Source organism: Pelmatolapia mariae, linkage group LG23 (assembly GCF_036321145.2).
Source record: "Pelmatolapia mariae isolate MD_Pm_ZW linkage group LG23, Pm_UMD_F_2, whole genome shotgun sequence".
In the NCBI taxonomy this organism is placed as follows: domain Eukaryota; kingdom Metazoa; phylum Chordata; class Actinopteri; order Cichliformes; family Cichlidae; genus Pelmatolapia; species Pelmatolapia mariae.
Window position 1 is genome coordinate 13,514,572 of NC_086246.1, and position 288,358 is coordinate 13,802,929.

Here is a 288,358-nt window from a genome sequence, read left to right on the forward strand (position 1 = left end):
AGTATTCAGTTCCTATCTAAACATTCTTGTCAAACTGTGTTTATCTATGTCGCAATGTGTTGACAATCTCAATGTTGTCTGTACAGTAGATGATTGATAGTGAGGGTACTGCCACAAGTGATAGCTTCAGACTACAATGGTGCAACAGTCAATTGATGTGACAGAGTTGGAGAAACATCATTATGAGGAAGAAATTTTGGAAATCATCATTGAAACACTGTTATCTTTTTATGCATCATATCAGTAGAGCTGCTTGGGCTGGATATTCTTCTTGTTTCCCACTGAACTAATATCCCATAAATGCACGGAGTACACAGATTTATTCATAATATGCTGGCAGCTTTTTCAAAAGATGTCCTGCTGCCTAATGTGAGGTAACAATCCTCATGGCTTTTGTACTCAAATTGGAAAATCATTGAGAAACATTGTACTTCATCCAGTCTCTCAGGTGAACTGTTTTTCTGTGCAAACAGGCCAGCCATTTTTGACTGACATTGCATTGTCTACTAGGTCCTCCAAACAAGACCTAGCCCTATAACAGATTGTCTAAATTTAACAGAAATTCGGAATGTAATGTGTGTAGTGATTTTTCAAAATAGTTATTTATATAAGCAATATAAAAATATGCAACAAAAAGAAAATATAAAAATGTCACTTTTTTCTTTATTTAATTTTTTGGGGTGACATAGTCTGCTTTCCACTATTTTCTGCTATACTGCTTAGAAGTGTGTGGGTTGTTTTTAAGATGGCACAAAAAGACATTAAAAAACAGTTAAAATACTTTACTGCTTATACATCTGTTGTTGATGTTTGAAGTAGTCCTATTATGTTTTCCTTATTTTCTGTTACATATACACATACATACTATCATTTTGGTGGATGCCCATGTTAAGCAAGGCCAACATTAAAAACATAGCCAGGCAACTGAAGCCAGGCATATTTTGCACTGGGGTGTGGATGTTGAGCCCGTTCTCACTCCCGAGGCGTAACATCCCGACGTTTTGTCACGTCCTGCGGCGTTCCTGAGGAACGCGAAAGGTGACCTTCCACGTTGGTATGGTACGCGGCGGTTTCCAGCCCTGTACTGCAGCCCTAAACTTAACCTTATCACTAAGCCTAACCATAACCTTATGCCTAACCTTAACCATAACCTTATGCCTAACCATAACCTTATTCCTAACCTTAACCATAACCGTATCCCTACGCCTAAACCTAACCTTATCCCTAAACCTAACCATAACCTTATGCCTAAACCTAACCATAACCGTATACCTAAGCCTAAACCTAACCTTATCGCTAAACCTAACCATAACCTTATTCCTAACCTTAACCAGCACTTTAATGAGGTGAAATAGTGTTTTCTAAAGCGATTTTAAGGGAAAAAGCGAAGATGTGTAGATTGAGTCCAAACGGTTCTCATGTGTCCGCAGTTTTCCGATGTCGTGACGTAGGAACGCCTTGGGTGGCCGAAAACGTAATATGTTGACGATTTGTCACCTAGCGTAAAATGTTACGATTTGGGAGTGAGAACGGGTTGGGATGTTAGCATGAAAGAAACCAAGGCTAATACTGCCAGTACGACTAACATTAGCCAAACTAATGTGACACTGTGTGTGTTTGCAACATTATACATGGCACAAAGTCTTCTTCCCCTTACGCCCAACCAGTCACATCAGATGTCTGCCCCTCCCTTAGCCTAGTTCTACCAGGGGTTTCTTCCTGTTTAAAGGGAGTTTTTCCTTCCTACTGTCACCAAGTGCTTACAAGAAGGCAGCGGGTCCAGATGGCATCAGCTCGAGGGTCGTCAGGTCCTGCGCGGACCAACTGTGTGGTGTGATGGAGCACCTCTTCAACCTGAGCCTGAGGCTGGGAAGAGTCCCACAGCTCTGGAAAACCTCCTGTGTTGTTCCAGTGCCAAAGACTTCATGCCCCAAGGACCTCAACAGCTACAGGCCGGTGGCTCTGACATCCCACCTGATGAAGACCCTGGAGCGGCTGGTCCTGGCTCAGCTTCGGCGCCTTGTGAGCTCATCACTGGACCCACTTCAGTTTGCCTACCAGCCTGGCATTGGAGCGGATGATGCCGTCATTCACCTCCTACATCGCTCCCTCGCTCACCTGGAGACCGCTGGGAGCATTGTGAGAATCATGTTCTTTGATTTCTCCAGTGCCTTCAACACTATTCTTCCCTCGGTTCTGAAGGACAAGCTGGAGAACTCTGGAGTGGACCATCACCTCACTACCTGGATTTTGGACTACCTCACCGACCGACCACAGTATGTGAGGACTCAGGGCTGTGTGTCGGACAGGGTCGTCTGCAGTACGGGGGCCCCACAGGGAATGGTTCTGGCTCCGTTCCTCTTCACCATCTACACTGCAGACTTCTCCCACAACTCCACCCAGTGCTTCCTGCAGAAGTTCTCTGATGACTCTGCTATAGTCGGCCTCATCACTGATGGGGACGACAAGGAGTACAGAGGACTGACTCAGGACTTTGTGGACTGGTGCCAGCTGAACTACCTCCAGATCAATGCCAGTAAAACCAAGGAGCTGGTGGTAGACTTCCGCAGGCACAAACATCCTCCACTGCAACCACTGAACATCCAAGGTATGGACATTGAGACTGTGGACAGCTACAGGTACCTTGGTGTTCATCTGAACAACAAACTGGACTGGACTCATAACTCAGACGCCCTCTACAGGAAAGGGCAGAGCAGGCTGTACCTGCTGCGGAGACTCAGGTCGTTTGGAGTGGAGGGCCCACTCCTGAAGACCTTCTATGACTCTGTGGTGGCCTCAGCCATCTTTTATGGTGTGGTCTGCTGGGGTGGCAGCATCTCTGCTGGGGACAGGAAGAGACTGAACAGGCTGATCCGAAGGGCCAGCTCTGTTCTAGGATGCCCTCTGGACCCAGTGGAGGTTGTGAGTGACAGGAGAATGGTGGCTAAGCTGTCATCCCTGCTGGACAACATCTCCCACCCCATGCATGAGACTGTGACAGCACTGAGCAGCTCCTTCAGTGGGAGACTGCGGCACCCACGGTGTGGGACGGAGAGATTTCGCAGGTCTTTCCTCCCCACTGCTGTCAGACTCCACAACAAAGACTTTAACTGATCATACACACACATCCACAAATGTGCAATAACACAAATGTGCAATACTCTTTCTGGCACCGTTGTATTTTTCACTCTGTTGTATATAGCATTTGTATTCTATTTTTATCCTATTGTATATTTTATTCTATTTTATTCTACTGTATATAGTATTCTATTTTTATTCTATTCTGTACAGTTGTGTACTGTATTTATTCTTATTTTATTTTATTCTAATTGTCCTTCATAACTTTTGCACTGTCCACTTCCTGCTGTGACAAAACAAATTTCCCACGTGTGGGACTAATAAAGGTTATCTTATCTTATCTTATCTTATCTTACTCACAGTGGGCCATCTAATAGTTGATGGTTTTCCCTGGATTATTGTATGGCCTTTACCTCACACTACAAAGTGCCTCAAGGCAAGTGGTGTTGTGATTTGGAACTATATAAATAAATCAGAATTGAAATGAACTGAACTAAACAAAGTGCAACACTTTTCCTCTGCATTTAAATTGTGACTGACAAGGAATTAGTTAAGACTTTCATACTGTGCAGCTCCTAAAACAGACACAAAAATTTATTTATTGCAGAGTTTTAATTTATACATTTAAGTTGTGCACTGTTTTAAAAGATTTGAGAGTTTTCTGTCTTTTAGACTATTCCACTATCATAGACTAGTCTAATTTTTGTTCTTGTTTAAATGACTAGCAAATTAGTCACCAGGAACATACCTTTCAACATCGCTGGAGTTGAAAAAACTAAAACTGTCTTAAAGAAATATTAACAGAACAATAATTCTAATCAATCAGATTTGCCTGAGACTTACTGAAATGGCTTTGATATTCCATTTACTTACAGAATTGTCATTTTTATGTAATTTCCTTTCTGGCCTCAAATACTGACAAAAATCTTAATTAATATAGTCTTTTCCAGTCTTCCTGACCAAAGCACTTAATGCCAAATTAATCTAGTAGTTTTAGTACTAAACTACAGCATAGTGCTTTTCCTGTTATAGACTGTTATAGCACTGACTCACCTGCATCAGCTCTGTTGTTTTACATTTGTATCATTTGTGTATCCTCTTCATATTTGTCTAATATTGCAGTTTTATCTTCCTTTCTAAATTCAGTTGCTCTAATGCCAGTATACCTAACCACTTTTGTGACTGCTCAGATGCGTACATTCCAACCCCTGAATGTGAATGCACTCATAGTTAGATCGATAAACCCTGAGTTATTGAGTTGACAACCACCATCATGTGACTTCTCATCCTGAATGCCAGTGTGCGGATAGGTGAAGCCAAATGGCATAAAGATATCCTAGGTGTCCAACTTGCTTTGCACCTCAGACTGGGTCCTGGTCTGAAGAGTGAAGCCAGTGCATGAGTACCTTAAACCTGCAAAAAAGTTCTTGCTGATGACCAATTGCCAGACAGAGGTCTATAGAAAAACATCCACTCCCTTGCTCTGTGACCTCAGTACACACTCTGGTCATGTTCCTGATGAGTTTTTGGTTGCTTTAAGTGTTACTGAATAACATGAATTCTCATTTTGTAAATGATGATCCCCATCAGAGTTAAAAAGGATGTTAAAGCAGGATATGTTTTAGCACAGCCTACCTTATGAGTGCCAAGTCTGTACACTGTGAGGGGGTATTCTCCTTGGTTTCTTAGTCAGGGCCACCCGTCACTTATTTTAACCAGTTTCAAAACAGCTACTACAACAACAGTGACTACACTTAGCTCAAGTCTGAATAACAAGACTTCAGTAACAATTGTATGGATACCCACCTTTAGTATGCATAGTATGTTCGCAACACGTATAATTGTTATTTTTGCCTTTTCTGGTCTTGGCATCTTCATGATGACATACATTTGGAATATCCGTACTATGGTCAACTCAGGCACACAGGTATGGCTGTGAGTACATAAAATGCTACCCACCTCCTCTTCAAAACTTCTGTTTGAGAGAGGCAACCAATTAAATTAAAGTTTCATTAAAGCAAGAATCAATGATCTAGTCTAGGGCAAAAAGACATATATGGCTTTCATTAAAAACTTTATTGACAAAAGACTTCATTAACAAAACTGGTGACACATCTCACACATCTATCAGAAACAGCAGATTCCTAAATGACTGGAAAACAGGCATTTTTCCAAAAGCTACACCAGTTTTCCAAGCAGGGTTAAGGTGAGATTTGATATGTAATTTTTTTTACCCTATTTCTGTCCTGTGCTGACCTTAGAAAGTTGTGGCAGCACAGCTAGTTCACCTTCTAGAGACTAATAAAATTGTTCATATGAAACAGCAACTGCAAACAACTATTTTGTTGAAAATATTAAGTACTTTTTGAATGGTGGAAATGATATGGGAGCAGTGTTCTCTGGTCTCAAAAAAGCATTTGACACTGTTAGTTAAAGTACAGTCCTGTCTAAACTGTCTACATTTATGGGCAGTTGATTGATTTGAGTCATATCTTCAAATAAGAGGTTTGCTTTTATAGTCTGTTTATCAGTGCCAAATGCCCAGAGGCTGACTGCAAGTTTTATGCAGTCAAGGCAGTTATTTCCCAACCAATTCTATAGGTATGCCTTGCTAGTACTGGGCTGGACCTCCTTTTACCTTCAGAAATACCTTAATTCTTCATAGCCTAGATGCTAGAAAGATTCCTCTGAGATTTTGGTCCATAATGACATGACAGCATCACACAGTTGCTGTGGATTTTGCCAGTTATATTGTATCATGAGTTTCCTGTCTTTACCTTATGGAAGTGGCACCCGATGTGGTCTTCTCTTGCTGTAGTCCTTCTGCTTTGAGATGCAGTGTGCTGCATGTTCAGAGGTGGGCTTCTGCAGACATTGGTGGTAATGTGGTTATTTGAGTTACTGATGTTTATTGTAGCCACCTCAACGCAGTCTTACAACAAGACATTTTCACTTTTCTTTACTGTTCTTATGCGCAGAACAGTATGTATGTCTAAATCCTTTGAGCTGCTGACATGTGATTGGTTGATTAAATATTTGATGTACCTACCTACTGCCTCTTGGTAAGGACGTTACAACTCTAACTGCATATTTCCATGATAACCATCAGTGGCTCCAACATAAAAATATTGTACTGAATTCGAAAATAACTGTCCCTATGTGTTTCCCCATCAGAAAACACGATCTACTTGAAGATATTAAAATTATGTTAAGGAATGAATAAAAAGAAGGTTAAAAATTTTAGGTTTGTTGAGCAATTTTAGATCCACAGTTTAAATTGTGTTATTACAAAGACAGTTAAGGTTAATTTGAGCTTTTTTACATACTTACTCTGGCAGCTCTGCTATTAGTGTATTCTACAGTACAGAGCTTTTTTTTTTCTTGAGCGTTGCAGTTGAGAATATTATTGCTTATCTATTTGTTTCTTTTTTTTTCTACTCAGACTTAGCTATACTTACAGACTATACTTAGCTTTAATAATAAGATGATAGGCCAGGCATATGTAAGCATTGCTTCATGCTGAGCCTGTTTAGTCACTGTTTGTAGTATAGGTGAATTGTTTTGCACAGTCTGTGCAATACATGATGACTGAATAAAAACATAAATATCATCATAAATATCATCTACTTAGCTTCGAGTTTTCTTAAATTAGGTTTCAAATGCACAAACAGTCAACCTCCTCTTCCTTTATGCATCCAAAGACAAGACAGTAAAAGAAACACTAGAAGATTGGTGAATGGCAACTTCAAAATATCCCATGGTAGATCTCCATTTGGACAATCAGCATTCTCCATAACAGTCTGTCATCGATGGACCACATTTCCAAATGAAATCATTTTAATTAATTACAATAAAGATAAATTTAAAATTAATAATATGAGCTTAAAAAAACCTTCAAAAACATTCTTCAAAAAAGCTTTTGAATATTGTATAACAGGTCTATAGCTGGCATTATCCATATCTTAATGGATAATGATGCAGGAAAATGCTCTGTTCTACTCATGTTGGACCTCACATCAGCTTTCGACACAGTTGACCATCACATCCTCATTGAAAGGCTGAAAAAATGGGTTGGTGTATCTGGAACTGCATTAGAGTGGTTCTCCTCTTATCTCCATCACCGATCCTTTTCTGTGGCAGTCTCCGATTTTAGGTCATCCTCTACCTCCCTTACTTATGGTGTCCCTCAAGGGTCAGTTTTGGGGCCTTTATTGTTTTTAATTTATCTTCTTCCCCTCCAGCATATAATGGGCTCTTTTGAGGACATTTCTTATCATTGTTATGCTGATGATATTCAGTTGTACGTTTCTTTTATGCCCGAGGATTTATCTAAGCTTCAGCGTCTGAATGATTGCTTAGATTTGATCAAACGTTGGATGGCTGCAAATTTCCTCCAACTCAACGAGGGGAAAACCGAAGTCCTCGTATGCACCCCTGATAGATTTCTATCGCAGATAGTGAAAGCCCTTGGTCCTCTCTCACTCTATGTTAAATCCTCTATCAGGAATTTAGGTGTCACCTTTGACTCCAGTCTCACATTGGATGGGCATGTGAAATCTCTGGTTCGGTCTTGTTTTTATCATTTAAGAAATGCGGCTAGGCTAAGCCCGATTTTATCTCGATCTGAACTGGAGATAGCTATACATGCATTTATCTCGTCACACTTGGATTATTGTAATTCGCTGTTTATGTGTCTAAGCAAAGGTTCTCTGGATCGTCTGCAGGTTGTGCAAAACACTGCAGCTAGGCTTTTGACAAAATCCTCCAAGTACTCACATGTGACACCATTGTTATCTCAGTTACACTGGCCTTCTGTTAAATTTAGAGTCGATTTTAAGATCCTGGTCTTGACCTACAGAGCTGTGCACGGACTGGCACCTGCCTACATCTTTGATCTGCTACAGCCCTATGTCCCTAGCAGGTCTTTGAGGTCATCTGATCTGGGCTTACTTGCTATAAAAAATACTAAGAGGAGGACTAAGGGTGATAGAGCTTTTGCCACTGTGGCCCCTAGACTGTGGAACTCTCTCCCCCAAGCATTAAGAACTGTGGACTCAGTAGCTGTTTTTAAAAAACAACTCAAAACTCACCTTTTTAAAACTGCTTTTGGTTAATTTTTTGCCTGTTTTATTTTCTCTTTTTAAATCTTTTTGTGACTTGTAATCTTATGTGCAGCACTTTGTGATTCTGTCTTGAAAGGTGCTATATAAATAAAAAATTATTTATTTATTTTATTTATGTATAGTCTGACTTTAACGAACATGTATTGTTTTGGCTTGTGGTAAAATATGCCGACATTTTAATCACTCATTCGACCCTTTCCAACTACTCGCATCACTAAGCTGTGCTAGTAAGTTTCCTTATCTTTGGAATTCTGAAAATGTTTATGAATTATGCTGACACTCTTGAAGCTCAAAGCTGCAGTGCATTATGCTGAAATGCGAAGCGGCATACACGCTGCTTCAAGGCTTTCACAGAATTTGGCCGCTTGAGATATTCATTCCCTAACTTGTGATGCTTTATACATCTGGACAGATGAATGTTGCACAGGCTTCTCAGTTTCACACACAAAAGAGGAAAATCAAGCTTTAAAAACCACGGTTTCTAAAGTTTCTCCATAGTTATTCTGTAAGACATGTATTTCTGTTTGATAATTCTTTTTGAGTCAAGGCTCCTGTTTTGACGTGAAGACCACAGAGACAAGCTGCACAGGCCTGGTGAGGTCTCCCCAAGGCTAGAATTCAGCAGATTTCAGCTCAAACAGCCTCCACAGAATGCCAAAAAATCCTGGCGAGAATAAGTCCTTGAGAAGTGTAAAATGACCTCAAATATATCTCAGATTTAGCTGGAAGCTTTGGAAATGCTTGTGTGGTTTGCTTCTGGGATAAAATTGTTAAGTTAATGCTGTAACTGAGAACCTTTTGAAGCTTTTTGCAAATAGCTGCTTGGTTAATAAATTTACAAATGTGCCCAGTGAAGAGTGGGTGAGTTGTTAAAGTTTTTAGTACAAACAGCCAGTCTTGGCAGAATGCAGTCAGATTGCAAATGCACAGGTCACAGAGGGACAGCCCGTAATCATATTACACTCAACTCTATCGGAAGAGAGAGGCATGAATGTGCATGTGTGTCTGCTATTGTTCTGCAGAGTGTGGGACCTGCTGCTGTGGACTGGTGATGAGAAGCCTTCGGAAGAAGATGACCCTCCATTGTTCTCTCAGGAATCAAAAGGATACCTATCAAAAGGTGTGCTATCAGTAATATGAGGCAGATTGGTTCAAGCCAGATAACGGGAATTAAAATGGATGAAACAGAACAAAAGGGTGGTGAGGAAGTGAGAAGACAGATAGAGCCAAGTCTGATAAAGCCAAGAGAACATCTGCTGATGCTTAATCAAAGTGATCTCTAGCCCCATACCCTATCTTTCTACACAGTGTTTTTCTTGCTTTTCTCTGTTGGAGGGGGAAAGTGCTGTGATTAACATGCAGACTTGTTCCAGCCTTACTAAAGCACTGCTGAACATACAAGCTAACTCTCTGATGTCTTCCCTTTTAACCTCTTCACATCTGACAGGTGGGTTAGGTTTAGATCTTCCCCTTTTTATGGAATTTCCACCTGTTTTGCATGCCCAGATGGAAATCTTATTACAAGAACTCTATGAACAAAAATACATATAAGAGAGTTGATTTGAACAGTAAAATCTTCTAGTTTCTGCCTGTTTAGCAGGTAGCTACAAGGTAACTACCTGGTAAATGGGTTGATCCCAATTTACTGGATGCCAAGAGGTATTTGTTCTTTTTTTTTCTAGAAGACTTTGTTTCTCAAAAATTTAGAGCTATTATTATGATTAGGGTTACTTCTCACATTCAGTCCTGTAGACCTCAAGGGGATGGGCCTTAAAAATCCAAATAGAGACCGATCAGATAGATGCCATGCTGCTCAAGATCACTTTTACTGTGGTTATGAAGGAACATTTCTTTCCTCTGTGTACTTCCAGACTGTGTCCAGTTCCTCCACAGTTTTTGTCTTCTACACTGTAAGAAATGTACATAAAAATTACAGTTAATAACTGTAAAATGGCAACAGTAAATTACCATTAAATCAAAAAGAGTAATTGATTGTAATATGGACATTACATTTCTGTAAATTGAAAAACGGTGATTTGCCTTTATTTTTACACTCCTAATATGTTGAAAATATATTAATGTACTGTAATATGGCCCATTGTATTTGAAAACAACAGGAAAAATCTGTAACATTATTTACAATTAATCACCCTACAATTTACATAATAACTCTGTATGAATGACAATCTTTCCTGCTTTTTTCATTTGAATTTACAATTTACAACTGTATATTAATTACCTAAAACATACCGTACTTTTAATTTTAACAAAATGTGAAAACATTGTTAGAATTAATGTGAAAGTTACGGTGAAATGTTTTTAATATCAACAACCTCAGGCTGTTTGATAAAACAGTATATGTTAACAGTACATACAAACAATTACTACTAATAAAAAAAAGTATATTTCTTTAAGTTCTAGAGTCTCACCAAGTATAACACAGTTACAATAAAAAAAATATTTTGTGTTATAGGGAGGTTTAAATCATGGATTTGCCACTGTTCAGTCCGTGTTCAATCTGTTTGAGTGTGATACCACCTTCTGAAATTAAAATTAATTGATCAAAATGAAATACATAAAAATAATGAAATAATGTTAATAAATTGGTGTAGTTTGCAAGGTCAAGAGCAGTCAACGAATGTATTATAAAAGCTGTAACAATCAGTTTCTTTAAAAGTCCATGCACATTTGGGAGAAAATGCATCACGTGTCTAAACCGTCACCTATGTATATATATATATATATATATATATATATATATATATATATATATATATATATATATACATACATATGTATGTATAAATAAAACTTAGACGAGGAGGGTACTATGTTGTCAGAAATAGCTGTCTGACTTTGAGGTACTGCAACAGCAGAGGGCACCAATACTCCTTGGAAGCGCCAAATATTTAAAACCAAACCAACGAAGAAGAAGATAGCGCCACTTCTAACGTTCCAGACCTGGTCCAGACAGACTCCGCTCAGCAAGGGAGCCCAGCAGCAGCAGCCTGTGCTGAACCAACAACCTTCTCTTTCAATGGAAGTATATCATTAGACTTGAAACGTATATCAGCTGTAACCATAGTTCGCTTAGTTTTCTTGTTGCATTGAAAGCGTTCCTCTGTTACAGGCTTTGCCTTCAGTCCTGTTTAGTTTTCTGGAAAGTTCATGCTAATGTAGCAGGTTGAAGATTTTAGCTAGCTTCACTGTGAAACAAACGCCAGTTTAATTTACCAAAAGCAGCTAAAGACAATGTTCCTTTTTGATTTCTGTGCCAAGTCAGTGAAGTCACTGAGGGGTTATGTATGTATGACCTGCTTCTGCCATCCTGACCATTGTAGAGGAAATTTAAAAAAAAAATATGAGTTGGGTCAGTCATATACTCTGAATAAGCTCACTACACTTCTTAAAACTAAAACAACATTATCTGATGAGGGTATTTCCAAGCTTTGTGAGGCGGTCAAGGGATCCAGAAATGTGTAACAGGTGACCAATCAGCTGAGTCTTCATCAAATGTAGTGTGTGACATTAGTGATGGTCAGATATTCAAAAGTAGTAATTTTTTTTTTTTCCATTATGTTTCAAACTACTGCTATACCAAAATGCCTTTGAAGTTGTTCATCCTTTAGGTTATGGAAATAAATAGATAAAACTATAGTTAAAGGAACCTTGTTTTGCATGCTGGAGATAATTTGGGCTCACATTGCACTGGTGGCTTCTGCTTTAGTCGTACACAACATTTCTGTAGATACTGTTTAATGACGCAATCTGTTTTTCAGGGTGGTGATCCAAATCAGTGTGGAGCAGAATGCACCATAGAGATGTACAACTCTCCTGTTGAACACCTCAAGACTGAAGGTACACCAGATATAGGAGGAGTAAAGTTTGAGTCAGTTTTCAACTGTTTAAAATATTTTCACATCTGTCAGCCAGGTTTGCCATTTTGATTAGGACACAAGATTTTATGGCATTTTGTCATATGATGTTGCGCTGTTTCTTAAATTTTTTGTGAATAAAAAAAGAATGGTTCTACTCCATTCTGAATTGGAGCATCAAACAGTTTAAATACTCTGACTCTGATACCTCTTCAAAGCCGTGTGAGATCAGTCCTCAAACAAACTCTCAGCACAGTTAATATAAAACTGGAACTTTTTAAGGCTGTTGCCTCTCATGATTGATGACGTGGTGGAATGAAAGATGGAGCAGATGATTTTTACCCCACTGCATCCAATCGCGCATGTGCGAAGCCACTGCTGGCATGTGATGCGCAGCAGCAGAAGAAAAGGACCTGTGAGGCTCAGTAACAGAGATTTTATTAGAAAACTACAGACATTTTGCGCTGAAAAATATAATTTTTTTTCCCAGTGCATCATGATAACTTCATTTCAGTTTGTTTCTTTTCATCAACAAATAAAGGAGGTTACATATAAGCTACTTTTTTATAGCTCAAAACTTGTCTGAACACAAACTGCACTTTTTGGTCCACTGTGATGTATGTGGCTGAAGAAAACAAATTGCTGTTATTTTTAGGTTGTACAGTCCTGATCAAAAGTTTTAGACCATTTGAAAAATGGCAAAAAATCATATTTTGCATGGTTGGATCTTAAGAAGGTTCCAAGTACAGCTTCAACATGCAACAAGAAGAAATAGGAGTGAGGCAAAACATTTTTTGAGCATGCAATTTGTTAAAAACAACGCTTAAACTGAAACAGGCTGTTTTACAGCTGATCAAAAGTTTAGGACCACACCTCCAGAAAACATGGGTAAACCCCCAAAACAGAAAGTTCCAAACTTGAACTCAGTAATTAATTGGTCCTCGTCTAAGTTTTGTGATCAAAACTTAGACGAGGAGGGTACTATGTTGGAAACGCTTGCATGATCACTTCATGCAAGCGTTTCCATGAGGTGAGTGGGAACATTTCTCCAAGTGGTGAAGAGGGCCACACGAAGGGTGTCTACTGTCTGGAACTGTTGTCCATTCATAGTTGGATTTAGATCAGGGAAAGACGCAGGATGGTCCAAAAGAGTGATGTTATTCTGCTGGAAGAAGTCCTTTGTCCTGTGGGCATTGTGTACTGTAGCGTTGTCCTGTTGAAAAACCCAGTCGTTACCACACAGGGCCCTAAGCCATCACGGATGCTCTCTGCAACATCTGGACATAGCCAGCAGCCTTTTGACACCCCTGCACCTCCTGAAGCTTCATTGTTCCACTGAAGGAAAGGATCTGCTTGTCATGCCAGTAAGGTTGGAAACCATCAGGACCATCAAGGTTGCATTTTTTTACAGCATAAAAAAAGGTTATATTTTTTTCTCATCAGAGAACTAGTTTTTGAAGCCCTTCAGTCTCAGATGCCATTTGATGATTATGATGGTGCAATCGGCACCACTAATGGCCTTAACTCAGGTTGAGGATTTTTTAGGTCTTCCACTTCACGTTTTTGTTCCATAACACCCAGGATTATTTAAGAAATGACCGTCTTAACTGCATCCCACCTCAGCAGCGATGGCACGCTGTGAGAGACCCTACTTATGCAGTTCAACAAGCCGACCATGTTCAACAAGGAAAGTTTTTTTGCTTTTGCCATCAGAACATCCTGACAGTCTGACTACCTGACAGAAAATGACAATGAATCCACAGTTTTGCACAAATTTGGCCTTTAAAGACAAGTGGTCCTAAACATTTGATCAGCTGTAAAACAGCTTGTCCCAGTTTAAGTTTGTGAAATGTAAGTTAAATGTTTTGTCTCAGTCCCATTTCTGCTTGTTGCATGTTGTTGGAACCTTGTTAAGATCCAACGATGCAAAAGATGATTTTTCTTTTTGCCATTTTTCAAGTGGTCTTAAACTTTTGATTGGGACTGTATTTAATAATCGATTAGTTTCTTCTGAATGGATTAAGAATGCTTTTTTCCCCACAATGCATCACAATTGTAAATCATTATACGATTAATTGTGTCAGCTCTATTAGATGTAAGATTGTATATTTGCTTTTGAAATGGGCAGTTTGCTTTATTGTGCTTTGTATTTGCTTTCAGACTGCAAGGAAAGAACGCTGATGTACACCGAGCATCTGAAGAACAACAAACAAGTCCTCCAGCACATTGAATCCAAAACCTGTTCCAGTTCCTCAGACACCATCAGAGACTGTTTTGAAAGCCCTCTACTATCAATCTGGATAAAAAGAAACTTTGGCAACCACTGCAAGTATCAAGTGTTTTAAATTTTGTTTGACTGTTTATTATGTACTTATTTGTTATTGGTTGTATTAAGTTTGATATTAATTAGATCAGTGCCTTTTTAGTCATTAATTTGATTATTAAGTATTAATTGTTTAGGGCAGCACGGTGGTTAGCACTGTTGCTGCACAGCAAGAAGGTTCTGAGTTCAATTCCACCATCAGGCCGGGGTCTTTCTGTGTGGAGTTTGCATGTTCTCCCCATGTTTGCGTGGGTTCCCTCCGAGTACTCTGGCTTCCTCCCACCGTCCAAAGACATGGAGTGTGTGGGGATAGGTTAATTGATTAATCCAAATTGCCCATAGGTGTAAATGTGAGTCCGAATGGTTGTCTGTCCCTGTGTGTTAGCCCTGTGACAGACTGGCGACTTGTCCAGGGTGTACCCCGCCTCTCGCCCTATGAAAGCTGGGATAGGCTCCAGCGCCGCGACCCTGAAAAAGGATAAGTGGAAGCGAATGGATGGATGGATGTTAACTGTTTAATTTAATCATTGTCTCTACTGGTTTTTATTAATGTTTCTAGCAAATTATGACAAAAAGTCAAAGAATGTAAGTTTTATGCCAGTTAGCCCTATTATGTTTATTACCTCATTTGTTGGACCTTAATTTTTTTAGACGACATTCTGTCTGCAACAGCTGCCAATAATTTCGTGTAAATATGAACTTTTAAATAAAAAGGCATGTTTTGTATTATACAGCTCTTCTGTGCTTTGTCAATAGGAGACGGTAAACAAGCTTATTAAAAATGTATTTTAACTGGTTTACTTTATATTAGTTCTTTATTTCAATGTAATAATTGCACAAAAACCAAAGTTCACCGTGAATTTTACATTTATCAACAAGTATACCGTTATGTATTCTGCATTATCACTATATTTTCCACGGTGAAATTCTGGCAACCACAGCTGCCAGTATTTTACCGTAATATTCAACTTTTTAATATTTATTTTATACAGTTTCACTGTATTTTACAATGCAAAACTGTAATCAGGTTAATGGAATGTTTGTTGCTTTTACATGAGTTACCATGAACAGGTTTATGATTCTTTATTGTGAATTTTACATTTATCAACAAAGTATACCGTTATATATTCTACATTATTACTATATTTTCCACGGTGAAATTCTGGCAACCACAGCTGCCAGTAATTTACCGTAATATTCAACTTTTTAGATATGATACCGTATTATTTTATACAGTTTCACTATATTTAACAAAGTAAGACTGTAATCAGGTTAACGGAATGTCTGTTGTTTTCACATGAATTTATGTTTAAATTCAGTCATTTACTGTAAAAGAAATAATTAAAAATAGGATACCGTTTTGTGTTCTACATTTACAATTTATTTTTCACGGTGAAATTCTGGCAACCACAGCTGCCAGTAATTCACCGTAAATTCTGCAATATTTTTTTTACAGTGTAGTTACAAGCAAACAATTTAAACCTTGAGGCTACTGTAACCATCTGCAGATTCAAGACCTAATGTCTGGGGGGGGGAATCCTATATATAGCCAAATGAACAAGAGGCTCTGTATGTAAAAATTCAAGAGGAAGATGTTACCGGCGTGGCGTGGGTGCACTAAGGGTCACTCACTCCTATGACCAGACCTCCTAAACTTCCTTAGTCAATATCAACCCACTTACAAAGACTCTGTAAGAAGACATAGGCAGGTGGGAGGAGTTCCTCACCTCCTGAGCACCAAAGGAGAAGGAGGATCACAGTGTGAAATCTCCAGCTCAGTGTGTAGCGTGCATGGCCTGTGCAGGATTTGTAGGTTATTGTGCTTAGCCAAGTGATTTAGCACAATTTCTCTCATGGCATTCAGCATCAGCTGAACTGGAGCTGAACTGAATGATGAGTAGCTCTCTGTCTTTGCTCGAGGCAGTGGACAGCTTGCTGTGTTTTGAATCATATGAGTGAATTAAAAAGACATTGGTTGATATCCTGAATTATCAAGTGTGTTAGTGTACCAACACACAGACACAAAAAGAAAAAAAAAACATATCTGTGAAGAAAAAGATAAAGATCCAGTTCAAGGTGTTTCTAGAGTAATAAATACACATCAATGTTGAAACTTACCAAGGCTTATCACAACAATCTCTTGCAGGTATCCAGCTTTCTTCCAGCCCCGTTTTTGTTCCACAGCCTGCTCAGCCATTATGTCCCCATAATGTGCTGCTGGCAGAGATCATGATGCAACTGAATCGCTCATTTATGAAACAGCATTTTGAGAGTAATCTTGTGTAGCCACATCTCTGTCTCAAGCTTACGCAGCACTGGAGAAATTTGACAGAAAATGTTGACTAACGGAGAGCCTGCAGCAGCAGTTTGATTGTTTCATAATTTGAAAACATGTCCTGGAAACACCAGCTCTGCTTCGTTTGGCAGTGTTATTTAAGCCTTGCTAATGATGAATTAGATGAAAAATGTAATGATGTGTTTACCTACAGGCAACAGAAAAAGGATTAAACCTGTCCAAAAACCTGTGGAATATACAGAGATTTGTCTTCTACTATTTTTGCAATTTCAAAATAATGTGGGTATATGCGAAAACAAACAGTCTTTTTGGCTTGATAATGCTTGTCTTTATATAGACAGTGGTTTATTTCACTGATAACTGTTATGGTAAATATTTTATTTCTTTTCCACCTTCTACTGATATAAAATTTAACCAGACTAATGCTTTTCAAGCACAAATCTAGAAATGAGTATACCCAGCCATCCACCCCAACCACCTCTTAGTCATGTCTAGTGGACGAACTCACAAACTCTCATGCGAATTTGTGAAATAGTCTAATAGTCTAATAGTAACCCTAATCAAATAACATATCTACCAACATATATTCATAACTAACATCAACCACACAAATGAAGTCTGGAAATCTGAGGTTTGTATGGCTCACAATTGGGTCCCTGGTGTGAAAGTCAAGAAAGTCCACTGAAAGAGTTGGTCTGGATGGAAAGCTTTACCTAGAGTTCTCCCTATTTTGGTTGGAAGCCTTAGATCTGGAAAGTTTACAGATGATTCTGTGGCTTTTAAACCCCAAAACACGCTGCGCCAAAAATTGGTCCACCCCAAGGATCGCATCCCCCGACACAAACAGAGTAACATAGTGTACGCTGTTAAGTGCCAGGAGGATTGCCAGGATTTATACATCGGGGAAACCAAACAACCTCTGGCGAAGCGGATGGCACAACACAGAAGAGCTACCTCGTCAGGCCAGGACTCTGCAGTCTATTTACACCTACAGGCCAGTGGACACTCTTTCAATGATGAGGATGTACACATCCTGGACAGGGAGGAACGCTGGTTTGAGCGCGGAGTCGAGGAGGCCATTTACGTGAAAAGGGAAAGACCATCTCTGAATCGAGGAGGGGGCCTAAGGGTACATCTTTCGCCATCTTACAATGCTGTGATTGCAGCCATTTCCCAACTCTCTGTGAATGGTACTCATGGCCATTGATCAGTGGTCTTTGATCAGTGGGTTTTGGTCAGTGGTTGTTGATCAATGGTCATGAGAATTTGCATAATTAAGATTAAGGAACTGACCTCCCAGCCCATTGTTCCTTCAGTGGGCTGGTTTCAGTCATTATGCAAATGTACTGTTTATAAGATTGGGGAAACCTGCAGTCAGCTGAGACTGAAGAAGTCACCTGGATGAGTGACGAAATGTTTCTCCCACAAAACGCTACGTCCAGATGAACAGAATCAACTTTTGGAGATTTACAGATGATTCTTTATTTTAGTTTAGCATGGTAGCTTAACATTTTTATTTATTAGCAGGCAAGAGGGTAGAGCTGAGGTTGAGGCCAATGCCTTTAATGTTGCAGGTGTCTAATCATAAGCCTAGTGCACGGCTATTCAACTAAAAAGTTAGTTGGGCCAGATTTTTAAACCGAGGAATTTATCTGGGCCAGATATTTTTTTTGCAGCCAGTAGGCAGCAGATCATGATAAATTTCAAACCCACACAAGTGTATTGAAAAAACTAGTAATGTTTATTCTTTTTTTCCCTGTAAATCTGGTGACCTCTCACAAATGCACACCAAAAGGTCCATTGAAAAAGGGAGCTATAACTAAACTTTTTTTGCACATTTGAAATAAAAACAAACAAACATTTTGATAATTCCCTTTCAAAATAAAATCAATATTTTGCTGAACCAGACACATTTTAAAGAACAATGGTCACATCTGCTGTTTCTGCTTTTTTTGCCTGCTGTTGCACAGGAAAATTGTGATCTCCTCTGTGAGATCACAGAAATGCTCCAGCGCCCTTGCTTTGGACAGCCACCTGACATCATTGTGCAATAGCAGGTCATGGTGCTCACCAGACTTTTGAGCAAATAAAATTAATTGTAGCCATGATGCCGTCCATTGTAGTTTTGAGCTCCGCACTTAGTTTTGTGCACAACAAGGTCTGATGCACAATGCAGTGTAAGGTTCTCAACTGAGGTGCAACAGCTAAGCACCGCGCTGCCAAACCACTCACTTTTCCTGCCATGGATGGAGCCCCATCCGTCACAAGTATACAGACACGCTTCATATCCAGACCACTTTCCTCAAAAAAAGCTGAAATCTTCTCAAACATTATTTTGCCTGCTGTGTGTCCCTTTAACAGTAGTAAGCTGAGCAAATTCCCATCACAATACGGACATATATGCACAACTGTGCATTATCAGTTCTGTCTGTGAACCCATCTCCTGCTATAGACATTACATCAGTTTTCTTCAGGTCATCTAACAGCATTTCATACTCGTCTGACGCCAGAACTTCAACTCTATGAATATTTGAACTGTCTGACAGGGGTACCTTTTTAATAGCAGATGTCACACTCACTTGAATTTTTTCGTCATTTATCACCGCATCCACCACAGCCAGCATGCAGTATTTCACTGTTTCCGAATCTGTGAAAGGCCTTTTCTTCTTCGCCAAGATCCAGCAAACACGAAGGGAAGCTGCTGCAGCTCTCTCTTGGGCTGTACAGGACCCTCACCATGGTAGTACAACTCCGGTTGTAAGATGCAATTAAACTGTACTTTTGCAGCCCTCTCCTGAGATCGCTCTGGAAAGTTTGTGTAGGAAGTCTGGTGTTTGTCATTGTGGTGCCTTCGTAAGTACCGCAACACACTCACTGCAAATTAAACACATAGGTTTGGCATTCGGATTTGGCGGTAAAATGAATAAGTACTTGTTAGTCCAGGCAGGGTTAAACCGACGGTTTTCATTGTCAATTTTACGCTTTTGGATTGAGAGAGACATGCTGTTGAAGCATCATACATTACAATGATAGTTTAATATGTTTACATCACGGTGCATTCTGGGTTAAATATCGGTAAGCTACTAGGAGTGTTGCATTCACAGTCTACACTACGCTGTAGGAATTTAAATTTTTTATCTTTTAATTAATTAATTAATACATTTTTTGCATTTTCTCTGCGTTTCTGCCAGGACCACAGGCAGGGCCACTCGCAGGTTGCTTCAGGGCCGCATGTGGCCCGTGGGCCGCCATTTGAATAGGCTTGGCCTAGTGGATATTAGCAGTCATCATAACAACTACCTGTTGGAGTCAGAATTGTAATGAAGCTTCTGCATGTCCAATGCCACATTTGCCTTAGGTTCCCCTCTGTCTTTAAGCATGCTTTCTTCTGATTGACTCACCCAGAAGAAGGGGGGCTAAGTCAGAGCTGTATGTCTGAGATTAACAATCAGAGCTTGGTAGGTCAGTATATGTGCAAGCAATCCCTGTGAAGCAAAAGTTCAGGCTTGAAAGATCAGACTGCTTTGGTTTTCGGCTCTTCCCTGATGACATCTGTGATGACCAACTCTAGACTCCAGAGTCCTGTCCCATTTCCTAACTTTGCTGGAGACACTGCTGTGCTATGTTGCTTCATCTGAGTTTAGTTGTCCAATGACTTTTATAACTCCATCTCAGTTCATCAATAAATACTGTTCCTTATTTTCAAATAATCTCTCCTTATTGAAACAGTTGTTGACAGTCACTCAAAAGTATAAATCTTGAAGTGATGCTAAACCAAGTGTGGGTAACTGATAAACCTGGAGTTCAGTTGAAAACCTAAATGCAATTTTATCAAAATCACAAAGCTGTTCTTGACTGCTCCATCACTGGTTTTGTAAAGCTAGCTTAAAAGTACTTGTTGCTTTTGGAGTTTTTCTAACAAAGGTAGCAAAGGTTTGTGTCCTCTACATCAGAAAAGTTCACGAGTTCAAGTGCATTTCTCTGCATGTTTAGTCTTGTAATGGTTATTGCAAATGTAAATTCTTATCTGCTCTCCACCAAAAATGCACATAGCTTTACCATTAACATCAGCTGATAATTACTTAGAAGTCCATGTCTTGTTAAAACCTTTAAATTTTGCAGGGTGTTTAGTGGCTGAAATAAGACAAACTGCATGATATGTACTTATTTATGCTGGAATCTTGGTTTACTATAGACCTCACGCAGGCCAGTCACGGAGAACCAATGGACTGAATGTGGCACTTGGGCCTTACAATGCCTAGGTCTGTACTAGACCCAAACTCAAGGCTTGACGAAAGTCATTAGGCTCCATTCCTTAGGAACAAAAAATGTCTAGCAAACACCAACAAAATTAAATAAAAAATTAAACACTTTCAGCAAAGATTCTCTTTCCTCCTGAATATCTGTGGCAAAGCCAATTAGTTATAAAAGAGTACAACACATCACATACAAGTTATTGAGAATATTTAGCCTGGAAGACTTGAAACACAATTTCTCTAAGAGATATCTTTTGATATGAGTATATACAAGTTTTATTTATGGTTTCTGCTGCAGCATAGAAGTAGTTTGTCAAAGAAATACAAGGTGGAATCACATTTTTAATTTCATAGAACTTCAACTCAATTACACCTTTAATTCTTCACGTTCTCTTTTAGTTGGCAAATAAACCAAACTGATGAAGCTCGGTTTTATTGCATGTCTAAGGAACTTGGGTTATCAACTGCTTTAATAAACTCTGTCACCTGAGGTGATAACAAGGAAGACTCATGTGCAACTGGAAAAAAACAAAAACACAAAAAAGACTACATGGTTCTACAGTATAGCCACTTTCCCCTCTCTTGCTGACTATTTTGTTGCATATTTGCAGGAGTATTTCTTTGCATTTGCACATTTGTTTGGAGTATGAGTGTATCTGGAGGTTTTTATGCTTTTTTCAGTGTATTAATGCATCCTGTATGTGTGCTGTGCAGAATCTGCTTGAGGCAGCAGCACATTTCTACCCCAACAATAGCAGTTTGGGATATTTTGTTCTCTAGCAAAACCATTGTTCCACATACTTTAATAACTACTAAAATCGAAGGTGTCTCATTTCTCTTGAAACCCTCTACTTTTCTGACACCTCAAGTCATTTTGCTTCCTTTCTGTCAGGAGGCTTTCAGATGAAAGTACCTATAAATTAAGATGCCAACAATATTGGAGTGATTTACCTATTATGGTTTCCCTGGAAACGACTAGATTTCTTTACCTGAAGGTAAAGGAGGAACAAATGTGCCTGAACACATTTATACGTAATTGTCAACAGTAACAATGGACAATAGATACTTAGCTTTCACTTGATATAAAAGATAAGATCTCCTATTTTTTCTAATAACAATGTATATATTATATTTGTATACTCATATGGCCACTTTAAAATATCCTTTAATTCCTTTAATTGTCCCACAATGGGAAATTTGGTTGGTTTGGTTTGGTTTAGAGGCCCATTTTCAATTCTAAATCAAATGGTGACATCTGATTCCAAAGGAAGGAGAAGAAGTTCAGTTCCTCAAATAACATATTGAATCAGGCATCAAAATGCAACCATCCCCAGAGTCCTAAATTAAAATGGCCAATTTTGTAGTAGAAATAAAAAGATGTTTACGGGCTGATATAATAAAACAGTTTTTTGTCTCTGTAGCTAATTTCCTTATGACAGTGGGTACTGACTAAGGCACTAGCTGCCTGCTAGGCATCACCTCAGCTAATTGGAGTCAGTGAACTGGACCTCTCAGCTGTGTTTGTGGTATCGGTGCCCTCTAAAACAGTTTAATGCAGTTATCTGACAAATAACATGGCGTGGTTAATTGTACAAACCCTAATCCAAAAAAAGTTGGGATATATTTTATACATAATATAAATAAGAGAATCCAATGATTTGCAAATCTCATATACCCAGCTTTTATTCCCAACAGAACATAGAAAACATATCAAATATTTCAACTGAGGAAACAGACTCTCGGCCATTTGACCTTAGAACTGAAGAAGCTTCTCGGATGAGAGGTGAAACGTCTTCAAGCAACTTTAAGAAGTCCAGACGCTTTTCTTTCCAAGCTCCTTAGTCAACTGAGGAAACTCCACACTTTAAGAAAAATATTGGCTCATTTTGAAGTTCAGACAGGGCCACATTTAGCACTGTGTAGCATCTCCTTTTCTTGTAACAACAATGTGTAAATGTCTGGGACTTGAGGAGACCAGTGTCATGGTCCTGGGTTTTTTGACCCAGTGTTTTGAGTTTGTTTGGATTCATGAGGTTCATTTCGTACTGTGTTTTGCATTGTTTGGTCTTGTTCATTCTTTAGGGAATTATGTGATTCTTATGTTCAGTTTTGATTGCTCTGGTACCTGCCCTTAGTTCTTTGAGTTTTTTCCCTTTCATGTCCTGGTCTTGCCTCTGTGTGTCCTCCCCAGCATCCCCTGTGTGTAGTCAGTTATGTCTGGTTGTGAATGTCGAGTTTCTGTTTCTGTCTTGTCTCCATGGATCTCTCTCTCTCTCTGTGTCCCTCGCTCTCTCTCTATACTTTGCTCTCGCTCTCTACCTGTTTCTCAGTATTTAGTCAGTCTTATCTGAGTGTTTGACAAGAATGTCATCCCATTCTTGTCTGATAAATGAATCTTGTTGCCCAGCATTCTTTGGTCTTCTTTGTCATGTTTCTTGTTTTATGACACTTCAATACTTGACATTTTGAATTGGGACAGGTTTGCAGGCGGGCTGGATTCAGTACCTGGACTCTTCATACTGCACCTATTACAGCAGCATAGCTTTGAAGTAGGAGTTGGTTGTTGTCTTGCTGAAATATGAGAGATGTTTGCTAAAAAAAGATGTCTGGATGTTCCTCTAAAAGAAGCCTATTCAAATGGCGGCCCACGGGCCACATGCAGCCCTGAAGCAACCTGCGAGTGGCCCTGCCTGTGGTCCTGGCAGAAACACAGAGAAAATGCAAAAAATGTATTAATTAATTAATTAAAAGATAAATAAATAAATTTAAATTCCTACAGCGTAGTGTAGACTGTGAATGCAACACTCCTAGTAGCTTACCGATATTTAACCCAGAATGCACCGTGATGTAAACATATTAAACTATCATTGTAATGTATGATGCTTCAACAGCATGTCTCTCTCAATCCAAAAGCGTAAAATTGACAATGAAAACCGTCGGTTTAACCCTGCCTGGACTAACAAGTACTTATTCATTTTACCGCCAAATCCGAATGCCAAACCTATGTGTTTAATTTGCAGTGAGTGTGTTGCGGTACTTACGAAGGCACCACAATGACAAACACCAGACTTCCTACACAAACTTTCCAGAGCGATCTCAGGAGAGGGCTGCAAAAGTACAGTTTAATTGCATCTTACAACCGGAGTTGTACTACCATGGTGAGGGTCCTGTACAGCCCAAGAGAGAGCTGCAGCAGCTTCCCTTCGTGTTTGCTGGATCTTGGCGAAGAAGAAAAGGCCTTTCACAGATTCGGAAACAGTGAAATACTGCATGCTGGCTGTGGTGGATGCGGTGATAAATGACGAAAAAATTCAAGTGAGTGTGACATCTGCTATTAAAAAGGTACCCCTGTCAGACAGTTCAAATATTCATAGAGTTGAAGTTCTGGCGTCAGACGAGTATGAAATGCTGTTAGATGACCTGAAGAAAACTGATGTAATGTCTATAGCAGGAGATGGGTTCACAGACAGAACTGATAATGCACAGTTGTGCATATATGTCCGTATTGTGATGGGAAATTGCTCAGCTTACTACTGTTAAAGGGACACACAGCTGGCAAAATAATGTTTGAGAAGATTTCAGCTTTTTTTGAGGAAAGTGGTCTGGATATGAAGCGTGTCTGTATACTTGTGACGGATGGGGCTCCATCCATGGCAGGAAAAGTGAGTGGTTTGGTATGGGCTCAAAATGTGGTCATAAATATTTTGTACTTGTAAATCAGGATTTGTATGTGTAAAAAGAATTTGTGTGTGTGTAAAAAAGATTTGCATGTGTAAAAAAGATTTGTGTGTGCGTAAAAAAGATTTGTATGTGTAAAAAGAATTTGTGTGTGCGTAAAAAAGATTTGTGTGTGTGTAAAAAAGATTTGTGTGTGGACTTAGCCAGAAAAACCCCTGCAAGTTACAAGTACGAATTTTGACCCTATTTTTCTTCCTTTCATCTGATTGGTCAATGTCATGTCAATCACAAATGTAATAATCCAATCAGAGAACAGATGGGTTTGGCTGTCGGAGGGGCACTTTTTTTGAACTGCAGGTCTTTGAAGGGAATAAATGGCCTTTGACATGCCAACCCAGCATACACACACAAATCTTTTTTACACATACAAATCTTTTTTACACACACACAAATTCTTTTTACACATACAAATCCTGATTTACAAGTACAAAACTGATTTACAAGTACAGAATATTTATGACCACATTTTGAGCCCATAGTTTGGCAGCGTTCTCAGTTGAGAACCTTACACTGCATTGTGCATCAGACCTTGTTGTGCACAAAACTAAGTGCGGAGCTCAAAACTACAATGGATGGCGTCATGGCTACAATTAATTTTATTCGCTCAAAAGTCTGCTGAGCACCATGACCTGCTATTGCACAATGATGTCAGGTGGCTGTCCAAAGCAAGGGCGCTGGAGCATTTCTGTGATCTCACAGAGGAGATCACAATTTTCCTGTGCAACAGCAGGCAAAAAAAGCAGAAACAGCAGATGTGACCATTGTCCTTTAAAGTGTCTCTTTCAGCAAAATATTGATTTTATTTTGAAAGGGAATTATCAAAATGTTTGTTTGCTTTTATTTCAAATGTGCAAAAAAAAAGTTTAGTTATAGCTCCCTTTTTCAATGGACCTTTTGGTGTGCATTTGTGAGAGGTCACCAGATTTACAGGGAAAAAAAGAATAAACATTACTAGTTTTTCAATACACTTGTGTGGGTTTGAAATTTATCATGATCTGCTGCCTACTGGCTGCAAAAAAAAATATCTGGCCCAGATAAATTCCTCGGTTTAAAAATCTGGCCCAACTAACTTTTAAGTTGAATAGCCGTGCTCTAAAACCTGTATATACTTTTCAGAATTGATGGTGCCTTCTCAGGTGTGCAAGATGTGAGTTCCATAGGCCCTAAAGCACCCCCATTCTATCATGCAGTCTTTTAAATAGTGATGGGATTTCCGGCTCTTTTTAGAGAACCGGCTCTTTCGGCTCGGCTCACTAAAAAGAGCCGGCTCTTTAGGTTGTTTTGTTGCTTTAATTAATTTATTATTAACAACAACATAAAATTATGCACAAAAGGAATTACTAATGTAAAAAAAAAAAGTGGTTTTATTTATATATGTTTATATATAAATATATGCGGTGGCCCCTAGAGACAAAGCACGTACAAACTCCAAAACACATTTCTAGCGTTAACTGAACTTCCAAGACAGAGCTACCTAGATCACTTAAATTACACAATTGAAAGCATATGTGTATTGTTTGTGTATTTATACACAAGCACTCATATATGTTCAAATAATTCAAAAAAATGTTCATTTACCTGTTACTACCACGCACCAAATCTGGTCGCTGGTACTTCCTGGCTTGTTTAGCCACTAGGTAACAAAAACTCAACACTGCGCCTAGATTCCTGGAGAGCTTCTGTTGTCTTTTGTACGTGTTTTGGAGTTTTTACGTGCGTCTGAGTTTTTACGTGTGTCTGAGTTTTTACGTGTTTTGGAGTTTGTATGTGCTTCGGGGTTTGTACGTGCTTTGGAGTTTGTACGTGCTTTGGAGTTTGTACGTGCTTCGGGGTTTGTATGTGCTTTGGAGTTTGTATGTGCTTCGGGGTTTGTACGTGCTTTGGAGTTTTTACGTGTTTTGGAGTTTTTACGTGCTTTGGAGTTTGTACGTGCTTCGGGGTTTGTATGTGCTTTGGAGTTTGTACGTGCTTCGGGGTTTGTATGTGCTTTGGAGTTTGTATGTGCTTTGGAGTTTTTACGTGTTTTGTCTCTAGGGGCCACCGTAAGTATACTTTTATTTATTCACTCCACATAAAATGTAATAAATGAATCATATAATACAAAAACCAACTATTCACATTTCAACTTTTAACTATTTAAATTTTAAGGTTTTTCCTTTTAAACAAATTTAAAGTGAAACAACACAAAACACTGCAAACCACAACACAATTAAATATAAATTCAAATATGAAAACAAAAAGAAGATGCACATTCTCTGTCATATGGGCCTGCATGAATAAACTTTCTGTATCCTTTATCATCCGCAACTGAAAATAGTTGTGGATGATTACTATACCTTTCTAATGTGATGTTGTTGTCCCTGGCTCTCTTTCTCTGTCTCTCCCTCCCGCTCTGTTCCTGTGCTACTGCGACTGTAACTACCGCCCCTCCCCCCTCTTCACACAAGGCTCGCGTGCGGAGAGAAGCGGAAAAAAAGTGCGAGAGAGAGGGTGAGAGAAAGGAAAAAAAAAAAAAACCCACGGCTGGCGATAAGGAGCCGGCTCGCGTCGTTCACGTCAAAGTACCGGCTCTAAGAGCCATTTCGTTCGCGACCGACCCATCACTACTTTTAAACAGAGAATTTCTGAATGACAGACTTGAATTTCTGGATGGGACGAAAAATTCATTTTGTTTTCCGGAAGTGTTTTTTCCCCTTCAACCATGTATGAAACAGGCATGTATGGTTTATTCTTGTGATGTCTTAAATAAAATTCTGTCTCACATGCAAATTTTTGTGGTAAGTTACATACAGGTGATGTCTGTTGAATATGACACATGAAGAAACGTAAATGGTCAACGTAACATCGCAGGGGTATATGAAAATGAACATTATATGCACAAAAGTTTAAAGAATTTGGGTTTTTTTTGTAAGAACCTATAAAAACTCCTAAGGCCAGGATGTGCTAGGTGTCCAAAGTTTCATTCAGATAGGCCAATCTGTTAAGAAAGAGATAGGGCATATACAGACATTTGTCCATACCTATGCTACAATCTTTAGAGTAAGACATATAGATTGTGTAAAACAGTTTTTTGGAATTGGGTTGTAGGAAGAAACTGTCCACAAACACTAATTAACAAGTATCTGTGATATTCACCCATACAATCTATGGCTGCAGTTTGCTAACCAAGTTCAGTAGCATTACCTGATATTTTGTCTCAATGTTTGTGGTGTCGGTACCTCTTGAAAAAAAAAAAAAGTATAAATGGCCTGACTAATGCTATTTCCTACAGTGTAGTACAGACTGTCCACAAAATCTGCTCCAGTCCAGTGCACCCATGCAGTCTATGAATGCAGTTTCCTAACCAGCCTTTTTAGTGCCAGCTGATAACTTATCAATTCACTATCTTGTCCAAAAACAACACATGGCAAGGACCACAGTGCTAAAATCAATACTTCAAAATGTCTACAAATGTATGCATCTGAAAGCGATCATAAATCTTTAATATACCACCTTTGTCTGGGACTAAAAAAGAGTTTAATATTGAAAGAAATTAGCTTGCATGAGCAAATATTTTGGCCTACTGTTAAAATTGTATGTTTTGCTTCCCTTAAGTAAAATATTTTCAGATATAATTTTAGTATAAAATGTTTAAAATGGTAAAATTGAGATACTGTATGTCCTAGAAACAACCTGTAAATCTTAACCCTGTCTCCATATGTTCACCGCTCCATTCTGGCTTTTAAAAACGACACTTGGCAGGTTCAACCGTCGACAAGATGTGGAGGGCATGTGGGCGACAACCTTCCCATCCTGGGATGTTCTGTCATTGGTCTGGTGTAGCTGAAAAAAAAATGATGACTGTGTGTGTATGTGTCGTGTATGTCCTGTACGTGTGTGTGTGTGTGTGTTTCACAGCACTTCCATTGCCAGCTTTCTGCTGTGCCAATCTGTAGCAGCCATGGAGCATCCTGGACTTGCTCAGCCATCAATCAGTCGCCTGCCATGGCTGAGTGCTTACAGACACACACATATCCACTCATATGAGTTCACACAAACCTCTGACAAACCTCAGTTCAGAGAAAACCAAGGCCACCCGCTACTTTATTAAAAGGCTACAGCTGTTGTGTACGTGGGCATAGAGCAAAAAAGATTTTCTCACCAAGATTCAACATAGACAACAGGTCGTGCTGCTTCGTCATTTTCTCAGTTTCCCTGCTTGTCATACTCTGCTGATAACAATCTGGAGGACATAAATTCTCAGTTTCACAAGTTCATGGGACATAAATTTTACATTTGTTGGATGCTAGAGAGTCCCACTGGTAAGAGCTTTAAAAATATAACCAGAACAGCGAGCACACTGTGTGTCACACTGTTGTGTACCAAGATGCATAGAACACAAAAACTGTATGAAAACCAAACGATCATCTTTTCATAGCATTTCTTGGAAAACACTGTATACGTACCCACATACTGTATAAAAATGGTATGTCTAAATCCCTCAAATGTGATTTCTTATATATGTGACACTTCTTTCTAATAATAGCTCACAAATTGTGAGTGGTGTGGGCCACCCTGTCCTCATAACATCATATTTTTGGCATAACAAAGGCTCCTTCACAGCAGCTTTCTACTTGAAGGCATCATTCTCCATCCTTGGGCGAGAAACATAAAGCTGTAGGCACAGAATTACAACTCTTAATAAAGGAACAGTTCATCTTACAATGAATATACCTCTTCCATTGTGAAAATAGAGACATGTAACAAGTCATGTCTACTTCAGCAGGTCACGGCAGAGCTGCAATTAGACTTTTTGAGCTCTTAACCAAAGATTGGTTGCTGATGACCTGGTGGATGTTAAAGTTTTCTTCTAGCCACAACCTAAATAGGCAAATTTAAAAAATCTACAAAATGCTACCTTTAAAATCAAGTCTCATTTTGGCTGTAGAACTTTTTGGTTCAATAAAAAGGAGCTAATTTTAACCTTTCCCCAGTCCTACACAGGTTCCCAGTAACAACTGTGAATGGGTACACAGTGACAGGATAGTGGGGTTAGGTTAAGTTAATTGGAAACTCTAAATTGCCCATAGGTGTGAATGTGAGGGCGAATGGTTGTCTGTGTATATGTGTTACCCCTGCAACAGACTGGGATAGGCTCCAACGCCCCCGCGACCCTGAAAAGGATAAGCGGAAGGATAATCTTTAGAAAATTGTAACAAAAATGCCAATTTTTATAAATTGTTATATAGATATTTCAGCTACTGTGGTGGTTTAACTATCAAAATCTGTAAGTTCTTCATTAGCTTTAGATATACAGTAGATAGTAGAGATGGCACGATACCACTTTTTTATGTCCGATACCGATACTGATATCATAAATTTGGATATCGGCCGATACCGATATGAATCCGATATAGTGTGTTTTTTAATCAATAAAACTGTTTTTTTAATATCTTGCTGCATTTTGTATAAGTTCATACTCAAGTTTAAAAAAAAAAACACTAAAGCTATTCTGTTATACCTGTATGCAAAAAAATACACTGCACCCAAAATATTTCATAGTTCAGCAATACTGATCAATCTAATAAACTTAAACCTACTCCATCCTCCCTATTCTGGTATTTAAGCAACCTAACTAATAGGGTTGCAAACTCCCAGCAAAAAAAAATTAAAAATAGGGAACCACCCCCCACCTCATGATACTTAATCGACGTAATCAACTTTAATTTGATGCAGTGTGAAAAAAATGCACAGAAATCAATTATTTTTCAAGAATAATTAAATAGATTCTACATCTTTCTTCAACAGAACTGCAGACTGCACAGATGGTACCTTCCCAAAGGAAAAATTACTAGCTTACTAGGGTATATTAGACTTAATAGCTACTATATACAGTAATGGACTTCTATACATTTTACATCAGATTAAAACTTTGGGTGTAAGATTCAGATAAGTATTTATTAAAAGCTAGATATTTTAAATGAGAATAAGAAAGAAAAGTATGTCTTTGTGCCCCCTTTTCCCTGTTCATGCCCTATCGGCCCCCCTGGCTAAACTTTGCTAGATCCGCCCCTGCACAGTTACCAGCCATCAGCAGCATAGAAAAGGATCCTGGTGTAGAAAGTAATATTAAATAAATTCTAACAACAGGTTATCAAGCTTAAACGTGCTGCTGTTGTTCAGCCGCTGGTTTCCTCTTTCTGGCGCGAAGTGGGCGATAAACAAACAAGAGAGACGGACTCTTGACAGAAAAGCCGATCAGCTGATCATTGATCAGTTTCAAGATTGAAGTAGCAGCAGGAGAGGGAGGGAGAGAGAAGAGGCAGTCGCTCCATATATCGGTTGTTAAGCTTAACGTGGGAATGCTTTACAAACATTCAGAGATGAACTTACACAATTGCTTTACTTCTCTCTGGTATAACTTTCTCGGAGATGAAATGCCGGTTTGGTAGCGAGGCGCCGAATGCTCAACCAGACGGCCAACAGGTCTGGCACGCCACAGCCCCTCTATGACGTGATGCACACTGCTCCGACGTGCTACGGTTATGAGCTGAGTTACGCCATGTCGCAAGTTTTGTGAGGTGCTTTTTTGATATTTAATGGATCGGATTACATTTTTTATTTCTCTGCGATATCCGATCCAATAATTTAGGTCAGTATCAGACCGATACCGATACGTAATATCGGATCGGTCCATCTCTAGTAGATAGTGGCAATACATGATGTTTCTTGGTTTAATTTTCCAGTAAGATCATTATAACAACAACTTATTTGTCACAAAGCAAGGCAACAAATCTTTGACTATCAGATAGTAACATTTAGTTACATTGGCTTATGCTAGCTTTGTTCGTTTACAAGAAAGTGGTTAGCTTCTTCATTTTGACCTGGGACGATAGCCTACACAAGCAAATATTTTGCTATCTCGGGGTAGAAGTAAGTGTTTTGAGTTTTTGACACTGTTACATCAGTTTTATTATTTTCCTTGAAAAACCTGAATAAATTGTGCAATATAATTGCAAGCAGTTAATTGTACAAAATGTCAGATGTAGCAAAATGGTACAAATTAAGAGTCATCTATGAAAAATGATAATTAATTTCTTTTTTTAAAAAAAACTTTGTCAGAAGGTTTAAGAAACACTCCAACTTTCTGGCAATTACTTGATGGTTCACACTTTACAGGGTTCATTATCAATCTATAAATGTGCCACTGATTTTATTTGCAAACATTACAAGCAAATTCCAGAAAGTTGATCGTGCTCATCTGGATGTTTTATTTTCAGTGTGCATATGCAAGACTGTCATAACTGATGTGTTTAAATCAGTTTTATGACAAATTGGTTATTGTCTAGATAAACAGAATCAACTTTCTGGGATTTTCTTACTCACTGAATGAGCATGCATCAAGATGCTACAAGACAAATTTAATGTTAGATTCTGGTTCTCACCCTTGCTTTGCTGCTCTATGTTCTGGTGAATATAACCTAAAATACAGCATGTGTGAAATGCATGGTCTCGTCACATAATTTATTTAAGAGCTGAAAGCAAGTGGGGATGATTCTGGGTTTATTTTTGGGATGCACCAGCAAGTGGTGTGGTTGTGTTTAACATGGTGAGTGTTTAATGGTTGGCCCCAGAGCTTTAAGGTAAATTGAAACTGTGGGATGTTGCAAGATCAAAACATGACTGTCCTGGATGTATTATTTTGCTGCTAGGCATTTCCAGAATATTGTTGTTGTGGGGTGTCAGGGTTGTTATTGATGGGCACCACTAGGGGTCTTTGAACATACTGCTTATCATGTGGAGGTGGGTGAGCAGTCTGGTCTTATAACATCAGGTTTTTTTTTCCTACATTCAGTATGTGATGCGTGACAGATTATTTAGCTATGAGCATTCACCCATTTGCCTATCCATCCAGTTTCTTAACTTATTCAGTTCAAGGTCATATGAGGGCTGGAGTCTATCCCAGCTGTCATAGGGCGAGAATTGGGAAAACCTTTGAAAGGTCACCAGTAGCAATGAGCATCAGGAATACATACATGTAGTTTAAGACACAATCATTTGGCTAAAGCAAATACTGCACTTGCTTATCGGATGTGCATGTCTAGGAACAAGAACACAAAAGGGGTCTTATTCCACTCTCATTTCTAATGACTTTCTCCAGCAAATGCAGAGGATGATTACATGCTTTGAAAATGGGCCCTACAGTATGTGGTTAATCATACGAATGTTTTAAATATCAAAACTACTGCATAAGACAGGGTGCATAAATAATGTGACACCATCAAGGAGATTGCTCATCTATAATGGATGGTTTTGTTTGCTTCGCACCCTGTTGGGCACTGTACTTGTCTTATATGACAGATCAATAGACACATGGAAATTCATTACTGCACAGAAGATTAAATATTAAAGCTGTTGTTTATTTGTTTTGATAAAACATAAATAAATAAAGCTGCAGGTGACAGGGATGCTGTCAAAGCTTAGCTCTTGCCATAGGAACAAAGGTCCAATAAATGTGTCAAAAGAGATGAATTGCAAGAAGTATCATGATATGATGTGATGGGTTGACAGGACCTTTTAACAATGCATGATTTATTCATTATCACTGTGTTTACCTCACATCTGAAGTCCTTCTCAGTGATAAGTCACCCTAAAAGTTATTTGAACAGTATCTGCACACACTACAGTAGATGTGTGCACAGATGTTGTTGACTAGGTGTTAAAAAATGTGTCTATATTTGTTTTGTTTTTTTAAGGTACATTAATATCTCTGTATATATGCATATGTGCACTGCACCTACATGAAAAGGTAAGCTGCTTTCTACATTGGCCCTATATCGAGTGGAATCATTACCTCCGCCAAGGAGGTTATGTTTTGTCTCTAAACACGATAGTTTGAATGGTTTTGAATGAATTCTGATGTTATGTTGTCTCACGCTTACAATCCATTGAAATCTGGCTTACATCCACTGAGGTCTTCAAAGTCAACTTACTGATTTATTGGTCTAAATTTGACAAAAAGCCTTATATCCTTGAAATTGTGTTTTTTACAAGTGTGGTATGTATTGTCAACCTGTGGAAAGTACCATATAAAAAACTAAAAATATGATATCACATTTTCCTCTGACCTCTCCGTCAAGGTCAATAGACTCATCTGAAGGTTAAACTGATAATAATGCTATAGAAACTATTTAAAACTATGTTTCTTACTCTGATTTTTTCTGTTGACAACATATAGGGAATGATCTATAGAGATTCTAAATATCATGCTACTTTGGACTTCTTCGTCGAGGTCAAATAAGGTCAAACAAAAATGTCTTTTATGTTTAACCTCCTAGGACCTGGCGTCCACATATGTGGACATCACATTTTAGGGTTGTCTAGACCAAATACAAAATTTTGCTCTACAAAGGCCTAATATCCACTTACGAGGACATTATACTGCCACTGTTCTATCAAAATTTAAAACGAATGTCCTCATATGTGGATCTCATTTTTCTCAGAAACAAAAATCGGGTAAAAAAAAAAAGAATATCAGGTAATTCTTTGTTTTTACATTCATCAGGTCCCAATCAGCCCAAATGGCACAGAGAAATTAAAAATGCATGCCATGAAAGAGTTCAGGTTTTAGGCGGTTAAAACTAGGCTTAAAATTCTACTTCCTTTGTTTGTATTGACAGCATTTAGGAAATGATACTGGTGGGGATTAAAAATATCACATTATAGTTTACATCCAAATATCTTGTCACATTTGACCTCTGACCTCATTTTTACAATTCACATCTGTCTTTATTTCAAGTTGACCTCAACACGTACTGTGTCTTTAAAAAAGAAAAATGTTGAGCGAAAAAGTCAAGAGTAAATGAGTTTCAACAGAACAAATAACAATCTACACTTTGCACTTGTTCTTACCTGACTGCAAACTTCGTAAATTAAATAACAAAAAGCAAAGAAAACAAAATGAATATATTAAAAACTAATATACTATGCTATTCTATACTATATTGCACTGTGTTATACTACACCTAAACACTAACTCTGTAGTATAAAAGTACGTACTTTTATACTTTTACTTTTGAAACAATTATTCAAAGATGGCTTAAATTGCAGGGGTTAACAAGTAAGAAATAATACATAAATAAATTACTCAAATGAAAAACTATTTTTTATTTTCTCAAAAACATAGCGTCAGGGGTTAGACCTCTTCAGGTATCATGATACAAAAGCATCATGCCAGATGTCCTCAGGTCTTGTAACAATACAAGGCATAGAGCCAGTGTATGTTTTTAGAACAAAGAACAAAGGGTCTTCTGGGTACTTGCATAATACAATTTTTAATCTTATTTTTTTGTTTGTTAGGATAGGTGCCATTTTAGGAAAAGTGTGGACAAAATGTTTCCTCAAACATTGTCTAACAATGTCAGCTGAATATGGAGAAGGGAAACTAAGAAGTGGAAGACCACAGAGAAGATTCATGGATGTAGTGAAGGAGAACATGCTATGTCTGTGAAGGTTCTCAGTCATCCAGGTCATCGTAGTCAAAGGAGTTAGCAAAGAAAAGCGTCTGGACTTCTTAAGGTTGCTTGAAGACGTTTCACCTCTCATCCGAGAAGCTTCTTCAGTTCTAAGGTCAAATGGCCGAGAGTCCCAGATTTAAACCCAGTGGGAGTATCCCCCCAAAGAGGGACAAAGGACCCCCTGGTGATCCTCTAATCACATGAGCCAAGGTGTGAAAGCGGGTGTGGGACCTAATCAGCCAGGGTTTCGGGTATGCTCATTGTGAAACCTGGCCCCACCTTGTCGTGTGAATTCCTGAGGTCAGATGGCCCAGGATGTGAGTGGGCATTAAGGCGTCAACATCACTATATTACCAGCGGATAAGGGAAGGTGCACCGTGGTCCTAAACACAACAGATTACCACACAAAGATCACTACTCTCCTCAGTGACAACAACACCTACGAAGCTTTAAAGCGAGACCCCACAAGCAGCTACAAAAAGAAAGTTATAGCTTGCCTTCAAGACCTTGAAAAGGACAAAATCATTGACCGCCTCACATATCACCGCCTTTATCCAGGGGATGCCATACCCTGCATTTATGGACTTCCTAAAATCCACAAGGAAGGGGTCCCAATCAGACCCATAGTCAGTAGCATAAACTCAGCCACTTATAACATTGCGAAACACCTTGCTACCATCCTTGCACCTCTCGTGGGGAACACCCCACACCACATCAAGAACTCCACCGACTTCACCGACAAGGTCCAGAAACTTACCCTGGATCCAGATGAAACCATGGTGTCCTTTGATGTAGTCTCTCTCTTCACTTGCATACCCACCACGGAGGCAGTGGAGACTGTCAGAAAACGACTACAAGAAGACAGCTCCTTGGAGGACAGGACCAACTTCACACCCGATCAGATCTGCACACTGTTAGACCTCTGCCTTACCACAACATACTTCAAATACAATGAAGGCTTCTACAGACAAAAACATGGCTGTGCCATGGGCTCCCCTGTGTCACCTATTGTAGCCAACCTTTACATGGAGGAAGTGGAAAGGAAGGCTCTTGGCTCTTTCAAAAGAAGAGTACCCAGCCACTGGTACAGATATGTAGATGACACCTGGGTCAAAATCAAGACACAAGAAGTGGAATCCTTCACTGCGCACATTAACGCCGTGGATAAAAACATCAAGTTCACCAGGGAAGACACAAAGGATAACTGTTTGCCTTTCCTGGACTGCGCTGTGCACATTGAAGAGAATGGCAACCTCAACATCGAAGTTTACCGGAAGCCCACACACACGGACCAGTACCTCCTCTTTGACTCCCATCACCCTCTGGAACACAAACTTGGAGTAATCAGGACTAGGGATGGGTATCGTTTAGGTTTTATCCGATACCGGTGCCAAACCGGTACTTTTGAAACGGTGCCGGTGCTTAAACGGTGCTCAGACCGGTGCTTAAAGAATGGAGAACACAAAATTGGTCCAAAAACCTCTCATGTTTAGCTGTTTTTTTGTAAAAAAAGATAACAATGTTAGCCTTTTCTGCAGCTATAGGGCATATATGGTATCACTCTTGGCTGGAAGCAGTGCTTAATCAATGAAAAAAACACAAACTTTGTCCAAAAACCTCTCATGTTTAGCTGTTTTTTTGTAAAAAAAAAAAAAGATAACAATGTTAGCCTTTTCTTCAGCTATAGGGCATATTTGGTATCACTCTTGGCTGGAAGCAGTGCTTGATCAATGGAAAAAACACAAACTTTGTCCAAAAACCTCTTATGTTTAACTGTTTTCCACTTTTTCTTTGGTCATTTTAGCCTTTTTGGCCAGGGTGAAGGGAGTATCTGCCATCAAACAAGAAGACAGCCGCATGTAACTACGACGGTGTTTGCTAGTTCACCTTACATGCATTAATGTAATAACGTGGTTAGCCTACCTACTCAACACGAGTTGAGTAGGTAGGCGAACAACATTAAGTCACTCACGCAGAGAAGAACGGCTGCTGCTGCCATCATCATCCTCATCATTTCTGCTACGCTGACAGGGCTAGGGGCCAGGACTCTACTCTTCGGGGTCTTGGGGGATGGTGCTAACTCCGGGTCCGATAACAGGCACCACACCCGCAGTAGATGTGCACAGTGTGAGGTCTCGCAGCAAGCTATCAAATACGGTGCATTTCTCGGCTTTAAAAAAACGCTATGCGTCGCCAGGTGTTTCATCGGATTCGAGGTGTTACCTCCTTTGACAGTATCACTGTATCAGCTTAAAGCACTTGTTGCAGGCAGCCGAGTTTGCATCTTTTGCTAAGAAGTACAGCCAGACTTTTGACCGCTTGGCCTTGGGCATTTTTAATCTGTAGCTCTGCTCTAAAAGAACGTACGTACCTGGCCCCGCCTACTATCCTCGGAAACGTAAAATGATTGGCTAGAATTGGCTCAGGAAAAAAAAGCACCGAAATAAAGCACCGAAATGTGCGCTGCTTTTCGGTCTGGTTACTACCGTTTATGTCAGAACCGGTGCCATCATGGCACCGGACACCGGTACCCATCCCTAATCAGGACCCTACACCACCGGGCAGAACATGTTCCTTCTAAGTCTGAGGGAAAAAAGAAGGAACACACACACGTAAAGGAAGCACTCAAAACGTGCGGTTATCCTAACTGGGCGTTCATAAAGTCAGCAAAGAGGCACAGAAAAGAAGATCAGACACCAGCGAGGGAGGATAAGAAAGACAGACGCAACAACGTTGTTATCCCCTATGTAGCCGGTGTATCAGAGAAACTCAGGAGAGTTTTCTCCAAGCACGACATCCCAGTGTACTTCAGACCCAGCAACACACTCAGACAGAAACTGGTTCACCCGAAAGACAAAACTCCAAAACAATGTGGTGTATGCTGTACAGTGCAGCGAGGAATGCCCAGACCTCTACATTGGAGAGACCAAACAGCCACTTCACAAGCGCATGGCACAACATAGAAGAGCCACCTCCACAGGACAAGACTCAGCAGTCCATCTGCATCTTAAGGACAAAGGTCACTCTTTCGAGGATGCCAACGTTCACATTTTGGACAGAGAGGACAGATGGTTTGAAAGAGGAGTGAAAGAGGCCATCTATGTCCACTGTGAGCGACCATCTTTGAACAGAGGCGGTGGTTTACGACACCAACTGTCTGCCATCTATAATCCAGTTTTGAGTTCCCTCCCCAGACGCCTTAACGCCCACTCACATCCTGGGCCATCTGACCTCAGGAATTCACACGACAAGGTGGGGCCAGGTTTCACAATGAGCATACCCGAAACCCTGGCTGATTAGGTCCTACACCCGCTTTCACACCTTGGCTCATGTGATTAGAGGATCACCAGGGGGTCCTTTGTCCCTCTTTGGGGGGATACTCCCACTGGGTTTAAATCTGGGACTCTCGGCCATTTGACCTTAGAACTGAAGAAGCTTCTCGGATGAGAGGTGAAACGTCTTCAAGCAACTTAAAGAAGTCCAGACGCTTTTCTTTGCTAACTCCTTTGAGAACATGCTATATTAAGATCATGTGTGATCCATCACCTGGTGGGAAATGTGTCTGTTCTATTCCAGTTGCATACAGGCTGGTATGACATGTGTACAATAGTTCCATTAAATAATAACATGAAAAAATAAATAATGAAGTGTATTTAGAAACCACTTCAGAGACAAATGACAAAATATTAAGACATAGATAACTAAAAGAAAAAAAGCATAATGTGAAACACAATGGCCAACTGACCACTGACTCTCATTGCATTAAAATAAAAAGCATGCATAAATGCATTCAAGACTTATTTAGCCACTTTCACTATTTAAATACCACTATTATGTATTCAAGCAAAAAGTAAATGTTCTTATACAATGAAAATGCACCCTTACTTACTGTAATTGACATTATTTTAAAAGACAAAAAATATCATTCGGACCTAAATGAACACCTGGAAGAATACCAAGTGGAAATATTCCCAAGCTAATAAATGAGTACACAACAAAGCCCATCATTACATGTCATGCAGTCAACAGACCACACCAGATTTGGGCTTTAAATACAGCATCAAGGCTGAACAAAGCCTCACAGTGGATGTTTACCAGGAAGACTGCTGTAAATTCAGGTCAGATTTATGCCTGCTTTTTTCCCCCCTCTCTCACTCAGTCACCCCTCCCATGAGAGCCACAGGTGCTGGTTGTGATGGCTAGGGAATGAGTTCTCAATGAATGAGGGTTACAGCCTTAATTTGAATCCCTCAGCCTGGCAGAAGACCGCAATGCTTTCAGCATTCTTTTGCTTGTATCTCTTTACCGCATGCCCCTCATCCGACATCACCATTCTTCTCAATCATGTGTGTTCTTTGTTGTTTCTTTTCTGCCTCTCCCAGCATTGTTTTTCTTCCAGAGCTCACGATGATAAAAACAGCTTTGAGTTCTGACGTAGCTTGTACATTTTTTAGTACATATTTCGTTTTGATTATTTGCTGTCACATGTCGAGTAGTGTGCTCTGTGTGTGTGTGTGTGTGTGTGTTTTATAAGGAAAAAAAACATGACTCTGTACAGATACCAATTTAATTCCCTCTTAAGAACATAATGCATGCCTGTAATACATTAAGGAAGCTGTGCTTTCCATGTTCTGCGTCATGCTGTTTGTGACAAACAAGGGTTCCAAATGTCCCTATGCATATATAGATAGATAGATAGATAGATAGATAGATATGTTTTTTTCCTCGGTGCTTTGTTTATTGAGTGGCAGCCTTCTGCTGCTCCCATTGTTGTTACGTGATTTATTTTTATTAAGTAGATTTTATTCTACCTTATGTTGCAACAAAAGATCCAACAATAATACAGAGAAAACCCCATCAATTAGACAACTATGAACAAGCACTTGGTGACAGCGAAAAGAAAAAACTCTCGTTTAACAGGCAGAACCAGGCTCAGGGAGGAGCAGCCATCTGCCATGACTGATTGGAGGTCCAGTGGTGGGAGAGAGGACAAAAGACCCACTGTGGAAGAGAGGCACAATGTAATAATAACTAATGATTAAATACAAAGTGCTATAAACACAGTGTATGAACACAGAGTGAGTGAAAAGAGGTCAGTGAAGAAGAAACACTTTGCATCATGGGTAGCCTTCAGCAGCTTAGATCTATTGCTGTGTAATGAAGGGAGGGTTCAGGGTCATGTGATCTGGCCCTATCTATACGCTTTATTAAAAATGAAAGGTTTAATCCTAATCTTAAAATCAGAGAGGGTGTCTGTCTGTCCTCCCAGTCTACTTTTAAATGTCCTGTTATGACCCAAGATCATGTGGGTCATATGTGTGTGTGTGTGTGTGTTTGTGTGTGACTCCTCCCACCAGAGGATGGTTGTGGGGTTTTCTCTCTGTCCTTTCTCTCAGGTGTGGACATTTTCGTGTCTTGATGGAGACCAGTGCCTGCTGAGTGGTTGGATTGAATTCATTCCTGTTTCACGATTGGATAATTGATTGAGCAGCAAGTTCTTAACCACCAGATGACAGCCACCTCACCCCTCTCTCCTTGCATCCACCACCCAACAAATAGCCTGTGTTTCTGATTGTTGCTTTGAGTGTCTCTGTCTGGAAACTTAGCCAACTGGTATATTAGTAAGTATAAGTTGATTTGTGTGTCTGGAGCTAGAACATTATCTTTGTAAATAATTGTGAATAGCTTTGTAAAGTAGTAATTTGTAGCCCTTTCACTGAATATATATTGTCCACTGCAGCAGCCTTGTAGGAGTAAGAAGCCTTTTCTGTTGAACCCAGTTTTCTCTGGTTTTCCAAAGTAGAACATTAGGTAAGCAACTTATTTTTTGGTTGGATTTTTTTTTAATTTTTGGTAGGGAAGCTCAGGGACCTTTAGAAATGTTCTTGTTTGTTATTTTGGCAATGCTCACTGCTGAATTCAATAAATGGCTGCATAGTATTTTGGAAATTGTTTCGTTTTGGCTCTTTCTTGGGTGGTGTGTGAGTGGGGGGGGTCACAATTCTTGTTACGTTCAATTTACCCCTAGGCCGAGAATGTAACAGTCCAATAGCCACGTGCTCTACTGGGCTGATACGGTACTATGAGGTCTTTGAGATAAGATGGGGCCTGATCACTCAAGACATTGTATATGAGGAAAGATTGTAAATTTGATTCTGGATTTTTTTTTTTTTTGCCTGTCCCGTTTGGTTCTTTAGCCATCAGAATTGATGTCTGAAGGCCAACAAAGATACCCAACGGATTTACTTTACCAAGTGGATCATCACGGCCTTGCCGTATTGGTCTATTTGATCGACCTTTGTTGTTATTATTTATTTTATTTTCAGTTGTTACAGATGGGACATGGCTCTAAATAACAGTAAATACTAAATATTGAATGTTGTTGTCCAGCACGCAGGACCAACAGCGCACAATTAGCTTTGAGGTAGCAGCCAAGAAAGATGTAGTTTGTGTCTGTGAACAGTGAACACCTGTGTGTACACTTGTGTGCACACATATGTGGATCAATGCGCTTGTATTCAAAAGGGTTCTCCATGTAACAATCTGCTAGAGGGTATGGAGAACCATAGCCCCGTCCCCTAGGGCATGAAGCAGGCATGGAGGAGATCCAGGCCCCAGACATCCAGAGGCCCCACAGTACGAGAGCCCAAGGAGCACCACCGGAGGGGCATCTGTGCCACCCTCCTGGGAAGAGCTGAGGAGAGCCCCAGACGAGGGGTCACCCAGCAGCCAGGGAGCAGAAGCCAGAGGGGGCTGCAGTGGCGTGCCCGCGGGCTCTGCCGGCAGCCAGCTTTGCCAGAGTGAACCGAGCCACAGGCCCAGAGGCTGGAGGCCTGAGGGGCCCCCACCCCCTGGAAGGGGCTCGACCGAGCCACGGGCGCCAGTCCCCGCCAAGCAACCACCGGGAGAGGGCCGGTACATACCTGAGCGCAAGAATCACCAACGCACCGACACCTGAGGGCATCAGCCACCGGCAGAGAGTGTGGTGAGGGGAGATAGGCCTCCCTGCTTTGGAGGGCCTGAGATGTTCCCAGAGAGGTGGACTCTGAGACCCGACCTGACGCGATGACACACCTGCACCTCAAGGCCCTGCAAGTATGGGTGGGTGTGGTGGAGCGGGAAGAGGGAGGCAGTCGGGGTTGGGGAGGGAAGGAAGGAAGGGGCAAGCAGCCCCTCCCTGGGGCCAACTCCCAGCTCTCTGACCCCAGTAGGCATCCCTGCCATCTGGAACTCACCAAGGCAAGGGGGCCTAGGCCCATCCATGCTGGGGCCCATGGCAGCAGCACTGCCAAGCCCCACAGGACCCGGGGCAGCCCACCTGACCCCACCGCAGAGGAAACTGTACCTACCCCATCATTCAATCATCTCCCAGGCTACACAAGACAGTAGACGCCCAGGTTAAGTCCATTCTCCACCTCTCCTATGTCTCTCCCCCACCTGCAGAGTGAACTCCTGCAAGGATGAAACAACCCCCCTGCCAGTCGAAGAGCCCCCCAGTTTAGCCGATGCACCAGAGGCCCCCTGCGCCAGGGCTGAGCCCCCGTGCACCCACCCTCCCACAACCTCGGCGACACACCAATGAGGACCGAAGCCCCCCAAGGCCCAGCCAGAGCCCCAGCATGGAGGCGAGCACCCGCAGAACCCCAAGCCCCCACGCCTGCCCTGGACCCACCCAGGGGCAGCCAGGCTACCAGGCCAGTAACCTACGTCTGCCAGCACAGACCCTACCCCAGCCCTGCTGCATGCAACCACGAGGGAAACACCATCTAAGAGCCACTAGAGCCCCTAACCAGGTCATGACCACAACCCCCGGGTTAAGCCCTCCAGAGGAAACGTCCCTAGGGACTCTCCAGATGACCTAAGCCCATCCCTACCTCCACATCAACCACAATAGCGAAGACAGGACCAAACTACGACCCCCGACCCCCGCTTGGTGATGGAGCCGATCAAAGGAGCCCAGAGGGATTGAGCTAATGTGGTGGCAGAGGCTGTATCGAGACTAATGTGATCTATTAGATGCTTTCTATATTGGTTAGAATTAAGATTATTTTTATTTTTCCAGTTCATGAGGACAATTTCTTGGCAATGCATAGGGCAGTAAAAACCATGTGGACTGTATTTGTTTCTGTAGTGACATCATCCAATTTGTCCAACAAGCACACTAAAGGCTGATGGCCTTTAGTGGCTGGAATTTTACATTTCAGACACTTTGATGAGTCTTCACATATCCCACGCCAAAACGTCTGAACTGGTGGACAGAACCAAAGAGTGTGGATGTAATTGTCCGGTGTATTGCCTTGACAGTGTGAGCAGTTGTTGGAAGATGTAAAGCCCATCTGGAACATCCGATGACCTGTATAGTGCACTCTATGTAGTATTTTGTATTTTATTATTTGCAGACTGGGAATTCTAATCAGTTGAAATGTTTTGGATTTAACAGGAAGCCAATCAAGAGAAGCCGATGTGAGAGAACTTATGCTTACCCTCAGTGTTAATGCTATCCAGAGTAAGTATCTGGTTAGACACCATGATTCTAAGACTTTAATGTCCAAGTACAATAACCTCTGTTTAATCTCAATTTCAATGCAGGAAATGAGATGTGATACAGGAGTTGATGTTTTTATGACATTTCTGCAGTTTAACTAAATGACATGTGTCTCCTTTGGCCTCGCAGATAGATAAAGCTGAGTATCATCTGCATAGCTATGCTATGCCAGTATACTGCTTGAGAGAAGCATGCCTCATGTAAATAGAATTGGTTCTATTTAATTCTGTGGAACTCAACAATTAACCTCAGGATGTGGAGAAGACTCCTCACTTACATGAACAAATTGGTCTATTTGGTATATATGATTCAAATCACTGCAGCACAATACCTTTGATATATCTAATCTCTGTAATAAAATATGATCAGAAGTATCGTATGCTACTTTGAGGTCTAGCGGAACAAATGGAGATGAGTCCATTGTCATAGGTAATATGAAGTTCATCTATAATCTTCAATAATATTGTTTCTGTACTTTAATGAATTCGGAATCTGTACTGAAACTCTTAAAATAAACAATTCCTCTGCAGATGATCAGTTAGCTGTTTTATAACTCCTCTAGTTTTGGAGATAATAGGAAGGTTCAAGATTGGCCTATAATTACCTAAGACAGGTGGATCAAGTGATCAAGTGATGATTTTTTAAGGAAAAGTGAAATATTTGCTTTTTGATTTGTGGGTCTCGGGGTTTTATAAGGCTACTAGTAGATTTTGGCAATATTATACTCTTGGAAATGTAGACTCTTCACCAGCTGATTGTACTACAGTTGTGCTTCCCAGAGCGAGAGATGTAATCACAGAAAAGCTATGAATGGCGTATCGGTGCTGATGGTGTTCCAGAAATCATCATGGATAATGTAAGGTGCTTGGACAATAATGGACAATTTCAGTGAGCTAATTACAACTCATAAGGTACACAGTGTTGTGCTTCATGTAGCATTCCAATGACACATTGCGAAACCTATACTTCCTGGACTATTGTCTGACCATACCTGAATTTGACACGCTTTGGTCAGACAGGTGCATTAATCTAAATAGTAAGAAGAAATGTGGAGCAGTTGCACTAGTTTTCAATCTAAATTGTGTGATCCTGTACATGTTATTGTGAAGTAAAGCTTCTGTGGCCTGCATATTGAATGGTCAACTATGGAATGTGTCCAAGAAGAAAGCAAATTTGGCCTTACTATTGCTGTTTGAATACAGTTTGAATCAAGACATCGTTTGGATTCCTCCATCAGGTGTGGTGAATAGAGGGTACTAATGGAGCCCGATCACACTCTCTGTCAGTTCCACAGGTACAAGGACAAATACCAGAAATCTTTATCATCTAATACTGCAATGCTTGCAATCATTTTAGATGTAATATTCTTATTGTATCATTTAAAGATCTTGATTCATTTTATTAATCTTCATTTTTTTGTATTTACTTTTTAATCGAACGATTTTTTCAGAGCAATTTTAATATCATTTGGCTGGTGTAAGACAGAAATTAGAAATTAGGGGATAAATAAAATATTCTTCTTCTTATTATTATATATGTACATTTGCAGTGAGACAGAATTAAATTATTCTTAAATCTTAGGCTGAGTATAATTCTTCTCATGGTCTGTACTGTATACTTTTAATTAATCAAAATTAGTTTAAAGTCATGCTATACAAGAATAGTAATACTAAAAAAGGCCAGCTAAACAGAAACAAGGCAGTTACTGTACATCATCCCTTAACAAGCGGACAGTGCTAATTGTGAGAACTAATGCATTAATTAATTTGCATTGTCAGTCACATGATTATTAAAATGAGCTTTTAATCTGAGAGATTAAGAGTGTGTTGTGTTCCCATGACGCAACAGTAAAAAGTGGGTCAGATTTACTGAGCAAAAAGGGCATATTATCTTTCATTTAATTTATCATTTAATTTAGCTAGGGAACACAACGATGGTAACTTTTTGACATTTGAAATAATCAAAGGAATTACACACTTATGCTTTACTCACTACCAGCGCAATTGATTTTCATGTATCTGGGAACATCAAAGGGAGATTGTTTCAAGTTGAGGACCTTCTCCGTGCTTTTTGATCTTCCCTCACTGTTTTCATTATTGTCAAGCAAACACTAACCCGTATTAATGGATGAGGGTATTCAACAAATCCAACCTCTTCTAATTACAAGGAATGAAAGGCAGTTCTATTTTTGATGAGAGCCTCATACACAGAGATGGCGTTTTCGAAACAAACACTGTCTCCTTTATCGCCATTAGCTGCAGAAAAATGACTGAATTTTACCACGCAAATGCAGCACGCACCCACATATTTGGAGCCGAAGACCTGTGTAGATACAGATAATCTCCAAAAACACAAAAAGACACACACACAAATTAAGAAAGTATGAATTTCTGGCAAGAAATTTCATATAAAATGTATGCCAAAAAAGAGACAAAACACTGGGCTCTAGTCACACTGAGCAGTGTCGCTCACATACACACAAACACACAGACTGTCTTTATGCCAACATATTGCAGGTCTGGGTGCGCCTGGGCTCAGGGCAAACAGACAGACGCAAGGGTCACCGACTCACAGCTTGCAATGGGGCTAATTGATGTCCATCCGCTTCAGGAAAGTAAACAGAAGCATGATAATGTCTTTATTTTATTTATTTATTTTCATTTCTATATTTAGTTTTTGCTTTGGTTTGTTTTCAAGGCTACAAGGGCAGCATATGGAAATGTCTGATGATAGTCAGTTCAATGACTTGCCTGGATATTTTTTGCATGTTTAACCTGGAAATGGCTCCCAGGTTGTGGTGCTAGTTAGATTATCAATACAAATTGTAGTCTTCTGAATAATAAAGCCACTATGGAACACCTTAAACTGTTCATCCAACAGCTTTGGCTGTTTTGTAGCTGCCTACTTACTTTATCTTTCAAATTAGAGACCAAAATGGGTTGTATAGTTATAAGATTTTAAGACTTTGATTAGGTTATACTAACCAGGTGAAAATTCCATTAAAAGCTAGGTTGCTAAACAGGTTCCTGGCAATCTGGAGAATGTTAAAAGGTCAAAAGACATATTAGTTAGAACAGGTATTACATTATTAGACAGCATTATGTGAATTAACAGAATCGCCATAGATAATTCAGTTTAGTTTAGTTTTTGTTTTTTTTTACTGGGTCTCAAATGGCGCTTTGTGGCACACCATATTCACTGTCATGAGTATTGATTAAATTCATTTAATTTGTTAAGAACTCCTAGAGGGGGAATTTTATTGCAAGGTCAAGGCGGTATATTATTTTTGGGACCAACATTCTGATAAGTCCTCATTGTGTAGCATCAAGTCCCAGTAACCTCAAGGTGCTTTATATTTTTTCTTATGGAAAAAAAAGTCTTGGCATAAACTGTATATTCACAGTACATTTAAGGTCAACTACAATATTTAAAGGACCTATTCATAAATTAAAAAAAGATTATGTTGAATCTTATGTTTATCTAAATTTAGGAATCATGTAAGTATTGGTTGTATTGGTTTCCATTAAAAAAAACAATTTAAATTTAATGTATAGTTGTAGCAAGTACACAATTGGTATAATTAATCTGAGGAAAGCAGCTCAAACAGAATGGAGAAAAAAAATCCCATAGCCTACTACTTAGTCTGATGAATCCAGGCCATTAGACAGTGATTAACCATGAGCTCAGCTGTTTACATTCTTAATTTATTGATTTACATTTAGCACTAATGTGATTTCTACTCAGAGACCACCTTTGAAATTGGGTTAGCACTAAAGTTTGTGCAGCAATACCATCAAAGTGTCATGGCGCTGACAAGCCTATCAGCAGAGAGCAATCAAAAGCATAAGAAAATCTCATTCTCTCACTGAAATGAACTATAACCATCTAATGTAAAAACCACGGGAAGCAATAAGTATACCATAGGCAAATATGGATCTGCTGAAGCGTCTAGAATCCAAATGGCAATTTCCAGCAATTATTACATATAAACTGACAAGCTTGACACATGGCGAGGACTCTCTGCAGCACTGAGTCAACATTCAAGTTAGACTGATAGAGTGAACATCTCATGTATTCAACTGCTACTGTAAAAAGATAGAATAGAGAACTATATATTATAACTAATATATATCACTGAACCCAATCATAAACTGGCATTATAGAAAATTCAGAGGTCAGTAAGCATTGGTTAGCTTAGATAAACTGAACAGACTGCATATTTAAAAAAAGGAGGATGTAACCACTTGAGTTAGCATGAGTCTTTACAATGGGACCTCACGAAGTGTTTTCTCTTTTGAAACAGGATGTAAGAGATGGATCTGTCTGACAGAAATAAGGGGCCACTTGAGGCTAGCCCAAGTCAAAATGCTATTCAGCCATGTTTAAATGCAGATATTTACAACATAAAAAATATTTACTTTGTTCATTTTTGGTGAGTGAAATTCAAATCTTTTGTTGGTTAAGCAATAATTAGCAGGGATCTGTGTTTGTGTGCTGTAATATAGATTTTATGGCTAGCATTAGCTAATAACTTTATACGCCAAACTATACTCCAAATATAGCTTCTTCAACACCAAGATTAGCAACTGAGCCCATAAAACAATATGTCGAGTGTTTACTGAGGTCAGTTAGAAAGACTGTTTAGGCTTAAGGGATTTCTGCACTTGTTTCACCATTAGACCTGGAAGCTAGGTTTATCATATATATGCAATGTTATATATATTACAACCTTAAGAAGACAGACAATGCCTATGCTAGATCATTAAAACAAGAAAAAAGAGGGGTTTTTTTTGTTTGTTTTTTTCATGGCCAATCTATTAAAAAATAAACACAAAAAAAACCATTGTCCAAACAGAAATTTTAATATCCTTTGCTCCGTTATCATATTTATTTTTTTGTGCGCTCTTTGATGTGTCTCATTTGCATTAGTTTATAATGATGTCCACAAGGAAGGAAAACTTAAGTAATTTGTCTCACTCTGCCTGTCTTACTGTGTGATGGACTTACACACAGAATTGCAACAAGAGCTAGGAGAAACTTGAAACAGGTTGAATATTGCCACAGACTTGAGAGTAACTCTATCATGAAACCCTTTTGAAACATAAATGGGTGCGAACACGGGAAAGTGACATGCTGTGTTGGGAGTGAGGCTTTGTCTTTCAATAGCAACTCAGCTTCAAAGTCCTTGCACATAGGCACTGAAGACACGGGGCATCTGTCTGAACATCTACTGCGTGTGGTGACATGCAGCTTCAAAGTGCAACTCAAAAATGCACTGAAAACGTTGGACATTTATCTTAACATCTCTCTGTTATAACATATCAAAGAACTCCTCTGCACCATGGGGCAATTTGTTCAATCCAACTAATGCGATTTAAATGAAGAGATGCTATGGAAGTTGCTTTCACTCAAATTTTACCTTTATTTAAGATTGGTAGTCTACCGACACATTCAGTAACACTGTTATTGTTACGGTTGATGTGGAGGACTCACACGCAGGACTCAGATGCACACAAGAAAATCTTTTTACAAAGTCCACCGGGTGTATATACAAAAGGTGCAGGGACAGTGCTATATACGAAAAGGTGACAGGACGGGGCTCCAGGGAAATCCAGGGGAAAAGCACTTGTTCCTCTTCAAACAATCCACACACGCGACCAGTCTCTCTCTCCGACACTCACCACACGGGAAACAGTCCAGGGAGTCTGTACATAGAGAAACGCTTGTTAATACAAAAGCACTAAGACATGAGCGAAAACTTTCTGAGGCTTGACTTCACTAACATGAGTCACACACAATGATCCAGCGAAGAACAGCAGTCGCTCCTTGGCTTTAATGCTGGCCACACTAATGAGGCTCAGGTGTTTCTTCCTCCGAGGGGCGTGGGCCGAGGGCGTGAACCCGCAATAAGTTCCGCCCAGACAAGAGAGAGAGAACAAGAAAGAGAAAGGCAGAAACTGCTGATCAGCGCCCTGCTGATCCTCCAGGCTGTGACAGTTATCATTTTTTAAATATGTCATCTCGTCCGAATGTTGCCCTGCCTATGAAGATATGAATTGTTTTGTTTGTGCAATCATGGAAGAAATTCAAATGATGACATATTCCAGCACTTTATTCTTAAGCAAACCTTTGTCACCTAGATAGGTGCAAGAGCTTCTGATGGATAGAGCCCTTTCTGTCAGCATGTAGTTATTTGAAAGGGCAAACTGTAAGATCACTTGTCAACTTCAGCTTCATTCTGACAATGTTTTGTCAGGAATGCTTTCATGGCTGATATCTTCTACAAAGCTCTTTGAGAACACGTGTTAAAAAGAAAACAGTTTTGTAAGTCTCTGTAATTTTTTTTAATTTGAGGCTGTTGTCTTATGCATTGGTCGCCATCCGATGATGAATGGCATAAAAGCGATTCTTGATTACTTTTGCAGGGTTACATGCACACATTTTTCAATCCATCACTGAAATTTTGATTTCAGGTCAACTATTTATATGGGATATGATTTAATCCCGTCCAGCTTTTACGTGCGCCAGCAAATTTAATCAGAAGAGTGTGACATGCATCAGTGGATATTATCCTGTTTTTGTTAGTCTTTCCTGCATTTTGTTACCTCTCTGAAGAATGTCTATTTATGCTGGGCTCAGATTACTCAAGATTTTTGAATGTTCTGACCCTCCAGGTCTGAAAAAAGGGCCAAGTTACTAAAACCTCATATACTCAAGTGACCAACTCCATTTGTGTCCTTCTGTATTGGCCAGTATATAAATAGATATAAAGCAGGGCTGTCGATGTTACAGCGTTAACTGGAGCGCAGAATAGACAAACTTTGTACAAACTGCTCGAAATACGTTGACAGTGACATTTCAGGGATTTTGAGTCATTCTGCGCTCCAGATGGGTTAATTGCGTTGAAAATTTTAATCGTGTTAATCGTGACAATGGATTAACGCACGTTAACGTGTTACCTTTGACAGCCCTAATATAAAGAAAAGTAGAGACAGTTATGAAAGTGCTTTCTAAGATGAAACAACAGAGACTGCTTTACTTTGGCACATTTTAATGAATCCGTATTTCTGGATTTGATAAGACGTACTGCTCGCCTTGCTTGCCCTGATGGAATAGCACTGGTATTTAGCGATGGAGCTTTGGCTTATCAGAAGAAGAAGCTTTGGTATGTCAAGACTTTAGTTTTCTCCACAGGTGTTTCATATATTGACACTGCCCCCTGGCAACAGTACACAACTACAACCTGTAGGCAACAGTTTGTTAAGGCTCTGCATGGAACCAGCAGTTGTATATTATGACTTAGAGTAATTTTTAAGCAATGCAAACATGAAAATGTGGAAGATGCTACTTAAGAAAACAATCTTAAGAAACAAAAACATGCCCAAAAAACAGCTAATAATTTCTAAATACATAATTTAGGGCCAGCACAGAAAATTTAAAATGAAATTTCATTGTGCAGACAGTTTATTTTCTTTCATTCTTTTTTCTATACCAGTTGTTCAATTTTCTGTCTTCCTGTCTGTCATGGCAAAACGTGGTCTTGGAGACACCCGCTGCTACTACAAAGACAGACTTGAGTATTTTGGTAACTCTTTATATCCGTCTCTAGGCTGATTTTGTAATGACCATCTCTGTTTATAATTATTCATGCAGACTTCATTCAGATAGGCCACAAAATCAATCTCAGGAGTGATCATGGCAATTCGGCTGATCTCATTGTCTAGGTAAGCAAATAGCTTAAAAAAAGCACATAGCTGAAAACACCTCAACACAAAGATTAATAGGTATGATAAAGTGCTTTTTCCATACAGTGTAGCTTTGGCTATTTCATTTGCTTTAGCCTGTCCATAACTGATACATATCTGCAAGCCAATTTGCAATACACCTAAACCCCAGCTCCTTTATTTCATGATTTATTTGACTTACTGATTGTTAAATATACTGTCTCAAATATCCAGCCCATCCATTCCACATGTGTGCAATCAATAGCCAGTCTTAGAACAGGGCATAGCAGCTAAATAGAAACAACTAAATGCAAAACTGTCAGTCATGTTTTGCATGTAATGGTTCTGACTGAAATCAGTTTATATTTCAGTCAAATGTTGCTACTTTTAATTTCATAGCTATATATAATAGAAATATGATTCAGGTAAGAGGGTGAATGGGAATACTACTCTAGGACTAACCCCTACCTAAAAACAAGAAAAAAAACCTAAAATATAAAAAAGAGCCACAAGATTACCATAAACTTATTTTATATTTTGTACAACCAAAAGGCAAACACGTGCCTAAAATCTTGAGAATTTTGAGAATTTGAGATGAATTTACACTTAACAAAGTTATTAGTTCCACAGATTCGGTGCCAAGCTACTGCGACCTCTTCTATCTATCATAGTGGCTCACCTTTGACCCTTGTTATATTGTAAAACACAGTCCAAGGACCTTACTCTAGATAGATATTTAACCTTTCACATTGACACTTGCGCAGCCTGGCAAAAAGGGCATCTCTGCCCTCACCAGTTCAGTTGTTCAATGATCATTTGGCAGATGTATAATGTAAAATTTCTCACATATGCCCACCAGTAGATACAACATACATAGTGAAGCAGAATATATAATAAGGTGGCTTCATCGAGAGAAGAGTTTTTGTGGGGCTTTCTCACTTTTGTAACAAACCAGACCGTTCTCTTTGCAAAACTAGTATTAGCCAGGTTTGTAGCTTTATCTCACACACACACATGCCCACACACACATACACACACAAGTGCTGCAGAAGTAATATTTTGTTTCTCAGTACTTAATCCTCCTCCTGTCTGACGATCTCCGGGATCTGCAGTATCCATTGCCTTGGTCTTGACAATCCCCCCTAGATTACTTTGTTATCATCCATCTATATCCCTCCCTCACTCTATTTGCCAACCTATCCCTCCTTTGCTCAGTTCACTTTCCTCTCATAAACCTTCCACCTCCCTCCCCCTTTCTCATGCACTATGTCTCAGCTAATTGTATTAATAGAAACCAATCACTCAGACATCGGAGGGTTGTAAATGACTGCAGTCTTCTCTCCTTTGTTTCAAAAATACAAACATGGGACAGAGGGAGAAAAGAGAAAGGTAGAAAAAGAGAGTGAAAGAGAATCCAAAACGGGGGGGTAAAGCAAAGAGAAAGTAATTACAGCAGGGGGAGAAGGGGAGAGACTACAGACCCCACTCAATAAATCAGAGCTGCAGAGCAACCTGTCAGTCTCCAGGCTCTTTTTATTGGTCACCAAGGATCAGCTAGTATTAGTCACTGGGGTCTCACTGTGTGTGATTGGATGGTCGAGTGGGCAACGAGTGTGTGCTGGTGCACGAGCGCGCACGCATGTGTGTGTGTGTTCGCGTCTGGAAGGATTCCATCAATAACACATGGATTGGGGCCACAGGCAGAGACAAGGAGTCATGTTGAAGATGGTGGCAGGAGAAGAGCAGCCTTCCCCGTATGTGTGTCTGTGCTGCATATACATGTGTCAGTACTCAGACTGGGAGAAAGGGAGAGGGGGGAGTGAGAAAGGGAGAGAGAGAGGTTTTCATGTTGGGTAATGAAAGAGCATACAGTGGGAGAGGGAGTGCAGGGGTAGCGAAATCCAGTACTCACTAATGATCATCGTGAGCGGCAGCAGCCTGTGCGTGTGTGTGTGTGCGTGTATCTGTGTTAGCTGTATATGTGTCTGAGAAGAATCATAATTCAAGGCCCACTTTTGCCATCTCTAGCACCCAAAAGCATTAAGGTTATTATTGATGAGTGGAATTCTTGTGATTTTTGGATTGAGGCTCTGTTTGTATGTGTGGCAACAGTCAGGTAAAGAAGATAAACTTATGCCCCCCATACCCCTAGGCTCCTATTATGGCTGTCCAAGGCAGCAACAGGGTCAAGCTGAAAGAAATAAAGAGGTAGAGGGAATCACAAGAGGGAAGAAATCAGTGAACACCCTCAACAAAACCTAAAATACTGATTTTCTCTGTCACACACATGCACCTGGACACCTATGTTTGTGGGGACCAATCACTGGTAAATGCATTCCCTGGCCCTTTATCTTGGCTATCCAATGGCTAACCTCATTCAGATTCAAATTAGTGCAAATACAATTGTGTTGTAATCCTAAAACAGCCATTTAAAATTTGTGGGGACCAGAATATTGATACCATACTGGCCCACTGGAACTGAGCCTAATATCAGTTCTTGAAGTAAAGCTCAGAATGCCACATCAGCTGATGGATGAGTCAGTTCCCTTCTGTGTACAAGACACCTCTGCTTGCACATAATTGCTAATTGCTGTTAGTTCTACTATCCACTTTGCAACATCTTTTCACCCTGTTATTTTCTTTGCAAATCCATTTCAACCAATTTACAGTAATTAGGCCAGATTTACTAAACGGGGCAAAATAGCATCTAATCACAATCCCCAAGTAGTCCACATAGGTGTGGCTAGTTTTAAGTGTAATGCAAAAAACTTGTGCTGTTTTCTAAATCCAGCAGAATCATCAGAATTATGCATTTTTGGGGTCAAATTGAAAGAAAGGCACATGAGAGGTCAAATGTGATATTATATTTAAATGCTAGCTATAATGTGATACTTAGAATCCCTAGATGCCAGTATCGTTTCTTAAATGCTTCCAATACAAACAAAGGCAGTAGAATTTTAAGCATAGTTTTAAAGATAAAATACATTTTATGAAAGTTTGACCTTATTTGACCTTGAAGGAAAGGTCAGAGGTCAAGTGATGTGATTGTTTAAAGAGAGAGAAAAAAAGGTAACAATAGGAAGTTTTAATCCCTTATGTCTTTTTCTTTCTCAGGCGGTCCAGTGAAATTGCATCAAATACAGAGGTTAACTATAAAAGTGCAGTTAAAAGGTAGATAACAATAGTAGGGAGCTGAAATGTAATCGCTGATAGCCTGGTTGAGAGAAAGCTTCTAAATTACAGCGGAGTAAGACCAAAGAGTGAAAGTGAAAAGCAATTCAAAATCCCACAAAGCAGCCAATTTTTTTAAGCTAAAAAAAAAATATATCAGCGTTAACATTCTGTGTTTTTAGCCCTCTTTTGGGAAATATGTAGTGCGATTGTTGAGGTTCTTTGCTCAACTTCTGGTAGGATCAAAGTAAAGTTTAAGTAACAGTGATGCCTTGAGTCACTGCCAGAGTCGCAGTGATTCTCTTCTTTGGAACTAATGGGCTCGCTCTGTGCAAAGTCACAATCTGGTGTGAAATCTGTCCATTTGACCAAGGAGTCACACTTAAAATTAATAATTAAAATGTAGAGTTTTTATAAAGTAGAGGCATATGAGCTTTCTTGTTGACCTAAACGTACAGAAAGGACAGATGATAAATAAACATATTGTAATTGGTATATCTAAATATGTTTAATATTAGTATGGCCATATTTAGATCATTTCAGTACAGATATTCATTGAATTTTGTAATGCAAATTAATATCATAGGGAGAAAATTTGGTAAGCTAGCCAACTGGTATACTGGTCAAATATAAGTCTAAGGAAAAATGCTCTCTTACCTCTTATTCCTGATGAGTTTTTTGGGGGGTCATACCGAAACATCTCAATTATGTAAATTTTGGTCATATTATGTTTCAGTAAGGAAGGGGAGCCAATGAACATACTGTTTCCCTGTCAGCTCCACGCCTTTCTTGTCATAACCGATTTCAACACATCAAAGTGGCAATGGGAAAAACATCTTGAGGCTTTAAAATGGGACTTTACAAACCAGTGGTGATATCACGGTAGTTATGGCCATCTTTTAAACTGTCTATGGCAATTATGTTAGCAATAGAGCTAACAATACATATACAAAAGAGTTCAACAGTGAGAATTTACAATCTTCTTCATATTATAGAAAGAAAGTATACTTTATTGATCTCCGTGGGGAAATTCCTCTCTGCATTCAACCCATTCACTCAGTGAAGCAGTGGGCAGCCATTGGGCGCCCGGGGAGCAGTGTGTAGGGACGGTACCTTACTCAGTGGATTCGAACCACCGACTTTCCGATCATGATTGGGGCCACCACTCTACCTACTGAGCTAGCCCTGCCCCCTATTCTATGAATGCTGCCTATCTTGATTGGGATTAGGGTGATGGTCTGACTGTCACATTGCAATTTTATTTGCAATATGATGGAAAAGAACTACTCTACCCGCAATCGTTTGAAACAGCAACATAACTTACCAATGGAGGTCACTTTAAATATGTCAGGTTGTTCAGTGAGAGTGGAACTTGAGAAAGTGTGAGGATGGTAATTGCAGTAAGAAATGAAGCACAGTACTATATTAACTAGCCTATACTTTGCTACACATTCACATAACACAAAATATGTTATTATACATTACTGCAAGACTTAATTGGATTAAATTAGAGAAGGCTAAAAGTGGAATCAGGGATTTGCAGTGCATTATGTGATGAGTAGTTTCTCCCTTCACTGTTAAAAGTGATTATGCACAGCTGTTGTTTACCTTTTCCTATATTTTTATTTTTTGGTCCTTTATTTTTATTGTCATGATTCACCACATAGCTGGTTGGCTTGGTACAAGGGTAGCAACGTTTTGTATTGTATTGATTTTCTGAAACATTGGTGGAAAGAAAGTGAAAGTTACCCTTACACTCTGTTAGCCAGCTCGGCATAACTTAGCCAGGTTCTTCACCATATCAGGTCAATAAAGTAATCTAAAGATGGCTATACGAAGATGGCTCAATTTGATCCCAAGCAATTCCTCCATTCACACATCAGAGTAATGCAAAGAGCATTTATGTGCATATAGCATATTTAACAGACTCTACACTACATATACCTACACACTACAGTATACATTGGGATAATGTGAAATTAAGTTTGGCTAGCTGAATATAACGCATTGAAGCTCCCTTGAATGATGACTTTGGTGCTACAGGTCCTTTAATATTACAGAAAATTGGACTATATTTAATTATGAAGATGCCATTTATGGACAGTGTTTAAAAGTCTTCTGAGGTTTGTGTTAATTTTCTTTAGTGTATCCTTATTTTAATTTAAAAAAGTGCTCAATCTGTTGACCCTAATCATTTTTATCAGTTGTTATTAAATTAGAGTTGTTTCTTTGCAGTGCTTTAGATTTGGATTAAGTGAAATTTGACCTTTGTGATGTACAGTAAGTATCGTGGTTAGGATTATAGTGAGCAGACATAATGCAAACTCCAAAAGCTTAAGTTTTGTTTATGCCTCTTAGCCTGATATATGACGACTTTGTGGATTAGGACACAATGAAAATAAGATAGATGTGTACAGACACACATAGGGCCTCTCTACGGTGACACAGATACTGCTTAATGCCACACAAAGGCATCTTTTTTGGCACTTCCTATGAGGTGACACCGTGCCAGAGTCTCATCCTAGTTGCACATGGAGTTCGGCAGTAGTGCAAAGCCATTATCACCTTCAGGCAGGGGGAATAGAGCAGAGGATTACTCCTGCAACAGTCAAATATTGCTTGACTCTGAGCCATTATCCCAAAGCCCCCTTATTCACTTCTCAGCCTTGCATTCATCACTTCCAGATCCTTGAGCAGCTCTGCTGCCTTTCAGTCCACACACACAGTATGTGTGGATGCTGCATGCTGGCAACCACTTTTTCCTGCTGTGTGTATGTATGTACAATTTGTGTATCATCTTGCCCAGTGCATATCTGCCGAACAAAGGGAATTACACGTATTTGTATTCTAATTTAATTTGTGTTTTTTGAATATTATTTGGACATGGATTTGGCCAGAAATATTATTACACTAATATTTCAGCAAATCCCCACTGTGTCAAAAACTGCTGCTATGTTGAAGCAGCTTGTGTCTCACAGATACCCGAAATGTGTTCTTTAATGCTGATGCCATGACACCCCTAGTTTATGATACACAGCCAGCAGCCAGACTGTAATGTCCTAGTTTGGGCAGGACATGACATTCTTTCAATACCCTGCTCACAGCAGTCCTCCAAGAGCATTAAAATCCAACACCAAGAGGGTCCTGTGTAAGTATTTCTATGTAATCATCTGGGAGTGTGACTGGACTTACCAATACTTTAACAGGTGCATCATGTCACCTATACCATTCAACACGTGCGTGTGTGTGTTTGTAGGTGTGTGTGTGTGTGTGTCTGTCTGACACAGCGGCAGCTTAGACAGAAAAGTGGTATTTAATATCCACGGGGACAAGCTCATTGATTACAAAATCACAGCTGGTAATGATTAATAAATACATAAATGTTGTGTGTCCTGATGTCATCAGAATCATGTATAATCAATCAATCAAACAATCAAAAATGATTATGTATAATCTTATTAATAATAATGTAATACATCAGACAAGAAATTATTCATAAAGTATTTCATTTATATTTCACAAACTAGTGACAAACTGGCAGACTCACCAAACTTTATCCATTTGTTAATATGACCAACTATTTACTAAATTTACAATTAATTGTTATTAACAGTGGTTAATATAGAGATTTACTCACAAAGCTAGACAACAGGATATCAACCGCCTCTTCCTGCCTGACATATTTCTGACTTACTACACTGCACTTCTTCCTTCCCAACTGCAAACCTTGATAGCAATTTAACCAAACAATGACATCAGTGCCTTGCTTTTACAGGACACAACAGTCAAGTCACATCACCTGTGTGTTCCAGTCATCGGTTCGAACTAACTCAGACTGATTGCAACACGTTGGCACTTTCTCTGAGTTTATAAATTAGCGGGCAAACATTTGTCAGCCTTTGCCAATCTGTCTCTAAGTAAATGAATTCGGTCTGAGATGGACTGAGAGTGTATGGAAACACGTTGCCCACCAGTCAACGTGTGCAACTGCCTTGCAATCAAAAATGTTGTAAAAGGTGTTGAATTCTCAGACTCTTTGCAACCAGTCTCCAACAGCAAATAAAAGAACAAGTAAAAATGAATGCTACACCTGCAAGCCACTGATTTTTCCTATGTAAAAAGTACTTCTTCTTGTCCTTTTTCTACTCTAGTGTGTCTAAGCCATTTAATGTAAAATACGGTCATATTGTTAGGACAAGAAATGAATTCACTACTTAGAGAAAGATAATTAGGTAATCAAGACAAATTAGTAGAGCAATTAAGAATGGTGCACATGTAAGTGTGTGTGAGGAGCAGTGAGTGGGAGGCTGCTCCTTCCTGTTCAGTGTTGGATAAGTACAGTAGTGCGCTCAATATTTTTGCACTTGAGGACAAAAAGAAAAGAAATCATACAGAATAATACAATAAAAGAGTGCCCTTTTAAAATGAGTATACGGGAACATGGACTATTATAACCCAGAATTTAGTGTAAAAGAAAAAAATAACAATCATCACCCTCCTGACACTGCAAACACACATCAAACATTTTCCTTTAAACTACTTGCAAAAGAAAAGAGAAGTGTCCTGTATCACAGATCTCTTAGCTATTAGCTCAAAGTTGTTCACAAGACCCAGCAGCTATAAACAAAGAAAGTAAAAAAATAAAAATTCATGACCAATAGCTGCTATCGTTCTCATGCTAACATGACACAAAAAAACGTTTTACAGATATAAATGTGTAATGAAAATAATATGTTACACTGAAGTGTTCTCTATGAAGTTGTTGAACAGCACCCCCAGAAAGGCCACTGTTAGTGGAACACTCTTGACAAGTCTTCAGCATCCAACTGACTAACTAGCTGGCAGACCAGAGACACGAGAGACTTTTTGTTTACAGTAATCCAGCATTATATTGACTCAGGGAAAGATACTGGGCTCTGCTAGATAAAAATGCCTTTGTAAAGCTATTTTGCATTTGGAAACAATAACGAGATTAGCGCGTCAGTCCAAGCTCCAGTGTCGGCCTGGCTGGTCACCAGTGCACAGTTTGCTCAGTTACCATCTTTTGTTAGAGGAAATTTGGTCAACATTATTATGGAGCAACAAGAACTCATACATAAGCTTTTTCTCTGTGACACAATTTGTTTTTCTTTATAGTTTTCACAATTGCAATTCAGTTCAACAGGTTCAAGGACTTTCACATTAAGTAGCACATTTTTAATAGCATAGATTAAATCAACAACAGTTTCTGTAATTCCCAGTTCATTTAGGAATTTACATTTAAAAATGTCTTTTTTTAATGTCTGGATCTCTTGTTCTTCTTGGGCAATATTTGCTTGTTTATTTACTCATCCCAAAGAAAGACTCCTTTATTGTTTCTCGCTGTAATGGAAAATGGAGTGCACAGTAATGAATACACATTATTAAATGCTCAAGAGAGATGCTGAATGCACAGCTCCCACACATTTTAATGGGCCCTTGTCAAGAAGCTGCTGCCTGTACTGTACTTTCGTACACAGCTTGAGTATATAGGAGATGTTGCCAGGTTGGATGGGGTCTCCAAGAGAAGCCACGCACCTATTATTCATTGCACATTCGCACATAATAAAATGTTCTTTTTTTATAATGACTTTCATGGTGACAAACCTCTCATAGGGCTTTTCCTGGGACGAGGTTTGCACTTTGAACCCCTAATGGACAACCATCCTCCTGGTCATCTCAAGGAAGTGATGTAAATGTATTAAGGTCATGTTCATGACTATAAGCAGCTTAACAATGCAATAACAATAAAGCCATACAAAAGAAATCAATCTTTCCTAACCCAGCCCAGACGACCTTGGCTCTTAGATGGTGACCTACTAGTCACAATGTATTACACACACGAACTTGCATCAATAATAATAATACATTTCCAATGCACAGGAATAGCATGTAGCAATTTCCAGTTTGAGGAGGAATGAAAACCTTCCAGAGGAATTATATGGGCCTCAAATAAGAATGACAATGTTTCTTTGTTTTTTACCCAAAATACTCTATAGGTTGTTTTTTCTCCTTTAAAATAGATTTAATCATTAAATTAGACATTAAACTGTGTTGTTTTATTTAGACAATAAAAGCATGTAGTTAGGTTTAAGCACTAAAACTACATAATTATGTTCAAAAAGAACAAAGATGAAAGTTTGGATAAAATAGACCCCTTCATAATGAATAACATTTTAAAATGTAAATATCCGTCCTTGATTATGATATATCCTGCAAATCAAATGTAACAATATAATCCAGTGCTTTTGTCCAAGCCCGTTTTGGGTCTGTTTGTGGTGGAGTCTGACTTTATCAGACTACCCTGCATGCTGAAAATGAAGCTAAAGAGGTTCCAAGTATGATAAAATGAGAATGTATATAAAGGATGGCCTTAGCCATCACAACCCATTTGTTATTGAAGTCCTGTTGTGAAGCCCACATGCTTGCCATTTTTGCAGTGGTGTTCTGAAACCAGGCGTCTTTTTATAACCCACTTCTTTAATACTGGAAAACTTTTCAACCCTACTGGCTATTGAGAAATGCAAGTTTAAGGCACTTCTGTATACAGCTGAGCAAAGTAGATGATTGATAAATTTTGGGGATTATTTTCAGCTTTGTATCAACACATCCATTGGTATAGTGAGGATTCATGGCAGGAGTATGTTATACTGGTTTGTTGGATTAAACAATTATTATTAATATTATTAGCATTAATAATACTGATCTATCAATGGCCATAGCAGTGAGTCAGCTTGTTTAGCATTCACCACTTTAGTCCAGACTGAAAGCAACAATTAGATGGCTTGTCATTAAATATTGATTCATTTTGCCCACACAATAAAGCTTGCTGACTTTGGTGATACCAATTGACTTTGTGGGTCTGAGTGAAACGTATGTCCCAGTTAAGAGGATTAGGAGGTAATAACTTTGGTTACCTACTACTTTTCACTTAGTGCTATCATTGGGTCAACATCTTGATTTATCTCGTACTTTGATTTAAATGGTAAATGGACTAGTATTTATATTGCACTTTTCAAGACTCTAGCCAATCTTACATTTCAAGCTCCATTCATGCATTCACACTGATGTTTATCCTGTCATGGAGGCATCGGGCCAGCTTGTGCTTTGGTAGCTTTCCCAGGGAGACCTATTGGACTGCAAGTTGGGATCAAACTGCAGCCCACCAGTTAACTACAGCTACCCTTTACTAGAGTCTAGTGCTAATTAGGGAAATGTTAGCATGTTAGCATTGTGCAAGCATTGTCTTTTGTTACATGTTAATCTTAATGGACACCACTGGAATTCATTGACACCAAAGAATAAGCTATATCAGCCTACGCAGACAATGACTGCTAATAGGATCATTTTATTGCTGGTTTTGTTAACAAGAGAAATATGGCTGACATTTTCTCTCAACTGACTTTTTGGCTTTTTTCCATTCATTTTGGCACACTGTGTAATATTTGGCTTGTTAATATTTCTCCGTTCCATGTCATGCTGTAAACCGCTGCTTCTTCATATTAATAAATAAATAAAATATAAATAAATCAGCAACCCTCCTGTGAGGAAACCTCTCTCCACAAAAAAAGGATTATACCCTGTAGCCTTGATGGTGAACCAGTGGGATAAAAGATTAACTCAGCAGAGACCACTGCAACTACAGAGATGGTTTGGGAGTGCAACACAATTATCCATCTCCTTCTGGGAGTTTTATGAACAGGATTTCTTGTTAAAGTAAACAAGAATCCACTTGTACCCTGAAAAATATTATCTGTCTAGGACAGAAGTGCTTATTCATGTAGTTAACTGGATAATGCTATTCACTTTAATGACTGCTTTTAGGGCACAGTTAATACATAAATAAGGGATCTGACATTTCACCAATATAATTTACCTGGCCCAAAACTTCTGCTATTAAAAAACAAAATTAAGACATTAACATATATTACATAACCTACATGAATACTTCTTTCAATATTTAACAAATATTTAACACATGACTGTGCAATGAACCTTCTGTTGTTTGGTACAGATCACCTAATTGTGCTGCTTATATAACAGTGTCTAATCTTGTAACTATAAGGCAAAAAAAGTGCTTCCCTGACAATACTAAAAGTGAGTTTTCTTCAAAACAAAGCAGTGTTAGTATAAGAGTTATTTCTCGCCTTTGTGGCTTAGACCATACAAGGACGAGAGATTAAAGAGTGAGACAGTTTACATTTGGAGCATTTGGTAAATCAAAAACTTGCAGCCAGAAGATGACGGTTGCTCTTCCTTTTGGCGCTTTGTTTTATTTTATTATCCTGATTTTGATGCACTTACTTTCAGTTTTCGGTGCCTACATCTAACCAGCAACTGAACATGAAAGTAAAAAGATTGCATTTTGGGTTAGAATACGCCACTTCACAACTTTAAAGTTGCGAGCTGAAAAACTGTGCTTCCCCAGTGAGTTTAAATGTGGCATCAAGGGGTTCTTTACAAGCATACATATGTAACAAGTTAGGGATGACAGACGAGTCCCAAGCTTTGATATAAGTTCATGGAACTGAATCGTAATGTGCCCCAAGTACTGGACACGCTGAAACACCACAGGGATGCACCTGAGAAAACAGACAAAAAATTATGTTCTTTTGATGAATAAAAATCTCCAACTTCAAATCTGTCTTTTGTGGCTCCCAGCATGTGGTTTGCCTTTTGATGTCAAAACAAAAAAAGCAAACAATGAATCAAAAATTTACACTGCAACATGTTGCATTTGGTTGCTGTAGAAAGGAGAGAGTTGTGGGAGTGATGGCAAAAGCAAGAACAGTGATATCAATAGCAAATTTTGAGATTTGATACATTTAGCACATTTGGAGTGTATAATAGTGTGTAGTATAGTATATAATTTTTATTGTTGAGGCAACCACTGAATACATGACTAATGCATTTTAATGTAAAGACTTACCTTGTTTGATAAATTTGAAAAAAACAGATTTTGAAATGTACAACTTATATTTACAATTCAAGGTATGAAAATTATTCTCTAAACAAGTTTGTGGTTTTCATACTAAAAAATCAAACTTTTTTTCTGTTTGAATTTTAGTTCCATTGTGTTAATACAGTATGTCAAAATGAAATAATAACTGTAATGTCAAACATGTGAGGTTGTGCTGAAAAGAATGAGACCAAGCTAAGCAAGGTAAAAAGTTTTTAAAGATGAAATATAAAGATAAAATCAAAAGTTGTCCAAAACTTGCCAATTACAACCTTGACTCACCATGGTAGGCACATAAAATACCATCAAAAGTTGATAGGGCCGACATTTGAATGAGGCATCACCGCCACAGAGGGCCAGTGATCAGCTCGAGGTTATCTAGAGTCACCAAAGCGGCGCCCCTGAGGGTACAGGGGTTTTTGGTCTGATAAGTGCACGCATACCCAGAGGATTATTAGCTCTAGAATTGCCACAGTTATCCAAGTAGTGGATGAGCGATCAAAGGAACCATAACTGATTTAATGAGCCATTCGCAGTTTCACTGCATCGGCCACGTGTACTTAGACCTGCATGCTTAATCTTTGAGACAAGCAAGACAAGCACATGCTACTGGCAGGATCAACCAGGTAGCCCCTTGGGCAGCAGCCACCCAGCCTTGACTGAACTGTTCTGGCGGGACTTTAAGAGAGCTGTGCATGAAGAAATACCCGCAAATGTCGATTAACTGAAAAAATGTTGTAAACAAGAGTGGACAAAAATTCCTCTGCATGTTGTGAGTGAATTATAAAGTCATATGGAAAACAAGGACTTTAAGATACTGTTGCTAAAGGTCGTCCTTCATATTCCTGAATTGTGTGTACTATATGTAGTCCTTTTCACAACTGTATTTATGTAGGTGATAGAATAGTAAAACAAGGAAAGTTAAGGATTTTTTTGTGTTTGATTCAAAATGCAACATATTGTAGTGATGGTACTGTGGATGAAGAAATTAAATGGTAAATGGACTGATTCTTATATAGCGCTTTTCTACTCTCCCGGAGTACTCAAAGCGCTGCATACAACATGCCTCATTCACCCATTCACACCCACTCATGCAAGCACTTCTAAACGCAAGTGCAAACTATAACTACATTCACACACATTCATACTCCGATGAATGCATCGGAGGGCAATTTGGGGTTAGTATCTTGCCCAAGGACACTTGACATGCAGACTGGGGAAGCCTAGGATCGAACCACCAACCTTCCGATCAGTAGCTGATCTGCTCTACCACCTGAGCCACAGCCACCCCAAATTACCTTCTTTGCCTCCTAATCTATGCATTTCCCTCTGCTGAATGTCAGTGCAAAAAGTGGAGAATGTAGGAAGCTCCTTGCACTTAGACCTGACATTGAGCCATCGTGTTTAAGACTGTATATTTGCATTTCTTCTCCATAGCCTTCATTGTGATTAAAGGCTCTCCTGTAAGTGTCATCCTTCAAAAAATGGATGAAACAAAGACAGCAGGAGGGAAAGAGAGATCAAGCTTGACAGAGACAAATAGAGAGATAAAGCGAAGGAGGCTGATGGACTGAGAGGAGAGGAGGAGTACAGCGAGAAGAGTGAACACTATCAGTCAGTAAAATATACCTCATGCCGTCGGCACCAAAGGAAAACATCACTGCTCTGGGGTGTCATGTTGAGATGGACGATCAGGACACTTCCTCTGTGTGAAATCCTCTGTGTGTGTGTTTGTGTGTGTGTGTGTGTGTGTGTGTGTGTGAGAGAGAGAGAATATGTGTGCGAAAAAAAGAGAGAATGAATTCCTGCTTGATACATAACAGGCACAAAAGTAATGTCTCACTGTGAAATCACTGCAAGCTGCCCACTGTATGCACTCCCATGTACACAAACACACACAGAAAGTCAAGCAATCAACACCATCATAATGGTAGAGTGGTATGGTAGGTTAAAAAAATGGGCATATATAAATACACTCAACCCAGAGCAGTACTTGTGGTGCAGACCTTATGGTTGAAGGTATTGTGGGTATTTCTAGCAATGGAAAATGCACATGGAATGTTTTGATTTTGTTTGCTTATTTTATGTCCTGTTATGCAAGTGAATATTGCTGTGTCTGTGTCAGGTTGGCTTGGTATGTATATGTGTTTTTTGGAAACAATATGTCAGGAAAAGCTTGGAGCTACTGCCAAGAACCGAGCAAAGCTTTTCTGTTGAGCTCAGTCTTTGCGATTCATTTTGTAACACAGATTTTATACCACTTCTCCCGACAAAGACGAAGCTACTCTAAGAATACGCCAAAAGCTTTGAAATGTAAGCGATTTAAAAAATATATATATATCATTTGAAGATGGTGTTTTCCAGTTCATGTCTGGGCTACAGAGTTTTAGGAATTCATACCTCAAGACAATGTGTAAACTATTGGAATTTTGTAGAAATAAGTAATAGAAGATCAACAAGCGGAAGTGGAAAACTACAGTTCGATTCCTTCCTAATTTGGTACATGATCATCAATAATCAGGTCAATCCCTCATTTAATAATATTTTTGGCTTTAAATGAACTATCTATATTGACCTGGAATTACATTTTTGACAATATTCTAACTTTCCACTTAGATTTCACCAAACTGATTTTCACTTGCTACCTGTCTTATACTCCTAAATATGCCAACTTTTACCAACTTATGCCAACAACATATGTATGCATGCAAAAAACCCCAAAAAACCAACACACAGACATTCCCATACACATGTTGGTCACTTGTAGTTATGCCTGCTTCCAGAGACATTAGCCAACTGCAGCCTCAATGTGGCAGTTTAAAAGATAGATGCACACTGGCTATGGTAGAAGGTTTGTGTCACAATGCTGAATGAAGAGAGATTTCTTTCACTTGTATATATTTTAACTGATTTCTCTATAGAAAAGCTGCTTTCCTTGCTAACTCTGACATCTAAGGCTAATCTTGTATGTCAAAATGTCCACTTTTAAAACAGGAAACATGTTTACCACCCTCTGAAAGGATATTGGAGTACTTTATTTACTAATTTATTTTTAATGGTATCCATTTTGAATAATTCTAAAACAGGTCCTTATACCCCGTAGCTGTCAGCTAACCTAAAAGACAATTATTAGCAAGCCGCTTGACCCTGTTTGTAGTGTTGTACCTTCTGGAGCCTTTTTAATGCAAGAATAAAATGACTCAAATGCAGGACCCCAGAGGTGAAAGCAAGTTTAAAGATTTTATTTTTGTTTATCAGGATGGAATTCAAACACGGGAGTGTGTAGACGGCGTATAACTCAGGTAAGTTTGTTTTTCTTTTCAGAAACTGGACAGCATTTTACCGAAGGATTGCTAATGAGGACGGACAGATTAGTGCCGAACTTGATTTACCAGCATTGCTTTGTCTATTAGCTGGTTTGAGTTCTTACTTTTATTTCTATTTGTAGTTTCTGGTAAAGAAGGTTGTCTATGTTATCTGGAGCTTGAGAGTGGTAGAGAGTGAGCAGGCACATTAGCTTCAGGTGAGTGAAAGATTTCTGTATTTGCAAGGGATAACTTGCTTGGGATGGCCAGGTGAGTGTATCTTTTCAGGTGGCCACAGCTCTGCGTAGTTCTTGCAAGGGTTTTTTTGTTTTGTTTTGTTTGTTTCCAGGATCCATCCAGGATTCAAACTGAGGGGATAGTTGTCCTGATTACCGCCACATAGGCAACAATGATCTGGCAGAGAATGAAGGTTCCAGCAGGTTCTTAAATCCAACGAGGCAATGAGTAAATAAGGAACTGGTTTGACAGGTAAAGCTGAGCATCAGGCGTCACCCATACGTGGGTGACTCTGAGAATCAGAGTGCTATGTTTGTTCTTTGTGATAGACTACACCCTTACTTTACTTCCTGGCATTAGTAGATAATTTCAATTTCCACTCTTTGATCTAAATATGATCAAGGATAAAAACAGGTGGGCCATGTCAGTGTTGCTAAAAATGATTTCTCAAAAGAGGTCTTGGCAAACTAAAGGGTGACATCATGGCAAGAATGATGTCACCTTTTAGTTTGTGGTGCTAATGTGTGCTTACCACATTTTAGCATTTAGCTGATATAACACTGTGCCTGATTAAAACCTTACAGATCCATCAAGACGGTGGACGAAGACTGTTTCCTTTATCCCAGATCCTCTGAAGCTGGAGTCTTTTTAGTTTTTCTTCTTTTTCATTTTCCAGAGAAATGCAACTTGGTCAGATACACACAGCCAAACAGGTAAACACAGCACTTAATTAAAAATACAAAGGATCGCAGCTGAAAGGGATTTATATAAGATACAACTATTTTACCTCTGTGTTTTGTACACCATCCACAGCTGGCTTGTGTAAACTAAAAAATGACAGCACTTTGGCATCAAAACATATTTTTTTCTGTTTTTTTCTTAGTGAGATGGTTGCTCAACTGTACAATAAATGGCAGTTGATTTATAAAAATTAGGCCTCCATTGATTTTTTTTTATAACAGAGGAGAAAAAAAAGTAAATTAAAGAAATCCTGTGTTTACATGTTATTTGGCTGAACAATGATCTCTGTTACTAAGCTGCATTACAAAGACAGAGAAAATATGGAGTTAAATTCAAGAATCCTGTCATCACTTTAATATCACCCTCTTGAAAAGAGAGTAAGAGCATGCTTTCCATGTATGTTAAAATCTGTATTAAAAAGATTAATGCAAGATCGTGTCTGATTTTCTGATAGCAGAAAGAAGAATTTTCTAGAGGGAAATGCGAGGGCTGAGCAAAGAGGGAAGTCGGAGATTTAACTGATCATGTAGCTGTGACTAGCATGAAAAACAGCGCCTGTGCCGCTGGGAGAACCAAGCCAACAGTTGGACCAGACAGCAATGATGGCCGGGTGATGTGAGATCATAGAGAGAAAGAGACGGATCAGAGTGATGCAGCACTAATTAGATTAACACTTCAACAGGAAGCCTGTCCAGACAGAAGAGGTGAAGAGGTTGTGCAATAGCATGAGGATTGTAAATATAAAATAATGAGAGGACTCCTGGGTTAGATGCATAAATCTTGTGTCTAAAAAGACAGAAATATGCATCATCGTCTTCATGTGACATTTATAAAGTCATGCATCCACATGGTCCGGGGTAATAAATCTTAATCAACCCTGACTTTACTTCCATTCCTATAGATGACCATAAATAAATGTAGACTCACTCCATCCCCTGTTAATAAATGAAACATATGACCTCTGTCTGCACCACCAATCTTTACACCTGTCACTTATAAGAAAAGGAAGAAGCATTGATTCTGTCACACTGGGGAGTTTTTTTTATTTTTTTATCACAGCATAGTCACAGGTTATAGCACCTGTCTTTATCATCATGTGTGCCTATTCAGTAGTAATTGTTCATTTATAATAATCAAAATACAACATTCTCATTGAGTTCGCTATCAACCATTCAGAAACAACAAAAACAAATCTATAATTTATACTATACTATGTTGTTTGCAAGACATCTTTAAAATACAACTTTTAAGTTAACCATCAGACAACCAGATGTCTAACCAGGCTGGAAGAAATATAGAGGAAACAAAAGCACCCAGCTAATGTCTTGTCTGGGTTGTGACCACCTGGTAACCACTGGTTACTAAGGAAAAATTAGTATTTGTGAGTGGTTGCTGTGAAATAATTGCTAAAGCCCCTGGCATGCAGGCCTAGAGATGAGTCCACTTATACCTACTGGCTGCTAGGGAAATATGAGCCTTCCCTGATCCCTGGTGAAGTGTTGCTGGCAGTCGTTGGTTGCAAGAAGGTATTTGTTGCAACACTGAAAATCTCATTACAATTGCTTTAGTTTCTAGCAGGTTGCCGATGTCACCAGCAGTTTGTATGGAAGATGTCGACTTGTCTCCAAGCGTTGACTAACTAAGCGTTGAAGAGCGTGACGCAAAGTAGGAACAGAGTGTAGAATGTTTTCTGTTTATCCTTGTGTGGCAGTTTCACTACAACTTGGTGGTTAGCTAGCAAGTGCACCTTCCATGCAAATGGGAAACTGCAGCAATCTGCTGGCAACCAATCCAATCATAAGGATGTTTCTGGTGCGGTACCCTCTGTGGCACCAATTTCACCCAGCAACAACCAGCGACCTCCATCGACCACTCACCAACTGGTCGAAAAAAAATTTTTTCCACAGCAACAAAAAGTTGTGACGGGGTTACTGATCAGTCTCTAGCCCTGTGTGACTGAGGCCTAAAGCAGGAATGTCAAACTTATTGTATAAACACATCACAACCCTCTTTGACCTTAAGTGGACCAGACTAGTGAACCTCCCTTTTCTGTTAGTGTACAGTTTAACCACACATTGAATCCATCAGATATCTTCATATTAGAAAAAAAAACAAGTACATTTTCAAAAGTAAGTCAGTTTTTCTACATGATAAAAAATGTGATAGGCGTGCCATTCTGTAATAATAAAGAAACATTTTGACTTTTTTTTCTTTTAAAATCGACCATAATGAATAAAATAAATAAGATTCAAAAAGAACAAACAATTAAAAACAAACAGATATTTCTATTGCAGATAGAACGGGAATGTTTATGTCAGTTTTAATTGTTTATCAATTAGTTAGTTACTTTGGAAAACGGAAAATACTACACCAAAGCCACTGGATTGGCCGGATTGGTCAGTCAATTCTGGCCCCGGGTCTTATGTTTGACACTCCTGGCATAGAGGTTAACTGAGATTCAGAGCTAACCCGCTTTCCTGCACATGGATCTGAATGGATCTGTCAAAGCTATTCAAAAAACAGCACAACTGTAAAAATCATGTTGGATTATTTGATTTATAAATGCCGAAGGAGTGAAAATATTGTCACTGTGTGCTGGAAATTCTTATGGTCACTTGAATGAATGCATTTATGACCAACCCAAAGAAATTTGTGTTTTTTTATTTGTATATTTATTGTATATTGGCTTTTTTAATATCTAGTAGGGACTCACAGGAACCACCAAACTAAATGGCTGTGGTATTCATACTCATATAATTCATATAAACTCCCCATTAGTTACTTTCCACCATTAAATAAATGGAATGGTATGAAGTTGCGTCATTCAATCATATTTTATGTTCACCCACACAAAACAAATTATTCTAATCTTATGTAGTCACTGAACACATCTAATGTGTTGAAACCACTTAAGATCTGGAAAATGCTTGATTCTCTGTATTTGTTGAAGGGGGGGAAAGGGGGAAGACAACACAGATCAAAGTGTGTGACTCAAGTAGAGATAGCGGGGGCTGAAAGGGCATGGAGGGTATAAAAAGAAGAGGCAAAGGCTTGGGGGTGTGCAGGAGGAGGAAACGAGGAGGAGCAGCAGAGGAGTGGTGGGAAGGGCAAGCCAAGTAAGCAGTTTCCTGTCCATTTTTCATCAGACGGGCTAAATTAGGCCAGGCTCGTCTCTCCTTCTATGCGTGCGAGCATCTGCTCCCACATTCTTGACACGTCTCTCCTCTCTGCAACCCAGAGCATGGGGCAGTGTTGCTCCGAATACTCTCCTCAGCATCCTGCCTTTTCAGTGCGTCTGATTTATTAGTCGGTGGGTGCCGTCCATCACACCATGACGCAGGGAAGCATCATGTTTTCTCTGTGCACTTCACCACTCTCTTCCAACCCCTCCTCTCCCTGCTTTTCTCTCCTGCCTTTCTCCCCTTGTTCTCTTGTTGCGAGGGCATCTTTGTCATCTCGTTTGCTGTTTCATTTGGTGACCCGCTGACTCTTGCTTGACTTCTCCCCTCTGAAGCCTGTCATTTGTAGTCCCATAGTGTCTGCCATTTATATGCCCTTACATGAACTGACTAGGCGCTGACATTTAGATAAAGGAGAAATACTTTGGTCTCGGTGCAGTCTGGAGAGGCCCAAAAGGCTCCATCATGTTTTTTAAAGCAACAGGTAAAATGTTAAACCAGTGACAAACTGGGCAGCTTTTTGGGAGTCCAAAGAGAAAATAAATTAAAGATGTGCCTCACAAAAAGCCTGCCAGATTCTTTCATCTTTGCTCGGCTTGAACAGTTCTCTGCTGGTCAAATCAAATCAGAGACTTCACAGAGGCTTCTGAGCACAGTTCTTGGCACACTTTCCATATGTACTGGAACTAAATTACAGAAACACTTTACTGCACTACCACAACTTTTTTTTAAATCAAGTCTTACCTGCAAAGTTGAACTTTTCTACACTACATTGATTTTTTCACTGCACATGTTCCACTCTCTTTCCAGTGGATGAGGATTCTTGTTTGTCTTTATGAACTTCCAGTTCTGTAGAAAAATCTCAGCTTCATTCTACTGAAATAATCCGCTAGTCCTTTTTGGGGGCAGCCAACAGAGGTACAACAGAAAGATTTCCCAGTTCTTAAACTATTCAGTTGAGTGAGAAGCATAGCAGAGGTTTAAATCAACAAAATGTTCCAGACTGAAGGACAAATTCTGTGGTCTGAATAAGAGAAAATAGCGAGTGAGCAGCAGTTCTCTGGGCAAAAATGCCTTTTTGATGTCAGAGTTCAGAGGCGAGTTATAGAGAAAAGCATCTTCGAATGTCCAACATGTCCAACATTGAAGCAGATTGGCAGCTGACAGGAGTGGCACTCACTGTGGGTGCCACTCCTGTCAGATGATAAAAAACACATTGAGGCTACAGTTTATACATGCTCACTAAAAAGTCCCCTGGCTTGATTGGTCTCAATTTCTGCTGTGACATTCAGACAGCAGGGTCAAAATTGCAAAAATATGGAGCCATACTAACTTGTATCAAGTCTTTGTTTAAGCACCTCAGCCTTGCTTAGTATTGTTGCTGACCATGTCCAATGTAACCATCTTCTAATACCTGCTACCAGCAAGATAACACTGGATGTCACAAAGCTCAAATCATCTCAACCTGGTTTCTTGAACATGGCAATGACTTCACTGTACTCAAATGCTTTCTTTGTCACCAGCAGTTCGTAGTGAGTCTAATTTGGTAGTAGCAGTGTGTACCAACAAATACAGCAATATCCTCATTTTATTCTCCTTAACGTTGATTACAGTACTGCATTAAATATACCCGACACCTACGCTGTACCTTGATGTGCACCTTCCCATCCATGCAACCCCAACGACTTTGTTACTGCCTTGTAAATATACCATACTTATTAGCAGGAGGACAATGCCTCAGTTAACAGGGTGTAATTACATCTAACTTGCACACAGTGTTAATGCACTAACATTCTATCAGTACAGCCTTATGTTGTTTCTTTTTATTCAAAGATCTAACAATTTTGGTATATTCTCAGTGAGTGTGAAGTAAAATAACTGTTTAACTAATATGATCCAGTTGGAACTGGACAGATCAACCACATACCCCTATGTTACCCCATTGTAGGCTGCATTGTAGGTGATTCTGACCCAGGTGTCATCAGCATATCTTTACCAGTGACTAGGTACAGTCCCTTTGAAAGAGCAAAGAGTAAAGGTTGGCTGCAATGGGTGATACTGAAGATCCTGTGGCACATCTATGCTTTTGTTTCTAGAAACCCTATTTAAGATATGTGGTGGTAAAGCAGAGGTCTAACAGTTTGTCAGAAAATGACTACAGCAAGAAAGCTCCTTACACAACACAACCTTTGTTACCACTGATCTGATTTACAGTCTCCACTGCCTCAGTTGTAGGTATACAAGTGAAAAATGAGACCTCATCAAAAGACACATGGTTTCACCTGGAATCAGCATAGGTTTGCAGGCCTTGTTGGTAAAGTCAATAGAGTTTTTTAAGTGATAGTCTGTGTTCCCTACAAGCATGGTGCCAAGAATAACAGGTCATTTTTAAACTCCCTTTCCTTAACAAAGCACTGATTTCACCTGAACAATGGCCCTTCCAGAAAACTGACGGGCATTAAATTCATTAAACCTAATGAAATCTTAAAGATCAGCTCTAAACTTCTTCAAAGATTAACAAAGACATTCTGCTCTAATAATGCTTTGTGCCTGTTGTGTTTTTTTTCTCCAAAAGTTCAATTACCTGCTTATAAATTCTTAAAATGGCATCTACGCCTCCTCCTCTTAGAAGAAACTAGAATTTATAAATATGAAATTATCTTCTACCACTTGAACTCTGAAAAATGAGTCATTCTGAGCATCTGAACATCAAACATCCATCATAAACACATTGCTTACAACTGAAATTTTGGCAGCTTTAACAGTTGTAAGAGGCATATATCAATTATGCTTTGATAACAGAGCTTGATCACAAATCCTTTGTTGTGTAGTCCAAGAGGTGATAGAAAAATAAAATATTTTGTTGTGTAATTGGAAAACCTGTTGCCTCTTTTTTTGGCTGGCAGAAATTTTTTTTGATTGTTATTAACTGCTGATTTTAGCTCTTATGTTGGCTTCTTTCTCCCATGGCATTAGTTAGATACGCACATAGTAAGTTTTGTCACCAGTGCCTCAATGCACTGCTTGTGATACTTGTATATATAGAGAATGGTCCTCTTTGGTTCTTTCTTTGGATTTCATGCAATTCCTTCAGCTAACACAAACCATACATGCAACAAGGGATCCTTTACAAGGGTCCGCAAGTTGGATTTAAGAAACTTATGGCAACATTGGCAGTCACGGCAATGACATCAAAGGACACCTCGTGTGTGTGTGTTTTCTGACAAAACAGTAATATCTGACATCCCAGGAACAGACTGCATTATTGTTTACTGCACTACAGCTTGCTTATTTGCAATCTGATTAATTCACATGACATTACCAACCTATCCCAAATCAGCTGCACGAGGTTGCTGGGGTGAGGGAAGTCTGGGTCTCTCTGGTTAGACTGATGCCCCCAGGAACTGAAGCAGTGTAAAATAAGTAGTATAAAAAGGAATGATGGATGAATGGATGGATTTTACCAACATACTGTAAGTCCTGTGAAGAAAGTCCAAAAGTCAACTGTCACCCTCTCTCATGTTATTCTGTTTTAAAGCAACTGTTTGTCTGAGATGAGAGAATTACATTACAGTAAGCTTAATCATTCTGTTGTCCTGGTTTGAATATGAGATTAAAAAAAATATATGAATGAACATTTCTGGATAAACGTTAAGTAGGAACTGACATGCTCATTCACTGTTCATTCTAAATAAACCCTTAATATGACAAGTTGTTTAATTTGTTATCACGCTTCTCTTTTACCAGAGGTACATGCTCTGAACTCAGCTCTGATTGCACTCCTGTCATGTCCTTTTCTACATAGGGACTCCCCCATCCAATGAGAACAATGCAATTACCTAAATGAATGAGGGACACCTCAACTGGCAGGTTACTCCCCTCAATTACCAACATGCTTTCCAGCTGACACCTGGGAAATAAGATAAGCAGGTAAATGTGCTTAGACTAAGTGCTAACAACAAGGTACTCTTGGTGATGACTAAATGCTGCTTCAGGCTTTGGGATAAAGGAGGATTGGCAGCGACTGCAGAGATCTCTTGCCAATGCTGCTTGCACACAGTCGCATTGGTTTTTAGTTTGAAGTGAATGCAAATTGGAGGAGAAAGTAATGGTACCCTCTCCTCTGCAATATGAGACAGACTGCTTTTTAGCAGGGTCAAAATCAATCAGGAGCAATACAAAATTATTTTAAATAATGCATGTGAGAGACCTAAGTGTTGCTAATAATAAACTTTGAAAGAGCGTGATTACATAAATGATCAGAGAGGTGTGTGAAGAGATGAAGGTGTCAGGGCTCTGTGTGCGGGCAGGCGGAGAGGAGGATCCAAGCGCAGGACTCAGACACTAACTTTAAACTCAAAAACCTCAGCTTTATTGCTGGTACCAAAACAAAACATGAAGTGAACACTGAACATGGAGAACCGGGAACACACAGGCATGATCTGATGGTACGACGCGACACCGAGCATGGGAAAACACAGGGCTTATATACACAGGGTAGTAATGAGGGAATGGACAACAGGAGGGAGACACAGCTGGGAGAGATCAGGACTAACGGGACAGGGGGAACAAAGCAGCACACACTAACATAAGACAAAGACTTTCACAGTAAAACAGGAAACATGAAACACTACTCAAAGACACGGACTCAACACAGAGAGACAGACAGAACATGACACATGAAACTGAACTCAACCTGCAGTAAACATGAGAACACAAACCCTACGAACTAATCCCTAAAGAATAAGCAAAACATAGATTCATAATCATAAGAAAAGAATCCAAAATGCAAAAACACACTAAAACATAACAACTCAAAATACTGGGTCCAACGGACCCAGAACCGTGACAGTACCCCCCCTCTAAGGGCTGGCTCCCGACAGCCCTAAACAAAAAAGCACAAGAAAGCACCAGGCCAGGGCGGGTGGAGGGGGTCCAGGAAGGAGGGACAGAATCCAAACAAAAACTAGACCGGAACTCAACACGAGTCCACAAAAAGTTCAGGAGGCCGACCGTGCGAACGGCAACAGCGGCGCCGCAGGCAAAACCAATTGGGAGGCCGACCACTTGGAAGGCAGTGGCGGCCACTGAGCTGGTCTGGAGGTCGGCCGTGATGCCAGCGGCGGCGATGAACTCTTTCCGGAGGCCGTCCTCGACGGCCACGATGCCAACTTAGAGGCCTTGAAAACGGCCGGCAGAGCCGAGGCGGAACAGGACGGACCGGGTCCCATGACGGTGCGGCAACCGCAGGGCCAGGCGTGGACGAAGACACAGAGGCCGGGCCAGGCGTGGACGAAGACACAGAGGCCGGGCCAGGCGTGGACGAAGACACAGAGGCCGGGCCAGGCGTGGACGAAGACACAGAGGCCGGGCCAGGCGTGGACGAAGACACAGAGGCCGGGCCAGGCGTGGACGAAGACACAGAGGCCGGGCCAGGCGTGGACGAAGACACAGAGGCCGGGCCAGGCGTGGACGAAGACACAGAGGCCGGGCCAGGCGTGGACGAAGACACAGAGGCCGGGCCAGGCGTGGACGAAGACACAGAGGCCGGGCCAGGCGTGGACGAAGACACAGAGGCCGGGCCAGGCGTGGACGAAGACACAGAGGCCGGGCCAGGCGTGGACGAAGACACAGAGGCCGGGCCAGGCGTGGACGAAGACACAGAGGCCGGGCCAGGCGTGGACGAAGACACAGAGGCCGGGCCAGGCGTGGACGAAGACACAGAGGCCGGGCCAGGCGTGGACGAAGACACAGAGGCCGGGCCAGGCGTGGACGAAGACACAGAGGCCGGGCCAGGCGAGGCGGCTGCGGAACCAGAGGGCAGCGAGGCGGCTGCGGAACCAGAGGGCAGCGAGGCGGCTGCGGAACCAGAGGGCAGCGAGACGGCTGCGGAACCAGAGGGCAGCGAGACGGCTGCGGAACCAGAGGGCAGCGAGGCTGCGGCTGCTGCAGGCGTGGATGAAGCTGCGGCTGCTGCAGGCGTGGATGAAGCTGCGGCTGCTGCAGGCGTGGATGAAGCTGCGGCTGCTGCAGGCGTGGATGAAGCTGCGGCTGCTGCAGGCGTGGATGAAGCTGCGGCTGCTGCAGGCGTGGATGAAGCTGCGGCTGCTGCAGGCGTGGATGAAGCTGCGGCTGCTGCAGGCGTGGATGAAGCTGCGGCTGCTGCAGGCGGCGATGATGATGATGCTGCAGGCGGCGATGATGATGATGCTGCAGGCGGCGATGATGATGATGCTGCAGGCGGCGATGATGATGATGTGGGTGACGGCTGAACAGCCCTCCCCGGACCGCCAGCAGACGGGAGGATGTGCTGTCTGGGTCCTCCAGGACCCTCAGCTAAAGAGGTGTGGTGCTGGGTGGGCTCCTCGGACCCACCAGCAGACGTGGCGTGGTGCTGGGTGGGCTCCTCGGACCCACCAGCAGACGTGGCATAAGGCTGGACGGGCTCCTCGGACCCACCAGCAGACGTGGCATAAGGCTGGACGGGCGACTCCGGCCCTCCAGCTGACGACACTTGAGGCTGGCTGGGTTCTCCCGAACCCCCAGCTGACGACACTTGAGGCTGGCTGGGTTCTCCCGAACCCCCAGCTGACGACACTTGAGGCTGGCTGGGCTCCTCAGGCCCTCCAGCCGACGAGGCAGGATGCTGTCTGGGTTCACCCGAACCCCCAGCTGACGAAACTTGAGGCTGGCTGGGTTCTCCCGAACCCCCAGCTGACGACACTTGAGGCTGGCTGGGTTCTCCCGAACCCCCAGCTGACGACACTTGAGGCTGGCTGGGTTCTCCCGAACCCCCAGCTGACGACACTTGAGGCTGGCTGGGTTCTCCCGAACCCCCAGCTGACGACACTTGAGGCTGGCTGGGTTCTCCCGAACCCCCAGCTGACGACACTTGAGGCTGGCTGGGTTCTCCCGAACCCCCAGCTGACGACACTTGAGGCTGGCTGGGTTCTCCCGAACCCCCAGCTGACGACACTTGAGGCTGGCTGGGTTCTCCCGAACCCCCAGCTGACGACACTTGAGGCTGGACGGGCTCCTCGGACCCTCCAGCTGTTGAGACATGAGGCTGGACGGGCTCCTCGGGCCCTCCAGCTGGAGCAGATGCAGGGCCAGAGGCAATTGGGACCCCTGGCTGAGGGTGAAGATGAGTGGCTGACCGAGCAGTTGACAAAGCTAATGATTCCTTTACTAACTGCGCTACTGACTGGGTTATGGACTGTAACAAAGTTTGTAGTAAGTCTGATTGTGGAAATGACTGAGCTATGGGTAGCGGAGCTGAATGTGGTGGAGGTGGAGACCGAGCTACGGGTGACTGAATTTGAGATGAAAACATTGGTGGAGGTGGAGACCGAGCAACCGGTGGCTGCTGAGCAGGGAACACTGGACACTGAGCTACAGGTGACCGCTGAGCAGGGAACACTGGACACTGAGCTACAGGTGACCGCTGAGCAGGGAACACTGGACACTGAGCTACAGGTGACCGCTGAGCAGGGAACACTGGACACTGAGCTACAGGTGACCGCTGAGCAGGGAACACTGGACACTGAGCTACAGGTGACCGCTGAGCAGGGAACACTGGACACTGAGCTACAGGTGACCGCTGAGCAGGGAACACTGGACACTGGGCTACAGGTGACTGCTGAGCAGGGAACACTGGACACTGAGCTACAGGTGACTGCTGATCAGCTAGCTGAGCTGAAGGTGTGGAAATGAAAGCTACACCAGTCCGTACTACAGGAGAGAATGTAAGTGTGGTTGGGTGATGATGGTGAGGGTTGCATTTCTTCTTTAAGGACGGATCAAACGATTTGGCGATAAACCTTGGCAAAAAATGCTGCTGTTGTTGAGAGCACGAAGTTGCGAGGGCCTCCAGGAGAACAACTGAATCCTCTTTCCCTGGGCCGCCCATGCCAAACAGTTCGAAATTTAGCCTCGCTCTTAGAGCTGTTATTATGTGTTTGAGTCCATTTATATTCAGAAAACTGATAGTCGAGGCAGTGGACGACAAAAAATTATCAAAAAATACTACCTCCAACAGCCTCTTCTCGGGGCTCGCTGCGTGGGCTATCCTCCAACAGTAATCCCATAGGTGTGCGAGATTCTCTCCCTTGGAGGCAAAATGTGAGTCCGCTGGATCCATACTGGTCGCGTCGTTCTGTCAGGGCTCTGTGTGCGGGCAGGCGGAGAGGAGGATCCAAGCGCAGGACTCAGACACTAACTTTAAACTCAAAAACCTCAGCTTTATTGCTGGTACCAAAACAAAACATGAAGTGAACACTGAACATGGAGAACCGGGAACACACAGGCATGATCTGATGGTACGACGCGACACCGAGCATGGGAAAACACAGGGCTTATATACACAGGGTAGTAATGAGGGAATGGACAACAGGAGGGAGACACAGCTGGGAGAGATCAGGACTAACGGGACAGGGGGAACAAAGCAGCACACACTAACATAAGACAAAGACTTTCACAGTAAAACAGGAAACATGAAACACTACTCAAAGACACGGACTCAACACAGAGAGACAGACAGAACATGACACATGAAACTGAACTCAACCTGCAGTAAACATGAGAACACAAACCCTACGAACTAATCCCTAAAGAATAAGCAAAACATAGATTCATAATCATAAGAAAAGAATCCAAAATGCAAAAACACACTAAAACATAACAACTCAAAATACTGGGTCCAACGGACCCAGAACCGTGACAGAAGGAGACCCATTTAAAGATGTTACTCCTACATTGCTCCCTTAACAAGCCAAAAACATTGAAAATACTCACAAATTATATTCTGGTTGCTATATTCTTTAGATTAGATTCTGGTCCTTTGTTATAGGAATCATCTTTTTTTTCTGGTTCATACATGCTGTGCCTTTTTGATAATGTGGCCAATTTCCTAGCATCAGGGGCATTGTTAAATCTGAACAGAAAATTGCATGTGTTTGTAAGAAGTAGTTAGGTGTGATGGTTGGAGGTAACTTCTACTATCTTTCTTTCTTTCTTTTTCTTTTTTTTTTCTTTTTTACCCCGTGAACATTACCTTGCCCCCTGTGAAACAGGAAGTTCAGAGAGACCAAGTTCTACCCCATTTAGAAATTCTCTGGGAGTATCAAGCTACTAGCCTCAATCAGAAATGAGGCCACAGAGGTCTGGTAAGTTCACTTCTTCTCCAAACCTTCTGATTTTTTCAATTTCACTTACATCACTTTAGGCAATTTATCAGAAGTTATCAGAGCCAGCCTACAAAAAGTTCAACACAGAAAGCATACTGCCAATTTGCTTTGCCGAAAATATAATTTCTTCTTTTATTCTCAGGGAATGTAGCTGGTGCCTGGATTAAGGGGCTGTTTTTGTGTGCAAGTGAAGAAAGTGCTGAATCTTTCCACGTGTGGTTATAGTGTAGTGTAGTTATAGTAGTCAAAGCAATGAAAACATCTGAGGTGAAGGAAACTATTAGACTATTAGCGCTCCTTTTTTTCTATACTTGCACTGTTCTAGAGTCACTTTGTATAGTTCCCACCTCTAAGTAATCACTGTTTAGCTTACATTTGGAGTTGGTTAGGCTCTTAGTTCATCCTCTGTGAAACAAGCTGCTTTAGCTCCCTTCACTGTCTTTTAAGGTCAACAAGAAGTGGGAGGGACAGCAGCTCTCACTGACATCATGGAGATTTAAGATTAAAACACACACAAAAAAAGTAATAGAGTGTTTAGAACAGTCTGAAGCTTGGTTTCTGATTAACAGGGCTTATCTGTTAATATGCTCACTTCATTATTTTTAACTTAATTCCATCATAGCAGTATGTAATTGACTGAAAACCAAAAGCAGGCATCTTTAAACATAGTTTTCTATTGTCGTTGTGTAGTTTCTTTGAAACCCAAACTTAATGTTTTAAATTTCATGAAACCCTGAAAAGCCTTCGTTTGCCACCTCCATGTTTCCCGTGGTCTTCCTCTGCCTTCCATTTCAGTGTAATGTGGCATTTCTATGCACATAACAATATTTGGAATTATTTGAATGGTAGCAAAGGGTATTTTCTGTTTCAAAAAACAGACGGAATAGACAAAACATAAATGTAGGAAATGCTGAGTAACTAGCAACCTCTTTTATCAAAATCAAACAAACAAAAAGAAAACATTAATTTTGGTATCTTTGATTGACGGGTTATGAATACAAGTTATCTGGAACGAATAGTGTTTTTCCTCAAGTGCAAGAAAAAGGAACTAAAATGAAAAGAAGGCATGTGTGTCATTTTTTGTTTTAATTTCAGTCCTGTACAACAGTGTTTCATGACTAACTGGTAGCATGGGTTTCCTTGGTGAAAGGACTTGTTGTGAGAAATGATGAGTCTTCAGCTAAAATAATTTAAAAACATTGAAATCTCCCAATTCTCCCATTGGTCCTGACTCTTTCTTCTCACCATTTGAACTCAACAACTATTTGAACAATGCAACTATGTGTCAATGAACCTAAGAGGATAAGATCATTCAGGTGATGGGCAAGGACATGAACTATTCTTTATGAAACAAGTTTCAGAGCAGACATCACAGTGCCCATTTGCTATTATTAATAAGGACCTCTTTAAATTCCTGTCCATTCACTCTCTTTAAGTCACATATTCTTAGAGATTTGCAATAGTCTGAAGGACAAAGTTCTTGTGTACCACTCAGCTTGGAGCTGTGCGACATGTGTTTATACCTCAGCTTTTACCCGTGAACGGCCACGAGTAAACACACATTATTTTCCTGCGAGAACTTTTTTCACCTTAAGAAAACAAATGATGAGCATGCTCGTTTGAGAGGAAGGTCAGCTTTAAAAGCAGGCCTCCTCAATAAACAGTGCAGGGGGCACAGAGTGAATCAGTACATAAGAAATCTTCTTGTCCGAGACACATTTTCACAAGAAATATCCAAGGCTAATATTTTGCCCATTTCCCCCTTACCTTTGTTTCAGGAAGTGTTTATTTGGATGGATGGCCTTTTATAAAAATTCTGGTATTGATTTGTAAGTCAGGTTTTTTGTTTTTGTTTTGTGTTTGGCTGAGGCTTTTGATCTGTTATATTCTTGGAAGATTGTTCCAACTCATATTAATGACAAAAGCAAAATTGTGGGTGACGGCAGAAGGGCATATTTGCCAATCACCAGTCGATGAGGTCCCCATTCATTACTGTATACTTGAGACAGGAAAACAGTTTCTTCTTGACATATCTGGTCTTTGTACAAATGTTGGTCTGAAAGAAAAATATAAAGCATGATATATTAGTTTGTAGTTTTGTAAATGCACAAAATTTAGCAAGTCTGACACTATGCAATTCTACCCCCTCAGAAATGGACAGTAAGTTAATTTTAGTTATACAATAGATACATTCCCTCTAGGGTTTTGCATTGGACAAGGTAACTATGTATTTTTATAGAAGTATTTATATGTTTCCAAGTAGTAAAAAGTGCATATTTGCACAGTTTCTTCAAGATTTTAAGGTCTTGTATCAAAACATAGCTTTTAGGAATAGGAATCCCCTATCATCTTATCATGTGTTACCATGGCTTACCAGTCGGGAGTTTGTTTATTTCAGCTGTTAATGAGCCTAGTCTAATACAAATTATTATGCTTATGTAAAATGAGAGTGAAAACGCAAACACGTTTCGAGGAACATGTACTGCTGTCAGGATCATGTTTTCTAACAGTCAACAAATGTTGTTGATGAGCTTCACAGTTAAAAAATGGTTACTGTCAGTTGCTCATATTTGATCACCCATTATGACAGCTGATTGGAATGATTACCCTGCCATTCACTAAAGCTGCTTACATTATAAAGGGAGCCCTCAGTAACAGAAGTCTGTAAATTTAGAGTGAACATTCGATGACTATCTATTCTCAGCCACTTAGTATTAGTAGTGAAATTGTAAATCAACCATCATCTGTCCATTTACAGTTTGTTAATTTTTTGTCATCTATATTGGGAATGTATATATGCCACTGAGCTACACCAGGACTCCATACGAGTTTTGAGCAGGTAAATATTGTCAGTGTTTGAATCACGTTTGCTGGGTATTTGTGAAGAGGCAGCATGAAATGCTAATGCCAGTTCTCACAATGGTAAGGAAAGCTTATGCAAATCCAGCCTAAATAATTATAAGCAGATAAACCAAAACATGTAGAAGCAGAGTGAAATAACAATGCCTATCTAAACAGATACTTGAACATATAATGTATATATTGTTATCTACAGACTTGTAGATCTACAAATGAACTCTAAAACATTATTTCTACTGCAGAAGTAAGCAAAAGTTAAATGTCACCCTTCAGGAATCTGAAGCTTCATGTACTTCTCATCCAAGGACATAAGAAGAGAAATATAGAGATTCTCAGACTTTATTGTTTGCATGCAAATCAAGACTTGCTATATACAACAAGTATTGAGTATTTTATAACTTGCAGGTGTACCTAACTGCTGTACCTAAGTGGATGTTCCTGATCCTTCTTACTTGATAATGCAATCCCAAGGCACAAGGCCAACTTATATTGAAATAAACCTAATATGTCAACAATAGGTGGGACAACCTATAAGAAGGTGCATTCAGAACCACTGGCATTCAATGTAAACAACAAAAGCTAACTCCTACCACACTCAGTGAGTCTTCATTATCCAACGCCTGAGCTGCCAAGATTTTAGGCCTATTACTGTAGGCAAACAGGGACAAAAGCTCTCTGTAATTACTCCGCTTCCCCAGTGGGTAAAGCCAACATTCTTAGGGAGCTGTGCAGTGGTTTTCCATGTAGCTCTCACCACATCTCAGCTGGGGAGATCCAACACATGCTGTTCTTTGCCTTCTTTTTTTGCACATCGCTTCTTTTTCTCCCTCTCGTTCTCTCAGTCCTCTGTCTATTGCCTTTGTCCACTCTCTCATCCCTACAGTCATAAAAAAAATAGATAAAATACTGAAAACAAAATCATTTTTATCATTTATTTTTCCAATTATATTTAAAAATGTACATAAAAAGAGCAATTCAACTAGTTACATAAACATTTTTTTTTTACAGGGCATAAATTATTCACAACTCAATGACATCCCAACAAGATTCAAAGTATAAAAGATAATATTTTCAGCAGCATTTCAGCTCTTAATTGTTGCTTCAAAAATGTTCAATATTGAAGGGTAATTAAGTCACAGGAAAAGGTAGAGCCAGGACACTCTGGAGAGGTTATTTCACTTAACTAGCTTGTCTCGGTGTCCCCCTGCATGCATTAGAGGTGGTGTCTGGGGAGAAGAAGATCTTCTTAGGCTGCTGCGCCCTCAACCTGAACCCAGATAAGTGGCAGGAAATAGATGAATTTATGGGAACTTCTTAATGTCTTGTTTTGCATGACCAGATTTGAAACTACTAGATACTAGAGTTTTACCCCAGTAACATTTGCTCTGTATGGGACATCCTGCGTATTAGTTCAAAAGATTAATAAATATATAAATAAATATTAACAAAGATTAATTCTCGCTTTTACTATGGTATACTTTTATGGAACAAAACACTAAAGTGTAAGTATTAAACATATTCAAATAACAAAAGGAAGTCTAAATCAGAACATTTTTCCTTTCAAAAAGCTGTTCTTTCTTCTAATATATTATTATGTTTAACGCCTATTAATCAGGTTCTCTATTCTAAAGTTGCCTACACTTCACGCTTTGCTTCATATAAATTCAATAGGGCCAGGATTACAATTAACAGACTCTCCTCTTGAGTGCCAGGTTACACCTTGAAAAAGCTAGACATCTTTTGAGATGCACATGTTGAATTAAAATTCAGCTTGATCCTCTTTATTTATGGACCACTTCAAAGATTTTCAAACAAAGCAATTTTTATTTCTAGTTACTGGCCAAGAGCAAATGTACTGACTAAACTTGCTGTCCGGCTCTCAGATCACAAAGCTTTTTTTTTTTTTTTTAAACTAGTCAAAAAAAAAAAAAACACTTCGAGACTGTTGGAACAAAATATTGAATGAGTATATAATAAATACAATGTCAAGTCTCAGATATTACTTCTTAGAAATGTTTGTTAATAACAATAATAATAATAATAATAATAACAAGAAGAAGAAGAAGAAGAAGAAGAAGAATTGTTAGTATAAACTCTCGCTGTCTTCCCCTTTTCCAGTATCCACTGTGCTATTCTGCGCACTCCTACTGAAAGATGACTGATGTGAAAAATCTTTGGTGGTGGCTCCAAAATGTAGTGGCTCCTACATAAGTTAAAAGAAGTTTAAAGTTGGTTACGTTAATGGTTTTACAATCAAAGGTAGGCTGGGCAATATTTTGGAAATGTCAGAAATCTCAGATGGTTATTTCACAGTGTGACTGGTGCTGCAACCTACCTATGAAGCCCTAAGGTGGTGTACTTACAAGCACAACACCAGAACGCAAACACAAACTCAAATGGAATAGATGGAGGCAAAATGTGCAAAACAAAATGTTTAGGTTTCCATTACAGCCAGTATAATATACTATAAATAAAATATCTACGTTACCACCCACAGCAAAGTCCCTTTGTAAAGTTTCAAACAGAGCATGTTTAGTGTTATATTGGTGTTTTGAAACTTGATTGGTTGAGCAATGACAAATCTGACTGGTTGTGTAGGTTCTAAGATGTTTGACCCCTTATATCCAAGGGCCATCTTCTGTTCTTAGAACTGCAGTTTGTGCTGAAGTCATCTGAGTAATTAAGGGTCACATAAACCAAGGTACTGGTTATTACCATCATTTGGGTCAAGGTGTGAATCCTTTGTGACACACTGGATCACCCTACCATTACATGAGTTATTAAAGTTACATGGATCAAGGTGTGAATGCTGGTTGAACTGCATGAGAAAGGCTCTCAAAATTGCATTCAACATAGACCTATGTTATACACAGTGTTGGGTAAGTTACTTTAAAAAAGTAATTAATTACTATTACTAATTGCTTAGTCAATATTGTATTTAAAATACTTATCTAATTACTGTGTCAGAAAAGTAACTTAATTACTACATAAGTATTTAACTAAATACTTCTTAAAATCCATATAAACCTTGAGTGGACAAACAATAGAAATTAAACTCTTTAAATAATAAATAAATTTTTTTAAAGACGGACACTCTACAGTACGCAGCGGTAGCATCTGTTCCACAATGTAGCCTGGCAGGGCTGGACTGGGACAAAAAAAATCGGCCCGGGCATTTTGACTAGAGACCGGCCCACCAGGTATTATAGGAAAAACCATAAATCCTTTGAATGAAAACAAACGCTGTTGTCACAGTGATGTACACTGTCTTGTTGGTATAAATGCATCAATCTAATAAACTTAAACCTACACCATCCTCCCTATTCTGGTATTGGTCGAGTTAACCTTCTGAACTATCGCACATAGTGAAAACCTGAAAGTAAGACAGAGAAGACTAGAGGTGAGACATGATCATTACTGATTACTGATGACAGATTTAGATATATTTTCATAAATCATTCATTTGCCACATCAATAAACAGCATGGCAGGGCAAAATATTTTTTCTAACATGGCAACCTTTAAAAAGTGAAAGGAGACAGAGAGACAGGTGAGAAAGAAAAACTTAATTGACTTTTTGATGGCATTTCACACACAGTACTGGTACAGAATCTAGAAAATGTGGGGAAATGCTGGCATCATAAACAGTACTTAGCTACTTCTGAAGAAATTATGATGGGACCCTAAAAAATTACTATGTACAATAATGGATTTCTATACATTTTACATCAGATGAAAACTTTTGTTGTAAGATTCAGAGCCATAAACAAACAAGAGAGAAAAGCCGATCAGCTGATCACTGATCAGTTTCATGATTGAAGTAGAAACAGAGGGAGATCACCATCGGCCCACCGGGCAAATGACCGGTATGCCCGATGGCCAGTCCAGCTATGTAGCCTGCAGTCATATTTTAAGCTCACCTTCAGACGCTTTCTGTGCTGCTGAAGTAAAATCACGTTTTGCTGCTTAGCAGGAGTTGCCGCGGTGTTATCCATGGATGATGAACAAGGATCACTCAGAAGTGTTCAGCAGCCGATAGTTTTTTCTCCCCAGCACATAGCTTACATGTTGCTGTAATATTCTTGTCTGCTTGTTTCAGAAAAGTGAAGAGACGGGAATATGTCCATTTCGTAAAACAGCCACACGCTTCAGCCGAGTCCGACATCTTCCGCTGTAGAATACGACTATGCAGCAAACTGGCGCAAAATGACGTGCAGCTGCACTACAGCGATGTTAAAGCGGCGGAGTTTACTTCTACGTTTAGAAGATAAATTAATGAAATTAAATAATGATATTCAGCGAGTTTAATTATTTTACAATGTAACGCAAGTACATTGTAAGTAACTGTAATTAAAATACCTAAAAATGAACAGTAATTAGTTACTCTACTTTTTCAGTGGAAAAGTATTTTAATTACAGTCTCGTTACACCCAACACTGGTTATACAAACCCATAACGGATGAGAGGTGAAATATGTTTAGAGGAAACGAGAAGTCCAGTTGTCTTGATCCGCTTGAGATAATCCGTTAATCTGAGGGATACTGGATGCTCATACGCTGTTTAACTCCATAATGGTCAAAATTTAAAAGATGAAGGCTTGATTCAGTAAAAGGACTAGATGTTACAATCCCTGATAATGCATTGCTTTAAATGGAGAAAATTTTGAGGGATGGCTGTTATGAGGAAAGGCAGCCCAGAAACTTTACCAGTTTGGGACACATAGTCAGTAGTGGACCATGGATTCATCGAGTGTTTTGGCCATTATCACTAGACACCCTCATCCAAGGAGGCCCTGCCAGGGTTGATCAGGCCCCGGAGTGTGTCACTGGTTTATTTTAAATTGTTATTTCTCTTCTTCTTTCTTCTGTTTAGTTTTCTACAGTTTATTTTCTTCTGTCTATTCACTGCAACTAAGAAATAATACTTACCTATTTAACATTTATGGAGCCTCACTTCTTCAAAGGGATAGAAAAGGTGATAGAGAGAAGTAAGACAAAAGGGACAAGATAGGGGAGAGAGCAGAGAGGAGAACCGGAAGGGGGGCGCCCGATCTGGCTTCCCACACCTCCCCGCTGGATCGGGCTGTACGCTCTACCTCCCCACTGCCTGCCAGAAAAGGGAATAAGAGCAGAGGGGAGAAGAGCAGAACATTTTTCTTTTCTTTTCTTTCATTCCTCCTTTTGGTTTCACTACCATGAGGTTAACTGCACAGTCCCCAGGAGGCCCTGAGACAGCTGTATCAGTCAACCAGAGAAACTTCGAATGTTATGTTTTACCCTTTTGACACCCCCTGTTGAGGCAGGCCCACCACGGGTTGATCAATCCTGGGCGTGTGTCTCGCAGTTAGCTAGCTGCCTTAGCTGCCCAAGTGATGTCAGCCCTTTTTAGCCATAGCCAGTGACTGGTCCTTCTCAGCAGTGTTAGCTAGTTCTCTTATAGCCTGCCGTTGCGCTTGTCCTCCGATCCCAATCTCTCTAAGCAGTTTTACTGTTGTACTGGCAACAAAGTCCCTGCACCCCACTTCCACTGGGCGCACCTTGATCTTCCAGCCTCTGTCCTCTGCCTCAGCTGCCAAGTTGGCATACTGCAGCTTCTTCCGCTCAAATGCTTCCTCAATTGCTTCCTGCCACGGTACCGTCAGCTCAATGACGTATGCAAGTTTTTGGGAGTTAGACCAAAGGATGAGGTCTGGTTGCAGAGTAGTTGTTACAATCTCTGTGGAAAAATTAGCCTCTGGTCCAAGTCCACTTGCATCTGCCAATCTCTGGCAACCTTCAGCAGGCCCAGGTCCGGGTTTGAGGGGCTTGTCCTTGGCTTGTCTCCTTCCAGACAAATGCTGATGAAAACTGACGCTCCTCTTGGTTCCTGAAAGGTTGAGCATTGATGGATTTTGTTTTGCACTCAACTTTCTTGGCTAGACACCTGAGGACCTGGTTGTCTCTCCATGTGTATCTGCCCTGAGTAAGGCTAGTCCTACAACCAACCAAGATGTGCTTGAGTGTGGCTGGGACTGTACACAGTGGGCAGGATGGGTCCTTTCCAAACCACAGCTGCAGATTTATTGGGGAAGATAGCACATTGTATGTCGCTCGGATGAAACGTAGTCTATTAGACTCCATTCCCCAGATTTCACTCCATGAGAGTTTCCTCTTTTCAACACTCTCCCAATTCATCCAGTGACCCTGCTTGGCCAGTGCTACGGCTCTAGCATGTCTGGCTGTTTCCTCCTGTCGACGCACCTCCTCCACCACTATTTTTCGACATTCAGTTACAGATGCCTGTTGCCACCAAGGTGTTATTGCTCCAAGACCAAATCCTCCTCTGCGTTGTTGGATGTGATCCACCACGTCACGATGCCGAAGAGCAGATTTGGCCTGTAGCACAGATGTGGGCTCTCTAGTTGATTGGCATGATTGAGTGAGACCTCTTACATTGTCAACTGCCACAGTAGTCTGGGTAATAACCCAAACTGGAAGTACCAGAGATTCAGTTTCCCTGGGAGTGTGTGTTGTTAAGCCGCTTGAGGTCATTAGCCAGATTCTGCCTTGGTTGTTCTAGTTGCCACGCATCATTGAGGTCTGCATTATACCACCGTCCCAGGCTCTTTATGGGCTTTTCTAAGACTGTTGGAATTGGTTCTCCACTGATATAGAATTGCTTGGCTGTCAGTTTTCCTTTTATGATGGAGATGCTGCGAGATTTACTTGGCTTAAATTCCATTCTTGCCCATTCAATGTTTTCCTGGAGCTTCTGTAGCAATCGCCTAGTACATGGTTTTGTTGTTGTAATGATGGCCATGTCATCCATGTAGGCTCTAATGGGAGGAAGACGAAGGGCACTCTTTAGTCTCTCACCTCCCACAACCCACCGAGATGCCCGCACGACCAACTCCATTGCCATGATAAATGCCAGAGGGGAAATCGTGCAGCCTGCCATAACTCCAATTCCCAGGTGCTGCCAGGCTGTGGTGGTGTTCTCAGCTGTCACACAAAACTGTAAATCCTGAGAGTAGGTCTTGACCAGACCAGCAATGTGGTTTGGTATGCTGAAATAGTTGAAGGCCATCCATAAGATCTCATGCGGAACTGACCCAAAGGCGTTGGCAAGGTCTAAAAAGACCACATGTTCTTTCTTGGCAGTATGAATCTGGTGTCAGATGACACTGGCATGTTCCAGACATCCCGAGAAGCTTTCTGCACTGATGTGTCAATATAGTTGTTTCTTTGCAGGAAAGTAGATAGTTTTGGGTCAAGACACTGAAGAAGATCTTTCCCTCTACGTTCAGCAGGCTGATCTGGCGAAACTGGCTGATGGATGAGGAGTTCTTCTCCTTAGGGATCAGAATGCCTCCTGCTCTTCATCAAGCCTTTGGAATCACTCCTTTCTGCCACACTACCTTCATCAGTTTCCACAGGTATTTGAGGACTTGTGGGGTGTTTTTATAGAGCCTTTATGAAATGCCATTAGGTCCTGGGGCCGATACTGCTCTTGCCTGTTTCACTACCTTCTCCACTTCACTCCATGTAGGTGGTCTTATGTTCATTTGGTGTTCAGGTGCCTGGATAGGCGGCATATCACTCGGAATGGTAACTGGCTCATGCCTCGGATCCTCAGAGTAAGTTTTCCTCAGATGATCTTCCAGGTACTTTATGGGCATTTTGAGGCACCCGCTCTTCTCTTCGACAAAAAGGCCCTTAACAAAGTTGTATGGGTTGTTGTAGAAAAGGGTCCTTGTCCATTCTTTCCGTCCGTTGACCTAGTATAAGAGCCAGTTCCGAGTCAATGGTTTGCCACTCTCTTTTCTCACTGGATCTGGGCCACAGAATCTGATCTTTCCTACCTTCCATCTTCCTTTCCCTTGCTGGTAGTGGTTGGCTAGACTCAGTGTTGGAAGATTCTGTCGGCCGTTTCTGGATGGGCTCTGGGCTGGAACATGGTGTTGATTGTGACTGGCTTACATCTATACACTAATGTGTTGCTGGCTGTTGGTGGCTAAACTCCAAGCTAGGGGCTGATATTAAACAGCTGGGCCCTGATCTAAAATCTAATATTGGGTGTGGCTGGCTAAGCTCTAGACTGGCTGGATTTGACGGAGTTCCAACCTGGAGACTATGGGAGGGTCTGTAGGACAATGAACTTCAATCTGGGTGCTGATACCCTGAGGACAGTGGGGATTCTCCTGCCTCTGGGCTTCAATCGACTGATTTGACTTACTTCTTTAAAAGTATGTGTCAATGCGAGGCGCCTTTCTCAGCTCGCTCAGGCACTTCTTCCTGCCTTGGTGGTCTCAAACGTGCAATTGAGACCAGACACCCATCGAGAAGGTATTTACTGATGTCAATGCATAAGCAAAACTGCTTTTTTGATAGACTTTTATACAACCAGATGTTGTTTAGCAACCAAAGAAATAATTCTCTATGGGCCATGAGAAAGAATGCAGGTTTAAGGCACTTCCAAAATTATTAATAGCATTAATTTTTAGACCCAAAAGCTACATCTGCCTTTTTGCATCCAGTCTATTGTGGATTGTGGTATTCCAAGTTTATTTATACGTCGTGTCATGACTGAGCAAAAAATTGACATAGTACAGAATACATAGAAGAATACCAGCTGTACATAACAGTTACTGTAAATATGTCATTGTATTGGCTCTCATGGTCTGGGATAGGGATCATGGCTGGGATGTTTCTCTGTGTCCACATAGGGTTGGGCTCCTCCCTCCAGGCAGAGTTCGGTTCTCGCCACTTACCAAGCTTGTCTGATCCTGAAAAGCCAACAATTGAGGAGTACCATTTAAGAACAAGCTCGAGCCTCCACTCCCCACCGGATTGTTTTCTCATCTGCAGTGGTAAATTGATTCCTGATGTTTCGGTTGCAGCATCTAGTTGTCCTGTATACTAACTATGCTGTCTCTATGTGTTCTCGGCCTTTGTCCAGGTTTCACAATTCACCTTTTCAGTCACGTGATGCTGGTCTGCTCCACCTTGCTCTTCCAACTCAAACCTCTGGACCTTTTCCTGCTTACCCCCCCTGTGTCTCATGCTTCCCATGTTTCAGAGAAAGAAACCCAGAACCCTCTTCCCTCTGGGACTCCCCATATGGAAAAGAAATAGGAAAAACTTATGAAAGACTTGCATCAGCTTTAGCTTGCTTCATATAGTGAATCATATAAGGCTTATATGATTTACTCATGAAAGTGGCCACTTTCTCATTACTTTCATATATTGTTTTAGGAAGTATCCAAAACATACAAGTTCCATTTATATAATTTTTCAAGGGATCTTATATCTGTTTTCACTCTTTTCATACAAGTTTCACACAAGACAGATACAAACCTTTATAAGATTTATATATATCTTTTCCATATGGGTCAACTGGCAACCTTCGCCTTAACCTGAACCTTACCTCTCAAGTAAGCTCTCCTTTTGCATTACCACCAACTCCCCAGCAGTAACCTTCATCCCCACCCGTGTGAAAACCCTGGATTAACACTACTGTCCTCTCTTCTTAGAAACTCACTTCTGGTGATGTCCACTCCCAGTGCTTCCTTCTATCCGAGTTCGAGCTGTAAATAAACTGTGTTTTAAACTGTCAATTTGTGTTCATGTGTGCATTCAGAACCCAGTACTGGCCTAGTCGCCCTGTGACATTAGCTGCATGAATTAAGCTGTCCTGTTTAGGTTTATTTGTATGCCTTGAAATGAATACATAAGATTGCTGTAGTCTAAGTCAGTAGGCATCCTCAGACTCTTAGTATTGTGTATTACATTTAATATGGATTGCACAAGATGTGAACACAGGTATTGACTATGAGCAGTTCAGTGTGTTTGACCTTTCTGTCTTCATTTTCTTTCTAAAACTACTTACTCAAAAACATGTCTGATGGCTTAATAAACGCTTTGGCTTCTGAAGAAAGAAAGCTTAAGCTTTTGTTCAAGTGGAAAAGTTTCTGTCCGACATTGCTGAAAGAGTCTGCTTTTAATATCTCGGTAATTTGAGGGTGCTATGATTTAACCCTCTTTGTTGTCAGCACTTGTAATTCAAACCCACACTGCTGTGGATTTAGACACAATCATGACAACCTCAACAGCTGGCAACACAAATGAGAAACACATTTCTTTTCTCTTGACTGAGGAAGTCATTCTGTTATTCAAACACTTTCTTTCCATGCTAAGCAAATCTCCAAAGTGTAATTTGTGCAATTTCCTGGGTGGGCTTACCTTGGTACCTGTTTCTTTTCTTTTTTCTTTTTTTAATACTGGGTTAATCTTAACTGGTGGGATTTCTGTGTATGCAAGCAATGGATACAAATAACCCTGGCTGGCTGGGTAATGATGAGGACTTACAATATCGGAAGTAAAGCCACCGTGACGACTCTCCAATCTAGGCGAACCTTCAAAACCTCTACCATCTGTGTCTCTTCTCTTCATGAGCTGTAGTTTCATCTGTGAAATGAGAATGCAAATCATATTTAGTAGTGTTTGAGTGTGAACTGGCAAGGCAGAACATTCAATTCAGTCAGATATTACCAACATGGAAAAGGGAGCAGGAAAAGTAAAGCCTTACGCTGTATACTTGTCACAAGTCCAACAGTACAATGTCTGTAAAACAGGATGTATAAAAGGTTTGTTCTGTCTATTTCCACACTCATTTTTCCCCATGAAATCATGTTGAACAAAAAAACCTACAACTTCATTTGCCACTACTTACACTGTAATATTTTGTAGGACATTTGCTGGGACATTTGTTCTAGACGCAAAACAAATTAAAATAGTAAGGATAGTCTACTGGTCTTTCGTCATTTAAGTCTGCTACATTCAGTGACACAACAGAAAAAAATAAATATTTTAAGAGGATTTCTTGATGATGAACATTTGCGTTATTGAACTGTTGTCGATTTTATTGAAACGAGGTTGAAGCTTCAAGCAAGCTGTGCTCACTGATCTATTATGCATTCAGGGAGAAAGAAAAAACATTTTTTTTCTTTTTAAATTTTCTTATCAGCTTTCCTTTTTTAATGTTAATTCTGTTTGGCGAATACCAGCCAATCTGTCCAAGCCCATTTAAGTTCCTGAAAGCTTATCTTCCAAACAGGATCTTTAATACAACAAATTTTTCTGTCAAAGTCAGAACAACTGGGGTTATTACACATGGGATACGTCTTTGTAATTTTGTAATAACTTTGCTTACTTTCTTTTGTGTGTGTGTGTGTGTGTGTGTGTGTGTGTGTGTGTGTGTGTGTGTGTGCTGGACTCAGAATAGCATTTGGATGAAAATTTAATGACAGCAGTTGGGCAGTGCTATTTCCAGTGCTGTCAACCAAATCAGATTACAAAATGTCCACACTTAACTTCACAGTAGTGTTTAACTCTACTAACCTTTACAAACTTTAGCTTTAAGGCTTAATGGTTAATATAAAATAAGAAACAGTCAAAGATACAGAAGGATTTGTGGTGGGGTTTTTACAGCATGTAAAAGAAAGAAAAAAAGAAAAAAATACATTTGAAGGTAAGTGCAATATAAGACATGATGAAGGTTTTAACAGCATACAGTGTTGAGCAAATTAATCAGACCACTTGTCATAAAAAGAAGAAAACAAAAATATTTTAGATATTTGTCAAAAACTCTGTAATTTAGCATCTTAATCAAACTAATAATGTTATTTGCTAATTTTTTATTTTTTGAGGGGGGCATACATAACAGTTCTTTGCATTAAAATTAAAGAAGTAAAGAAGTTGTGCATTATAGTTGTTGTGCACAAACTTTACATTGGGTAGTGGTCTTATAATTGTGTTAAGCACTGTACAGTGAATACGTTCCACAGTGTTTTATACAGGATGTTTTCCCTGATGGTTTCAAAATAAATTTTTAACATCCATGTTTTCAATTGTATGGGGGTCAAAGTGAGATTTGAGGAGGGCAATGGGAGAAATGACTCTTTTCCAGTAAATCACATGTAATTTGCAATCCCCCTTCTTCCCCTTCTTCCTCAATGTTTGAGAGCGACAAAATCAAAGATCTAAATTATCTAGCAGGGAGGTATATCTGGCTTCCTAGTATCAACACAGACAGACAAGTTAAACACTGAAAATAGCTTGTCTGTGATGTACGCAGACACGACAAAATTACGCACATTTGTCACTTAAGTAGAAGTACAGATACTTTGTGCTAAAAAATACTCTGCTAAAAGTTAAAGTACTGATTCAACTTCTTTCCTCAAATGAAAGTGAAAATGTACAGCCTTTTCACCTTTCAAGTACAGCTGTTGCCTACGTTGTAGGTGACTTTGCCTCCATGCCTAAGCAAAAAAAAAAGATTGTATAATCAGGGGTTATAATGGGATTCCACAGTTGGGGGAACCATAGCATCAGTTGTAATGGTACAGAGAGGGGAGCAGTATCAATAAATAAAGGCTGTGTTCACCTGATCTGTGCTGCTGCTTTTCATGAATTTAGCTTATTGAATTAAACGAGATAAGAGGATGTTGCATGAGCTATCGTGGTGGATTTCAAGCCCCTAAACAGTACAATGCTAGATTAAAGGTGGAATTCAGTGAGTGCATCATCAGCTTAAACTTAAATTGATACCTGTTATCCTGATACACTGACCACGAACACCACAGCTTTACTGCAACAGTCCAACATAGTTTGTTAATGTAAACTTCACCACAGCAGTGCAAGTTAACCAGAGTAGCCCACACTTGACTGCCTAGGATTTCCATGCAACCTTTGAATAACACAGTTATCATACTTAAAAAAAATGTTACTCCTTGTTTGAAAACTTCTTGTCTGTAATGCTAGCTAGATGCTTAATTACCAAAACAACAGCTTATTAACATCTGCACCAGAAAGAGTGTTCCAGATGTGAGCACCAGCTATTACCCCTGAGTATAGAGCTATAAATTATGTATAGATTATTGTTTTTTTTTACCTTTTTCAGCTCATTGTGTGCAATAACCGTGATTGATGGTACACTAATGTGATTGCTTTTTATGTTGTTATTCCCTTTATTTAGGATCAGATTGGTTTGATGTTTGAAGGCACGCAGTGATGAGAAATAATAACTCCTCTGTAATGTCTGAAAGCTAAAGCAACAAACCTGTTAAAAGTAAGTGGAAAGTGTGTTAAAATATATGTAAGGAATGTAAAAACTGTTCAGGAAAATAAAGAGAACCTGCCACTTACTTCATATTTGAAGGTTCCAAAAAAGAAATTTAGTCTTTTTCATCTCTGTGATTTTTTTTTGCCTTTTTCAAGTGATTACATTTCAGGGGTTAAATAAACTCTAATAGCTCATTGGACAGTCTTTACCTCTGATGATGGGACATACTGGCTGCGGCATTATCCAGATCAGTCCTAGCACCGTCATATTGGAACACACTTGTACCATCAAAGAACAAAAAAGGACACAGAAGGAAAAATTTAATCATTCTATATACTCAACTAATCAGCTGACTTTTTTGGGGCAAAGAACTTGCCTAACAAACTGAAGAAACCAAAGCTCATAACACTGCCTCCATAGGCTTGTACAGTAGGCAATAGGTATGCAATAGATAAAACATGACTTACCTTATAATCCCTTGAATTCTCTTTGCATGTGAGTAGATGTGTGTGGAAACATTCTTACTTTTACTATTAAACATAGAGACAAGTTATGCCGTTGATCTTTTATGATTTCATTTCACCAAATGTTTAAGTTGTCTCTAAATACAGTAATGGGATGTGGATTTTTTTCCAACCACATTTCTTCCTTCAAGATGCTTCACCACTACTTTTTTCAACACTTTTTAATTTGTTGAACTGTATGTATCCCAACCTAAATAATTATAAGAGAGGAATTGAAAGTTCTGAACAACTGAATTTAGTGATTATACTCTGATGACCAATCATGGCAGAATGGAAAAATGTGATTGGATTATTATTATTTTAACATTTTGTTGCCACAGTTTTTTCTTAATCTTTATCCTAAGGGAACTGAACGCCAATTTTAACATAGTGGTTACCTACACAGTTAATGCAGCGAGTGATAGGGAATGTTTTTGCTTATGGAAATGAACATAAAGATGAGCAGAAACTAAAAAGATTTCAGCTGTTGAAAAACTGTCTCTGCGAATAATGTAAATGAGGAGACAGTTAAAAAGAAAACTGAGGGGGGGGGGGGGGGGGGGGGGATTATAGGAAGTGAATCTGGGAATGTTATAGTTTATCAGGTGGGATAATCACATACTACCAGAAAAACCTACAAAGATAATACATCTCTGTGTACTATAACAACAAACATTAACAGATTTCTATATTTTAACATTTGTGTCAAGTTTTGTTGTTGTCTATGTTTTCTAGTGATGTGTTTGAGGTTTGGAGTTACTTAACATTTAATATAAGCTTTTAAATCTTATAAATAAATATTTCAGCGGCAATTCATTATGTATAACAATACAATATAGTCTGTTGTATTGTATTTGCACACTGGGACTATAGATGACAATCAACTTCAAATGGTGCAGCAGGTTCATTAATGAATTTCAATGGTGTGTACCGCCAGCAGCTCACAGGGGATATTTGTGAACACACTCGAAGCCTGTGAAAAGCTTCTGGGTAAGTGTTCACACCTTTTTAAGTGGCAGGTACTTAGAAAAAAACAACAGAAGAGAATGGAAAGGCTATAAAGTGTGGTGACTTTAAAATAGTTCAAAACTAACAACCAGATTTCTCCACTTTTTGTCATTCAGTGCAGCCACTTCAAAAATCAGAACTCATTCAGTTTTGATTATCGCTCATTTTCTGGCTTGATAAATAAAACTCTCCGTTTGAGAGCAGCATGATTTGCTGCTGCCGGTCAAAAGAATAAACTTTGTTGAATTTTTCACTCACAAGTAATTGAAGATTTGAGGTGTTACATCTCAGTCCAAGTGAGTTAACGCTTATTCCCTCCTAACGCCTCATTTGTGTCATAAAATGACAGGATTTGTTTTTAGAAAAAGTAACCACTGAGAGTTTTCCATGTATAGTATAGTATTATAATACTATAATGACAGAATTAGTTTTTAAGAATAAAGACTGAAGTGAAAAAGACCTTCAGGTGCATAAAACCATGATTAGTCAATCAAAATTGCAACTTGTGTCAACAAATGGACCTCAAAACCAGGCAAGACCTTGAGATGACAGAAGCCATGTTACTTCTTTTGCTGTGCATGGTGGGTTCATTGGAAACAGGGCTATATGCTAACAACTCATCCATCCATTTTCTTCCACTTATTCAGCTCTGGGACACGGGGATTGAACCTATACCAGCTGTCATAGGATTAAAGGCAGGGTACACCCTGAAAAGGCTTATCGCAAGATTAGACTTTAAACAAGAAGAGAAATATTAATGGGATTTGTGTTTTTCACACCAAAAGATACTAAAGTCCATGTCGTATCTCATTTTTTGTTTTCATTGTTTAAAGCAATTCCAGTTTTGGAATTTCTAGTCTTATTGCGGTGTTGACAAACGGATGTATACCACTTGGTTGACTGACCACAGCCACTTCATGGAGGTTTCCATCCCTTTTTCATTCCACTTTCATCACACTCCATGTAGTTTAGTTTCTTCGTGCGAAAGAAAAACTGACCTTCCAGCTTGTCCTGGTTTTTGCTCCCTGTATGCTGGTCCTTGCTCCTAAAAAGGTAAGATTTACAACTGTGACCTCCAGACTCACTATGTCTGCCCATGTGTCTTTGGTAGCTCGTAAAGCGCCTTCCTTTGCAGGCAGGCGACATCCATCAGCTTGTGTGTCTTGACCTGCTGACTTTAACCTTTCATTGAGACCTACTTAAATATCTTGACAGCCAAAATAATTCTGCCCCCTCAGTCAACTGTAGGTGCTTTCACACAAAATGGTGAGGAGAGATGTGCATTTAGTAACCTTTTAAAAGGCCACTTAAACACTGCAATACCTCCTTCAGATGTAGCAAACCATCACAAGCATGGGCTGCCTTGAAATTTTGCTTGTTTCCAACCAGAAGTGAGTGCTGTGAGACAGCCCTGGAAAATGGTTTCTTTATGTGGCACTCAACTATATTATAGAGAATCTGTGGTGCTGCTTTTTTTCCAGAATGATAGTATACGACTAAGTGAGTCATAAAATAAGACATGGATTTAGTTGAAAGACAGAAGGCACTTAAAGCACTCCTCAGCATAAAAATCCTACATCTACTGTTGAATCATTTTACCTATGTGATATTCACTGAGTTGATGATCTAGTCAGCAGACAGGACAGAGTCGTTCTCTATCTCAAAGAAACCTTTTCAGCACTGGATAAAATCTTGGGAATCCACAGTGCCTCAAGTACTGGACCAATTACTGGATGTAACATCAGCTCTTTGATGATGTCCTTTTCGATAACTTCTGACTCCACTGACAGGCTTATTTTTATAATGAAGTGCGTCTTTTCAGACTTTCTTTTGGGTTTTCTGATATTTCAAAAACTGAGCTTGTGCTTATTTGTCTGAGTTTGAATATCTTGAGTGTACTTTTGTTTCATGTACTGATAGTTCTGACCTTATTGAATCATTCGGTTGTTTTTTGTTTTGTTTTTTTCAAAACAGTCTATATGTTTGTCCTTACTTAAGCATGATGTAGCGTCAATGCCCAGACGAATTTTATTTGTGCTGATTATATTTTTTTTTTTACTGAGTAGGTACATATATACATATGTGCACATATATACATATATGTTCTTATAGATAAGGTGTTTTATTCAAGATCAGACATATTTTTTGGTATCACAGTGGCTCCAAAAACGCTATAGCATGTCAGTTGGATACTCTAAGCGATTCTTTTTGCAGCAGATAAAAGATCTCAAGTATCAAATGTAGCACTCGACACAGTGTGCATGTTACCAACCCCAGGTAACTGGGGAGGATTGAGTCATGAAGTTGCCTCCAGTGTAAAATATATTTACACATACAGTTTCCATTCCAAATTAGTCAAGGCCCATGTTAAAATGGTTCATGACTGAAAACTATTGTAGAGTGTACAAACCTCATGGACTGAAAAAAAAAAAGCCAATGTTAAAGTACCTTAAGCTCTAAAAGTGAGTCAATCCCTCTAGACTAACATGTTAGAATGCTCAGCTTTATAAAAGCAAGGTTGCAGCCTATGAGAGTTTTGGTTTTCTATAAAATACAAAGAGATTAATGACCCTTTAGACCAGGGGTCGGCAACCTTTCTGTTGAGGAGTGCCATCTAAAATTTCCTCAGAAGTCTATGTGTCATACGATTGCATTAGCAATAAATTTAATAAAGTTCTATATTAACAGTTACACACAACAACTTTATAGAATTATATTTGTTCGCAGATGTTGGCAGCTATCAGCGAATAGTTATCAGCTATTTTGAAATAAAAAAAAAGACACTTTTTATCCATAACAACTCCATAACAGCAAATGAACTGTACAACAGAAAATGCAAATGCTATTTATGGTCTCCTCACAACAATGATAAGAAAAATAAACTGAGCCAATATGGCATGTTTGTTAATACAGAGATACACATGTTAATGTGATCTCTGGTCTCCCACTCAGAGACACAGGTCTCCGAGTGTCCAGCATTCAGACGGCTGAGGACACTGAGGACACTCTTTGTGTGAGAGAAAATCTGCTCACACAGATGTGTAGAGCAAAATACTGTCAATAAGGCCTCTGCAATTTTCTGAAGACAGTTAAACTTGTCAGCTAGTGATGTCCAGCAGGTGGAAATGCAAGCTCCATGAACAGGCACAGCTTTGGGTTCCAGCTGCGTTTGTAGTTCTGCAAACTTCGACCCCCACAGAGTCGAGGTTTTCAGTTCAATCAGCTGCATTTCGATGTCCTCTGTGTCCAGCCAGTTAATGCGAGACAAATCCAGCTGCTCATTAAAGCTTTCTGGTTTGATCAGAAATGAAAACATTGGTCCATACACATGAAAGTCCAGAAAAACGCATTGTGAATTCTGTCTCAAGTCTACGGATGTATCCGTGTATTTCCGCAGTGTTGATGCTGCACTGAGCGGAAAGCTCCTGAAGCATTTGAAGTGTTGGAATGTGGAAATTTCAACATCACTTGAAAAAACTGCCAGCTAGCAATGTCCCTCTCACTGGTAGGCTAAGTTATTTTTAGCCAATTACAAGTTGAATCTGGTAGTTGGGGTTGTTAGCTAAGATACCGTCATGAAGAAGTGGCACAACTAATGTGTCTATGCGAGCTAATTTGCGACATGCACCGCTGGCCCGGCCATTTATTTTTTAATGCACCTTCTCAGATTAATTCACTGTGTGCCGTGCCCAGGGCTGAACTGGGACAAAAAAAATCAGCCCGGCCATTTTGACTAGAGACCGGCCCACCAGGTATTAAAGCCATAAAGCCTTTGAAAGAAAACAAACGCTGTTGTGACAGTGATGTACAACTTTGGTTGTAAGATTCAGATAATTATTTAATAACAGCCAGACATTTTAAATGAGAATAAGAAAGAAAAGTATTTCTTTGTGCCCCCCTTTCCCTGTTAATGCCCTACCTGCCCCCCTGGCAAAACTTTGCTAGACCCGCCCCTGCACAGTTACCAGCTGTCAGTTACTTAGAAAAGGATCCTGGTGTTATTTGTCTCTCTGAAACAGTTCATAACTTCCTTTCAACTCATTCATGTCACCTAAAAGGTAAACCTGTTTCTCCATCACCTGCTCAGCTCTGATGATTCAGTAAGGACATCTCCTGGTTTCATCTTCATGTTTCTTTCTCACCACATATCCAAACCGACATCATGACCAGCAGCTTTTACAGCTGTGGCTCCAGCAAACATCAGCTGATACTAGAAATTAATATTAAATAAATTCTACCAACAGCTGATCAAGCTTAAACGTGCTGCTGTTGTTTAACGCGACATCCGCTGGTTTCCTCTTTCTGGCGCAAAGTGGGTGATAAACAAACAAGAGAGAAAAGCCGATCAGCTGATCATTGATCAGTTTCATGATTGAAGTTGCAACAGGAGAGAGAGGGGGAGAGAATGAGAGAAGAAGAGGCAGCTGACAGCGTAAAGACACAGAATAACTCCAGCTTTGTGTCTTTTTCCATTCTTGCTGAAGAACGGGACAAACTGTTCCTTTTCAGCTCAATACGAAACGCGTAATATTTTCTCTGAATACGGGACGATTCCGGTTTTTACGGGACAGTCGGCAACTCTACTAGCTAACCTTATGAATAAAATAAAGTTCACTATCAGTAACATCATAGCAAACACCCAGCTGTATAGAAACTCCATCATGCTAGCTAGTACGCAGTACGAGTTATTGTAACTGACTGTAAAAAGTCAGCACAATGAAAATAAACTACACCTAAACTTGGTTTATATCTGACCCAGATAGACTGCAGGTCATAACTTCTTACCTGAAGTTCAGTTCACCTGACACTCGGACCGGCGGCTGCCTTGGGTCTCTCCTCCTCCTGCCTCCCCTTTCCCTCATCCACTTGCTGGCCCTCTGTGGAAGCTCCGCCATAGCCACCACCAAACAACTGAGTTATTTTTACACATCGGCCAGCACCTGGCCAATCCACCACCTTTCATTGTTTATACTGTTACAAAACAAACAAACAATCGGCCCATAAAAATGAAAAATCACCATCGCAATGCCCGGTGGGCCGATGGCCAGTCCAGCTATGGTCGTGCCATCAGTTATCCCTTCCCGTGCCAGCTGTGGCACGCGTGCCCAGGGTTGCCGACCCCTGCTTTAGACTCTAATTCAAACTTTCTGAAACGTCTTGGCTTTCCCTCAAATGTCATCATGAGATTGATGCTTTTAGCAATTGTTACACCCCAGCCCTGGGGAAAACCGGCCTGCAACACAAGGAAAATAAAAAAAGGAAAATGCCCCCACACTCCCTGCTCTCAAGGAAGACGAACCAAAAACAACTGCCACGGATGTTGCAACAGCCAGTCAGTTTATGAAGTCCCAGAAGGTAGCAGGCGTCAGGGTGAGCATGGCTAAAACAACAAACAAAACTCTAGAAATGAAATGCAACTGGCTTACCTACACGGAAAAACCCAAAAGAAAAATACAGGTTTCTTACCTGCCTCCCTAACCAAAAACAGGAGAAAAGGTTCCAAAAGAAAATGGCTTCTCACCCCTACAGCTACAAGTAAAAAATATTGACAACTATTTACATCTATTTACAACAAACTATTTACAACACAGCCAAAGGCTTCCAGAACACATATTCACACGCAGCCACATGCACAGTTCGTTGGGAACAGGAAGTAGGCAGGGCATGCCGGTTGAGAAGGGTCCTCATTTATAGCCGGCCTCTCCCAGTCCTCCACCAATGGTCAGCCTCCACCTGGAACTCACATAACAGCACATGACACAAACAATCCCACCCTCTGGTGTGGCAGACAAAAACACAGTGCAAAACATCCATAACACTGAATCATAACACAATATTTCATATAAAAGTATTGATATAATTTTATGTCCAAGTTTTAGTATAGTCTCATACATATATCTCATATATGCTAAGTATGTAGACTCTCAGGCTGTACAAGCTAAATGTGAACAACATTTTATGAATATATAGTACAGAGTATAAAACGACTCTTTCAAAGATGCAAATGCAGTACCCAGCACACTAAAGAATTCACTTTACCATCCTTTTATAATTTTCATGTACCCACTTAGTTTAAACTCCTCTTCTCTAGAAACATATAAGCAACCATCTATGTTGTCTTTGTCAGTATAGTTTAACAAGGTAACAGTCCTCCAGTGGATTGACTAGACATGCTGAGGAGGCTTTCAATAAGCATCCGTGGTTAACATGCTTTTAATTTGTCGATCACCTCCTCAGGAAACACTAAGAAGCTGACATGTTGGTAAAGAGCTGAAACGGTGAATTATGGTACTTTCCCCACTAGTCAGAAGCCATGTGCAGACAAGTTACTTCAATACTGAGAGAACAAGGTTGTGTGTAACACTTCATTAATGCTACTTGTGCAAATTCCAGTCAAGCCTGTGTGATAGTTGCCAGACCTCTTGAGAATCCATTAGCAAACTCAATCACAGACCAGACAAGCTGATAAACCAATGCCTCAAGTAGGAGATTTCTTCATGCCTTGTTTGCACAATTATGTGCATACATTACAGCAGTGAGAGACACAAAAAAGAGTCGCAAAAGAGTAAAAATTAACCAAACAAGCTGAAATTCAACTTATGCAATTGCGACTCCATGACAATAACTGCACCAGCTGGCTGAGTAATTTTAATTCCTGCTCATATTTCCAGCAGAACATAAAACACAAGCTTCGCTGAAGATACAAAGGATGAGTAAGCACATAACTCTACAGAATACAAAAAGGAGGAGAGAGGGAATACGTCATGTGGATGGCCTGTGGCTTGCTATTGAAACTGTGCCACTGGCAGGAAACTGTGTGCAGATTCATCGACATATGCTGGGGGAAACTGGGGTATTGCTTTGTGTGAGTGTGGTTGTGCTACTGGTTTGGAAAGGCACAGTGTGATTGAACAATAATAATAACAAAAAAAAAGAGAGATCAAGGACACCTAAAAACAAGATGTCCTTGTCGAATTATTTTCAGCAGCTCAGCAGTATTATAATTCCACCACATGATTTCATATAAAAATAGACTATCTAGAATATGAGCCCAGTAGTAATGTGCTATCAGTCATGTTATCAATCAGAAAACAGGGGGTTCAATGCCTTGTGTCTCAGGAATAGATACTGAACCACAAATTCCTTACTGTGTGACTCTGCATGACATCGTTGTATGAATGTGAGTGTTATGAGTATTCATAGAAAAAGAAGTGTATCCTGTATCCACAAAACTGATCCAAGTGAAAATAAATAAATAAATGAATAAACAGCTTTCCAGTTGTCAACACTCCTGTCAAGAATCACTGTGTGCAGGCAAGAGATTGGACCCAAAATGCAGGACTCACAACGCATGGGGATAAACTCAAAAGGCACGGCTTTATTTAACAGGAACACAAGGAGCGATACAAAACTATACTGTGAGAAACTAAAGCTGAGGCACAGGGAAGACATGAGGAAATGCACACAACCATGAGGGACGATGCCATACAAACAGAGGAAGATTCTGACATAAATACCCAGAAGGTAATAAGGGACGTGGGAACACACGGGGAGCACAGCTGAGGAAAATTACACATAACAAGACATGGAGGACACGGAACTGAAAATACTGACCCAAGACGCAGACCTTAAACGTAACACAGGAAGAGGACAGAGACGCAGAGAGGAGGAGGAGAGAGAGCACGGAGAAAGCACAGACAATGGGCTGGGGAAACATGGAATATAGAACTATATGAACACAGATACACAGAGGGAGACACAGGAGCAAAGACACGGGGAGGATCTAACAACCAAAAGCTAAACATAACAACCTAGGGACTAGGCGTAAACTTTAAACTAACAAGGTGGACTCAAACCATAATACAAAATGACAAAACACAAGAAACTGAAACCCCTGGGTGATAAGACCCAGGATCGTGACAACTCTACTTTTAACTTGATCACATCTTATCCTCCAGCTCCAGGAAATGACAATACTAGCCTCAAATGCAATGGTTTCAGCCACCAGCTTGTGTGGACTTTTCCATTTTGTTTGTGCTTTTGGTGCTTTTTTAATGGATTATCTGACTAATATTGCAGTTTGCCAAAGAAGAACTGTGAATAGTCAAAGGGTTCTAAGATAGAGCGATCAACACAGTTGTCCCTTGTGTGTATCGGCACATAACTGAGTGCATGTGTGTTTTATTAGTTTGCTACTGCAGCTCTCTCTGTCAGGCTGTCTTGGCCCTCTGTATTAAACTGTAAAGGCACCACAGGGTGCTGACGGGGCTCAAACATTTAGCTGACTCAATGTTTCACAACCAGGCCTCCCTTTGCCAAGCGCCAGACAGATGTATCCTCTCCCCTGCCCGCTTTCTTATCACCTGACCAAAGCAAAACTGCTCTTGGACCCATAAAAACAAATCTGCAATAACAGAGAGAGCAATGGCTGGAACATATTTTACGAGTGATATTTCTAGTGTTGAGCTATTCAAACAACAGACCAGGAAAAAAAAAAGAAAAGAACCCCCAAAGGTCTTAGTTTCTTTACAAACATTAGTTTAAGTCTATAATTAGCTCAAATAGCTTGATCATGTAAAGGTTTTTACAGTAATGGTTCAATTATAGCAACATTAAAAGCCAGGATAACATAACCTATTAATTAAGATAAATTTATCAATTTATTCAAATTTAAGCTTTAATTAGTGGTAGGACATCTTTAAAAAACCTTGGAAGGATGGGGTCTAACAGACATGTTGATGGTTTGGATGAAGTAATTCTTGAAATTCAGAGAGAAGCTCAGAGAGATCAATAGTTGTATGTCATGATACATCTATGTGAATGTTGTGATTTTTTTTTTTCTCTGGTGATGAAAATTTTATTGGTAGAGAAACTAATGAAGTCATTACTTAATTGGAGTCAAAGGAAATTATAATTAATTAATTAATTATAGCAAGGAGCCAAAAGTCTCTGATTTGTTGCCTTCTATTTCAGTCGAGCCACAGTATCCACTCAGTGAGGCAGACGTAATTCCTGCAACAGTTTGTTGTTGCTATCTTCTACTGCTCATATGATCATAATCACATACGTTTTGATAACTATGAACGGGGAAGAGGGGTCTCAGCTTTCTGCCTTTCTCTATGTAAACATGACAATACACTGCTGGAGCAAACATTCATGGAAATATAGTATATACAATTTAATGATCTTGATAGTCAGTATTTTGTATGATCACCTTTATTCTTCACCACAGTCTGAGCTTTTTTGTCTTTTCTTTAAGTAGTCTTCAGGAATCGATTTCTTGAACGGCATTCAAAATTCTTCATTGGATGTTAGCTGTCTTTTGTCAAGTTGATCCTATAGTGCTTCATTAATGTTGGAGTGATGAATGAGTCATAACTCAGTGTGAACTAGCTTAAACAGGAGAGAAATAAACAAGAACTGACCTTCAACTGAGTCAAGCCGTCACTGTCTAGGGTAAATCTTCAGAAAGCTTACTGCTCACGACCACTTGAAAATAGAAGAAATTCTAGCTCCTTGGAAGCAAAATATAAAGAAATAACAGGTGACTCGAGAATTCTGCACAGTTCTGTACCCATATGTGGAATATACTATCCAGACCAGAAAATCACATAAACATATATTGAAGAGAAATTAAGTCATTCCATTTAAAAAGCTGTATGATAATAATGTAATCGAAAGTAAAGGAAAAGAGCCGTGAGTATGAATATTTATGTACTTAAGAGCAAAATGTGAAAAACATAATTAGAATCTATTCTTTCTAGTATATTTTTTATACTGGCATTTGCATGGCCATTGCACAGTTGTAAAGCCCAGAGAGTCTATTGAGGTTAATGAGTGCCACAGCTCTGGGAACAGAGCAGTTGGCATATCTTGTTGTGTTGGCCTCGATGGTCCTGAGTCTTCCACCAGATGAAAGTGGAAGAGGTATTGCTCAGAATGAGAGGGCTTTGCAGAAATCTTGCAAGCTTGCTATATTACCCTGCTGTTTGAGCTTCTCTGAAGTGCTGGCAGAATAAAACTTGCCTTTGTTAACCATGCCCTTAAGTTTGTTTCTTTTCTTTGAGATTCAGGAGTCAGACTAGATGGTCAGATGAGGATTAACACATTTAATGATTTAATGATAAATTTGTGGAACGTGATCATTGGGAGGTTTTTCTCAGCAGTTGTTAAAAGAGCATCCTCTGCCATGCTCTCTAAGTGATGTAGAGATAAATTGCATATGTTAGTAGCCAGGAACTTGAGTAACTATAAACCTCAGGGCCAATGTGGCAAGGAGCGAGGAGGAGTTCATCACATTCTCTACTGTTTTCAGCAACAGGTGGCTTTGACTGCATCTGGACACCAGCTGTTAAACTTCCTCATAACAGACTCATTACTGTCAGTTATTAGACCAACCACAGTGGTGTCGTCAGGATCTTCACAGTCGGCACTCTTGAGATGCACTCATTAGTGTGGAGGCTGAGGAGAAGGGGTGAGAGAGCACATCCTAGTGACATTCTAGTACTGACAGTCCGGATGTCTGAGAAGTGTTTTTCTAGCCACACCTGCTGACGTCTGTTTGTCAGAAAGCCTGCAGATTGAATCTGGCACAGATAGTTGAGACAGTTGCACTTGCAGGACCCCTGGACATTGTTAAAGGCTGAGCTGAACTCCACAAACAGTATGCTTGCTGAAGCTTTGAGCTGACTAGATGCTGTATTTTAAGGCACAGGTCAAAGTTCATAAGATAACTGACACACAAAATAAAATAATCAGACATTCATCATGCTTTTCTCCAACACATAGGATGAGGGTTACCTGTTAATAAAATAACTATGAAGTATTATTTAATAAATTTGTAAGTTACCCTTTATTACTCATTCTAAAACACAGTGGCCTGTTCACTTACTCTGTTTCCAAAATGCACACTGATGTCAAAGCTAGAGTTGCTTGTCTGGCATTCAAGTCTGTCAAAAGTTTACCATCAAAGACCAGCGGTCTATTAACAATGCCTATGCATTCAGTTTCCAGAAAAAGCTTCTGCCCTCTCAGGTTCACAAGCTCCAACAATTGTTAACAGGAATGAGATACGTCCATGGCACTACAGATTCTACTGGAATTAGAGGCAAGCAGAGTTAAGCCTGCTTCCAGAGATAATAGCCAACTGAGACCACAAGATGGCGGTCATTTAAAGAATGTGCAAACAGACAATGAGACAAATGTATGCAACAGAATGCTGTTTAAGATGCAAGGAACGAGATTACTTTGACTTTGATTTTAATTGATGTCTATTTTAAGATTTTACTGGGCAAGCAGTCTTTCCTTCCTTACCCTGTCAGAGCAGCAATGATAAACTTAATTATTTGGACACTTTCTTAAAATACATAAGAAAAGAAAACTTTTTAATGGAACCTTTATTTGCATCACTATATCATGCTCAATCAGAGTGGGGTAAATGTCCAAATTTGATAATGCCACTGTAGATTAGATGAGTAGATTTGAAAATGCACCTGTTTGAATTGCGCCAGTTAAAAAAGAAACTGGAAAAGAAAAATATTTTTTTTTTATCAGCCAATGTGGGATATCAATATATCACAATATCAATAACAAGCTGTCTTTGTTCTAGTCCCCCCCAAAAAAGCCCCTCTCACCCCTGTGGGTTTCTATCCATCAAGCTTGGGTCCTCTGCCAGAGGCCTGGGAGCTTGAGGGTCCTGTGCAGTATCTTTGCTCTTCCTAGGACGCCGCTCTTCTGGACAGAGATCTCAGGTACTTGTAGGTGTCTTCAATGTCTGCAATGTTCCCTTCTGGTAGCGTCATCCCCTCAATTCTGACTACTTTCCCTCTCTCTGTTACCATCCGACTACACTTCTTCAGTTGGAATGACATTCCGATGTCATTGCTGTAGATCCTGGTGGCGGTGATCAGTAAATCGATGTCTCTTTCTCTCCTGGCATACGGCTTGATGTCATCCATGTAGAGGAGGTGGCTCACGATTGCTCCATTCTGTTGTCGGTATCTGTAGTCCGTCTTGTCAATGGTCTCACTGTGAGGGGGGATGACTCAAAATCCCTGAAATGTCTCTGTCAATGCATTTTGGGCAGTTTGTCCAAAGTTTGTCCATTCTGCGCTCCAGATGGGTTAAATGCGTTAAAAATTTTAATCACATTGATCGTGATGACGCGTTAAAGCGTTAACGTTGACAGCCCTAGAAGATAGATCATCATCTGAGGGCATGTAAGCAATTATACAGTATGCGTAAAAACACATTTGATGCTGAGTTTTGATAGTGGTCATCTATCTATCTATCTATCTATCTATCCATCTATCTATCTATCCATCTGTCTATATAATGTATCACCGTAGTATCTATGTGTTTTGACAAAGAGGGTCTGTAAACCGAAAATATGTATATAGATGAGTTACCCTTCTGCCATATGTTCACAGAAGTGGTCACAGGATTGTAATAAAAGATAACTTGTATACATGTGGTATATTTGAAAAATTACATAGAAGTAGAATAAGAATATGGAGACTTTTCACTCATGCTCATGGAGCTTTTTCCCTTCAACTTGTAGATCTACTCAACAAAATTCCAAGGTCTCTTACTGTTTTACCTTTTATGTTCAATCTGTTTTATGTTCTTCTTGCAATTCTCTCCATCTGATAACTATTTGACCTTGTGGTAGAGGTATTTTCCTCTGGTTAGGACAGACACGCCATAGCTTTTCTTTCAAGATGGACATAAACTTCAGGTTTGAAAAGAGAAGCTGATATGAAATGCCTAAACTTCATTTCTAATTTCTTTTTTTCCTAATGGTAAGCAGGGGGTTGCAAAAAGAAATCTGATCATACAGAGATCATAGAGGAAATGAACCTAATTCTCACATTTATTTATTAGCCTATGTAGAATTAAAATAATCTGCTAAAATATGATATTGGAATAGATAATGAGAAAAACAGTCACCTCCTCAATTTTTATTTATTTTTTTGGTTAATCTTTGTATGTGTAGTAATGCCATAACGATAACCATAAGTACTATGTGGGATAGGCGAGTACACAGTCTACTCAACAAGACACTACCAGTGTATAGTGTTCTCGTTTTTCTCACTCCAACCAATCAGAATAAGACTGCAACAGCAAAACTGTCAAACTCAAGCAGTAAACAAACCAGTTGGGTAAATTTATCTGACTATGTTTATATTGTATATGTCAGTGGCACTAGAGTAGTACTCAGATTGTTTGTTTGCCCAGCCACCTCCTCCAGCAGAGCTCTGCTGGGAAGGCAATGAAGCATTCAAAAGCCAACCACGAGATATCATGTCTCCAGCATGTGGTGGGTCTTTCCTTGGATCTCCTTCCGGTAGGACATGCCTAAAAACACCTCCCCGAAGGTGTTCAGGAGGCATCTTAGCTGCATACCCTTACCATCTTGCCTACCTAATTTTGAGGTGAAGAAACCACTCCAAAATGACTGAGCCCAGCAACGCCTCAAAGGATGCTTATTTTCATGAACAAAGCTGATGATTTACTGGCAGATCTACAATCATACCCTCACCTATGTCTTAATATTCAGTGCTCCTTTTGCGACAAGAGAATAGTAAGGAGTCGGTTCACTGTAGACACCTCAACAAACCACCTGTCAGTCTCCTGTTCCATTCTTCCTCCACAAGACCCTGAGATGGCATCTTGTTTACTACTCTGAGATACTTGACCTTCTCCACTTTGGATAAAAACTCATCGTCAACCATAAGTGGACACTACAACCTTTTCTGGCTGAAAACCATGGTCTCACAGTTGTAGGTGCTAAGTCTTAGCCCTCACCTACAAATGGCCCTGCACTTAGCTGAAGCTAACACAAAGCAAAGGCCACTGAACCGAAAGCATTCCCCTCTGGGAATTCTGCCCATAATAATAATGAAAACTCAAATAAAAACTAAATAGAATGAGGAGTATCAAACATAAAATGAACAAATGATTTTATTCATATGTTTCTAACTGGCCTTCTGTTATTGTACTTTTTGTTTTTCTGTGATATAACTTATTGCTGATTTAGTTTCTGAAATGTAAGATAGATAGATAGTTGATGGATAGATGGGCTGAATTTTACATAGGAGTATATCTGTTCCTAGATGATATGATCATAAAGCTTTTTTTTATTATTATGCAAAGAGAAAGTTTGCCACTGTGTTTAAAACTAGGAAAAAAACAGTCGACACTTTGTGCTTCCAATCAACCCCATATGGAAAAGAAATAGTAAAAACTTATAAAAGACTTGCATAAGATGTGGCCTACTTCATATAGTGAATCATATAAGGCTTATATGATTTACTCACGAAAGTGGCCGCTTTCTCATTACTTTCATATATTGTTTTAGTAAGTATCCAAAAGTTTCATTTATATAATTTTTCAAGGGATCTTATATCTATTTTCACTCTTGTATGCTTTTCATACAAGTTTCATGAAAGACAGATACAAACTTTATAAGATTTATATATATCTTTTCCATATGGGACCACTCACAGCCCCTTCATGAGTGGAGTAGGAAGGTGATTCCTATAAGGAAAACATATTTCCTGCATCATCATCATCAGCCCAGATGTCAGGGTGTCTAGACAAGTGGGATGAAATGGGAGGTGGTAATGACATTAACCAGAGGCTGTCATTACCTAATCCAAAAATCAAATCCTCAAAATCATCAACATCTGCTGTCGACTATTAGAAAAATTTAACAGTTGCTGAACTTTGCTCAGCTGGATTAGATGGGAGGCGAGAATCATTCACAGTGAGCCAGAGGGCAGCATGTTATTGTACAGCGCTGAATGCTGATGTCAAGTTGAGGAGCTGCTTCTCAAGGTCAAATTTTTACACATATATGAAGAGATCACTATGTAAAGGCATAAAAGTTGACTTAACTCTTTCATGGGTATGCTATTAGAAACTGACTTTTGATTATTTTTAAATTACTACTTCAAACCAAGGCTTTTTCCTTTCAATGGGATGGCATGGGGTGACCAACAACAAGACAGAAATCCGCAAAAAAACAAAATATTTCATCAGAAACAAACACAGCACACAACACTGGTAGGAAAAACCGTTTCCTGGCTGATGTGATGCCAGGTTCCCTGAGAGATTCATTATACACAAAGTGGTGCCTATTGGTTGGAGATCTTGAGTCTCATGCAAATTGTTTCATATTCAGTTGCAAAGGTTCAAAAGGTCTCCAGAAACAGACTCCCTTCTCACATCCAGCTATGCTTTGAGATCCATGTCACAAACAAGATTTAAGACATGGAGCAAACCCGGCATAGCCCAGCACCGGCTGGTTAAATTTATGTCTTCAGTGCTGACATTTCCAACGCCATTTATATTCCTGATGTCATATTTCAGGGTTGCAAATAATCATACAAAATATGAAAAATAAGGATTTGGAGCTCACCCTGTGCTATATATGAATAATATGGTTTTAGTTTTGAGTGGTCACTGAAAGGGTTAAATAAAGTGGTATCTTGAGCTACCCTTCATTTATTTATTTTTTGTTTCCAAAGAGCCGGACATTCTCATAATTTTAAAAAAATTGGTCCTGAGGTTTTCTAAAGGTCTTTTAATGGGTTTCTTTGGTGACTTTTTCACCTGTTTTTGGTTCAATCCTTGTACTGGATCACTTTCACAGGAATGTTATTTTTGGTTTGTTTGTTTGTTTGTTTTTTTGTTAAGACATTTGACACTCAACTATGAATTATTAAAGCATAAAAAAGGCGTGTAATTTAAGCAATGAGCCAGTGTCCTGTCTACAAATAACAGACAACATGGCCAAAAACATTTTTTATTGTGTCCTTAAGCAATTTGGTACTAGCAAATTGCCTGACATTATTTGATTAAATTGTAAACAATTTTTTATTGTATCTTATACCAAGTAATGCAATTTGACAGCTAGAAAAGGTTATTTTTGCATCAACAGGGTGATTTCCAGAGTTATTAGCCAAAACTTGGCATGTCTCGGCATGGTGTGCAGCATGTCCTCAGAAAGCTGGAGGAAACTGAACAAGTGGAGGACAATAGAAAAAGCAGCAGGCCTAAAAAAAAAAAAAAGACTATCTACGGCAGATGAACGTTACCTAAAAGTCATGTCCTTATGAAATTGGAATAAAATCCACTAAAGATCTTAAACAATACCTGAGAGATGCCTCTGGCCCTTCGGATAATCCCCCACTCTTTACGGTGGCTCAATGGAAGAGTGGCTGTCAAGAAGCCATTGTTAAGGAAACATGAAGACAAGGCTGGACTATGCCAAAATACACATAAACTGGACTGAAAATCAGTAGCAACAGGTTTTATAGAGTGTGTCTAAGCAAATATGAAATGTTTACTCGATTAACATATGGAGGAGGAGGTCAGGAGAGAGGTACAACAGTGAGTGTCTACAGCTATCTGTAAAGCATGTTCGAGGTGGTGTTGTGGATCTTTTTTAAAATTTTGCAGTCAGACTTGGATCTACCTTGTAATAGTTCCTGAAAAGCATTTCTTATTTTTCAGTATAGCACTGATTCTCAATAGGCTGCCAATGCAGTAAAAGCATCCATATGATAGAATCAGTCATGGACTGGTCTCCCCAGAGCCCGTACCTCAACATTATTGAAGTAGTGTGGGATCATCTTGAGAAAGAAGGGAACAAAAAGCTGCAGCATCCAAAGAAGAGTCCTTCAAGAAGCCTAGAGAAATATTCCTGGAGACTACTTAGAGAAATGACAAGAGAGTTTAGACTGTGTAACAGAATAAAGAAGGTCATATAAAATATTGGATGTAGCACTCACTAGATTTGTGTACAGTTTTTCCCATTTTCCAGCAAAATATAGAGAAATGAGGGATGGCTCAAGATTTTTGCACAGTGCTGTATGCTTCAAGCATCTGAAATCCCCCAGTGATGGGAGGGCATTATCTGAAAATAAGTGCACACTTTTGGACATACTTCATGTCATAGCCTCTTCTCCTCATGTCCAAAGTTTTCTATCTACATTTTTGTGGATTAGGCATCTTTTGCCTAATTTTCATTACATATACTAGTTAGTTAAAAATATATCACGATAAGAGGGCTATGGATGTATATGCAGAAGGCCAAATTTAGCTTTAATTTGATGCTGCTTTCACCACTAACACGCACACACTGACACACACTGTCGACACATATCAGTAATTACCGAATATATTAGAAAGATCAGAAGACTCTGCGTGATCCTTGGTGAGGCCTGGCCAGCTGTTTGTGCCTGGAGCTTTCTTTGGTCTCTGCATAATCATCACAGCTCTTTTGCATAGGCGGCTGCTGAGGCTGCACTTCCTGTGATGAGCCGAAGGGAGGTGAGCATCATATTTTATACGATTGTTTCTTTCTTCCTCTTTTAAGCTTGCCTGCACCCCGTGCCCCGAGGTGAAGTGGTTATTAGTTGGGATGTGCCAGGACTTTAGAACAGCTGGCAGCTTGTAGAATAAGAGTGGGGGTTACACTTTCTCCAGCACACAAAAAAAGAAAAAAAGGATCATCTGACACTTCATCTTAGAGGTAGATAAGGCTAGAGCGGTGTTGTTGGAGATGGATTACATCTCCAGCAGGGCTAAGATATAAGATAGGAATGAAGTGGCACTTAATTACCCTTGACTTACAAAGAACAACAGATATCCACTTAAGTTTTAGACAGGCTGGAACATTGCCACAAAGATGGTATTATCAAAAAACAAACAGACATTGCAGCAATATTTTAAAAGGGGGTATGAAGATACAGCTAAATGCTACTCTTTATTTTTGCCAGTGTAACAAATGAAACATAGCTGAGAAGCCCGAGTATGTACACCACACTGGATTAAAAGCCTTATTTGACTTTGAAACTGGAACTATGCTGGTTGATTGTCTCCTTTGTCAACCAAATGCAAAAGAAATCATAGAAGTGTCTGTTTTTTGGTAGAGTGGAATTGAGTGATAGGGCTGTTTGGCCTGTTATTGAAACAGGGAAATTGAAATACTGTGGGATGAACAGCTTGGATAGGGGGCTGTATGGCAGAATTATCGGTGCTATTACAGAGCTCATAGCCAGTAATAGCTATTGTGACTGTAATGGCTCAGATGGTTGATGGGGTGAGAGTAAAAATGACCGGCATTTGATATTGTGCATCACAGATTGTCATCATCATCAGATTTTCATTGCAACTGCTTGTCAGATAAGTCTGATGCTTGCTTTATTTGTTTAATATACTTTATTTCATTTTTTCCCTAAAGATTCAAGCAAACATCTATCGGTTGGGATATTTAGGCATTTTTCAGTGCTGCATTAAGGCCGGTTTGCATTTTCCCTGTGCCACAGAATGGAAATGGAACCAAAATAATCACAACAAATTCATCAACATAGGTTTGGTCTCAAGGGGAAGTGGAACCTTACGAATTTCTCGAAAAGAAAGAAAAGAGTCCAAAGAGAAGACAGATGCTTTTATCCACTTTTCTAAAATTTCTAAAATAAAAAAACAACATAAATTGTTACAATAATGTCCCAAATCTCATTACCCTCCATTTAGCTCAGCGTGTTGTGTCTTTTCACAGAAAATTATAATGTGTTTTTTTCAAAAAGGAAAAAAAAAGGTTAATCTTAGACTAATTGGTGTTCACACTAACCTGCTATACTTGTCTTTGGATTGTCAGAAGAAGACAGAATACATGACAAAAACCCACAGAGTCACGAGAAGAGCATGCAGTCTTCATGCCGGAGAGTCCTCGGTCCCACAACCTTTTCGCTGAGAGGTCACAGTGTTAACCGCTGCACCACAACATAACACTACTTTAAAAAAGTGGGAGGGATTTTTAGTTTTTTTTTTGTTAGTTTTTTTTGTCCCTGAATCATGGCTTTATTTTTCTCATTTGCTGCAAGATCCCCAAATACGTAGGCAAGCAAATTTGTATTTGGGGAAGCAATTAAGAAATAAACTTTATGTATAAGACAAAATACTATATTGTAAGGAAGCTGCAGCTTATAAAGTGAATCATTTCTGCTCATTTCCAGCTCCATGTGATTGTTAGTGGATTCCACCTGAGCAGCTGTGCATGACTCAGCTTCAAATAGTCCTCATTTACCTCATACTGGAATCTGATGCTGCTCTTTAGTTCCTCCTTGTCATCATTTTAGCTTTCAACTTTCCTCTTATTGTCTCACAGTCAGAGCTGTGACCCTAAAACTCCAGTCACACGAGGGAAAACAGTGCATGGAGATTGCAGCACAGCCAAAATTACTGCAGCCGTGTGCAATGAATTTGCAGTCCCTTTGCCTTTGAAATGACTGCTCCAAAGACGGGAACCAAGTCTGTGACAGTCAGCTGCCATCTTCAAAGTGACTTCAGTGGATCATGACTGCCATAAAACAGCAATAAGACAAAGCCAGTGTGCTATCAGCCTACGACTGAATGGGGTCAAGTTGGCAATTAAACACAATCGACTTGCAATTAACTTTGATAAATCAGCAAAAATCGCAAATTTGTTATTTACATACGCAGATATTTGCATTAATTAGTCCAGTCAGAACCTAGAACTGAAATAAAAATTATCCTCCAGAAATAGTTGACAAAGCAAAATGACATAGGTGCTCTGCAACCTTGTTTTAATATAGGAATATGATCAGAATACTATCTGTTGGTGATCAGTTGCACTGAATCACCCTATTTCAAAGACATGACACCGGTACACACTGACTGCAATTGACTGCAACATTCTGACAATCTGTCTGCATTTATAAATTAGACAGCAGTTAATTGCAGCTCTTGACTGAGAGTGATTGGAGTGAGTCACTGAATCATTCACTTTGCAATCAAAAGGCAGTTGCAAGGTCGAGGGTGTTGGGTGCTCATCCTCTGGGAAACCAGCTGGCCACCATAGCTACTTGCAACCAGTCGCCAAATGAGGAAAAAAAATTAAAAAAATAATGCAATCACTGGCCAACCACCATTTTTTCCTAGTTGCAAGGAGATTGCCATCCTATTTTTACTCTGGTGTGACTGAGCCATATAAGTTAACCATATATTAGGCTCTCTGTCCTTACTGACTTGACACTGAGCAGAAACCAAGCACTTGCATGTACTCGACTAGATTACTCATGCACTGACTTCATTATTTAACTTTTTTATGAAATGAGCATCCACCATTGTAACAGTATGTTTTGGAGAATACAAGGAAATGCATGCACTCCCTTAAGTTGTATACCTACTTTGCTAGTATTATATATTAGGGGTGCAACAATACTCGTATCGATATTGAACCGTTTGATTTAGTGCTTTCGGTTTGGTATGCATATATATCGAACAATACAAAATTTTTGATTTTTTTTATCAACTTTTCTTTTGACGATGCTGTCTGTGTTGAGCGCTCAGTGGACTACTCCGCCTAGGCTGCACTGTCGAGTGCAGATCCACTGAGCGCCGCGCAAGCTAGCAAGACAGAAGCTAAGCTCGTTGCAACACGGCAACTGCCTCAACGCTACCCGAAATTGAACCTCCCCCACCCTTATTCAGATCTGGCGTTTGGAACTATCTTGGTTTTCATGTGAAGCATGACCCTGATGGTAAGCGCATCATGGACAAACGTAAAACAGTATGTCGGATGTGCCACGCAATGCTCAATTGGTGGGAACTAGTGCGTTAGCGCAGTTAGCTTGTTAACGTGTTGACGCCGTCCAGCCCCTCGCACGGGGCGATCCGCGGTAACTCGTTAACGGAGATTTGCCGCGTTATGGCGTTAATGTCATTTTAACGAGATTAACGCTGACAGCACTAGTGGGAACACAATGAATATGACTGCACATTTACTCCGACATCATCCTAGTGCAAAGACAAGTGGAAGCAGACAAAAACAACAAGCACGCATGCTACAAACTTTACCCGAGTCATTTAGACAGCCGTTAGCACATGATTCTCCTTATGGGGACCTGATATGTTTAATATGCTGCTGAGAATATACCCCAGAAGAAGCGTATAATATAGCTTTTATTTTGGAAAGAGCCATTTCTCTGTAATAAACTCTCTTTTCCAAAGATGAGTGATTTCTTGATCAGATTTTTTAAAATTATTTTGTTGTTTCAGCAACATTAAATTTAAAAACTGTACTTTTGTGTTAAAATATATATTTATAATTTTAATAAATGACAAATTAAAAAGGCATGAACAAATTTTTGTATCAAAAAATATCGAACCGTGAATTTTGTGTATCGTTGCACCCCTACTATATATGTGTTACAGGTGTCTTTTGCTGTGCAAAAGTAGCAATCACAGATTTCACACTTTTTTTTAAGCTTGTGCAAAACCTCACACTTTGAGACACCTGAACCACAGCGAGACCATGTCCTGAGATGCAGTGACCTTCGAACGAAGCAATGCAGAAGGCAGGTCCTTGCAGCCGTTTCTCCACTGAGTCTTTGACTAAGCCCCATTAAGCACTCACACACATAAGCATTCACACACTTATATCACTTCACTCCTGTCTGAACATTTGCTTCCTTTCCTTTTTCCTCCATCTCCTTACACGTTTTTTTCTCCACAGTTAACACCTATTCTTTCCCCTTGTGCCCTTCCACAGCTTGAGTTCAGCTCATTTATGTCCCCTGTGATGAATGTGTCACACCAACAACACTTGAGTAGAAACACACTTACACACACCCTTGAGAAGGCACACAAACATATATATCCGCACACAATGTACCGCATTCTCAGTGTCAGCTAGCCACACTGTGATCTGATAAATGGCTTTCGGTGCAGGTGGTTTTTTTCATTAATACACTCTCACAAACCTAGCTTTATAGTACCCTACAGCCATCCAGCATATTACAAAGAAAAAAGACAGAAGCTGGAAAGAGGGACAGAAGTAAAAAAGAAAGAATGGAACAGAATCAAAAGCGAGTTTCCCTTCGAGAACCTCAATGCCTCCTATAAACCAGCCTGTTATTTGGAATAAATTTTTCCTTTTATCCCAAAGTTAACACTTTATTTTTTTTCATTGGCTGTATTGATTTCCCAGTGGGGAATATCTGTATTGAGTAATGTGTCACTTAAAATGATGCATGAAAGGATCATAGGTCCCCAGTTTGCCATATCACACCGTTACCCATTTGTTTTGCTCCTCTTGCAAATGAAAGTATTGGCATTTAGAATGAAACAGAACCAGTAATTTGTCAGCTGTTCCTTAGTGTTCATCACTCTGTTGTTTATCACCACAATTCAGGACGAGAGATGCAGCCGCAGAGAGAAAGTTTAAGGAATTAGTGTTTCATTATCAGCTGAAATAGGTTCCAGGAAACATATCAGACATACTATGAAGGGGTTGGTTGCTGATCATGCACAGCTGGAGATAAAGAGGTTTTTATAGAAGCACATGCCAGCAATAATGTATCTATCCCGACTGCTAACTTTAGAGACAGAAGAAATGATCGCAAGTTACCCTGAAGTATGTATAAAGTGATGCGACATGAAACGTAACTACTAAGATGCAAATTTCTTATTTTTACTGTCTGACAGGATGTCTGTGGAGTTGGGGAAGAGCTTTCTGCCAGTATTATAATGAATGTTATTCATAAACTCCGAGCATAACAATGATCATTTCAGAGAATAAGGCTATGGTCTTAAATGGGGGGGATCAATCCACAGCAATGTGGTGACCAAACCAAAGCCAATGACATTCAGCAAGTTCAAGTAACTCGAGGTTTAACCCTAGAACACTATCGCTGGGTGATTTTCACCCGAGCAAATACATTTACATGATTTCTCTCTCCTGCAGCTGTTAGTGTGTCGAGGAGATTGTGCCTTCACCAGGGAAGTCTCAAATGTCCCAGGAATGGGTGTATCAAAGACCAGCTTTCCAGCGTCTTTTTTTTTTTTTAGGAATTTTTTGTTCTTGAATTCCAGATTTTTCTGTAATTTTGGAGCATTATTTTAGCATCCCCCCATGACACTTTTTTTCATTTTGTTAGACATGGCACAGTTGAAAGTAAAAGCTGACCACTCTGATTTGTCATGTGTTTGATATATTTTGATGACAAGTACTTTTAGTTGGTCATATTATATCGGGTAAAAATCACCCGGCGTTAGTGATTGTGTTACTATTTATAGCAATAGTGTTCTAGGGTTAAAAAAAGCATGAAGTGGCTCCCAAGATAAACGTTTCTCAACTTCAAAGCAAGTGATTGAAATGAAAATCTAAGATTTGACCTGGTAGGGTTATCTAGGCTACCTCACTGCCAATTGTTAGCTTCAATGTGACACATAACGAGTGCACTGTTACCTGAATGAATGCAGCTTTACTTGAAATTGACACGAGATCTTTATATTTTATATATGGCATGCATGTTAGATAGATGCCCTTGAATGCCATTCATTGGTGAAATAATAATTATTCAGAACGTTTATAAATCCTTTCAGTATAACTCAGTTTTCATATTTTTATATTATACAGAATAGAATAGAAGAATAGAATAATCCTTTAATTGTCCCACAAGGGGAAATTTGGTTGTAACAGCAGCCAGAAAGACACATATACAAACAAACAGTACACAGGACACAGAACAGAAACATACACAATTTTTCTTACATATTTACATTAAGGTCAATGGTTACTATAAACAGAGTACTGTACAGTTATTAAATTAAATAAAATTAACTACAGATGAGAGGCAAACCAGGTTGTAGTGCGAATCGGTTGATTAAATTATTGCAGTTACAGCGCAGATGTAAACATCTATGATTGTTGGGAGCAGTTTTGATTGTACAGTCTGACAGCTGCAGGGAGGAAGGACCTGCGGAAACGCTCCTTCATGCATCTAGGATGTAGCAGTCTGTCACTGAAGGAGCTCTGCAGTTCAGCAACATTTACATAAATTGGGTGGGAGACTCTGTCCATCAGAGATGTTATTTTGACCAGAGTCCTTCTGTCTTCCACCACCTGCACTGCATCCCAGAACAGAGCTGGTGTTCCTGATGAGTTTATCCAACCTCTTCCTCTCAGCTGCCGATAAACTGCTGCTCCAACATACCACACTGTAAAAAAATGACGGATGCCACCACAGAGTCATAGAAGGTCTTTAAAAGCGCTCCCTGGACTCCAAATGACCTCAGCCGCCCCAGCAGGTAGAGTCTGCTCTGACCCTTCCTGTAAAGAGCATCAGTGTTGTGGCTCCAGTCCAGTTTATTATTCAGGTGAACACCCAGGTACCTGCAAGAGTCCACTATCTCAATGTCCACTTCCTGGATGTTCACCGGTGTCAGTATGGTAGGTCTGCATCTCGGGAAGTCCACCACCAACTCCTTGGTTTTCCCGGCGTTGATCAGCAGGTGGTTCTGCTGACACCAGTCCACAAAGTCCAGAGTCCACTGTCTGTTCTCTGAGTCGTCAGAGAACACCTGTGATGAGGCCGACTATGGCAGAGTCGTCAGAGAACTTCTGTAGGTGGCAGCGTGGGGAGTTGATGGAGAAGTCTGCAGTGTAGAGGGTGAAGAGGAACGGTGCCAGCACAGTTCCCTGTTGGGCCCCCGTAGTGCAGACCAGTGTATCAGAGACACAGCCCTGTGTCCTCACATACTGTGGGCGTTCTGTGAGGTAGTCCAGTATCCACTGGGACATGTGGTGGTCCACTCCCGATAGCTCCAGCTTGTCTCTCAGAAGTCGTGGCTGGATGGTGTTAAAAGCACTGGAGAAATCAAAGAACATGATCCTCACAGTGCTTTCAGGCTTCTCCAGGTGAGTCAGAGCTCGGTGCAGGAGGTAGATGATGGCGTCCTCCACCCCAATGCCAGGCTGGTAAGCAAACTGCAGCAGATCCAATGAAGACCTCACCAGAGGGCGCAGATGGTTTGGAACCAACCTCTCGAGGGTCTTCATCAGATGTGATGTCAGGGCTACCGGCCTGTAGCTGCTGAGGTCCTTGGGATGGAAGGTCTTTGGTACCGGTACCACACAGGATGTCTTCCACAGCTGTGGTGCTTTCCCCAGTGACAGGCTCAGGTTGAACAGATATCCTAGGATGCCACACAGTTCATCTGCTCAGTACCTCAGGAGCCTGGAGCTGATGCCATCTGGACCTTCAGCCTTCCGCACCTTGATCTTGCGAAGCTCGTTCCTCACTTGAAGTGCTGAGATAGAAAGAGTGGATCTTGGGGGAGGGGTGTGTATGTTGGAGTCCACAGAAGCCGGGGGTGGGTGTAATGACTGGGAGATGGGAGGTGTGAAGCTGAGACGTGTGAAGTCCTGAGATGAAGGAGATTGCAGCAGGGGGGACAATGCTGGGGGAGGGGTGGGTGGTTGATCAAACCTATTAAAATATTTATTTAGGTCATTCACCCACCCCAAGTCTCCTGCAGCCTGGGGGGTTGGTTTTTATCCTGAGATTGTCTTCAGGCTGTTCCAAACCCCTCTGATGTTGTCCTGTTGCAGCTGCTCTTCCATCTTCCTCCTGTAGTTTTCCTTCCCTTGCCTTATCTTCCATTTCAGCTTCTTCTGGACAGCTCACAGCTCCTGTTTGTCTCCAGATATAAAGACTCTCTTCTTCTCCTTGAGGAGAGCCTTAAATTCAGGATTTATCCATGGCTTGTTGTTAGAAAAACACCGTACCTTTATGTTTGGTACGGTGTTGTCCACACAGAAGTTCATGTAATCTGTAATGCAGGCTGTGATGCTGTTGAGGTCATCCTCCAGGGGGCTGCAGAGGTTGTCCCACACAGTAGAGTGGAAATAGTCCCTCAGGGCCTCCTCAGTCTCTGCCGACCATTTCCTAACTGTGCGTTTCACAACTGGTTCTCTGTGTACTAGAGGTTCATACACAGGCTGGAGATGAACCAGGTTGTGATCTGAGGCCCCCATGGGAGGGAGAGGTGATGAGCTGTATGCCTCCTTGGTGTTGGCATACAATAATTCCAATCTTTTATTGTCTCTGGATGTGGCAGGTGACATACTGGGTGAAGGTGGGGAGAGTGGAGGACAGGGAGATGTGATTAAAGTCCCCAGAGATCAGGAAAAGGGCCTGAGGGTGCTGTGTTTGGAGTCTGCTGGTTACAGTGTGCAGGACCTCACAGGCTGCTGCAGCGTTAGTAGAGGGCGGAACATACACAGCTATCACAATCATGTATGTAAACTCTCGCGGTAGATAGTACGGTCTCATGCTAACCGCTAGCAGCTCAATGTCCTTACAGCATAGCGTCTCTTTGATAGATAAATGCCCAGAGTTACACCATCTATCGTTCACAAACACAGCCAGACCCCCTCCTCTCTTCTTACCACTCTCCGTTGTTCTGTCAGCCCGGATCAGATGAAAACCATCCATGTTTTTGTGTGAATCCGGAGTTAGCGCGGTTAGCCACAACTCTGTGAAGCACATCAGGCTGCACTCCCTGTAGCTCCTCTGATGTCGGGTAAGAGCCGCCAGTTTGTCTACTTTATTGGGGAGAGATCTCACATTCCCTATAATAATAGATGGAATCGCTGACCGATACCTCCTAACTTTACTGCGACGCCCGATCCCGGCCCGAGTACCGCGAGTACCCTCTTCCTCCTCACCTCGCGGGGGATGTTGGCTTGCTCGGCGATAGGCAGGGCAGTGGAGGCTCTGAGGGCTAACAGCTGATCCCTGCTGTAAACAATGGGCGGTCGGACTTCCACGTGCTCTCCGGACACAGACGCCGTAAAAAATGTAATAAAGAACACGACTGTCCATAGAATTCTGAGCTCCATTGTGGGGGACAGCAGTCCACAATAGAAAAACAAAAACAAGAAACACAAGAACAACAAAGAAACATATGTTAAAGAGAAAAAATGACTCGGTGAGGTCTGAGCTGCTGATACTGGCTGCCAGCCCGGAGCGGCGCCGGAAATACACAACCAACCACAATATGCCAAATCTGTTTATCCTTATCCTATTATGTCATCTTTATACACCTAAATCATAACCTCTTTACCTCCACCTGGCTACTGGCAACCCATCTAGCGTTAGGGTTTTGGTGTGATTAATGTCCAGCTCTTTTTGTTGAGTTTCTACCAGTATGGAGCATTCAAATGGAAAACCTTTGAAAAAGGACCCTTAGAACTCTAACCCAAACTAAGGTTAACAGTGACCTTAACAGTGGATGTTAAGAGGTTTTTTTAAGAGGAAATCTTTTTGACTCATGCCCTGCTCGTGAAAAAGTTCATAGTTTGAAATATATGCAGTGTTTGTATGATGTGTTCTTTAGCTGTTGCAATTACTGCACCAGTAAGGACATATAGCATGGTAACAAATAGTGGAAAACTGGATCAAAATGAGGTCCCAACCAAGCTTATTAGATCCAATGCTGATTGAAAGGAATCTGTAAGGTTGTAAAAAAATCAGGGTGTGCTGCATGTCAATGTATTCTTGGGCCTGAGTTGCTACCAGTTCATTGTGTCAATGTGTGTGAATGTTAGAAAGCACATAGTCATGTAAATGGGTGAATGAGACATGTTGGATTAAGCACTTTGAATGCTCAAGTAGAGTAGACAAGCACTATATGAGATCTAGCCCATTAAACTAACTGGTACATTCATTGTTTGGGTAGGTTAGGGGTTATTTTTCTGTTTCACTAGGTTTTTAATTTTTTTTTTTTTTTAGTAATTCAGTGATCTGCCTTCTTTAGCATTCAGTAAATTATTAACTTATTTTGTTATATTGTAACTTCTTCTTCTGCAATGGGAAAGTGTTTCTTCCTTCCTTTTAGTTGTGCTGAGCTAAAGTAGGGAATTATACACAGAATAGTAGAGAGTCTCATCACGTATGATTGGCCAGTATTATACCATGGTGACCTGGCATTGTCAGAATCACAGCTGAATGCTCCATTCCCATAACCACTACACACTCACCTCAGGGGAATTCAAAAGCAAGCGCTGCTGTTTAGTGATGGGATTTCCGGCTCTTTTTAGAGAACCGGCTCTTTCAGCTCGGCTCACTAAAAAGAGTCGGCTCTTTCGGCTCCGAACCAGCTCTTCAGGTTGTTTTGTTGCTTTAATTAATTAATTATTAACAATAATATAAAATTATGCACAAAAGGAATTACTAATGTAAAAAAAAAGTGATTTTATTTATATATGTTTATATATAAATATATACGGTTGCCCCTAGAGACAAAGCACGTACAAACTCCAAAACACATTTCTAGCGTTAACTGAACTTCCCAAACAGAGCTACCTAGATCACTTAAATTACACAATTGAAAGCATATGTGTATTGTTTGTGTATTTATACACAAGCACTCATATATATTCAAATAATTTAAAAAAAAAGTTCATTTACCTGTTACTACCACACACCAAATCCGGTCGTTGGTACTTGCTGGCTTGTGTAGCCACTAGGTAACAAAAGCGCAACACTGCGCCTAGCATTCTGAAGCACTTCTGTTGTCTTTTGTACGTGTTTTGGAGTTTTTACGTGTTTTGGAGTTTGTACGTGTTTTGTCTCTAGGGGCCACCGTAAATATAATTTTATTTATTCACTCCACATAAAATGTAATAAATAAATCATATAATACAAAAACCAACTATTCACATTTCAACTTTTAACTATTTAAATTTTCAGGTTTTTCCTTTTAAACAAATTTAAAGTGAAACAACACAAAACACTGCAAACCACAACACAATTAAATATAAATTAAAATATGAAAACAAAAAGAAGATGCACATTCTCTGTCATATGGGCCTGCATGAATAAACTTTCTGAATCCTCTATCATCCACAACTGAAAATAGTTGTGGATGATTACTATACCTTTCTAATGTGACGTTGTTGTCCCTGGCTCTCTTTCTCTCTCTCTCCCTCCCACTCTGTTCCTGTGCTACTGCGAGTGTAACTACCGCCCCTCCCCCCTCTGTTCAGCGCAAAGCACAAGGCTCGCGTGCGGAGTGAAGCGAAAAAAAAGTGCGAGAGAGAGGGTGAGAGAAAGAAAAGAAAAAAAAACCCCACGGCTCGCGATAAGGAACCAGCTCGCGTTGTTCACGTCAAAGATCCGGCTCTAAGAGCCATTTCGTTCGCGACCGACCCATCACTACTGCTGTTGGACCTTTGATAGTCAGGTGTAGAAATAGTACATTTTGCTCAACCATAGTTAGAGTTTTGCAGAGGTTTGCTGTGGGTTAAAATAGTATGTGAACCCCAATTACATACAACTACGCAAATTTACCAGTTTGTATAGTAAGGGAAATTTATGGCTTTTTATTATTTTGGGAGCCGTGCTAACTAAGCATCTCTTTGTTGAATTCTGTTCAGAAAATTTTCCTGATAAAGATGCAGTTTCCACAGCTTTTCATCTTGCAACATAAGGTTGGAAACTCTAGTTTGTAGTCTTTGGCTGAGTATCTGTCATGTTATTTTGTTAACATGACACTGGGTGCATAACCCCAGGCCTATCCAAAACTTTACAGGGATCACAATGTGAGCTGGGTTGAGGACAGGAAGAACCCCCAAAGGAGAAATCAGGAGAAGAGACATGTGACCTGCTCTTTTGACCTGCTGCCACAATAATCCCCCTAAAAGAGTGTGGAGGGAGGAACCATTAGCACTGCATAAAACAGAAAAATAAGAGCAGCACTAAAAGTAATTGCAAGAAGGAGGATGTCCGTGGGAATTCTTATTGAAATGTAAATATTTCTGCTCAATAATATTATGATCTGAAGCTTTTCTTTTTCCAAAGATGGGTTGAGGTGACTCGTTACAGTATTTCAGGCAATTTATCTGGGGGTTTTCAGGGTTGCCTTTTTTCACAGTTAGCTTAAATTGTAAGCTTTTGTTTTTAGAGTGCTACTTCTCTTTAGTCTTACAACTCAGAATAAGGGATGCAGTATACAAGGAGACACTGAGCTATCTAAAGCTTTTAAGCTGTCGTCCATCTATCCTCGAGAGCTTTTTGGATGATTGATGCTGTGTAGCGAGTATACACCTTTTATCTACAATAAGGGACAATGTGAGGACAGATGACTGTGATTTCAAATGTCACTACCTCTAAGAAGCTTTCTCCTATGTTCAGACAGACATTTTCAAGAAAACTCAACTTATGTCTTTAGGAAATGGGCCACTTATTAGATAATTTCAGAAAAGTAGCTTTTATTGCTTTAGTGCTCTTGGTTTATTAGCCCAGCTGGGCTCAATAATTGAAATACACAGCTGAGCCAGTTAGTTTTCTGAAGCCAAGGTCTCTACTCAGACTGTGCACGCAATCATGAACACCATGTGATTTTATTGTCCAGTCACAATGTCAATTTATCTATGCTAACAAAAAGAAAAGTTAATCCCTGGTGTTTATTAGCCCCAAACTGCAATTAAGAACAGCAATTGTTAGATTGACCGATGTTTCTAATACTAGATAATAACACTTAAGTGAGTGGACATACCAGCAGCCAACAGATGTGACTTCAATACTCTCAACCATAAAACGCATTACAATAAAGCATGCAGTAGGGTAAAAAGAATCATATCAGATTTTACATTTAAGTGCGACTTTAAGGATGCAAAATGATGCACTCACTCACCAGAACTGTGATTTTTTTTTTAGTCTGACTATAAGGGATACATTTTCTCTCTCTCTTTTTTTTCTTTTTGTATTTTACATTTAAGCCCAAGAAGAAAATAACAGAGTTTAGGATCCAACAATAGCCCTGAGCCAGCATTAAAGCTCGTGTTAACACATTACTTTTGATTGACAGAGCTCTTGGCTGGATTCGGCTGTTATATAACCTCATTGGCAGAACTCAATACCATGTCTTGATTCACATAGAGTACCTAAAATTGAGTGTAGCTGGTGTGGGTTACAGGCTACAACAACACAGAAACTGGTAGCAAAAACTGACTTCAAGGCAAATGTAGGACTGGGCATTAATAACATCTAATTCTTATTCTCCAACTCATTCTGATGTTGGGAATAAACACTGGAATGAGATTCATTAGGAGCTATTAAGTACCAGCACAGACCTAAATTTCTGCCCAATGAGATTTTGGTCTGGAAGAATAGTGAAGCAGCAGAACAGAGGAAATTTGTCTTGTAATTTGAGGACAGTGTGCTTTTTTTTTTTCCCAATACAGATTTCCAAAACTGATGTGAATTCAAAGCAGCTACCTTCCAGAGACAGACTCCCTTATCAGTACTGCATGGAATGGCACCATTGTACATCAACCATGACAAATGAACTACACACTAAAACATTATCACCACATTGTCATAAGACTGAATGACTACCATCTATCAAAATTCAGTCTGTAGCACTTGGGAATATAATATGTTCATTATGTGGGATTTGAATTTAGAAAACTCATAAAGGCAGCTGATGAAAATGCTATCATAATGGCCTTTAAGAAAAGGTATACTGTGGTAGTGAAAAGTCATTACTTGCATGATAATTGTGTTCAGCCTGTATATAATACAAGAATTAGCTGTAATATTTTTAAACGAAGTCAAAATAATAAGAACTAAAGGACAATCTTTCAAATCAAATCCTTTGCAGTCTTAATAGTCTAATTCAAAATGGTAGAACTGTAGAATTGACTCAACCTTGAAGGCAAGGCCTGTGGGCTAGCTTTTTGTAGTCGTTCTAGCTTGTCAAGTTCTTCCATAGGAAAATAATCATTTAGGAAGTTCACTGTTTAACTGCCCTTGAGAATAAAACTTCCCAGAATAGGGGAAAAAAGAAAACACTCGTAGCTTATCAGTTTCTTCATTTTTACTTTGCTTCAACTGATACATGTTGTACACAAATAAGATGAATATTATAAGTGCAGTTATTTCAAACAACAAAATGATAACTGTTAACGATAACTTTTGTTAATCCTTACACGTTTTCCCTTTCAGTAATCAGGTCTAATTTTAAGCACCCTCACGTTTTCCTAATATCAATTTAGCTGGTTGGGGTTTAGCATCACTTGATGATATAGATTTACTCAAGTATTTCTTTTTCACTACATAGCTATTAACTCAAGCAATGCAGCAAATTTTAGCCCACTCTTCTTTACAATGTTGCTTCTGTTCACTGATATTTGTGGGCATTTGTTTTTGCATGGCTCTATTCGCAATTCCCGAGTCTCAATTTTCTTTTCCAGCCATTATGTTGTAGATTACAGTTTAGGTCAAGTGTTAGCTCCCAGACAGATGGCCTCATACCCAAACCAGAATGCTAGAGGAGTTCGCAGTCAGCACAATACCCATGTCCAGGGGCTGCAAAGAGCAAATCTTTACGACTTTACCAAAAATGGTGCATTATGGCCAAATGTCTCAATTTGGTCTCCTCTGTCCAAAGGACAGTGTTCCAGAAGTCTTGTTAAAATACATCTTTGCAAACCTACACCATGCTGCCATGTTCTTTTTATGGAGAAGATGCTTTCACCTGGCAACCCTTCCATACTTGTTCAGTCTTTTTCTATTGTCTTAGTCTATTGTACTTTCAGGATTTTTAATATTTAATGTGTTAACTGAGGCCTGTATGGATTCTGAGAGGGAGCTCTTGGGTTTTTCACAATTTCTGTGAGATTTGCAGAGTCTGACCTTGGGGTGAATTTCTTGGGATATCCACTCTGAGAAGATTGGCAATTATCTTTAATGTTTTCCACTTGTGAATATTGTTGTTTTCTCATCATGGAATGAAGGACTTCACATTGTTTGGACCTTATAACACTTGCCTGGTAGACGGGCAACAACAACTGCTTCTCTAAGATTGCTGCCAGTGTGGAATTGTTTACTCACACGTGAATGCTTCGGACCTGCAAACTGTCAAAACCGCTTTTCTCACACTAGCTTATTATCAGTTAATCAGATTCAGCACCTGGCTGTTGGTTCCCCTTATAATTCTTATGGAAGCAGCATGGATGTGTTTAGTTTTTCACAAAATCAAGAAGCCAAAATCCTTCTTGCATTTTGGCTCAGGTTTGATTAAATAAAAAATTACATGTAATTTTCCGTGTGTTGTAGTTTATCTGAGTTACATATAAACATTTTTAACACCTGGTAAGGACCAAGTGATTTTATTTCCCCTGACATGAAAAACTTTGAGTGTACTCGTTTTACCATGAGTGAACATGAGTAGTACCCTAATCATGCACAAGCTCACCATTTTCCCAGCCCTGAAAGAGAAAGCAGGCATTTTGTTCCCCTTTGCAATCAAATAAATGCAACATTTTCTCGGCAAAACAACGGGAGGGAGAAATGAACCAGCGGGATACCCTACTTAAGCTGTTTAAAACAAGACATATATGTACACAGAACTTCAGACTGAAGTGATTGTGTTACATGACTGGAGAGAACTTGCAATGACTGCTCAATAAGACATTCCTAGATCCTAAGTACAACTGACATGAGAGACCCAAGGCAGGGGTTTAAGACCCAGATATACAGTCTGCCTCCAGTCAGCATCAAACAGTAACACAGCTGGGCTTCATGTTTTAACATACGCTAATATTAAACACCTGACATGATACTGGCATTCTATATGATGATAATGACACCTGATATATGTCAATTAAATCTGACAAGAAACCTGTACTTATTGATATATTAATCCAATTTCAGACATTGCAGAAGAAATGCTGAATGGTGAATTATCATGCACTCTAATTGCTTAATGTCATAGATTAAACATTTTATTGCATGTTTGTGATGTGAATGCACCATGTAGGCATGAATACAGCATTCATTTCCAAAGGCCAAGGATTAGTCTGATCACACGGCCTTTATCTACACAGCATGGGTGGTAAAGGTTTGCCTGCAGCTCTTTTTCTTCTTTTTTTTCTTTCTTTCTCTTTTTTTAATGAATGTGAGTAACCAGACAGCAGGGGGAGGAGCTCAAACTTGCTGAATAAGATATCACTCGGCTCAGACTGGATTTGGCCTACCTCATTCACATCAGAATGAGCCTGTCACACTGATCATACTGTACTTCCCACATGTTCTTCTTTGCTGATGGCCATTACCAAACCAACACACAAAAAAGCAGAAAGTACTCAGACTGAATATTCTGTTGATTTTGAAAAAAGAAAGAGTTACATATCCCTGTCTTGATGCATTCTCAATCATCCAGGAAAGTAAATCTCCAAAAGTTGATTCTCTTCATCTGGACGTAGCATTTTGTGGGAGAAACGTTTCGTCACTCATCCAAGTGACTTCTTCAGTCTCAGCTGACTGCAGGTTTCCCCAATCTTATAAACAGTACATTTGCATAATGACTGAAACCAGCCCACTGAAGGAACAATGGGCTGGGAGGTCAGTTCCTTAATCTTAATTATGCAAATTCTCATGACCATTGATCAACAACCACTGACCAAAACCCACTGATCAAAGACCACTGATCAATGGCCATGAGTACCATTCACAGAGAGTTGGGGAATGGCTGCAATCACAGCATTGTAAGATGGTGAAAAATGTACCCTTAGGCGCCCTCCTTGATTCAGAGATGGTCTTTCCCTTTCGTAACAACAATATTGCAGAAGTGGAAGCAGAGCAACTACGGACGAAAGTTTCGGCCTGTCTCAGCAATGCAAAGCCCCCAGCATCCAACATCACCATGGAGGAGAGGAAGGCACTCACATCACTTAGTGATGACAACAACATTATCATCCTTCCGGCAGACAAGGGTAGGTGCACAGTATTGCTAAACCAGAAACACTATCATGAGAAAATTTTGTCACTAATCAGTGATGAAAATACTTATGAGCCCCTGAAACGAGACCCAGGAAGTGGCTACAGGAAGAGGGTGATAGACTGTCTGAAGCAGTTAGAACAAGACAAGGCTATTGACCGGACCTCATACCACAGTACCAAGTCTGTATGGTTTACCGAAAATACATAAACATGGTGCACCTTTAAGACCGATTGTCTGTATGATCAACTCTGTCACCTATAACATCTCCAAGTTTCTGGCTTCGATCCTCAACCCGCTGGTGGGCAGCTCTGAACACCACATCCAGAACACCCTGGATTTTGTTGAGAAGGTGAGAGATGTCATTATGGAGGCAGATGAAACCATGGTCTCGTACGACGTTACATCTCTCTTCACTTGCATCCCAGTCACGGAAGCGTTGGAGGTAGTCCGTAAGAGATTACAGGATGACACCAACCTCAGCAACAGGACCACTCCCAGCATCGACCAAGTGTGTTTGCTTTTGGAACTGTGTCTTCATTCCACCTACTTCACATACAAGGGTCAGTTCTGCAGGCAGAAACATGGGTGTGCCATGCTCTCCCCAGTTTCACCCATCGTGGCCAATTTGTACATGGAAGAAGTGGAAAAGAGGGCTTTGCTATCCTACCCTGGAACACCACCAAGCCATTGGTTCAGATATGTGGATGACACCTGGGTGAAAATCAAATCTCAGGACGTACCACAATTCACGGATCACATTAACTCAGTGGACCGACACATCAAATTCACCAGGGAGGATATGAAAAGTGGCAGGTTAGTCTTCTTAGACTGTGAGATTTCCATCAGTAATGGGGGACATCTAAAAACTGACGTGTACCGTAAACCTACACATACTGATCCGTATGTGTAGGTTTACGGTACACGTCAGTCTCATCATCCACTGGAGCACAAACTGGGTGTTATTAGGACGCTACAACACAGAGCGAACACCGTCCCCACTGACACAGCGGCCAGGGAGGCAGAAGAACAGCACATCAAGAAGGCCCTGAGTAAATGTGGTTATCCCAGCTGGACTTTTGTCAAAGCTGGAAAGACACCTAGAGAAAGTTCCAGCCGATCCAGGAGAGAAGGACAACCGCTGCCCAAGCGAAAACCTGTAGTGTTCCCATATGTGTCAGGAGTATCGGAACAGTTGAGACGCATTTTTTCTAAACACCGGGTCTCTGTGGCTTTTAAACCCCAAAACACGCTGCGCCAAAAATTGGTCCACCCCAAGGATCGGGTCCCCCGACACAAACAGAGTAACATAGTGTACGCTGTTAAGTGCCAGGAGGATTGCCAGGATTTATACATCGGGGAAACCAAACAACCTCTGGCGAAGCGGATGGCACAACACAGAAGAGCTACCTCGTCAGGCCAGGACTCTGCAGTCTATTTACACCTACAGGCCAGTGGACACTCTTTCAATGATGAGGATGTACACATCCTGGACAGGGAGGAATGCTGGTTTGAGCGCGGAGTCAAGGAGGCCATTTACGTGAAAAGGGAAAGACCATCTCTGAATCGAGGAGGGGGCCTAAGGGTACATCTTTCACCATCTTACAATGCTGTGATTGCAGCCATTCCCCAACTCTCTGTGAATGGTACTCATGGCCATTGATCAGTGGTCTTTGATCAGTGGGTTTTGGTCAGTGGTTGTTGATCAATGGTCATGAGAATTTGCATAATTAAGATTAAGGAACTGACCTCCCAGCCCAGCCCAGTGGGCTGGTTTCAGTCATTATGCAAATGTACTGTTTATAAGATTGGGGAAACCTGCAGTCAGCTGAGACTGAAGAAGTCACTTGGATGAGTGACGAAACATTTCTCCCACAAAACGCTACGTCCAGATGAACAGAATCAACTTTTGGAGATACATATCCCTGTTCAAGGATATGTAATTCTTTCTATGTATCAAATCTACAGAGCTATCAAATATACATAGCTCTGTAGATTTGATACATATCCTTGTACATTTTGCTTATGTATATAGGACCACTTTGTATCCTCCTTTTATATTTTATTTTCCTTTGCTGTAAGAGCTCTGTAACACCGAAATTTCTCATCCGTGGGATAATAAAATTTTATTCTATTCTATTTTAACCAATAACGCTTTAAATATGTACTGTGTTTGGATGGCCAAAGTGATTAAATTAAATGGGTTGATAATGTAGTTTTTCTCATTAGTCTTCAAAGTGATATTGAGGAGCTATTCAAATCTGAAAAAAAAAAAAAAAAAAGATCTTCTGAAAAAGATGTGCAGTTGAAAAGCAAACACTCCAGTTGGCAGACTTATGAGCCCTGCATTATAAGTACACTGATAAATATCATAAAGACTGTCCTTTAGCTTCTAGTCCCAAGGTTTTAATAGACTACATGAATGTCACTGTTCGTAGTTGTATTTCTTGAATCTTTTTGCGTCTATCGATAGTTAAACTGTAGAATTGTCACACAGAATGTGTACGCCGTAGGGGTGGAGCCGAACCCGAATACGGTATTCGGAAAGGCACGAATATCGTGTTTTTTATGAATACTTATTTCGAACAAATACTTTAAAAAATATTTGTATTCGGGAGCAAGAGAAACTTTACATCAAAAAGCTGAGTTTCCTTATGAGACCGCAGAACATGACCGGATGAGTGAGTGACGTGTAAAAAGAGGTGACTGACACCGGCTGCTCCACACAGCAACAGAGACTGCTTGGCTGAGCGATAAAGGACTGAACTGCATCAATATTTTTGTTGAGTAGATTTTTATGTACCTTAACTGGGTTCCGGAGGCAGTTTATAACTTTCGCTGCATTATTACTGACGTATGCAGTCGGGTGCTCTCATGTTCGCTTTGTTTACGTAGCTCTGTTAGCTCTGTAATTTAGATAATAGGCTGTTGACAGAGTAACGTTAAAGTTCGGTTTAAAAGGATAAAATAATGCTTGTGTAGTTGTGTCGAATTGTATGCACTTGTGGGAGTTATATGGTACGTTTAAGTTACTATGTCTTTTGCAGACAGCAAGATATTGGCTATAGGCTAGTTGACCTTAGCAGAGCTTCCCGTCACTCATTAACTTAGCTGAAACTCCCCACATGGATTTGGGCAACCAAACAGAAAAGAGTGTTGCTGCTGCTGAGCCACATCTTGGTCCTCCACCAGCCAAAACAACTTGATCAAGTTCTGTGTGGAAGCATTTTACAGTCAGTGCAGATTAAACCAAAGTGATATGTAATGTCTGCAAAAGTCAAATCAGCAGAGGCAGAGATATCAAACATCTGTCAATAACTGCTATGCATAATCACATGAACTTAAAGCATCCTCTCCTGGTACTGTCTGCCAACCCCCCACCAGCACCAATTCATCATCACAGCCATGTTCTGCTCCTGCAAGTCAGTTTCGCTGTCTCTTCAGTGTCCTCCAACGAGGACGGGTGGTGGTGGGGTTCATAATGTTCACAATAGTATTTTATCAGTTGTTGGTTTAACCAGTCAGTGGCTGTTATGTTATTTTATTTTCAATGATGTTCCTTGTTACATGTTCATTGCTGGATTGATGCAAAAACATCAACTAATATTGCATATCGATAATTATTATAATGGATATAATTAAAGAATACTTACACTATAACAATGAATTTTGTGCCTATTTTGAATTTTACTCGAATACAAATATTTCCCCCCCCCCTCAACAAATACAAATACAGATACAAATACCGGCTGCTTTGCACATCTCTAGTACGCCATTTCATTTTTGCTTCCTCTTGGTTTTCCTGGTTCTGCTCCATTTCGTGCTCGCCCCTAAAAACGAATCAGGAGCTACAGGCAGGGATTTATTTGGAATGACAGGTAAATCTTGGAAAGGGCAGTCTGGGTGAGTGACAGCAACTCAAGCTACACCTAACTGAATTTTATGTATGACATAATATGTGCTGCCATGATGTTTGCGATTTAGGCACTGTCCTAACATCTCACAGAAACACCCACATCATTTCAACGATTGGGGAGTGACAGTAATACTTTTCTCCCAAGGCAATGTGCCAGTAAACCCTACCCTCAAGGTCACACATGTTTCACAAACATTTTTTTGCATGCCATCGCACCGCAAAACGAAAGACACCAAAATGTGCCAGCGGGGCCTTTTGTATTTGCAACCCGTACATGTCACTGTCTCTACAGTAAGCCCCCATTTTTATTTATTTATTTTTTGGGGCTTTCTCTGGCTTTTCTATTTTCTTTAATTTGTACATTCTCATCTCATTTGCCCTCCGTCCTGCCTGTGAACCAGAAATCCATTTCGGTTTGCTATCTCAAAGGATATCTCGTTTCCTAAAATGCATCTGGAGGACAGAAGAAAGGAAGGCCTTGCAGAGGAGCTTCTATCAATGCTGCACAGCAGGAACAGCTAATAATGCATAAAAGGTGTCACACAGCTGGAATACAGAAGTCATGGATACACTCTGCCTATATACTCCCCAGCTTCTTCAAGAAGCCAGTTTGAGACAATCTGAGCCTATCCTGCAGGAAGTAGCCATCAGAAGACAGGTACTGTGTGGTCAAAAAGGAATACACATGGTCAGAAGCAATACCCATGAAGTCCATCTGCTTCAATGTTTGATGCATTGTATTCAGAGATGCTCTTCTGCATACCATGGTTATAGCAAGTGATTATTTGAGTTATTGTTGCCTTCTTATCAACTCAAAGCTTCTGTAACCTCTAGTTTTATATATATATATATATATATATATATATATGTGTGTGTGTGTGTGTGTGTGTGTGTGTGTGTGTGTGCGTTTAATTTTTCCAGATGAGTGAGGGGTCTGTGTGCTGCCAAGGCCATGGGGTCGCCCATAACTCTGTTTCTTCTGTAGGCAAATTGAAGAGGGTCCAGCAAGTCATGGAGGGAGGATCAGATGTGAATTCTGACCAGCTGCTCAAGGCACTTCATGGTGACTAATGTTAGTGCAATAGTGTAGTAGTCATTTAGACATGAGACCACCGATTTCTTGGGGGCGGGAATGATGGTGGACGCCTTAAAGGATGTGGGGACCATCGACTGCTTCAGGGAGAGGTTGAAGATGTTCGTGAACATCTGGATGCAGATGTACCAAAGTCATGTTTAAATGACATTCACAGTACATTGCTAAATATTTCCTGCTGTTTTTTCAACTTTTCACTTTCTTCAATTTCATATGCTCACCGAACTAGTCGAAGGGACTTAGACCCAAAGACAGGAACTGAAGAGAAGAACTGCAGATCTACAAAGTGAAATGCCGTCTTTTGCTGTTTTGCTGCCTTGTTTTTTCCCTGTTTGAATTCCTTAGTTGAAGGTTTGTTAAATTATACCCTATACGTAGAGTGCTTGATTTGTTTCAGTATTTCAGTTCACTTCAAGAAGTTAAGCTTCACAATATCAAAGTTTAATAGATAGTTTACACACCAACTCTGACAAATCAAATGGGCAAACACATGCTGAGAGGCAGAAATCCAAAAGGCCACCCAACAAAAGTGCACGATTAAGCAAAGTTTTTTTTTTTCTTCTCTCTCTAAATAAACAGCTAGAGCACATGGGGAGAGCTTACACTGACTGAAAGGGCAGCAATCACAGTACACAAGCAGCAGTTTGGAAGTACTTAAGCAGCTCAACCCTCCTGATATGACATTAGAGCAAATGGAAACATGAGATAAATAACCTTAGAATAAATATTGAACCTAAAACCTCACCAAGAATTTGCAGGTATTTCTTTGCTTGGAAATGACTTGAAGAAATTCCACCTTTCACATGAAGACTGCTTTTATTTTTCCTTTTAGGTCACCAAAAAGTCTTTGACATTCTGTATCCACTTCTTCTGACTGCAAAATCTCGGTGTCATCAGCTGAGATGTCGTTCATTAAACGACCCCCTGCTTTCCACTAATTCTGTTTATAGGCATCTCCGTGTGATGATTTCCTTGAATACCTTCATTACAGGAATCATCAATCAAAAATCATTTTGAAATACCACATAGTGACAGCATGGCTTAACGTTGTGATTACACGCCACTAATGAGAAAATAAATGTTGGCCTGTTTCTGGATGAAAAATCAAGGCCTAAGTGTGGCCAGGCGGCCGGGACAGTGCTTTCAATGAGTTGACATTTATAATCAAAGGCTGACATCTGTCATCACTCCCTGAGGGGCCTTGTCTGTTGTGATTAAAGTTCAGATGAAGCATATTTGCATAATAAGTGCAGTTGATTCAATGAAAGCCTTTTTTGGAGTTTTCCCTCTCTGACTATTTGTTGAGGGTTGGTGTTCGATGCTGTAAATGCACCTTAAAATGAAACGTGTGCATCAGGCTACTCTGTCCTTATAATTAATCAGAGAGCAGGGCGTGACAGTTTTAATACCACACGTCTGATTATAGTGATTTTGAAAACCCATCACAGTGATTCAATGCTGACTAGTGGTTATCGGCATGATGATATTCCTGGAAATGAGAGAAAATTATAGTGGGGAGAACCAGAGCCTCGGCCTCTGATATTTTCTAAATACCAAGAGGTCACCGTAATTTCACACCATCCTCATTGCCAAATTAGATGTGATCGTGAAAGTGGGTACAAATTCCACAACCTGGGGTGTAAACACCTTGGCACATGATAGCTAACAAAAGCAAAGATGAGCTTTTTCATATCACTAATAAAAGGTGATAAACAAAATTTTAATTATTGGTTGTTAGAGATCTGCCTCATGCGAGCTGGATCAGCATCGTAGCTGGCAACTGTAATGTCAGTAAGCTTGTCAGTTAAATGGCGCACTACCTCAGAACATGCATATCTCTTAGCCATGAGATGCATTATGTTTAAAATTAGTGCAGATGTTGAATTTAAAACCATTCTCCTTATCTACAAAGTATTAAATGATCAGACACCATCACAACATAAAGAGTGCATAGTGGCATATAATACAGATAGAGTTATTTGCTCTCAGAGTGCAGGCTTAGTTTTGGCTCCTAGAATTTCAAAAGTAGAAGCAGTGGCAGATCCTTCAGCTATCAGGCTACTTTTTTGTGGAGCCAGCTACTTGTTTGTCCTCAGGAGCATACCCTCTCCTTCACTCCCACTATCGAATGTCTTCCATTCCCTGTGGTTTGTGTTTTGTCATGATCACTTAAGGGTTAGGGTTCCGATGCACATGTGCCCATTGTTGGCATTTTCAGCAGTGGACAGGGGTCAGCATGGGCACCTTTCTGACATGTTTCTATCAGAACCAGCATCACATTTTTTGGTTGTGGATCGGACCATACTGGCCAGCTTTTGCTCAGTGGTATATGACCTGCTCTGCCTCTCTATAGAGCAGATAAAGGAATCACTGTTAACTGAACAATGTATGTTAATATGGATATAACAACTGTCAGAGTACCTGGTGTCACGGCCGGGATGGTCGGTGTGCTTGAGGAGCGGACCCAAAAGTAAGAAACATGAGAGAGAACTTAGAGAGAATTTAAACAAAAAGTGAGCCTTTTATTCTGGCTGTTAGAAAACCGTAGAAACAAAATGGCTATGACGAAAACTAAATTATAACCTAAACTGGGAAAGCTAAAGCTAGACATGGAAAACTCTACATACAAATGCAAAACATAAACATGAACATGAGCACAAACCTGAGAAAACTGAGACTTGAGATGACATGAATTCTAGGAACATGAGGTAAGCTAAACAGACTACCTGACAATGAACAGAGGGAGACAGAGGACTTCAATACACAGAATGGTAGTGGAAAAACCTGGGGGAACACAGCTGACACAAGTGAACATGACGACACAAGGGAAGCAAAACTAAACACACTGAATATGGAACACGAGACTCTTCAGAATAAAACAGGAAGCAAAATGTGACATAGACATGACAACACGAGCTTGACAACATTGAACACAGCCATAAAACACATGACAGACTGGGGAGAAACGGAACACAAGGAGAGACACATGAGGACAGATAAGAGAGATGAAAGCACAGGCATAACTTAACATTACACATAGAGGACAAGCAGACTACACAAAGAACAGACTCAAAACTAAAGTGACCTTGATGATAACATAGACTAGACTAAACCATAAGTAAAAATAACGCAAGAACTTAACATATTCAAAAATAATCTAAGAAATCAAAAATGCAAAATAAACGGGTCCATCCAGGTCGTTGACCCGGTGTTTTCAGTTCTGGAGCTTTTGTCATTGTTTAGTTTCCATGCCTATTTCCTGTTTTATTGTGCTAGTCATCTGTCTGTGTGCAATAGATTTAATTCTGCTTCCTCTGTTTCATGCGTTAGATTTATCCCAACTGTGTTCTCACCTGTTTCCAGCCCTCCTCGTTATCCAGTCCATTTAAGCCCTCATCCCATTCATCAGTTCTTTGTCTCGTCATTGTAAACTCCTCGTGTGTGTTCCCAGTTTATTCAGTCATTTATGTTCAGTTCATCCAACCTTATAATAAATGTGTGAGTTCTGCATTTGGGTCCTCTTTCTCCATTCTCCACACACCTGACCGTGACAAAAACATTCATACTATATGCTATTATTGTGAGCATAGAAACACTCAAAGCACCCCAAAGTAAATTCTGTCTGCAGCTATTGTTTATGTATGTACTGTGCTCTCATACAGCCTTCCAAACTAGGGGCATCACTGCATATATTGACTACAGAAGGAAAATATATCCTGCCACATTCTAATAAAGTAATACTTCTCATTGATATTCATTGTGTGAGAGATTTCAAGGAATGTTGCCTTTATATTAAGTCAAACAATCTTTTATTCCTAGACATACATTTCCATACCTCTATAATATCAATGGCATCTGATATGATGGTGTATAGAATTGCCATATTTCAAATGCATATCAAAGCCTTGCCCAGGTAATAAATAGCTGTTCGACTGTCGTCGCTGGCTAAGCTTTGTGAGTGCACAGCAACATTTCCATGCTGAGCACCACTGGGTTCCCCCTCATCAAATATATTACCCCTGCATCCCTCCTCCTTAGCACCACACTGCGCTACCAGCTATTTATAGCACAAACATATTGATCACTCTCTGCACCACCCTCTATCACTGTGTCCAGGCCGAGAGAACGAAAGAAAGCGGGACCGTTTTATGACCCTCAGCATGCTTGTGTGCACTATCTTTGCATAAGTGTGCACCTCAAGATGGGAGAATATTCAGTGTTTGTGTGTCTATATACAGTATATGTGGGCTCCGGGAGAAGGACTGCACTGTAACTCAGTTCCAGACAGAGTTAACTCTGATTAAACAGCCTCATGGGACTATAAAATCCCTGGATATAAAAACAGGCAAAGCACTGCACCAGTGCTACCGCTTTAAAGCTACAGTATTGAAATCAGCCCCTGACATCCCATAGTTTCCTTTGGTTAATTTAAAGACATTAAAAAAACCACATGAAGAATAAACAGACAGCTGTTCAGTTTATCATTCAGGCTTCATTTCCAGCGTGAAAACATAAATAAGGAAGGAGGAGTCAGTAAAAAAACACGATGCATATAATGTCTTCAGGGTAAGTACCCTGCTGTGTATTGTGCTGGGAAAATACTATTCTGATAGAGGTATATATAAAGGTCAATGAAGCAAATGATTGTTACATATCAGTTGCATTTCATTTCTTCTTAATATTCAGCACATTCATAGACTGCATAAAATTGGACCATAGACCATCATTATGTTAGCATGTTTGAGTATTTAGTTATCAGCTAATACTAGGAAAATGCATCCATATACTATAGGCTACATATAAACCTGATAACAATTGCTAAATAACAGACAAGAAAAATAATAACGTCTCATAAAATAAAACAATTTCATTCAGGAAAAGCGGAGCACGTCTTGCGCAGTTGGAGCCTCTCAGCAGGCTGTATTATGTTAGCTAATTCCACTCCGTTAGCTCAGTGATCTGAATTTGTGAAGCCTTGTTACCTACAGTGTCATGCATTGCCATATCTGACTAACAAATCAGGCCCATTTATATAGCTTGTTTACTTTTCATTTAGTTGATGAGTTAGGAAACTTGCAGCTTTGCCCTGTGATTTGGATTCTTTTCACACAAAAAAAAATCCAAGTGAACTTCAAGTGAACCAAAATGGGTCACTACAAACCACGTGGTTTGTAGTGACGCTGTTACTTTTGTTGATGGGATCAACAAAAGTAAATATAGGAAGAAAGTCTGGACTATTGGAGAACACAGAGAAATTTACATTCATTTTGCAGCTAGTTGCTAACAACAGACATTTGCACATCTATAGTACATTGCCACATCCCAGAATGCAAAGCATACATGGTTACGGGAAATTGTTTAGCTCAAAATTGCAATGTACACCAAGTAGTTGGTTCGGATCAAAGTCAGATCACGTTCACACCATAAATGAACTGTGCCAAGGAGGAAATGAACCATAGCTCGATTTAAATACCACAGGTGTAAAAATCTGTTTAGTCAAAAGAGCCACACCCCTAATATTAGGTGTAAACAAAGAGATATATATTTTTAAAAAGGCATGTCATGCAGTTTTTACGACGAGAGAAATGATCCACTGAGTACCAAACTTGTTTTTGTACCTGGCTGTAAACATGCTTTGCATTGCTGTAAAACTGGGCATTTTTAACATGGGATTCTGTGGGGAATCACTTGCTTTTTAAGCCAGCCTTAAGTGCCCACTCCAGGAGCTGCGGTCTTTGGCCTGGCTTGTCACAGGTTGTCTCTTGGATACATCCTTAAAATGTAAACATCCACTTTTATGAGCAGTGATGGGTTTTTTTTGTTGTTTTCTTTTTCTGACATACCCAAAAAAGGACACAGTGGTGATTGACACTTCCCCTTAAGCAACTATGTAAATTCTTTTGATTTTGCCAGACTTGAAGCATCTGATTTCACACGTTTTTCTGCCTCCACTCACAGGTTTGCATCATGAGTCAGAGAAGCTGTCCCTGCTTGCCAATCAAAGCTGAATATTATGGCTCTCCAGTATGTTTTCATGTCAAGTTCATTTTAGATAAAATGACCATTAACATATTCCACATTTGGCATTCTGTTTGTTTTACTTTTTAAATCTCTTTCACTTGAAGAATTTATCTAGTTTCAGCATGAAAGAAAATATTGTGAAAATTCACATGAAATAGCCAACATAAACCATATATCCTTTCATGTAGGCACAGGAATGGATTGAATCTGTTAAAAAATGAGCTTGTACCTGTAGCTCTTATCAAATGTTATCCCAGTCTCCCTTTTGTATCTCCCTTTTATCTTTACTGTAAAACATACACTACCAGATAAAGAACCTACACAAATATCAGATAGTCAGCACGTTGTTTGGTTCTCGCCCTCTTCAAATGGCTCAGTTTGGACCACAGTAAACACATGAATCTACCAGAATCCTGCAGAATATTGTAATCCCCTCTGTTTGCTCCCACACCAGTAGCTGTCTCATCAGATTTGATAATCAGAAAATGACAGGAGCCCTCACACTCCTATCTTCTTGGCAAATATGTTTCTCGGAGGCCATGTGGAGATTGTGATTGTGGAAAAGCTCAAAAAATCTGCTTGGGGTTTCGGGGGCTATGACAAAAGAATTTGTGGGTGTTTATCGAGCTGTCCAAAAGCCTCGGTGTGGACTGAAAGCCAGAGCGTGTGCTTATATTTGGCTTAAGTGGGTCCAACATGGCAGCTGTTTGGCCACAGGGATTTTCATTATGATCTGGCAGTGAGGTAATATATTGAAAGGGAAAAGCCAGCAGAAAAAAAGCAAACAAGATACTGTATTTTTACCCATTGATTCTGCTGGCTGTTTGTGAGAGTATTTGTATGGCAGATTTCTTTTTTTATATGTAACAGCTTCCTATCACTTCATAACCTGGGTATTTAAGAAGAGACTCTTCAAATTTGCTTTCTGAACATACACAGCAACTTTATTCATATGAGCCACTGTGACTGGATTGCTAATAAATGTTAATAGATTATTTTCATTTTATTTTTAAGCCCTAGTCCCACAGGGCTAGAAACTAGCCAATGACTCTGCTGGCAACCATTGGTTATTGGGGAAAATATATATATTCAAGAATTAGTGGGCAAACATGATTTAAGAAATTATTATTTAATTTCTCACTAGCATCTGCCACAACCAGTTATGGCTGCTTCTTCGTGAGCCTGGGTCTGCCAGAGACCTCTTCCTGTTAAATGGGAATTTTTCCTTATCAGAAAGTACTTACTCATAGGGGGTCATCGCAGGCCATTAACAAAACCCCCCAAAATTTCCATAATGCCCACCCAATCTTAAATCGTCACTCAAGAGTGAACCTTCTCTATCAAAATACAGAAGAGAGTGATGTATTTCCTTGAAATTGCATTTTTTTAAAAATCAAGTAAAACGGGCTGTAAGCTATAACTTGGTACTGGTACTTAGTCACATGCAAACTGTTAAGGCCAACTTCAGGTCCAGTAAATTTAGGTCACACAAACCACTTCCTATTACCAGCCTGAAATCATGTTTTATATAAATAAATACATTTATATCAATATGTAACTGTACATGCATGTGAGTAAATTCAAACTGAATTTCCATTATTACTGCAGCCCACCTGCAGTACCATCATAGCCCATCAGGAGGCCCACACTTTTGGAATCAGTGCTTTAGGGTCTTTATCACGTATTAAAAGGTGCTTTGAAGCAATTGTTGTTGGGATTAGGCATGATAAATAAACCTTAATTGAAGTGAACTGAAAATTTACCAGATTACAGTATGCCTGTTTAGAATTACCTGCAATCACCTGCCAACTAATCTCCCAGCACTACTTAACCATGATAAGTTATATCAGAAACCAGAAACAAAAAACGTTTTCCTTCAAAGTAAATGTGGCAAGGGTGTGGTTTCTGGGTCTGCTGCAGTTGAGGGGTGGTGCCAGGGAGGCTGATAGGGCAGGTGAAGGTGATTGTGCTGATGAGGTCTCCTTCCTTTTTACTGACGCTGGGGACCGGAGATGGGAGAGAGAAGTGTGGAGTGGGGAAGCAGCTGAAAAGCTGAATGACCCGACAAGACATTGGTGCTGAACCACGAAAGACTTATATAAACAAAAACCCTAAAAAACCGTCACCTGAACGCTGTGTGAGGTCCTGATTATTTCACAGCCTGCTGGGCAGCGTCCGGGAGACCAAAGTCTTTGGGTTCTGAGGAGAGTACAGTTGCAAAGCTGAAACTTAAAGGAATTGAAGGAAGGAGACGTCATCAGCACAATCAACTTCACCTGCCCCTTGATCCCACTGCACCACCCCTCCACTGCAGCAGATCCAGAGACCACACCCCTGCCACAGTAAAATTTGCACCTTTTGAAACACGCTGACCAAGTTGTGCTGGGACACAACTTTTAGTTTAAGAGCAATCAGTTGCAGAGTGTGTGCAGACCAGTCGGCATCTTCCATGCAGACTATGGTCGATGCCAGCAGGTAGCCAGCAATCACTCACTAACCAGTCAGGCAATACATATTTTTCTCTCAAAGCCAGCTGCATCATATTCAATATGATAGAAAAAAAATGTGATGGTCTTGATCAATGTGTGCATGATGTCAGGCAAGAAACCCTACACAAGTTCTTAAACTTTCTCAAGCAGTAATGATCATCCTGTATTTACACACATGCTGTTCACTGCAGCTATTCAATAGACAAATAAATGTGGTTAAACTAGTGATATCACCACAAAGCTTGGCATTTTCAGTATTTGTTTATATCACATCGCGTGGGCGTTTGTATCACTCATTTGGTTTCGGTTTCAAAAACGCTACACCCCTATCCACCAATGCGAATCTAATTCAACCAAACATTTCTTTTTTATGTTGTTGACTGAAACATTTTAGAATATGTCTGTGAAGGTTCTCAGTCATCCAGGTCATCATATTCTAAGGAGCTTGGAAAGAAAAGCGTCTGCACTTCTTTAATATAGAATATAATTTAGAATATATCAGTATCACACTCAGTAAAAGATTCAAAACTAAGACATTTGAGTGCCTTCAAATAACTGACAAAATGTGTGTAACTGCCCTTTATAGCAACACATTTTTAAGATGTTCTTAAAAAGGTTACCAAGGTGTTAGAAAGCAGTCTCCCTTGTTAAAGTTTTGTTGACCCATTCACCCACCACCACTACCTCCTCCCTTATCGTTTTATATTACCTTCACCTGACTTCCCTCCTGTGCCTGTGTTATAATTACTATGACCTTTAGATGACTTGAAATGTAAACATACAGTGTTGGAGGGCACTTGCTCAAATGACTGATGATGTTCTTCTTGAGAGGAAAGTACAGAGCTCGGCAGATCAAGTAGATATTTTCAGAAGTCATAATGAATCGCTTCTTTGCTGAACTGTGGTGGAATCAACATAGAAAATCCAAAGTTGATATAAAAGAACTAACTAGTAAATGTAGAAGTAAGCTTTATTCCACACTGCAGTTACATTATCTATAAAAATACAGTATGGGAATGGTTGGAATCACAGATTTAACACCAAACTTTAAAATTGTATCCTAATACAATTGACTTTTTGTCCAAGTCCAACCCTTTTAATTCTACAACTAAACAATATCATTTTCTTAAAGTTTGAAAAGCAAAATTGTTTTTTTTTCCAATTTATGCATGCTATTTTAGAAGTGTCATTTGCATTGCATTTAAATTGCAATGAAGCAACACAGAAAAGGAAAAAAAGCAACTCATTAGGTTTAAGCAAACATACTTTGGCCTGTGGCCACATTTAATCCAAACACAACTAAACAGAGTAGTGTTTAAAGACAGGATAGAAGATATAGTAATTGTGACCATTATCTCTTTTTTAGTTCTCTTGGAGTACTGCACAACTTGGAATACACCAAACAATGCAAATTAGAAATACATTTAATCTAAATAATAAACTATTTGATTAAGTTAAAATAAAAACGTTGAGGACAAAGATGTGACAAGAAATAAATATAGTGCAAGTGTTTAGTTTTAGAGCTGACACATTCTGCTTTTAATTTATGCAATAAGTGTGCAGGGCACTGAAGTATACACAGGATTGTTTGGCACATTACAGATACTACATACTACAGCATTCCACAACATCAGCTTCTGGCTAGGAGGAGGTGCTATGTGTGCAAGTGTATCAGCTGCAATATTGCCCAAGAGGTTGCTTTTGCCTTAATCCTTCAGAAACAACTTGTTGCCAGGAAAGATTTTAAAGGATTACTGATCATGTGACCACTTTTGCTGCCTGTTGCTGGTAGTTTGGCCAATCACTGTTACCACCCCAAAAAAACATTTAAGAGTGAAACGGTACCCTTCCTTTGTCTCCCTTCCCAAGCATGAATGCTGGTTGTTGGCTGGCCAGGAACGTGCTAAGATGGAGATTTGTCATCCAGGTCCAGAAGGCTGAAAACATATAATTCTAAATAGCTTTGAAGCAGTTAGAAATACAGTTTAACTCATTGTATTGTAGTGTTCAGGTGGCCCCACTTTTCTTGTGCAGATTGTGTCTGCTCTGCTGAGCTGCTTGTTGTTGCTATCATTTGTTGGCAACGTTATCTCGTTCCAGCCTTATCTGCTGGTTGTTTCTGTATTTCTGTTGCCCCTTTGTCATGTCTGTTTGCGTCTCTATGTTAATGCCCAAGTGCTTTCCATCACTGTGTTTGTTCACGCTGTTACTCAATGGTTTGGCCCACCAATATACAATCTGTAGAATTCAAGTCTTTTAAGGAAAACAATACATATCTGTGATGCAAACACATCTGTATGTATCTTCTCTAGTACATTGTGGGTAAATGAGATTTACCTTTTGAGAATATAAAAATAGCTCATAAAATCATTGTTTCATCTCTCACATCACTGTTGAGGAACTTTGGCCCGCTCTTCTTTGCAGTCTTGTTCAGCTCATTGAGATTTGCATTTCTTGCCATAACATCTCAATCAAGTTGAATTCTGGACTTTCACTGGGCCATTGGGACACTTTGATTCTTTTCTTTCACTATCATTCTGTTGTAAATTTGCTGCTATGCTTGGGATCAGTGTTCTGTTTCATGACTCAGTTTTGGCCAACCTTTAGATGTCACACAGAGGACCTCATACTTAACTATGAACTTCTCTATGAGTAAAGTCAATGACTGTAAGGTGACCAGGTGTTGTGGCTGAAAGACAAACCCAAATCAACGTGCCTCCACCACCGTGCTTGACAGCTGGTATGAGGTGCTCATATGGTGTGTTTGGTTTTCACCAAATATGGCACTATGCATTATAGCCAGACATCTCCACTTTGCTTAAATCTGGCCAAAGAATATTGTTCCAAAAGAAAGTTTGTTAAAATGCAGCTTTACAAACCTAAGCTTTGTTGCCATGTTCTTTTTAGAGAGAAGAGGCTTTTCTCCTGCGAAATCATCCAAAGAACCATACTAGTCTTTTTCTAATTGTACTGGCATGAACCTTAACATCTACCTTGCTAACCTCTTGGGAAGATTGTGTTAACACACACATTAATGCTCCAGATTAGCAAGCTGCCAAAATTAATGTGCTCACAGCCCTGTAGTCATTCATTTGCAGTGTTTTTGTTTGAAATCTTTCCACTTGTGTGTGTATGTGTTTGAGTGCAGTACAGTACAATAGGATCTGTCAGACAACATAGTGATGGACCACCCACACTCTATTCTGTTTACCATCAACATCATATTCACCCCTCCTCACTCCATCTACCCCTTTAGAGCAACTCTAAAAAAGAAGAAAGAGAAAATAATAATTACCAACACTGCATTAATTAGTGTCAGAGTTGTATATATTCATCCTTTTTAAAGAGGATTTAAGTTTTTTGGTGACAACACTGGAACACACACGTACGCTGCCTGGGTCTAGACATGGACTAAATGCTTGTCTCATCTTAGTGTTGTTGCTGTCGAGACATCCATTAAGGTTTCCCTAATCACTGTGCGGAATGATAATGTCTCCCACTCTCACTCACTCACTTTCACACGTGCACGCAGTCTTGCTCCCGTGCTGCCGCTTACACGATGGCGAAGCTACGTGAGAGTGTTAACTAAGGAGCTTGGCTGAGATAGGTGGTCACGTAATTGATCAAGGTTGGCAAACCAAGTTGTGGAGTTAATGAATCAAGACAATGGGCAACGGGTTTAATTATGGCTGCGAGGAGGGAATCATTAGACGAGTTCATCTGAGGCAGGTGAACTCTCTCTCCACAGTTCCCAGCCGGGTCATATGATAAGGACCTCTATCGCGAAGGTCTAATCGCACACCATTACTTATGAGCTGGAGCTCTTGGGTTAGCCCTCCCTGTGTGGCCTAAACTCTCTCGTAGGTTAGCCAATATCAGGCAGATTAGCACTCTAGCAGCTTGTCTTATTTGACTGATGAAAAAAGCACCAAAGCAAGTCTTCACACATCAACAGGGGCACTCTCATGGGAGAGCCCTCTTTGAAGCACCACAACTCCAAAATTCCCTCCTGCTATTAGTTTTATCATCACCCTGTTAGCTCAAAATGCTGGAAGATTAGTTTGAGTTTTCAAGCTAATCATCCAGAAATTGATGTCAACTTGGATTGCCACAGTGAGGCTGGTTACATCATGGTTGATTTATTATATCCATTCTAACATCATTAACCAAGAGGTAAAACTCTGTGTGAGTTCAATTTTAAGTAACTCTGTTTTTGTTTAAAGTGCTTCGAGTCTTAAACGGGTGGGGAATACTTTACTTTGATAATACTGAGAAATACATTATATTTTTCAATAACCCATCAGACACTCTCCTACAGTACATTTGGTTAACTTACCAAGGCCACAGAGTAGCAACTTTAGCAGTTTTTTCAGTTCAATTTTAAGCACATTTTAATTGAAAAAAAAGAAAGAAAAAAGATTCAGGCCTCCCTTCTATTGCAGAAAGCAGTGTGTTTCTCTCTCAATGACCCAAGTTTCCAAGGACCCAGAAACTATCAAGAAAACAAGTCTGCAGTACTGCTTGTCCCTGACTTGACTGCAGTTTGTGCAAAGCATTCACAAAGATTGCAGATTGCAGAGTTACTGGCTGATCAATTTTAAGAGCAGGAGAAAAAACAAATACTACAATAAGATGACTTCCTAACATTGTTCATTATGAACTTACTGATATGACAATCCCAAGATTGGTTGCTAAGTTATGTTCAGGAAAAGTGGGTAGCAACCAGGTTATTAGCAACTCTTAATAATTAACAGAAAATTGATTGGCATTATTTAGTGAATTAAGTCATAATTAAATGTTTTTATGTGTTAATGAGTGGTGTCTCGAAAGTTTGGATTGTTATTTTAAAATTTCGGACAAGGATAAAATTATGTGAATGCTAAATGAATAATATGATGCTCATCTATAAGCATCAGTCTGATGGGTTGAAACTAAAAGTTGTTCATAATACTGGTTATAAGCAGCATATATGTGGTGCGGTGGTGTAGCAGCGGTGTTAATAAAGCAACTGTGAACTAAATACTGCAGTTCCTATCTTGTTTCACTCACTGTTCAGTTTTGGTTTCACACATTTTTTACTTTCGCTCTTCACTCACTGCATGTTTAGGTAAAGCACCAGGATTACTTGGTTAGGCTTAAGAAGCACTCATGTTTAGGCTAAAATACTCCCATTCATTCCTTAATGATAAGATTATACCTTAACCTTGACTCAAGGTTTGTCTGAGGGGTTGAGTGTGAGACTGATCTCACTATTACTCACACAGGTGTGTTACAGCACCAAGGCCAGAAAAATATCTCAGGCAAAAAATATTAGATAATATTTGACACCCTGCAAATGAGTATGGCCTCCATGATGCAACCTTTATTACAGTACCACAACAATGTTTGGTAATCTTGAAAGAAAGTATTACTTAAGTGGTAAATGAAGCTCTTTTCTACATTAACTGAGCACTGAAATCACTTCTTATTATTTATTGTCTCTTATCAGATATGATACAAATTATCATATTAAATTATTTTTTACAGCACAAAATTAAAAAAAAAACACAAATATCACAAATTATTCTTAAACATTTTATTTTTTTATTTATAAGTTACCAGAATAATAACTATTTACTGAAGCCTAATTATCTATTTAGAATTTTTAATCGTGGTTATTATATAAAAAAAAGCATGAGAAGCCTCCTCGTAACAAGTAGCAAAGCATTCCTGTGAATTTTTGTGCTCATATTCACAAAAGACAATGAAAATTAGAAGTGACAAGTGACAACATTGCCTCTACTTCCTGCAAAGAACACAAATGGTAATAAAGCACACAGGGTGTGAATGCACATACATAGTTTTACTGCTGGCGCTTTTGAGGGCATCCTTCTAAATCCCTTGATTCCACATTATGTTTTACCTTTTCAGTCTGACCTGTAGCAGCCAGCCCTGTATAATTTCAACACATCATCATCAAATCAGGATGCTTTTTTTTTTTGTCTTTTTTTGTCTTTTTTTTGCTTCCACATAACTCAAAAAGTAATTTTAGTCACAGACTGAGGTTGTTATTTACAAGAGCATGCTGTAAGTAGGCATAGTTAGAAGCAGCATGGATCAAAATGCAGGATTGGTTAAATTTCAAACACATGTAGGATGGCAAAAACAAAGACCAGGAGCTGGAGCATCTGCTTTAACGTTGTAGATGCTGGTTCACAGGCTGTTGTTATAACCTTGGATGTGTGCAATTCATGGTGAATTGTTAAATTAAAGTCAGCTTATCAGCTTGAAGGTGACTGCTGTTTCTGAGCCCACATGTCTTCTCTTTTTGAGTCCTCTGTACGTGTTCCTATGCTGCCTGCCCCTGGGGGCAGACATATGAAATGCATCTCTGCATAAAAACCTCTCTTCCATGACTTTCAAAGCAAACTGCAGACAGGGAGAAAAGCATCAAATGTGTGATTTGGTGCTATGGAATTATGAGTTTTTACCCATTAAAGATTAATGTACAAATGAGTGTTTCAGTAATTTAAGCAGATGATTATGTACAGTATTGCCTCAACTGTATGCAGCAATAAGAAACAAACTGATTATGTGGGTTCATGCTGCTAGCTGCCATTGTAAAGTAATAATGCAATGTCATAAAGGTCATTTTGCTACATTTGTGGACCGGGATAATCTAATGAGACTCTTGATTGTATCGCTTCCCTGGGTTTGACCTTTTCTTCTGTAAAAGAAGATACAAATTATCACGCTTTAGTAGCTTCTGAAATGTAACAGATTTTTTTAAGGCAGCACTTCTATTTGGTGAAAATTTCACCATCATGGGGAGGCCTCTAAAAGACCAGTTTGCTTTGGCTCTATGATGGGGCTCAATGATGCAAAGTTATGGTCCATAATAAATGTATTTATACTTTACGCAATTCATTCTAAATAATTATTTCATGAGGCCAAGTGTGGTCTCATTGGATTTTCCATAACACTGAAAATGTCTTGTGGTCATGGAAGAGGGATATTGCAGACAGATCAATGTCTGAGCCACCCCAAAGTGTAGGATTGCCTCATTTAGCTTACTTGGCCTAGATGTATTGGACAGGTGCGGAGGGCAGATGCAATTTGCAATTTGCAGCAATGTCCAGTTTTCAAATATAATTGGCAGAATCGACTGAACTCACACCATCAACTCCAAGTGCCTCAGGAATGGATTAATTTGTTTTTGTTAGCCACAAAGGCTTCTATTCAGTCAATATGCTTTTAAAAACAGTAGCAGGTAATATCATTTAGCCTTTCTTAAAAACAAAACAAAACACAGGAAAAAAATAGAAGAGCCTTACATTTTCTTTCCACATAATTGATTGAAACAAACCAACAAGCATGGGGTAACTGTGTCACACTAAGTGTTAGTTGTTGGTCCAACATGATAAGTGGTAGTCAAGTGTGTTACGGCCCCGGCTTTTCCCCTATCATTCTGTGTGACTAACCCTTTTGAGTGCTTTTATCTCCAAATAAGTACATGCACGCTCCTATATGGAATTGTTGCTTGCACTCCGTCTAAAAAGAGCCCTTCTGCAGGATGGAAGCAACAAATAAATGTATTCTTATTACTGTAGCACAGTACACTACTGTGGAAGGCAGTTATATAATTGTATTATCAGTTATTTGCACAGGCAGCTAAGTCCTTGTCTACAGAGAATGGATTTACTGTTGAATTGGACATACAGACCCCGAATGTAATGTGATGTTGCATAAGAATGTACAAAAACATAGCCAAAAACACCAGTGTTTCAAGAGTAAGGGGTGAAAAATATAACATATATGTAGATATGTCATATTTTTTTATCCTTTACTCTTTGAAAACTGTAACAGGCTAATGTTGAATATGAAAGACCTACTTTTTACTTTTATCTGATTAAAATTTTACATAATTAAATTATTACTCATTAAAATTCCAGCACTTGAGTACGATTTTCCAGTACTCTTTTGATCCCTGCCTTTCCACCGCTTCTTCCTCATTACTTTCTGTCTGCCTGTGTGATTGATTGGACCATCTCCAATCCATGCAGCAGCAGCAATTTCAAGACCCACTTTACACAGTGCAGCTATCCTCGCAGGGTGGCAGCGTCCCACTTGTGTTGTTTTTGTACCCACTTATTATGGGGCAGGAATAGCTCAGTAGGTAGAGTGGTGGCCCCATGATCGGAAGGTCGAGGGTTGGAATCCACTGAACGGCTACCCTGAAGTACCCTTGAGCAAGGTACTGTCCCTACACACTGCTCCCCGGGCACCCACGGCCTGCCCACTGCTTCACTGAGTGAATGGGTTAAATGCAGAGAGGAATTTCCCCACGGGGATCAATAAAGTATACATTATTATTAGTAGTAGTAATTACTACCTTGTACCTGGTCTTGTGTTCACTTGCTAGTGGTTAATTTGTCAGGGTTCCTGTGCAGTTTTGAAAATCAAATGATCAGCGAAAAAAAAAATCAATGATTGTTAACTCAGACTATTCTGTAGTGTGGTAATCCCAGCAGCATAGTATTTCATGGTTTCCTTTGCCACACATGACAGCTGAACAGTTTGTATTTCAAACCATTGGTGAGATTCAACAAGTACTTGCAGGAAACTAGTTTTATCTTCAGTGGTCCAACTAGGCAAGGGCATGGCGCCATGTTTTCCATCCATCCATCCACGTTTAATATTCTTTTGGTCGCTAACATCTATACATCCATACTTTTCCAGTGGAGTCATACAGCCATGTGATCAGGACCTGCTGGCTGTGCATCATACAAGCCAGGGAACTAAACCAGACAGAGCTTTTGCCTGCAGACTCTGCCCCACTGAACTTGAAAACTAAAAACTCTTCTTTTTAAACTTGAATTTGATTAGCTTTTGTTTTTATGATCAAACATATTGTTGTGAAGCACTTTGTGATATTTATCTTGACAGGTATGAATATAATTTTACTTTTTTCGCTTATTCTTTCAGTCACTAATGGCCCTAGGTTAGGGGAGGAATCTAGAGTGCTCAGTAAATCAACTTTGTTTTTACACTTTGTTCCCTCTTCACCACAATATGCTGGTGCAGTGTCCTCATCGCTGCTGATGCTGCACCAATACATCTGTCAATCTCACACTCTACTTTCTCCTCACTCGCAAACAGAACCCCAAGATATTTAAATGCCTCAACTCGGGGTGGCAACTCTAACCTAATCCAGAGTAGCCACATCAACCTTTTCTGGCTGAGAATCATGGCTTTGGACTTGGAGGTGCTAATTTTGCTGCCATTTTATTATGCCTAGAAATAAAAATGAATGAGCCTGTCCTAGCTGTCATAGGAAAAGAGGTGGGATAAACCCTAGATGGGTTACTAATCTATCACAGTGTTAACGCTGTTCAGGCTCACAATGAACCTAACATGTATGACTATGGACTGTGGACATTGCAATATACTGACGATTTCCTTACTACTAAAATATCTTTATATGCCACATTTCTTTCAAAAAGGAAGAAAATTAATACACCAGGTTTTCTGTTTTGTCTTATTTTCACAATGAGTAGGAGTGGTTTTGTAGATTAGGTAGATGTTGTAGTGTAAAGACTAACATGTCAACTCTGCTCTATATTGGGATTCTACACCTGCTGTGACTTTTAACCAATTTTAAATATTGAAAAGCCTGACAGAGTGAAAGATGTTTGAGAAAAATAAAACTTTGCCCCAGGCAAATGTTAGGATCTAATGTTTTTATCTTCTCTTCTTAAGCTGTTATCTGTCTGATGTCTTAAAGGACCAGAACTCCAATTATCTTGTCAGTTTAATGTACAGGCTGGGCCATTTATATGGATACACCGTAATAAAATGGGAATGGTTGGTGATATTAAAGTCCTGTTTGTGGCACATTAGTATATGTGAGGGGGCAAACGCCTCAAGATGGGTGGTGACCATGGTAGCCATTTAGAAGTCGGCCATCTTGGATACAACTTTTGTTTTTTCAATAGCAAGAGGGCCATGTGACACATCAAACTTATTGGTAATGTCACAAGAAAAACAATGGTGTGCTTGGTTTCAACGTAACTTTATTCTTTCATGAGTTATTTACAAGTTTCTCTTTGTTCACAGCCATTGACATGTCGAAGAGGTTAACACGTGAGGAGTGGATCGAAATTGTGTTGATATCTGGTGAACGCAGTAACCGGGTCATTGCAGCAGATTTCAATGCAAGACACCCTACGAGACCACCCATCTCCCATGCTACAGTTAGCAAACTGCTTGCTAAGTTTCGTGAAACTGGTTCAGTGTTGGATTTGCCAAAATGTGGACGCAAGAAAACTGTCACTAATGAAGAAACATCAGTGGCTGTCCTAGCTTCATTCAGCAAGAGCCCACAGCGTAGCACTCGCCGCATGTCACTGGAGAGTGGCATTAGTCGAACATCCCTTCGGCGGATATTAGCTACTCACAAATGGCACCCTTACAAACTCCAGCTACTGCAGCATCTCAACGAGGATGACCCAGATCGGCGCACAGAATTTGCAGAATGGGCAAAACAAAAATTGGAACAGGACCCTCAGTTCACGCAGAAGATTTTGTTCAGTGATGAGGCAAACTTTTATGTGAATGGTGAAGTTAACAAACAAAACGCTATTGGTCTGACACTAACCCACATTGGATGGATCCCTCCAAGACTGTTGGAACAACAAAAGTGATGGTTTGGTGTGGTATATGGGGTACAACGATAGTGGGTCCATTCTTCATCAATGGAAACCTCAAGGCCACTGGATATTTGAAATTGCTACATGATGATGTGTTTCCCTCTTTATGCACTGAAGCTGGCACGTTCCCTGAGTTTTTCCAGCAAGATGGTGCACCACCACATTATGGGTGCCAGGTCCGAGCATTCCTAGATGAACAGTTTCCTGGAAAGTGGATTGGTCATCGTGGGCCAGTTGAATGGCCCCCAAGGTCTCCCGATCTGACCCCCTTAGACTTTTATCTTTGGGGTCATCTGAAGGCAATTGTCTATGGTGTGAAGATACGAGATGTGCAGCACCTGAAACTACGGATACTGGATGCCTGTGCTGGCATTTCTCCTGTGGTGTTGCTATCAGTGTGTGAAGAGTGGGAGAAGAGGGTTGCATTGACAATCCAACACAATGGGCAGCACATTGAACACATTTTATAAGTGGTCAGAAACTTGTAAATAACTCATGAAAGAATAAAGTTATGTTGAATCCAAGCACACCATTGTTTTTCTTGTGACATTACCAATAAGTTTGATGTGTCACATGGCCCTCTTCCTATTGAAAAAACAAAAGTTGTATCCAAGATGGCCGAATTCTAAATGGCCACCATGGTCACCACCCATCTTGAGGAGTTTTCCCCCTCACATATGCTAATGTGCCACAAACAGGACTTTAATATCACCAACCATTCCCATTTTATTACGGTGTATCCATATAAATGGCCCACCCTGTAGTTTAGTGCATTAAACTTGGGATGTGCTTACCTGTCCAAATTAATAAATGTTCATGATAACAAAGGAACAACATCCTGAAAGTGTGACAACTTTTTAAACTTTAAATAACTCGATTTTGTGAATAATTTTAGAGTTTTTAATGACTCCCATGAATTGTATGCACTGTATGCATACACTGTATGATGTCTCATTACAAGGCTACACATTGAAACATTTGCATTTTTTATTTATACCTGTGGACTGGACAGAAACTGCAATTTTGAGTCTTGTTGGGTAAGTGTAGCATAGGTAAGTTTAATTGGATCTTTTTTATTGGCCATTAGTTCTCTCATTACTTAATCCCTTATTTTCTGAATGTGTTAGGCAACATTGTAAACTCAAAATATTTTCATCCCTTTCATTTAAAAATAGACATTTTCCTTTGAGCAAATTCAACCTCATTGTTACTCCCTTCATGACTACTGAGTCAGGGTTGTAGCAAATGTGAAGAGTGCTTGAGTCTCCTTTGAGCATGCTGATTTATCGTTGTCCTTCTGTTTAAAACTGAATCTTTTAAGCTCTCAATGTATAGTATTAAAATGTAGCACTAAGTATGTTTATCCTCCTCTGTAAAAGATAAAAGATACAGAGAATAAACTGTTCTTGTGAATATTAGACTGTTTTTAAAGGGGTTACGTTAGGAAATAGATTAGTGTTTCAGTGCATGCTGTGCTATTAAGTGACTTTTTAAAGGATAGAGGAATACTCTGTTTTTACATGGATGTTGGATGCAGTCGTTTTGAAGCAGTAGCTAGTAATTTCTACAGAAGTGATGTATAGCAATATTTGTTTAAACACATTCATTTCAAAGTGTAATATTACAGGTTATGTGTATTTTGTGCAGGTACTGCTGGAGTGTTTTAAGAACTCCAACATGATTTTCTTGGCATGGCAAAATATTGCATAAATTGCAGATGTTGCAGACCACACTGACGTGTTTTTGCAAGAACATATCAGTTTTGTAATGGTGATTCCTTTGTGAAATTCTGTATTTATCCTGTATAATATGTATTTAGCCTTAGCATAAAAACACCCCAAAACAAAATGATTCTACCTCCGTGCTTGACAGTAGGGCTCGTGTTCTTTAGCTCATGCTTAGCACTTCTCTTCACATCAAGTTGATACCATAGAGCTTGATTGTGGTTTCGTCTGACCACAGCACTTTCTCTGAACTCTTCTTTGAATTGGTTAGATTTTCAATGGCAAACAGTCTGTACATGTGCCTGTTTAAGGGTTCTGCAAAATTTCAGTTCATTACAGTGTAGTGTATTACCAGTGGTATTCTTGGTAACTATGATTCCAACTGCCTTCATATAACTAATAAGCTCCTCCAGTGTAGTTTTTTTTTTCCATTTTTCTCATCTCATCCTAAAATGGAGCTCCACACGGACGATGATTGATGGTCATTTTATACTTCTTCCTGTGTTGTATTTTTCCTGTCTTACACTGGATATGTCACGAAGGGTAGTTTTAACTGAATTAAATAACTATTTTTAAGCTTTTTAAGCTTTAATGATTATTAATAAAAAGAACAACATGGTTCAGATGGTGCTGCTAAATTGCAATGCTTATATCTATGGCTTTAGTGCCATCAAAACTAGACACTGTCACTTGGCCCCTGAGAAGTTTGTTTCTGCCTCTTCCTAGCCCAGCTGTCTCTGTTTAGACAGTTGAGGTGGGAATGGATGAGACTTGAGGTGAGTGTCACTCACAGTGACAACATATCTCTCACACACAAACACACAGTGAAGACAAATTCCAGGTGAAAGGGAGGAGGTCACAGGAGTCACACAGTCCTTGGACTTTGCTGAAGTGAAAGGTGTTGCATCTGTGAATTCACACAGTGTGAGACAAGAAGGAACAGGAATAGCATGTATGATTGGTGTGACTTTTACTGCCATATTCTATGTTCCATATGTTCTTCATGGCATAGACTGAAGAAGGTGCTGTAACCATTAAACTACCCTGGTCTATCTTGATATTGGATAGCATCACACATTTGCTGCATATTTTGATGATATTGTATATTGATCTCCTGTTCCAAGATGTTCAAAAGGGCCTCACTTAGACTGAGATCTAGTCCATTCATGTACCGTAACCTCACTGTCATCTTCAAGAAACAAGTTTGAGATGATCTAAGCCAGGGGTGTCCAAATCCAGGCCTCAAGGGCCGGTGTCCTGCAGGTTTTAGATATCGCCCTGGTTCAACACACCTGAATCAAATGATTAGTTCAAGCTTTGTAACGTGGTGTGTTATCCTGCTACCATCCAAATGTCCCAGCAGAAACTCAGATATCAGATGAGACAATGTCTGAGACAATGTCTTCTCAGTCTGGCACTCGGTGTGGCTTTCTGTTCCTGTAGCACATCCACTTCAAGATTTAATATGTTGTGCATTCAGAGATGCTTGAAGATCATCTTGAACCAGACTGACTATTGTCCTTTTGCATCAACAGGACATCTCCCCCCCAAGAGAACTGCTGAGCATTTTCCATAAATCTTTGAGATGCCTATGCAGGTTGTGTTGACCATGTCTAAATGTATTGATGGTAATTAGATATTTTCAGTTACAAGCAATTAGTTTAGTTTTAAGTTTGATTAGCTAACTATAACAGCCTTGTCTTGTGAACTCTCTGAGTTTGCACATTGAGAAAGTTTGATATTAGCGGAGCAGAAGCAAGACCAACCGGAGTCAGAGCAGGTACTGAAGATTAGCTGAAGTTGGTGCTCCAACTGAGTTTGACTTGAGACATGCCTACCTAACACTATGCTTGGTTTTATTCCACACAGTACTATGATCAGGAAGAAAATCTTGTTTAGACTGATAATTCTGATATGTGTTCATACTAAAGTAAAATTTGTAGTCTACACACGGCTTCAAATTTTCCTCAACATCATCAAATTGACTGTAATGTTTGGGCTTTTTCCTTTGATAGAGCATTACAGTTGGATGCAGAGTTCAGATTTAGAATTAGATTATATTTACCCACCAGTAAATCCTATCCTTGGAGAGTCTATTTGTGCTTCCCAGAATTAATGCAGGATTTAGAAAATACAGGACTTAAGCTGTTTACACAGACGGTCTAAGGGCAACAGAAGGTTTGAAAAAAGTATCACAGAGTGGGTTAGAATACAACTATGCAGTTATGATGTTATTTGGTACAATTAAAGACTCTCAAACTGGTTGAGCCAGATTACCTCTCACAGGTTGACTCAAATTTCAACAGTCCAATCAGCAGGCCTTATCCATATCTAGTGTGTACTATTTTAGCTCACCAGAACTGATTTTATTAGAAATTAACTTGTCAATCTAATGTTCTAAATCACAACAGGAAAAAAAAAACATTTAAATTTTAAAATGGTAACAAATTATACATCATATAAAATGATGACTAGATCATTAAAAATGCACAAATTACATTGAATAATGAAAAGAATTTATTACATACTGCAATTGCCTTCCTTATGTTGTTGTCCAAAACAAATGGACAGTCAGTATTTTTATTGGTATTGTAACTCACACACTTGAAACCATTCCACTTCTGCCACTTTTTCACCCACTAAAGGATGTTCAGTGGATGAATTTTTGGAAAACACTTTTATAGGCATCTGTTTGACTAATGATGTGATGAAATGCACTGAAGGCCAGTTACCTGAGCAACAGGGAGAGGGAGACTTCAAGAACCAGACAGAGGGCATCGGGGATCCTAGACTATAGAGCCATATGCCCATAGTCCAGTCCCCAATCACCATTTAGTCTAGTGAATCAAAAATGTCACCCAAAGCTAGGGATGGGAATCAAAAACCAGTTTTTGTAGAAAACCAGTTCCCAGGAGTTCAGTTCCTTGGAATTGTTAGTCAGCCTGCCTATTGATCCCGCTTATCGGTTCTTGCCCTCATGCTACAATCAGCTGATTTCAGTTCGCGTGCCAGAGGAGGAAAACGGTGATGCAGTCAAGCGTATGGATATGGACATTACCATTTATCTCATCCTTTTGTGCAATAAAAAATTAAAGTGGAAAACTGCATCCAGGACAGAAACAACTGCATTATGCTGCTCACACAACTTCAGTTCATTGCAAGCATCTGCCAAGAAAGCATGCTAATGAACCCAGAGGGAAAGCTGAGTGAATGCCAACCCCAGCAGCCACACCCTTAACTTTAACAGGTAACAAGCAGACGAGATCAGGCTGCAGCTTCCCTTTCTACCTGTTCACCTTTCTCAAGCAGATAAGTGAATTCGAATCCCTAAATTCTTATCAATTCCCATCCTACCTAAAGCTAACATAAGAAGGCAGAAAGCAAACCTAAACAGTAATCAACAACATAACTAAACAGGGAGTGCAAACAAAGAAAGTGGAAAAACCAAAGCTCACAATGGCACAAAGTGGCATACTGTGGTGCTCAGGTTGAAAGTCTACTAAGTTACCATCACTCCTCTTACTGAGGACTATGTTATCTAATACTGGGATCCAATGTTTGGGGCAACTGTGATTTAGTAGATAGACTGAAGGAGTCAGGGATCAGACCACCAACCTCCAGATTAGTAGACAACCCACTCTTTCTGTAAAGTATCTTTGAGCAAGAATTTAAAACTGAAACCCAGCAATGGTCCTGATACATTCATTGGACATTGGTAAATGGACAGATATAGTGCTTTTTTACTTAGGATTTATACTCATCCTCAAATTGCTGGACTATCCAGCCACCCCTTATGTGTATTTTCACCTTGCCAATTCCCAGTATACCAGTATAGTCTACTTCACATGCCCCTATAGCAAATCTTAAGTTTTACCTGAGGATTTTAGATTTTTGCTTAAAAAGAGAAATATGTAGATAAAGAATAAGCATCTAATAAAACTAAAAGAAGATGCTGAAGTTTAGAAGCAAACAGCTGCAAACCTGACCCTGACTGTGAGCCATGTAGTTAGGTGATCCGAATGATCGAATGTGTTAAAGGCAGCTTAGAGGTTTAACAGAATTATAATTGCACAATTACCAGAGTCTAAGGACACCAATAAATCATTTGCCACCTCGAGGACAGATGACTCAGTGCTGTAGTGAATCTTGAAACCTGATTGCAATGTGTTCAGAATGTTGTTGAAACTGTGAAAATAAAGCTCTTTTCCACCTCCAGAGTCTTACATAAAAACAACAACTTTGACCAGGGATTACTGAGTCCAGTCAAGTAAAGTTGAGGGTTTTACCCAAATATGCATCAGTTCACATGAGCTTGGAGAGTGCTGCAGTATCGCCCAACCCTTATAGTTGTGTCTTCTGAAGTGCACAATTCTTTTTGAATACAGTTCAATCTTTGGGAAATATACCAAGGTCAATTTTGCTTTCTGCTCCACTGCACAACTATTAAAATAAATATCTATAACATTTTAATAGTCTTAGAAACAAACAAAAAAGAAATTGCTTGGTTAATTAAAAAAATGAAACAAAATAACACACCAGACCCTAATGCTTTGTTATCAGAATATGTGAGTTTAGGCTTTCAAGTCTTGGCAATTACAGGCCACACACATTCTAACTGACAATCATCAAAGCTCAATCAACCAAAATGTCCTTTTATTGTTCTCAAAAACACAGTGTCGGTTATGACTTGAGACTTCACGGGGTTAATATGCTGTGATTAAATATAGAAACTTTACAGCTTTCTTTACTTTGCTGAATGCTCTTTGGTGTCAGGGAGCAGAGCTCTGCAAACATAGGGTTCATACGTGAACTCATGTCAGACCGGGAGGAGAGCGACAATAGATATTATTAAGTGCAGCACATAATGTTAACTCTAGGGAAATGGTGGGTTGTGCAGTGTGACAATAGATATTATACTGTCGGTCCTGAGTGGAAAAAAAAAATCTTTCCGCTTTCAGGAGCTGCCGTAGGGCTGGCAGTTACCCTAGGGTGCAGTGCAGTATTCACTACACTGATTAAAACTTTGGGTTAATAGGAGTTTCTGCAAGAAAAAGAAAGTTAACAAATTCTCAGAAGATATGGACACATCCTCTTTTTATTCACAGGATTAGGTAGGTTCACAGGATGGGGGTAAAACTAAGTGTGCAAAATGATTGCTCCCAAGATCCTGTGGATATGTCAAATGAGAACAAAACTAAAGTAAAGGTGGAATTCATTTTGAGTTTAAGAGCTGCTTTTTGATTAAAAGTCATTTCTGATATTGACTTTTTCAAGTTCATCTTCATCGTCTGTTATGTTTGATGTCATTTTGTGAGAGTATGAAGAGATTTTTGAGGAGTTGAGGGAGAACCTGTGGTTGAACTCGGTCCTATTGTCAGATTGTTTTTCCGGTGATAGATGGCAGCTGGCATAGCTTGAAACTGACATTCCTAGTCCGATACAGTCCATAGAGAGATGGCTTCCACTGGGACATAAATCAAAACTGTTGCCGAGACTCCCAGCTAAGGCCCTTTAGAGGGCCATTTCAGAAGCAAGCAAGCATGCGTGCGTGCTAGGCAGGAGAGAGGGAGAGGTGTGGACTGACAGTTTGCACAAATTAAATTGTGCACGGACAATAGCAAAAGGTCTCCTGAGCTGTTCGACATGCCTAACAAACTTCCATTTACCATTCAGAACCACAGCGAAAGAAAGCATACCATTCAATATTATTATGATTTGGCTTATGGGGCAAGTGATATTATCCTTGGAATATGAGCAACACAAGAATAAGAGACTGTCAACCTTATGCCTTTGTTACAGCCCAAGCTATAAGAATATGAGGCATTAAAGTGTGAGTACAAGTGCAAAACCAAATGTTGCTTCAGGAAATTTATCCAAGGAAACCACACGTGACACTGAGACAGAAAAGGACAGCTAAAATATCAAAATCATTGGAATTACGGAATATATAACATATGCACAACCTATAAAAGGATATAAAAGGTACATATTAAAGCCAAAAACTCTGGCAAAATTATGTTTATTATTATGATTTATTTATTTTAATCAGCAACTAGTTTGTCTTGCTTTCTTTGACACACAATTGATTAATTGTGAACTTCCATTTACAATTCAGACCCATAGAGAAAGTAATAGTATACTATAATAATGGTATTTTGTAGCATTTTACTGTTTCCCTGGTGAACCAGCTTAGAGGGATCCGGTTTTAGCTTGTGCCTATATCTTACTCTTGCTGATATCTTAAGTATTGCACAGACACAAATATATTAAAACCTTATCTCACTGCCTTTTCGTTCTCTGGTATTCCTAATGATGCTGCTCGCTTGCTTTACTGTGATGCCAAAGAGCTTGAGATTTTCTGCATTAATGTTTGGTCACACATCATTCCTCATCCTCTTGCTGCCAACGTCTTTCAGATCATGGCCGTACTGAGTGTGGCCTCTGTGACGCTGTCTGATGTCCTCGATGATGGAAAGAGGTTCACTTGATAATCTTAGGTGTCACTACAGCTTCTTGACTATGCCAGCAGTTTCAGCAAGTCTCTTCTCCAATGCTTTCAGAGCTCAAGATATTCTCCAGGAACAGGGAGGAATAAAAAGTGTTTCTGTTCGATTGCGTCAGAAAGGTTTGAATGGACTGTTAAGGAAAACGTAACCTGGCTGGATCTGGAAGTCTATGTACAAGTGGCTCAGCCTAGCATTCTGACAAACTAACAAGTGTAAATACAGTACATTTTGGTCTCTTTACAGGCTCTTTTACACTGAACTGGGCTCTGTATACTGCATAAGCATAGGAAATAACAACTACCTGGACCTTTATATGACCTATATCATAATATACTGTAACAATTTTCTATAAAAATACAGGAAATCACTATGATTGCTGAGGCCTCTAGGGCTTCAGCAGTAACAGTCACAGCATCAACATCAAAATGCTTCAAAATGCTGTTTGATGCCTCAGCATCAAAAGATATTCACAGCAAGCTACTCTACACTTTCATGTTATAAAACCATTTTTTTTTCTTTTTTGGTTAAGTCAGACTTGAGTCTCACTCTGATGCCTGAGTACGACCATAATCCGTGGGTCCCAGTATGTCAGTAAGAATACAAAAGTCAAATCGTAAAATATTTTATTAAACCAAAGAAGCAGTTGGTTGGATTATGTACAGTTCTGCACCTGTAAGCTCAACATTTCAAGGCAATGGAAGTGTTTGGGTTCAAATCAGTAATTCAGTAGTGTTTTGATAGTTGTTTAAATTGTTATAAAAGTTGCATTTACATTTTGCTGCCTCAACCTAAACCTGTGCCCAGTCTCATAAACAATGAACGCCACATCACAAATCCTTAACAATCAACGGGCCATCATAAACAATTCTCCAAAATAGTATTAATATTTCTGGCTAACATTCATCTTAAGGGTGGTTATAAAATACTTAGTACAGCAGTTCTCACCAAGGCAGTTTTGCTGTTTGAATTCGACTTCAGATGTAGCCTAAAATGTGCCTCGTATATCCATACAAGTCCAATATCATAATTTACAGAATATGGTATTTAGTACAACTTAAACTAGACATCTATCAGAAGAATATTTACACAGGTCACAGATTAAAGGTCTTGTGGTCTGTTTCTGCATTAATTTCAACATAGAAACTGGAGCAAATGTAAAAGTGTTAAAGTTTGACTGACTCTGAACCCTATATGTGTTCTTTTTTTATATAGTGTATAAAAGTAGGTAGAAAAGCCGATATTATTGTTTAAGAAAGATAACAAATTACATTTAAGGTATATAGAAAATGAGATGCAGAATGAGACTCTGTTTACCATTAGGAATTATGCTCATGTAAAAAGTATTGCTACAATATTTTGATACATTTTACAGTAACGAAGTGTAAACTGTATGAAATGTATGGTGTAAGTAAACACTAACAGTATGCAGCACAATGCTGTTTGTTTTCTTCTTTTTTTTCTTTTTTTACTAGTATTTAGTAGATTACAGTAGGCATACTGTAAAATAACAGTAATGTGCTGGCAAATCTATCATCCAGTACTATAGCGTAAGTTAAACGGTAACATTTCACCTGACAGGACCGTATGCAAAATGATTTAAAGAGATGACAAAAAAAAGGTTCATGCTGATTTTTCAGGCAGTTTCTGGTGGAAACCTCAGAAAAGGAATTGAATTTTAAAAAAGCCATAATACAGATGCAGCACCTAGTATAACACACAGCTTAAAATGGCAAATAAATGGTGTGTGGTAGTCCAGGTCAAATACAAGTTCAAAGTAAGAGGAAAATCCATCATTGGTCAAGAGAACTATGTCCATGCACTTGTAAGGTCTCAAAGCACTCTGCAGCAGTTACCATGGCCAGTGACTTGAAACCCCCAGTGGTGCACAATGGGATATTATCAGAGGGTGAGAGGTCATTATTTGCCAGTGAGAGCTCATTGAGAGCTGCCAAGCTGCAATGTGGGAGCTGGGTCCCTGCAGAATATTTTGCACTCTGATTTGAGTCAACTCTGTTTTTCTCCCCTCCCTCCAATATGACACACTTTCCCCATCACAAAATGTCAGCAGTGTCTCAGGAGGAGGAGAAGAGGAAGGAGGCGTTCGTTTCTCCGCTCCTTCTAAAGATTAGTTTGGTTAAGTTTGGTCTGTCTCAAAGGCTGGCTCCTCAGACTCAGGGGATCTACAGGGACTAAGAAAGACAGAAAGCAAAAGAAAAGAGGGCGGCTGTGGGCGAAACGCAGGACGAACAAACAGCCCAAGCAAAGCTGGCCTGGGGAGCACAGTATGTGCTTAAGAGGTTTGCTAATAGGTCATTGTTCTTTATTGCTAAGATGAAAGAAGCTTGAGCAAGCAGAGAACGCCAAGCCTATTTGTTCATTTGCATAGCCGACTATACATCGTCTCTCTGTGTGTGTTTGAGAAAGAATTAAGATGTTAAAACCCCTCATACACACTCATGGAGCTGCCTGCATACCTCTATAGCTCAATAAAGACATCAAACACATAAATTCATGTTCATTCAGACACTTGCTGAATACCCCACACGATGTATACACACATACAGTCGTGATTTTAGACACACACACACACACAGACATTTATGGTGCTAATGTAAGTCTGAGTGTTCTCTCAGCTTAAATGGTGTCAGCGATGGCTCCCACCGTGAGACACAAATCTGGTGGTGCTCATCATCTGGTGCTCCCATCTGTCAGTTCGAGTGTGCCCGTGTTAAACAACGTAGTGGGTGTGTATGCATGCGCACCAAGGTTATACGTAAGACAATATAGTGTACATATGTGTGGCGAATATGTGTGGAATTGATGCCAAGCATGGGAGAGTCTGTGTGAACGCGCAGACATCCTGGGGAGATAATGAGAGCCTGTAGAGTTGTGTGTATGTGAGCGGGCAGGCAAGTGTGTTTGCCACTCTCCCTTTGGCCCGACCGACACACAGGCAGATCTGATATATAATTCAGCACTTTACATAATGCAGCCTGCCCCAGTTTAGAGAAATAAAGACTGATAACCCTTTAATTCTTTAACACGCAGACACGCATGCACACTCATTCCCATGCACACAGATACACAGTGACCCATAAAAGCACATGAAACTCTCCCACAGTGTAGCAGGTGGGCAAAATCATGCCGGCTGACTTCAACTAGTCTTGGCAGGAAGGAAAGAGTCACAGCCAATGTCAAGTGTACCTCTGTAAAATCTAATCCACACTGTCTGTGCAGTTAAAAGATTGGAGGTGTGGAATTTTCCCATCACAAACTGTGATTTTAGACATTATGTAATTGTACAAATTATAAAAATGATCCCATTGCCAGAAGATTGGCAAATGTGCCATGGCAAAGAGATTTACCAGGAAATCTGAAGAGTTCAATTGCATAAAATATAAAAAGCTACAAATGTCAGGAATTTAGGGCAAATTATTGCTACATTTTAGTACTAGGAGTATAGCATCCAAATTTCTGGGCTAATTGGTTAACCCTGATTGCTTAAATCAATAAAATAAATAATGACTTAAAAAAATTACAAAATACAAATTTACTCTTTATCCTTTTCGTATCACTTCTTATGATTGGATCATGCGAAAAAAAACCTTGAGAAACTTTTATGCATTTTCAGTTCACTCATTATCGGAACAATCTCTAAATATTACAACCTTCACCAGCCTGCTAATGCTGAAATATTAACAGCTGCTTTAGCAGGGCATTAGGAGCTGCATATGTCCATTGTGGTATGGAAATAAATGGAAATGGCAGAGATTCATATTGCAATGTGTTCAAATTGTCCTTGTCCATATTTTGACATGGAAAACGTTTAGAATTTTTTTTTTTGCTACCTATGACAAACCCACAATTGGCCCAAACTGTCATTAACTAATGTAATTATAACTATTCTGACAATGAAAATAATTGCCATCACCTGCTTTTTAAGCAATTATACAATGAACTTTTCAAGCATCTGCTGCACTAGGTAAGGCTCTTGTCTGCAGTGCTATGACTACAATACGTGTCAGAATAGGCACAAAGTCCAAAGAACTACTCAGTTGTCAAGTTGTCAGCTTTGAGCATTGTAGCTTTGTAGATTAAAACCTCAACAAAGTATGCTGCACTACAGCATATGGTTTTGTGATTTACCAGACAATGAATATGTTAATATGTTTAAAAGAAAACAAATAGAAAAACACATTTGGCAACATGTCAGTTACTAACCTATTGATCTTTTACAAGTTCATCTTAGAACTTCTCTGGACTGAATTTTTTTCCCGTCTTCAGTATCTTCTTCCAGTCATGTGATGCCATTTTTCTTCGCTATTACGGAATAGTAGCCTACTGCTAGCATTGTAGCTCTCACTTTGTGAGTGCTAATCAGCCAGCTACCACTAACATTAGCAATCATCAAAAAGTTGGCTGTACTATGCTCAGCCTTCATTCACAGTTGAGTGTCAGGGTGGATGAAACTGACATTTAAAAGAAAAGGTCTTGAGAAACTGAAAAACACCCAGTACACAGATCTGGATTTGGTCTCCTCAATGTTGAATCCGTAGCTGGCTTTGGTGGGAAGCATTCGATTATATATTAAGGTTGTGACACAAATGTTGTAGTTTTTAAGATGTTTTTTTTTTTTTCCATTAGCAGACAGAAATGCTGGAACAGTACTCTAAAAGCTTCCAAGAACCAGTTAAACATGACCTTGAGATCATTGGGTGCGGGCATGCAGTGGCACACGAAGCAGTTCCAATCTCCTTTAATAACGTGAATGCAGCAATATGACCCTAGCAAATTACAGATAATTATACGTCAAAGGCCATTATCTCAATAATAGTTGTGTTTAATGATAGTGTGTTATCTCAAGATATTAGTTTGACAATGATGATGATTATTATAAAATTATTTCCTAAAGAGAAATAAATTCTCAGTTGTTGTACATGGTTTTCAAATGTGATACAGTGATATATTTGCCTCTTAAGAATAGGCCTACATCAACACATATTTGGAAGAGAATCAACTATTATTTCATCTAGGCCTCGATCAGCTCTATCTCACAATAAAAGGACCGTTACATTATTTCATATTGTAAGAAAAGAGTGGAACCTTGTTTGATTGCTTATAATAGCTTAATCACTCAGTAAATTTATGCAGGCTAGCTTAATTAAACTAAACTTGGGGGTGTAACATTCTGATTGGCATTTCTTTTGAAGCTTAGAAACTGCACTCTGGGCTTGTTTCCAAGGTAACCCATTCACCATTTTTCTGGTACCTCCTCTTTATCATAAAATAGTGTACATAAAAGTAGAAGGAAAAGAAAACCCTGCTGAATATCACAGTATCACAGTACATTACACACTGCATTACTACAACACTGCAGTTATGCTTCTCCACTTAAAGTACCAGCATTTAGACTGAATCGTTCATGCAGGTGCACTTAGGCCATTGTTACATTGTTGACTGAAGCTTTGAAGATGCTACTGTAACTCACTTCTCTCAACCTTTAAGTGGCCACAGCAGACAGCTGGTCCTGCCAAAGGTCTCTTCCTGTTAAAGGAGCATTCTTGCTCCTCAATATCACCAAACTGATTCTTCATGGAGGATGGTCTAATCACTGGGGTTCTGTCTCCAATATGGTAGATAGAAGCAAACAATATAATGCAAGTTACTTGTGCTTGACCACAAGGATGAGGAGACAAAGAGCCTTTTATTTTAATTCTTGTTAGAAACTAAATCAGACAGAACGTCTCCAGAACACTCAGGCTGGAGACTAAGCAAGTGACGTAAAATTGCTTCAGTTGGACTGTTCAGACTAAATCCCAAGGTCTGAATCAGTCAGACCTGCTCATGACTCAAGGCCACAAATGGAAGCGGCCTAAGTCCTAATTAAAAAGATGATGATTAAACAGATCTGAGTCACACAGAAAAAGAAGTATCAGCCATGTAGGTGTAGCTGCTCCCTTATTCACAATGCATTGCTACAGTGGGTACTTCCACATAGAGTTATTTTATTTATTATTTTTTTTACACCCAGTGCCCTTCCTGACACAACCTCACAGGCATTTGTGTCTCTTCCTGGAGTCAAACCAGGGATTTTTCACTTGTTAGGCAAATCTGTAAACCAATGCAATATATATAAGCAAAAAAAAAAAAACTACTTTTGCTGTAGTGTGAACTGAGCCTTAGCTGTAGTGATCTGGGACTGTTATCAGACACTGAGCAGCACAGTGTAGAAAGCAGAAAACCTGTGCATGTCTGACCACATGGAAAGATTCTGCACACAGCGGAATAACCAAGGCCTATTTATCACAGTGACACACACTTCTGTGCAGTCAAGCGGCCCTGAAGCCACATCACAAAACTATTGGTTTCTGTGATTTTTTTTTTAAATGACAGAAAAACCATTCTCCAATAAAAGTGTGCATGCCTTTGATTCACAAAACTGCACAACCTCTTTTTAAACCTTCTGATTAAAAAAGAAGAGCACAAATCAAATTTCAGAGTTATCTTGTAGCGAAGGTCAATAAAAATATTTTGTATGTGTGTGTTTTGTATTAATGCTACGTCGTCAGCCTTACGAAGCTAGCTCACAAAATGTAGTTCTCTCAGTTTGATTGATTTGATGGGGTTAGGGGCGTAAACTGTTTTCTTTTCAGTGAGCTGTATGGCACAAGCCAATGAGAATTTAAATCCTATAAGATGGACACGTCATAGCAGTGGGCTGATGGTAATGATGATAGAAAATGGTGACAGGAAGGCCTCAACCATGGCTTCCTAAAGTTGGAGCCAACCAATAGGATCACTTCATCCAAGATGATGACCAATAAGATTGCGTTTATCAACATCTAACATATTTATTTATGGTATGCAACATGTAAAGGACAGTGATATTTCAAACTATTAAATCGTTTGTATTTTATTAAATTCTTTCATCATCAGTTTCGCACCAACACAATTATAACCACTGAGAATTGTATGTTGCCAGCACCATGGCCCCAGTTCCACTGTGGATTGGCTCTAACCTAGCTTACAAAATTATTATTCCATAAATAAACTTTAACCTATGCTTCTAACATTAACCAGTCCACTGATGACCTATCAAGGAGCAGTACTGGGTTATTATTATTATTTGCATAGACTCAACAAGTTGCTGGAAATATTCCTCAGATATTTTGGTAGAAATTGACATAATGGATCATTTTTCTCTTTTTTGCACCTGTAACCCCTCAAGATGGCTATGTGGGCATTGATGTGCTACCATGTGATTGGATGATTTGGATATTTGCCTTCCTTTAACAGGTGTACCTAAAGAAGTTTGAGGTGAGTGTGCTTTCCAAGAACCTGCCTGACTAGAATGTGACTAAATTAAAACTAAATTTATATCTTTATACTTGATTACAGTTGATTAACCTGATGGAAGTTGGAAGATCCCCGATTCAAAGTTTTCCTTTATGCTACATTCATCACACAGTCTGTATTTTACTTATTTAAGAAACATCTATCTGTGTTGTGATATGTGCACACTGTGGGAGGCTTTGTATTTTGACATTTTCCACAGATTATCCACTAATTGCCGTGTATTTGGCTTGTGCCTCCACGGTGCAGTTTTTGGTATGCCTTTGTTTTGTTGTTTTTCCCTAGATAGGTCACTGGTGACCTGGTGGAGGTTAAGAGGTTAATAAATCTGACAAAAAACAAACAGATAATTGGGTATAAATGTGCTGAAATAGTAAAGTCTAAAGTATGCATATTCAAAATCCATAATTAGGGAGGGGAAAATGGGCAGAAATGAAACTGTATAAACGTTTATTTCCAGTGTTGGAATACTCTAAATATGTTTGTCTGCATAATGAAGGTCATCTGTAGCATACCGAAAAGTCTGTCTGTATAATTGACCACAGTGTGTGATGTGTTCGTAACAGATTATTCTGGTATGTGCCTCTGCTTGTGGAATGCAGATAAATGCACTCACATTCCTCCCCCGCAAATCCACATGCATGCTGTCTAATACTGTACATGGCTGCCAATGGTAGCCACACTTGCAAACACTGTATGCACACACAAGACTAGTTACTTTGGGGTAAATCCACATATGAGCCTGTAATCTGGTCTCTCAAGGTGTTTGGACTTATCTTTAATTTAGCAGGGGAACGGGTCTGCCAGCTCCCTGATTGCTTAACCCATATTATCCCTCTATTCTGCATCCTAATGAATGTCCACCAGGCAAAGAGATGTGTGCATGTGTATGTAGCAGCAGTGGAGAGGGTATGTGAGCATTTGTATGTACAGGGATGTGTGTGTGTATGCCTCATATCTAGAGTCCATGTGTTCCCTTGCTCGTGGACACACATCACTGCGTTCACTGGCACGCCTTGAATCTTCATTATGTTTGGCTGCGGGGCACAAAAACAATTTGTAACTTCACAAGGTGATGTAGCCACTAAATGGAATCTTTTGGGGGTGCTACGGCTTGTCAGCCATACCTGTTTCCATCTACCTCAGCATGCTAAATGGTTTATCATAAAGACAGGATGTTAAAATGCCCTCTGAGTACATTTCCTCATACAGCAATGGCTCTGTATAGTCAAAACAAGCTCATCTGGTTATTGCCAGGCTTGGATTTTACAAACAGCTTCCAGCTAGCTATTTGCTTGAACTTGTATTTTCAGATGAAAATAAACATATAAATAAATAAAAGTTCATTTTTACCTTCACCAAGGAGGTTATGTTTTTGGTAGCGTTTTGTGTGCATGTCATTCTGTCAGCAAACACGATAGTGCGACAATGTTTTCAATGAAATTTGATCAAACTTTCCATTAAAATGTGGTTTACACTGTGGTGGTCTTCAAGGTCATCTTAAGGATTTATTGGTTGAAAACTGACAAAACGTCTTGTAAATGAGAAACTAGCATTCTTACAAGTGCGGTGTATATTGTCAACATATAGAAAGTATCACAGAAATGTTTAAAATACAGTGGTCCCTCGTTTATCGCGGTAGTTACGTTCTAAAAATAACCTGCGATAGGTGAAATCCACGAAGTAGCCAACTTTATTTTTACAATAATTATAGATGTTTTAAGGCTGTAAAACCCCTCACCCCATATGGAGAAGATATATATAAATCTTATAAAGTTTGTATCTGTCTTTCATGAAACTTGTATGAAAAGCATACAAGAGTGAAAACAGATATAAGATCCCTTGAAAAATTATATAAATGAAACTTGTATGTTTTGGATACTTACTAAAACAATATATGAAAGTGGCCACTTTCATGATTAAATCATATAAGCCTTATATGATTCACTATATGAAGTAGGCCACATCTTATGCAAGTCTTTTATAAGTTTTTCTATTTCTTTTCCATATGGGACTACACACTTTATACACTTTGTTTAGACAGACATGAACATTTTCACACTTTTCTCTCATGTTTAAACACTCTCAAAGTTGAAACCTTTGTAGAAAAATATGTCCAGTATTATAGAATGAAACCAAAGGCACCCGGGGTCAGTGTTGGGGAGTAATGGAATACATGTACCGGCATTACGTATTTAAAATACAAAATATGACTAACTGTATTCCGTTACAGTTACTGTTTAAAAAGGTGGTATTCAGAATACAGTTACTTTGTTGAAATAAATGGATTACATGGCGGCCTTTTCCTGTTTCATATGTTAGGCTGTCCCCTCTCTATTTTTGGTAATTCCACGTCGGTGGAAATCCAAACAAAACACACATTAAGAGGCTCTAATGCCTGTGTCTCAATCTCGCGGCCCCCCCTGTCTCTGTCTCTCACTAGCAAAGTTGACCCAGACAAAAAAGTAAAGCTAGTTTTTGGTTACGAGGCAGACATGGAACCCGACGTATTAGCCAGAGGTCCCTTTACTACGGTTCGGAGCTGCGGACCTGTTTTATATACGCGCAGAATAGTTTTCTATTCGAGATCGCTGCAAAAAGTGCAGCCTTACCTAATGTCAACCTACTGTTACTCATTGTATATTAAGATTTAAACATCTAGTTGGTATCTTCTTCAGGGACAAATAAGGTCAAACTTTCATAAAATGTCTTTTATCTTTAAAACTGTGCTTAAAATCCAACAGCCTTTGTTTGTATTGGCGACGTTTAGCAAATGATACTAATATATGAGGATTCCAAATATCACATTATAGTTTGCATCCAGGTATCATGTGACGTTTCACCTCTGACCTCACTTTTACATTTCACCTCTGCCTTTATTTCAAGTTGAACCCAAAATGTGTTACATCTTTAAAGAAAGTACTGCCAAGAGAAAGACAAATATACTGTACTACAATATTATATAATAAACTCAAGTTATTCATACCCAGCTAAAACAATGAAATAAGCAATGAAAAAAATCTACTCAAAATTATGTCAGGTATGTTAAAATGGGTTTGGCCCAGTTGAAGTCCACACCTTGAACCAATTGAAATGCTTGAATGAATGAATGTCTGCAAACATGCTACTTTTATAATTAGCTTGTCATACAAAAAATAGAACAACTAAATAATAAACTAAAAAACAACAGGTCCCATGGAAGGTGGGAAAGCACTTTTAAAAACTACCTCCACTTGCATTATGCTCAAGCATTTCCCAATTTGTGCATCGTAAAGACTTTACGACTGAGCTCTAGGTAATGATCCCTTATCCAGCAAATTTCCAGCATTTTGGAAATGAACTTTTCATTCATTACTATGTAGTTAGTGATCATTAGCTGTACCCTCTTCCATTCCAACATTTACTAAATTCTAATTTCATGCTTTCAAGAACAAGCGTTAATTTCCCCCAAGTCGTCAAACCACAGCTGCCCCCTGGAGAGACATGTTCAACATTAATGCAATTATTACGCAGGCATATGCTGCAGTTGTTATTTTGGCACTGCAAGGCTCTGTGGGCTAATAGGCCTGTCTGTTGCCCAGATGCTCATAGGAAAGGTTTCGCCTTTGTGTGTGTGTGTGTGTGTGTCTGAGGGACCAGACAAAAAGCGGAGTGCTCTACAGGACAGTCTGTCCACGCCAGGTGGGTCTAACTGTGTGATGCATTTAGAGTCCAGCTAGCGTCAAATCCTTCTGGAGTTATTGTCAACTAAAGTATGAGTCTTTTATCATTTTCTTGCAATTAATCTCATTTGTGACTCAGTCTGTACGCATGCAATGAAAGTACTCGAGTGTTTGTGTGCTTGCGCGTGCGGGGGCGGACGGTGCTCTCCAAAAACGGGGAGGACTTTCTCTCGCGCGCAACGCGGCCGTATTAGTCATGTTCTCTCTGTGTCTGCGATGATGATCAAATCAAAGTCCTGTGCCTCTGCCCGTACACCCCAGCTTGTGCATGTTGACAGTAACCTCCCACAGAGCACTCCCAGCCCAAGGTGACGCTAACACGCACAACATAAAAACACGCACAGATGCACACACACACAAGCCTGAGGTGACACAGATGACAGCTCAATTCTGGGTGAGTCAGCTTGACTGTGTCCTTGCCCAGACATGAGAAGGAGGCGGTGTTTTGTGCTCATCATGTGCATGTGTGTGTGTGTCTCTTTGTGAGTGTATTAGTTGGTAGGCAGTGGTAGTGCAGAGAGGTGCAAAGGTGAAGAAGACAGCAGGAGAGAAAAACAGAGAAAGACAGAGAAAAGAAGGGGTGAGAAGCAGCAGGTGACCCTGCAACAGTCACTCAAGCGTATGTGAGTGAGCCTGTGTCTGTTCAGAAGTAGCCAGCGGGTAACAATTAATACACTCTCAGCTCACAGTGTGACTGTTCATGAGGCCGACCAACAACAAACAACATTATCAGTGAGCTCTGCTTGGCTTTCCCATATTTTGATCTGCTAGAATCCTCATTGGTTTGAGGCCTAGGGTACATCCACTGCTCCAGAGGACTTACAGGTGATGTAAAACGCCATCTGGTAGCCATATGTCATACCCAGGAAAGGATTTACTTTGAATATGAAATGGCGAGTGGCAAAAAGCAATCACGCTATACCCCTAGTGATGCAACGTGTTGGATTTTTTTTTTTAATGATATGACTTGTCTGCGTAGGTTCTCGTTCTCAGTCATCTTTGTCACAGTAATCTTAGATAATATGGATTATGTGTAATTAAAATATCCCATCAGTGGCAAAACACAAGTTATTATGCAATGTGGTAACTGCATTACTGTCTAATGATTTTATACATTAGCATCACAAATGATTTGTTCACGACTACTTTATAATGTCTAATGTGTAAGCAGTATAAGCATTTGTACAAACAATGGGCTGTTTAATTTTTTAACATCCACTTGTTAATCTTCAAAACACTTATGGGTTAAATTTTACCCTAATACTAAATAAGCACAGTTTCAGAAACCAGTAATAAAATATAAAAATATAATATATATATGAATATAAACATAATAGTATAACATTTTTCTTTCAAATAAATGCTCTTGGATGCATTTTAGAGTTCTTTTGTTATACGGCTTTGATTTGGGGATGCCAAATAGGTGAAAACTCAGAATAAATGGGTATGGCCCCCACCGTAACCTCACCCCTAACCCTAAACAGGTGGTGAATAGGTGGATATTAAAAGGTTGACAACACATTTTGGTCCAAAAGCTGACTGAGAAGTTTGTAACATTTACACCAAAGCTTCACACAACTAGTACAAGGCTAGGGTAATTTTTTGGGTGGCACTACAGCACATCCCATTATATTGATGTTAGAATATAATAGGACAGAATGAGGCTCAAAGAGCATTCCAGCTCTTCTCTTCTATATAAAATCCTACTAAATCATCCAATTGTTAACAAATCTAAATTAGGTGTCAAGTTATGGGATCTTATTACCTGTTAAAAGAGCATAAATTAGTACAAGCACTAGAATTATCAGCATAAACGTCCACCATCTACAGTGAGAAATTATAAAGACTAGCTTTTGTGGCCCTCAGTGTACATCAGCTTCACAGCTTTACTGTCACAAAGAGCGATGTTTTCAACCAGTCACTACCTATAACTATACATAGCTGCATAGAAGACGGGCAGCTTTATCGTGACCAAAACGTCACGCCATGGCTGTAGTTCCTGCTTTTCTCTTCTCACTCTCCTTTCCTAATAGACATGTCTACACAGAACAAATTTAATCAGCATGGCCCGTTTTTTTTTTTCTTTTTTTTTTCTGTTTTTTGTTGTTGTTATCAGGTCACTCAAAATGGTTCTTGGATGGCTGCACTATGTTATTCCCCTTGTCACCTTTCACATCTTTCTCTTCTCCTTCTGCACTTAGCATTATGTATGCTCTGCTTTCAGTGCTGCAATTTACCACAAAACCATAGAGCACAGTCACACAAACATACCAAATGCACACACCAATATACAGCCGTACAAGATAGACAGACACACACGCACACACTCGCTTCTGCACAGTTCCCTCACACATACTCAGCCCGTAACAACTCAAAACAAAGAGGCATAGCCATATTAATTAACAGAAAAATAAACTTCACTGTTAGCAACACTATTACTGATCCAGAAGAATCCAGAATTCCCCATTCTCAGGAATTACACCTTCTTTTCACCAGTACACCACTCACAGTCTCGCTTAGACTACCGTTTACTTAGAAGCTCCACTAAGAGTGATATTACACAACCTCAGACTCATCCTATCACTATTAGTGATCATGTACCAGTATCTATCTCTCTGACACAGAAACCATTTAAAGCTAAATAAAGAAAAAACAATTATTTATTCTATAAAGGATTCCACTGGGAATATTACTCATAATCCACAAAAAATAAATAAATCTTTTAAAGACATTTACAAAGCTTTATACTTGACACAGGTTAATTCTTTCGATGCTGGTATTGCAGAATTTTTTTAACAAGATAAATCTACCAAAACTAAATGACAACCATATTGCGGCTCTGGATTCACCTCTTTTAATGTCTGAAGCCCTACAGCCTCTCCCAAACAATAAAGCCTCAGGTTCAGATGGTTTTACCCCCTAATTTTTTCTGAATGGTCACTTAAATTCAGAGCGATCAGACTCCAAACATGAACTCAGCCACCCTTAGTCTAAACCAGCCAGAGATCCTATGCTCCCATCCAGCTGCCCAGTTTCACTTATAAATGTAGACTCTAAAATGGATAAAGTCTACCAAAGTTTTGTCACTACTTCTTATCCAATACATATGTGTTTTAAAATGGATTGAACCAAGCTTATTGGACAGTGTGGTGTGAATGAGACACGACGGGTCCAAGGATCATAGTTTTGAGCCATTTTATTGACTTGCATCTCACCACAACACACGCCAACCGCTGAGTCCCCGTCTTTTTAACTCAGCGGGCGTGATTAAAGATGCCGTGCAGGTGCGTCCGCCCTCCCTGCATGGCACCGCAGACCACGCCCCACCACATACAGCCCTTGGCTGGACCTTTAAACAACCATTCTATGTAAAAGTAAAAATCTCTAATTTGCCTTTTGTAAGTTCCAGTATTAAATATCATACCTGCTTTAAAAGCCTTAACATAAACACATCTGTGACAGCCTGGTGAGAATTCTTCCCTTATCCCATATGAAGGGTCCTCTTCTGTGTCGAGGGAGGGCTCTGCTGGGTGCCGGACGATTGTTGGGTGCCTGGAGCCTTGGAACCCTGATCTCGGCTTGCACCAGGGTGGCCGGCTGCCCGTCACCTCAGGTCCTCTGGAACTCCCACCCTTTAGCTGTGTGCGCCCCATCTAGGGTGTCCCTCCTTCTCCAGCTGGGATGGAAGCGCAGATATTGCAGAGATATGTGGCCTTAGGTCTTCAGTACTCTAAGGTGGCTTTGATTGACCCGGTTGTGCTGGATCCATCTTTGTCTGCATCTGACTCCACAGGGGGCATTATTGCAGCTTCCCATCCTCATTTTCAAGTACATTTCATGACAAAGACGGATATACACTCACACTCGACACTCCCTGTCAAGAACCGTAGTTCTAACACGCAAGCTGGACCCAGAAGCAAACACAATACGCGGGAATGCACACAAAATAAACTTTATTTCTTAACTAAATGTGACCCGGAATAACCAAAGGGAACACGCTGTTTTAATGTTAGAACAGAAGAGACCGGGAGATAAACGATTTGGGGACGCCGTGATCGGGACCGTGGGAGGCTGCAACAGAAAGGGGAAAGAGTTACTGAGAGCAGGGCGATAACAGCATACAACGGGGGTAGAGCTATGTATCTTACGATCGGGGCCAGACCGTGGGAACCGGAGGGAAGGGTGAGTGTCCGTGGGAGAGGATTCCAGGGAGACGGAGAGGATGGTAGGCAGTTTTTCAGAACTCCAGGCGGGCAGGAGGACAGGCAGGTGAAGGCTCGAACACGCCAGACAATAACCTGAGCACACAGTGGCAATATTGACACAGTTCATAGAAACCAAAAATTCCACATCAACCTTCGCGAGAGGCCAAGTTATCACTGAATGGCGACTGACGGACTGGCGTGGAGCAGCCGGCCGTGCGGGGTTAAATAGTCCTCCTGATGATCGCCTGGAATGGGATGCAGGTGTGAAGACGACAGCCCCACCCAAAGGCGTGGCCACCTGGGCATCCCAAGAGACCCGACCACCGAGCCGCACACTTATACTCACACTCACCTGCCACAACAATGTGAGAAACTCATATATAGATATATAGAACTACCTTTAATAACTAAATAATTAATTTCTGTGTAACTTCATAAGTATTTATTTTACCACTCGTATTGTTCAGAGGCAAAGTGAGACAGGTTAATTAAGGACAGAAGGCATAAAGTTGGAAAATGTGTCATTTTTACATGTGACCATTTTTACCTTTTTCCTCCAGCGGCGTGTTTCAAAAGTACAAGGCTGAATTATATTTGAGTTTGCAATGAAATATTGGAAGAATAGAATATCTTTATTATTATTTTTTTTTAATAAAGACAGACTTTAATTTGTTTCTGAATAAAGCTCCATTGATTTTTAATCCTTGTGGTAACCACAAGGACACATTCATGGTTCTTGTTAAGCCTTTTTTTTCTTCAGTAGAGCTTTCCTTTTTTGTATTTATTTTACCGTGAACAAAAGTAGCTGAAACCGATGGACATCACGACACAAAATCAAGTAGTGACCCATACCATCTATTCAGAAGCTTCTTGCAGGCCTGGTCAGTTGGTTCACAGGATTTTCCTTATTTAGATCCACATTTTCAGCCAGCTGTGTTTGCTTCCTTGAGGATAATGGACAGTTATACATCTTTTATGCCTCACACAATCCATGTCCACACAATTAGTGTGCTATTAAATGTGAAGCACAAGAAAGGAAAATATAATGTGGCAGTACCATATGCCAACTGTGCTAACAATGTCTGCTCCACACTGATTTAGCACTTTCATTTTGCCTTTGTGAAAATTTCAGCGTCATCCCTCCAGCACTTTAAGTACCCCTAAAAATAATCCAAAGCTCATTTTAAGGCTTTTGATTAACAGCAAAGCCCTCTATGAAATCTAAAGGACACTTCAAACACTGTGCCAGTCAAAGTCAAAATTACATTCAAAGCAGGGAATGTCGGGGCAATCATTAAAAAATAATTTTTACACTGAGGCTATAATAGCGGCTGTGTATCTGGCAAGCTTTTTAAGAGGGTAGCTGCACTCGAATGTCTGCTTGGGAATTGTTGCCAGCTGGTAAATATGGTGGTGTGGCTGATGAATTAGTACATGACATTAAGTCTTTTATGGATAGAGAACTGGTAAAGTTCTATTAGGATTTAACCCTTGAACCTCTTCAGGGGTGCTTAGGCCTCACTGTATTAATGTTCACCTTTTTAAATCTTTCCACTTGGAACACCTAAACAGAAAAGCTTGCAATATTATTTTTTTAAAGTAATTTTAAATCAGTAACATGGTGGTAGTATATATTCAATTTAAAATGTTAACATACAATTTATTGGAAAGATAATGATGGCATGGTGGTTTTTGTTGTCTCTAACATCAAGAGGTTCAAAAAGGTCCTCAGTTCAGATCTACCAGTATGGTGTCACCCTTAGAGGTTAATATAAAAACTATCATGAAAATTTATTTGAAATGACACTATTTCTAGTTACTGAACATGAGTTTAGCATGTTGCCACAAGGATTCCCCAACTTACCATGGTTTGGTTTTGCCTTGTTGTTCTTTTGCACTTGATGAACAGGGGAAACACATCCATAAATTGCGGTGGATGTTAGGATAATCCTACCCTTAACCCTGAATGGGTCACTGTTAACCCAGTGGATGTTAGACAGCTAAAATGAAGCTAAATACTAAAAAAAATATAATATTCCTCTTAATTTTCTCATGGAGGGACAGAATCTGTTGATGATCGCAAGAAGAGACAAACCCTGAAGCCGCACTGTAGATAGTGACACAGTGCATACTGACAGCCGTGGTGATTCTAGTGGGATATGGGCACATTTTGTGCTATTCAGCTGGAAATGCATCAAAACCTTATTTGAACTTGAATGAGGCATACCATCAGTATTTCAAGTTCAAATGTCCAACAGAGTAGCAGCTCTTGAATTTACCTTTCACAGTGATAATAAATGGGTATCTTCCAGTCCCTGCATCATGGTGTACGATGCTGAGGGATATCACGCAATATTGATTCTTGAATGCATCTCATGCTTCCTTGAATTCAAATAAAACTATATTATCTTGTACCAGGAAAGAGAGAGCCTCATCTCCACAAGTCCTTTGAGGGATTTATCTTGACAAGACATATTTTTGGAACAGACTATAACCCTCATCTTTCCAGCGCTGTTGTACAAGTAGCAGATAAAAAAAAATGCAAGTTTGACATGCGTGATGTTCGTGAGAGCCATAAGAGGAGCTTTCAAAGTTTCTCTTCCTGTCAGCACTAAGGCTGTGCAGGGCTGCTAGGGCTTTGTAAGCAGTTCTGTCAAAACTATTAGCATTTGTGGATTAGTTTACAGCAGAAGCATAAAACATGTAAAGAACGAAAGAAAGAACGAAAGAAAGATTGCCTTACATCAGTCGGTGAGTTTTGCCTGCAGCTGCCTGCCGTCTTGCGTTAACACATCACAAGGACACTGATATCCCCAGCTGAATAGCCATAGCAGGAGCAGGAGGCCCCTGGATCGACCTGGTGTGTGAATGAGACACACTATCAATCTTTCTCAGTACTTCTTATGAAAAGCCATGTTGACAACCTAACAGTTTGAATTGGCAGCATCCAACATTGCATGTACTTCAAATTTAAATCTGGTTTCATGGTCAAATATCTTAAGTCCTTACTGCACAGTGTGATGCAAAGATTGTGTTGCTTTAGGGATTTTATGTTCATTAGACAAATAGTACTGTTCATTAAATATCAACAGTACACGATGTGAAGCTGTCAACATAAAAATCAAATTTAATGACTATAAATTCTAATCCCAACATCATAAGGAGTTACTTCAGGGATAGCAAGTGTCACATAATTGGAAATATTTATAAAACCACCAAGGATCATCCAGATGGAACTCCCACTCCTCACTGACTCGCCAGAATGTCCGGGTCTAATGCCAGAAGTGTAATAGGTTTGAAATATTTCTCCCTACAGAAACAGTTACAGTTTTAAAGCCCTCAAACCATTATCTGTTAAAAAAAAAGATTTATATTTATTTTAAAAAATAAATTAATAGTGCATATAGGTTTTTTTTTGTTTCCCTGTAGAGAATAAAGCAAGTATATGTCTCAGTTTTTGGTAATTAAGTGGTTTTGACTTTGAAGCGGTTTCCAACAGTGAGGCATGTTTCTAATGGTTATTTACTTTTTTTCTTTTCTTTTTTTGCATCTGGGATCAAAGTTGCATTCATATCACAGTAAAATAAATTGTGACATTGGTGTATAATTTTGTTTTAACCACTTCTTAAACAGAGGGACATTTATGAACCCCATTTATTTTCTCGATATGTCCTTCAACAATATAAAAGAAAGAGAGCCTGTAAACGCATTCAAACATGATGCATGAGGGTATTCTGATCTTCCACATCTATGATTGGGGTACTAATGTATTACTAGAAGGAAAATATATATATATATATTTTTGGTATACTTCAGTGAAGTAGTGGGCAGCCACCAATCCAGCACCCAGGGAGCAGTGTGTAGGAGCAGTACCTTGCTGAGGGGAACCTCAGAGTAGCGGTTCAGTGGATTTGAACCCCCGACTTTCTGATCATGGGGCGGAAGCTCTACCTACTGATCTCCTCCCTCACTTTGAAAAACATAGTACATGTATGATTAAAATAAATCAAACTGGTCACTGTACCACAAAGTGAGTTCACCATACCAGGGTTTCCCTATCTAGCTACAATTGCATTCACATTAAAAGGGTAGCAAAGGCACTCTCTGGACAATCAAAAATACGAATAACTGCATATTGGCAACAAAGTGACCAATTTTACAAAGCAATATAAAAATATAATACTAGAAAAATATGAGTGAAAATTGCACGGCTACTGCGCACAGAGCAGCAGTGTGAGTGTGTGTCCATATGAATGTGTGAGAGCTTTAAGCACTTTGGCCTATTGTATTACTATTTTAACAAAGTTTAGCATATTTGAAGACAGGAAGGAAACGTAAAAATGCTGACTGTGTAACTGACAGACTTATCAATATCACAACTCTATAATTAAGACACAGTAGAATCTGACGGATTCTAATTTATTAATTTTTACAGAACTATGAAATTAGAATTCATTGAAGCCAGGAGGAAAAAATCAAGTAATAGAGTTGGGTCGAGGATTCTATATTTATTGCCAAAACTCTTAAGGGAAACACAAAGTCTTGAGAAGCTATTAACCTTTAGACCCTATTTCTACAGAGTAGATTTGTCCACAGGTTGGGATTTCATACCTGTTGATCACAAGTCTGGAACATAACCTGTTCCAGAGCAAAATAGGTTTGCAAGATAAGTGACTAATGCATGTTAGATTCCTCAACCAACTTCCTCTGACTATTTCTAACAGCAGTACAATAACAAAGGTTATCAGTTATCTTTGGTGGTGGCAGTCATAGGTAAAGTAATCATGATGCCAAAAATATATATCATGTAACATTCAAGGAAAATATCATAAATATTGTTTGCAAACATTGTTAGAAAAAAAAATCTCATTTTCTCCTTTCAGTTACAGTAATAATGTCACAGCGGAGAGTGACTCAGATTTTAATCCCACAGCAGTGCTAGGCCTCCTGTATTTGTACATAAAATGATCCCCTTTAGAGATGCCATGCAGTGAGACCCATGGATTTTCACTTTGGAGAGAAAAGAGAGTGATTTCTCTTAGTGGCCTTTAAATATAACTGTGTCTATTCTTGTTCTCTTTCAGTCACTGTTGAGGTTTAGGGTTTTGACTGACTGGTGATTATTTCTTCTTCTAACCATCAATGTGCCTTTTAGACTCAATTCGTACAAGACTGCTCAAAGAAGTTTCACCTTAACAAATGTTTCAATTTTAAACATGATTAATCCATCTTTATTAACAGACTGGATAGTGCAGGCTTTAAAGGTGGAGGTAATTAAACCATTACTTAAAAAGTCCTTACTTGATCCAGCTGTCTTAGCTAATTATAGACTGATTTCCAACCGTCTTTCAAGATTTTTTTTGAAATGAAAAATTATTAAAGAGTAGTTGTCAACCAGTTAAGTGTTCATTTACAAAGAGATGGTTTATTTGAAGAGCTTCATTCAGAATTTAGAGTGTGTCTTAGTGCAGAAGCAGCCCTAGTGAAATATTCCAAAGGATCTTCTTATGGCCTGTTAGACCTCAGCTCAGCTTTCACTACTGTTGACCACAGTCTTTTACTAGAGAGATTGAAACAGACAATCCATAATGAAGGAACTGTGCTGCAGTGGTTTGAATCATATCTGTCTGACAGTTTCCAATTTCTACATGTAAATGGGAAGTCTTCTTAAGAGTCATGGAGTTCCAGAGGGTTCTGTCACAGAACCAGTGTTTATATATATATATATATATATAAAACACCCATCTCGCCCCTGTGGGCGGTTTATCCTTCAAGCTCGGGTCCTCTGCCAGAGGCCTGGGAGCTTGAGGGTCCTGCGCAGTATCTTAGCTGTTCCCAGGACTGCGCTCTTCTGGACAGAGATCTCCGATGTTGTTCCCGGGATCTGCTGGAGCCACTCGCCTACCACGGGGACCACCGTTACCTTCCCCCTCCACATCCTCTCGAGCTCTTCTCTGAGCCCTTGGTATTTCTCCAGCTTCTCGTGTTCCTTCTTTCTGATGTTGCTGTCATTCGGAACCGCTACATCGATCACTACGGCCGTCTTCTTCTGTTTGTCTACCACCACTATGTCAGGTTGGTTAGCCACCACCATTTTGTCCGTCTGTATCTGGAAGTCCCACAGGATCTTAGCTCGGTCATTCTCCACCACCCTTGGGGGCGTCTCCCATTTTGACCTCGGAACTTCCAGGCTATATTCGGCACAGATGTTCCTGTACACTATGCCGGCCACTTGGTTATGGCGTTCCATGTATGCCCTGCCTGCTAGCATCTTGCACCCTGCTGTTATGTGCTGGATTGTCTCAGGGGCATCTTTACACAGCCTGCACCTGGGGTCTTGCCTGGTGTGATAGACCCCAGCCTCTATGGATCTTGTACTCAGAGCTTGTTCTTGTGCTGCCATGATTAGTGCCTCTGTGCTGTCTTTCAGTCCAGCTTTGTCCAGCCACTGGTAGGATTTCTGGATATCAGCCACCTTCTCTATCTGCCGGTGGTACATACCGTGCAGGGGCCTGTCCTTCCATGATGGTTCCTCATTTCCCTCCTCTTTCTTGGGTTTCTGCTGCCTGAGGTATTCACTGAGCACTCGGTCAGTTGGGGCCATCTTCCCAATGTATTCTTGGATGTTCGTTGTCTCATCCTGGACTGTGGTGCTGACACTCACCAGTCCACCAGCCCCCTTCCTTCCGCTTAGCGTACAGCCTCAGGGTGCTGGACTTGGGGTGAAACCCTCCATGCATGGTAAGGAGCTTTCTTGTCTTTATGTCAGTGGCTTCTATCTCCTCCTTTGGCCAACTTATTATACCAGCTGGGTACCTGATCACGGGCAGGGCGTAGGTGTTGATAGCCCGGATCTTGTTCTTACCGTTCAGCTGACTCCTCAGGACTTGCCTGAGGCTCTGAGGTACTGGGTGGTTGCAGCTTTCCTAGCTGCCTCTTCATGGTTCCCATTCGCCTGCGGGATCCCCAGGTACTTGTAACTGTCCTCTATGTCTGCAATGTTGCCTTCTGGTAGCTCGATCCCCTCAGTTCTGACTACCCTCCCTCTCTTTGTTATCATCCGACTACACTTCTCCAGCCCGAATGACATCCCGATGTCATTGCTGTATAGCCTGGTAGTGTGGATCAGTGAATCGATGTCTCGTTCACTCTTGGCATGCAGCTTGATGTCATCCATGTACAGGAGGTGGCTGACAACTGCTCCGTTTCGTAGTCGGTATCCGTAGCCAGTCTTGTTAATGATCTCACTGAGGGGGTTCAGGCCTATGCAGAACAGCAGTGGGGACAGAGCATCTCCTTGGTAGATCCCGCACTTGATAGTGACTTGTGCTACAGGCTTGTAGTTGGCCTCTAGTGTTGTACGCCACATCCCCATTGAGTTCCTGATGAAGGCTCTTAGGGTCCTGTTGATCTTGTACAATTCTAGGCATTCCAGTATCCAGCTGTGGGGCATTGAGTCATAGGCCTTCTTGTAATCAATCCAGGCAGTGCACAGGTTGGTCAGCCTGGTCTTGCAGTCTCGGCTGACTGTCCTGTCTACCAGTAGCTGGTGTTTTGCGCCTCTGGTATTCTTGCCTATCCCTTTCTGTGCCCCGCTCATGTATTGACCCATGTGCCTGTTCATCTTAGCCTGACAGGAGCTTCCATGTAGTACTGAGGCAGGTTATTGGTCGGTAGTTGGATGGGACCGGTCCCTTCTTGGGGTCCTTGGGGATCAGGACCGTCCGACCTTCAGTTAGCCATTCCGGGTGTCTCTCGTCAACTAGCAGCTGGTTCATTGGAGTGCAGTCAGCTTCTTCAGCCAGCAGGCGTGAACCATGTCGGGGCCTGGTGCTGTCCAACTCTTCATACTGGAGACCCTTTCTTGGATATCTGCCACTGTGATGGTTACTGGACCCTGTTCAGGGAGGTCGCTATGGTCTGCCCTCAGATCCACTAGCCACTGAGCATTGCCGTTATGGGTTGCGTCCTTGGTGGTGCTGTTCTCTTATTGTTCCCTTGCCACTGAGAGTACACCTTTGCTGGTTCCGTGGAGAACAGCTGGTTTATTCTCCTGCCTTCTATCTCTCTGGTGTACCTCCTCAAGCGGCTGGCCAAGGCTGTGAGTCTTTGCTTGGCAGTTTCCAAGGCCTCAGGTATGGACAGCTTGCTGTATTTTTTATGCACCTTCTTTGTCGCACCTTTCTGCAACTCCGTTAGTTGGCTAACCTCCCTCCGTGCTACTTTGATCTTGCCCTCTAGCCTTCTCCATGGAGGGTACTGCTCCTTGTGGCTGTTCAACTTATAGCCAAGCATCTCACTGATCACTGCTGCCGTATTGTAGATCAGCTTGTTAGTGTCGGTAATCGTGGTTGTAGGTATCATCCGTAGTGCTGCATTAACATCATCTAGCAGACCTTCTGAGGGTACTTCACGTAATCTTGGTAACCGGCTACGGGGGATCCAGGTTTCAAGCTTGGCCATGATCCTATCTTTCAGGTCAGTTCCTCTCGCACTCAACGATCCTTCTCCTATCGCACTTGGGGCTTTGTACCCAAACAGTTTGGGTGATGATATCTCCCCCCTGACCTGGCGTCCTGGCTCCCCCTTGCCATAGCATTTATGTTGTACCTCGTCAATCTCTAGCTGTGAGAGCAGTCCCTTCTTTCGAATGTTGGAACACTGAGCTACTAGTTGTTTCGCCGTCATTGTGGATGTTGGGTATCGAAGAATCCATAGGTCCCTCATCCTATTCATGTAACCCCTTCCGCCAGGGTTACTTGCATAGTAGCATTCCAACAACGCCCTGTTTTCGTCTCTTGCCCACCGATGCCTTCTTGTTCCAGTAGCCCACTTCTCGTCAGGGTGCCCTGGTTCCTCAACACCTGACGCGGACCTTGTTGATCCGGGCGACGTCCAAGCCGGCATGCCTTCATATTTATCTATCTCGCTCATGTCTGCGGTAGGCTCGCTTAGCATAGGGGGTCTAGCCTTAGGACCCTTACTGGATACAGACGCCCCAGGCGGGAATCGAACTTGCGATCCTCTGCTCCAAAGGCGTGTAGTCCAATCCAATCGAGAATCTGTGGCAAGATCTGAAAACTGCTGTTCACCAACGCTGTCCATCTAATCTGACTGAGCTGGAGCTGTTTTGCAAAGAAGAATGGGCAAGGATTTCAGTCTCTAGATGTGCAAAGCTGGTAGAGACATACCCTAAAAGACTGGCAGCTGTAATTGCAGCAAAAGGTGGTTCTACAAAGTATTGACTCAGGGGGCAGAATAATTACGCACACCCCACTTTTCAGTTATTTGTAAAAAATGTTTGGAATCATGTATGATTTTCGTTCCACTTCTCACGTGTACACCACTTTGTATTGGTCTTTCACGTGGAATTCCAATAAAATTGATTCATGTTTGTGGCTGTAATGTGACAAAATGTGGAAAAGTTCAAGGGGGCCAAATACTTTTGCAAGCCACTGTATTTATCCATAAAGTCAGGTGATGTATCCGGAGTAATTAGGTCACATCATATCTAAGACCTTATTGTGTCTTATTATCTTAACAGAGCACTTCACTCTCAAACTGCAGGCTTTTCAAAAGTAGAAGAGGAGGCAGAGACGATATCAGGGCTCATTACTACGTAACCAGCTCCCAGTTTGGTTTCAGGAGACAAACACTTAACTTTTGCATGATGCATTGAATCTTTATTCTTCATTCATCTCTTTGCACTCTTTTTATTCATTAGCAATCATTAACCACTGGCTCTCTCCCCTATAGTTGTGGGGGTGAGGACTTTTCCTCATATTCAGCTCTCTTTTTCATCATTTTTTTTTTAATAACATTTTTAGACGTAACAGCAGGCAGATCATCAAATGTTGCATACCCATACAGAATACTTGTACACTTCAAAACAACATGTCTATTAGCTGTACTAATACAATGAACTGACCATAATGTGGTGTACCAAACGTCATTGGTTGAAGTAAGGCAGCACAGAGCTTGCAAGGCTGTTTGCCTGCAGAGACTGACAGATTTTCACCCAGAATCCTTCACTCAGTCAAAGCTAATACCCACAGATGTCTGTGGGTATTAGCTTTTGACCTCTTAACGTCCATTAGTTTTTCAGTGACCAGTTTAGGGTCAAGGGTAACATTAGGGTTACTAGTAAGCCATCATAAGGAACTTTCTATGGAGTTAAATAAAACACAGGTCCGTTCTCCTGAAAAGGCCACATATGGTATGCAATACATATAAACAATAACAGTTCAAAATGCATTAATACATATATTCTATTTTTCTCCTTTCTAAAATAACTAACTATGCTCATTGGGTCGGTTACACTTTTTGGTGGCTTTATTTGTAAATGAGACTCTGATGACAGAAAATTGGTTGAGTCTGCCAAGTTGGTAGTGTTCAGTGCTCACATATTAAAAGTCACAAAACATAATTTAGTGTCATGTGTGATGGTTTAAACCATTTCAAGAGACTATGCAGACATTTATTAGTATAGTCTAACTCCAAAAGCTTGCAATTCAAAAAGACTGCAGATTCTGTGGAAGTCTTCCTCTCCTTTTTCCCAAGCCAATCGCTAGTCTTTGACTAAAAGTGAACATGTTACACAGCTTTAGGGTAGTCCAAGTTTAAAGCATTAACACCCCAAACAAGGCATAAAATACTTGAGGTTGGTTCTTGAGACAGTCCATTAATGTACTTCCCTCAAAAATGTCAGTAAACTCTGGATCAAGGAAGAGAGGATTTGGAGAGATGGGCACGGCTTCATTAGTGACACTGAGAAACCCCAGAGACCACAAACCCCAGGCCTCCTAACTTTTCACTTTTCACTCAACACAGTTAAAAACATGCTTTCAGACACTCTGTGACCAGTGGTGAGGATAGCTACAGTAGTCCTTACTGACAACAAATCAACTCAGTAGAATTTTTTCTTTTAACAGTAAAACTGTGCAGCAGCTTTAAGCTAAGTCACAATACTACACCACCATGAGAACAGGGAACTTTAAGGTTTGAAGTGTGCTACTGCGCTTGGTCACACCCAAGCAGCTACTCTCTTCTTCTTCTCTTCAGGACGCTCAGCACAGTTTAGTGCAAAGGATGAAATAATGCCAATGTTTCCTTTGTTCTTATTTAATAACTTTAATGTAAATCACTCAGAAACAACAAGGAAACTGTTATTTCTACTATGCATTTAACAATGACTTAGTAAAAGCTAGTAAAAAGCATAGTTTTAATTTCCAAGTAAAGTTAACTAATTTATGTAACTCAGGAAACATCTTGAATTTTACAACGCAAAGTTCCTTCTTCCTTGATAGTTTGACATGTTGAATATTCCACATATAGCTATTTAGCAAAGCCAGGATTTTCCTCACTCTAGAACGACATGTCGCACTGTATCCTCTAATCTCGCAGCTCCATCTAGATCCACAAGGTGATCCTCTGGTTACACCTGAAATGCAGGTCAGCAGTTTCACATCTCCTGTCATATTCAAATACACTAGTGTCACCCATGGGACAGATTTCCATGGACATGTTTCTGCTGTATATAACTAAAATCATTTACTGCCAGCAGGCGAACTACCTCCTACTAAGAAGTATCCAGATGTAGCTCCTCCCAACCTATTTTCCACCGACACACACACACACATATGAACCAGTTCTGTCTTTCAGAAGCAGCACACATTTAAATAGTTTTGAGAATGAAATGTTGCATATCATTTACTACTGAAATAAATAAATAAATAAATAAGGTTTATTTCTCGCAAGAGCTCCTCCAACAGCCACTACAGCTAGTGGCTGTTTTTGTGGTCACATATCAGTACTTTTTGTTTTTAATGTATGAAACTGGCATCAGGTTCTGGAAACTAATGTAGAAACAAAGCAGTGACACATAATTTTTCTTTTCTGGTTTGGAGCACTGTCAAAAACAACAAGCTACATTCATGGAAATTAATAATAAAAAATAAATGCGACATTTGTCATTTGCCTTGAGTTTATAAGAAAACAAATACTTCATATATCTGATGAAACTTACTGATAAACCCAGTGTACATACTTGCACACACCATTAAACCGAAACAATTTTGTTTACTTTGTAAATGCGTGCAATATACAGTATAATTGTATCCATGCTTAAAAATAAACAAAAATTTAAATTGTCAGAATCTCGAACTTGGCCCGCTGATGGCTTTGAAAAAAAAATGAAGGCTAGAATTGATTTTTTGATACTTAACTATATATTTTTTAGACTTTTTACAGCTTCTCCTGCTCATAAAGACCACCCCTACAGCCATTAATACTGTAGTAGCTAAGTCATAGATGACTGCCTGCTACAGAAATTTTCATTAAAAAATGTAATTAATCAACAATCAACAAAAGCTTTATGTTATAGAAATATCAGTCAGTCTAGATCGTGAGCGACCAGAAATTTTTCTGTAATTTTATATGTTTTTCATGTCAAAAAACCGAGAAGTGCTGTTAAAATTGCACTTGTTTATCTTAAGATATTCCAGAGATTAAATGTGTAGTTAAATGTCTTTACACTGACAGAAAGTCGAGTTTCACTGGTCCGGCCCGCTTAAGATCAAAGTGGGCTTTATGTGGTCCTCAAGTTTCATTACTGATTAAGACCATACACCATCTCAACATTTAGACAGGTACACTTTGCCAACAAAATGTTTCATCGTTTGACAGCATCTTGCCAAACTGTAACTGGCAAGTAAACACACAGATCATTTTTTCCAGCCTCTGAACTTTAGCTGAAATGTTTCACTAGTCTCCATGAGTACTTTTTGGAAGAAATGAAAACAGCATTCTTGGGGTATCTCAGATTAAAGGAATATGTCAGTTCTGACAGACAGTAACAGGCTCTGCTGATCCCTTTAATTGAAATCATTAACTGAGCTATCATCTCGTCTGCCAACTACTCTTGTACGCTGACAGGTACACCGGCAACATCTTGAAGACACTGTAAAAATAACTGGGTCGAATTTAGTCATTATGTTACACAACAGACCTCATTGCTAAGTTCCTTTGCCTTTCATTTACATGTCTTATCCCCTTCTTTCAGCTGTTCTCTTTAGAGATCGCCACAGCAGATCATCTGTCTCAATCCATGAATCTTCTCTCCTGGCTGGCAGTTCCATCTTCAACATCCTTAGCTCAGTATATCCAGCATCCCTCTTCTGCACATGTCCAAACCATCTCAGTGACTCCCTCAGTTCTACCCCCAGTCTTTTTATTAGCTCTGCCATCTCCAAACCATACATCATGGCAGGTCTCAAACCTTTCCTTAAACTGTCGCTACAATCCTTCTGTCTCCAGTCTCCCCTGACGCTCGTGTCCACCCATTCCAACCTGCCTTCACTGTGATTGGTTTAAATTGTTGATCCCAGGTGTGTCACACCAGTCCCACACTGACATGTCCCACAATCGTTGATGAAAAATCGTTGTTAAAAGTTCAGATGTCATTGAGACATTGGATGTTTGAGCATTGAGAATGGGAGATTCCATGCTGTGGAACAGAAACCAAATGAAATGTATTTCTTTGCAAATACAGGAAGAGTTCCCCTTTACTGTAAACATCTGATTAAATGTCAAAACAGTTTCTGCTGAATTAACAGAGAAATTAACATTGCCAGTATAGAACACTTGTATTTGTAAAGGGATGCAAAGTAAGTGCAAGGATAGAACAAAAACAAGGACAATTTGGCATATGGAACAGAAGAACAAAGAAAAACCAATGCAGACAAATGAATGTGTAAGGAGGTGGTGGCTGCGTGTCTAGAAGATGCAAGGAACTGGCGGAAAACTAAGAAAGTAAAAGCAGAAACTATTTTAGTAAAAAAGGAATGATCAAGAGAAAGTCAAGAAGCATGAAAATGAGTTATCTAATTAGGATGAATGAATAGCTACAGTAATTAGTTATAGTAATTAAGTTTACACAAACGAGACAATGTGAATAAGACATGTAGAATTATGATTAAGGCAGTTAAAATCAGGGCTAATAGTGGAATACCTGTCCCACGCAGCTGCTGTATTTGGTTGGAACAGAGGTACAGCATGAGGTATAGCATGGCGATACTGGGCTGATGTTTGTGGTGGTCCAGGCAGCTTCAAAGCCACAAGTGATATGGGTTCTTTTATTACTCAAGTTCTAAATTGCCTTTTATTTCTTCTCACAGCATCAAATATAACAAATATGGACATATTTTGTATTTGTTTATTTTTAAAGTGACTGGAGATAAGTCATAATAAGTAGTACCTCATTTGTAAATGGGGGTTAGGAAGTAGGATAAAATTTATAGTACAATATCAGTAAAAGAGAATTTTGTTCTCCAAAACTGGAGCAAAGACTTCTTGGGCAATCTTTACACATGGTCATTGCAGATGGTTTAATAAAAAGGTACCAGTTGTCTGGATTTTGGATTTTCTGTTTGTTATCATTTGCTTATGTTGTTTTATTCAAGTTATGAGACATAAATTATCGGCACACTTGTTAATCAAAGCACTCAAACTTCTATTAAGTCTTCATAAAGTCCAGACAAGTGAGAAGAAAAACACCCCCTGTACCACTGTCATGAAGACAAAGAGGTTTTATGTTCCAGCATGGCTTTATGTCAGTTTCATCTCTGAAGAATTTAATATGGGAGTCAGTGGGTATGGAATTGCATCTCCTCAAGTGTCCATTAAAGTTTATTGCCTCCTTACTTAAGTCTTGGAGAACAGTATTAGAAAAAGGACATCACTTTTTATTTTTTTCTAAATTTGTCTCACAGAATTAGGTTTTGGATTGTAGCATTTCTTCTCTTCTCTTAAAATAAATTGTAGAACATCTCATCAACAGAAGCCTACCTCTGTGAAAGATGCGGTAGCGTCTGTCCCCTGCATGACACAATTAAAATGCATAATAGGTAGCTGCCTGAAATGTCCTAAGGTACCTGCGAAATGATGATACTGCCTCACAAATACACTAAACGCATGCACAGACAGACTGCTTGTTAGGGCATATAACTTATTCATAATGCTGTCATTATCTCTTTGATCTCATTACACACACTCATTTCAAATCCCATTTGCAGGGAAGTGAGCCTCCCAAAGGTTAAAGCCCCTTAAAAACGCAAGTGAAAAGTAGTAAAGTATATACTTGACATCATACTCTGATTCAAACCCTCGGAGCCTGGCTGAGTCTGCAGATGACTCAATTTTCTCGGAGTGCTTAGCATGTTCCTTAAGGGTAACCTTCCTTTTCCTGCTATCCCTTTCTTTCCTGATTGCTTTTTTTCCCTCATTCTCTGTTTAACATATTTTAAAATGAAAACCAATGTCAGAAAATGTACATTAATTGTTCTGACTGATTGTCTCTGCCTGATTAACTACTGGAAACGATGCTTGTTTGAATGCACTTGGACCCTTACCAAACTGAAAACATTTCTGCAGCCACAAATTAAAGAAGGATGAAGTTTATGCTCACATCCAATTCAGAGACACCTGTCTTTGTTTGATTTGCATGTAGTTGACAGTAACGCACTTGTCAACAAAAAAAAACTGTCAGGATGTTTGTGCATGTAGCGAAAGTGAAATGAACTGTTTACTGTCTGCTTTACAGGTCAGATTTGTGACAAGAGGCGAGGTGCATTTTAATGTGCTGTGCAGTGAGGACTGAGCATTCACACTTTAACATCTACTGTAGTCCAGACTTATTTAAATGACAGAAAAATTAAAGAAAGTGATTTCCTCTTGGGATTACATTCCAAGAGGAAATGAAACCCTGTCTTTGAGATAGTCCAAGAATCTGTTTAATTGTTTTCTTGCTGCAGAATGTCTGTTTAATTAAAGCAATGGTGAAACCATGAGTTGGACACCTTGAATTAAGAGTTGCCAAACAAGTCTGATCCACATCACTGCAATTTGCTTCCCCCATCAAAACATCTTTGCCCTGCTTGGTTCTATTTGTAATTAAAGTAAATCTCAAAATAAATAATATTTAATTTAAACCCTTTATTGGTCTATTTATTCTCCTGCCTTCCATCTCTCTCGTGTACCTCTTCAAGCGGCTAGCCAAGACTTTCTGCAGCTCCGATAGTTGGCTAACCTCCCTCCGTGCTACCTTGATTTTAGCTCTCTAGCCTCCTTCTCCATGGTGGGTACTGCCCCTTGTGGCTGTTTAACTTGTAGCCAAGCATCTCACTGATCACTGCTGCCGTGGTGTAGATCAGCTTGTTAGTCTCGGTAGTGGTGGCTGTAGGTATCGTCCGTAGTGCTGCATTCACATCATCTAGCAGACCTTCTAAGAGTACTTCACGTAATCTTGGTAACCGGCTACGGGGGATCCAGGTTTCAAGCTTGGCATGGATCCTATCATTCAGGTCAGTTCCTCTTGCACTCAACGATCCTTCTTCTATCGCACTTGGGGCTTGCCCAATCTCGGGTGGGGGTGATGATATCACCTGGCGTCCTGGCTCCCCCTTGCCATAGCATTTGTGTTGTACCTTGTCAGTCTCTAGCTGTGAGAATGTTGGAACACTGAGCTACTAGTTGTTTCGCCGTCATTGTGGATGTTGGGTATCGAAGAATCCATAGGTCCCTCATCCTATTCATGTAACCCCTTCCGCCAGGGTTACTTGCATAGTAGCATTCCAACAACGCCCTGTTTTCGTCTCTTGCCCACCGATGCCTTCTTGTTCCAGTAGCCCACTTCTCGTCAGGGTGCCCTGGTTCCTCAACACCTGACGCGGACCTTGTTGATCCGGGCGACGTCCAAGCCGGCATGCCTTCATATTTATCTATCTCGCTCATGTCTGCGGTAGGCTCGCTTAGCATAGGGGGTCTAGCCTTAGGACCCTTACTGGATACAGACACCCCAGACACCTCCAAAAGCGTGCATATATATATATATATATATATTATATGAACCATGAAATAATGATGCAAATTCAGCCACCCCAATGATGCATTGGGGTGGCTCCCCAAGTTTGCATGCCAAATATCCTTGGGCACAATACTAACCCCGACTTGCTCTCCTATGCATCCATTGGAGTATGAATGCGTATGAATGATAGTTAGAAAAGCACTCACCGTATAGATAATAGTGCTTGTGTGAATGGGTGTGTATGGGGTGAATGCGGCGTGTTGTATGGAGCACTTTGAGTACTCCAGGAGTAGAAAAGCGCTACATTAGAGTCCTTTTACCAAATTTGAAAAACAAATTAAAAATCAATTTTCATATATAGGCAATTTATATCAATTTTGCTACGTTTTGTGTGTTTTTGCTCACAATTTGCTCATGCTCACTAAAGGCTAACTGACTTTACTTCATTAGCTAAAAGACATGGATTCAAGTATTTACAATATTGTGAAAATTATACTTTAAAAAAGAAAAATGAAAAAAAAAAAACCAGTGGTGATTTCCCAGCTAAAATGGCGTGTGAGATTTTTTCTGTTATTTGCACTGTTGCAATGGTGGATGTTTACATTAAACATGCTTTCAGTTTCATATCATGAGGTCAGGTAATCTTGTAATCCCTGTGAGACAAAAAGCTCAGACTTCAGATGGCTCTAAATGCTCAGTTACATACAATTTTAATACAATTTTTTCTGCTCTTGGCTTTGCATGATGTCAAAGAGAGTGGGGCACAGAAGCTCCGCCCACCTGTTCTTCATCTGTTGTTTACGAAGGGCAGCTAATCAGAAAAATGATGGGTTAAAGGCAGGCAGAAAGGAACTAAAACAGTTTGGGTGAGTTGAGGGGTTACACCAAGAACCAGTGTAAGATTAAATTGCCAGTTACAATTTTACCAACTATAAATACTGCAAATACAAAGAATTTGAAAATAACAAAATACCCTTTAGATCATTTCAAGTATTGTAGCATTTTTTTTTTTTTTTGCATTTCACGTAATACCACCCTCATCATTTGTGCGCAAGTAAACCATCACAAACCATCAGTGACTTTGGTCTTTTGACATAGCACGATGAGCTACCATTCACAAGCTATGACAGCAAGCATCATTCATAAAACTGTACATGTGCAATACATAGAAAAACATACCTGCTAATTAGTGCCAGCTAGTAAAATACTAGGATTTTAATCAGCAAAAACTTCTGGAATGGTCTGTACCACACAACAGGCCAGATAACTCCACAAAAGATGCACCAACAGCAACACAGTCAAGAGGTCCAGTTTAGTGGCTTGAATTAGTTGAGGTGAGGCCAAGCAGACAGCTGGCAAACTTTAAGTTTTGGAAAGAGGAACGAAGGCCGACACAAAGACAAAAGTATGATGAAATAAAACGGCAAGTAATGGGCGTAAATGTCTTTAAAAAGAGATATTTTTATTGTGGGATATTCAGCTTCAAGCTGTTTTTTTAATCTTATTTTTATTACTCTTTCTACAGGAATTGGCCCGTCAGTCCCATAAAACACTATTGGCTCTATAGCAATGCAAATAAGCCAGAGAGACATTGTTATTTTCTTTTGAATGGCCCTCAACCCAAAATAACATAGTCCCACAAGGCAGAGTCTGCATCCTCATAAACAGTCTGGGAGTCAGCCACTCTGCTCTGATATCCTGTCAAGAGAGGCAAGCAGACACCAAATGAAAACACATTATAGCACATCTTCGTGTCTCATGGCCTGCAATAAATACAACTAGTGTGAAGTGAATATTTGGTTCAAAATGTATGAGTGGAATTCACACGGGTAAAAAGAGGAGGATGAGCTCGGGAGATGAGATATGAATTTCAAATCCAAATCGAATATTTCATCACCACTCAGCATGAGAATTAAGAGGAAAGCGTGTCCATATTTCCTCCCTGAAAGAATTCTTCCACCTCCTTTTGATAAAGACAAAATCTGCAGCTAGAAAAAAAGAAATCTTATCTGTTCCCTCAGCATAAGGTTATCACGAAAACTCTGCACGTCATTATTTCCTTGAGAACAATTGATCACAAGTATCACCCCTGGTTACAGCTAAAGCAGCTCGTTTTTTTTGTTGTAAGCTCACGCCACATTGATGCGGAGATGAAGACGCAGATGCAGGACTCTGGGATGTGGTTTTTCAGGACTTGAAGACATAATGGAGTGCGAAACTACTGGCTAATGTGCGCTAGGTACATGTTTTCAAATATTATTTTGCAATGTTTGGGATTTTCTGCCAAGGAACATAATCCTTTACATCTCACTGAACTGGAACTGGGCTGTAATGGGGCTTGCTGGACCTCTGTGTGAGGTCTTTGGGGTATGACAAAACCTGGGAAAAGCAGCAATTAAATACCCATCATGCAAACTGCTTGATTTATCTCCCCCTTTCAACCTCAGTGAGCACTTTTAAGTCATTTAAGTGTCTTACGGAATAAATCAAACTCATAAAAATCAGTTTTTAAGAATATACAGTATATTCTGTCACATCTTTATGCCCAGCTCTGCAGTTCACAGGCGTCCTTGTAATCCATAATAGACAGTGATAGAAACAAAAGGCCCCTTAACTTCATATTTTCACCTATAAATTCACTCTTTTTAATTTGAACTGTAACTGTTACTGACCGTGATGGAGCCATTAAAGCACACCTGAGTAAACTCATGATGCACACACATGCACATACACACACAGGGAGACTGACGCTAATGTGGCCTAATTATGCATCTACACCAGGTAACCTGCAGCAAGCTGCAGAGGCGTGATGAGAATACTTCTCTCGGTGCTGCGCGCGCGTGTGTGTGTGGTGAATGGGAGAATACTGTTTCACCTTTGCAAACTGCTGAGAGACTAAAAAATGCCTGACGAGTGAGTGCGTGTAAGAGTGATACCAAGTTTTTTTTTGTTGCTTATTTTCTTCCTCTTTAGTCTTGCTGGTAATCTTATAGTTGTTTTGTCCCACCTTTTTCCCTTTCAAGTGTTCCCACAAATGTCTAGTGGGTTTTAGAGAGTTTAATCGACCTGCATCCACAGTAAATTATATTATTGTTTATATCATATTGCCAGCTATACAGAGAAGCATGTGTTGTTTTTGCCAAAGAAAGCTTGTATTGCAAAGGAACACTTTACAGTTACTCTTTTGTACCAATGCAGGCACATAGGTGTGCATAGGGGACATGGCCCCCTCAATATTTAAAGCCCTTGTAATAAAAACGTGAAAGAAGCAGAGGCGATACTAAAAAAAAATTTCACCTGATACTCTAATTTTATGTTTTTTATGTTTTTATTTCAAAAATACATTTACAGCAGTAATTGGATGATGTTCAAACTCTCACGTCTGGGAGATTTGTGAAAAATATTTTTTTTTTCAGGCAAAAAGTAAAACTTGACCTTTATCAAGCATCTCCTTACAATAAAACCCAAACATGACAAACACAAACTATGACCATGTGATTAACTTTTATAACAAATTGCAATATTTGAGGGGAAATTAATATCGCAAAATATGGTAAAATCTTCTTCCAGTCATATAACTTGCAGAGCATGGTAGTAAGTGCTGTACCTTGCAAGTTAATAGCTAACACACTAGCAAGAGTAAGAGAGTCTAGACTTTTTCTACTTTTTTCCCCCCCAAAAAATCAACACTATTGTTAACTCTTAAATACCCTTGTGTGTCAGTATCATATATTTCCAACCACTGAAAAAAATCCACATTATATAGAGATGAACATTTAGTTGATTTTAAATCAAAATTGCAATGTAAAGCTTTAGAATTAGCAAATCACAAAAACTGCAATTACCCTACATATCATACAACTTGCTTTATCCAGTTTGAAACATACAGCGTCTATGAAGTTTTGCAAATGCTATGCTCCACAAGCTCACCAATCAAAAGTCACTTGTAAAACATCCACGTGGAATCAGATCCCATTCCCATTCTTTTTTATTTTAATTGTTCAGCTCTACAAGAAATGTGACAAAAACTAGATTATTAATATCCTTTATCTGGCTCAGTTATGTGTTAGAAAACAATTAAATCTCTGGTATTAATAAATGGCATTTAATGGCAAGCTTGCTGATGAGTCTAGACAGCTGTAGAACAAGAAATGATTAGGCTGCTATTAAAGCCTATCATTCACTTAAAGAAGGATGTTGTGTTTCATGCCTGAGAGATGTGTTAAGAAAGGAGGGTATGGACCACTCATGTTAGACTGGAGAGCACCCACACCTAATAATATCATTGTATACAGCAACATAATTCTTTGTAAGTTGATAGTAATTACAGATGTGATGCCAGTGTTCACACTGCACACTTATGGCTACTTTAATTCTCTTTCTGATAGATTTCATGTGGGTTTGTGGCCCAAAGTTGACCGGTTTCCCTTGGATTCAGATCTGCTTTAACAAAATTCGTGAGCTTTTAAATCAAATCAGACCTTTTACCTTCTTAATTGATGAAGTAAGAAAAAAAGAATGGTCCACACTTGCCCATAAAATGCCTTTGATTAAACTTTAGCACCTGAATTTATAATTCATGTAATATTTCTGTTTAAGTCTTTAATTAAAGCTTCCATATTATTTGTATAACATGTTTTGACACACAGCTAAAATATCAGAAATTATTCACAAAGACTTTTGAACTTACCAGTATATACAGCAGTCAACATGTTGGACTAGTTCAAATTCAGCTTTATAATGTATTTTGCCCCTGAGTGTTGGTAATATCTTTCAATTCAACTGACTGCACCATTTGAAATGCTGGTGTAACCATTCCCTCAAAATGTGATCTATAATGAAGCAGCTGTTTAGATTTTAATGATATACCATCTTTCTAAGAACAAACCAAAAAGTTGCTTCATCAATTATAAATAATGTATTCTTCAAATAAGACGGAGCGTGTGAGACAGCAATGCATTTTTGATGGATGCTGAAAACAAACTGGTCTTGTTTGTGGACTGCAGAGCATTCAAACTCGGCTGCGTATGTGTTCACACTTAAGTATAATACGTATGGTAAGCTGGGTAGAAACTCGTAGGCTATGCTTGCAGTGTTTTCAGGTGGGGATTCCCTCTGAACTGGAGTAAATAATAAATAATTAACACATACAGTAGGCGACCTAAAAAAGCTATGACTGAATATCAGTAACAAAAAAAAAAAAAAAAAAAAAAAAGCAAAACACAAGTTCCCAGTGTTATTTTTCCCTCATATTTCATAAGTATTGAGGTGTCTATACAAGCTTATCAGATGAATAACCTCACTCTCTCTCAGTAATTCTATCACTCCTTTATTTTGTGCTGAGTCTCTGTGAAAAGAACCCACTCACTATCACCTCACACTGCCTCTGGTCCTCCTATTCCTGGCCTTATCTCTCCCTTGAAGTCTCAGGCTTTAGCCTGTTAGTTGAATGCTGAGTTTATACACCCCTCCTTGTCCCCGGTTGGAGTCTGGAGCAACTCTTGGTGCTGACATATAAATTTTTTGAAGTTGGACTTCAGTAAAGTATTTTGCACTAGGTCACAACAAGGTTAGAATCCTGCAGGGCTGAATAGTTTTGAAGTGATAATGATTGAGTGGATGATGAAGCAAATCTGCTATTAGTATATAGGGTTGTCTTCTTAATGGCTTTAAAACTAGAGAGAAAAACTACTAACCACATAATCCAAGGATGACCAGGGCATGTTTAATGTCTTAACATCCACAAGGTCACGAGTAACCTGCCTTAGGGTTAGGGTTGTCCACAACTTTTTACCAATTTGTCCTCCATTCAGAAGTTTCCAAAGTTATTAGACGTTTTCTATGAGGCTTATTTTTAAAGGTAACATCGTCTAGTTTCTAAAAAAACAGTGGCTAATACAAAACCCTAACCCCGGGCAGGTAGCTGGTGACCTGATGTTTGCTGAGAGATTAAAATGAGCGAGACTCACCTCAAATAACCACCAGCAATTATATTTATCCTGCCTGTATCCGGCACAAATGCACTTTTTCACAGGTACTTACAAATTTCTGTTATTCCAGTCCTCCCTTGGAATGAAAAAGATGACAGGAAGGGGAAAAAAAAGAGTTTTATCTGCTGGTACATATTAGAATAAATTTTCCTTTCACATTGGCTCTAGTCGTTGCCGACCACGGGACAGGACGACATGCTGTAATGTGCTTTCATTTGCTGTCTGGCTGCCTCCCTAGACACGATATCAGAGGACAGTGGCAGGCTCCCAGACTGCTCATGAAGTGCAGCAGCTGTCTCTGAAGACCGTGTACCAGGAGAGAAGTGTCTTAGCTTTTTTAGTGCGAGACCTTTATTTGAACTCATTTGAACTTGTGATTCAGTCCGACACAATATATAAAAAGCCTCTTATGCATAAGTAGCAATTTAGCGGTATCTGTAGAGTGCCATCTGTGGCTAAGGTGATGCTCTGAAATAAGGACAGACCCGTCTTTGTTGGTTTTGAACAGTGTAGGATGTAAGGAAGTATGGCCAGCCATGTTCTGCTATAGTTCAACATTTACTCTCCTCTTAGAGTCAGATTGAACCCTAAATAGTCCATCATATTCACCAGCCAGTCGCTATCTGTATCTGTCTGTTTGGTGCTGGGCAGGTAGTGGCCTTAAGAGCTTTTTCGCTGAAAACAGCTGCCTGCCGTAGCCAAGAACAACATTATAAGAGCTTTAAAAGCAAGCCTAAGCTTCACAATTGCACGCCTGAAAAGCACAATAAACAAAATAAAAACAAATTTAAAAAAGTGGAAAAATATGCTGCTATAAAGCCCAACAGAGCAGGAAAAAGAAAAGCTGAGCTGGATGATAATTCTATGAGCAACGCTTTTTACGTACACCCGTGATGACACACAGATGTTTGCTATCACAGATTTACTGTGAACCAATGTAACATTTTATCATATAGAAAATATCACAAAAATAAAAGAGACGCCACATTGCCACAATATCTCAGTCCAGCTTTGATATTGGTGAGTATGGAGGCAGAGCTCTGTACACAATTAACAATCATTATAATCCAGTTTTCAAGCACTCTGGTTTGTTTGTATTTCTGTCATGGTCCTGGGTCCTTTTGATCCAGTGTTTTGAGTTTTCTTGTATTTTTGTCATTTGGTGTTAGTATTTGTGTTTTTAGGTCCACTGTGTTTATTCTGTAGTAACTAGGTTGTTCAGTTTAGCTTTTGGTTATCAGGATTCCCTTGTGTCCTTGCTCCCTCTGTGTGTCTGTGTTTATATTGTAGTGTGAGTTCATATTTCCCCTTGTGTCTTATTCCCTGCCCGTCATGTCTGTCTCTCTCTCTTGTGCTCCTCTGTGTTCTCTCTCTCCCCTTCCAGTCTGCGTCTCAGTGTCGTTATCTTTCTGTGTATTTATGTCAGCGTCTCCCTCAGTTCTTTGTCGCATTGTTAACATCACCCTCACCTTCTCCGTGCTGTGTCTCGCCCCCTGTCTTCAGGTGAAGTTCCAGCTCTCTCTTCTAGTCTATGCTTCCTAGTTTAGTTCCCTGAGTCTAGTTAGTTTTAGTTCGAGTTTAAGGTTCTTAGTTTGTTTTTGTAAACATTCCTTATGTTAACGGATATTCCAGCTTTCAGCTAACTTCCTGTTTCCGAGTCCTGCATCTGAGTCCACACCCTGCCTGCACACAGCGCTAGCCCTGACAGTTTCTCATGTAAGCTACATGCTATTCCTGATGGATGTCTTCTAATACACACAAAACAAATACACAGGAACAATGTTTTTGCACAGTCCTAAATTATTTTTTGTAACTACACTTTAAGTAAAGACATAAGTTAACTTAACTTGTCTATTAATAGTTATCTGTTTGAGTTTTCCTTTGCACTATCTTGAATATTTCAGGACTATTTAACACAGTAACACATAGAGTGACAAAAGCAACTGATTCAAAATTCAAAAATCTTTCTGCCACATTACTTTTTAATTTAAATTAAATTTATATACAACCAAAAAAATGAATAAATAATATAAGTTGCCCCAGCCTGCTTTATTATGTAATTAATTGTAAGGTAGGGCAATACAGAGAAAACTCCAACAATCAAACAATCCCTTTGAGCAAACACTTGGTGACAGCAGGAAAGAAAAACTCCCCTTTAACAGGAAGAAACCTCCAGCAGTACGAGGCTCAGAGAGCGACAGCCACTCACCCTCATTCTGGAAGAGAGCTAGAGATTAATAATAACTAAAGAGTACATGAGGAGTGGTGTGTAAGCACATGGAGAGTGAAAAAGGTGAGTAAGAATGCATCATGGGAAGCCCCCAGCAGCACAGACCTATTGCAGCTTAACAAAAGGAGCGCTCAGGATCACCTGATCCAGTCCTAACTATAAACTTCATCAAAAAGGAAAGTTTAATTAATGTGATTAAATTAAATTTTCTAAAATAACATTTGTAATTAGATTTTTTTTTTTTTACCTGAGATAAACTAGGCTTAATTTAGTGACAGGACAGTCACTTACCATTAAATCACTTTTTAAAAAGGATTACTCATTTTGACATATAAAATTAAACATCAAAGTAACTGTGAAATATCACAAAACAACCAGTGTGACACCAAACGTGTGAGTTTGGACTGTGGGAGAAAGCTAGCAGGCACAGAACCTTATTGATGTAAGAGGACAGTAACAAGCTCTGTATCATTTCAGTGACACACAATAAACCTTATATGTGAATATTAAATGATTTTCATTTTACCATTCAATTCTGACTTTTTAAGATTCAAATTTACCCACAGATTGTTCACCTTAGTTGTATTTAAGGTTCACTTTAAACATAAATATACAGATTTTTCTATATACATGTACCTATTTGACCCTGAAAAAGGTAAACATATTTACCTGGAGGTATGATAATTAGCTCTAGGGGAAATTAATGCAGACTGTATCTATAGGAACAGAAATGGACTTTTAATGAGAGGTTATGCCAATGCATCTATGTCGACCACCTCATTAACACAAGCAAAGAAATGTATGACAAGTTACGAGTTTGTGTTGATATAACGCATTTGAGAGGGTTGCACAGATTCAATAAGTTCCACGTGGATGTTAGGAGGGAATGACCAAGATGATGCACCATCTCAGTGTGATATGTGCTCTTTATATACCCCATTCATTCTAAACATCATGTCCACAAGCATTGGGATAGCTGACTGAAAGCAATTCTGCTTTTACTCAAAACAGAAAAAAAAGAAAAAACCTTTTCAGTTTGACAGATAAAAAGTGAAACTAAGCAAACATATATAAAGAAGAAGCATAGAGCCAATCTAGGGTTTACTGCAAACATGGCAACTTGATAAGAAGGTTGGCAATATGTGAAGCTTGCAACAGAGTAGTGAAAAATGCATTGAATTTCAATAACATGCTACTAGGAGAAACCTTAACCTAAGTGTGTCCTTCCTCACTACCTTTCAAACACCACAAAAGTCCCAGAACTTTATATATGAGACATGGCTGAATGTGCATGTAAATGTATATTGGCCCAAAGAAATCAAATGAAACTATTTGCGCCTTATATTTACATTTCTTACAGAAGCTGATTCTTGCATCCTTTCATGCGTCTTATGGGTACCGAGTTATTGATTTTGTTGTGAGACGTCAATGAAATTGATCTTGGAAGAGATACAGATAAAAATCAAGAATCTACATGGTACTTTTTAAACAAGCACTGCTAATTGTCTAAGAGTTTCTTTTTGTCTTGGTGCGGTGTGTCTAGACAGAAGGCGGGGGCTGCCCTTGAGGAACATACATACGACATAAAACGTGTGAAAACGCAGCCATCCTAGCACAATGTGGTTCTGCAGCTCTAATGATCTTTGGTAAATTTTCACTAGCAGAATTTTGACAGGGGTTTAAACCTAAGAGAGGTTCACTTCTCAGCACCAGGGACTTGAAATGGCTGTTAGCATAATGAGTAAGAAAGAGACAAGGACAGCAATATAATTAAAACATATGCACGTGTCTGTTTTTGAGTTTGTATCTCCATTTTCTATGAGTAGTCCAAGATTTCTAACATCAAAAGGTTTTTATTCTTCATTCTTCCTGAAAATGCTCACCAAAGAGCAGATGACTCATCTGCACATTTTGGCTGACATTTTTGAGTCACGCAGTGGCACATGCATGAATCAGGATAAGCTCTACAACATGGTTTGACCAGTACTGCAACACGTGACTACAGTGGGATTGCTTCCATTTAGTAAACTAATACAAAAACTTGATAATCAGTTGCATCAAACTACAGATTTATTCCTTCACCGTCTCTCTCTGTTTGTCAGTTTTTTGGGGAACCCATTCAACTTTTGGTGTAGATCGGATCACATTTTTGTAACTGTGAAGCAAAAGGACCTGCTCTTGGTGGGAGGTGTGCTAGTCCAATTGTCAAAAACACATTTAGAGAAAATTAACAACTGAACACACTCTAAAGGATAAACTTCAACACTGTCTAAACAATCTCTCACATAATCTTTGATGCAGCAACTGACATTTTATATTCATGAAATTAAAAAAAAAATACATTTAACCAACCACAATTCTGGCACCAACTAGAAAGGAAGCAAGGCTCAAACATCTAGTGGACAAGTCACATCCCTGTGATTTATCTGAACAATTATTTCCTCACAAGGGCAAACTTGGGGTCATTATAAATAACCCTAACAATGGATTGAGTGAGCAATAATGACTTCTCTACATAAAGTAGACTGTATGAAAGATGGATGCACTTTTCAGGTTAGATTGTGGTTATTTTTACTGGTCAATTAGCAGTTTCACAGTAATTTCATGTAGGTCCAAGCTCATACGTGGAGTTGATGTTTACTGTATTTTAAAAAACATAAGCAAGAAATTCAGCAAGGAATGCAAATTTCACTTTTGGCAGAAATAAAAACAGTTTGTCAGTGAGTGGAATTACCATTCATAAAAGTGACATAAAATGATGAATAATTTAGCATGAATTAATTTGTGAACGTTACAGTAGTAGACAGATATTAGCTGAACTCTGGAGGTAAAACAGTGTCATGTCCTAACATTTACTTTGTTCTTTTTAGAATAAATTCAAATTCATTAAAAAAGAAATTATTCAGATTTAAATACTGAAGGAAAACACATCTGCTAAAAACTTTCCTCTTCAGTTGCTGTGTGTACAGGTGAGAATCAGTCAGGAAGGAAAAAGCTTTCAGAGGGGACAACCCAGCAAAAATATGCAGCCAATCTCAGTAATTATTGGATACTTGCCTACCATTCAAAGATAAAATTTCCAAACTGAAGAGAAATAAATATATATATATATATATATACACATATATATATATACACATATATATATATATACATATATATATATATATATATATATATATATATACATATATATATATATATATATATATATATATATATATATATATATATATATATATATATATATGTTCTTATAGGCTTATATAAGGCTTATGCCCTGCAGACTGTATGTGTCATTGCTATATCATTTTTATATTTAGAAAACAATATCCACCATGCACACCAATAAAATTAATGCTAAAGATGTAAAACAAACAAAATTAAAAAAAAAGATTTTTAAAAAATGAACATGAAAAAGGCCATAATATGGCCTGCACCCTGAAAACTATATTTACTATGTGAGATGAAGAAATATTTGTTTTCCTATAAAATCTTCTCCTAAATTTAAATGGCCTTATGCTAAATAGGAAATTACACACTATTGAAAAATACTTAATTATAATTTGTGTCTTAACTGCTGCAAAATACCCAGAAGTCTCTACTAAAGATTACTTATGTATAGCTTAAATTTACTTACAGTATAATTATTTCCTCTTTACTGTAAAATATCTGAGGTTTTGCACTTCTTACTTATGCAATTATTAACATTACTTAGAGAATATTTTGGTTTCCTTTGCTGTAAAACTACTTACTCACTACAATACTTTCTCATACTTCTAATAACTATTCTGCTAATTCCTGTACTTGTTACTCCCTTAATGTTGTGTACTTTCCTTCAAGTTTCAGTAGGTAATTATAATTACGTCATATTTTCAAATACATTTAATTACAAAGGAATTATGTCCTTATTCACAGGCCATATTATAAAGTGTTTTGCTTCTATTTAAGTCAACAGAAACACTTGGAAATAATGTGGATTACTTATAGTTTCAAAGATAATGCAACAACTGATTTATTCACTCATCTGTAATTATTAGGCAAAGTTTTCCTTCATTTTCAATCAAAATTCTGGACCATCAAACAAATAATTCTACATGTTGATATTATGTAGAAGCACTACACTACATTCACCTTAATGTGATTTAATGACCTTTTGCACTGCAGTCAAAAACAAGACAGTGTAAGAGACTAGTGGACAATGATCTACAGTTATGTCTGCTTGAAAAATGTCAGTAGCCTTGCAGGCTAAGGCTGTGCTTCCTTTTTCCACATACAAATATTCCATCTATTGATATTCTTGACTGAATTTACTGAAAATAATAATTACTATTGGGGTGTTGTTCAGATGTTAGTCAGTGTAATGCTTTACATATTTCTGCTTAATTGAAACCATCGAAATAAACCAAATGAAACAATCTGTTTGAAAAAGAAAATGTCATCACCTGTAGGAGCAGTCATGCACAACGTAACCAATCACACAAACACATTATGCATTGCATAAAGCATCTGCCGTAATTTGTTGACAGCACTTTGCTGGAAAATGATAGAAAGACAGTTTCAGTTATCTATTCTGTGATTAACTCCATTCTGTGTTTGAGAATTTGTGTCATTATGTGAGGCGATACAGATCAGTTGTGGCGGCTTGTGTTAGGGAACGGCCAAGCTAGGGAACGTAAGGCAAATAAACCTATGTTTAATCTCCAGTACTATCATGTATGCTACCCTATGTGTTAGTATGAGTGATGTGTCTCCAGTCCCAGCTATAACTGACCACTGTTACCTTCTACTTGTTGCCTTGAGTCAGCGATGCACAAAATGCATTGCCATCTAGTGACAAAAACCAGAACTGCACTAGTACGTTGAAATTGTCTCGGACATCTATTAATAGGTTGCAAAGGGTGAGAATTGTTGGACTAACACGACTAGACTATCAGCCCAGGATTTCTGACGGTACAGTCCAACCGCACATGCAAAATATTAATTTCCATTGCAGAAAATGAACAAAGAGTTAGCACACAGCCTTATCACAAGTTTGCTTGTAGACAGTGTCAAAATAGTCATCACATTTTGTTTACGTGACTGTATGTTACAGTTGTTTTCCCTAAGAGGATGACGAGCTAAATCAAAACAGGCAGAGTCTGGAGAGTTTGTGTATATCTGACAGAAGCAATTAAAACTGTATACCCAAACATAATAAATGAGCGTGTCGATACCTCGAGTGTGACATTAGCTGCATTGTTTTAGATTAATAGCATTGACAAACACTTTTCTTTTAATTTACTATATCACTTCACTTCTGTATTTCACAGTGTGACTTAATAGAAGACAAAGAAATGAGGGTGGCCCCTAAGTGTGAAATTAGTACTGAGGCATCTCCTGTCTCTGCTCACATGAGAAATGACGGTATCAGCGAGCATGATGGATGTACATTATTCTGATGATCCAGCATGTGTGTGATGAGATTGATATGGTAATCTGTGGGCAAAATGAATTCTTACTTTGTGGTCTCCTTAATGCTCAAGGATCAGATTTTTCCTTCTCATAAATGTTATCGCTAGTCAAGAGTGCAACATGACCCTCTCCAGTGGTCATCTTTCTTAAATTATGAAGAACTAATTCAAATTCTCTCATTTCAGCTGACATTTTGCAGCATTAAAAGTGAGAAAATATGTGTGATGTATTTGCTTTATTTGGACAATCAGGAATGTATATTCGAGAATGACTGATGCAGTAGAACACAGCAGCGGGATCCTCAGTATGACCTTTACCCTCCACAAACACATAATATATGTATAGTGTTACATGGAATAATTGTGGAGGTTTATACCTTAAATTTGGATTTAAAGAATGGCTACCTTCAAAGTGTACTTTTCTTAAATATAAGTATCCATGTCCATGTCATTTCTCATATTATTTGCTTAATCCTAGCATAGCATCCTCAGTGACTGGTTATCTTCGTTGTGCACTGAAATTAGACCAGCATGTATCATATCTGACTTGCAAAGATGTTACTCAAAGAACTGTTATTTGCTCAGGAAGCGTGTGCAGCAGCTATGAACTACTTGTCCTCTAAGGTATTACCAGGCTCTTATCACATCCTTTACTCTAGATTCATTTTTCCTCTTTGTTCCCATTTAGGTGCTCTGTATCTGCAGCAGTGAGGGTGCAATTTTAAGCCTCTGCACACATCACTTCTGTCTGGCTCCTCTCTTACTTTCAAACCTAGTTTCACTATTGCTTAGTATTCCCTTTACGGCATAGGTTCAGTCTTTCTTGTGCAAAATAGTAGTGCAAAATGCAGCATGTTTGGCAGGTTTGCTTTGCCTTGCCAGAGGAACCTGGGCTAAAGGCTAATGTTAGCAATGTTGCTAATAAATACACATGGTAGCATGCTGAGCTTTTAACTATTTGGCAGCAAATACTGCAAAATACTGAAATAAGAAGGGGACTTTCACTCTTGTAAGAGCTTGGGTCATAATTCAGTAGAAATCAGAGGGTGAAAAGACTTAATCATCAACTTTTGATCTGATGATAGATGTAAAAGAAATTGGGGCTAATGCTTTTATTCATCATTCTCATGAAACATGGGCAGAAATGACCCAAATGCAAGCTCATAGGCAGATGGAAGTAAAGGAAAAATGAGCTGGCTGGTGTAAATCTGGAGTAGAAAATAACAAAATCCAAAAAACACAACAGAATCTTGCAAGGGAAGGTGGAGATAAAGCTGGACTATAGTGCGACTCGACAAGCAACTAAGGCAAACTGAGGCTTACACAAAGAAATGCGGTAGAGTGGATACACCAGGGTAAAAAGACAGCTGAAACTAATGAAGGAAGTAAAAGTAAATATAAGACACAAGCTAGGAAAGACTACCAAAATAAAACAGGAACTAACTGACAAAGAATCACTAACAGAGATAGGAACAAGACAAAAGTATACCGGGAAGGCTAAACTAAAACACAAGTGATGAAAATATAAATACTCAACTCTAACAAAAAAAACAAAGTAACATACATAATGAAGAAAATGCGACCAATAAATAAGTTTGGAATAAACAGAAAAAGGTGGATAAGCATATATTTAACAGTCCAAAACTCAGAGCTCTAAGGCAAAAACCCTCTACTATGACAAAATCATTCTTTTTATTTGTATTTTTTCTCCCTCTAGGTCAAGCTACAACTAGAGACAGGACATTTACTGCAGTACATTCTTTGTACGGTGCATTCCTAATTCTCCCACAGTGTTTGCTTTGGCCTCCAAGAAGTACCATATGGTAATAGAATAACTTTAGGAACAATGCACTTTTTTACTTTGAGCCAGAGATCAATTCATGCAAAAACATTTCATTTCAGAACATTTATTTCCATAGTTTCGGATGCTTCCTGATCCTCTGAGTTACTTTTCTCCCACTCCCTGGCCTTCTTCTGTTGTGTTTCTTTTTCCGAGTGTTTTTCCCCCGCCGGAAAGACAGTGCAGAAGATTACCAAACACAGATTGCATTGATTGCTGGGACTAATTGAAAGGAAAGCATCCCTGGTGCGAAGCGCATCTGCTTGCCTGTGCAGAAATTGGCATCTGTGCCCTACCTCACCTCATCAGGCAAAGGAGCCAAGAAACCTCGCTGCTGTCGACCACTTAACTCAGCGCTCAATCACACTTTGGGAAGATTCCTTTTGGATGAGGTAACAGCAGACAGAGCATGTTTGGGGGGGGGGAGCAGAAAAAACAAAACAAAACACCCACCCCTCCTGTTCTTGACAAGAGAGACCACGGGGGAAATCATCCACGAAGACGAATGGAAATTCAGCAGAGCAATTGATGCACTCCTCCGTTTGGCTGGGACAAGATCTGAGGGACTATAAAACACTTGTCGAGGAGGAAGTGCAAAGAGAATGAGGCCTCTGCTGTTGCTGCCTCCAATATTTCGCACAATTGTTCACCGTGCTGAATCCTCTAGATTGGCACTGATTGAGGAGCAGTGTTTAGCATGCAGTTGTCATCTTTTGGACGTGTGGCCTCAGTTCTTTAGAACTCTTGGGGGCTGCAGATGGCCCGGGTCTCCTGCATCTTTCTTTGTCTGCCTCTGGCTCCTGGGGTTATCAAGTATACTACACTTATTATAAGTACACTTATTATCAAGTATGTTTCCTGACAAAGATACATACTAAGACACACACACAAACCATACTGCTGATTGGTGTATCTGTGCTTTCTCTTCTTTTGTCTTTTTCTGGTTTTTTTCTTACAGATGCAGAAGGTGAGTTTTTCATTTGTGCTCTATCCTTTTAGTATATTTTCTCTCCCTTTCTTTTTTCTTTATGCCATTTTTTTCTCCTGCCTGTCAGCTTTGACATTGTCATATTACACATATACTGTGAGAACAGAAATAACACTAATAGAAATTTATGATTAACAGATAAAAGAAACACACAAACAAGAGGAGCCTATAGAGAATTTATAGAGCTTGGATTCTTGGAAAGGCGAATGTGTTTGGCATGACATCACATTCAGATCATAATTCTGATTGCAAAAGCTGCCAGATAAGACAGGCTAAGAAAAAAGAGAGAAAGGAAAATATTTTTAACTTTGGTGCTACAAAAACACATTGGGGGGATTCTCGTAGAGACTGTGGATTCTCTCCTGATGCCACTGGCAATCACAAATGGAGGACAAGCTTATTCACACACTTTGAGGGAAGTTTGGTTCAGCTTTTAAGAAAAAAAGGAAAGGTTTTGATAAAAGTGAGCCAAAGTGTTAGACCCTATGGAAACTTCTAAAAATATACTTCTGAAAGTTCATTTTACCTTTCGCCTGTTCTCCTCCTTGTCTCGTTGTTTGTTGTTGGCTGAATATTTGCCAGTTTCCAACATGACTTTAATCATTTTTGTAAGGTAAAACTTCGCTTTGCATTGGAAAATCTTATTGAGGTTGACTAAAAAGGTAAAATCCATGATAAAAAACATTTGATTTAAAAGGTTAGACCTTCTACTTTTTCAAACTATGCGATATGGATGTTAAGAGATTATAACAGCATTATGTCTGGTTTGCACTCTTACTTCTCAACTAACTTTGTGGCTTTATTGTGAAGCTCAATGCCATCTTAAGCGATACACAATTGGGCTTGGGATTTGTGCTATGTCATGATTTTTAATACTTAAGATAATAGCGTTGCTGCTACTCTAGCTGTTTAAACTTGTCCTCTTTCAGTACCGCTGCTGCTTAGAACAGTCGTGCTTCGTGGCTTGTGAATTTGGGGGTTCATTTGCATGCAAATCCTATAATATGCAAAACTGCTGAATAAATGAATTACAGGCATTCGAACGTACATCACTGCAGGATTTGACAGCATCCAACCTGATGCCTTAGGTGTATTACCTATATGTACTTTTTATAACTTCTGACAGATGGTTTAGGTGCTGTGCTGTGACTATAGATGCTTTGGAAGGATGCTGGCATGTTTTTTTAACAGGGCATAAAACTGACTTTGACACGTTAGCTTACACATTTCAACCTTAACCCAAATGTAGCTTTGCTGGCACTGACGGCAAGCTCACGTTCTCAAAGGGGCAAATAACGTATGTGCATGGAATGCTGAAGAAGGGAGGCAGTGTTTGGCCATCTAGTATTTATACAGTCCTTTGGAACAGTCGATTCCTACAGCCACAGCCAAAATGTAATATATAATTGTATTAGAAAAAAACATTTAATGATTTTGAATTTAACTCAAATGATTTGAATAATTTATAATTGAAGAAATTACTGCACATTTTAATTGCTTCACAGAGTACATTTTTATTCTGTTTTGTATTTGAGATGTAATATGAAGATATTCTATGTGTGTCCAATATGTGAAAAAAAACAAAAAACAAACACACACAAAAAATATAAGTATAGCAAAATGTATGTTTCCTTTTTTGGAAGCAGTGTTTTATTTAAGCATCACTTGAGGTTGATAAAAAGGTGGCTAGCCAGTCCAAATCTGACTCCCATAAGACATTACACACACACACACACACACACAATGTCAACTAACTAGATTATAAATAAATAAACTACTTGGCAAGTTTATACTTGCCCCTTCAGTCATGGACCATTACAGGGTGAGGCTACCAGTCATAACAAAAGACATAGGGCCAGATTTACTAACACGTTGCACCAGCTCAAGCTGGGTTTCGGCGTAAAAAAGTACAGTTGATATTTACAAAGAGAGATTGTCAGAGTGTGACAGTGACAAGATTGCGTGTAAGAACTAATATTTTTGAGACTGAGCGTGTTCTTTCATTAAGGTGTGAAATATCCAGTCTTTAAGTGATCACGCATGAACCCTGCTTCTGGGTCCAAACTACTCTGTGTTTATTAAAGCTGTTGTGTTTTTAACATGTTTTAATGCTTTGTATCTCGTTCTATTTCATCTGAACAAGCGCCTTAAAAACAGTCAGTAATCACTGTCGGCCTCTCTTGGTTTTTATTACCACTATTCATTTAAAAGCTCAGTTTTTAAAACCTTACGATGTAACTGCAGTCCAGCAGTAAATCAATGACTAACCTCGTATTGTGGATGGATTATCTCAGTTCTCCTCCTGACTGGTTTGGTCCGTTTACAGCATCCTGCCATGTAATTGCATTTGTCCCTAACCATCGGGAACCCTCGTGTTAACTTTTATCGAGTGGAAAAAAGTTAGCATTGTTCCTCCAGCTTCATTGTGCTAATGTGTTTTTATTTTGCTAACCATAGCTGTGTCGCTAGCGATCACTTAGCACATCATTATATACCAGCTAGCCCAACTTCAGTAACCCTACAAAACATCACTGCTGTTTAGTTTTTGTCTTCATTTATGTCAGAAGTGAAAGCAGACCTGTACGTTTGAACATTTTCAGAAATCCCTCAGTCAGAACATCATATATCATCTTTAGATGGAAACTAGCGAGCTAACTCCCTGCTAACGTCTAACTCCGTTAAACGTAATAAATTCTGTTTTGCTGGATACCTGAATTTTAAATTTAATTGTAAACCTGGTAGAGCAGCCACACTGATTATGGTTTTTAATGATGAAGAATTTAGACAGTTTGTAACTCTCAATGATGCTGCCGTGTTCGTTTGATTTTGGGACCAGAAGCAGAGTTTGGAACCAGAAACGGCTAATGACGTCAGACTTAAAGACCGGATTGGGAGGAGCATTTTTAAATCGAGTGTTTGCAACATGTAGCTTACTGCTAATTGCACCAATATTTGCAGGTGAAAAAATATACTAAAATGACCTGACTGTGCCTCTGTTTAGAAAAGACTGCAAGTTTTGTAAATTATCGGTAAAACTAAACCTCTGAGCAGTATTTGAGGATTGCGCTCATATGCTCTTTTGTCCCAATTAGTAAATGTTGCCCATAACGTTACACATTTTCTTTTCCGGCATCCAATCAGAAAAAGGCCTTGAGACTGTTTTTTACTGCTTTTTATTACTTGGAGACTACCAAAGCAATAACGGGCCACTTTTCAGAGGGTTGACTTTTTTTCTTCTTCTTTTTATTTTGCTTTTCTACAGTTAGATCACAGTGCTGAGTAAGTCTGTTTAGTAGTTGCAAACATTGGTGCGCTAAAATAATAGATGATATTGTATATACAGTTTTGTCTAAACTAATGTGAGATTTTTTTTTAAAGAAGCAGAACGTTAAAGAACAATGATGAAGCTCTGAAATTAACATACCACATTAATGTTGCAAGTCTCTCATTTTAGAAACTGAAAATCTATCAGCTGTGAATTGAGCCAAACCTTCTTATTTGCACTTCTTTCATGTACAGAATCAGATGTAGCTGTTCACAAAGTCTCAGTGCCAAACTAAAGACAGCATGAAATGCACCCACCTTAAACTCCAAGTAAACTGTCCAGATAGAAATGAATAGTGGTAATAAAACAGCAGGAATACATGAGTCAGAACCCAATTTGGGTCTTATTGCGTGAACTGGAGGGAAAAAAAAGAACTGTGCATATAATTTAAGGAAAAGCACATGAACTGAAAAAAAGGTGCAGATAAAATCAGTAATACCGTACTGCATAAAAAACAGATGGATAAATAAATACATGAGACCAGTACACTTGAAAAGAAACTGTTGCTCTCCTTTTTTAAAGACATTTTTTTTCCAAGATGTAAAAGAATTTGTAGCCTCGCACACGCCAAGCTGTATATGTAAAGTAAGCTTTACATATAAAATCAGTTCTTGTAGGGGGTGGGGCTATAGGTGGCTAAAGAATGAATGGCTTACCAGGTATATCATATATCATATGACCCTTTCTGAAAACTTCTAGGTGCTTAAGCATAAAAAGCAGTTATAAAAATAGCCAGTCACCTGATCTCAGCCCAAGAGAGCATGCTTTTCAGGTACTGAAGACAACTCCATAAACAAGCAGCCTCTGAAGGCGTTAACGACCCACCAGAGCATCTGAAGGGAGGAAACACAGAATTTGGTGATGTCAGTGGGGCAGGCATTCATAAACTGCAAAGGATTTTCATCCCGGCACTAAAAATAACCCTTTTATGTAAAATGATGTTTGTCCAGTTACTTTTGAGGCTCTGAAAATTTGGGACTATGTATAACAGTGACTGCATTTACTAAATATTTAATTGCTGTAACTCTTTGGCAAAATCCCTTGAAGTAAGTTGAAAGTCTGCACTTCAGTGCAGCGGCTGTTGTAGGACAAGCATCTTTTAGCCAGCCTGCATTTTTCTTTTACTGGTTGTGTATAAACATATTGTACACACTATATTTTATTAACACTTATCAATTTGTATTTCTGATTTATTGCTATGTGCCAGTTAAATATTTTGTGCTATTTTATGTTTTTACCCCTGTGCCCCTTCAAAACCCTGGCCACTTTTCATCTGTGGTGAGTATATGTGTTATTTTTGCCACTTTTAGCTGCTGTTAGCTGGTATTAACTTTCTTTGACATGGATTTTGTTGGACTTGAACACTTAAATAAACTCTCATATGATGTGAGAATGCAATCAAACTGTTTATCAGAGGGAAAGTGTGACTTTTAGTATACTCAAGCCTAACATTAGCTGACATAACATTAGCTATTGATGTGGTTTAGCCCGCTGACATCATCAGGAATAAATAAGCATGTTTATGCACATTTCCATCTGTTAGAGCCCTGACTACAATCCAAGAGATAAAGCCTAAGGGGAGGAGGAAATGGATGACATTTTGTCGACATTGCATAGCCTTTTCCTTCATGTTTTCGCTTCTTTAATTCAATTCTGTTCATTTTATATATTTAATTGTAAGGGCACCCTTTCTCAGATGATGAAACATTGGTATAATCCTTAATATCTTGAGGCTGAAGGTGCAAAAATTAAAATCTGTCTCCACACAAACGCCTGTCAGTTCTTTTCTGCTCTACCTTTTAGTTACAACATATGAAGCCAGTCTAGCCATATACATAAAATGCATTTCGGCAGAAGGCCAATCTTAATTTTAACATTGAGGCTTCCACAACCCAACGGCTGCTCCTTTGCATTTTTAAAGGATTAACTCTTAAGTATGTGAGAATCCATCAGTTTGTTGGAAGCTCTAATTAATATATATTTATGACTACAACAACATTTTTTTATGTTACATATCCTCAAAAAATGACTGACGCGTGTTTAAACAAAGAACTAAATGAATTAAATGATGCATTTGGTGTTCTTTTGGGAATAAAATACAGACTCATGAGATTTATGATAACAATAATAATAGTAAAGTTTATTTGTATAGCACTTTTCAGAACTAGTGTTAAAAAGAGTTTTCCAAAAAAACAAAGAAAGATTATAAATCTTGATTTCAGAAGAATATAAAAAAATGTAAATTATAGATAAGTTAAATTTCACTTACACATTAAGTACAATGTCAAAATTAAAATAAGATACAATTTGATTAAAATTTTAGTGACTGAAATTGTATCTTAAATTAACAGAAAAAATTAAGCTAATACAATAGGATGGGTGTATATAAGGTGTATATATACAAATATACATAAATGTACATGTGTATACACATTGATCAGGCAGGACATTCTATAACTTGGACTCGCACTGGTTTTTATGGGAGCAGGAGTTTTAGTGTATATTCATAGGCCAGGCCACAAAGTGCTTTAAATATAATAGGTAAAATCGTAGCATCTGTTCTGAAAAATTTTGCAAATCATTGCATTATGTTGTTATTTACACCAGACACAGTGTCCCTGGTCTTTTCAGAATTGGATTTCTAAAATCCATTGTGGTGGTGTACAGAGGCAAATTAGAAAAACTGTACCACTGTCTAAGTACTTAGGGACCTAAGCGTATAAAGTATATGTTTAACTGGAGGGTGTTTTGGAGCACATTATCTGTTATCTAGAAGAAAAAAAAAGAAAGCCTTGGTACTGTTTACATCCCATTTGTGCTGGTCATTAAATGCCAACAGAAACCTGCTTGAGGTAAATCGGGTATTGACCTCAACTGACTGTTTTTGTGGGTGTCCCAGCCAAGAACAGTGAGTAAGTTGTGGGTGGCTCAGCAAGATTTAATGATAGCAGAGGAAAGGTGACAATTGTTGAGAAGGTGTCTCCAGCTCAGACAGCTATGGACCCCTTGAGACAGTCAGGATGAGTCAATCCTTCATTTCTACAGCCAGGAGAAAGGAGAGGATAATTGCTCTGTTCTCGTGGCTGCTTCAAATTGCTTTGAGAGATGGAGGACAGTCATAAAGTCAGGAGTAACTAACCACCTTGACTCTGACAAAAGCCTGGAGTCACACTCGGAACATGCTTTTTTTTCTGTTTATGATATACCAACTTCTGACCACATTATGGTCACTTAGAGGTTATGTGTTTGCTTGTAGAATATGCATGAATACTTAAAGAAAGTGAACTTAACTGTCCACTTTCTTTATCTGTGGACAGTCTCTTTTATTAAGCTTTTAAATCCTCACAGTGTACATTACCACCTCTGAAAACTGAGAGCCAATAGTTTAACTCATTCATGTATTATTTTGTGGTCCCCTAAGATGTCAGTTTAAAGATTAAGCTCAGGATAAGACTTATTGGTAGGAAATAATTAAAACCACACTGCAATATACTGATTTCTATCTCACTGAGAAAGACCATATAGAGCTAGAACACGCACTTTTATTTACATCCAAAATCACCAGCTACAGTGGCTTGCAAAAGTATTCGGCCCCCTTGAACTTTCCCACATTTTGTCACATTACAGCCACAAACATGAATCAATTTTATTGGAATTCCACGTGAAAGACCAATACAAAGTGGTGTACACGTGAGAATCGGGACGAAAATCATACATGATTCCAAACATTTTTTACAAATAAATAACTGCAAAGTGGGGTGTGCGTAATTATTCAGCCCCCTTTGGTCTGATTGCAGTCAGTTGCCCATAGACATTGCCTGATGAGTGCTAACGACTAAATGGAGTGCACCTGTGTGTAATTTAATGTCAGTACAAATACAGCTGCTCTGTGACCGCCTCAGAGGTTGTCTAAGAGAATATTGGGAGCAACAACACCATGAAGTCCAAAGAACACACCAGACAGGTCAGGGATAAAGTTATTGGGAAATTTAAAGCAGGCTTAGGCTACAAAAAGATTTCCCAAGCCTTGAACATCCCACGGAGCACTGTTCAAGCGATCATTCAGAAATGGAAGGAGTATGGCACAACTGTAAACCTACCAAGACAAGGCCGTCCACCTAAACTCACAGGCCGAACAAGGAGAGCGCTGATCAGAAATGCAGCCAAGAGGCCCATGGTGACTCTGGACAAGCTGCAGAGATCTACAGCTCAGGTGGGGGAATCTGTCCATAGGACAACTATTAGTCGTGCACTGCACAAAGTTGGCCTTTATGGAAGAGTGGCAAGAAGAAAGCCATTGTTAACAGAAAACCATAAGAAGTCCCGTTTGCAGTTTACCACAAGCCATGTGGGGGACACAGCAAACATGTGGAAGAAGGTGCTCTGGTCAGATGAGACCAAAATGGAACTTTTTGGCCAAAATGCAAAATGCTATGTGTGGCGGAAAACTAACACTGCACATCACTCTGAACACACCATCCCCACTGTCAAATATGGTGGTGGCAGCATCATGCTCTGGGGGTGCTTCTCTTCAGCAGGGACAGGGAAGCTGGTCAGAGTTGATGGGAAGATGGATGGAGCCAAATACAGGGCAATCTTGGAAGAAAACCTCTTGGAGTCTGCAAAGACTTGAGACTGGGGCGGAGGTTCACCTTCCAGCAGGACAACGACCCTAAACATAAAGCCAGGGCAGCAATGGAGTGGTTTAAAACAAAACATATCCATGTGTTAGAATGGCCCAGTCAAAGTCCAGATCTAAATCCAATCGAGAATCTGTGGCAAGATCTGAAAACTGCTGTTCACAAACGCTGTCCATCTAATCTGACTGGGCTGGAGCTGTTTTGCGAAGAAGAATGGGCAAAAATTTCAGTCTCTAGATGTGGAAAGCTGGTAGAGACATACCCTAAAAGACTGGCAGCTGTCATTGCAGCAAAAGGTGGTTCTACAAAGTATTGACTCAGGGGGCTGAATAATTACACACACCCCACTTTTCAGTTATTTATTTGTAAAAAATGTTTGGAATCATGTATGATTTTCATTCCACTTCTCACGTGTACACCACTGTGTATTGGTCTTTCACGTGGAATTCCAATAAAACTGATTCATGTTTGTGGCTGTAATGTGACAAAATGTGGAAAAGTTCAAGGGGGCTGAATACTTTTGCAAGCCACTGTATATCATAGCATTTTTATATGCTAATAAGCTAGCCTACTGCTAATGCATCTTACAGACATTTCTGAGTTTAAGCTAACATTTGAGAGAACAGAAATTGCTTTATTTTCTAATTATTTTTATAAACACAGTTAAAATATAAAAGACATACTTTTAAAAAACATGAAACTTAATACAGAAAAATACATTAAAAGCAGCCAAGCTACACTGCGTTTTATTAACCTGGTACATAATAATATCACAGGCACCAAACACCTGCTATTACTTTTTGACCCCAGAAATGAAAGAGTTATCATATGAGAAATAAAAAACACAGTGGTGAAGAAAAAAAGGGCTTTTTGCAATAAATGAAAAGACGACGTTACTGAAAACCAAACAGAGGATGTGCACTACAATACACCAGCTGTGCAGGTCTTAACAGATTTCTCTCAATCTGTGAATGTGATAGAAACAAGGAACCAACAATATAATGTCATCTGCATATCATAATGAGGAGGAATATGCAACCACATCTGTTTTCCAGTATGCTGAATGAATGGGCTAAAATAGGCAAATATTACAAACAAATGTTTCCATGCATGCTTTACCACTCCCGTGTGGCAGTGCTGGACGACTCATTTTCAGGATCCACGCTCGTGGAGAGGACTGAAATGATGTATGTGCCACACACAATGCATGCCTAATTTTTTTTATTGCTGCCACTAACATACCCCTGAGCAAAGTGAGCTTGTAGTGCTTGCTCAGTGGATGACAATCTGTGTACAGTGCCTGCAGTCGCTTTAGTGTAAAGGATGATGGTACACAGACAGAGCTCACATGCTCAGCAAAAAGTAAAGGTCAGTAAAGGGAGTCTTGTTAGTATGTTTGTCACTTTTTGTAAAGGGAGCTCAGAATTGTTAAGGTAGTATTTAGGATTGCACTCAATTAAAGAATAGGAAAGTAGTGTGAGCTTCCAGTGGTTGCAGAGTTATATATATGCATATATCTTCTCTCAGCTCATAGTATGTATATTCTGTACTTGATTTCCAACTTACTAGTAGTTTACTATGTCACTCGATATGTAACAGCTTCTCCTGTCATATATATACCCATGAAAATATAGATTCCTGAAATAGCTTGTCAGTGCCAGGGAAGTTCTTTGTCATAACTGATGAAACATCAGTAAAAAGAATGGTAATATCATCAAATTAAATGATACAGTACTTTTGTAAGGTATGTTTGATGACACAAAAGGATAATTTCAGCCTGTAGGTGGTTGCTAGGCAATGCAGTGACATCATAATCTCTTGTATAGATAAGAACCTTCAGGGCCTAAGATATGCCTGTGTGCCAAGCTTGGTTGCTCAACTGTAGAGGATGCAATAGGAGTTCAAAGGCAATCAAACAGACATTGTTTTGTAATATGGTGAGATTATTATCATGTTTAGTTTCTAAATCAATGTTTTAGTTTTAACAAATATGAATAACAAAGATGATTACTGATAGAACAGCAAGCATTACTTATGTGAAGATTTCTGGCTTGGAATATGAAAGAATAAGTTTAAGAAAATCATAAAATTCCATAAATCTTTACTGGAAACTGATATTCACAGACAAAAATCTGAATTTTGTAATATGTATCACCATTAAACATAATCAGTTGACTACTTACTGTACATAAAGGCAGTTATTCTTGTTTATTAAAAGTTAGATGAAAGGCATTATGTATATAAAAATATTTGCATACTTTTCAAGAACTGAAAGCCAACTGGAAGGTTTTAAAATTCTTGTTTCATTTTTCTGGCATATAACAGTCAAAAGGGTTCTTACCAAAGGGATCTATTTTCCCCTTCACTTCAGCAGCCAGGAAGAAAAAAGTTTGTGCAAGCTTTTACTTATAAAATGTTCAATAACTCAAGCTCCAAATGGTAAATGAGCAAACCTCCCTTCATAAGCCCTCAGAATATTGAGAGGAATGATGCTGGTAAATTGTTTTTCTTCTTTGCCTCTTTTAAGGATGTAAAGTGGAGATTTCTGGCTGAAAGTATAAGAAGGCCTTAACTGATACATATTGACATTTTTTTTTTTAATTTAGTATTTATTTCCATCAGACTCGCATCTTATCACTGTATCATGTTTTGCCACTTTATGTCATACTTTTAATATTGATTTACTTTTTTTTAGTTTTAAGCCCTCAGCTGTGAAACGCTGATGGGGTATTGTCACCGGGATGGCGTGGACACCTAAGTTTGTGAATGTGATAACTTGAGAACAAGGTGACTGTTGCACCCCTCGTCTAGGCGTGTAGAGACGCACATAAGATTTGAGGAGAGAGAAGCAAATACCCGCCCTGGTTCCCAAACCAAACAACCGAAACCGGTTATGAGTAAAAAAGGTGATTTTATTTAATGTCAGGAAGCATAGCTCCAGGGTGAACCCAGGCCAAAATAATAAACAAAACCAACTAAGTCCTGCCAGAGAAAACTAACTAAACCCTAAGAAAGAAACAAAAACATCAAATGACATTAACTATCCCTCGCTTCCTAGCCCAGAAACAGGAGAAAACAGTTCAAAAGAAAAGGCGGCTCACCCCTTCAGCTTCAGCCTATGCACGCATAAGCACTGAGTTTATACACACAAGTGGCAGCTCTCACAGAGCACGCTTACACATATACAAAGTAACACAAGAATTTGGAAACCAGGGCCAGGTCCGCGTCTGCTGTCAAAACTGCTCACTCTCGCACTCGCTCGCTTCTCTCTCTCTCCCAGCAGCTGTCAGAGCGGCTTTTTGAACCCAGTCACGTGCCCCGTGGTCCAATCAGCAGCTCACTGCTCTTCATTAGAGGAAGGACCTGCAGACAGTCTTAAGACATAGTAAAGGGACACAACACAGCAGCTCACACAGACTTCTTATGGCCACAGGCCGTAACAGTGACATAGGAGCTTCATATTGATACCACAGGTGTATCTACTTGAAGCCTTAGGGATAGCACTGGCATCTGCCAGCATTTTTAGTTTTATTTAGCTCTAATTAATTCTGACTAGCACAGTGATATTTACATTTTCAAGGGATACTAGTGAAATCAGTGCCTTCGCACGAAGTCACGCTGAGACATTTGGAAGTAAATTACAAGCTCTTCACATGTAAAGTTTTAAAATCTAATCTGACTTTTAACTTTAACAACTTGGATTTATCATATTTAACAAGATTCCCAGTTAATGGTCATCATATATACTGCATGTTAGAGCTGCTCCTACTTTAGTCTCTGTAAATATTCTAGTAAGCTGGGTGCCAAACTTTTTTTTTTTTTCCAAAGCTAATTCTCTTATCCATCAATAATGTATTTCATCCTGAAAATGAAGCCCTTAAGAGCTCCTCCGATGGTGTCTGTATGCTTTTACAAAAGAGGGCTTTTTAAAGCGCTGGGTTGAGAAGAAAAACACACATCTTCATGTGAAATTTATTCTGCTGACTGGGGCACTTCACTCGGCACACACTACAAAATAGATTCTCCTCATGTTGCACAGTTCACAGTCACGCTTTGAGTAATCAGCATCTTAAAATCTATTCTCTACTCCTTCCAAAAAGAAAAATCATTTTATTCTACTTAGTAAGTTCACAAAGTCACGTGCTGATGTGTTCCATGGACTTTTATCAAAGGTCTCAGTGGTTCAGCTTCGGTAGGTACATGCAGATAAACACACACACGCAGACACACACAATGACAAATCAATGAGCGCACACAAAACAACTACACATCCCTCACACACACACCTCCTGTCTTATTGGAAGCAGCATGGCACGGAGCCTTTAGCAGCGACAGCGGTAAGTGATGGATGCTGCAATGTTGACAGGAGGAGTAATTATGCTTTGTCCCATGGTTCCTTGTATGGGGGCCACCCATCACTCTCCATTACGCCCCTGTGTTGTGGCAGCCTTCCACTTTGTTTAGCAAATGAAATGCTTTTCCACCTGAGTGCTCCCGAGAAATAAGGAGAGGCGTGGTGAGGGTGAATGTCATGGGATACAGAATAGAGGGTTCATGTAGATTCAGAGAAATGCACATAAGGGAGGAAAAAAGGATCATAATTGTACATAACGGACATGCAATACATCAGTGATCTGTGTCCAATTTGTAATAGCTGCAGAGCAACGACTTCAAATCCTACACACAATATCTATGTATGTTTTCATTCTCACAAGCTGCTTTTATTTCACAAACATCAAACAAAGAGAGAGGAAATGTAATAGAAGAATTGTATTGCATCAGATGAGGCAATACTGAGTGAATGAAAAAAATACAGCCTGCATCCTCTCGATGGTGAATTTCTTTTTTGTCATCACAAAAAAGGGAAAAGTAATTATTGACACTGGGTTTGAAATTAACTTGAAGTGAAAGGAAAAGAAGTTGCAGTCAAAACAGTTTTGTTTGGAGAAGGACATAGACTGTGGCTAACATGTAATTTGAAAAACCCATCCCCTTCTGTACGTGCAGTTTAGGGAAATATAACTATCTCCTAGCAGCCGTTCTGAAGTTCAAGTGTGTTCTGAGTTGTATTCTGTATTCTGGCGACCTGTCCAGGGTGTACCCCGCCTCAAGCCCCATGAAAAAATTAATTAAATGGATACATGGATGGATGAAATCATTATTCATTTATAATGGATTAACATTTATATGGCACTATTCTAGTCATACTTAGCATTCAAAGCTTTATGGTAAGACTACAGGAAGGTTTGAACCATTAATGTTTTACCAATTTTTTTTTGATAACTGCCCAAACACAGCGTTCCCTGATATCTGATCTACCTCAGGGGTATACATCCATGCAAAGTGTACCAGCAGGGACAGAATTTGACTTTTACCTCACCCTCTTCCAGGAGAGTGTCGAACAGATATGTGTTGGTTGTGTGGTTGTAAGTTTGTGTGTGATAGTGTGTTTAGCTTAATAAGAATCGCACCACCTGGATCCTGAAGGCATTATGAGCAATGATTGGCAGGAGTCATTAATGTTATCAATCATCATTTGCCTCAGCACATTAGGAGCATGTGTATAATCAAGCCTCCAGCCAAGGTCAAAATTATGAAATCATTATGATCTTTTCCATCTAAATGACAAGACTAATCACCACACCTCACAACTATTACACCAAGTGTGCCCTTATCTGTATGTGTGTGGGTATGCACATGAGTGAAGTTTTGCTTGTACAGTGATTAATCCTTGCTGTTGGGGGTTAATAAGAGTAATTTGGCCGTGTGCAATGGCTCCAACTTCCCTACGTCTAATGGCATTACGGTTTTATTATGCAGCTTGTTTCTCTCAAGCTTGTTAGGGGATGAAGGAGCTGTGTAGGTCGAAGAGAACACACAAGAACGTCTGGCTATATTTAGCCCGAGGAGCCTTTTTACCCCAGCCCTGTCATTGAATGAGAAAAGTTTGCGATGTTCTTGATGCAAATAGCCTCATTTCCTCACTCTCTGCTCCACTAACCGACTAAATCCACAAGATGCAGGAAAGCCTCGAGACCTAGTTAGGGTAGGTGAACGCTAGAATAAATTTCAATATGAATGGTTCCATTAAGTCCGTTTTCGACAGGCTGAGCATAATATTATTTAGAAGCAATGCTGTGAGATGATAACAGGAGAAGGAAAAAAGCATCAACGTATCCAAATATAGAAAGCCGACTGGTGTTGGGTCTAACTTAATAGGGTTTACTCTTTGGAAGAGGAAAGTTGACGAACCGATTGACGAGATTATTTCCCAATTGTTGTTGAATTCCTGTACTCTTGCCAGGTTCATAACACAAAGAAGCCCCTTTAAAATGAACTGAAACGGCTACTGTAGGTCATGCATGTTTTATTCAGCCAAGAGAGATCAAAAATATTAAATCTAACTGTACCCAAGAATAGCTGTAGCCAGTCGGCCTATTTGTTCTGCTGTTTGTTTATAAGAAAAGCTTTGTTTTGTGTTCCTATATATTTTTAATAGATTCATTCCAAGTTTATGAGAATGCATCAATTTATTAAAATACAAAATTAAACACTATTCAGTAGATATTTATCAGTTCAACATTCTTTTTTCTATTAAATAAAACCAAAAAAACCAACTGGCTGTACCTTTTAAGAATAATATGATATACAAACTTGGATACTTTAAAAATATTCATCGAATAGTATAATCTAGTAATTTTTTTAAGCATTGCTCAAATGTCAGTGGTCCAATCCCAGGCTCCTCGAGACATGCATGTTGAGGTAACTTTAGGCAAGATAATGAACCCAGTGTGTTCACTCGAGTAAGAATGTGTATATGCTAGGCTAACAGCATGCTAGCTCAGGTTTTAGAATTCAGAGTGGTATCTTCTTTTTAATATGAGAGTTTCAAACTTTGGCTCCATTCAACACCAGTATCCATGTGATAGTTCTAACTGAAGTAAGTATCTCTACAACCATATTTGGAATGGTGACACATACACACATAGTCCCAAGGCTAAAATGCACCAGTTATGCTATCATGGCTTGTAATAATTCACCACCCAATATCTAAAAAAGCACAAGGCCCATTTAAATTACTCTTGTCTCAGCATGCCACTTGTTGATATCTGTGATGATTAGTTTGTGGTCTGAAACATGTACTGAGAAATGCACTGTATTGCACACAGGAGTTTACAGACAATATTGTGCTAATGCTGCTCAATAAACATTCAGCCAGCTTTAGAGCTTTTTATACTCATTGTTATTGGAGGTCCCCTTATCTTTTTTAAAAAAACGTTATAGTGAAAAAATGCCAATCCAACATCTGGTACTCGACATAGCAGATAACTCTGGCAGACAAAATGGCAACTTAACTCGTATTTGCTAGCACAACACCTGTTGGGCAAACATTACTGCTAGCAAACTAAAGGCTATTCACTGTATTGTCAGCAATGGAAGACAGCTGAATCAGTTACAGAGCGTAAGCAGTAAGTGAACCATGTTACTCGAGTCTGGACTTCACTTTGAAACAATAGTAAGATCAGTGATAGCAGTGAAAAATACATATATGTACATATTTTTTTTTCTATTTGCAGTTTGCTCTTTAAGCACTTTCAAGTTATTGACCTGTGAAACCACTGGGTAAACATCTGCTTGTCTTTCTTGCCTCTCAGTGCAGAGTGAGCAGCAGGTAGACATTTTGGACAGTGAATGAAAAAACAACAGGAAAAACACACAAAAAATGTAAAACCTGTTGTGTTTCCTCTGCTCTGCTTGTAGTCTTCAGGCTATGTGTGTCTGCGTGTCCAAGTGTAAATGTCTGTCAGGCACCAGTGTAAGGCAATTTTTACACCTGGGATTTCAATGTGTGCCCTGTCGAAATCTACCAACCCACTGGCATTTTAACAAGCCCTTTATGTTACACACAAATGTTATTGCACAAACCTGAGCTCATGAAGCTGTCAGGGTGCTGACTGAATAGTATGTTAGGTTTTGAGAGTTGTACAATAGTACTGGATCTTCTGATCGACCAGGTATTAATCCATGGTGATGATTATCATCATTTACTATCTTAGCATGCTAACATAAGCAATAGAAAACCATAGATGTATATCTCGTGATCTTATTACAACTATTATAGTATAATTCTCACAGAGAAGTCTGTCAGTGGGTGGTGGTATAGATTTAACATATTAGACTTGCATCACTGCTTTACACATGTTGTACATGCACACACACGCAGAACTTTATGAATCTCAAAGTTGTAATCAGTAAACTGTGAGTTACGTTAACAGCTGTTAGCCTACTCTCTTAGACTTATAGTGTATTATTTTTTTTAATGAAGAGGTTGTCTTTTGCCAATCTCTTCTAACTACAACATTACTGTAGTTTCTTGGCCCTTTCTCATTTTCCTCTTCTTGTGGTCATCTCACTGAAGTGCACTAGTGTCTTTGCTTCGCCGCCCCTCTTTTCTCTTGTTCACTTCTTTCCAGTGTGCTCTGTCAGGTCTGAACCAGCAAAGGCACTCTACATTCTACAAATTGAGCAGTTAATTCCACCTTCATAGGTTTAAGCCATGTAAGATCTGATGTTACCTGTCTGAGAATCCTAAGGATTGATGTTCTCATCTTTTAACATCTTCCATCTTTGCATGCCAGTGACTTACTTAGAGGTAGGTTCACATCTACCCTTTATATGAAATTGTTTAACAGAAGAACACATAAACATGAGCGAAATTATTTAACTAAGTCAACTTACTTGATCCTAGCTTACGTGGTTCACTGGAGACCTGGTGGATTTAAAGAGGCTAAAATTCATTTCACTGGGACTGCTGTTTGCAATAGTGCTTTCAGAGTCTGGCAGTATTTCCAGTGGGTTAATGCAGGTCTCACAATTTCACCTCAAGACTGGAACATTTTATGATATTCAAGAAACCACACCATCAACTATGGCTTACGATATAAGATCTGGCACATTGAGGATTTCAAAACTGGCTCTTTCTAAAACACAACAATAATGTACATTTTCAACCAACGTCCTAAGGAGTTTTCTGTGTTACTGAGAAATTCAGAGATACACTGTGTCTTGAAACATCTCTTGAAAGATACCTGGGGAAAAATATGCCTGATGTAAAAGTCCTTTATCTAAAGCCCAAGAGGATAGCACCTGTAATAGGAGGCTTCTTGTATACTCCTGTCCCCTGAGAGTAAAACAGCTGTCACAGATGTTGCCCAGAAAGCGCCAAGAGGCAGAAACACATACCTTCTGCATACAGACATCGAACCCTTGCTACACAGAAACTGTCTAATGTAGAACTAGAGAGCAGGGAGATCATAGCAGTGAGTTGGCAAAGATGAGATGGTTTCAATAACAATTGTTTGTCTCGCAGTTGTAAAAGCTCACTGGTAAAGCTACAGCAAATCAAGCATCAAGAGCAGCAAACAATGAAGTAATGGAGAGAGGCCTAAATGTGCAAAATGTGCACCAAAACCTTGACAATGAGCACAATAAACTCACATCCACAAATAGCCAGGGGCGCACACATAGGCCTGTCTGCAAGAGGTTATTATTATGACTCATTGTGCGCACAAAGTCAGTATTTGCAGCAGCGATTATTGTTATTGTGTGCTCAGACTTATATATGGGATGTGACCTTTCCAATCAGTAATGAAGATAATATGGAAGCCTAATAAATGAAAACACTTTTTATTATACTGCAAATTGCTGTAGTATTCCACTACTAGTGGCCTGTTTTAAAAGCCTGTTTATCCAAATTACAAAAAAAAAAAAACCCAAATCCTTCTGTTTTCTCAAAACCTTCTGCTATGGAGGTAAGGCAGGGAATCCTAATCTTACACAAGGCACGCATATAGATTTAACAGTTGTTCTAGGCCTGGCTGTAACTACCTCATGAGAATCACAAATATAACAGAGCTTACTCAATCATTCCACATTTGGTCCTGTTACTCTAAAATGGATTCAAATTCATTTTCCCCTCAAATCCTACAGACAGTGAGTGCCCCGTAACGACGAAGTCGAAAAACAGGTTTGCTTGAAATTCTTGAGATTTATTAAAGAAAAATGAAAAATCAAGGAGTTTAATGTTATATACATCGCATAACACAGTGGTTATGCTGAGCAATGAAACACTTATGAATTTGCAGTTCAAATAAAAACACAAATTAAAAAAAACACTAAAATGAAATTGAATAAAAGAATAATAAGTATAGTACTGGCTTTATTTTATTTTTCCATGTACAGAAGGTTGTGGTGATAATATAAAGTTGAATTAATTATGCATACTATTGTAATGGTAAGACATTCAGATTCAGCTGCATTTTAGTAGATGATGATCTACCGAAATGTTGAAAAGGCAATGATTGTAAATAGCCTCTCATTGGGATGCCGGCAAAACACTGAGCCTGGCACTGCAGTTCCTGCTGGGAGGGTCTTCTCCACAGCAGGGAATATAGTGACTGCAAAAAGGTTGGTCTTTTCCCCAGACAAAGTAGGCATCCAGGTCTTTTTGATGTGTTTTTTCTTGCTGTATTTTTCCAACTATTTCATATTTTTTATAATTCTTACCAACAGAGTATCAGGACCCTTTCTGCTTTTGAGCTTGAGTTGTTTCACCGTACTGATGTTCACCTGTTTGGAGTCATTTTTAGAGTGCTTCCTTTTTGTGCTTTTTTCAAATGATAAGATCAGGTCTATTTTCTTGTGTTGTTTATTTTGTTTTTATTTACTTTTCAGAATGTTAGTCCCATAAATTCATTCTGTTCATCCTGGCATTGTGTTTTCCGTAGGAGAAACGTTTCGTCACCAATCGCATGTGACTTCTTCAGTCTCAGGGGACTGCAGGTTTCCCCAATCTTATAAACAGCACATTCATATAATGGCTGAAACTAACACTACTGACTAGCAATGCGCTGTGAGGTCAGTTTCATTATTATTAATATGCAAATGCAAATTGTCATGACTAATGATCAGTGGGCATGAGTACCATTCACAGAGAGTTGAGGAATGGCTGCAATCACAGCATTATAAGCTGGTAAAAGATGTTCCCTCAGGCCCCATCCTTAGTTCAGTGGACTTTCCCTTTTCACTTACAAAGGCCTGCTTGACATCCTCGTTCAGTCCAGCATTTGTCCCTCTCCAGCATGCATATCTTCATCATTGAAAGAGGCCACCGGACTGTAAGTGTGAACAGGCTGTGGAATTGTGGCCTAGCAAGTTAGCTTTACTTTGATGCGCCATCCACTTTGCCAGAACTTGTTTGGTTTCCCTGATTTATATATTTGTATATCATTTTCACAGTAATAAGGCGTATTGTTTACTGTTATTTACGGTTGATTATTACTGTTATTTAACAATTTTAGTTTAAGTATATTTTTTAATTTTACTTTCTAATAAAAAAAATTGATGAGCTAAAATAATAAAAATTACAGTCAAATCCATTTATGCTTACCATTACAGCTGTAGCTGCATTAAATGTTACATGTAGCTCCTGCAGTATTCTCCTGAACAATAGGTGTCGTCACTCAGACAATACATTTGCGTCAGTTGTAATATAGAAGGAGAAGAAATAATAGAAAAGAAATTGAAATGGTATTTTTTTCAATTGTTTAAGTTTTTTCCATTAAGACTAATTTTTTAAAAATGTTTTAATATCTCCCTCTGTGTAACCAGGGAATCTCTGAGCTTCTGTTCTGGTATATCATTAAAACAGAGGTAAAAACCAACCCAGTCATACAACAAAATGGTAGCATGACACCTATGAACCTATCATACCATTCTGTTCACAAGGTGCCCTACAGTGGGCATAAAATATAGAATATTTCATTTTGAGTAGACATTTTGGGAGGCAGACTCAAAAGCAGCTTTAATGCTGAAATATACAAAAACAAGGCAGGGCTGGTGAAATACAGAAGAAAAGGAGCAGACAGCCTTGCAGGAAGACACAGCACACACAAGATGAGATGATGAGAAACACCAGGGAAACACAGCTGCAACTAATCAGGGAAACTAAACAGGGCAGGTAAAACAAAATCCCATACAAATTAGGCGAAGCTTACTAAATGAAACAGGAAATAACTAAACAGGGGAACATCACAGATGGAGATACAGAGATACAAACTAGACACAGAAAGACAAAAGGACAAACACAGAGATGAGACTGAACTAACAAAAGAATCTGTGGAACTGAAAGCTCAGAACTAGACATGTAATAAGAAAAGGGCGTTTTAGCAGCTATCATTCGTTTACTGTCGTCTGAATCAGTTGATGAGTTGGTAAACTTGGAGCTTTATCCTGTGATTCGGTTTGTTTTCACACAGAGACAAATCCAAGTGAACTCAAAGTGAACCAAAATGCACCACTACAAACCACATGGCTTTGGGATGTTCAGTCCGCTCATTAGCTAGATGCGTCTGGGGCGGGACCAACAAAAGTAAAGGTAAAAGTAAAGGAAGAACATGCTGTGTTCTAGACTATTGAAGGAGACGGAGAAAAAACATTCATTTCATAGCTAATTGCTAGGCCTTACAGACCTTTGCACATCTATATAACCTAAAAAATACAAAGCACATATGGCTACGGGATGTTTTTTAGCTCAAACTTGTAACATACACCTGGTAGTTAGAATATGGTGTGATCATTATCCAAACCCGATTTAAAACAGCTGCTCTAGAGTTCATCTGGAACCGTACCGAGACCACCTCCTCCAAAGAGTCTCAGTGCGGTTGTTTGATCTATACCTGAGTGCAATTACTTTGTTCACATCTACACAAACAAACTGCACCAAGAGGGAAAATGAACCAGAGTTGTGGGAAAACACCCTGCAAAATAACAGAAAACTAGATTCCAACAGTACAGAATATAGAACAGAGATAACCAAAAATAACAAGATAGTAATGCATTCATAAATGCTGAAAATAGTAACTTTGGTACAAAGTTGTCTTTATTTGCAAATAAAACCATTGCTCAGGAAATTAGAAGCCACCAACAGTATGGTCTCAGTCAGGTCTGTTTCAGCAGCCTAATGGTCAACTAAATGTGTTGCACACTCCCATCGGCCGCTTCTGCTTTCTCTTGTCACTCACAGACCTCTTCGCAAAAAGGGGTTTGTGCAGGAGTCATTAGTCTGATTTAAAGCTACAGACACTGAAGCAGACTGTTAGGAACTGAGCTCCAAACTGGAATTGTGCATGTATGGTACAGAAAAAAGAAAAAAAGACCTGTGCTGTACTTTATTCCGACTTGAAATCATGGGGAGATTTGGGATGACCATTTATTTCTCCTAAAGTACTAAACTGCAAGACTCATAAGCCTCCTTTTATTTAATTAACAGGATGTAAACATCCACTTCTCCTTGCTTATAACACATGTATACTAGTCTTTCTGATATCAGACCACATGCTTCAAGTGCAGCGAGGCAGCAAGCCTTCCTTCACACCCAAGTCAGTCATTATGCATGCATGCTCTTCATCCACACTCCATATCCCTGGCTTGTGTTTGATAATTTTAGCCTAGTTTGGAGCTTCCGTCCTGCTGCATCAACGCTCAGATACAGACAGGCAGAGCAAAGGCTGCTACCAAAGACAGATACAAACACTGTGCACTCACAAGTTTAGCCTCAGACTTCAATGCGCTGTTTGCCATGAAACCCAGGTGTGTGTGTGTGTGTGTGCACATATACCCCCTTGGCTCCGCTTGGCTCAGCAGTCTGATAATGCTGGAGACAGACCAAGGGCACCTCTCCTTTACTGTTCTCGTCAGCTGAGTATGTTAACCGGAGCAAAATTATACCTCGGATAAAAAATTATCCTCCTCTGTAGGAAATGTTATCACAGCAATATGCACCCCAAAAGCATTGGCACATGCCCCGGAAAGACCCGCAGTCAGAGCCGAAAGTACGTCCCGGCCCCTCATGGGCATCTTTAGAAGTGAAATCCATTTTACACTTTTACAGGTCAGAACCCAGAGGAGAGACTGCAGATTACTGTATCAACTTTTTTTTTTGCCTTTAAATTTGAAGCTTGCATTTGGCATGTGCTGTTGGAAAATACTTAATCCCTCTAATTACGGTTTAGCCACTTTTTACTGAGCCAAAACAAATTCTATTATATCTAATGAGCTGAGTGGTTAAATAGAAACTGAGAGACACAGAAATGATGGGTCTACTTACATAAATTACACTGCATTATGGGATTTTTTTTTAAACCACATGCTATGGAGCAAATACAGACACTTTGGAAAATTGCAGAGGGTAAATTCTTTGTAGATTTACAGATACGGTTTACATAATTCATGTGTACATCAGCTAGGCAAAAGCATGCTTCTTTACTTATCAAATGGGTCAGTGATGAGGCTAGAGAGCAGGGAATTGGTCCCTCAAGTTAAATAAGGTCTTCAGACGCGCCCACACACACTACAAGCTAATATTGACTGAAAACGATGCCCATCGGCAGAATTAGATTGAGTGGAGATGCTAATAATTCATCACTTGTCAGACCTGCTTCTTTGGCCTGACATTCAAAGCATGATATCAATAACCTGCACACAAACTCGCAGAGACACACACATCTACATGTTGGCTGCTTAATTGTTTCAGTGAGGCTATGCTATTCAAAGTTAGACTGCAGATATTAGCAAGTTATGCTTTAGCGGGAAATCTACGTTGCAACTTGCAACATAACCGGAACACCGGCAGCACCAATAGAAAACTGATCAACAGATAATTTGAAGGCATGGATCTCAGTTAGAAAGAAATAATTGGAAATAAATAACTTGGTGGCAGAAGACTCAATGAATCCAGCTTACATGAGGTGTTTACATGCCAGAATAACTTTTTCCCGGGCCAAGGTCTTTCTCATGATTACTAGCTGGTGCTAACATTGCTAACAGCACTGCAATGCGTGAATAGCCATTGTTTTATGTGGGGCCATTGCTATTGAAAAAGTATTTCTGTATGATTTTCTAGGTTAGGCCCCAGTCACGCAGGCCTAGACACAGGCTGGCAACCATCTGGCAATGATTAAAAAAAAAAAATGTTCTCCAACTCTTTGTGATTGCTGAAGGTTGCTGGTCCTGGTAACCCCTAGGAGTTACAGGAAAAGTTGTATTCTCTGAATGGTTGGCAATTTGTTGCTTGAAAAGCACAAAACTGGTTGTAAAGAGGTATATGGTGCTGCTCAGCCATCAGTTTGTTGCTGCAGTCACCAGTAGTTTGCATGGAAGACGGCAACTTGTCTGCAAACGCTCACCAACTACAGTTCAGTAAATAATCTTTCAACATTTCATGAATTTACAGTAAAATCATAGTTTTACTCATAGTTTCTTAATTTCAACTCCGTTTCTGGATCTGTACCAACGTTTAAAAACCTCTAGGTTCTTTAACCTATGACAAATCTGAGATGTTCAGTGAATCCTGAGAGGACTGAGACTAAAGCAAAACAGTAAAGTTGGGTTCCAGCATCGATTCAGTCAACAGCAAGCAATAGTGATTTATTGTGCAATTTTGAGAAGCTGTGTAAAAGCGCAATGTCCAGTAAAAGTTCTCATTGGAGGTGTCAAAGTGGTTAAAGCCATACACAAAGTTACTTTATTAGTAATTATTATAAGTATTGTTATTTTATTAGTAAATGTATTGTTCGGTTTCCTAATTGGTACATGTAATATCCACATAGAAAAGTCTCACTCTCACAGAAATTACAAAAATATTCTTTATTATGTATCTGGAGACCTTGTGTTCCCATGGATTTAAGTCTAAATATGAAATGTATATTACTTAATATTGCAAAGATCTGAAGTAGACAGGACAAATATTACAAAGGGGAACAGAAATAACAAAATTTAATTTTTAAAAGTTACAATCCCATTTCTGAGTCTCTTCAACCGTCTGCTCTCCTACATTAAGTTTGTAACAACTGAGGCTCAAGGGATTAAAGATTCACTTTCTATTGCAATTTGCAATTTTGTCAATCAGTTTTGACGCTATCCTTTTTAAAATCAATTTCTTTGTTTTGTTGATGGCCATCTGCTTCACTAGAAACACGTAAGCATTTGTTTAGCGGCGCGGCGGGCGCTGATAACTTGCTTTCATGCAGAATGCACTTTCTCTCTCACACGGAGTTGAGGTGAGACTTGGCTCTAATCCATCCTGATTTTGAAGGTAATGAGGTCTATGTTTCACTGTAATGTCTGTCGGTGGGGGGTCCAACTAATAGCTGGGCCATGACTGCATTAGTCTCAGTCCATGTAAAATTTAAGTTGAACGTATCTCTTAAAACGGCATGAGAAATGGATGAGTCTTTGATCAGACAGTTACTTAATTAAATTCAATACTCTATTCTGGTTGAACACATGGTGCTGGCAGTCTGGTAATACATGAAGTCATTAGTTGCTAGAAGCTAATATTTTGTGCCAAAAAAGCTATCTGTTGTTGTTGGACAAATCACAAGCCTAAAGTACAGCGCCGGGTAGGTCTGGATAGTTTTTTCCCCCTTTATAAAAGAAGTCATCATTTAAAAACTGCAGTTTGTATTTGCTTGGGTTATCTCATTAATATTAAAGTTTTTCAATGATCTGAAACATGTCAGTGAGACGAAAATGCAAAAAAAAAAAGACATCAAGGCACCGCATGCTATCAGGTACCTACAGTTTTCATGTGAAGTCAGAGCTACTGGGACACGCTGACCTGGAGGACAAAACAGTTCTGTGGTCATTTCCCCTCTACCCATCCTTTAAATGTCTTAGAGTTTAATTTGGAAAAAAAAAAAATTGGATGCCTTTCCTTACCTTTAAACAGCTGTAATTGATGATTAGCACAGCAACTATATGGCTGAGAAGGAGCTTTTATTTTGTCTTGTAAATGAGACCCCAGCAGTTTGCTTTTCTCTTTATTTTCTAATTTGGTTTCACCAGTTAACTTTATGTGTCAAATATCTATTTCAAATAAATTACTGATTCGAGTCCCAGAATGGCAGTCTGTGCACTTGTAACACTCATTTACACCTCCAAACAGCCTTATCCTAACTGAGCCCGAGATAACAAAATGTGTACAGACAACACACAAAACCACAAAGCTGATTATATAACCACAAAGTGTACAGGCGCAAAGAGAGCTGTTAATAGAGTCACAATGCTGTCATTAATGTCACTCGAAAGCTGTAACTGTCCTTCCTCACGCCGTCTGTGTCGCTCTCTTCAGGGAAGGTTAGCCACATTGCAGCCAGAGGTTTATGCAGCGCCCCTCCACCCTCCCTCGTAGATCTCCCCGAGATCAGTCATAATTACAGCGACTCCTGCCGCTTACTGACGTCCCTGCCTGCGTTACCATGGAAATGGCTGCCATCAGAATGAGGCGGGAGGATTGCCGTGAAGGGGATCTGTATTTCCCATCGGCCATATCTGATTAAAAACTCCAGCATAGATAACAAAGAAAGGAGAAAGAAGTGTATGTGTGTGTGTATGTGTGTATTGGGAGGAGGAAGTGTGTGTGTGGGGGGGGGGGGGGGGTACTTTTTAATTTCCACACGCTGCTGGCTCCTGAAGGTCTCTTTCATCCTGAGAGAAAGATACAGGGTCGCTGCTCGAGGCTCTAATGGCTACCGAGGGGGTAAATTGTACTTGCATTCTTGATAAGGCAGAGCAGGGTGATGATAGATCATGTGGGTTAATCTAATAAGTCTCCACTTGTATGATTTAAGTCCATTACGTTAGTGTATAGGACAGAAATTGTCTGTATGATTGAATGAGGAAAGGAGATATGAAGTGTGTGGAAACACACACACACACACGCATTTGATTTTAGAAGGGAAAGGAAGAAATGATATTTTCACTACAAACCTTTCACCAGCTTGGATGTGCTGTTAAAACTTAATTCCTTCATCCAGGAGCCCAAATTCAGGGGTGAAATTTTAAACATCACACAGAGCACAATTCATTACACAATACAGTAAAGTGAAGTTTCAGAACCAGAGACTTCTACTCGCTTCTAGTATGGCTTCATATATGAACTCAGAACTTTTGTTTTGGCTGGCTCTTCTACCTCCATTTCCCTCAGGTCCAGCTTGAGTTGGCCAACAGGGGATGGTCAGTTAATTAAACAAGTAGGAAATGGACTTCATGAAAAGTTAATTAGGGATGTTAATGAAAGCGAAGCGGGCTAGGCCGGTGCTAGGCTGATAAAGCAGCGGTAAGTGTGCACGTATGTATGCACACGCTTCAGCCAGCATGAGCTGATAATAGGCTCAGTCGGTTCAGCTCTGGAGAATATTGGACCACAATCCCAGGGTGAGAATGAACAGTTTCTTCTCTGTGAAATGATGTAGCAGTTTTAACTGAATCTATCAATTGCTGGGAGAAGAAGCGCTGATAGTCAAGGCTGGGGTCATGTTTGTGTGGAGATCAAACAGACTTTTATCTGCAAAAAAAAAAGGCTGTTGTTTTGGCCTGGATTTCAAATAGGTTACCAGGGATTACTTTCTCTCTGATCTGCTTCACTGTTCTCTGTGTTTAAAAGTAGCATTTGGATTTATGAGCAACGCTAAGCCTAACTTGCTATTTTTGTTCCAGATTTCTACAAAAGACTGTTCCATTGATTTTCATGCTGAATGTAAGTGAATCATTATGAATAAGACAGCAGTATCATGATGTAGTCTTGGTTTGCTGAAGCCAAAAATATCAGCTAAAAATTAAGAACTGTCTGAGACCTCTGACTGAATACATCCACATTATGACTGAATCATCACTTTAACACTGACTTATATAAACGTTAGAGTTGCGAACATGTTAGCCGTTGGTATGTGAAAGAGTGCACGACTTCATAATCCTTATGTTAAACAGAACAGGCGTGTTGTATCTGAATGAGAAACCAATGAACAGGGCTTGCCTAAACAGTAGTCTCTTGCTAGTTACTTAGCAGGTGTAGCTTTAACCATTATATGTTTCCTCCTCAATTCTGACTGTTATGGAGACTGTAATTTACAATATAAACATTGTTTTTCGTAAGATTCCATAAAAAAATAAATATATGCCCAAAGTTAAGACTTTAAGTAATTTGATTAGTTAAATAATGTGTATTTGACTGGTAAACATTCATAAAAGTTTTTTTCCAATATTTTCAATATTTAAATTATGCTTTACCCAAAATTATTCCTTCATGGTTTTTTTTGTTGGGATTTTTTTGTGTTTCCATTGATTTCCAAGCTGTCTATTTCTGATTTAACATTTCATATATTCTACATTGTTTAGATGATGTTGGATGATTAAATATAAGCGTATGTCTCCTGTGTAGTTGCTTCATCTAATATTTCATCTGACTTTATCACGTGACAATTTTAATATTAGAGAAAGATCTATATAGAGAGGAAGTGATATAAAATATTAAATTAGAAAGGCATTGTAGGGTTATTCTAACTAATAAATCCATCAGCTGCTTATGCTGAGTTTATTTACAACCCAACTTGCTAGGCCAAGAAAGGATGTTATGACATAAAGAGACATTAATTACCTTATCTCACGAGAGTCTATACAGTCTAACATTAATCATTAAGAAATAAACATATATATATATACCCACATGAATGCTGATTGTCCAACTTTTGATCAGCAATGTGGTATTTTATAGTTTATAGCCGTTTATCCTGCTCAATGTAATGTGATTACTGTCTTGTCTTTGGATGGCCTAGAAAGACACTCTGGGATCAGACTATTTATACATTTGAAAATGAATTTAGGAAAACACAACTGAGTAAAACTCTCGATGCAGGTATTTTTTTGTAGTTCTACGGGAAGCACAGACTAACAGAACTAAGATGAACTGACCAATCCACCACAGCAGATGATTAATAAAGACAGATATATTACATATTGAATTCAAACCTATTCATGTATGAGCATGCTGTAGGAAGACAAGAAAAAGAGAAATGGACATTTACATGTTAATCATTTGCAGAAAGAAATCCTTCTAAAAGCAGCCTATTTAAGCATCCCAAAGGCAAAAATCAATGTAAGTTCAAACATTATTCTTAGGCATGAAACTGAATATTGAATGCGTAATAGCAGGGACTGCTGAGTTTACAGCTGAATCTCCCATTATCAGGTATTATCCAAGGAATGAATTGGGGAAGCGTTTGAGCAAAACAAGCCGAGTGCGGCTGTTTTTGGCCAGGGAGCGGTCTGTAACATAATTTGACTGTTTTGTTTTTTACCCAGCTAAGTTTAAAATGTCAGTTCACTAAATTGACTCTCAACCACTTTATAATCACCACTCATTTGCTTCTCAGTGAAGATTGTGAATAGGAACGATGGGCAATTGGTTTTGTGTTAGGCAAAAATGTCACATTTTATGGCCGTTTCATTCTTGCATTAAACAAAGTTCATCCACAGTTGATTTCCCGTCCATTACCTCTTCCACTCCATCTCCATAGATATCCATTAAGAAAAAATTAAGTAAAAAAAATAAATAAATGGGAGGAAACGTACATGTACGGGAGTTATTTGGAGAATAAATGAAAAATAAAAGGAGAGCTCATCTGATGATTCACTTGGCTGAAAGTGAAGAACAGTCAAGTGGAGAACATCGTGTGCTGTTTGTAGAAAAACAAATTATACAAATGTTAAAAATGGTGAAATTACCTGATAAATGTTCTTCTGCTGAAGTTCAGTGTTCAAGAGTGAAACGGTGTTGCTATTGTGAACAAACTTTGAAAAACATTAGCAGGTCAACAAGGTTCTCGTTACAAAACATTTTTCCATTTAGCGCATTAAAAAGCCATTGGAAAATCAAATCCACAATAGCTTACATAGCTTAACTATAGCATTTCAACTCTGTTGTGCACTACAGTATTCATTCAAACTTGCTTCATTCCACAGTTCGCAAAACCCCTCATTTCCTCCAAGGCCACTTCAATCATTTTGCAAAAAAAAAACCTGAGTTCTGACCCGTTGCTAGAAAAAAAAAAAGGAAAAAAAAGAAATCTTTGTGCTGCTTTTTGACATTCTAATGGAAGAAATGTTGAGAGTATCACTGGGACATAACACTTTTAAAGTAAAAATTTGTTCAGAAAACATCACTCTTTATTTTTATTCATCTTAATTCACTAGCTAGGATCTATATCGTCATTTCGATTTGACAGCATTTCTAGTAGATAATGGTAGATGGCATCAATTAGAAAGGGGACAGGCAGGCTCCTGGGCAAGGCATATGATAATGAGAGATGAATGAACTGAAAAAAGAGGAGAGGGTGGGCCATGAGTTTGGGAGTGTATGAGGTGTGGTCCCGCTCCTGAAAATTCTGGTCTTTTGGACAAATTCCTTTATTTACTTTATGTCACAGACATTGGTTCAGTTTCATTGCTGAGTTTATGACATACATAAACATATATATGTCATGATATTGATATTCATAGTAAGTCAAAGAGAAAAAAATCAGATGGTTTCAGAATATGACATGACAGATCAGAATCACATTTATTGCCACATTGATACACAAATGAGGAATTTGTTGTAGTGTCTTGATGCAAAAAAAAAAAAAACCTGTGGTAAAGAAATAGAATGCATACTATATTTACAGTATATATAATATAAACATCTCTATATAAATATTAAAAATAAATGCACACAAAAAGGAACATGTATTAACTAACAATATATATAGCTATAGAGTACAATTAGAAAAAATAAATATTTAAGATATAACAGAATAAAATAGAATACAATAGGATTTTATTGTCATTGTACATGTACAACAAAACTGGGTGCTCCACACAAACTTTGTAGGAATAAAATACAAATAGTAAGACAGCAGGAATAAATACAAAAAAAAGGAATATATTCACTGAAAAAGAAATCTGTTGAATGAACTTAATTTGATCATCATCTAAAAACGTAACGTATTTTGATTAAGTTCTATAAACATGGCATACATTTGTCAGTTAAATTTCATCCAGTTATGTAGCTTTAATTTATTAACTTTTCATTCAATCAACAAAATGTATGTTAATTTACTTAAATCAACTACTATGTACGTTGTGTAACAAAAGAACATAATAGTTGTGTACTATACCAAATAATACAATACTAATACAAAATATTATTAATATTTACATTACAAGATTTACCAGAAAATATTACATTATATACACATCCAAAGAATTATACAGTTTTTTCCAACAATATTGTTATAACTAAAAGGGATCTTAAGCAAGAGTTTTCCAGGCTTTCTGAAGGTATTTCAAAGTTATTGTTATTTTTTTTATATATTGGCTACTTTTTTACTCAATTTCAGTCCAAGGGATTAACCAGTGTTGTATATACATGTAAGAGGTAGAAAGACACCTGAAATTTTGCACCTTGGCTGACAGTTTGTGCCCATTAACATTGCAAAATATCTTCAAACATCTATTTAAACTTTGGTGGATAGCTTAAGTCTAAATAAAAGACTGCATGCCTGTGCAGTGCTAGCCGGACCAGTGAGGACCACCACATCTTGAATGAAGACACTTATATCTAACTGGGCTGCACATTTTGACTGTCACATATAGCCCCATCACTGCTTTTTTCATTACGCCTTTAGCCTCCATGTCTGTATTCTGTCTGATGAAAACATGAATCTACTATTAAAAGAAGAAATACATTATAAGAGTAGTGACATTTTAACAAACATTTGAAGGCAAGATAAAAACTGTGTCAATGCATAAATGTTTGTGGACCTGTACCTACCATTCTGTCAATCCTTTAACTCCAGGGGTTGCTGTAGTTCAGGAGGTTGGTGGTTCACTCCCAGCCCACTTGCCAAAGTACCACTGGGCAAGATACTGAACCCCAAATGATTTCCCCAATAAGTGTGAATGTTAGACAGAAAGCGCCTAGGTAGAAAAATACAATACAATACAATTTGGGCCAGAAGTAACTGACCAGAAGATCGTAAAGAACGGCTGGGAGTATAGAGACTGAGGAGGTCGGTGAGATAGTCAGGGGCAAGGTTGTTTAGGCATTTGAAAGTAAGTAGCAGAACTTTAAAATCAATACGAAATTTAATATCAGCCAATGTTAATCAGAGAGCACTGGAGTAATAGAGGCAAACTTTCTAGTTCCAGTTAGGAGACAAGCCGCAGCATTCTGAACGAGCTGTAATCGTTGGAGGTGAGGAAGTTGGAGTCCAGAGCTGAGCGAGTTACAATAATCTCATCTGGAGGTCACAAAGGCATGTATCAGTTTTTCAAGATCTTTGTACGGTATTAAGTGTTTGACCTTTGAAATTTGGAGCAATTGGAAGAAGCCAGATTTAACCATGTAAAAGCATAGATGAGGCATGTTGTGATGCTTTGCAGTGCTTCTTTACCCAAGTCGAGAAGAAAAGCACTTTACAAAGGAGAACTTAAAACAAATTGTGCATGCAACAAAGTTTTTCACTTCTATGACTCAACAAAATCAACAGTAGCTACAGTTTTTCTTATTTTTTTTCTTCCTTTTTTTAAAGAAATCCATTACCTCAAGCCTAAATTAGGGCTAATTTTAGCATGCTGTGTGATGGTGAGCTGCTTGAAATAATAAACAGCGAGAGGTTAGATTGCTTCCAATGATGCTGCTAGCATGACAAAATAAGCCTAATAAACAACCTGACTAAATTAATATTAAGAACACTTATTTGTTCCAGTCCATATACAGCAGTTGGATGGCGGTTTCTCGCAGAACAGCAGGAATCAAGAGCTGCCCATTAATTCTTTAAAAGAGCCACACAGTTAATACACACACAGAGACAGACTGTTTCCAAAGTCTTACAACAAAAACCTGTCCAATTTTTGTGCGTCCAAATACTTGCAACAAAGTACTGCTATAAAGAATGCATGCACCCCAAAAGAAGCAATGCCTTTACAGTAGATGCAGTAAAGATAGCAACAGGTAAGATAACTATTTACTGAAAAGTCTAGCCTTCTAGTTCACATGGAAATATAAGCATCTTGTCAGGAGAAAAGTAAAAGCAGTCATTTTCAGGTTAATGAATATTAAAAATGACAAACATCAGAATGCACCTCTGAAGGCAAAATTATGACACACTCACACCGTGGTAGGTTTAGCAAAGGTGAGGGAAGTTTATCTGTTTCTATGTGTGTGTGTTTTTTTCTTTATAAGCAGCTGGATTGTGTGTGTGTGTGTGTGTGTGTGTGTGTGTGTGTGTGAGAGAGAGAGAGAGAGAGAGAGAGAGAGAGAGAGAGAGAGAGTGTGATTTACTTGCTGCTTTGGTCTGAGTTCACAGTTTTCACAACACCCCTCTGTCTGTGCACACTCCGAGAGACATGGCTGTCTGCTAGCAGACCTCGGTGTGTTTGTACCTCTGATCTTGTTAAAAGGACATACGGTGGGCAACGTTGAGGTTGGGCTGCAGGCTGCCCACCTAATAAGAAGAAAAAGTACTTCACTATTTTCTTTGCTATTTTTTCCACCAGCTGAAAACAAACAAAATATAATTTCCTTAACTTTTGATGTTTGGATTAAAGACATTAAATGCCAACATCCTCCCATGTCACTGTTTTTAAATTAATCCCTGAAAAACCCCATCACATAGTCTAACAATACAAATTCAACCCTAAAACAAAAACATACCATGTCACCCTTCTACAGTGGACTATACTTAAATTTGCAGTATTTGCAGTTTTTTAGCTTAGCTAGAGTCTAATGTTGCACTATGCTTCACTCTTAACTGAGCTTGTGTCCACGTTGGAGGTCACTCCCTAACACAACAAATACTCAGAGTTTTTAAAGTTTTATATCTTCTAACTGGTTTGTATTTTTAGTTTTTTAGTTCCCAGAGTAGGTTTTCTTGTTTCAATTTAGTTTTTATTGTGAGAAACATTTGGTGTTGTTTTAGTTTTATTAAGTTTCAGTGTTCATTTAAGTCTTTTTTAATTATTATTGCATCAAGGATATATGTCAGAGGCAAGATTGCTGTTGACTCGCAGTCTTGTAGATGCCCAACGTCTCGATAAACACATCCATCAATGGTTTTTCAGGTAAGTTGTAATAACATTTTTATGAAATAAAGAGATGCTAAATTTTATTTAACAAAATTTTTTTTCACATATACTTGAAAACTTGCATTTCCATGTATTTCAACGAGTGTCCTATGCTTGATTCAGTATAGTTGTATCTTCTTTTCCCCCACCTTTATTAAACCAAAGCTTTCTTCCTATCTGTTCTGATTTTTCCTATTTTTGTTTCTGACTTTGATGGATTGCCTAAAATCTATTAAATACCTCAAGGGACTGCTGTATTCGCCTTCAGTTTCACACTGTAGTGAAATGAACAGAAACCATCAGCAGTATATAAACCTTTTCATTTTGGCTACAGTTGTGTCTGACAACCACGGGATCAGCTCTGTGGGAAATGTTCAACGCATACATTTAATTTCAACATACTCTTGTTGCTTGCACTTGTTAACGATTATTTGTGCTCTATCCAGCGATCTCTGACAGCGGTGACAAATGACAAAGTGTTGCAAAAACATAGAAAAGAAAGGAAGAAACAAATCTGGAACCATTACTTGAGTCTCAGTTGTTTTATGCATTTTTGGTGGAGGAAACTTCAAAGAAGTAAAAACAACCATAATGGAGATGGTGTAGCCTGTTTGTTTGTTACACCTGTTGAACTGCTCATTAATACAAATATGTAATGAGATTATCACATGGCAGAAACTCATTTCCTTTAAGCATGTAGACTTGGTCAAGACGACCTGCTGACGTCCAAACCGAGGATCAGACTGAGGAAGAAAGGTAACTTAAGTGACTTTGTACATGGCATGGTTGTTTGTCTGAAAAAGTAAAAAATATCCAGAGAGAAAAATTGTTCCCTGAGCAAAAATGCCTTGTTGATGTCAGAGGTCACAGCAGAATGACTAGACTGCTTCGAGCTGGTAGAAAAGCAACAGTAACAGTAACTGGCGGAAACAATATGAAAGCATGGATCCATCCTGCCTTGTATCAGTGGTTCACACTGATGGTAGTGGTTTAATGGTGTGGGAGCTATTTTCTTGGCCAACTAAACATCATTACAGGCTACCTGAGTATCTCAGCTCACCATGTCTATCCTTTTATTTATAACAACAGTGTCCATATTTACTGATGGCTAAACAATGACTTCATGATACTCACCAGAGTATGTCATGCCACCAGATCCCAATCCAAATGAGCATCTTTGGGATGTGATGGAACAGGAAACTTGCACCGCGGTTGTGCAGCTGACAAATCTGCTGCAACTATGTTATGCCCATAACTTCTAAAGAATATTTTCAGCACCTTGTTGAATATATGCTACAATGAATTACAGTTCTGAAGGCAAAAGGTGGTCCAACACAGTACTAGCAAAGTATGCCTAACAAAATGGGCAGTGAGCATAGCAGTTGGACTTCTTTGCATTCTCTTCTTTCATTCTGAATTTTTAGATTAAATTATGTAAGCTATTTCATTTTATTGATTCTGATATACTGGTGTGTAGTAAGAACTAAACTAAAACAATACCAAAACCTAGTTGCGTGCTAACCTCAGCAGGCTAACAACAAAAGAGTTAATGTGCCAGAGTTAGGTTCACATGTACCCTTTTTAAGAGAGTTTTCCTTAATATAGCATACCCAAAATGGAAATGTTAAAACAAATAGCAAAATGTATTCATGAAAAGTGCGACTTTAAAGGTAACATCTTTAAGATTCTTAAAGGCAGGTTAAACATGTGGCTAAAATGTCGCCTAACTTGAACCTCCATAACCTCCAAGTGGTTCACTGGTAACCTGGGGGATGTGGTTGCGGTGCAAAACTGGGACCAGAGGTTCAAGATTGTGCATATTGCAAATTGCATATTGGATACCAATCTCAACAGCACAGTAATTCCAAAAATGGGGTTCAGAAATACTTTTGTAATTTCTCTGGTGTCAAATGATGGTTTGTCCCACTTATTCACAATGTACCCCAGCATCAATAACAGCAGTAGTGAGACAACGCTGTCACTCCCATTTGTCAGTGTGCAGGCTTACTTTTGTGATCAAAAACACATTCTTTCCCGAATTATAGCCAAATAGTTTTTAGTGCCCTAATCCTAACCAGTAAGCGAAGGGGAAAATAATGAGAGAGTGAGCGGTTACAAAAATATGGATTTTAGCAGTGGAGAGCTAATGGAGTGGAGAGCTAGTTGGAGTTAGCAGTGTTAACATTTTTAAATGTAGTTTATGAGCTGCATTAAAATCATTATTTTAAAGTGATTCTGTTGTCTGAAAACAAAAAAGACAAATATCTGGCTACATAAGAACGTCTCTATTGTGAATTTGGCTGTATCAAAAAGCAATATAAGTGAGTGTAGTGAGTAGGAGAGAAGCAAACAGCTGTAAAGGGCTAGCAGGAAGCCTGCTGAGTTTAGCTGCTCTGAAAGACAGTTACAATAACACAGCATAACACACACACACAGTACTCCTTTTATAAATCGAGTCTTAAAGTTTCCACAGTTCATGGTCATACCTCTTCTTACATCCCCCCCCCCCCAAGAGCTCATATCTCTATCCATACAGAACTATTTATTACATGAGCAATGACAAACATTTGTGTTGTTTTATTCATCTTCTGCTGTGGTTTTTTTTTGTGTGTTTTTGCAGCATTTTTCTATTTTTACGGTCACCTTTTAAATTTGATTTAATTTAATTGGACCTCTCAGGGCCACCATTTTTGACCAATGAAAAAAAAAAAGAACACCTGTTTTATCTCTGAGGACACGGATGTACTGTGTGACTCTGATGCTTAATACATTAATCTAATTCAGAATTAACATGTTAAAATACCAGTCACACAACCAAACACACCACCGATGTGGGACCTTTAGGGAAGTCACCACCCTCAACTATTCCACAGTGGTCTCAATGGCTTGCTTTGAATTAACAGTGCTGTGCTGTGCATTCCAGCCACTGCAAATGGAATTAGACCTCAGATGCCTTCTGTGGCCCAGAGTTGCACACTTTGGGATGGAAGAGGGTAGCTGTCCAACTGGCAAGGGCCCTCCTTAGAGGATGCAAGAGTGAGGCTTAAGTCAAAGCTATTACAGGGGGCAAATAACTTGCATGAAATATTCACTAAAGTCCATGTCCGGGGAAGTGAAACCATAAATAATTGACACTGAGCGAAGGTGTGGGTATACCTGTGTTGTGCTGGAGCATCACTTATCCTAGGTTCAGAATTATTTTGTTTGCTTGGTATGCCGTTTGTGCAATTATACCATTGATTAAAATTTTATTTTCTATTCAAGTACTGTTTTTTTTCTTTCATACTTTTATTCTTACTTGAACCAATTCGAAATGGGAATGCGGTGTAGTACAACCGTGTTCTACTACTGTATATAAGCACATTCGTCAATTATAGAAGAGGCTAGCCCAAACCTGTCACAGTTTCATAAAAATGAGAACCATATCGGCAGCCTGCCAATATGGCAAAGCAAAGCAAATCACACGGACCAGAGTATTGTAGTCTAAGCCAGCTCTGCAGTTGTGTAAGCTCGACTGAATCCAAATCCTACATAACAATTTGTTGCCATGGAGCTTAGCATCCCGGACAGAGCATTCTGCAGGTGTGTGCGTGTTTGCGTGAGAGAATGTGGACACAACTTTCACGGCATCAACCGCAGCGCTCCTTTGGTTACAGCTCTACGACAATTAATCAAGAAAACTTTCCAATCAATAATGCTCCATTGGACCCAGACAGAGCTTTCAGGTCTGCCCGCACCAGGCATGCAAAAGATAGTTATCACTCCAGCTGAGAAACGAGCTGCTCAGCATCGGCTCGGCTGGTGGATAAGTTTAAAACTCAGCTTGAGGAAACAGGAGGAGGATGATGAATGACGACTCTGGGAGAAAAAGCAGACGATGTAGCCGTGGAGGTTTCTGTAAAAGATGATACGTGAGGGGGAATGAAAAGACAGCCGGAGAAAACGAAATAAAAAAAATGTGGGTGTGATATGGAGGCAGCTTTCTTGGAGAAGATAAAGAAAGACAGAGAGTGGGGAGATTCAGATCAGAGCTTTCTCTCAGGCCATTAGTGGCCCTGCTGTGGGCTTCAGGGTAGACCTCAGTGATTAACTAGCAGAATTATTCTTTTTCACACGGGTCAGAGGAATATACCATAACAACTTATTGCTTCTAAATAAAATGACATATTAAGCTGCCAAAACATAATAAGAGAAGGTGAGTACTTCAGGGAAGAACGTTTCACACTTTTTTCTTTCCAGATAATTCACACGCAGCTTTCTTTAAAGGTTTTAACTTTTCATTTAAAAAAGAGCTTTTTTACACTTATTTTTTATTTTTTTTGTAGAAAAGGCAAAAGATTCTGTCTCATCATTAAACTGAAGGCAGAAATATAAAATGATTTACAGTGCATCTATTTAAATTCTTCACAGGGTGAGACAGTGTAGGAAAAGAAATGACACGCATTTGTGAAAGAATATGTTGTTCTCAGGAGCTCAGTGAGTTCCAGTATCGTCCAGTCATGAAATTTTCTCACTAAATATTCCACTGTCAACTGTTGTTGGTATTGTGACAAAGTGACAGTGCTTGGGAATGATAGCAGCTTGGCCACAAACTGTAGGTTACATAAAATCAGTGGATGCTGAGGTGCGTAGTGGATAGAGGTCACCAACTTTATGCCAAGTCAATCACTGCAGACCTCCAAACTTCATGTAGCCTTCTGATTAGCTTAAGAACAGGGCATAGAGAGTTTCATGGAATGGGCTTCCATGGCTGAGCACCTGCAATCAAGCCTTACATTCAATGTTCCCTCTAAGCTGCGCGCGTGCGCAATTGCGCACTGCTGGCACGGTCTCTGCGCACAGAAAATCTGCGTTGCGCACAAAAAAAAAATCGAACCTGAATTGAAATTAAAATTAAAACTTTAACAATTTTGTTTTGCAGTGTTAGTCAGTAAGTGACTGGCTGCTCCCGTGTGGGATTAGAACGATGCCACCTTATCCCATAGTTCAGCCAATAATGCGATTCACATTCGTATATACGCAGCTAATCAACGTGGTTGACAGGCTATGACAGCGTCCTTATGTGCCGACACCGGTGTTTTAGCTAGCAAAGCGGCGTGGCTGATGTGGAGTGAAGCCACGTTAATGACAACGTGTACAACCATTGGAGATGTGAGCAGGACAGACGGAACAATTGACGGAAAAAGTGTGGACTTTATACCAGTTTTTAAATTGTGTTGATAGGCCACGTAAAACCAGAGTTAATATAAAAATATCTGCAATGTTTGGTTTTCTTCCTGAATGCTATCGTTGTTTATATTTACTGCGGGAAGAAACGGTAAAAATGGCGTTTTATAAGGAAAACGCTCGAAAGCACTCTCCGCATGTGAGCAAAAACAAAACCAAAAAAACCCCACCCTTTGATATTGGTCGAAAAATGTACCATGTCGACCAATCAAAAAATGTTATGGCAACATGGCATTTATTGTTTAGGAAGGGGGAAGTTTTAGGAGTGTCGGCGGTGTTTTGAGATGTGAGAGATTTGCGACGTTTAGCGCAAACCTTGTGTAGTTAGTGTGTAGTGTAGTCAATAGTTTTGTTGTGTGTGCCAGAACAATGAGGCGACTGCTGAATGTTACAGGTGTTACAGGAGTGATACATCTCCTGTTGTCAGGCCTGCAGGTATCAGGCTGTTGTTCTCCTTTATCTCATAGTGGACAGAAATTATTTTTTGGAGTGACACAAATAATTTGTGTGGCATCAAATTTGATGCAGAACACCTGATTGTTCTGTAAATAGTTTGAAATGTTTATTTAAAACACCGCCTTGGCTGCATTTTTAGGTAAACAGCTGCAAAAAACTTTGTTGTTTGCATAACTCAGTTACTTTTTTGAAGAAGTAACTATATAATTAATTGCCCAACATTGGTCATTATATACTGTATTTCGCAGACAGAGAGTTACAGGACTCTCTCCCAGACCACAGAATCATACTCATAATACAAGTCAGAGCTTTATACAAAAAAATAAATAAAAAAAGAAAGTTGTGTTTTCAAAATTGGAGTTAAAGTTATTTTTACTTCCAATAGTGTTAACATACTACACAGGTCATGAACAAGATTTTTTTAAATTTTCATTGTAAGTGGGCTAAAGCAGTTAATTAAAAGTAGTCTAACATAAATGTAAATGCTGTAATTTGATTATTTTAATAAACCATGTAACTTGGATGGATTCGATGCTGGCGTGACCACAGTGCACACGTCTGCTGTTGCTCACAGTGGTCCAAGGGATCGCTCAGGGAGTTTGTGTGTTCGCTCAGACACATGAAAAATTAGAGGGAACATTGCTTACATTGCCAGTGCAAAGTAGTGTACAGCACACTGCCACTGGAGAGAGATGTTCTCTGGAGTGATGCATCATGTTTCTCCGTATGGCAAGGCAAAAAGGCAGGGTTAGGTAGTTGCCAAGAAAACAGTTCTTGTCTGATTGCAATGTGCCAATTTCATGCTCTACACTTTGTGGGAATAGTTTGGGGATGGCCCCTTCCTTTTCCACCATGAGACTGCATACCAGTGTACAAAACAAGGTCCATAAAGATATGGCAGAGCCAGAACTCGAATCCTGACCTCGTAGTGATTAGCCAATGACAAAATGTTTTCCTTGATGCAACGGAGTCAGATCCAGACTTCCCTCATCACATCTGTTTTCAAAAGCCCACAATGGTGACGGCAAATACACAAAACTACTCATCTTGTTATGGTCCTGGGTCTTTGATCCAGTGTTTTTGGACTTTTAGGCCTTGGTTATTATTATGGTGATCTTCCTTTCTTAGTCTTTATTTGGTATTGTTTAGTTTTCTTGTGCTTCCCAGTTTAATCATTTGTATTTCGCTCATGATCCATAAAATAATACTTTTTAGTACCTGCTTGCCCGGGGTTCCAAGCAATCCGAGGAGGTACTAAAATGTGACATCGTCAGGCTGCATGCTACCAATTGGCTGGTCAGTAGCATCACTCGATGAGTCATGAGAGCGTGTCATTCACGAAAATTAAAACCACCATTTTTTAAACTGGGCAGCGAGGGAAATAGCTAAAAAAAAACGCAGTGATCCCCAAGTGTGACGAAAAGCCCCAGACCGAGCAGTAGGTATATTCTTGCCTCAACGTCCAACTTTCTTTTATAGCATTCGTGTCACTTATTAATTATGTTGCTGGACACTCGGACGAGTTGCTATGACGACAACCACGCAAGTTAGGTAGTACTAGATTTTAATGGAAAACCTGTCGATCGGAGATGAGTCTTGGATCGACTTGCCACAGATCACCGAGTAGGTACTAATGGAAAAGGGGATATAGTCTGTTCCCTTGTGTCCTGGTTGTCTTGGTCTCGTCGGTGTTCTCCCCAGCCCATCATGTCTCCCTCGCTCTCTCGCTGTCCCTCACTCTCTGTCTCTGTGTTCTGTTTCCTGTTTTATTTTGGTAGTCCTTGTCTAAAGTGCATTGGGTTCAATTTTGTTTCCCTGGTCTCGTTATCTTTAAATTGGTCCTCCTGTGTTCTCACCTGTTTTCCATCTTCTCGTTATCCTGTGTGTGTATTTAAGTCCTGTACTAGCAGATTTCTTTTTTCATGATGTATTGATCACATATTTAATCACATCACATTAGTTATAGTAATTTCACTTTCTCACTTAGTTGTATGCATGTTCACTACAGAGGGGCCTTATGCTACACACACAGTGAGACCATTGTATGGGAGACATTAAATAGATAGTGAGACTCCTTCTGCTTATCGAGGGATGTGAATGTTTAGGTAGGGGCCCTGTTATAAAGTTGAAGTCAGATGTAACATCATTAGGTCTTGCTATGCCTGCCACACAGCAGGATATGACAGAAAGACGCGACCACATCATGGACCCAGTGGACTCAACTCGGCATCAGAGGGAGAGAGATCTGGTCCGCATTCAGGACTGGTGAGCTGCATCACCCATGCCATTTCTCTGAATCTAAGAGTGCTGAAATTAAGACTTTGTTTCCCCATGAAAGTTTTTTGACTGCTCCTGAACCTGGTAGAACATTCCATGTGTGATAGTTTTCTAATTTTGTAAACTAAAAAACTGAGATGAATTTAGGATTGAGTAAAACTGTAAGTTTTTGATTCTGATTCAATTGATCAAAATGAAGCTTGTGTTTTTGAAACAATCAGCCCAAAGAAGTTCGAGGGCTCAGTCAACTCTGGAGGCTGCTCTGATTTAAAGACATTGGGGGTCCAGTGTCGGCTGGGTGCCCAGCCGAGCCGACCAAGCCTCTAGTGGCCCCACACCTCTGCTTGCCGCAGCTCCCAGGCCGCCGCCAGAGTCAGAGGGAGCTAAACCCAAACCACTGGGTCCCTGTCTGCCTGAGTCAGAAGGACAGTCTGAACCTGTGCAGCAACAGCCTGCACTGTCTGGTCCTGCTCTGAAAGGGGTCTACACTCTGCCATCTGGTCCTGCTCTGCCTGACTCAGTTGTCACTGCACCGCCTGACCCTGCTTGGTCCTGGACCTACTCTGCCCAAGGGTCTCCATCTCACTGCCGTCAGCCTCCAGCCAAGCCGCCCATGGATCTCTGTCTCACCTGATGTTCACCTCTAGCCAAGCCAATGGAGGGTCTCCGTCTCCACTGCCATCAGCTTGCAGCGGAGATGCTCGATGGTCTCCTTCTCCACCAACATCGGCCTCCAGCCAAGCTGCCTAAGGATCTCCGTCTCTGTCTCCACAGCTTCCTGAAGGGTCGCGTCTTCGTTGCCAGTCTCCAACCCCATCACCATCAGTCTCCAGTGCTGTCGCCTAAGGGTCTTCTTCATCTCTGTCAACCTCTACCCACTCTGCCTCCACCGTGGGTGACCTCCCGATCTGCTCTGCTTCACCCACCGGTCACATGGTCGCCCTCCAGAACTGATCCATCTACGCCGCTAGGCAGCCCAACAAGAATCCCAAAGGGCGTGTGGCTCAACGTGATGATTCTGACCGCAATTCTTTAAAAAAGTTTTTCTTTTACTTTTAAAAAGAGCTTTGCTGTTTATCTGTGATGTTTTATGTCATATTTTTTATGTCTTGCTAACTGTTGCTAGAGATGGTGAAAATATCGCTGCCATTGTTACTTTCCTATATTTGTATGTTTCTGGTTGTTTTAAAAAAAAAATTGAGAATAGCAACATTGATTTCTTTTCACATTTTGCTTTACTGTTGCAAAATGAAAAATAGTCTAGCATTAATTATCCAAAATGTCCCTGATACAATTAAATGAATAGAAATACAAAAGTTTTTTTTTGTTCCTAAATAAGCTTAATACATGTCTCTATCTGTGAAAGCAGAAGAGGAACAGATGCAGAATTAGCAGTAGCTATTTTTTTTCAACAGACATTTCCTGCAATAACTGTTTAAAGAGCCTCTTCTCTGTCGTTGGTAAAGCTCTATAATATGTGTTAAAATTCAACATTTGTCCCTCATGTCCATGAGGCTTGAGCTACAGTCATTTGCATTGCTTACAATGTCAGTAATGTGGTCCACCCACCAGCTATGAATAAATTTACCTACCCAAACTGTCTCATTATAAAATCAAGGACACCAAGTAGACGTAGTATCACACATGTAGCCGCTATGTGGCTGTTAGCTGACCTGGTGCCTTTGAGCTGACTGCACTCATATTCCACAGGCATGCTGGATAAACCCTTTGATCATATGATCTCTTCTATGGAATATTAGCCAGTTCACCCTGAGGCATATATTTTTAAATCTAAGATTAGATCACCTCCTACAGCTTGTGCACAGCAGAGTGGGCAGAAGCTGCTGATTGCTGCTTGTCGTTGTCTTTGCTGGCATAGGGTAGAAAAATTGCAATGTGCAAAAAGTTAAAGAAAATGAGAAGCCGATGTCATCTAACAGCAGCTGATCTGTCCTAAATCCAGCACAATCATAGCTTAACAGCAGATGTTTCTGGAGGTATTAAAGAATAGATGGACAAGAAACAACGCAGTCTGGCATTTATTATCACTTTTAATGTTGTGAAGACATAGGAATGTGTGCTGCTTGTGAAGTAGTTTACTCAAGACTTAATGTCTGATTGCTCTAAATAGGCTTTCTATTGGTAGTGACACAGATCAACCTAGAACTATTAAATGTTCTAATTAATTCTGTTATGTCTTTAAATAACCATCTAAATGAGATAAGACAAGACTTTTGCATTATTTTTCCCCATACCATGTCATTAAGTATTGAACCAGAAAATGAGAAAGCTAACATTATGTTTTGGCCTACAGAAGAGCTCTGCACAGAGTTCAACTGGCTAACAAGCTTGTGAAATAATTCATTGTCCGGTAGTTTTCTCAAGCCAATAAATACTGCCTATGGAATTAGAAAGTCCTCAGGCCCAAAATGAGACAGCGCACGAGTCAGTTCAAGAAAAAGAGGCCAGCATTATCAAACAAGAAGATCTCCAACGTTAGAACATGTCAGAGGAAAAGGCCAAAAAGGAAAAAAAAAAAAAAAAAGGAAAATAAACACATATTACATTATATTAGTTGTATATAGATTTGTTCTTGGCTCCATTGTCCACACCTCCAACTGGTCGCAGCAGATAGGTGTCCCTCTCTGAGCCTGGTTCTGCCCGAGGATTCTTCCGTTTTAAAGGGAGTTTTTCTTCCCCACTGTCGCCAAGTGCTTGCTCACAGGGAATCATTGGATTAATTCAGTTAAGTTCAATCTATTTGTATGTAAATATGGTTGAATTGAATTGAACTGAATTAAAGATGATTTTTAGGAGATGGAGTTGAGTGAATCAAGAAATTATAACATCTAACCAATAAAAATGACCATCAAACAACGAATTAAAAAATTAGGAGTTACAAAAAAAAAAATCAGAATTTTGAAGATTTAATTTTGTGTCAAAAAAGTGTCTAAAAAGTGTTTATAATATCAAATTACAGCATCTTAACATCAGAAATAAACATGCTTACAGCCTAGTTAAAAATGTTGGTTTTTATGGGTCATGAGCTAAATTAATCTCTAAATAACCACTGTGTCAGTAGTGGTATAAAAGAAACTGGACTTCTTTAAGTTTCTTGAAGACATTTCACCTCTCATCCGAGAAGCTTCATCTTACAGAAATGCAGTTGCTTTACTTTCCAACCTTCCTAGATTAACATGACCTGGATGACTGAGAATCTACACAGACACAATGCTAACTATAATTTCAAACATCCACTTTTAATTGATTACACTGTGTGTATATTTCTCTAAAAAGATTCCTTGTTCCTTAACATGAGATGTTCCTTTTTTGTCAGTTTGGTTGAGTAAAAAAAATGATATCAAATTGATATCATTGATATCATTTGATATCATGCTGATTAAGTCAGATACATTATGAAGGAATGAGCCTTGGTAGAGGAGGGCTGCAAAGTGGCTTGCAAGTGACAGCAAATATGGGAAGGCTAAGTGGCTTAAATAGTAAACTCTAAATGAGCTTTGCAATTTGGGATATGTGGAAGGATAAAACAACTAAATCAAAGCAGAAAGATTCCTGAGAAACTCAGCTGATTAGAATGATAAAAATATTTTGTAAATGTATTGAAATAGCTGGGACAATACAACAAGGGAAAAAAAATACCTACCCGTATCCACTAAAAAGTCTTAATCAGGGTCTGCCACACAGTTAGTTCAGTTTAAATATCAAACCTAAAATCATAACAATACCTCTGTCCCAAAAGGGGGGGAAAGGTAAAAGAACAAGTAAAAAAGGAAAGGGAAGAAACAAAAAAACCCCAACAAAATGCAATAAAATATACAGAGAAGTGATATGAGATCTAATTTGATCCACCATGTGCAGTAACAAACAGTAATATTTATATAAACCACCGGAATTAATATATTGAACAAAATATGGAAACCTTTGCTACTGGACTTAGAAATATCTCAAGTACATCGGATCAAGCATGATTTAGCTGATTACCAGGAAGGAAAGGTTTACTCCTGGTGACAAAAGGAAAGGCGTTCCTTAGAGGAGAGGTCAAAGATATGTTGCTATCCTTTAATCTCACTAGTAACAGTGAAGATAAACACACCAGCAACGACAACATGAATGCAGAGAAAAAAGATTTTTTTAATATCCCCTCATTTTCATTTTATGCGCTCCACAAAGGGATAGGAAAAAAAAAAAAAAGACAATCTCAATCACAACCCAGGCAGATTACCAGACAGGACAAGATGTTGTGATGAATATCTCGGGTATGCTTTTCCCAAAGGAAAGTGTGTCATCACTGTCTATTTGCTTAAGTTTTGCTCCCATACTAAGGTGGATTTATTTACATTTTGCAGGACTTTGCATCTTAAAGCATGGTATCACCATACTCCTTAAAATGCCACTTTAAACAATTCCCAAACTTCGAAGGTCATATTGGTTTAAACCTATAACCACAAGACAATCTGCTAGAACAGATGTTAAATAACATTGTCTTTGTCTTTGAAATCAAATTCTTTTGACAAGAACGAGGTGCAGCTGTTGGTGCTACAAAAAGTCCCAGTTGTTTCTTGATTTTGTGGGAAGAAATGTTCCTCTAATCCACATCGAGACAAAATCACATGTTATTGGGAGATATACCTGAATATTGATAAGTTGTTACTGTTCTGCAAAAGTGCCTTAATGCTACTGGTGATTGGATGGAACTCTTTGGAAGTCAAAGCAAAATCAGTCACAATAACATCTTCTGGAAAGTTATTTTCCATAATATTCTGAAACAATACAGATCACAATACTATTCTTCATGCCGACATTTTTCAACCTTTTCACCTGATCAACAACATCCCGTTTGGACAACGTCTCTGACACATCTTCAGTCAAAGCACTGAGTTTGACTCAAAGGTTCAAAGGCAACTATAAAGTTGCGTTTGTTGAGCATAGATATAAGACTAAAACTTTGGAAACTTCGCTTCTCAAAGGCAAATCTATGGATAGGATAAATCTTCTGAGTAAAAAAGCAAGAACAGCCACAAAATTCAAATACCTGTTTTATCACCACCTACAGCAACAGTTTGTAATATATTCCAATTGCTTCGGATAATGCCACAAATTTGCTCAGAGTTACACTTCCTTACTGGAACTTTTTTCTGATCTCCCGTTTTTCGTCCCAAGAAGAGCACCTACACTGAAAGATAAACTGTATCACAGTTATTTTGCCACCCCAATCAGCTTTGGTCCAGAAACCCACTGGAAATGTTCCCTTGTTGTATGTCTCTAATAGGACATACAAAATGAAACATTTTGCAAACTGCAACACTTCCTTTTTTATGTATTGCCTGGAATAAGAAGAACAAAGAGAAAGTTCAAAGAAAGAAATGACTGCTATTCGCATTATCCAATGACGGTTCACTATAAAGAAGTTGGACATGGTAATCCTATATCTTTAAAGGCAATGGCTCTAGAAGTAATACCAAGCCATATCAGAGATGGTCACAGATTAAAAAAAAAAGAAGAAGAAGAAGAAAAACTTCTAAACTACCAGGTTTGAATATATATATGTATATGTATATATACATTGCCTTTTGACATGTTGTTGTTTTGATGAACTCAATCATTTGTTGAGCATGTTACATACAGTTACACTAGACAAAGAAGATATACACCAGATCTATCCCTATTGTTTTTCATTATCACGGCTTTTATTACTTATGTGTAAATTTCATACTTTGTGAGGTCTCAGTAATACAAATGTAAATGATATCCCAGGGAAATGACAGTTTAATGTACAAAAAGGCCTCATCCACCTTTTCTGTCCACCCTGTTGAAGACCTGTCAGGGTGACAAGATAACAGACTGGCAGTAGAATAAAATTTCAGCTACTGAGCCAAACAACTGAATATATAAAGTAATTTCACTACTTTACAGGTTTAGATATGATTAATATTAATCCTAATTCTAATACTTTCAGTAACCATTTATATGGACTAGTCCTACTCCTGTTATATCAGAGCTATGAATCCATCAAGTTTAATGGATACATAGGATAACCTGGTTGGTCCAGACAAATTATGGCATGAAAAAAGGAAAGAAAAGGGTCAAAGTTATTAGCTACACAAGCCAGAAGATGTGGTTTTGATAGTAAAAGAAGACAGCTGCAAGCTGCTGTATCACTGCACTTTCCAAGTCAGTCATAAAGTAAGCCAGACAGAATGTAGCACTAGTGAATAGTAGACCCTTTTTAAGAGTGCAATTCCCAAGTCAGACTGCTGAGTTGTTTACATGTAGTAAATTTAGCCAAACCTTGTATTCCCAGACCAGAATTAAGATGCTAGTACCCTTCCCTGTGGGGAGGCTGGTGATGGAATGACTCTGACACTGTGTTTTCCACTTGGACATATTGAGGCTTCCCGTTCAGGAAATTAGCCATCCAGCTTGCCAGTTCTCTATCGAGATTACATCTGAGGACATCAGATAAGAGCAGAGGAAAGACAAGAGCTGTCTATAAACTGGTGCATATTCACTCAGTTCATGTGTTGAGACCCATGTTTCACACCACATTAATATCTTTTTACATCCTGCCCTCTGTCCTGATATCAAATGATGGTTTGTGTGTCAGGTGCGGCAGGCGCTAGGTGATTGGTTCAATGCGTGACGCTAATTAGCATCAGCTAGTGGAGCGTGAGCAACAGTGACTATCGAAGCTGCTCCTTCAGTGCTCGCTGTGCTACCTGAGTGCCACCGGGAGTGCTGAAAGATTAACTTGTCTCATGCTAATGTGGAACAAGCAGCTGTAAAAACTCAGCATCTTGATGACCTGTCAGCTATCAGTGACTTTGCCAATCTAAGACCTTGCCAGTAACCCTTAAATGATTAATTCGCTGTGACTGGATTACATTCAGTCTCGTTCATTTAAGGTGAGGCAGCAATCTTAATAATCTGACTTGCTCTTCTTCACTTTCTTCTGTCATACCTCCTTTACATCTTCCTTTCCTGGTAGTGGACAGCTTTAATAACAGATTTAAATCCCGTTTTCTCAGCTGTGCTTTTGGGCAGATGTTTCTATGTATTTGTGTTCTGCTGTAGTACCAAATAAGTAATCATTATCAGTTTGTCCGCCAGTTTCTTTTTTCCAACATATCAAGCAATTGTTAGGCCTACCTTATCTCACAAAGAGTGGAAACCTGCTTATCCCAGCTTCCAGAAAGCCAAGGTGAAAGTGTCAGATATCTTTTTTTGTTTGATCCGGCATTGAGTTTCCTCCATATTTTATGCGCTAATCGATTCATCTGCAAGTAAATAATATTTGAGTGACATCAGGATTGCAAGAAAATGCAATTCTCCCAGGAAGGGGTGAACAGACACAAAGATACGGGTATGGGGTTGGTGTAGAAAGGTGTGGACCAGTGTGTCTTGATGTGGAAATGAGAAGCAGGAGTGCTGCTTGATGTGGACTTGCATGGGGCAGTGAATTTTGAGGGTACATGTACCTGGCAGACAAGTAGAAGGGACTTGAAATGTTATATTAATAAATTTATGTGGTGGTCAGATATCTATAAAAGATGCAGATTGAAATGCTGCGCACCAACTGCTTTTGCCAATTCTATTCTCTCAAAAATGGAAGGGGGGTCATAGTAAAAAGCCCATTTCTGTCCTTACCTGAGTGTATGAGTACCCCATGGAGTTCATTACTTAGGACCCCAAGGTAACCACGTATGTGTAACTTTTAGAGGCCCAAAAGGGAAAATGTATGTTCCTAAACAGCATGAAGTACATTTACTGATCAGACATAACATTATGACCACTGATTAGTGAATTGAATAACACTGATTATCACTTCATCAATCCACCTGTTAATGGATGGGACATATTAAGGAGTAAGTAAACATTTTGTCCTCAAAATCGATGCGTTAGAAGCAGGAAAAATAGGAAATCGTGGGTCAGAGCATCTCTAAAACCTGTTCTTGGCCTGCAGTATTGAACCAGTGACAGGGTCTTGCCAAAGCTCATCAATGCTGGTTTTGATAGAAAGGTGTCAGAGTACACAGTGCTTCGCAGTTTGTTATGGGGATAAGCAAAAATGGTTCAGCCATGAGTTTGAGGTGTTGACTTGGCCTCCAAATTCCCCAGACCTCAAGCCAATCGAACATCTGTAGGATGTGCTGGACAAGGCCCCACCTCACATCTTACAGGATTTAAAGGATTTGTGCCAGATACCGCTGCACCTCTTCAGGGGTCTGGTGGAGTCCATGCCTCGACAGGTCAAGGCTGTTTTGGCTGTAAACAAAACAGCCTGACAAAATATCAGGCAGGTGGTCATAATGTTATGCCTAATTTGTGTATTTTTACCATATTACACCCTGCAGAGCATCATCAGCCCATTCAGGACTGGAACTGGGTTTTCTTTTAGCCACATAAATAGGCACATTTTCAGAAACTAGAATATGTTACCATTCAGATTAAGTCTCATTCATTCATTTCGGCCCTTTATACAAATCCTACCGTCTTCTAACACCCAGATGGAAAACTAAAAAGGACTGGATTTGCAACCCAGACCCTACCCCTAAACCTAGATGGGTCATCTCTGACCTGCTAGATGAACAGACAATGAGCCTGTGTTTTACTTAATACGAACAAAAATTTCACTTTAACTCTCAGATGTTAAGGTTTACTATTTTTTTTAAGCTAAATGGAAGGCTACAGGATTCCTGCAGCATGTTGTTATACTGGTTAATACTGTTGTCTAACAGCAAGAAGATTCTGGGTACAGATCTTTCTTTGGTTTTTAGTAGTAAAACCACAGTGAATAGTAATATCAAAGACCTGCATGTTAAGTTAATTGGTGAGTCTACATTGGCTTTTGGTGTAGATAGCCCTAAAGGTACAAAAAGATGTTATTTCTAACAGCAGATGTGGAAATGTCTATTTGATTTTCCATGACCAGAGGTTTTATTGAAGTGACACCAGTCATTGAAAGTGAAAAAAAAAAAAAAAGGTTATCCACATTAAACCCAAGGTCAATAAATTAAAAACGTCCTGCCCTGCAGCCCTCATCAGAGGAACACACTTGTCTCATCTCTGTCCAGTGAGGTAGATGTTGCAGTGAGGTGTGACAGCATTATAAAGAGATTATATAAAAAGCACACAACTGAAAAAACACACAGGTTGACGTGAGCCCATGCCTCACGCACACGTGCTACTACACATGCACTGTGGAGTCCCTACACTTGCATCGCCCTTTTTCCTCAACCCCCTGGCAGCAGCAGTCTTCCAGGCTAAGCCTTGTGAATCTCCTTTTAATGAAGTCCGGAGGTAAAAAGTGCACACTCTCCCTTGCTGACAAGCAAGCGCTCGTCTGCCTTTTCATCATTACACTAATGGTTCCGGTCTCCCGCTGAGGCGTTTACTTTTAATCCACATCGATGACGCATATTAGCAAAGATTCTAGACTAGAGTGTTTTGTCTGTCACTTTTTCCCCCCAATAACACCATCAACGCCTACCTTCCTCCTCTGTTTCATCGCTCTACCTCATAGGGAGCTCAGATGATTCAAGGTCTTAATGATCCATTACTACATAATATCTATATTTACAGTCACCCTGTGCTACTCTCAGTTTAGGCATTAGAACTTTTGAAAACAAAAAAGGTGAAGGAAACACTAACCAATTGGAAAAAAGTAAGTAAAGTAAATAAAAACAATAAAAACAAAGAAACAACTCATAATACATTTATTAAAAAAGAACAACCAAGTATATATAGGGCCAGTATTGCCAACACCAATACCGATTGCCGGGGGGGGCAGCATATCATGAATGATGAAGCAAATCATCATCAATTTGAAATTTCTGAAGACACTTTAATGACCACTAAATCACTATGACACCCATATTTTTCATAGTGCATGTCTGAAATATATTTTATCTTTTCCAAAAAAGAAAAAAAATATAACAGTGGGGTACATAGTGAACTTAGAGGACAGAAACAAACATCGATCATACTGATGACCTGAGCTAAAAGTTTAGTTCAGTTCTGATGCACTGATCCAACGTCATGGGAAAAAAGCAGGACTTCAGCAGGAGCTACAGCACCCTCTGGCAGATGGTAGAGGACCTAAAAGTCCACAGTTTAATTAACACCATAAATACATAGATTTCCATTTAATTGTGCAGGGGCATTTACATTCTAATGATGCAATTCCAAGTAAGTGTCCATTAGTAGATATTAGAGTACCAAAGTCTAAATCTGGCATTGCTATGAGCTAGAGCCCAGCTGTTGTATGTATGTTTCCCACGTATTATACCTGCAGCCAACTCTAGGTGTTGTTCAGTCATGGTGGTTCCAGGGCTGTATATAAAAGATGGACACAACTATATATCACCTTTAGCTTGTAGATCACTGCTTTAAAGAGTTAAATATTACATTGTGGTATTTGCCATCTAGGTTTTTTGAAACTGGAAAGGTTATTCACATCTATGCAATTGTGCCTCATCAATCTTAAGGTAGCCACGCCACCAATTATACCTTGCTTTATATTTTTTTATTCTAAATAGGAATATAATTTAGAAAATTAGCACCATTTTGTGTTAAAGATATCTATAAAGAAGCGATTGGGACCATAAACTGATTAGGAAAATGTTTGATTAGGTAATAATTCAAATCAGAAGCAGGGTAATTTTCTCATAGACTTCTATACAATCATTCGTCTTCCCAGAACCAGACAGACAGGTTTCCCCCTGCTGGCCATTAGAGAGAATGCAGTTTTAAAGCACACACTCACATCATTTACATCTTGTATTCACTATCTTGCCATGAGCTGGAGATGTGGAGATTTTTTTCACCAGATGCGCTACAGTTGCTCAGTTCAGCACCATAATAGGGAGATGGCAATCTCCTTAAAATATGCCTGTTTAATAGGTGCAAAACAATTATCAAATGTGTGAATTAACTAAGCAACAGTAAACAGTGATAACACCTTATGATGGTGTACACTGAGTACAGCACTGGGAGATTGCACAATGTATTTCCCACAAATAAGACAGCTAGATAATTATAATGTGCTAATTGAGAAAAAAAAAAGAGAACAGACATGACAAAACAAAAATCTGTAACCTCAGATCAAACAAAAACACCACAGATACAATAATTTGTATGCCCATTTCAGGCACCACTGGACAAACAGTAATAATAATAATAATAACACAGATCTGGGCTGGATGTGATTGTAAAGCTATTTATTTAATCTGTCTGAGCAAAAGCTTGACTTTGAAAACAAGCAGCAAAATCCTTTAAATATTTTCAACATAGGCTACATACTTGTGGTTCCGCCCTTCAAACTCTTCTTGGAGGCCCCTTAGTTATTTTTCTTCTTGGAGATTTGTTAAAGGATTGGCACACCCCTGTCTTACAATAAAACTTTTCCATCCCCCTAAGTGGAAATTTTGTAGCAACAGTATTCCTACCTATACTTTATTCTGCTTGTATTAGCCGTCCATTTGAATGTCTGAAATACCATTTTTATCAAGCCCAGTTGAACCAAAGCATATGAGTTGAATAGTTTGATTTCAGTATGACTTGCATTGTAGCCACCATTTGGAAAAGGTGACACCCACTTTAGCCAAATGAACGCCAGCCTTAATTAAAATTCAAGCTTCACCCACGCAACATCTGTGCTCTGCAGTTTTATTCTGTGACATTTCCACTGAGTTGATCCTCGTTTAATGTGGTTGACACAGTACCTGCTGCATACTGTGTCATAATTATCCAGTACATATTCTCATTAATAAAGGGTGTGTTCTCTACCACCATTTGATTTAAGCTAAAAGTAAGTTTGTGTTTTACACTTTAAAAACGTGCTAAGAGGTGATATGTCATTTAAAAGGAATATTACCATTTTTGTTTACCTATTTTTGGATAAGGAAATTCTTTAAGCTGTAAGTGTAAGTTTAAAAAGGTAGCACTTCTCTTGCTGTTGCATACAGTTAATGGATCTAAATATCTTGAAAAATTAAACAATAGATCTTTTTTCTCTCACAAAAGCATACCTTTTGGTCTTTTGAAAGGTTCTTTTAAAGCTAGTTTAAATTGACTAAAGGCTCATAAAAGGCCTGGTGAGAATAAAAGAAATATCCCCCAGAGTCTTTCAAACAAATCCCCTCCTTTATTGACACAGAGAAGGATCACATTCAACTGGTGAAACACATGAGAGAGCAGTTGAAAAATGTAGAGAACCCTTCTTTATTGGGCATTTCTTTCACTTTGTTTAACACTCCTCTGCATTTGACAATGGCTGGCACCTAAATGTCTTGGTGTCTAAATGCATCCCGTGGTAACATTTATGTAAAAGTCACAGCACACACACACAAGGACAGACGACATAATATTTGTATGTATCACTGTCAAAATCACACAATACCTTTCCTGAGCTTTTTGTTGTTCAGTTGACTAAAAAACAAGATACGGCAAAAACAGTTACAAGTACATTGATCACAAGTACATTGATCACAATGTACTTGTGGTACGGCGGTGGCTGTAGCTCAGGAGGTAGAGCAGGTCATCTAGTAATCAGAAGATTGGTGGTTTGATCCTTGAATGTATATGAAGATTAGACAGAAAGCACTTAAGCATAAAAAAAAAGGGTTTGTTTGAATGGTTGAACCGAGAAGAAGCTGACAAAAGGAAAGTGGCTAAAGCTAAAACTGTTCAGTGCTCAGAGCCAGCCACAAGCAAACACCCTCGGTATGAGCATCTGTTATCTGATTAAGTTATAAACATACTGAAAAATGAAGAAGCTAACTGACACTTGTTTTGTGTTATAACTCGTGTACACTGTTAACAAAGTGCTCTGCTCTTTCCAGTTGCAGAGGGCTTTATTTTTACTTGTTTAAGTGGGAGAAGACCTTGTAACTTAGTGCAGTTTGTGGGAACCTGTAAAGTTGAATATCTTCTTTTATTATTTAAATAATATGATATGTTGTGGCAAAGCTGATTTTTCTTCGTGTATGCTGTCAGGGATAGTTCTTAGAAACAAAATCAGAGCCTGCAAAAATTGGTATCAGCAGGTCACTCTTAAAAAAATACTGGAAATCAGAATAGCCCATATGGAAAAGAAATAGAAAAAACTTATAAAAGACTTGCATAAGATGTGGCCTACTTCATATAGTGAATCATATAAGGCTTATATGATTTACTCATGAAAGTGGCCGCTTTCATATATTGTTTTAGTAAGTATCCAAAACATACAAGTTTCATTTATATAATTTTTCAAGGGATCTTATATCTGTTTTCACTCTCGTATGCTTTTCATACAAGTTTCACACAAGACAGATACAAACTTTATAAGATTTATATATATCTTTTCCATATGGGAGGTCTAGAAAATTGCAGCCTGTGCTTCTCTAATATAAAATGCCTCAAGATGACATTTGTTTTGATCGGTAAACTTTAACTGAAATAGAATTGAATTTACTTTGACTGAATAGCTCTTAAGTCATTGGCTAAAAAACATAAAACTCATAATGGTAGACTTCTGACATTCTAGCTTTATGTGGTGTTGTTTCCAGTTGTCCACATTTTTGGCTATTTTTTCCTGAGTTTCACACAGAACATTTTGATGTTAACCTGTAGTAACCTTTGGCTTTGCATGTTTCTTCTGTTTCTGTAGTACTGTCTCATCACACAGTGCCACCGTTCTTGGTACTTGGCATTGCATTCTTCTTCTATCCTTCTGTTGGCAAACAGCTTCCAGTTTCATTACAGTCTCCTTCTGGAGGTGTTAAGACATTATATGTAATCAAAACAAGGAAAAATATACACTCACCAGATGCTTTATAAGGTACACCTTGTTAGTACTGGATTGGACCCAATTTTACCTTCAGAATAGACATGGCTTCAACAAGGCGCTGGAAACATTCGTCAGAGATTTTACTCTTATATCGACATGATACCATCACATCATTGTGTAGATTTGTCCATTTGAGTACAATGAACTCACTGCCATGTTCAAGAAATCAGTTTGAGATGATTTGAGCTTTGGTTTGTTGTCTTGCTGGAAGCAGCCATCAGATGATGCCATAAAGGATGGGTATGACCAGAAACAATACTGTAGGGTGTGGTGTTTAAGTGATGTTCTGGTACTTAACGGCCCAATGTGTGCCAAGAAAATGTCCTCCATACCGTCACACCCCCACTAGCCTGATATAAACGAGGATGTATCCATGCTTTTTGTGTTGTTTGCGCCACATTTTGACCCTACCAGCCAAATGTCATGACTAATCACATGAGGCGATATTTTTTCATAATCTTTTATTGTCTAAATTTGGCAACCCTGTGTTAACTCTAGTGTACTGTGCTTAGCTGATAGGAGTTGCACCTCCATGTGGCCTTCTACTGCTGTAGCCCATCTGCTTCAAGGTTTCACATGTGTATTAACCCTTTAAAACCGGTCGGAGCGGGCACGCTCCGTTTTGCGTAACTATTTTTAAATCCCGGTAGCTCTGCAACCACGTAAGCTAGAGCAATAATTTTTTTTGCATATGAAACCGGAGGAGTTGTACTTACATCTTATGCCACCAGCTTGTCCTAGGTCACGGTTTCCTTCCACATATAGCTTTGCAAAAACTGCATAAAAAGCGCTTGCAGCAACAAAAACATAATATTCCAGAAACACGCTTTGCCGATCCGATCAGCTGTTCATAACACTTCCTACGTTGGAAAAGACGTCAGCGCGAACTTTCGCATGTCCGCCATTACCTGCCCGAAACCGGAAGTGACGTCATTTTCGCGGAAATGTAGTTTTTTTTACTATCAGGGCCTCAGAGCCTATACTGGTGTTTTTAAAAGTTATCTTTGACTTTATGACGTTCTGTGTCGTTTCTGGGATGCTTAGAACTCAAATTGCACTGCTGGAAATAGTTTATTTTGATGCATATGCTGCTTTTTTGCAAATTTGCACTATAATGTTTATTTTCGTTTTTCCTGCAGTATATAAAAATTGGTGTATTTCAAAAATAAAACTATGAAGACACTCAAAATAAATTTCTTGTGGTGGGAAACTATTGTGTGCAACTTTTTTGTATTTACAGTTTTGAGGGATAAGCCTCTTAAATTTCTCTAACTAGTTGTTTATGTTAAAAAAACAAAAACAATTTTAATTTTTTTGTAGTTTATTGCACTTTTTTGCAATTTATGTAATTACTATGCACTTAATGCATACATATTATTAAAATTTGGGCTATAATGGTTGTATTGATGTATATCAACTTGAAATGCTCCCAAAATTGGCACTACAGCATGTAAAAATATAATATAAGCTCTGGCGGACTTGGTTCTATAGTAGGTCTTAAAGGGTTAAGAGATGCTCTTCCGGATACCTGGGTTTTTGTTTTGTTTTTTAGTTACTATTGCTTTTCTATCAGCTCAAAGAAATCTGGTGATTCTCCTCTGATCTCTGGCATTAACAGGGCACTTTTACCTGGAGAAATGCTGCTGCCCGGACATTTTCTCCTAAAGTCCAGTTACCACCAGTTAATGCTCACTGGACATTATGCAAGCAGCAGTGGGGTCAGTTATGCTAGTTTCCTCAATAGAAGTACCTAGCATGACTGACTCCAGTGCAGCTAAGTGGCCGGTAGAGACTGACATCTTTCCTGATGTTTTATGAGCACATGGGCCTATGCAAGTCAGACTTAGGGAAATGCCCCTCATGTTTTTTAGAAATAAAAAGAAAGGTCTTTGATTACCCTGCATAGTTAACTTTAAAGCAGGATCTGACTAGAGAACAAGGGTGGGCAACTCCAGGCCTTGATGGCAGATGTCCTACAGGTTTTAGATATCACCCTGGGTCAACACACCTGAATCAAAAGATTAGTTCATTACCAGGCCTCTAGAGAACTATAAGACATGTTGAGGAGGTAGTTTAGCCATTTGAATCAGCTGTGTTGGATCAAAGACACATCTAAAACCTGCAGGACACTGGCCCTCGAGGCCTGGAGTTGCCCACCCCTGCTAGAGAATATAGTCAGCACCTCCAACTGTCCCTGTGCATGATGAGTGATTTCATACGCTTGTGGACATGGTGAACTTAATGTCTTAATGAACCTTATATCAACATAAAGTATGCTGGCCTATTTAGCCTACATATGTAAATAGATTGGTACTTGTATACAGTAGTAGCACTCAAAATTTAATTCATCCAGTGCTTTTGTCTATAGCTAAGCACTTTTAGCTAACATTCACACAGACACATTCAGACAGATATATGAGGGGCAACTCAGGGTTCACTATCTTGCCCAAGGATGTTTTAACAGATGGACTATACTGTAAGTCTACAGCTGGGGGATCAGTCCACCAACCTTCCAACCGGACAACCCTCTCTACCACCTGGGCCACAGCCAGCCCCACAGCCATAAGTAATGGCTGTCTGTCGTTCAGACAATGTTACATGTGCCATGTCTGAAAAGGGCTAAAGAAAACAGCATTACCTAGAGTGAATGGGCCATCAGGAAAATCAAATCAGAGAGAGAATGGATCCGCAAATGGATCTATACCTCAACAGAATATGTGAGCAGAGCAGCTCTCCTACATACGCAGAGTGCCTCACTATTCATTGTCAAGACAACCAAATATATTTGAAAGGTATTCACAGCTATGGGTTTTGGAAAGTGTTGATAAAACACAATCAGTATACAAAAAATACACCCCAGAACTGCTCTACAATGAATCAAATATATTATGTTCTCTTGGTGTCTGGGGCTTTCTGTTTGGAGTTCCCTACAGGTACTGCTCCATTAGCCCAAACACATGTATTAGATTAACTGATTCTAAATTGACTGGAGGTGTACGCAGGAAAAAAAAGTGTATGAATATATGTGGAAAAATGTAGTTTGAAGTGCAAAGCACTTTAAGCGATCAGAAAAAAAGTAATCAGGCCAGTCCAGCATTTCACATCCCAAAGCTAAATAATTCTCGCTCTTTCATAAGACTTCAATGCCAGTGGCAGGCCTTACAAGCCTGCCAGTTTCTGTTGCACACTGCAGCTGAGAGAGCCACATGCTGGCCTGTGCCTCACACTAATTTGTAACCATAGTCATGCTCTGCCACCTTACCACTCCACTAAGCTGCCTGTAAATCTGGTGTATGTGTCAGTCGGCCATCTTAAGAGAAACTTTTACATAGTTAACAGATTTGCTTTTTTTGAGTACTAATCTGTATGAGAAACAGTTGCATAATGTACTCTATGGTCATGTAGGGAGATTTATAACATTTATAAAAATGCTGCCTTATGGAGACTGAGAGGATCTAATGAAAGCTGGCATTTTGGAGGGTATCCAACCTGTTATCCTCAAGCTTGACATCGGTTAATGCCATTTTGTCAAAAACAAATGAAGCAGATTTGTCACTCTTCACTCAGAATTTTTTCTATATGTGGGGTCAAGGGATGTAACATAAACAATTCCTTTCCATAAATGTTACTTATAGCTTTTCAATGTCTAAACCTAACCAGCAAGGGAAAGTACAAAGTAAGTTAAAGTAATCAAGTCTGTGAGTGAATAGGTTTCTCTAAATTGGAATTCTGTCATTAGAAACAATGACAGATGAGAAAGGAAAGATGATACTTTTAGTGGTTTACGCATTCACTTTGACGTGTGAAACGTACCTTGTTCAAAACCAAGAGAAGACACAAACACCTGTGGTGCTGTGTCAGGAAGCGCATTTGTAATAAGAGCTGGCCAAATCAAGTATATGAAGCTAACTGATGTCGTGACCCTCTTGTGAATAAAGAAGTTGCTGTTGCTGCTTTTTCATTATGCAAACAGTTTTGCTGCAGCTAGTGCATTAAGGCATTGAACCCACAGATAGTGGAGTCCCAAACCTCAAGATAAGCATTTTCTCAGTGTCCACCTTGTTGTTTTAAAACCTGATGTGACAATGAGAGGTTCATCTGACTGTGAAACTGCACACTTATTGGATACTGACTTCTGATTTTCAAGTTGGTAGCGAATAAGCATATTCTGGATACCGTATTTTCTGCACTATAAGGCGCACTTAAAATCCTTTAATTTTCTCAAAAATCGACAGTGCGCCTTATGTATGAATTCTGGTTGTGTTTACTGACCTCGAACTGATTTTATGTGGTACACGGCGCTCAAAAATCTGTAAAAACATGTTTTAGTATGACTATGGTAAGCTACGAAGCTGCACCACTTGATTGATTGTCGGAGCATTACTGCTACTGTAGTCAGAGCCTCGTGGAGTGATCTGGGTCCAAAACTCCGTCTGCTTCAGGTCCCAAAGTCAAAGGAACACTGCAGCATCACTGGGAGTTAAAACCTGTCTAAATTTTTTATCTTTATTAAAATAATCAGTTGTTGCACCTGGTAAAGCAGCAACGCTAAGTTTAACATCCAGGCATCCATGAAAACAGAATTTATTAAATTTAACGGAGTTAAAAGTTAGCAGGAAATTAGCTTGCTAGTTTCCCCCTAAACATGATATACAATGTTCTGACTGAGAGATTTATGAAAAAAATAAAAATGTACAGCTCTGCTATCACTTCCAACATAAATGAAGACAGAAAACTAAATAGCAGTGACTTTTGTAGGGTTGCTGAAGTTGGACTAGCTGGTATATAATGATGTGCGACATGATCGCTAGCGACACAGCTACGTTAGCATAACATAAACACAGTGAAGCTGGAAGATGAATGCTAACTTTTTTCCACTCGATAAAAGTTAACGCAATCGCATGGCAGGATGCTGTAAACGGGCCAAACTTCAGCCAGGAGAAAAACTGAGATAATCCATCCACAATACGACCTTATTCATTAATATACTGCAACAACATGGGAATAGAGCAGCTGCGAGAGAATTCAGCATTAATGAATTAATGGTATGGAAGTGGATGAAGCAAGAAGAATGAGTTGAGTAAAGTTTGACTTATCTGACTGTTTTGTTTCGCTTAATGCGCCTTATAATCCGTTGCGTCTTATGTATGAAAACAGACCCGTTCATCGACAGCGCGCCTTATAATCCGGTGCGCTTTATGGTCTGAAAAATACGGTAATCTTCTGTTCTGAAACAAGAATTGTCAAAATTTACAAAACAGATTTAATGTTTTATTCAATACGAGTGACTGAGACCATAAACTTGAGACTCAGTTCATACAGGGTTGCCTCGAGAATTGTTCCACAGGGGGGTATATGGGAGCCACTAAAGATATTAGGGTAGCAAACGAAAAACAGAATTCCCAGTTTTATTATGTTGTTGCCAAATATAGGTTACTTAAAAAATATGGCAAAAAAGACAGGATTGCATTATATGCCTAGTTAATTTCCTGAGATTAAGCTGATATGACTAAAAATAGGTACAGCAAATTTGGGGGGGTGGCCAGTGCCAGAGGTGGAAGAGCAGGATGTCTGTCAATTGGAAGGTCGGTGGATCGGTTCGCGGCTCTTTCAGTCCACAAGTTGTAGTGTCTTTGAGCAAGTTATAAACCCAGTGAGTTACCCCTAGTGTTTGTGTGTGTGACTGTTAGAAAATACAAAATGAAAGTGTGTAATTGGATTAATGTTACTTGTAGTATAAAGTAAAGAAATCATGCTCAAACTGAGTAGAAAGGTGATACACCAGCCAGGCATAATATGACTACACATATTATGTTCTACCCCCTTTTGCTACCAAAACAGCAATAAACCATCAAGGCATGGACTTCCAGTAGACTAGGTGTGCTGTTGTATCTGGCACCAAGATGTTAGCAACACATCTTTTAAGTCCTGTAAATTGCAAATGAGGCCTCCATGGATAACAGTCATTTGTCCAGTGCACCCCACAGATTTTTGACAGGATTGAGGTCTGGAGAATTTGGACGTCAAATCAAGACACCTTGAACTCATTGTGGTGCTCCTCAAACCATCCTGACCCATCTTTGCTTTGTGGCAGGGCGCATTATTCTGCCATGGCCATCAAGGAATACTGTTTCCACGAAAGGGTGTACATAGTCTGCAGCAATGCTTGGATAGTGGGACACATTTTTTACAATATGAACTAAATCATTAGTTTCAAGTCATAAGTCAAATCTTGGGCCCTGTAGTGTTTTCAACAAGGATGTTGGTGACACCGAGTTAAACCACAAATGAAGACCCTGGAGTTTAGTTGCAGCTTGTTTAATTGTCTCCATGAACATGTGGTGAAAACTGAAATGACAGAAAATAAACTCCATCTCAACAGGTAGAAGCATGTTTACATCAATAAAGTGCATTACGCTCACTAAAACATTCATGTCAGCAAGATATACATTAATATCCAAAGCTAGCTGTATAAACTGTCATATAAAGAAACTTACGGCATTCCAGCCTGATAATTCAGAGTAGATGGCATCTGATTCCATTTCCATACTGCCTTTAGCATGTGGAGCAGTGTTGCCAACTCTTCAGTAAAGAAAATTGCTATTGGCTGTCCTAAAAGTCGCTAAGGGGGTCTGAAAACTCGCTAAATATAGCGACAAAGTCGCTAAGTTGGCAACACTGATGTGGAGCCTGTTTCTCAGCAAAAACCGAGCCGCCGGAAGTGCTTAACCGGAACCGGAAGTGCGCCGCCAGAACAGGAAATACATTTTAGGGATATTTTCCTTTTAGCTAAAACGTATGTAAAGCATGAATTATTCATTTTAACAACACATATTTATAATTTTTTAATGACAAATATTTTTAGAATTATTTATTTTAAACCTATGAACTTATTTATTCAGAGAAATGCCTTAAGGGCAACACAGGCCCATTTGCCAGATATAAACAAATATCTTTCTAAAAAGGCAACTCATTCTTCTCGATTCCTTGTCTGTCATTTTTTATCTTATCTTTTAATCTGAAGCACAAGTTTATTTTGACTCCTCCTTAAATCCAGTGATGGCAATTTAGAAAAAAACAAACAAACAAAAAAAAAGGTTTATTGCCAGTGACAGTTTGCATGTTTGTTTTTTTCTTCAGTCTATAAAAGATTGTTTGTCCTTGTTAAACATGTTTTTTTGCAGAATTAAATAAATCTGGAAGTTAGCACCCATTTGCCTTGACATTTTGCCATCTCGTTCCAAAGAGCCCAACAGATAAAAGCTAGACCAGTCCAACATTTATTTATTTGCCTGTGTTTGCTTGAACCAAAACCATGTTTTATTTGCGGATGCTTGATCTAATTTCGAGTCTGCTGGGTAATTTCAGGCCAGTCGAAATGTTGCATGCAGGCAACACAATCAAACATCCTCTCTGACCTGATACATGCTTTTCCCAGTGCAAACCTGTTTTTCCCCCCCTGCATTAAAAACACCCGAGGCCCCACATCACTGCGTATTGATGCATACTAGCACATTTTTAATTCTTCTTTTCCAGTTTCTCTTTTCTTGTGCCTCCCTGGTGAAACCATGCCATGCAGAGTAAAACTCCTCAGCTGTGCCTAAACATTGCTAACCTATTCATCAAACATACATGTGTTCAATACATATGTATGGTTCATACATCACTGGTCAAAGCATTTCATTCAATAAAACATTTGGACAATCATTAAGGCAGTCTACAAAGAGCCAATTTATCTCCTAAGCTACTTGCACTTCTTGTGCACAGCACTTGGAGCCACATTATTCAGAGCATCCACCATATTCATCTGTTATTAGACAAGCCAGTATTAGCAGAAGGCACAGCGGGTCACTCACCATGATGAGAAATGGAGCTGCATTCATAACGGGGAATTTCTTTACTGCCAAAGAGAAAAGAACAACGGCTGTGCAAACAGAGGAACCATACTTTGAAGAATTACAAATATTTCATGAAAGCAGAGAAATTAACTGTAGAGTTTTGTTGACATTTGGAGAACTGATGTTTTGAATCACCGGCCATTTATCATGTCCAAGAAATGCAGCAATTATCATTGAGATTTTGAACCAATTACTTTACTCTTACTCTTACTTAGAGATGCGGTGCATTATCCTGCTGGAAGCAGAAATCAAAAGATGGGTACACCGTGGTCATAAAGGGATGAACAATTAAATTCAGTTCTTGTTAATTCAATTCAATTCAATCCAGTTTTATTTATATAGCGCCAAATCAGAACAACATTCGAAAGGTTCTTTACTGTATGACCCTACAATAATACGGATAAGCCCCCCACATTCAGATGATCCCTATGAGCAAGCACTGGGAAACAACAGTGTGAAGTAAAAACTTCCTTTTTAACAGGAAGAATCGTCTGACAGAAACAGGCTCAGAGAGGGGCAGCCATCTGTCACAAGTGTTGTCAGTGAGGGATGAGGCTCAGTTGGTATTAAGGAGGCCAAAGTGCACCAAAAGAGCTATTATACTACCACCACTACTAGCTTGAGTTGTTGATACAAGACAGGGTGGATCCATGGTTTCATATTTTTGATTCCAAATGATGAATCTACCATCTGACGTCAACAGAAGTTGACAGTAATCAAACTAGGCAATGTCTCCTACTTTTAGCTGATGGGAGTGGCCTTCTGCTACTGCAGTCCATCTGCTTCTTCCATCTGCTGGTCAGAAACGCTCTTCTGTATTCATCAGATATAATGAGTGGTTATTTGAGTTACTGTTACCTTCCTATCAGTTAGAAGAAGAAGGGCTATTCTCCTCTGACCTCTCACATCAACACAGCACTTTCATCCAGAGAGCTGGCGCTCAGTGGATATTTTCTCTTTTTCTGACCATTCTCTGTAGACCTCTAGTGTTGGAACATTTCAGTAGATCAGCAGTTTTGTAAGTACTCAGACCAATTTGTCTGCCACCAACAATCATGCCAAGTTCAAAGTCATTTAAATCACCTTTCCTCCCCATTTTTATGTTCAGTTTAAACTTCAGCATGTGATCTTGGCTATGTCGACAGGGTCAAGATCACATGCTGTTATGTAATTCGCTGATTAGATATTTACATTAACAAGCAGTTGCAAAACTGAGCTGTCCATATCGAAGTAGCAGATGAGTGGAGAGAATGTCTGCATAAATCTTTTCTGGTTCAGAGTTTTGTCAGTTTGAATAATTGATAATTGAATATAATTTGAATATCAATAATTGATAGACTGATGGCAAATTTCAATTGCAGGGTTGTACATGTGCCACTTTATAATGTTTAGTTTGCACAGTCTAAATTATACGGCAGCTAAATCTGTCAAATATGTCTCTAAAATTTGCCTGCTCTGTGGTGGCTAAAAAGGCCCCACTCAAGGTTAGCTGCATGGTGACCCTCACTTTTTTTTATTATCATACCGATGAGGCATGTGGCATGTTGGCAGTAAGCATTCACTCTCATGGTTTTTTTCCCCATGTAAATCCTATGAACACAGTCTTTGGTACAAAAACATCCTCAGGGCTCAGCAGTTTGAGTGGATGTGGAAAGTGGAAAGTTTAACTTTGGGAACACAGCAACAGTTACTTCCCTCTCATCAATCAAACAAAATCAATATGTGGCAGGACTTAATGACATTAACAAATATGTTTTGTAGCCTAGCAACAGCTCTTGCAAGAATTGCTCTTAAAATGGAGTCCTCGATGGTTCCACAACAAAAACAACTGTATATAGACACAGAGTCTAACAGTTCTATAGCCAGGGGCTTCAAGTATCTAGTAATTCATCTTCAGTATTCAAGAAAAAGAATGAAGCAAAAATGTAAGAATATATAACTGAAAACTCTAATGGTACTAAACTCCATTGTAAATTGAATTGCTTGTTTTTCCCTAACAAGTAGTGGAGGTAAGGTGACTGATGCCTAGCTCCTTCAGTGCACAGGTAACTTTGGGCAAGACATCAAACCTGAAAAGCACCCCCCCACGTATAAGTGGTGAGTGTACAATAGAGAAAGCTGTATGTATGACATAAGAAGTGCTCTTTAAATGTCTGTGAGTATGGGTGAAAGTGGCTTGTAGTGTGAAGTGCCTTGAGTGGTCAATAAGAGCAGAAAAGTGCTATAGAAAAGGAGCCAATTTACCAAACCAAATTATATTCACATAAGAACAAGAAAGAAATCAGTGTTTTACAGTTTCGACGCTGAGAGAATGTTTGACGTCTTTGTTATCAAAAATGGCTTTGAATTATTTTTCATTTTCAATAACCGATGAGCTCTAGGGTAACTAATTGCTTTGCGTCATTCAGCTCCTACTCAGTACTCAATACGTCTTCTGAATGAGCTTTCAGGGTCGCATAAGGCAACTCACGAAATGTTTTTCTCAGTAATTCCATTTCTTCATAACTTCTGCAATGATTTATAGTTTGTCAGCATGCCAATAAACTAGCAATGAGGTGTGAACTTTACCCAGTGAATAGGCCGAGCTTCCGAGGAATCTTAGCAAAGCATGTGTGCAACAGTTTTGATGTTCAAAGCAGAGTTTTATCTGGAGCAAAAATATAATTCCTGCCCTCCCCCCCGAGCAACTTTGCAGCAAAAGAATATCTCTCCAACAAAAACTCTGATATGCCAAGATTTTGCATTAACAAGCGATCTCTCTTCAAATTTTGTGCAGACCACAGTCCTTTTAGACGTCCCTCTATCATGACACACTGAGGCCTAGAACTAGTAATTAGTGCCTCTCTTCTAGGCAGCAGATTGTTAGTGATATTTTGCTCCGATAAAACCCTCTCAGAACTCTGCATGAGTCCAGAAGCTGTCATCACCTAACATTAGCTGCCCCAAAGACAGCACAGCTCCCTGTAAGCCATCTCTTGACAAATCAGCATGTGCGCTTAGAGCACTACAACCTCTCTTCCCTTTAGCACAACATGTAAGCTCATCTCCCAGGTTACATTTTTATTTTGTACTCAAAATCCCTTCCCCCCACCAGGGAAATTATTTTGGATAAATCAGCAGACTCCACATATAAGCATCCCAAATGAATATTGAATGTTAATGAGAGCGTCTTCACAGCTCGATATAGGGCAAATATGAAAAGTGACTCGTTCATTGCCAGTTTTTAAAACATATCTCACCAACCCGAAGCTTTTGAAAGCTTTTCCACATCATCGACTGCTTTGACAGTGACAGATTAACCATCTCAGTCCAACAGCTTCCCTGAGATATGTTGTTATGCTGTCATAAATTGCCATAACAAGCTCTAATTACACCACCATTCTAAACCATCCATCTATGCTTACGCTAATCTTTTGAACTGATGTGATGTCTTTAGCACAGCGCTCTCGGTTGCTCAGAAGTCCTCCAGTGACCTCAATTGTTATTAAATGGCACCATTATACTTGCTCATACTGTACAGCCACACACACACACACACGCACACACACACACACACACACACACACACACACACACACACACACACACACACACATGCACTTATTGTCTTTGACCCCCTGAAAATTAATAGTGTCTTTACTCGAAATCTGTCTTTTGTGGAGCTCACCATTAGCTGCTAATAGTGGTGTTATTTCATAGATGGTGACAACTTGGCAGCATCAGACATAATAAGAATGGTTATCACAGGCTATTTACCATAGAGATAGCCCTTGGAGCAAGCTACAGCCATGAACCCGATGCTATCGTAAAAGACTTCAAACACATTACCGGACAAAGGAAATCTAAGAGTGGGAGTTTTATACAGGGATGAACGCTCCACACTTGCCAGATTGTTGCTTTTTTTTTTTTTACTTAATTAATGGGTTGTACAGTATACTGTGTATAGCACTGAAAAACTTCAATCTATGTAGATACTATATATGGCTGATTGCATGTAAAAATCAATAAATTATCTAGTTATGTGGTCTTGGTTACATTAAAGGTACATTGCACAAGAAAACAAAATCCAGGAAAACTGAATGAAACTAAAGCTTCCATTATTACTAGAGTGTTTCATGCGCTTCGTGTCAGTATTTGAGGCAAGTGTGTTATATCAAAAAAGTTGTTTGCAGATCTGGTGCAACAGTATCATAAGTGGGGGTTTTTTTGGGGTTTTTTTGTCGTTATATTTGTATAAAAAACCCCAATCCCTCACGTTCGAGTACTCCCGTATTACTTCATGACGGTAAGAAAATTTGGCATGGTTTCAGGTTGGGGTGACTGTCTAGAGCAGGGATGTCGAATTCCAGGCCTTGAGGGCCGATGTCCTGCAGGTTTTAGATATCACCCTGGGCGAACACACCTGAATTAAATGAATAGTTTATTACCAGGCCTCTGGAGAACTTCAAGAAATGTTGAGGAGGTAATTTAGCCATTTAAATCAGCTGTGTTGGATCAAGGATACATCTAAAACCTGCAGGACAGAGAATCTTTAGCAGATTTCCGTTTGTGTGCAGGGTGGAGGGAAAGGTTGGAGGGTTCTACAACTTCTGAGGAGGGGAGATATTGATATTACTGTTATTTTTATTGCCCAAAAGGGTGAAAGCATTGTGCCAAAGTGCAAACTGCATTCAGGACAGAAAATAGCATAACGCCACATTACACAATAGCATGCTAACACAGAGGTAACGAAAAACCCAGGTTGATATTAAAGCTCAGCATCTGCCAACTCCAGCCAGCAGCAAGAGCCTGATCTTCCATCTTTCATCTGATTTAGTAATGTCAATTATATAGCTAAAAGCTTACTAATGTCAGCTAGCAGTTGCTACCATACCCTACAGCCCATCAAATGAGGCTGTAGTTGCACAATCACTTTATCAAGTGCCACTCACATAAAGATTCCTGAAGAAACCTCCTATCTCCCAGACTTCATCTGAACCCAAACAGTTATCTGACATTTATGTGGAAAACATGGCAAACATCAAGACTCCCTGGATCAGTGAAACTAGCATTGCTAAACTGGTTCATCTATCAGAAGTCTGCAAATATTAAGTCACATCTGCATCCACCGGTTTGACCATCCAAAGTAAGGATGAAGGTCAAAATCATGTTTTTTCTTTCAAATGTTAAATAGGATGAGACTTCTTTTCATTAGAGGATTAAAGACAGTGACCTCTGAAGCTGAAGGGACTGAATAAAACACATCCCCCACATCATGCCGGAATTGATTTTAGTAGACAGTGATATATTCACAAGGCCTGGTCACGGAAGAACCTTCATAATACTAGTGACAAAGGACATTGACCAGCCCGTATCGGATTTTTAATAAAACCACAAATTAGCTTGATGTATTAGCAGACAAAATGATACATACAGTATGTCTAATCCACTACAGTATGCTTCTGTGAATGTGTGTCAGAGAGGATAAAGAAGAAAAAAAGTATGTGCAGATGATATCCCCTGTGCGGTTGTTCTAATTTCAAGGTTCTGGAGGTGCTGGGGATGCTTGGCCGGTGGACGGTTATATTACTCCTGTGTTGGCAGGGATGTAAACCCCCTTCCCCTTCCCTCACCACCCTGATGAGATGTCATCGGATTTATGGTTATGGATTACTTGCAGATTGTGTCACAGTGGCTACAGATGTTGAGTGTCACTGTGGGAGAAGGAAAAAGGAAGCGACCAGAAAAGGAGAGGGAACTGTTACCAGGGGTATAGTTGAAAGGATTCACTCCATTTGCACATACTTGTCAGGCTGAATTCCACAGAGTAGTATACTCATTTTCACTTCATAGCTAACTAACAGGGCATGCAATACAGCTAGATATGTCTGCACTTAGAATAGTCATCCTGCTTTTTGCAGGAGGAATGAGGAATCAAAGGGAGGGGCATTTTACTCAATAGTGAAATGCCCCTCCCTTTGATTACTCATTTTCTGTCTTCATTGTCACCGTGCCCCATTTACTGTTGCAAGCCTGTCAAGCCTAATTATTCTGTATGTTGATCCAGAACATTTTCAGTCTAGTAAGAGTGATCCTAAAGGAAATGTCTGGTACTAGAATTATGGAATATCAAAGAAGAGTAGGGCAAAAATAGGCTTTTTGAGAGCTACATTTAAAAATTAATGTCATAAAAGGCGTGGTGGTTAACTTAACCCAGGGGTGTCAAAATCCAGGCCTCGAGGGCCGGTGTCCTGCAGGTTTTAGATTTTTCCTTGGTCCAACACAGCTGATTTAAATGCCTAAATGACCTCGTCAACATGCCTTAAAGTTCTCCAGAGGTAATGAGCTAATCATTTGATTCAGGTGTGTAGACCCAGGGTGAGATCTAAAACCTGCAGGACACTGGGCCTCAAGACCTGGAGTTGGATACCCCTGACTTAACCCAAACCCCTAATTTCAGTCCCTAGATTTGTTAGGGGTTTGAGTCTTGTTTTAATTACACGCTAAACATATAAAATTGTATAATGCATTGCAGTAATATGACTGATTCTCATATAGGGTTTTTCTGCTTTACTCGAGCACTTAAAACATCCACTAATTCAGACCTAGTTTTTAAGTGTTTTTTATCTAACATTGACCCACAGTTGTACTCTGATGTGAGCAACGGGGTTTAGTTTATTGCTCAAGGATACTTAGACATGCTGACTGGAGACCAGAGGAGCAAGGACTTGAACCATCAATCTACGGATAAGGTGATGACCTGCTCTGCCTCCTAAGCTACAGGTACCCAAGGATGTGATGGTCAGCACTGTTGCTCCAAGCAAGAGTTCTTGATATCCATCAGTTTTAATTAAGTTTTCATGTTTAGCATTTCACAATTGTAAATTGGTTTTAGGCATGAATGTGAGCGTAAATGGTTGTCTTTAAGTGTTAGCCTTGTGGTACACTAGTGACCTCTCAAAGGTATAGCCCACCTTTTGCACTTGACAGCTGGAATATGCTTCAGCACCCCCATAACCCTGAATAAGCAAAAAAACACAAAACAAAACAAACAGATGACTTTGTAATGTTGAGATGGTGAATGTTGAGATGTTTACAGCTAAAATTTACACTAATAGGCCACCACACTGAAACCACTGATAGGCAAAGTGAATAACACCAATAATCTTAAAACAAACCAATGTTTGGGTCATAGATTCCACTGGTCGTGGTCGTGGGCTTAAGCTGGTAAATCATTCCCCAATGGCAGAGGCCACGCCCATATCCAGCAGGACATGGACACTGATACAGAAAATCGCAGACATCTTGTGTTGCTGACGTAAGATTGAGCTGCGATTGAGCTTTTCTATACTGTTTAGTCCATGAATGTCACTCCTGTTGCATATTTGGTGTTCAGAAACGCTTTGAGCATATCTGTCGAACTTGCAGGTCTACATCCACACCTTTTGAATTGGTTCCTTATTTTGACTACTTAAAAATGTCTAATGCCTACATTTGCTGACACAATTGGAAAAGATGGCTCAACATCAGAACGTGACACTGTTTTTGGATTTGAATTCTCATAATGGCAGACTCCCTCCTATACAATACAATATTAAAGCTAATTACGTGGAAGCAATATTCTTATCCCATCGACATCCCTGACTGTGGCTTAGGGCAGTGCTTATTCTTCATGTGCTTCATTTCATAAAATTGTAATTAACACAACAAAAAAAGCCCATTGTCTTCACCGTGCCATTACTCATTGTACAACCACAGATGTGAAAACTGTCAGAAAGAAATATTAAACTAAATATGCTGTGATGAACTATGTAGGCTTTGTAAAGAAAAAAAAATAAAATGTCATCTATTGAATCACCCTAGGAATGAACAAAAGGATGCACATTAAAAGCAATAAGAGGCTGTCTCATTTTCTTGAGTGGCTCTAAAAAATGTTCTAGTGAGTGACAGTAAGATGCAGACGGTTAAGCGCTAATACAAATCAAAAAGGAAAACATAAGCAGAAGTCGTGACATCGGGATGAATCTTTATTTTCTATGTAATGTAATCAAAGATTCAGTCATTACAAAATGGTGATCTCTTTTTATCCACCAGGTGACTGGTTACCTTTTTAGGGTTAGAGTCACTTCTACCCTTTTATATACAGAATTTTTCCTTTATTTGTTTGCATAAATGTAAAATAAAAAAAACAACTTCATTTGAAAGATCAGTACTTGGTTAGCGTGTGCCAAAAATACAACCTAATCCTTAACCTTACCACTGAGTGCCACTCAGTGATTTCATATAAAATAATCATAAAACACAACAACACGGTTTGCTGTCAACCACAAAAAATAATAAATAAATAGCCTTTATTTATATTTCTTAGACTAACAAAACAGTTTACTTTGATGATAGACCTTTGCCTTGTTTTCACTGCTGAGGAGACACTAGTCATTTGTGCTGTCACAGTGGTGACAGTATTGACAGTGAAAACCGATTTATGATTTTATTTTATGTATTATAAGACTGTTTCAAGTTGCAGCACTGAAATAAGTTTATTTTAAGTTTATCTAATGTTAAAGTACCATTAATCACTGTGTGGATAGGTACAATAATTCATTGAATTGTGCAAATATAAAAGGAAATACGATATGTAAGGCAGAAACAGTTAATAATTAATAATTATTATAATTCTAATGTGCTTCTGTTATATAGTGGTATGACCACCTTTATTCTTCATCATAAGCTGAACTCTCATAAGTAAGCTTTCTCCTAAGGACTTTAAGTAGCTTAAATTGTAGTCTGGGCTCTGGGGTGGCCAATCCATGACTGATAGTGTTCCATTGTCTGTTTTTCTATCTAACAATGCTTTTACTGCTTTGGCAGTGCATTTGGGATCACTGTCATGCTGAAAAATGAGGAAATGAAGATGCTTTCCCAGTGGTATTGTATGGTGGATCAAAATCTGATGGTGCTTTTCTATGTTCATAATTGTATTTGTTTGGGGGCTGCAATACAATCAGTGAAATTCAGCCCCCAACCAACACTGCATCCTGTTTTACAGATGGCTTTAGACACACACTGTTGTACCTCTCTCCTGTATAGATATTGATCATTGCTTGAACCAAACTTTTCATGGCTTGAATCAGCACTCTGCTGGATTTGACTCCAGTTCTTGTGTAATGTGTCATATCTGAGCTTTTTCTCCCCGTTTCCCTTCCTTAAGAATGGCTTCTTGACAGCCACCCTTCCAGCCAGACCATTTCAGACGAGGCTTCAGTGAACAGTAGATGGATCATCTGTTCAAGGACACATTGCACACTTTGCTGAGACATGTCAGCTTTTTTGTTAATATCTTGTGTTGGTGCAAAAATACAATTTTATGCCTGTCAAACTGTGTTGTCTTCATCATTTCTCATAGACTCAACTAAAGAAATGGAAACAAATTGTGTGTCTATAACCACTAGCAACAAAGTGCCTAAAGATACAGTTTAAAACTGGTTCTTTGCTAAGTTGTCTGTTATGTGTTGACATTCCTTCAGTTAGGTGCCTTATTTATGTTCAAATGATTGATAGGTCAGTATTTAGTTGCTTAGCAGATCTGTCCAGCTTAAAAGCATATTACATTGTGAATCCATTACACCTTTTTTAGAGAACTTCTCCCTCACGCTCTAGGTATGCCATCCGGCAGGAGCAGGAGTACCTGCACAACCTGCATGGGCTCGAGGTGCTGTCTCATGCAACTAATAGGGACAAGGATGTAGCAAAAACCAAAACTAGAAAAAAATCAGTCAGAGGGGAATAAGGAGAGAGCAATGGTATGTAATCACCACCTGTTAAAAGCTTTCCCCTTTTGTTGCTGTCTTGTTGCTGCTCTCATTTGCACCAATCACTTATATTTCCTAACTGAACAGGTTGATATCCCTGATGTTTAACTGACTTGGTATTATGCAATGATGACCAAATGTTTTCTAATTCTTTCTTAGCAGTGTGCTATATGCTATGCACAACCTTCTGTTGCTTTTGTCTTATCCTATCCTTTTGCATTGTCTTCCCATCATCTATTGGTCTTATCTGATATAGTAAAGCCAGCTGAGGCCAAAGGGTCAATCTTTTATTCCTGTCACTGAGGTTAAAGAGAGCCAACCCAGGCAACAGCTGGTCAGGCTGAGTGGAAATTGACTTAACAGATGAACTAACATTTGACTTTTGGAATGGTTGGCCTGGCTTGGCATTTAGTGACATTTGCCTTGTCACACAGATGCATTCATAGGGCTGGAAGAGAAAAAAAATAAATAAAACAAAAACAGGGGTGGACGAGTTTAATTACGTACTGACCACTCTTATGGGACCTATTAGCTAGCTGATCTCCAGACAGCAGAGTGGACAGTGAAAGATGTTGAATTAAGTCGTGACATGTCACTTATTTCTCAATTTCTCTTTCACATAGGCTGCACCGTTTAATGAAGCTGTAATGGAAACAAAATGTAAATGCGCAGTATGCTCTTCGCTGAGTTTTCTCCAGAGACATCATGTAACAGTACAGCCCAGAAGACTGTGAATGAGTCATTGACCTCAGCTTCAACACCGTATTTAAACTGCACTTTGTTCTCCATTGATGGAGATGTTTGCGTGATGTTGATCACTTCTGTCATTAAAGTTCACCAGTCCTTTTTTCATGTTAGCACACATGAAATGACCTATGTGTGAAAAGGTGAAAGGTGTCAACGTTACTGATCTGATTGAGTCTGACTCCATCATCCTTATTTCCAGCAGCAAAGCTGCTACGTGCTGCGAGGTACCTGCCAGTTATTAAAAGGAGAGAAAAAATGTTAGCAGCTAGCAAATAGCAGTGTAATGCAGCATAACTTTTAGCTGCTTAAGGGCCAGAATTGGTGAAACCTAATTAGGTATGGGATGAAAGTAAAGACAAAAACTTCTTTCTTTCAGTTTTTTGAATCAGGTAACTAAAAAAAAATACAGCTCCAAACCAATGCTAAATCTTCTCTGTGTGGTGAATATGACAATCGATGATGACTTGCTAACCTAGCAAGCCATAAAAATATCCATATACTTCTTCACTGCCTTCAAATGGCAGTTAACAATCATTTTTGTCTCCTTCTCAAAATACCACATTTCTCTAAACAGGAATGGGAGATGATGATTGAATTACGAATGTCTACTCTGCTATGATATACCATGTTCAAAGTTGAAATGTCTATTGCATAGCATTGCATAAGTTTCAGCTATATACAGTTATAGCTTGACTGCAGATACCCGATCCTATTTTTGTGTCTTTAAAATATATAAAGACTGAGCAACATTCTGATGAGATGTCTGGTTTTTGACTCAAGGTTTTACTAAGAGCAAGGCTGATTCTCAAGATTGATTTTTTTCCCTCTAAGAGAATCTGAAAATCGGAGTAAGCTGAAAAAAAAAATCCACTTGAAATGCGTCTATGTAAAAAAAAACAAAAAAAACAAAACCCAAATCTCATCCTAATTAGCACTAAATTAAATTGGCTGAACATTTGAATGTGTGGATGTTAAAGGTCTTCACTAGATTATGATCCAGACTTGCGTTCACTCGCATTCTCAGCTCCTCGTACCTCTAATCAATAATTCCCTGTCTAGCTTTGAGTTGGGGAGATGTTCCAGGTTGCATTTTTTTTCTCATCTGACCTTTAGAGCAGCCGGCATCATGCTTGAGAAAATACTCTGCAAATCAATGAAGACAGGACTTTTTTTATTAACCCTTTGCTCAGAAGCGGACCCTATACGTTTGTCCATTGCCATACCTCGCAGTGCACATTTAATAAAACTGAGACTTATCTTATATTCTGCAAACCAAGCTGCAATTTCAGAGACAACTGTAGTCACATTCTTAGGCAGGAAGAGATACAACACTCTAATCAAGCAAAAAACTTTTTAAAATAAACTAATCATGAATAATAAAGCCGTCATTTCAATTACCACATCTTACCAGAAACGTAAAAGCTTTGAAATCCCCCTAGACGCCAGGTTTGTTGTGACCTGGGAAGGTACATTAAGACATGAAAGGAAAAGAAAGAAGTCATGCTATAAATTCTATTTTATTTTATCAGAAAGCCTTTTGCATTTCAGACAACTACAATAAATTTAAGCTATCACATAAAAGAAAACATGCACGTACACATCACAGTATGTCAGGTGATTCCCCCACCTATTCACTCTTGTGGACGCACTCATTTCACGTTTCAATTATGACTTTATCTCCGGCTGGCAGAGGTTGTAATGTCACTCTGGTATGCACAGATCCATTGCAAGAGAACAAATTAGGCCTGAC